We start from the raw sequence: 220,819 nt of genomic DNA, 5'->3' as shown, positions 1-220,819 counted from the left end.
TGCTGGTTAGAAAATATGTGAAATAAGTAGGGCTGCCTGTGCACAACTGAAGTTATGTATACTATATGGGAGAGAATGCTAAACCATTGACCGTTTTCGTAATATATTGCCTATTCTGCATCTCAACGCACGCATAAGCTTGCCACCAAAAAAACGGCAAAAGTAATGATTATGCATGACACATTTGAATTGTTTATTAGAAAAACAGTTTTTTCTGTAAGTGTCGACTGAAAAGATAAAGTTAACGATGCTGACTCGCCATCTTCGCAGTGAACGTGCCTATAGAGAAAAATGCACACTTCGAATTAACCTATACATAAGTAGAGAGCAGCCCATTTCTGCTGGTTTTTAATTATTTTGTTTAAAAGTACAAATTTCAAGCTTCCTAAAGATATACTTCTCATTTATGTGAGGCAAGTATCTTATACGCTGAGTTTCGTTGATTAATAAGACGCGCTCCAGTTCACGTGCCCACGCGTCCTGCATATCTACTATTTTTGCTTCTTATTTATTATTCCAGGCAAATTGTTGATAAAACATTGATTAAAATGAAGATACAATTTATACTAAACGAAATTCACTTTAAAGAAAGGCTTTCTACAAAACAAAACTTAATAATGGTCAAAATCATGAGCCATTCCAAATGTTTTCTGATATATTGGGCATCTTATGATCATATCTGACTCATCTCATGTGGTTCCCTTTTCAACATAGATGAAATAAATAAAAAACATTATATTATGAAACATAAATATAAAACGTATGTTTCGTTTTTTTTTAACTTATATTTAAGCGTCACACCGCTCCGCTTTGCGCACGTGCTCTGGTGTGTGGTCTATACATGCATGTGTGCGTGTGGTGGAGGGGGTCGATTTTCGAATAATAATTGAATAATACCCAGCGATCTTCGATTATTATTTTTGCTTGAAATACCCATCTCTACTGGTAACGTATTAAGCGTTTGTCAACAAAATGGTACGGAGAGATACACCTTTTTCGTTGGATGCTTCAGTTTTCAGCGCAGCTAACCAAAAACGTCTACTCTCTGGCATTGAATGTAGCTGATACGAACCGGACATAGCTATGCATTCTCTCCTTTTTATCTTATGCTCAAAGCATCCAGTTTCTAAAAAGTTTTTTATCTTCTTTGAATTGTTAAAACAACCAACAACAGCACATGTAGAGCCTGAACTCATTCTCTCACTGCTCATACAGTACGAACCGGAAGTAGGCAACCGGAGTCGTCGTCATGGCGGCGCGCATTGTTTAGAGCAGAATAAGGTGGATAAAGTGCCGAATTATGACGTCACTTTGTAGGACAACTCGGAAGTTAGTGGCGCATGGGTTCCCTCGATCGAAAAGCTATGCATTTTCCCCATAGACTTTTGGAAAATCGCAAAAAATAAGATCAAAGAGTTGTGACCCTTACACGTTTTGTCTATCAAGATAATCTTTACAAGTTAATCCAAAATGTATACATTTTGAAGCCTATATAAAGTTTTAAAAAACACAAGCAGACACAATAAAGTTTAAAAAACCACAAGCAGGTTATAACTGGTGTGTTTTATGTCATAGATCAAAACGTGAAAATATTTAGAGACTTTGTTAACCACAGACCTTATTTCAGGCGATTTAGCAAAAACCCATTCAAAAAACCCGTAGATTCTAGGGCGAGGGAACCGGAAGTGCTAAAATGCTAACTCACTTCCGCGTTTTGGCCTACAAAGGGACGTCATAACTTCGGCACTCTATCCACCTGTTTCCGGGGGGCGCTACTGTAAAAAAATAAAGTGGGTGCAACTTCCGGTCAGGCGGCGGAAGTAGCATACCAATGGTATTTTGTGTGCTATTTAGCGAAGAGGCTAGGTCTTTTTTCTTTTTTTTTCGGATAATTTTTTTACTATTTAAACTAAGTCACAAACCTTTATGAGAGATGTCGTTACGGAGCTCATGGTCATGGACAACACGTGCTAATTCAGGGGCCAATTTTATTATAGCCTACAATTATCCCATTATTTAAACATCTCCATGTTTTTGGTGCTGATGCAGACGTGTTCATGTAACATGTAAGGGTGGCGCTGCCAATAAAACACATAAAAGCTGTCACAAAGAACCGGCAAAAGTAATGATTATGAATATGTAAAATATAGCAATGATACATTTTAATTAGGCTATTTATTAATAAACAAGTGTTTTCTGTGTCGATGCTGACTCGCGATCTTCACAGTAGTGAACGTGCCGGAGAAAAATGCACATTTCATACGGATTACATAGTTTTCTTTCGTTTTGAATTGTTCCGTTTACGACATTTCAAGCGTTCTGTAGATAATATACATATATATTTCTCAGGTCTTTAAGGCTAGTAGACTATGCTGAGTTTCGGTTCATTTATGAGACGAGCTGCAGTTCAGGCGCTGGCGCCTCCGTGTGGTGATATTATTGTCTGCTATATTTACTTATTATTTACTAAATCCAGGTAATTTGTGAATGAACCATTGATTAAAATGAATATACAATTAATACAAAACAAAAATAACTTTAAAGAAAGGCTTAGTGCTTTCTGTTTGAGGTCTGTAAAAGTTTTAAAGCAGTCTTTTAGTAGGCTAACGCTTTCAGGGAACTGTCAGGTCCGTAACATTATTTTTTCCTCATAAATGCGAACACGAAAAATAAAATAAAATAAATATTTTATTTTCTGTGGAGAGCCAACCCTTCTTCATCCAGTGGGTAGTATTACTTTAGGTTGCGCAGTGTAATTCACACATTTCACAGAATTACTAAAAAAAAAAAATTGCCACCTAAAACTTTACGATTTTTTTGTGTCACGTCCGTAAAGCATTTGTATTTCCCTCATATTTAATATAAAATGCATGTGTTATATTTTTCTAATGTCTGGACTCATTTATTAATGTAGTATGATATATAAACAGAAGTTTTAATATATTAAATGCATTTTTTTGTGGTATTGTATTGTATAATGTTAACTTCAAATAATAGGCTACTAATAGTAATTTTAAGATATGCTATAGCCTATTGGATCTGGACGGGAAGGATAACTCTGAGAGTTGTTGCTTGGACACTTTCCCATTGAAAATGGGCAATATATTTCTATCTGGATAATTTACTGCTATTTCACCCTTTTTAATTTCGTTGAGGTTATGTTCCCACATCGTTAGGAAGTTTATCGCTAACGTTACATCTTGAATGACTGTCAACTGTTAAATGAATGAACGAGTGTCCCGTCAGGTCTCGCTTGTCTACTTCGAACCGGAAGACCCGCCCACTTTTGACGCAAGGCCTCATGGGACGTAGGAAACTGGTGGATAACCTCTTAACACGTCAAATCGTTTTTTTTCTCATTCTCGCCTGATTGAATTATATATTTATAAAAGATATTTTGTGCAGCTTGCTGCTGAAGAGTTCTTCAGGATATATACGTGAGCAGTTTCGTCATTGTCATAGCCTCACATTATGGATTTTCTTACCAGCTGGACGTGTTCGCTGTGCACGAGGATCGCGAGTGATATTTTATAAGCATAAAGCTTTGGAGAGGCTTCAATCTTCTGTTTGCCTGTAAGTTTGAATACCTCAGTGAAAATATACACTTGGAAGCCCTGGCGGCCTTGGCTTGAGAGCGTATGTGTGTGTGTTCATCGCTGTACGGATCACCAACGAGTGTGCTGTTCCGAAGTTCACCGCTTGGTGGCAGTGTGTGCCATGCAATCTGGCGCGAAACCGCCAAATGTGACAAGACAACATAGAGGAACAAAATGGATAAAGCAGTTGAATCTCTCTCAACATGACCAAAGCTAATTAATAAAAGAGAACAGTAGAACTTTGCAATTACTTTGGGTATATAAAACTGATGAAGAACCTTCAAACCTGGCCAAGTAACTTGCCCATCCTGACTTGGACAAGACAAGAGATGGACTGGTGAGTGCATCATTCAAACGATCTAATTTAGACATTTATTTTCCTTTAACACTGATCAACGCACATAGCCTACACACGATCATGTGGAAAAGCTCCAGCGTGCGTTTGACATGCTAGAACCAATGTTTAGATCTCATATTTACACTTAGGTAGGTCTAACAGTAAGATTCAGGTACAGAAGTACTACAGAAATTGAATAAAGTAATCAAATGTCAAATAACACTCTTCACTGGTAATACATTAAACAGGTAAATCCTTACAATTATAGTTACAAAAGTTATTTATTGACAGACAGCAGAATGTATAAAGCTGTTGTTCAAAACAATCACTTTATCAATGTTTGTACTATTTTTCTGTTAATTTCATAAAATTATTATTTTGTTTGTTCAATAAATATACAGTATTAACATTAAAATGTTAATATAAAAACACATTTTAAAAATACAGACAAAATTATTTTAAAAAGTAAAGATTCTGAAAACATTGAAAAATATATAATTATTTAATAAAGGTTTACAGTAGTAACAATAAATATTTTATTATGATTAATGTTATATTTTTAAATATGGTTTCATGATAAATATAGTGAACACCCAACTTAATATATGATTTTTACTATCTGATTCTGTATCAAATGTAACATATGTCAAAACATGAATCATGTCAACAAATATAAAAGTCAGCCAGCTATTTATTAGGGCTGGGTATTGACACAAATTTCACAATTCGATTCAATTTCGATTCACAAGCTTGCAATTCGCTTCGATTTCGATTCCGATTCGATTCGATTCAATATTGATTATTTTGGATATCAGGTACAATACATGGCAAATTTTCTCAAGGAAAACAAATCTCGACCAATGCTGTAAACTATGGGAGTCAGTTGTATCATTAAAATTGTTTCATTAGCCTACTATAGCCTAATACTGAAGGTAAAGATTTACTGATTTGTATACAAACACTTAAATTACACTTATTTATTTTTCTAATAATAAAGTTATATGAAATAAACATTTAAATGGTGGCTGTCATAAAAACTTGCCAGATTTATCCAAACATGCATTAAATATTGAAGAACATAAAAAAATATAATGAATATGTAATATGGTGCATATATTTAGCAAAATGCTCCTCTCTAGAGTTAATTTTTCTAGCTGACTAACGAGTTCATGGTCACTGGATATGGTTTTTCTGAGGTAAATGTGACGTTACTTGACATTGTATAGCTACAAGTTGTTTCACTGACGTCTTATTGTCACATGCGATTCCATGTGACAATAAGGATTTCGATAAGTTGTATTGTATCTTTAAACACACTTTCAGATGTTAATTCTTGTTTATTTCAAGCTGTAATTGGTAATATTAAGGCGGAAGAGAAGATCATGTGTGCACGGCGCTGCTCCTTGCTTCTCTTGAGCTGTGCGTCGCGCGCCAGAGCGATCTCGCGCCCTCACGCCAAAACGGTTATGTTTTTGAATTTCGTAAGAAAATGGACGTAATTTTGAGACTTTGTTTCATAGCCTATCAATAGTAACAAAGCACGAAGATTATTGCGTTTATTGTATGGGTTGCGCGCTACAATATTACATTAACTCATCAACTGAAAACGTACTCGGTTACTAACGTAACCTCGGTTCTCTCTAGAGAGGGAACGAGTACTGCGTAATATCCTACGCTATGGGGAAAACCTCTTTTCAACGAGATATTGAAGCCAAAAATTATCCTTTAATTTTGATTAATGTAAAACGCTGTGCGGCAGCATGCAGACATAGGCAAGACGGCTCGCGCGCCTATTGGCTGCCCTGCGGCAACAGCAGCAAGCCTATCGAGAGAGGCCCTGCGTGACATGACATCCAATGGGGGTGCTTCGCGCCATGACGCGAACAGGTCCACCTGCGCTCTGCCGAATGTCTCCCACAGCAGTTGGATCGCCTGCGGGTGCAGCGACCATTCCCCTGCTGGGACATTGTTTCTGGACAGTCTGTCTGGTCCCAGATTCAGGTGACCAGGCACATGCGCTGCTTTCAGTGAAAGCAGGTTGTGCTGAGCCCAGTCCAGGAGGCGTTTCGTCAGCCTGTAAAGGCTTCGGGACCTGACGCCGCCCTGGTGATTTATGTACGCCACCACTGACATGTTGTCCGACCGGACTAAGACGTGGCGGCCTTTTATCTGGGGACAAAAGCGCCTTAGCGCGTTGTCTACTGCCAGCATTTCTAGACAGTTTATGTGTAGGAGCTTCTCCCGTTCTGACCACTGGCCAAAGAACGGTCTGCCCTCGAGCAGCGCTCTCCATCCCGAGGTGGAGGCGTCCGTGGACACCACCATCACACTCGAGGGAGTCCCCAGACTCACGTCTGACTGGTACCAGTCGGCTTTTTTCCAAGGTTTCAGAGCCGAGACGCATTTCCTGTCGACCCTGAGGCGAAACAGACCAGCGGCCCAAGCCCCGGGCGGAACTCGTGCTTTCAGCCATAACTGCAGTGGGCGCATGCGAAGCAGGCCCAGCTGAAGTACTGAGGATGCTGAGGCCATGAGGCCCAGCATTTTCTGAAACCGTTTGAGCGGGACTATAGAGCCGCGGCGGAAGGATTTCACGGCGCGCTGAATGTTCAGTCCTCGCTCCGGCGACAGACGTGCTGTCATAGACAGCAAGTCCATCACTGTTCCCAGAAAAGAGATTTTCTGGCTGGGAGACAGTGAACTCTTCGCCCAATTGACTGTGAGACCCAAATTCTCGAGATGCTTGAGTAAAACGGTCTTGTGTTCTATGAGCTCTGATCGTGATCGAGCTAGAATCAACCAGTCGTCCAAGTAGTTCAAAATTCGCATGCCCTGAAGTCTCAGGGGTGCGAGAGCCGCGTCCATGCACTTCGTGAATATACGGGGTGCTGGGGACAGGCCGAACGGTAGGACTGTGTATTGATATGCCTGGCCCTCGAAGGCGAATCTCAAAAATCGCCTGTGACGTGACGCAATCTGCATTTGGAAATAGGCGTCTTTCAGATCTATTGACATGAACCAGTCTCCCTGGCGCACGTGCGCGAGGATTTTGCTGGTTGTCAGCATTTTGAACTTGCGTTTCAGAAGCGCTTTGTTAAATTGTCGCAGATCTAGAATGGGTCTGAGACCCCCGTCTTTTTTCGGTACCAGAAAATATCTGCTGTATACACCCCCTTGGCTCTGAGCCTGAGATAAAGGTTCTATGACCCCTTTGCTCAGTAGTTTCGCTATTTCGGTTCGAAGTAGATGAGATACTTCGTTGTCCACCGTGGTTTCGACACGTGCCGTGCAACGGCGGGGACGTCGAGCGAACTGTAGCGAATAGCCTCTCTTTATAGTGTTCAACACCCATTCTGATACCCCGGGAAGCATTGCCCATGCATTCGCGTGGATAGCTAGAGGCAGAATGATATCCGGGCTCTGGCCGCGGCACAGCGGCGGCTGCAGAGCTTCGGTGTGCTGAGACATGAACACTGTGTTTAAAGTGTGCGAGGCGGGGGGCGCGCCGATCACGGCGGGCAGCCTGTTCGCACTCGCTTTCTCTATGACAAATTGTGGAGAGAGAACGAGCGGGACAAACCCCGTAGGGTTCAGCGTGTCTGTGAGTGAATGTGGGCGCGGGACAGCGGGCACATTTACTGCACTGAAAACACCGTCGGCTTGCGCTGACTGAATATGTGTTGGTTTCGTTTTTACAGAAACCGTGGGACCCGCACTGTGTAGTGTTTGTGGGCACTGTGTCGTGGGCACATTCACTACGTTTGCACAATCGACATGAGTCGATTTTATTTGTGCTAGCCCTGAACTGTGGCGGGCTGTGTCTGCGTGTGGGAATGGGCACTGTGACGTGGGCATTCTGACAACACTCATAACACCATCGGCTATGGCCGGGACACCAGAAAATACACTCTTTATTGGATTTATCTGGGTCGCCGTAAAAATGGCGTTAATGTGCAGGCAAGCGGGCTGTGGTACCGGCTTGTTTACTGCGAAATACACTGGAACAGTCACATTGTTTGGAACTGAACGAGCGAGAGGTTTCGGTGGAGTCTGGCCGCGGCGAGACTTAAACACCGTGGGTCTTAGCTGACTGTATGTGTGTTGGTTTTGTTTTACAGAAAACGTGGCACATGCAGTGTGTAGTGTTTGTGGGCACTGGGTTGTGGGCACATTCACTACATTTAATGCACAATTGACATGAGTCGATTTCATATGTGCGAGCCCTGCACTGTGGCGGGCTGTGTTTGTGTGTAGAAATGAACACTGGGCTGTGGGCATTTTTATTACACTCATAACACCATCGGCTGTGGCCGGAATACCAGAAAATACATTGCTTATATGATTTTTCTGGGTCGCCGTGGAAACGGCATTTGTGTGCAGGCAAGCGGGCCATGCTACCGGCTTGTTTACTGCAAAATACACGGGAACAGTCATATTTTCTTGGAACTGAACGAGCGAAAAGTATCAGTGCAAGTCTGGCCGCGGCGAGACTAAATTTTATCTGCTGCGAGAGCTGGGATCGAACACGGGTCTCCCGTGCGATGGCTGTAGGTTTCGCCACTGAGCCACAGGGGGAAACGACAACAGCTTAAAATAGCTCGACCACATAATAGAGCGTCATCACAGTTTTGTGTGTGTTGGCGTTTGTTTGCAGGCGTGCGTGTTATACAACAGGCTCATTGCTGCAATATTGACATTTTCAGCCGCTCAAACTAAGAGGAGCTGAGAAATGTTTGAGAAATGGAGATTGGTCCGGCCTCGGCGGGACTAAAAATACACTCTTTCCTCATTTCGCCGGTGACGCATGCCCACGGGGGGCGGGGGTGGGGGTGGGGTAGCTTTCTTATAACGTAAAGAAAGCTAGCCGCGGTTTTGATGCTGGCCCGTTTCCCCTGACGACTCGCGGGCAGAAGGGGGAGATCCACAGAGCTCGCCCAATCCTCACTGTCCAACGCGGGGATATAGCAGCTGGCCTCCTCTACAGATGCAGCTATCTCGTCGTCATTAATGGCGGAAGCGGCGGCGCACGGCGGCCGTTGTCCGTCAGTGAGCGACTCGATTGAAGCTGGTGAAGCTGGCGGGCGAACCGGTGAGCTTTCACGGCTGGAGAAGGATCGGGGACCCGCTGAGTACGGCGCTTTGCGGCGCGGCACTACAGCGGGCGGGAGTCTCACTCACCATGGCAATAGCTGGCCTCCTCTACCGAAGCAGCTATCTTGTCGTCACTAATGGCGGAAGCGGCGGCGCGCGGCGGCCGCTGTCCGTCAGTGAGCGACTCGATTGAAGCTGGTGAAGCTGGCGGGCGAACCGGCGAGCTTTCACGGGCTGGAGAAGTCTCGAGGACCCGCTGAATACGGCGCTTTGCGGCGCGGCACTACAGCGGGCGGGAGTGCAGACTCGGAGAAAAAATGCCAGGCAAGTCCTCAGAGTCACCATGGCAATAGTTCCACAGGAACGAAGCGTCTTCAAAAAGACGCTGCTCTTTTAGATAAAGAGAGAGAGAGAGAGAGAGTGTGAGTCGCGACGGCGAACACACACTCTAGCAGTGAAAAAGGATATTAACGCCGGAAAGCGTAGCAGGTACGGCGGCTGAAGGCGGCGAGGTGAAGGCCAGCGGCTTCAGGCTCGAAGGCTCGTCCCGCAGAAGGCTTACTATCAGACGGCGCGGCTTCTCACTCCGGATCCAGCGATGCAGTAGTGCTTCGCTGAAGAGATGAAAATCAGTTTGTATCAGCCTGTCGAGCGTATTTATAGGCCAAGGCCATGCCTATTCTGGCGGGACGCGACGAAATGGGCGCGAAGCACCCCCATTGGATGTCACGTCACGCAGGGCCTCTCTCGATAGGCTTGCTGCTGTTGCCGCAGGGCAGCCAATAGGCGCGCGAGCCGTCTTGCCTATGTCTGTACGCTGCCGCACAGCGTTTTACATTAATCAAAATTAAAGGATAATTTTTGGCTTCAATATCTCGTGGAAAAGAGGTTTTCCCCATAGCGTAAGATATTACGCAGTACGAGAGATACTCTCGTAAGAGAACAGGATGACTAATCGATTCTTGGGATTTAAGAATCGATAACGGTTCGTAAAAATGAGAATCGAGAAATTCATATTTTTTACCCAGCCCTATTATTTATTATCATGTTAATTGTTGTAACTTTAGTCCCAACAGCATGTGCGCTTTTTACCCCAAATACCACACTTTTACACATTCTTCCGTTATTGAAAAACTCTTGCTTTAATTAGCTTGAACAAAACTGAAAATCATTTGTCTCAAAATATATTCAATAATATTAGTGATTCTCATTTGCTACTGAAATCTTCAACATTTAAAAAAAAAACACATCAAATATTAGATAAAATTAGCACAGAATCAACCTCGTGCTGCTGCCCACGATTGCGTCAAGGATCAGCCAAATTTCCACATGCATCTTGAAAAGCAGATGTTTTGGAAAGTGCAGTGGCAAGTGTTTGTGTGAATACACACCAAGACAGACATTTTGACATAATTTTGTGTGTATTTGACCGTTTAAGGTAAAACAACTAAATTTGGAATGTTTTCTTTGCGCTCATAACAATGCGCAAGCCGCTTGAAAAGAGCTCTCTCATAGAGCTCCTAAGTACTACTGAATGATACCAAATTCGCTTGGATGTTCAAATTGTCAATGTTTAAAAAGAGTCTGCAGCAGGCAGCTTCTATATAGTGCAGACGCAATGTCTTTCGAAGTCAAGCAATTTTCTGATTTCGAGAGATAGAGAGGGGAGACACTGTATTGCTGAAATTACTTCTTACAGTTACTGATTTGATGTGATAATGTTGATTCATTTACTAATGAACATCTGCAATTGTTTCACTTGCATTGTCCCTGAATCATTGAATAATTGAAAAATATAACTGTAAGAGTTTAGTACAACATAAAATCAGAACTTAACTTTAATTTTAATAAACAAACAAAAAAGTAAATATTTAAATGATTTCACCAGAGCACCTCCAGCAGCGGCATGTGCAATTGAAGCTTGTGTCTCTATTCGCTGAGGTTGTCCTTATTTCTTTGGCGAGCAACTTCTATGTCAGGCTTGTTCAGATGGTGATAAGTCAGTGGCCTGAAGAAAAACGATTTAGTGGAATTGGCTTTGGGTGACACTTTATAAAGGCAGAGCGCCAACCGCTATTCACGCACTTAAAGTCCCTGTAAAGGCAATTAAAAAAAAAAATTCTAAACACATTATAAATGTTATAAATGTATTGCTAAAACATATTACAAAGACGGTGAACTGTGAAGTACTGTGTTAGACTTGTGGAGTTAGACTGTTAAACAGTTTTTCACCATTGCTATTTTCCGTATTTTTTGGGCGGGTCTAAAACGGGGCTCGATGACGCACTGGAGCCCCTGAGCTCCTGGACACGCCCCCTACTTGATGACGCACTAGAGCAACTGAGGCTGGCCGCTCCACTAACTAAATAGAGCACATTCGCATCAGTTTGCCGCTCAATCGCGAGTTACTGTCAGTACTATTATAGTTACTACAGCGTACAGTTTGCTAGTTATGTCTTCATCACGGAAATGCGTACTACCTGGATGCGATCATGTACAAAACAGATCGGTGTCCTTATTTAAATTTCCTAAAAACGATCACATCAAGAAGAGGGGGATTAATTTTGTGAAGAGTCACCTTGATGGAGAGCTGAGGATCACCACCAAAAACCCGCCTCTGTAGTGATTATTTTACATGGGATGGTTTTATAAACTTTCGTCGGAGACAACTGGGATTCACTAATAATCCGCTCTTACTGGTGAATGGGGCCGAACCGTCTATCCCCCGCCTCGGCCTTCATCCTCCCGTCGCGCCAACAACTGGTGCCATCATCGGCAGTGTGTGCCCACCAAGAGTGTAAGTTTGTGTGCTTATGTTATAACGTTTATTAACTTAATAAGCTGCTAGGGGCATCCATTCCGGCTGTAGCGGGTGACAGTTGAGTGTGGCAACTGCAGCTTTACCGTGAGTGGGTGTGGTTTCAGCGCAGCCAGCGGACACGCCCCCAGCGTTTGTGAGCAGACCGGTGTGAGCAGCCAGCGTTTGTGAGCAGACTACTGCTCATTTTTTCAAGATTTTAATAGCTTATTTTATGTACTTTCCGGCTTTTTTTATCATTCAAATTTGGCTGGGTGGCTAATAACACATTTTTCTGTGATATGACAAACTCAGAACACATACTTAATTTTGACTTTACAGGGACATTAAACGCTTTTGCAGCGGCTGTTTTCTACTTTTTTGCTTGTTTTTTTTCTGCTGGTCTCCCCCATTAGTCTTGAAACTTGTCAGCGCTGCCCTGCGACTTTTGATTATAAATTAACTTCACGACTGAATCTACTTTATATTTCTCAGTAAGGAGGTTGTTATGCTGTTTTTGAAGTAATTAAACTCAGCTTGATTACTAGTAGAGAGATACTGCACTAACGCAGGTAATTTACACGCACATCTCTCTCTCTCTCTCTCTCTCTCTCTCTCTCTCTCTCTCTCTCTCTCTCTCTTTCGATAGGCTTATTTATTCAAATAAATGTTTTAATTCAATCAAATAAATGTTACCTTACCACACTACTTTATATCTGAGTCTAAGTTAAGGCAGACAGAATGCTAGATCTAACGAGAAGTACCTTACGAAAATATCCATCATTTTAACCCTTCCATTCAAATTTAGCGCTGCAAACATCAATGACTGCTTTAACTTCTCTCTGCTGGCAAATAACCATGGAATAAGCGGGATAATCCGCGGCTAGCTGCGCATTAAGGTCCGGTTTCACAGAAAGGGCTTAGAATGAGCCAGGACTAGGCCTTAGTTCAATTAGGACATCTACGTAGCTTTTATAAATGTAATGAACATTTAATATTTAAAATGAATTATCTACCATGACATGAAAATTATTATTGGCTTTTATATATGCAATCCTGAAATGCTCCATCCCAGATTTTGAATATGTTTGCAGACATTTGGACTCTGTATCAGAGCTTGTCTTGTTATATAGTCTTCATATGGTGATCTGTTTAGATCCTGTCTCATCTTGTCTTGTTTTGCCAGTCAACATAAAGTTCTGCTCAGTGGCTTGTCTCCTTAACTCAACAAAGCTTAGTGCAACTCGGTTCAAAGATTTAATTGTGTTTTGCAAAGGATGTGCTAGACAAAATGGCAAAGTTACAAGGTCTCTTCCGCTGTTAAGCACCATGAAGAAAACCGTTGTGATATTAAGACTAATATCTTTGACATTGTCTTGTGATGCTTGTGTTAAAAGGCCTGTTTATTTTCATCATTAAAAGAATGTGTTGTCTCCTGAACACGCGGGTCGAGCTTGCACTCCCAGTGAGGCTGTGCGTCTTGTTTTTGTTAGGTTTTTATTTTTTATTTTTTCCATTCCAGTCATCAAATGCCGCTTGCAACATAATGAGAGATGTGGCAATTAATTTTCTTTTAATCAAGGTCGAAATGAAGTAAATTGGTACAGCTCTGCAAGCCCTCATTTTCTATTTTTGCAGTGATGCAAAACAAATACGATAAAATTATGGCCCTCCTCACCTTCAGTAATTAGAAAGCGTGAATGATCAGAGAAGATGATATGTGATATACAGCGCCTGCAACTCTCTCCCCCAGAGATCACATTTCGTCTCTTTTGAAACAGATGACCATGTTTTCCTCCCCATGCTCCACGCTCCACGCTCCCTTCTCTCCTCTTCCTTTTTTTTTCCCGCATTTGAGTTACAGACAGAGAGAGCAGCTCAACGTGACATTGACTGCTGTGTTGTTGTAATGCCTCTCAAATCTTATTAAAGACCACGACTGCAAAAGACCTCGCTGACTCCACACATTTCCATTAACTATGTTGTTTCAGTATCCTACAAGCTGATTAAGAATTTATTAAAATTAGATTTTAACTCTGCGCCCAGATATCTTATCAGCACATATGGCTGGATGACGAGCATTGTTGGTAGACAGCGTTAATAAACACAGAGGACTGGCCTTCCTCCACTGTGTGCCCTTTTGAAATTGCGCCACTATTTATATCACTGGTTCTCTGCTGGTTTTGCTTTAGGACCCAGATTTTATGTTGCACTTTCAACACAGTTACATGGTTGTTTGTCATACAAAAGTGTCCTTAAAGGTGAAGTGTCATATTTTGAATGTAACAATTATTTCTGCTCTCCCAGCTTAATTTGTTCCATTTGTATGTAAAATATATCTTTTTTTTAGTTTATTGATATATATATATTGAGATTTTTGGCTGATGTTAATAATGTAATAGTGCATTCTTATTTCCCTTATTTTTACAATTAGATTGCCTTTGTTATCTTTATTGAACACCTTTGTTACAAAAATAATAAATGGATGACTGTGAATTAAGCATGCACATTGGTATATGCATATTGGTTGTTTGCATATACTAGACTTTAAAAAAAAATCAATATCAGAGAAATCGGCTACTGGATATTTAATAGTGCATGCTAATTTTTACATGTAGATTATGCTCTCGTCTAACACTCATTTAAAATTAATCTTTAAAAAAACGAATACTTCAATAACGCTCTTAGATATTATCTTTTAAAAATGAATATATATTTTTTTCAAACTGTACAATATAATGTTGTCATGCCTATGTTCACTTGTAGAATTTAAATGCATTTTAATTTCTGTTTGTTTGAGCATACGAATGATGTGATATTAGGGCGGGGTTACCTCTTTGTCTGACCAATGACAGGCTGAGACAGAGTTTGCTTCATTATTTTAGCATTTCTGTTTGACACTTGTGGCACACTTTACCTTAAAAAACAAGCATTGACGTTTTGTATTTAATGTGGTGTGGGTAATAATATTTTGGTTTATATTTTTTTATTATATTTTCTAATTTGGCTAGCTTCTACAAAATGACAGATGAATTTGAACCAAAATACTGTAGAGTTTGATTGGATGCTTGTTGTTAACAATAAAAGATATGGGATGCATTTTCTCCTCTTTTTTAAAGTTAATTAGCCTGTTTATTTTGCTATCCTATTCCTAACTATGCACTATTATATGCTTTGTTGCAGTTTATTATTTACATTTCCCCTGCTGCCCATGACCCTGTCAGAACAGACCTGCAACACACATTTGGGCTGCCACATACCAGTTGAACCTCTGCTGTATAGCTTGATTGGATGCACAGCCATTGACGTCAATTACAAAAGGTATGGGACGTGTTTTATCCTCCCTTTTATTAGGTCATGATGACCAACCATTTGAGAACCACTGATTTGTATTATACAGTAGGTAAATGACTGCAGATACTCTAAGTTCTGAATACGTGTGCTAAGATCTTGATTTAAGATTACCTTTAATATGCATGTTTAGAGAGTTTAAAATAATCGGATAAACAATCTCCTATGCACACATGCCAGTGTTTTTGTTTTGATTTGATATAATGTGCAGACAAGGCTCCACACTTTCATTTCCTGAGTAAGTGATTAAGGAAGTGACCACCTACCTGTTATTGTGTGTGAGTGGGACAAATAAATGAACATGGAGAACACATTGTTACTAGGGGGGTTCCCAAACATTAGTGGCAGTGATCTGTGTTCTTATAAGCTTGGTTACTTAAACACCTGTTAAAAGCCCTTAATGCTTATTTTTGCAGGTACATATGTAAGGTATACGGCAAACTATTGATCTATATGTTACAAAAAAAGGTTGAAGAGAGCATTAACTAAAGTCAGCAAAGAGGGGATAAAATTATAACAGCTTCCCAGTCGGTTAAACTTCTCCATCTCAACCTAATTCTCTCCCTCCCTCTATTCGCCCATCAACTCACAAAGCTGCTCCTTATTTACCGAGCACAGGCAGCTGCCAGCACTCTTAACTTCCGGCTGGAAGACAGGCGCCTTCTTCTTGAGGACATTGCTTGTACATATCTTTATCTAATTAAGGTAAATGCCAGTTGCCTGCCCCTCCACGATATGCCAGTGAGTTTCACAGTCGACCTTAATTACTCTCTAACAGGGATCTGTCTGAGGACAGGTATCGAAACAGAGAGAAATTATACTTTTTCCTCTGATTGTTTTGCATCATGTAAGGGTGTTTTTATGAAGTGGATGCTTTGTCCTTGATAAAGTAGTTTTAAATCACATTTCTGTAATTTAAACATTATATAATGTATTGTGATACATTGCAGTGTACTGTACCATCAAGCAGAAGTAATTAATTTCAATATATAATATATTAAAATTATGGGCATAATTATGTCTTCATAAAGCCAACAGGGTCCATATAAGAGCTTAACAGTGTTTAAGAACTAAGTTAATAGTAACCTAGTTATAATAACTGAAATAAACTTTAAATATAAATATTAGAAATAAAATGTTAATTAATTTATAAATGTTTTTCAACTATGCACATTTTGATCCGAATATAAAACTGTAATGCATCTTTATATATTTTTTTTAAATCTTACAGTATACATATATTTATATAATATATATACACGCATGCAGAATAATGTATGTTTTTTTTGCTCTATCATTTTTTTGCTCTACAGAGGAAAAGAACTCCATTGCTGGGTCTCAGGAGGATATATATATACATAGACATTGATGCTGTATATTCATTCATTTTATATAATATATATATATATATATATATATATACATACCTTCATATATATATATATTGCATAAAATTAATGAATATACAGCATCAATGTCTATGTATGTATGTATGTGTGTGTATATATATATATATATATATAATATTATATTATATTATTAATGAATTCATTTATTTTAACATTTTTACACACGACACCCATTTTGTAGAATGACCCATATGGTTTATAAACCCCTATCTTAATTTGTGGTCAAAATGAAAACCTTTTACCTCAGCTCTGTTTATTTTGCCTGTGTGGATGATGACCGAGGAACAAATGGCCCGAGCAAGCAACATTCATTTCTGTCACTCCCTTTTGTTGTGACAAACACCTAATATTTTAAGCTAAGTGTCTTCTTTTGGTGTATTATTCATGCAATGCGATTGAGAGGAGACAACGTGTTAAAGCCCATTATGTTAGAGGTGATTATACTCACTGAATCCGGTGTCAAGGCTTTCTGCTTGCGCAGGGCAAAGGTGTCCTCGCATTAAAAATGCTTACATGTCAGCAGGGCCATATGGACAGTGCTTTATCACTTTGTCAATGCAAACGTTAGGAGTGATATTCATCAGTTTGTCAATTTCTATTGTTCTCAACGGTTTGTGCAATTGTTTGTGTAGTTAAGTTTGCATGGAATGTACTAAAGTATTGTCTTTGTTCCAATTATTCGTACACCCCTCCCATTCCAGTTAGGCAGCAACAGACACCAAAGAGAAACACATTCTACCTGCCCTTTTTGATGACAAAATATTCTTGTTTATGTCACACTGAGAATAATGTTGCTGCTGGAAGTTCCCGTTTATACGAGCTGTTGTTTTCCTCCCTCTTTTAATAGCAATGACCAGTGAAAAAATTCAACCAAATATGTGGACAGAAGGAAACTAATTGCTTTAAGTGGTTCCACCTAGCAGTATGGTTCTTCTAACCTTGTCCTACATTGCGATTAGCTTTTAATGTTTCATAATTAGTGATGGCACTGGAGAAGAAGTCAGAAGGCTAAGGGTTTGTTGGGTCTGCCCTTGAGAGCCGCTCTAATGAATCAATGGATGGCAATAATTGTACTAGTCATTACTGAATCAAGTGATCTGCAGAATAATGTATTGATTTTTGCTCTTTCTTACTACATAATTATTCTGTATCACAGTATTGCACCATCAGGGGAATCAACTGAAGGGCAAGTAGAATCTGTTTGGGAGTTTTGGATCTGTCTTGTTCGTTTATGAAATAGAGAAATTAAAAAAAAAAAAATTGAGATTTTTTTTTTAAGCTTTACATTAGAAGTTGCAAAACAATGTATAAAATGAAGCTTTATCAATCAAGCGGCTATTCTATGTGTACACTGTTTTTCTCTCTTTCATAGTTCTTGCGTTACCTCAGATAAGTTCTTTTGTGTAACGTGATGTTCAAACAAACCATTTAAAAGTGATGAACCCAACAGTCTGAACCGCAGAACATGAGCTTTACCTCTGAACATTGTGGGCTTGTGGGACTACTTCATCATTAAATATGTACCGTTTGTAACCGTATCCCACAGGCAATAATAGGATGGGGATTTAAACTATGAACATGTCTTTCAATATTTATCAAACAGCAGATTTGAAATATAATTTCATCACACTTTAATAGATACATATGTGAAAGGTTATCCTTATGTTGTCTTTTAAAATGATTGTATGTAAAGACACCTCTAATAAGATGTGTTGGTAAAATCATTAGTATTATTTATCATTAAGCTGATATTTTTAGTTCTTAAAATTCTCTCCCCTCTCTCTCTCTCTCTCTCTCTCTCTCTCTCTCTCTCTCTCTCTCTCTCTCTCTCTCTCTCTCTCTCTCTCTCTCTCTCTCTCTCTCTATATATATATATATGTACACACACACACACACACACACACACACACACACACACACACACACACACACACACACACACATATATATATATATATATATATATATATATATATATATATATACATACATTTTTCAATTAATGTTGATTCGGTTGTAAAATATTTGCAAAAGTTGATTTCACAAGATTATAGACTTACCTTGTTATTTGACTATGCTATTGATTACCCCTTATTCTTTTTTATGTCGAGCAGGGCACATCACAAAACTGCTAATTAGCAATAATCTGTTTGTCAATAATTCACAAGAGTGCAGAATTTAGATAAGGAGAAGTTCAGGTTGGAAATGCACTATCACAGCTCTTTTTGTCCCTTAAAGGGTCATGAAACCCTAAACCAAATTTTCTGAGATTTTAACAGAGGTATGTGTGTTGAACACCATTGAAGACAATGTTAGCATCTGTTAGATTTAACAGTAGGGTGAAAATGGTTAAATTCTAGTTTCCCCCCGCTATTTTCGTCTTCCGGGTTTAAAATCTTCATCGCAGGCTGTGACTAGGCAGAGCACAGTGTAGTGCGTTGATGACTCATCGGTCTCTCATAATTATTAATGAGACTGAGTTTTTATATCCTATGAGAAGAGACTGTCTCTTAATTATTCATGACACCACGTGGATCTTTCCACAGAAATGTCAAACTGTGATATCGCGTAGTAAAGGAGAGAGACAATCATGGGACGCAAGTGTATATTTTCGTGGTGCAAAAAAGTCAAAGTGGGTTGAATATATTTCCCTGCGATGCTGCCAGGGCTGGACTCTGGCTCCGGGCGGTTGGTTGGCCATCAACCACGGACACATCTAATACGTGTGGCGCAAACATTTTACCCGAGAGAGCTTCGAGAACTGGAGAATGGTGGACTTCGGCCTTGTCGATGACCAATGCATTACGTCTTGCGAGTAATGCGGTACCAAGTCCTGAGGACTTTTCTATCCCTTCAGAGGTATGTATGTGTGTCTAAAATGTAACCCTGGTCATTTTACTTGCCTTTTGTTAAATAAGCGATCGTTATAAACATTTTAGATATTTCGATAATATATAAATTGTATGCTTAATGCGGGAGACTTGTGAATGTGTAGTGTTGACATGCGGGCCGGGCGACACCGTGTGGTGCCTGTGTGTGTGTGTGTGTGTGTGTACGTGCTTGCGTGCAGGCAGGTGAGCCTGCGAAATGATTCGGGGTCAGAGAGAGAAGCGGTAGGATATGTGTTTGGACGAACGACTGAAAACTCTGAAATTATTGTTCATTATTGATCGTACATTGTACAGAGGTCAAAATGATTGTACAAATACGATAATTATCGTACATCTGGCAACACTGCTGGCTGATGACAGTTCCCAATCTCCCCTGCCGTGCCACACCCACTCCCTCCCTTCTTCTCATAGCCATCCACGCCCATTTAAGTTGCATTTTTCAAAAAGATTTTGAGCTAGACTTGAGCTGAAAGAGGGGGGTTTCATGACCCTTTAAGGCCCTTATTTTGATGTATAACCTTCATGATTCTGTATTATGAAAAATAAATAGCTTCAATAAAAATGTGATTTAAGGTCATTTTAAGTTTTTTACAATGTCTGCATGTTTAAAAATCTAATCTTTAAAATGACAAAAAAATAAAAATCATGTTAACCATTTTACATGCTAAAACAGTTAAATTGCATTGAAACATTCAAAATGGTTTATAATGGTAATTAAACTGCAGAGGAGAGCATTTTTTCATAGATTTGATTAAAACAAGTGTCGTCAGGATTGTGAATTCAGGAGGTGACCTCAAGACACCCCAACAATGTCATGTGAAAGAACTGAATAAAAAGTCCTATATCATTCAGTGCAGTGCAGCTCAGATCAATACCACGGTGCAATTAACCTGACAGGGGCGGTGGAATCCATTCCGTGTTTTCCACCTCACCTACTGTGCTAACTGAGATATTCAATTAAAGATTCCTCTTCCCTCTCTGAAGCGGCTCTCCAGGGCAGATCTTCCGAGCGACCCGCCCTATGTTAGAAATAGGAAAATCCAATAATAACAACACAAGAAAAAAAAAAAAATGAAAAAAATGAGGCAACTTTGATCACGCATGCTCCCTTGTCATCCACCTTATGCACAACATTTGTTCTAAGTTGGAAAGTCGCGGAAAAGCCAGGAAGTAACGTTACAGGTAAGACTTTTGTTTTTGGATGAAATACAGCCTCACTTTTCAAATGTAACAATTTGTTTATGACTCCAGTGAGTTTGATATGATCTGGTATTTGTGATAGAATAGATCGATTGTGTGTAATTCAGTTATTGCGTTTATAAAGCTTCTGTTTTGAATAGAACGCGTCACTTAGTGCAGAACGTGAGAACTGAAACTCTGCGCACCTACAATCACCTACTGTACATGCGGGACAGTCGCGGACCGGTTCAGGGAATCCGCGCGCTGTTTTCTATACGTTAGTCTAAAAGTAGTTCACAACTTTTTGATCGCCTCCGATAACTCGTGACTTGCCTGTCCTTACCTGTCCGCTCGATCTACAGTTTTTTAAAACAATGAGATATTTAGCCTCTCGTACACATACTTTAATATACAGATCTGTAGCCTACAAGTCGTCCTTTTTTTCCTCTGATGCCATTCTAGGTAATGTAAATATCAGTGTAAGACGAAAGAGAGTTTGACATTGGAGGTTTTATGAAAGCTTTAAATGATACCCACAACGTGTTCGGGCACTAACAGGTGTAAGCCTCGCGAGTGCAAAGTGAAAGCATAGTGAACAAGTATGTAACTTACGTAGCCTAGTGTCTTTTTGTATATGATTTCTGTCAGTAATTTAGTATTTTTTCGTGACGCCTGACTTTTTTGTGATATTTTTGGGTTAAGTAAATCTACAATAAAGTGATAAATAATGCCAGTATTTTATGACAGGGTTTATAGTCCATTTGATAGTAGCCTACTGTACAAACTGTTGTTATGGATACCTCCATATGCAAACACAACTTTTTAATTTAGCGCACTCTAACTTGTAATTGGGTGGAACTTTTGATTAATCTGATAAACGAAACAGAAATTTACTTAAATAATTAAGTAAAACATTTTTTATACTGACCACCCAACTTTTTGTTTTGGTTTCCTTTGGAGGGATTCAAATCTTAATTAGTTGCATTTGGATCACGAAACCACACGTTTGGAAGCTTGTCATATCATCACTGTATATTTCAGGGAAATCTAGTCACCACTGCTGCCAATTGTTTTTTAAATTTAATATATAATATTATAATATATTATAATATATAATATAATAGCCATTTTTAATGCTCTCAGTGCCATGCTCTCAATCTTAAATGAATTGTTAGATATTATTTTTATTCTGAGCAATAGCCTATGTTCCATTGCATCTTATGAAGTCAATATAGGTCATTAGAGGACAGCAGTAAGGTAGAAGGTAACTTGCTTTCTGTTTCACCTGTTTAGTCAGTTTGTCTTTGACAAAATTAACTTATAACACTACACTGTTCATGTTACACGTATTGCTTTAATTACTAGCAATAACAATAGCTATATGTACACTGTAAAAACGATTGCTGTGTCACAACTTAAAATTCAACATTAGAATAAGAAATAATGTGTTGTTTCAACTTCAAAAGGTACGTAGTTAACTTTAGTTTAGTTAAGATGAATATTTAATCAATCTCAACAAATTTTAAGTTGTTATACCAACTAATTGCAGCAACATTTTTTACAGTGATCTCCATAAAATAATTGTGCATTAAGTACATAATTAGGATTACTCAGCGTTTTAAATACACCGTTTCATGAAGACTAATGTAATGTGTGATCCAGTTCTTTCAAGAAAACACTATCATTATTATACAATATTTCAAAACAATTTCATAACATTTCCTCCTTTCTTTTGGATTTACTGACTAATAAAAAGTATTTACTACAGCTTGTGTTTTCTAACTATTTTAGTGGTATTAGTTTGTGAGGTGTATTTCCTTTCATTATGTTTGTTTGTGTTGTGTCTGAAAGCAATAGCATGTAAAAAGATCACTGCCACTTTAAACCCCAGAGTTCGCATATTCTCGCTGGATCTTTCTGCTTTGCTAATTATTGTGTTGTTTTCTGAGCAAATATGTCATATCCATGGCGACCAGGCAGGTTTATTGTCTTTCTCATGCAATGGTTCACATAAGTAATTAATTACTCTCTTTTCTCTCTCCCTGTCTCCAGCAAGCCAATCAGTTGAGGGGAAACATCTCGTGTTTAAAATGCCTGTGATATCCAAGAGAAGGTAAACAGAAACCTTGATGTTTAGAATATAAGTGTTTGTGCGCCCTGAGCGTTTCGTGTGTGATGTGTGACCGCTGTCTGTGGTGTGCGTCTGCATATCATACATTATAGTTTTGATCGTTATGCAAAATTATACATATTTAATAAGTAATTATGTGTGAGGACAGCCTTTTTGTGTATCCTGGTCTCTTACAAATGACAAGCCTTTGTGTCTAATCAATAGAGTAATGAATGAATTCAGCATATTATAAAAAGCCTAAAAAGTCAAATTATTAAAGCTTTTTGAAATACATTAAATACATTCGAAACCTTCACAGGTTGCTTGTAATTGGTTATTAATGTGTGCATTATTAGGGACAAGCTTTGTTTGGGGCCCCGTCCCACAGTGTTGATCTGTAACATGTCTGTGGAATGTGGTGGCATGTGGCTCGTGCCTGGAGACGCACTTCCATCTGGACAGCCATCCAGCTCGAATTGTCAGAGCAGTTTTACAGGTGTTGATCAGTCTCGGCGTCCATCTGCCTTGAATATTCCCTTTTTTACCTCTCCATCTCCATCTCTGCTATTCGTACTTTAAGATGTCGCGTTTGATTTGCTTTAACGTGCTGAAAGTTGATAAATGATGGATTTAACAGTAATACTAAATGCTTTCTATAGTAAAGTAGTGGTGAAAACCTTTTCATGTCATTTTTGTGATGTTTCTTTAACTTGCTTCAGTCAAAATCAAGGAGGTTTCGCTGAATTACAGCAAGTGTCAAGGAGCCGGTGCTACCTAAGACCTGCTTTCTTTGTTTCTCTGACCTTGGCTTTGAACCCGTATAACCCTTGTGTTCAAATGTACATTCATGATTCTGCGCTATGCTTGACAGCTCACGAGATGTAATGCAATTGCTTTTTTTACACCACCACTTTGTAAATTGCTCGCTGTAATGATTTGGTATCTGTATTCACACTATTGTGAACCCTTGTAAAATCTTCCGTTCTCAACACGCAGGCATGCATAGGCCACATGTTTGTTTAATAGTCATTATTATTTTTGTTTTAGTGCACTGGAAATGTCCTCTTTGCATGCTTGATCAACCAGTGGGGAAATCTAATATAATTGAGGTTCAAGGTGAATTGCATCCTGAGCATTTCCCCTTGACAGAAAGAGCATGCATATACTTGAGCAAAAATAAACAAATCACGCTGACATCAGTAATATAGGCTTGATTTTGAAGGCATGGAATAAGTATCGATTTAAGCCTTCACTTCATAGATGAAAATGGCCTTTTTGGTAATTTGTCCTGGGTCCTTTCAATGCTGGAGGAGGCGAGCAAGAGAAACGGTTGGGGGGTGGGGGGTGAGTAAGTGAGAGAGAGAGAGAGCTAACAAGACAGAGAAAGGGACATACTGCCCCTTTCCGAGCTCATTATCATTCTTAATAAGTCTTAAGGAAAGAAGGAGCAGTGAGTGTAAATGCAAGGTAATCCTAACACTGGCCAAGGTTACTGGGGACAAAGGCACATGCACACCCCTCCCTGCTGGTTGCACTGGGACACAGAATGAGCCGAACCTCCAGCAGCAGTTACAGAACCCTGCTAGAAGTGCATGAACTGATGCTTTCTATGCTGTAAAAAATTTTTTGTATGTAAACTTGAGCTTTAGGTGTTAACCATTAAAGGATCTGGTTATAAAAATATTTATTATAATATAATAACATATATTTAACAAAATATAAATAATTTATATTATGTTATATTATACACCGTAAAAAATTAATGATCAATAAGATTAGATAGTATTACATCGTTTTAAGTCATCAAAATAAGTTAAGCAATTTTCAACTTTTTTATGTTATACAAATTCAACTCATGTTTTTAAGTCAGATTAATGTAATTTAAGTTGAAATTACTTAAACATCCAAGTTGATTGTACTTGGCAGCAGTTTTTTTTACAGTGTATTATATTATATTATATTATATTGATGTAATAGGGATGTTAACGTATGTGCAACAGAAATTTTTTGACAAATTTGTTTTTAATTTAAATTAAATTAAATTAACTTTAATAATATTGCAATCAGGGTCAGAACTAAATGGGGTCAAAAATACCAGAGAAAGTGACAAAAATGACACAGAAATTCCCTTTCATTTTAATATATATATATATATATATATATATATATATATATATATTCTAGTTAATTATTGTAATGTATTTAATTGATTAAATTAAGGCATTTTATCTTAAATGATGGCACTTACAGTGTTTTTTTTGGTTCAAAATGGGCTTCATAAATGTAAAAAAACAAAAAAATATTTATATTATTTATATAAATATTGCAACTTTATAAATAAGGTATTTTCTGACGCTGATATATGAGTGATTAATTATTGAAAAATCAATGAAATCATTCCAAATCTCAAATACGCACCTTTTGATTAAATATTATTCAGATCATGTTGAATTAATGTTTTATTTCGCATAAGAGCAGTTTGTTAATGCTGCACTCCGCGGTATTAAACCAGCACTTATGTTTGCAGTGTGTACTTGTTTGCTGTCAGGTATTTATTACAGTTCTGAGAGGATTAAATGATTGCATGGACAAAGCTGTGTTTAGCTTACTGGCGAGTTTAGTGCATCATCTGGCTGTCTTGTTTTGAATGCCCCTAGTTTGGAGGTCTCCCTGATCTATTTGTAGGCCTATTTCATGCCCTCAGAATATTATACACATCATGCAGTGCATAAATATCATAATGAATAGCAGTATAAAAGCAGGTCTTGATTGACTGCAACACTCAGTGTGAATATGCAGCAGCTAAATGAACAAACACAACACAGTCAGATCTGTTAAGCAGAGCTGCTGGCCTTTATCTGTTTCTTCAGCTTCCCTCTGTCACTTAAAGATGATTTACTCCCAAACAGATGTTTTGAGTCTCACCGTTTGTTCTATTTCCTGCCCTTTCAAAGGTTATGAGTGAAATGCAAAGCTTCAGCAGCGGTGCCCTCGGCCCGTAATTGCCCGTGTTTGTGCCACTGTTATTTTCTGGCTCAGAGATGGAAAATGTTGAGAGAGCAGAGCGCCGAACCTCTGGGAGCGCCTCGGCTTTGCACTGGTTGGCGATATACAGCATCGGTCCAGTCCTGTCGGAGCTTCATTCCTGTTACAGCGCTCCCTGTAGTCTCAACCCCTCCCCGGTCCTGGTTAGGGTTTGTATGGCAACCTGCTCTCATCGCCCCCTGGGGCATCCTGGGAGGCAGAGAGCCATCGCCATGGTGATCAGAGCACAGAACCTCCGCAAAGCAGTCCATTGTGACTGGCGCGCGTTGAGGTGAGAGGAACAAAATGTCACAGCAACAGGTTTTTTTTCTTTTTGTTGTTTTTGCCTTTAATGCCCGTAGGGGTTTGTTTAGCCTTTGATTCATCTGTGCTGCCGTCTGCTAAACGAGTTGTTTGTGATATCTGTTAATTGCCTCTTTTAAGTCATCCGTTTTGGTGCACGGTAGAAGGGAACGGGAGGAAGTGAAAACAAATGAAAACTGAGTTTGCATTCACCAATCCAGAGGGATGAGAGAAGGGTATTATCATGAGATGGTTATCACCCCGTGATTCATTTGTTATTTTGTACTAAACTTTTTTATTGTAGGTGAATTTTTTTTTCTTCTGTTTCAAGTATTTGAAAAATGCCCTAAAGTATTCAGGGATTTTAGTCAAGTATGAATCTTATAAGTGAATTCCCAGCTCTCACAAACCAAACCTGAGTGAGATTCTAGCAAAACTACAGGTTGATTAATTTTACTTGAACTCCCAATTTTAATCTTCTTCTGAATGGATGTTGAAAAAAGTCTATTTTTTGCTGTTGCACTGAGCATATGAGATCGGTTGTTCTCCACTAGAGGCAGCAAGAACAAATGAAATCCTGCTGTAGGCTGATGCTGAGAGCCCCTCACAGAACACTAAAGTCTTTCAATTACTGCAGAGAAAAAGCTCAAACTTATTTTATAAAACCTAAAGTACCACTGAGATTTACCTCAAGCTGAACCGATCTAAGACTTATGCAAAAGTGCAGTGTAAATCTGTTCTTATTTAAAGGGATAGTATGCTAAAAAATGAAACTTGACATCTTTTATTTGTATTATTTACATGTAATTAAGTTTGGAACCATGTGAGGGTGAGTAGATTAGCATACTAGAGTTCATGGCTCACTTTGTTTTACCAAGGAAACATATTTCTGTGTAGTATTTAAAAAAAACATGCATTTAAAAATGTATGTATTTTAGCACCAAAGAGATTGGAAAGTTTTTTTTTAATTATTTGGTAAGAAGACTGGGTTGAAATGGATTGAAACATTAGGGTGAGTAAATTATGACAGCTACTAATAGTGGTAAAAGTAGTAATAAAAAAATAATAATTAATGATTACACTTTATTTTGCAGTACGTGTACTTATAGTTAATTTACCCAAGAAAGTACTGGTAATATAAGGATTTAGTGATAGGTTGTGGGTTTATATATATATATATATATATATATATATTTAGGTTCTTGCACTGAAAATCAACTTGACTGGAAATATGAGGGGCACGTGCTTCTGCACTCTTGTTAAAGAAGATGTTTCTTCATCTTCCTCTGTGGTGTTGTTTATCATTTGCTGTTGGGGCTTTTAGTTTATGTTAATTGATGCACGTGCAGTAGCAGACATACGGTGCGCTGTGACAGGCGGGGCGGGAAGGCCGTGGCCGAGGGACAGGTCAGAAAAAGGGGCTGCAATCAGCGCGTCTGAGCGGGAGGAAGGCGCCTGTTTCTCCTCTTGTAACCTCGAGGAGGATGTGGGTTGCATTCGGTGACAGGTTCAGTGTTGAGTCTGGCCTCTGGGGTGGGAAGGGACTGCTGCTCTCCTGAGGTGCTCAAAAGTCTAACACACCTCTGACTTGTGCTGCACTGAGCCAAAGACTTAGCCTTACTCTGTTCTTCTCCTGTTGCATTTGTTGCCATTTATCTTGAACACAAATTTTTTATTTATTAAACTTTCTATTGTGGAAAGTGGTTTCATACACTAGAAGTGGGTTTTCTTAACATTAAACTAAACTGAAAACTCAGTTTGAATCGCTTGCAGTTAATTACTTATTGGCATTATAGCTCACATTAGCATGCTCAAGCATAAAAACTACTATCTGAAATGTACTGTATAGTGGTGTTTGTTTGAACATTAACATAGCATGAACATTAACTTCAAATAACATAAATGTACACTATGTAACTCTTGGCCTTCTAGCGGTTAAAAAAACAGGCATTTTGCGGAAGATTATTGTTTTGGTAGTGCTTCGGCTCTGCGTGACTGTGCAGATGAATATGACCTTTCACAGTAGAAAAAGCTTCACAATGAACTCTGTTAAAGAGCTTTTATATATATTATATATATATGGCATTGGCAATTTATCTGTTCGATAATATAATAAAAACAGTAGGGCTGCAGCTATCGATTCTTTTTGTAATCGATTAATCTAGCACTTAATCGATCGATTAATCGAGTAATCGGATATTTTTTTGTGTGTGTTTTATTAACATAATAGTTATATTAAACTTGTGTCTATTTCAGTTAAAGCTGTTATAAGTTATATACTATAAGTTATATAGTATGCAAGTTATAAAGCTATCTCATATGTGAATTTTCCTTTAAGATGTTATAATATAACCACTCTAAGCATCTAAGCATATTTGTGTATTCTGGTAGTTTAACGCTGAAGAAGAGCTGTAACGTGACTTGTTGTTGAACACGCAGTAAAAGCTGACGCACTTTTTGTTCCGTGCGTTTTAACTGAAAAATGAGTACTCTGAATCTTTATTAAAAACCAACAGGCTGGGGACTTTAATTTTTTGTTGTTGTCTATAACTATTTGGCAGACGTGAAATACAAACAAGGTCTTGCAAAGACTGCAATACAATATTTGTTCCTCCATCACGTCCCGGTGTGTACAGTGAATGCATGCTGGAATTATTGTTGCGTGGCTATAAAAGTTTAAGCATATGTGATGCATTGCTGCAATTGGTCTGACTGGCGTGTGTGTGTGTGAAGGGGTTCTTTTTTTAGGCTATACTCTCTTGCAATTGAACGAGATAGTTACGTTTACTACTTAAAAATGTAATCAAAGCTAAAAATCATATCTAGTCAAACCGCATCACGACATCGCTACAAATACAGTATGGGATTAAAATCAGCGAACATCAATAGGCTTAGACTACGTTACCTTGTTTCAGCGAGTTAAGTGTATAAGTGAATTAAGTGTGTAATGATCCCACACTTTAGACAATTTCTGCCGTTTATTTACATATTTATTCTCCGCCATCGCGCCAACTAAATTCAAAATATATGCTTCCTGAACAGGTCCGTGTGAATAAACGGTCCGTGTGAAACAATCAAATCCCTGCGTGTCATATAGTGCGCGTCATAGGAATTTAACGGGGCTTCGAGGCAGAGTTTTTGCCTCGAGGAATTTTTGTAATCGAGTAACTCGAGTAACTCGAGGAATCGTTTCAGCCCTAAAAAACAGTGACTTTTCTGATTTCCTGTCTGAAATTTTGCCGAAATATGACCGTATTTTAATTGTGTATGAATATTCATGTATGTTGTCCTACAAATCTGCTGGCAAAAGACTTTTTAAATCTTATTGACTCTTTAACCTTACACAGTTTGTTTCTGGTCTGACACAGGTCCATGGTCACACATTAGACCTTGTTCTGTCATGCGGTGTACCTATTTGTAATGTAGACGTCTTCTCTGTCACGCACCTGTTTTATTTGACGTTTCTCTCCCCTATCGAAACGTTAAGCAATACGCTAGACCTCGTATCTGCAAGATGATCAAACCCACCACTGCTGCGCAATTCTCTGGTGCTTTTAATATTGCTAGGGAGGCTATGGGATCCTCTGTTTGTCAAAAAACAGTGGAGTTAATCTCTTTTTTTATCCACTTGTTGCAACATTCTTGACACCATTGCCCCATTTAAATCAATGTGTTCAAAACCCAAATCTGGACCTTGGATAAATGACTTTACTCGGGCTGCTAGACAAGAATGTAGGAAGGCCGAGCGCAAATGGAAAAAATATCATCTACAGGTTTCTTGTGAGATTCTTAGAGAAAGCTTGCAAAATTATCAGCGAACTGTTAAAGATGAGAAGTCTAAGTATCTCTCAGATTTTATTTTAAATAATTGCCACAAACCTCATGCTCTTTTTAAAACAATTAACTTTGTTCTTAATACTCCCCAATCAGTCTATCATGTAGCATCCAATGAGGCCTGTGAAAAATGTCTCCATTTTTTTGTGGATAAGATTGTCTCAATTAGAGAAAGTATCTCACTTCCTGCTTTTGACCCCTCAGAGTGATTTCCACAGAGTGTGCAGCTGTTTTCACCCGATTTGAGTCTGTATCCATCGCTACTCTCACAAATATTGTTACACATTTGAAACCTTAAGTCTGTCCGACTGATATTGTCTCACCACGCCTTTTTAAAGAGGTGTGGGACACTATTTGACCTAACATTCAAGAAATTATAAATAGTAGCCTTACTTCAGGTTTTGTACCAGCCTATTTTAAACAAGCAGTGGTGCAGCCACTCATCAAAAAAACAAAATTGGACACTTCAGTACTTTCAAACTATCGCCCTATCTCTAAACTCGTTTTTGTCTCAAAGATTTTATTGAAGGCAGTTCTTTTACAGCTGCAGTCCTTTTTAGATACACATGGTGTTCTTGAGGTGTTCGAATCGGTTTTAAGACATTTCATAGCACTGAATCTGCACTTTTAAGAGTTTTTAATGATCTTTTAATCTCAATTTACTGGAGATTATGCAATTCTTATGCTTTTAGATTTTACAGCAGCATTTGACACAGTTTATTTGACACAGTTGACCACAACATCCTTATTTCTTGCCTCGAGCATGGCGTGGGGATTAAGGGCACTGCCTTAGAATGGTTTAGGTCATACTTGTCAGACAGAGATTTTTGAGTCAGTTTTGGTGGCTCCATTTCACCTTCTGTGTCCCTCACATGTGGAGTTCCCCAGGGTTCGATTCTCGGGCCAATCCTTTTTTCACTCTATTTGTGATCTCCTTGGATCAGTCTTAAAAAGACATAACATCAGCTTTCTATTTCTACACAGATGATTCGCAAATCTACCTGCCAATCAAAATAAATGATGGTAGTTCTTTAACAAGATTAGTTAACTGTTTTAATGATATTAATGCCTGGATGGCCTTAAATTTTTTAAACTTTATCGAGAGTAAAACTGAGGTCATGGTTTTTAGACCCAGTTGTCTACCCCTGATGTCTTACGAATAGACCTGGGCATTTTGCAACCTTATGTTAAGTCTGTTGTAACAAACCTGGGAGTTAAAATGGATTGTGATTTTAAAATGGAGAAGCAGATCAATTCTGTTGTGATAGCCAGTTTCTTTCAATTTAGGCTTCTTACTAAGCTTAAGTCCTTTTTATCCTTCACAGACTTTGAGAGGGTTATACTAGGGCTGTGTTGAAAAAATCGATTCACCAATTATGAATCGATTTTCATATTAATTTCTAAAGATCGATCCGTAACTCAGAGGATCGATTTAATAATAGGCCTACATTTTCCCCGTTAACTTTAACTTGCTGCGTCATTGAATTCACGCATGCGCGCGAGGTGGAAGGACATTAAAACAACGAACATGGCGGTCAGTAGCCTAACGTTAAGCAAGCGGTTGCTTTGAAAACTCCAGAAACGCTCAAAGCTGCGATCTGTCTTATACCTGGAGTACTTGAAGGTTTTCACAAAACTGTGACACACTTGTGTTTTCTAAAGGTTTTGTAAGTTAAAATTTTATTTACTACTAGGCTACTGTATCACATGCCGTTTGAACTGATGCGCTACAGAGATCTGTCACATTTAAAAGCGCTAAAACGTTGGAAATATTGACAGAATCTGACAGCTGAGAATTTGTTCAATATCAAAAGTAACCTTCTCTGTCTAGTCTGTCGGTGTCAGTGTCCTCTTTGTCCGCGATTTTTCTCTGCATGAGAAAATGCAGTGGTCCAATCAGTAGTTAAGAGCCTGAATTTGCTTATAGTAATTCGGAAATTAGTGCACATGAGTGGAAAAAAAATACAGCACAGAAGAATGTTTAATTTAGCGTGAGATTTATTTGTTGAGCGTGAGACCGTGAGATTGAGGCTGAATGCGTGAGTGTCACGCCAGATGCGTGAGAGTTGGCAACCCCGACTCCATTAATTTGCAGTTGAATGTCTATAATAATAGTATCAATATGTTGCATACCTGTAATTCAGATAACAGCTGGAAAAAAATGCTTTTTTCAAAAACACTTATCTAAATCTCGAAGATCGGATCAGATCGGATCGAATCGAATAATGATAATCGATTCAAGATCTTGAGAATCGTAATCGAATCGATTCTTGAAATTGCAATCGAAACCCAGCCCTAGGTTATACATGCATTTATCAAAACACGCCTTATTATTGTAATGCTCTGTATGTAGGTGTTAGCCAGGCCTCCCTCTCTCATCTACAATTGGTTCAAAATGCTGCCGCTCGTCTCCTTACTGGAACTCGTAAGCGAGATTATATCACCCCTGTCCTTGCCTCTCTTCACTGGCTCCCTGTTAATTTTAGGATTTGTTTTTAAGATTCTGTTGTTTGTTTTTAAAGCCCTTCATGGACTAGCTCCAGTCTATATCACTGATCTGTTGAAGCCACATGCTCCTTCAAGGTTATTAAGGTCCGCGAACCAGTCTCTTCTTGTTGTCCCTAAAACACGGCTCAAGAGCAGAGGGGATCGAGCTTTCTCAGTTGCAGCCCCGAGACTGTGGAATGAATTGCCTCTTCATGTCAGACTGGACCCCAGCCTTCCGGTTTTTAAATCGCGACTTAAAACACATTTTTATTCTTCGGCTTTTAATCCGGCATGAGAACTGTATGTTGTATCTGTCTGGTGTTGTATTTTGTCTATTTATTGGTTCATGTCAATGTACAGCACTTTGGTCAACCGGGTTGACCATAAAGTCTGTTTAATTGATTGATTGATTGATTGATTGATTGATTGATTGATTGATTGATAAAAACAGCATCTCCGCATTGCTTTTGCAACATTTCAAATCCCTCAGTTCTCGCCACCTCCGAAAAGCCAAGCCAATGTTGATTCTAGTTTTATTACAAGCTATGTCGCGTTCTCTTTGGCCCGCGTTCCTCTTTCTCACCCAATCAGACTCTCCTTTGTCCTTGTTTTTTTTTAAACGGGTGATTTCCCCAGAGGTTAAAGATTTCGCGTGCTTCTTATCAACTTTTCTTGCTCGTTGTGACAACTAACCTATGGAACTCCCACACACGCGTCAAAGTAGCCGGAGTAACTTTTCTCTATTTACGGGTATGATGAGACACGCATGGACCATCGGCTCACATAATGAGATGTACACATGTACGCAATTTCCCGTAAGAACTATCCCGCTACGTCTAAAATATAAATACTTATAATAGGCTTACTATAGTGAATGATGATGTATTGAATAATTAAAATATAATATATTTAAATAATATAAATAATAAATAATACATTCAATAAATAATACATTCATTTAAATATTATTATATTAAAATATATATTAAACTATCATTAATTAAATATATTAAGACAGCTATACATTTTAAGTGTATTTCTTCACTTCAGTTTTTTTGTCTTTCTCTTTCTTTTCATATTTTTGTTTTAAAGATGCAATGATTTCAAAGCTTCTTCTTTCTCAAAAGAGAAAGTGTAGTGTCAGCACTGACGCCTCTGTTTTTACTCTCACCTTCAGCAATTGGATACTTGGCCTTCTATGTTACGGAACAACCTTATTGACCGCTTATTTGTCCGCTCCTTTTTCTTCCTTGACGGAGACCTCAGCGGTTGCCGTCTCAATCAGCTTGTGTGGTAATTCCACTTCAGAATTCCACTTGGCTGTCTGAGTAAATACATTTTTTAGCATTTATTAGTACGCTGTGTTGCCAGAAGGAATTCCTCCCTTCTCCTGTAGCCACTCCAGTAATTAGCAAATTGATTAGGAGAACTTCAGCACACCTCCTTGGTTCTTATCTCCTCATTCTAGGACAGTATTGCAGTGCCATGGGACGGTGTAAATATTTTAAGGGGAAACCCTCAGCAAATCTCATTAATGGCTGTGGGGCTCTGCAGCTGTCTCCTGTTGAAGATCCTAGCCAATTTTCTAAACTGTGATTAAAGAAAAGTTTTGTATTATTTAAACATGCTGAATCCTGTGGGTTTTTGCGGTGCCACCGAGGTCCTCCCTAAGCATTTACGTGTGTTTGTGTTTTTTCTCTACTTTCTCTTCCCCGCTCCCTTTAGATCGATTAGTTTTGATTCAAAGGAGCTTTGAACGTTGTGGTCATTCTGGGATGCATTTTGCAAAATGTGACAAAGACCTCTCTTTTATGTACGAATCCTAATTAAATTTTTACCCCATCCCTACGCTGCAGACGCAAAGACTTGGTAGCAATTTGGCAGCTAATCACATTGAATTTTAAATGGGACTGTTTAAAGATGGCTTTAGATGCTCTCAGGATGGCATACTAGTGCAAATTAAGTCAGAATAGCATGCTGTTTGGAGAGAGAAACAATAAAGCGAAATCCACATCACAATTGTCTTATGCATTTACGTCAGCAGACGTCTTGCACTATCTGCTTTTCTCATTTAATTATTTGAAAGGAACAGGTAAACAATCAGCTGTTTTTTTAGTAAATGGAGACAGGAAAAACGCAATTCTTTTAATTATTCTGCCTGTTATGTTATTCCATCTTGTCCTTACAATTTATGTAATTGAGGGAAAATGCACAATCTAACAAACAGTAAGGCTGCTTGATTGGTAAAAGGATTTGGCACCGTAGAAACGATTCATCACTTCTAATTTGTGAGTAAAGCCTTGGTGAAATGGCAAACTCTTGTGGAAAAGCTTGTCAACAAATGTGTTTGTGCATAAAAAAAAAAATCAACGAAGAAGCTGTCCTCACACATTTAGTATACATCATTAAGTTCCTTGTAGCCAATCATATTGCCCATTCACCCAGCATTCCAGAACATATTAGTGACATCTCGTTAGCAGAAAAAAGATATCTGAGGGAAAAATTACCGAGCAGGTTTCAATTGTTTTTTGTTTTTTTCCTTTTCAAGTGGAATGACTGGAAAGAGCAATTCGCACGAAATGGGATATTTGTGCCGGTCTTTCGGTCTATTACATTTTGTTCAAGAGAAGCTTATTTCTTAAAAAATGTTTGTCATTTGTCTTTCCTTATTTAACTCAATGTTTTTTCACATCAACATTTTGTAAGTAGTTACAACTGAATGAAAGCAAAGAGCATACAACAAAGCCTTTTATTTAGTACAGTGAAGGTTTTTTTTTTCTAGTGTAATGCACTTTGTATGGAATAAAATGGATGGGTAGATTTTTTTGATTGATTTGTTTCCTAACAATCACATTAATCTTGCATTGTTGATGTGGTTTCTGTAAAAACTGTCCCGGAAACCCTTAACTGCATAGCGTTAAAGTAGTTTTTGTACTCCTTGTACCATAATGTTTGCATTAAACATGCTTAATAGTACATGATTATTCTCAGAAGAAATTTAAAGCTCAGGAGACTAAATGGCATTCTCAGCTATGATTTGTATACTGTAAGTATCAGTTTTTAGTCAGACGTTAATATTCCTTAGAATAAAAATAGACATAAATGAGATAATAATTAGAGCTATAAAATTATTGTGGACAGAATAATTCATATAATCTTGGAGGACTTTGATGAGAAATGAGTTCATACTGAAATCTCTGACTTTGGATTGCGGACTTTTTGTGTCTTGGCAAATACGAGGTCACAGTTTGAGACACTGTTGAAATCTCTTCTAAAACCCCTGAGGAGAAAAAATAAAGAAGCAAGAAATTTTTGCTTGGAGAAACAATTGACATATTAAAGAGATTTTATAATTTTTCTTTTCCATGGGTTCAAAAATGTGACCTGTATAATATGGGTTTGAAAATGAGAAGGGGCCGGTATTTAAAGTTTCCATTTGAGCAATTGAGATTTCATTTGTGATAAAGAGATCTAATTTATCATTATTCTTTGAAAAGTGAAAAGTTCAAAAAGTGAAAATGACCTAGGCTATGTAATATATATTTATTTGACGATGAGAAGGAGCTGGTAACTAAAGTTTATATTTACTCTCCATATCTATTGTGGACTAGGAGAAACAATTGAGATTTTAAAGAGATCTAGATATTGTGGAAACTGACCAATTTGAGCGTAATAAACTGCAATTCAGCTTCAAGCTAGAAACCTGTGATACACCTATGTGTAAAAGATACTATAAACAAGGCCTTGCAGTTAAAACATTCTCATAGTGTCGGTAAGACATCACCTTAACAATGCCAGGCAGCTACTGCTTGACTCTGCTGTGTGATCATTATGGGAAAATATATATATATATAAAAAAAACGAATGTACAAACACATTTTTTGCGGTTTATTTTTACAACCACACCTCAGCATTCTGTACTATTGATCTAGGGTGGAGAAAAATATGGGTGGGGAAGTGAATTTTGCCAACATAATAGGCTCATCAACTAATATAAATGAACAGATAAAGTAAAAAAAAAATAGTTTGTTGATTTTTAGAATGATCCATTAGCTTCACGCTATAGAAGATGTGTGCAAGTTTTATTGGGGTTTAAACATCAGAAGCAGCCTCTGCTGTCAGTCTCTTCTAAATCCACATTCCAAACACTCCATGGGTCATCTTGCTCTTTAGCTGATCTATTTTGGGCCTTGTGATAGTGCTATACTGTATGTAGGGACACAGACAGGAAAGACACGTGTTTGGCCGTGCTCGAAAATGTGTAGTTCAATTTCAACTGGCTGCACCTCCCCCTATCCCTGAGAATTCATTGGCTGCTTTTGGACTCGATATCAGTGGCATAGCTCGCCTTTATTTGTTGTCGTTTTTTCTAACCTCATAGTTGGAAAAATATGTTTTGAGAAGCAGTAGCAACAACTAAACCACATGACATCGATTTGCAAATATTGTTTCAAGGCTTTATAGTGCAATGTAAATTAGTGAATTGATCAAGATGATGACTGATCGTACCACAGTGATAACGTAAAGACACACCTCATGGTAAACATCCTGTCAACCAGAGCTCACTGATTCAAGTTCAGATCCACACGGCATGTTGTTTGTTCACATCACAGTAGTTTAACTGTGGTGATACTAACACACAATACTTGTTATTTGAGTATTAAGCAAATTTGCATCAACTTGAGTAGTTCTCACAAGAAAGTCAGTTTATTCACTCTTATGTAATTCCAAAGGCGTATGACTTTCTATTTTGTGCGGAACAAAAAAAAGATGTTTTGTGGGATGTTCAAGCTGCTCTATTCATACAGTGAAAGTGAATGGTGACCAAAGATTTTTTTTTAATCAATAATGGCTTAATTTACAGTATGTTTCTCACATAAATGATCATATATTGTCATAAGATTTAGAATTTAATGAAAGTTATGTGGACTACTTTTATGATGTTTTTATGATGCTTTCTGACAGCCCTGGTCACCATCCACTTTCATTTTATGGAGGATAGCAGCGTGAACATTTGTCAACATGTCTCCCTTTTGTGTTCCAAAGATGCATAAATGACATACATGTTTGGAATGACGTGAGAGTGAGTAAATTATGATAGAATGTCATTTTTGGTTAAACTTTTCCTATAAGTACAGTAACTCATCTTAAATGAGTTTTGCATTTCAAAAGAAAACTTCCTTCTGGTCGTGCAAATCGTTATTCACCCTTTAAAACAATACAAAAGAATTGTTTAAAAGGCGGTAGACTTCATCGTTTTTAATAAAAAAAAACTGACTTGGTGAAAGTTTAATTAATAAGGGGCTTAAATCTGTGGGAAGAGGAGGGAATAGGGTCTTTAAGGGGTACTTATTTTTCCATCTGGGCTATCCTCCAAAAAAACTAGTCAATTAGTCTCTTAAGCTGCAGAGACAAAAACGTTATTAGTTCTAGCAAAAAGAATAATGGGTTTAGAAGGTTTTGCTTGAGAGGCAGGCAAAACCCCAAGCTGAATCCTTAGTATTCAGATTTTTTCATTTTCACATAATCGTGAAATACCAAGCAGATTATTATGCATGCAAGTGTGTTTTTTTCCCTCTCTAATAAAAGGCAGTTGGGAAGAAGGCCTGTCATGGTTAACAGACACAAAATAAAAGTTCCATAATGGGTGCTCAAGTAATCATTCAGCCGGATACCTTTGCAATATGTTGGCTTTGAAGTTTATGGATTTTTACTTTGAGAAACAGAATAACTCCCAAGTAACTCCTTAACTGCCACGCAGGATTGAATATGGTTTGACCATTGTCTGTCAATGTTTGTGCAACCTTTTGTTTACTTAGTTGGTTAGCTGCCAGTCTATTTAATGTTTGGGAATCCTTCTGAAATGGGGTATTATTGAAGTGTAATTCCAAAATAATTGTCTTCCCTGCACGATAGCTACATACATCAACCACACCCTTGCATGCACTTTCAGGATATTTACCCTCTCTCCATCGGATGCCCCCAGTGTCAGGCACAAGGTAATCCTGTTGGCACGGTTCCTCACCTGCAAAGTCTGGAAAGGTGGGGGCAGGGGAGCGGGGGATGCTTTTTATATTCTAGACTCCTCCCTTGCTCCCATCTGGGCCCCCGTAGTTCCGACCGGGCTCAGCGCTTGCCATGATAGAGATACACAAACAACATGGCAAATGAGCAAGACCGCGGCAGCAGACACACACCCGCCGAAAACATTTACAAGCTGAATCTGCAGGGCTCCCAACTCTCACGAGTTCACTGTGAGAGACACAATTCTGTCACTTTTTAAACGCTCTCACACCACACATCCATTTTCTCGCGCAGAGAAAAATCGCGAAGCAAAGAGAACACTGACACCGACAGACAAGACAGAGCAGGTTACTATCGATATGAAACAGATTCTCAGCTCTCAGATTCTGTCAGTTTTATTACAAAATTCAAACAATAAACACCGTTTTGGCGCTTGTAAATGTGACGTGAAAGAACGCTGACAGATCTCAGTTCAAGCGGCACGTGAACCAAACATCTGTTACTCTTTACTACAAACTTACCGAGATGTAATAAAATCGATCGATCAGTGTTTTTCAACCGTGGAAAGATGTCCATAAAACAGCTGGAGAACAAGATATGCCACGTAACGTTATATTTACCTCAGGATGGCTTTTAATGACCCATAGCACGCATGTTAGTTAGACGCATTATAAAATAAAAAACGCATTATATTTAATTTGAGTTAGTTTTAACCTTTAATAATACCAGCTGACAGGGCTCTCTGTATGTTTACAGCATTAGGTGATTTTTTTTTTTGGGATAACAATTAACACATTAACGTATCTACTTTTAGATAGTAGTATATACGATAGTTCTTAGGTAGTAGTACGTAGCTACTACGTACCTATTTATCCAAAGGAATTTATATTGAATCAAGCTCAGAATCAAATCACAAGAATTGAATTGAAATTGTGAAATTTGTGTTAAGCAATAATAAAAACAGTAGCAAACCAGTAAACTTAATAAAATTATGTTTAGTTACCAAATCATTTGACTATCACAATACACTTATTGTGATGCAATTTTTTTGTTTTTTTTACACATCCCCCCCAATCCCAATCCACCCATTTTATTTTATGTTACATTTTCATTGTTTTCAAAGACAGGGCCTGTCCTCTTGTCTTTTTGGCTTGTTGTTTCTGATTGCACTTTAATGGAGATCAAATCCCAGAAGGGAATATTAAAACAAAATAAATTTAAAACTTGTTTTGAACAATTTCTTTGTCATCTGCAGATAAGATTTTAAATCGTAAATCGGATTTTTTTTTTAGGCCATATCGCCCAGCCCTAGCCTAGGGCCTCTCTGGGAATTAAATACGTTTAACCTTCAGCTTGGCTGTGGGAGCCTTAAATGATAAAAAGGTAACCGGAGATCAGTGCTCATAGATGCCAACCACCTTGCCTTTGAGACTCTTGAGTGATATTTCTCTTGCCTGGGGTGACGGTATAGATTAGAGAAGAATTGCGTAACAGAGTCAGCGTCTTTGGTGCCCAAAGTGTGTCCAGCTTCCGCACCATGGGCTTTGATTTTCTCTCAGGAGCACACAGAGAGGCGATTGGCTACATAGGATCATCAAAGAAATTAATTGTTTCCCCTCGTTGGCAAGAAGGTGCTACTCTCCCAAATCGAGTGCCTGCACTTGGTTATTACACTTTAATGGCTTGCTCGCCAAACTAACCATATATTACTGCGTGTGCAGACTCAGATCAGAGAAGATGAATAGGCTATTAATTAGAGTTGCGCAGAGAGGGCACAGGGGAGAGACTACTCATAGCCCTGCAATCAGTGTCAACGGGGCCCTTCTCTCTACACACTAGCCAGGCCATCGCCAGGTCAAACGACTTGATATCAGACTCTCGGCGCGCAAGCCAACAAGGCCAGACAGGCAGAGCGTCACGGATGGGACGGTACGCCAGGTAGCTTTAAATCGATAATGGAGCTCTAAAGCTGGCCAAGCTTAGTCAACAGCATTCCCTGACTTTAAGGCTGAAAATGATGCATTAAATATTTGACAAGATTTGCAGCAGAAACGATTGTTTGGCTCGCGCGTCTCAGAATTAGCTTTTTATAGCAATTAATTAAAAGACTCCGTAGGAGACGTTCCATCTTGCTCTCGTAGTCACTGGATAAATAACTCAGGGAGGAGGATATATGTCCCTTTATTAGCTGACATGATCTCGGCAGCATCTGTAGCGGGACGCTGTCTGCTCGCGAGCGACTTTGCGGAGAAGTTGCGCACCATCATTCACACTGAGTGTTGTCTTTATGGCTTGTTTTGTTAAAATCCTGTTTTTTATTTTTTTATTCAAGGTGTCAGAGTTATGGCCTGTCTATGCAAATGAGGCAGTTTTGACAGTTTGTTATTCATGTCATCGCCTTTTTAAACACTTAAGGGACGTAAATTTGCAGTTGACAGGCTGCTCTGAAATTGCCACTAAATATTATTAAATATTTTAACAAGTTCCTTGTAAATATGTCTTAAATGTTTGAACGATGGGCAGCAAGAAAAATGGCCTTGCATCAACTTATTAGAGGCAATAAACCAGATGTGATTTATGGCAATAGTGGAGCAACTTAGGACACTCATTTTTCCCCCCGTTGCGCTTATCCTCTTTTCCTAGTTTGTCCTGATGCGCTCAGTAAACAGCTAAGCATTGTTTAAAACCCAGTGATTTTTATAAGTCATGGGACATTGGGGTGGGAGATGAGAGGGGCAGCCCATCAGTACAGTAAGACAATCACACTGATGGCGTGCCGAACACACTTTTAACATCTTTTGAAGTGCCTTTTATCGTTTACTGTGAAATGCTTTAAATTTTGTGGTGCTGTCCAACATGAATGATGATAGTTGTTTAACACGCCATTGTATGTTTACATGTTTGTTATGACTGTGAGTGTTCTGTTATGATTACCAGTATGAAATCACTTTAATTTAATGGAGTGCTGCCTGAGATTAGAGGGATGTGGTTTAGTTATATGTCCTCTGTAACCAATTTTTAAGTCTTGCCATGGAATTTTCATGGCTTTCTCATCAATATGTCTAATGCTGAACTATGTGATTTTGGGACAAGATTAGTTGCTGTAGTAGTTAATGTTTACTGTGGTTCTCTTCAGATGTCTGTCACGATTCACAAATAGCAGTCATATAAATCAGAGGTAGTCCGTTCTGGCTGAGAAAAGTCAGTACGAGCTAATATTGTACAGATATTGTATTACAATTATTACAGATACAGATATGGAGGACAGGTATAAATGTATTTATCATAATCAATAATTGTGAATTTGTAGAAGATTTGTACAGCAAAAATAAGCATACTGTAAAAGATTATTATCTTAATATTTTTGTGTAAACCGCAACACATTTTTTTTCAGGATTCTTTGAGAAAAAAAAAAAAAAAGAACAGGATTTGTTTAAAATAGAAATCTTTTGTAACTTTATAAATGTCTTTACTGTCACTTTTGATCAATCTAATACTACAGTACATCCTTGCTGCATAATTATCATTTCTTAAAAAAACAAAATGTGTTGATCTCGAACTTTTGATTGGTGTTTATTATTGATATTTATATTTGTATGTGTTTTTATGCATAATGTAGTTCATACTATGGTGGGAGGAGCAAACGACATACACAGTAGGTTTGGCGTCAAGCCTTCAAGAGGCATTTATTAACATAAAAATATACCTAAATTGTCCAAAAAGGGGAATAAAGTGTCCTTGAGAATTAAAGTCCTTGTACTAGCAGGGAAGGTAGTGCTCCGATGGGTTGGTCCAGGTTTAAGAGGGGTGGCCCAGGGCAGGAGGGGCGACAGCTTCTCTCAGCCTGATCTCCCTCTCCTCTCCTGGACCTGCGAGGACACCGGTGTGCGTGGGGAAAAGAGACCGGTCTCTTGAGGAGAAGTGCGGCATTTAACAGCGACTGTGACGAGGCTCCATTCAATTCAGGTGCTGCCAGTCCTGGTTGTTACAGCGCCCCTCCTCTCTCTCACATCCACTCCAGTCGGCAACCTGACGAAGGGCGGCGATTTAAGTGACGGCGTGGCGATGATAATAAGGGGGAGGCAGTCTTTCTGTCACAATATACATTGTTTATAAGTGTATAAATTAAATAATTTATTGTTTAATAATAAAAGCCAGCAATATTTTACAGGGAAAATAATCAACACATCATTTTGTAACGGTATGCAGCTTTGAAGTGAAGCTGGATATTGTTAGTTAGTTATTCTTTGTAATTTAACTTGAAATATTCTTGTCCACATGTTCAGTCAGGGCCTCCTTACCGCCGCAGCTCTGGGGCCTTTACTTAATCGTCACATCATGCCACTAATTTGTCTTATTAAAAAGTCCAATAAGCTTCCAGATTCTTAAAATAGCTTAGATGATGACACAATAATGGAAGTGGGTGCATGGTTTGTGGTCATCGCTAAACATTACAAGCTGGAAACTGGGAGAGGATAAATTGACTGGGTCTTGTGTCTGCTATAGTGCTTAAGTCACAGTCAAATAGATTTGATCCAGTGTTTTGTAGGAGAATGGTTTGTTTCCTTCTCTTTGAATTGAATCGAACTTTAAAAATAACTTTGTGATTTACTGAAAATATACACTTGTTTTGATGGAACATAAACAATGATTTGATCATTCAGTGGGACTCAAAAGACGAAACTGAAACATTTGTTTATATTTGAAAATATGAAATTCTGCACTATTTCTGCACTCCATTGTACAAAAAGTCAGTGCTCAATTACAATGAACAAATGTCTATTAATACTAAAATATATGCAAAATAGAAACATTTTCACTAGTGGTCTCAGGCTTTTTGGCCCCACTGTATTTCATCAACATCTAAATAATGTGACCATCCCTTTCCAGCAGAGATCATTTGTTTTGCCAATATTTTCCCATGTGACATTGATGTAAAGCCGATTCCATGGCATTAACAGTTGTTGTTTGACTGGTTGGTCCCATAAGGGGGCAGCTGTATTTCCTGTACTGACCCCCTCTATGTGCGCAGCTCTCAAGCGCTGTCCGGGCGCATCAGTCTTTCCACTTGCAGTGAGGTGACGGCTGCCTTGTCAGCAGAGCACATCGTCTCACTCCAAGCCCTCTTCAAGTTTTTTGCCGGCTTGGCAGAATACGAGTGTCCCTCGTCTTCCTGACTGTAACCTTGCCACCAGCTTGTGTCCCTGCATGGTCTACACACTTGAACAGTGATGACTCAAGCCACACCAAGTGCACCTCGGGGGTAGACAATAAGAAATGAGGGGGGAGGGAGGATGGATTTAATGTTGGTTGAGGGTGGGCTTTGGGACGCTGGACTGAAAGCTTGGGAAGCTCTCGCCTCGACTCATTTGATTAGCCTGTCTCTTGCACAGGAAGTGCTGAAAGGCGCTGGCGATTGTATCGCTACGAGCGCTGCTGTCCGTAGATCTGGAGACAGCTGCCGGTCCTTCCGTCCAAATGCCAAAGTGGTCTTCAATTCAGTTAGAGTAGCGCTGCCGTATCTCTCCACAAACTTCCCCTTAGGTCGTGATTAGCAGGGTTAAGCATGAGGCGCTTTGTGTTGGTATTTCTGTGATCGCTCGTGTGCTCTGCACATGAATTTTTTAAACCATTTATTTTCCTGACACCACCATATGGTGCTGCAACTTGTGTGTCTTCAGTTTCAGTTGCACTAGAAATATGGAGCCTTGATAATGTTACAGATTCTCTGTTTTTACATCAAGCACTTTGTGGACTTTAACAATATTTTGACTGAAAACCTTGATTGCATTTGTTTTGAACAAAACAGTTTTATTTTAGTATTATTTATATATTTATTTAGTTTTAGTGTCATTTATATACTATTATAGCATTTCTTAAATGTTTTGAATGCTTTTTTTATATTTTTTATATTAGTTATAAATTATAGTAATTTTGCTATGGTCATTTGTAATTATTTACAAACTAATATTTCTAATATTTTGACTGAAAACCTTGATTGCATTTGTTCTGAACAAAACAGTTTTATTTTAGTATCATTTATATATTTATTTAGTTTTAGTGTCATTTATATACTAGTATAGCATTTATTAATTTTAAATTATAGTTTTGTTACGGTTATTTTTAATTATTTTATTTATTTATTTTTATATATTTATTTATTTCATATTATTCTAGTTTTCCATTTCTGTTATTTGCTAAGGCCAGATGTCTAATTTTCATTTAAGTAGTTTCATTCAAGGTTTTTCACCTAATTTTAATATATATATATATTAAAATTAGGTGAAAAACCTTGAAGCTTTAAGCCACTCGAGGCTACTATGCGTTACAGTGTTTTTACCACAGATACAGGCATCTAGAAAACCCCTTACCTGTGGTAAAATCACTAATGCACGGATTCAAGCGGCTTATTGCTTTAATATAGAACGCAAAAGAGCAACCACATATACATTTACAAAGAGCAACATAAATTTTGCACCTTTGGTTGAGTGAGTGCAGAAGATCTCTCTCGATGTGAATCCAATGGGAGGGGGACGAAGGCGAATGGCTCGAGAAGGCCCTGGAAAAATGGGGTCCTGATCTTCTCAGAAATGCCACAATAAATTTCAGCGCCTCCCTATGCACGGATGATTAAATGTGCTCCTAAACTGCCCTGATTTGTGGGGGCACCTTGCCGATTTTATTTGCCACTGTTAACATTTTCATTCCTGCATTATGCATGCCACTCCGGGACCAGGAAGTGCTACAAACAAATGGCCTGAGGGATGTGCATAAACAGGAGCTGCCTCCAGAGCAAAAACTGGCAGAGAGATGGAGAAACAGAGAAAACAAAACATCATTCTTTTTTTGTGCTCGGCAATCATACGTTACAGGACAGACCGCTGGCCGAGCTCCTCCAGGGCAGGGCTTTAGTGTTAAAGGGGGCACTGCTGTGATATTTTGGCTTGACAATCTATTTGAATATCAATGGTCACACTAAATGTCTGCATTCAGTAATCGGACCTTAAACAGTTATCTCATTTTACTGAATTACAAATCCCACATCCATTTTTTTCTCTCTGATACTTTTTTTATTTTAGAGCACTGAAACTCAAAAACTGTTTGACTGAACTATTTAAGGTCATACACCGTTCTGTTCTTGAGTCATTTCAGTGTTACTTTGCCCTTGCGTCTGATATCATTGTCCTGTTGAAATATGAACGTTCTCCCAAGTGTAAATTTTTTAGAAGACTGAAACGGCTTCTGTTTTGCAATATCCATTGTTCTCAGTCATCTCAGTCTCTGCTGTTACTCCAGTACATTGCAGGTTGGTGTTTGGTGAGGTTTTCTTACATTATATTTGTGCATAAAAAAACGTTAAAGTTGAGAAATCTCTCCGTTTAAAACTCTTGGTCTCATCTGACCAGACCATTTTTGACTTCTCACACTTTTTAAGGGCAAACCTTTTTTTTTTAGTTAGCTTCTGGTTTGATGTAACTTTCACATCCCAATAATTGAACTATCAGTGCTATCAACTATCAACTGGGACATTCAAGCACATGGATGTTGTTTTTGGACCCTTTTCTGGATGTGTGAGTATTTGACACTTTAATTTTCAGGTATCTGTCTTTAAATTCAGAATAATTGTTTGTTTAACGCAGTGTTTTTATCCGTAGAATGTTATAGTCTATCGGATTTATATATAGAAGCCAGTTGAAAGATCATTGTTGTTAATTTGTGTTAACTTCATTAAATTATGACCACTTCATAATTTTATTTTTGGTAACACTTTATTTTGATAGTCCACTTTAGACATTCTACTAACTATAAGTAACTTTGCAACTACATGTCAATGGTCACTAGTAGACTGTATGCTTAATATCTGCTAGCACTAGGCTTGAGCGGTATCCAAATTTTGATACCGTCAAACCTCCTCCCTATTTTACCGGGGTATGCGGTATTACCGTGACTAATTAAAAATTATGACATAAGGCTCAGTGTAACGTACGGACAGAGGCGGTCGGATCCATGTGCAGAACTTTATTAGAACTGTAACATAAGCAGAAATGAACCAGGCACACAAATAATCAAGGGCAATCCAATAACTCGTGGTGTTAACAGGCGTAGGTCGAGGTAGGCAGCACAGGTTCGCAAACAGTCCAGGATACAGGCAAAGGTCAGGAGTCCAGGGAAACACGGAGAAACAGAACAGGGAATAACGCTCAGAAATGCACGCTTACAGTGTAACAAGACTTCGCAAAGGACAGATGAGAAACACAGGTTTAAATCAGGAACTCAATAACCAATAATGAAACACAGCAGAACATAATAACATAATGAGTCCATGGGGAAAAACATAACACAATGAGAGAGTGCCCTCCAGTGGCTCTCGAGGGCACTACAGCTGCCGATCGTCACATAACCTCCCCTCTAATGAGCGGCTTCCAGACGCTCCTAAGAACTCCGGGGGGGGGTCAACGGGGTCTGGAATGGAGGGCCAGGCCCATGCAGGGGAACGGACCCTGGACATAGACAAGGCGGGCCTGGGCCGTGGAGCGTGGGCGGGCCTGACTGAACAGGCGGCCAGGGCGGAGCAAGACGAGGCGGAATACTTGGGGAAATCCACGGGTTTAGGAAAGGCCTCCCGGAGCTTAAAGGGCGCAGGCAGGGCGAGGGGCAGAGGCGGGGCCGGCAGGGGGAGGAGTCTGGTTACGCTCACCGGAGCCTGGCGAGCTGAACGAGTCCTCCTCTTCCTGCGACGGCGAGTCACTGGGCTAGATACCCTCACTTGGCTAGATTCACTCGCTTGGTTTGATTCAGCACTGGACGCACTTGTCTCACTTGATTCACTTGTCTCACTTGATTCACTTGACTCACTTGATTCACTTGACTCACTTGATTCGGCACTTGACTCGGCTCTTGACTCACTTGACTCGGCTCTTGACTCACTTGACTCGGCTCTTGACTCACTTGACTCACTCGATTCGACTCTTGACACACTTGACTCGGCACTTGACTCACTTGATTCGGGTCTTGACATACTTGACTCACTTGACTCTTTCGAGTCGGCTGACACGCGCTCAAACTCAAGTTCGGCCGGCGAAACCACATCTGTCTCTGGAATAGCACGTTTAACAGGGCCAGTGCGGAATACGGGCTCGAGGGGTCCGACAAGATGTGTGGGTTTGGCAGGAACGATATGCTTAAAAGCTCTTCTGACGGTCCTCAAGGGAGGATCAAACAGTTTGGCGAGCTGAGGCTTTAGCGGCGTGCAGAATGAGTGAGAGAAATCCGCCGCATACAAACCTCCCCGGCGCAGAGACAAGAGCAGTTCCTCGGGATCCTCCTCTTCTGCGGGGATTTCAAAAGCCCTTCTGAATAGGGCGATAAAAACATCATAAGAAGGGAATGACATCCGACCTGGTTCCCAGAATATGCCTGCCCACTCCAGAGCCTTTCCAGTGAGCAGTGAGCAGATAAAGGAAACGCGGTCGTCATCCGATGTGTAAAACTGGGGCTGAAGATTCATAAATAAGCTGCACTGCTGAAGGAATCCTTCACACGCCACAGGTGAGCCATCAAACTTTTCGGGAAATGACAGACTGGGATAGTTAGATGCGGTACTCACACTGGATTGCGGTGGAACAGGTGCAGCGGTAGTTTGGGCTTGATTAGCCATTGTGCTTGAGCTCTGCGTAGACCAGGATTGCACGGAGCTTGCTAGTTCCTCGAGGAGAGAAGTTAGTCTCGCCAGCTGAGAACGATGAGAGGCTAGCATGGAAGCTCGGGTCTTGACCACGGTGGATAGATGCTGTAAGTCTGCTGGATCCACGTTTGGCGAAGTCTTCTGTAACGTACGGACAGAGGCGGTCGGATCCATGTGCAGAACTTTATTAGAACTGGAAAATAAGCTGAAATGAACCAGGCACACAAATAATCAAGGGCAATCCAATAACTCGTGGTGTTAACAGGCGTAGGTCGAGGTAGGCAGCACAGGTTCGCAAACAGTCCAGGATACAGGCAAAGGTCGAGAGTCCAGGGAAACACGGAGAAACAGAACAGGGAATAACGCTCAGAAATGCACGCTTACAGTGTAACAAGACTTCGCAAAGGACAGAGGAGAAACACAGGTTTAAATCAGGAACTCAATAACCAATAATGAAACACAGCTGAACATAATAACATAATGAGTCCATGGGGAAAAACATAACACAATGAGAGAGTGCCCTCCAGTGGCTCTCGAGGGCACTACAGCTGCCGATCGTCACACTCAGACAGCGTCACCAAACTGTTGGCTTGTGCCTACACCGTTCAGAAACTGAATACCAGATCGGGCAAAAAAAAAAAAAAATTAAGGCCAACCCGTGCACGTTGTGTCTGATCCCGGCTGACGGCATTAAATGTAATTATGAGCCGGAGCCCTATTTAGACTCGACTATTTTTAATACGTGGGCCGTTATAATATGGTGGCGCCAAATAATTTTTTAACCCAGGTGCTGAGGGGGTGGTAGATATAAATACTGTTTATAAATGAGCAAAAATGGGACACTTAATAATATTTAATTATTTTAATTATGACAATTAAAGTATTCATTTTATTAATTAATTTAAATTAAATTAACAAGCAACAAGCAATAAGTGCATTTGTAAATCCCTTGACACGCGTCCATTGATTTTTATTAATACAACTTTTCTGTCAGTGCTGCAAAGATTAAGTTGACGATCGCCATCTAGTGAAGGCGCATATATAGAGAGAAATGCAAATCATGGATTACATAATCAGAAGGTATAGGCTAGCCTTTTTCTTTTCGTTTAGAATTGTTTCGTTTAAAGGAATTGATGATTGTTATCTCCGTAGTGAACCCGCCTATAGAGAGAAATCATGGATTAATCAGAGAGTATGCTGCCTATATTTCTTTTCCTTTTGAATTGTTTCGTTTAGAGAAATTGATGAATCGCCATCTCCATAGTGAACGATAGAGAGAAATGCACATCATGGATTAGATAATCAGAGAGTAGGCTAGCCTATTTCTTTTCATTTTGAATAGTTTCGTTTAATGAATTTGATGGTCGCCATTTCCGTATGAACGCGCATAGAGAGAAATGCACATCATGGATTAAATAATCAGCGAGTGGCCTATTTCTTTTCGTTTTGAATTGTTTCGTTTAATGAAATTTCAAGCTTTATTTAGATATAGGCTAAATAAAGGCTAAAAAGCACTATAGATCTGTCATGTCTGTGAGACATACACTGAGTTTCTGTTAATTTATGATGAGATTTCAATGCAAGTGACCGTGGCGCGCCAGCGCACGATCATGTCATGATTATGTTGTCTGCTATATTTGATTCTTATTTATTAAATCCAGTCAATTGGTTGATAAAAAAATTATTAAAATTAAGATACAATTTATACAAAACGAAATTCACTTTAAAGAAAGGCCTTTTACAAAATGAAACTTAATTAAGGGGTCAATGTCTGACTCCCGATTCATCCCATCCTACTCGTTCTGTTCAGTTTTCATTATCAACGTAAAAATAAAATAACATTATAATATTTTAACAAATATAAACTAATGCGCTTATTTAATGAATTCGGGGCAAAATGCATCCTCGCAGCAGTGAGTGGGTGGTTGTTTCGGAGATACGACAGTAGGTTAGAGGTGTTTCTATCTCTCGCGGTCACCTTTTTTATTGCAACATTTACAAATTGCCTCGTCAGTATTTACCGCCTCTCCCTTCTCTCTCTCTCTCTCCCTCTTTCTCCTCCACACTGTCACTTGATGACAACTACATAAGCATTTTTAGGCATTGAATAAATTATATTTATATATTATATATAAGTGCCGGTAATGACGGTATTGAAACTGATACCGTTGCTATTTTAAGACCCAGCGGTATACGATATTACCGTAATACCGCCCAGCCCTAGCTAGCACTTTATTTTGATGCTCCTCCAACAGACATTCTACTAACTATAAGTAACTTTGCAACTACATGTCAACTGTCACTAGTAGACTGTATGCTTAATATCTGCTAGCACTTTATTTTGATGCTCCCCCAACAGACATTCTACTGACTATAAGTAACTTTGCAAGTACATGTCGACTTATTCTACTAACCCTAACCGGTCTACTATTAATCTAACGAGAGTTAATTGACATGTAGTTGCAAAGTTACTTATGGTCAGTAGAATGTCTGTTGGGGAGCATACATTTTATCCACTATTTTTATGCACTCATGCTATCGTTAGTAGAATGTAAAAAGTGAACTATCAAAATAAAGTGTGACCTTATATTTTTGTTAAGAATATAAGCAAGACCATGAATAAATTTCAGTTTTTTTTTCATTTCAGTTTGTATACAAACAAGTTATTGAACATTAATGCTTGGTTCAGACTAGAGTATATTTTTGTCTGTTACAATAACCACTGTGTCAGATTATGTGATTTTGACTCCTAAATTCTTGTCCCATCTTGAACAAGAAACATGTCAGACTACACGCTTCTTCCCGACCAATAATTGCTTGCCATCTTTAACAATGTGCGTGATGTCATTGAGAAGGCGGAACTAGCGTCTGACTTCCAGAAACGAGCGTAAACGAACAATGCTACTGAAGCGGCATGTTTTGTACAGGCTTTATTGTCATCAGAAAAAAACAAAATAAGAAAGAATTCCACCTAGCAGCACCAATATCATCATCTCTCTTTCGTTTCGCCATGTTTGAAAGCTTTTTACGGAAGAGCTTCTGTGCTTTTATTGGTCAATGTCACAGATGTGTCGGAACACATCGTGGAGGATCGAAAAATATAAAACATGCTAGTCTTTCTGTCGGGACAACGTAAAGAGTCCACTATGAAACATTATATGAGATAAAACGATCAATTCTTGCGTCCCGATGCCCATTGGGGCTCATTTATAAAACTTTTGTAAATAATTGAGTAAATTCTGAGTAATTTGCGTGTAAAACGGACCTTCCCAAAAACCCTCCTTCAGATTCACAAACGCTTTGTAAACATCAGATTTGATGGTTAAATGTGTGAATGTTCATACATTCCAATAACTTGAAAATAGGGCGCACATTTACGCTCATTGACAATTAGCATAATCCTCGCCTATGAATTACAACTACGCAAATTACGTGTCCAGCAACTCTGTGTAATCTTCCTCCCTTCCCTTACATCGTGCATCAAAATGTCTTCAGTTTGCCTTAAAAAAAGTTGTAAGTTGCCATTTTGCCTATTGCCTTACGCAATATTTACAAGTTTTAGGGAGCAGGTGTAAATTTCTTTCATACCAACTAACATTTGTAAAATACAAACATTTTCATGAATCTGAAAATTTACGTCAGAGTGGCTTTGTGAACAATTTATGAACGAGGCCCATTGTCATTTACGAATCTCCACAACACCCTACGTCAAACTGATTGTCCCAAAATCGGCCTGATATTGTGTAATCTGTACTCGGCATAAATTATGTCATGTCTCATGTTTGATACATTGACCTTTTGTGACCTTTAGCGGAGGAGATTGTCACTGTAACAAGTTTTTTGTTGTGGGAAGAAGGAGGCGGGAACCAGCGAGTGTTCAACAACTTTAATACAATAAATTATACAAATACAAAACGAAAGTAAAGAAAGCTGCCCCTCACGTACGACTGCTGTCACATATAACAAAACAGAAACATAAATCCAGGCCATGCCTCTCTCGTTCTTCACTGTCGTCGCTCCCCCTTCTATGCTTCCGCTCCTCCGTGAGAGATACGAGACCGATGTGTTGCACAGGTAATCAGTAAAAGCATCAGTAATCACGCCACCGACCTCGCGTCGCTCTCTCGTGGCCCTCGGCCTCGTCCTGCTCGCCACAGTCACACTATATAGAGTAACTTGTCACAATAGAAACGGCCATTAAACAGCCTATTTTGCTTTTCAGTCAAAATTAACAACTAAAATGATTATGAAATGCAAAACAATTCTTGTTGATTAATTTCAATTTATTTATTTTGCAATTATTGAAATGCATTTAAAACATGGGCCAACTTGCCCTGACTACTCTATTTTCTGACATAAAAATTATATTAAATTACATGACGTTTTGAGTTTAATCCGTAACAAATATAAAAATAAATACTTCACAATGCACTAAATTTCTTTTTTTTTTATTCAGTATAAGATGTGTAGCATATAAGAAAATAGATAAGTGAAAGTAGCAATATGAGGTGTGAATATGAAAATATATGATTAGTTTGGATGAAATGGCCTAAACAGAGCCACAAGGACATTATGTCAGTTTTGCAATCATTTGTTTTTTATGATTTTACAGGCACAGTGCCCTTATAAATGTAGCGGATAATTAACCAGCATTTTCACAAGTACTGAAAATGTATTCTCTCTTTCACAATACGAACAGACATCTGTTTACTTATATTAAAAATTTTGTAATGCCACTTCTCTCGCTGGTTGATGAGTCCTCCACTCGCTCTGAGGCAACTCTGTGTGTGTGTATGTGTGTGTGTGTGTGTGTGTGTTTGGGATGGGATTGACGTTTAGGAGAGCATGTCAGCTCTTTTAGCATCACAGAGCAGTCACTGGCTTGTCAGCTCTCCCTCCCTCATTGCATCCTGACAATGCAAATCTATGCAAATGACGTCTCACTGTTGGACAGTTCTCTGCAGGCCCGCGCTGCATGAATGGGTTACTCATTTTGAAAGAAAACTACTTCTAAATGGTGCTGATGATTTAAATGAAAGAACAGAATAAAGTAGCCTACCATATTAACGGATTGCTTCGTAACCTAAGGTACCGTTCCGAGGATATAAATTTGATAAATTTGCTGTTCGAAATTCAGGTGGGAACTCGCGGTTACACAAAATGGACACAGTTACACAGAGGTACTCGTGCCGTCTACTGATACGATGTGAAGGGACTTTGGCACACCTTCCACAGTTCGTTTATCTCTTCGTGTTGAGAGAGCTCTCTTTTGGTTAACATAATGCGACTCTTGCACAGAGCGTTGAGACAGGCCTGATATTGTTTTTTATGACTTGACCTTTGAGGTATTATTTTCCCCTTTGATGAATTATTGTCGTCTCAGTCTCAACGAATGAGCTGATCCTCATTGTTCTACGTGGATGCGGTCAAATCTTTTTGAGGGATCAATATTATTATTTTTTTTCGCAAGTACGAGACCATGCACAATGAAGGAAATTATTTGCAATGCAGCTGAATTCATTTACTTGATTTTTGTAGTTTTTAGAAGTTTAATCAACTCCAATGCAATTTTTCCTGTATTTAAATGGTTTTGAGAAGGAAAATCTGTTAAAAATGACTACCTCAAAACTCTCCCAACTGAAACTGTCATTTTAGCCTATATATTCTTGGTTTGTTTTGTTTCTTTAATATTTGTATGTATGTGTGTTTTGTATAGTCTTTGTATGTACACCACCTGTTCTTGCTAATAATAATAAAAAATGGTGGTTTTAAATGGCTCAATATTATGAGATTAATTTCATGTTTTTTTTCAAGTCAAAACCAGCAAATGGTTAAACAATGCTGCCATATTAATAATTCATGTTTCAGTGCATGCAGGGAAGTGGTGAATGACAAAATGGCACAGGTTTGCTGTGTAAATCATCATGCAATACTTTTGTCCCTTTAGAGTTGTTAAAACTTCAGAGTAGTCAAACAAAAAACTAAAATAATTAGATAAATAATTGCCTATTTTTTAGCATATTTTCTTTGAATCATTTTTTACAGTGTAATGTGAAAATTTGTAATTTGATTACTTTAGACGAAAGGTCAACAACTTCTGAGAAGGTCAACAGTAGTATGGAAGGTGTTTTGTTTTGTGGAAAAAGATCTATAATTCTTAAAAGAATTTTTTTTTTGAATGTTGTCAAATGGGAACCTGGGGATATCCTATGTCAATCATTCATATTTATTGGCAAAGCAGAGCTTTGGTCTGCTGATTTGTTTGATTTGAGCAAATGCACAGTATGTCTTATAACTTGTGATAATCGCATGTGTAATTGTGTTTATTGCCATATGGAAAGAAAAGGGAAGCATATGGGATCTTGGCTGCATGTAGATGCTTTTTTTCCTGCTAAATGTGAGGTGAATGGCTTTGAGCCATGAATATATATTAGATATGAAAGATATTGGCATTTATGCTGATTTGGGATGAAACAAAAGGGTTTGTGGGATTCAATGTAGGTGGAATATTTTAAAGTGTAGAAGTCATAACCTTTCACTCTTCCTTCCTCTCACATATTAAATCACTGACTGTGGCAATGAAGGAGCTGAAATTATGAAATATAGACTCACTGTTGTGGCTGTTGTTTTTCTAATGGCGCTCTCTGCATAGAAATTCTCACTCCTTCTGCTTGGCATGTTGATAAAGCATTTCTAGGAGAAGGCAGCAAATATTTAAGGTATCTGCGAGTGTGACATCTGTCTAACAGCCCCGGGGCCAGACCCAGCACACAACAAGGCAACAAATGCTGATCCCTGCCTTCTCTGCAGCAAAATAAAATATGGCTCAAGTTTTCATTAAGGTGCTATTGATTAGCTTTTCCTTGCAATGAGTTATGGGCGACATTAAATAAAAAGGAAAATATTTTTATGACTTTTCACAGGCGATTCCAGAACTAGCACGCTGCTTACTCGCCAGCCCGATAGGCGTTTTGTTTTCTATCAAATTTTTGTGGTTAGGAAAGCTGTTTTTTTTTTGTTTGTTTGTTTTTTTCTTCATGAATGAGTAGTAAGAGTTTGCACCATTCATTTTCTCTCTTGTGCGCCCACCACAAATAAAAGGAAACGACACAATTATCATTGAGCTTACCCAGAGGTTATATTAGGTAATTTATTAAATAAAAAAAAAAATAATGGCAGTATATATACATTTTTTTATGAACCTATATTGATTTTTAATCCCAAGAATCGATTATTTCAATTTATGCTGGTTTCAGGTGTTGAATGAACAGAACATTGTAGCACATCTCCCATCGAATAAATCGCAATAAGCTTTTGTGCTTTGTCACTTTTGATAGGAAACAAATTCTGAGATTTCTGTTTATTTTATTATGAAATTCAAACAAAAAAAAAAATACCGTTTTGGCGCTTTTTAATGTGTTGTGACTTGTGACAGATCGTTGTTGCCACCTCAAGCGAAGTACCTTTGTGAAGCGCACGTGAAGCGATAATCTCTCCAGCTTTACTATTAGTTAGGCCCACATCACGAAATAAACATGAATGAGCATCAGAAGGTATGTTGAAATATTCAGTACAAGTTAACGAAATATCATTTTTGTAATCACACAATCAATGTCGCTGAAAGACGTCAATAAGCTTGTAAACAGTGTCACGTACTATTACTGTACATTTACCTCAGAAAAACCATTCAGTGAACACAAATTCATTAGTCAGCTAGAAATATGAACTCTAGAGAGGAGCATTTTGTTAAATATATGCAGCATATTACATATTCATTATATTTTTTACTGTTCTTCAAAATGTTATGTGTTTGAATAAATCTGTCAAGTTTTTTATGACAGCCACCATTTCAATGTTTATATTAATAAAAAAAAACTGAATTGGAGTAGAAACATAATTATGTAATTAAGTTTTATGTAATATGTAATTATAAAGTATTATAACTTTATTATTATAAAAACTTCAAATCAGTTCATTTTAACCTTCAATATAGTAATGTAATACCAACTGACTATGCAACCTAGATAATTATGCTATTTTGTTATTTCTTGCCTTGCCCACCAGAATCTCCACCAATTTTAGAGCTCCAACTTTAAAATGCCGTTTTAACCCCTGAATTTACCCATCTCTGCACTGTGGGCTTCACAGACTGATGGGAAATGTGTACATCCTTGGTTTACGCACTTGTTTGCAAAAAGACAGTAAGGAAAAGGAAAGCGTTAAAAGAGATTCGTTGAAGACTATCAAATGTTGGAGATGTCTCTGTGTGGATTTATGTTCAGCGTGCTTCAGGACATATCCTCTAGTCTAGTCTTTTGTTTTTACTTTGTCATCAAAGAGCATGATATTCCATTCCTTTTAAAATTTAGCCTGGAGTTCACTTTTCTCTATTTTTATTTCCCTCTGTAGGTGTATCAGATTCCATGCAGAGCAGTTTGGACCTATAAGGGGATGTTTAAAGAATAAACGCCAAGGTGCGGCAATGCAGTTATTTCTAGAAAGATGAAAGGCGTGCGGTTATCAAAGATCTTTATCCTTCCTGCTGCTTGAAATGAGCCTGACGAACAACTGTATTCTAAAATTACACAGTGATAAATGACTGTACATGGATATTTTGTAATATATTGATAATTAAAAATTCTTCCTCTTGTCCCGGCTAACTAACTATAAAATATTTGTAGTTTGATTTCCCTTACATATGTTCATATTAAAATATTACTACGTTTGAGCCAGACAATGAAATTTAAAGGGCCCCTATAATGGATTTTTGTAACATAGATCTAAGTGAATGAAAACATCCTGAAAATTTTTAAATATGAAAGTGCACCGTATATTAAGTTATTGTCTTTTAAAAGTAAGATTCGACTCTGAGTCAAAAGCCGTTTCGTTGTGACGTCAAGACGAAACATTAGCATATTGCCGCCCACTTATTGCGTGTGCAGACACCAGGGAAAACTTGATCCTCAAACCTGCAGCTGATTCCTGTGGAGACTGGATAGCATCATGTCGAGAAGATGCTGTGCTCTACAATGTGAAGGTAAAGCCAGTTTTTTTTCACTGCCCAAGGACGTGCATGTGAATAATCAATGGTTAAAATTCATCTTTACCACAGCAGTATAATCCTAAACTTTTGCTGTGTTCCCTTTATTTTACTGACGACTGCTTCTCATATCTCGGAGTTCAATGCAGGATTTGCAAACCGCTTGCTCCTGAAAGATGGTGTTCAAAATAGTTAGTTTTGAGTTTTGTATTGTGTAACGTTTGGTCTCCTGCTAACTGGTTAACTCGCATTATTAATACTTCCTGTTTGACAACAGTCACTATTGTTCAAAATCCATTTGGTGGCACTCAGTTCACCCAAATAAAATCAAAGTAAATAAATTGTATATATATATATATATATATATATCCTCTGTTGTGTTCCACAGAAGAACGAAAGTCATACAGGTTTGGAACAACATGAGGGTTAGTAAATGATGACAGAATTTACTTTTTTGGGTGAACTGGCAATTTAAAATCACAAATCACGCATTTTCTTAAGCAAATTGTATGTTGAGATATAATTTTTTTAAATTTGTGTCACAGCTGAGGTGACGTAGTTAGCCAGCGGTGACAACAGAGAAGAAAACCTGGCATGCATCCTAACTTTGCTGTGTACCTAGGGAATATAGCAGTGTTTGTCTCAGGCACAGTTTTATTAGAATAATTATATCTGTCATGTCAGAAAGTGTTGTGGAAGAAAAAAAAAAACCCTCAGTGGATTACATGAGCCTTTCCCGGCGTGACCTGAACTGAGTTCATTTATTTAATTCTCTCATCTAGATTGATTGGCCTCAGTGCGCACAAACAAGTGATGAGGATTCAACTGGACATTTGTGAAATTCTGGGACAGAAAGCGTTTCTTGCGTGTCCGTGTACTCGGCAAGGGGAGATGGGCCCTGCAGGCTTTGAAACATGAGGCTTCAGAGATAACATTTCACATCCAATAGCGCTGCCTAACTATGCAGCACACATGAAATAAACCCTCGATCTCCGTTTTGGCTTTCATTTTCAGCATTTAATGTCGACAGACTCTTGAAAATGGGCTGAGAATGGATTTAAAAGTGCACATTCCAGATCCTTTTTTTCCCTTTCATTGGACGCACCTTTAATTTGATGCACATTCCTACACGCACAGAGATGTTTTTATTTATAAACCATACTGAATTCTGAACATAACACTTGAAACTTACAGTTTCCTGCAGGACTTGTTTTTCTAGCTAAATCACAACAAAAAAGACAAAACACTGAATACATGTAGTCGGAGCCGTTGTCAAGTCAGATAAACAGTAACATAAAAAAGTTTCTGAATTAAAAACCTAAAATAAATAATTTTATAAAATAGTTAATAAATAAAACATTTATAAAGTCATTTTTCCCCTCAAATTGTTGTGCTAATTTATGTTAAATATTTTTTTTCTATAAAATTAGAAAACTGAAAAAGCATTTTTCTAGTGTTCTCAGACTTTTTGTAGTACCTCATGTGAGTTTGGTGTTAATTTGTATTGCGCCTCTTTTTGTTACCAATGAATTTGTAATTTTACAATGTTTTATAATCCTTTTGTAGTTTGTAAAATCACCATTGGATTATTTCTACTTTTATTTTATACGTTTTGTGGAAAATGTACTTACTTCTTCGACTCGCACATAGTTTTATTAGTATTATTTCATTATGATAAGCCTAAGGTAAGACCAGGTGTTTTGTTCCGATTTGTTTTTCCACAGATCAAATGGAAAAATGCCATACTCTTGTAAGAACCTATAAATATATATCTGTGATTTTTGCCAGATCAAGCCTTAAAACATGGTTTTATTGCAGAATCTTGTTGTTGAGAGACATAGCTTCTAGTTTACGTTTCAGTTAATAATAGTTCTGCGCTCACAGCTGTGACACAAATTAGCACTTTGGGCAAAAGATCAGTTGGCTCAGTTTTCGTAAGGACCAGTGTAACGCATGAGAGGCAGAAACACACAAACACGTGTACAATTTTAAGGCAGGGCGTGCATGTTTATGACCACGTATTGGGAGATGGATCTCTTGTTCTCGCTGTTGTTGGTCACACAGTGAATAATTGGCAAAGGGTGTTAGGGGTGTTACTCCACACTGTTCACTGTGAACTCGTTTCCTGCAAAGGCCAACAGGCGTTGAGAGAGAGAGAGAGAGAGAGAGAGAGAGAGAGAGAGAGAGAGAGAGAGAGAGAGAGAGAGAGAGAGAGAGAGAGAGAGAGAGAGAGAGAGAGAGAGAGAGAGAGAGAGAGAGAGAGAGAGAGAGAGAGAGAGAGAGAGAGAAGACAGATCCGTGCTCATCCAGGTCATCGCTGCCACTGTTCCCATGAGGGCCACACATAAGATATCAATTAGCCAATCAGGTCCATGCCAGGAGCATTTTGCTCAGAGATTTGTTGGGAGAGTGAAATGGATGTTGAGGCTCAGGGCTGTGATAACAGCACTAGCACAACTGGAGGACAACAGTTCAAACCAGTGGAATTCCCTCTTTACTGAGTGAAGTTTTAGCATATTGTTACCACGTTCTTTCAGACTGAACTGCTAGTTTAGTTTAAAGGATTAGTTCACATAAAAATGACAATTCTGTCATCATTTACTTTACCCTACGGTCGTTTTAAAACCCCATATGACTTTCTTTTGTTTCTGTGTAACAACATTTTTGTTTTAACTTAAACCGGGTTTCAAGCTTTCAAAAGCATCAAAATGTATCATATAACTGGTCCATTTGACTCGTGCCCTATATTCCGGTAACACTTTAGAATACGGTTCCTTCGTTAATGAATAACTACACAAGAACCAATGAGTAACACAATATTAACAATCTAGTAACTATTATTAACTAACAAGAAACTCTGATTAACGAACTAGTAAGTAATAGCGCACAGATGAAAGTGGTAGTTCACTATTAACTAATCAATAACTACTATTTTTTTAATGCTTCCCAGAGAACTACTGAAAAAGTTTATTAACAATCTAGTAACTACTATTAACTAAAAAGAAACTCTGATTATCAAATTAGGAAGTAATAGTGCACAGATGAAAGTCATACTTCATACTTTTATGGGAATTACTAATTATTTGGATCCGTATTCTAAAGTGAAGATCATGGGAACTAACTAGTAATGACTCAAGTGTTACTACATGATCTAGTCATGATTTGTGCAACCAAACACAAAAGTAATTTCAAGCGTTTGAGATTTTTGGTGAACTTTAGTATACTTTTAGAAAATTTCTTTAGAAGTATAGTAACACTTGAGTCATTACTAGTTAGTTACCATGATCTTCACTTTAGAATACGGATCCAAATAATTAGTAATTCCCATAGAACTATGTAGTAACACTTGAGTCATTACTAGTTTGTTCCCATGATTCTTACAGGAGTTACTAATGAAAAGCCAATAAAGTGTAGAATCTTCTCACTCACAAGACACACACACACACACACACACACACACACACACACACACACACACACACACACACACACACACACACACACACACACACACACACACACACACACACATATGTATGTATATATATATATATACTGTATATATATATATATATATATATATGCTAGGAGACATACATAAAAACTAATTTTTTTGTGAGGTAAGTTAAATAATAAATTCAATCTATATGGTACTTGGATGGCTGATGACTCAATATGTTCCAGTCGTCACCGTGACTCTAGTGATTCAATGCCAGTCCAAAGGAATGCCAGAAAATTGGCCACAGGAGAAGTAAGGTCCCGAGTCCTGACAACTGCATTTAAAAATCCATTTCTTTAAAATTATTCAGTTGATAAATGGACAGCATAGGCCAATTATTAACAGCTTACATATTGATAATTTAAACAACCTTGTGTATTCGTTTACGGTAGCAGTTCAAATGTTCATGTAGTGCTAGTCATTTATCCTGCGTTGGTTATTGATTAGTTTTGTATGAATTATGAAAATTTTCAGTAGTTCTCTGGGAAGCATAAAAGAATATAGTAGTTATTGAAGTACCACTTTCATTTGTGCGCTATTACTTCCTAATTCGTTAATCAGAGTTTCTTTTTAGTTAATAATAGTTACTAGATTGTTAATATTGTGTTACTCATTGGTTCTTGTGTAGTTATTCATTAACGAAGGAACCGTATTCTAAAGTGTTACCTATATTCCAAGTGTTCCGAAGTTATTTGATAGATTTTTGGAGGAAAAATGCATAATTTAAGTTGTTTTTCTCTAATAATGTTGACAAGAATTATGAGCTTTGCTTATAGCACGTTCATGAAAGTAGCTAATTTGTGAACAAATTGTTTTGTTGAATCAAAATGTTTCAATGAATCATTTAATGAATCAAGTTGTCTAGTTCAACTCAGCTCTGGATTAAAGTCACCATGAAATCAAAATTGACAATTCTTTTTTTTAATGGAATTTTGCAATATTCATTATAAATTATTTATCCATGCACATTATTATTTTATTCATGTGCCCTTGTAATCTTTAATCGAAATTTCCCCTCCCACTTGCAGTTGGTTCTCTTCTCTTCTCCGATGATGTGTTTTTGTGTGCGAGGGCGGGACGACCTGTCACTCAAATGAGATCACAGCAGTAGCAAACCACAATGATCCAATCCTCACAATAGGGAAGAAAAGACTATCGCAACTTACGTTTAATGGCAATTTTAAGATTATCAGTGAATAATAACTTAAATTTCATTATTTTCATCACACAAAGCTGTCATACAACTTCTAAAGACTTATTATATTGAATATTATATTGAAAAGAGTTGTAAGGATATTTTTTAGAAATTCACCTTTTGTGTTCCATTTAAAAAAGAAAATCATACCGGTTTGGATCGGTGCGAGTAAATAATGAGAATTTTATTTTCATTTTTGGTTAAACTGTCCCTTTAAAAGTGTGTATGAGAGTAACTGTACTACATTAGATGAGTTATGACCAGAACTTCAAAGCCACTTGATTTACTGGATCGTTTCTGTCATGATTTAACCCCAGGATTGTTTCAGATGTAACTTCCAGAAATGTAATGATTTATATGGTGACCTCAATTACAATCAGTTGTATGAGTTGCCAGAAAAGTTTTTATGTTTTTTTTTTTAAAGTCAGATCCTAACATCATGAATTCATTAAAAAAATGTGATATTGATATTCTATTTTTAATCAAAAAGCAAAGAAAGGAATGCAGCTATAATCAAAGTGACGCCATTTAGCTCCTCTCTGCTAAGTTAATGGAATCTTCCTAATGTTTACTGGGACGCATCAATCATGCAAAAATCTATTGTAGCATTAGCCTTGAAAGAACAGTAATAATAAAAACGTTATAATGGCCTCAGCTTCCTTACTATAAATCATGCTGTGTGTGTTTGTGCGTGCTTGTTTTTATATGTGTGTGAATTGGGTATTGAGGGGTATTAACTTCGTAAAATATGCCATTTCAGTCTTTTCACTCCATTGAGGGCTCAAAGGATATTGATATGATATTGACCAATGCTCGTTGTTTGCGGCTCATGTTTCTTTTTAACCTTTTGTGTCAGTTGAGCGGAGTGTATGACAGCGTGTATTTCTGTTTGACTGCATCGGTTCCGGCACCTTTTGGCCGTGACTCACGGCGTGTTTCTGCTCGATAGCCACTCAACATTGTGTTGTAAATCAACTGCAAATGCATAAAAACCGCGTCAAGAGGGAGATTTACTGTAACACTGAAAATCCTTTTAAACAAATATTAAAATAAGGCAAAAAGCTGTCTGAAAGTCGTTTAAGAGGTCATTGCACCTCAGTTTAGAGGCGTTCGGTGAGAGCTGACAATGCATGTGAATTTACATTGGTATTAGCATTTGATTGATGACACGATGCATGCATGCGGCTTTCATTAAGTGAATGGGGGGATGGGTGTCTGCAACATATAGAGCCAACAGAAGTCATTCTTAGCAGTTTGACAAGGGGCAAATTCACTTTTCAACGCAAAAACCTGCGTCCTATTTGCCATCCAGCCATAATACGGTTTACGCTGCTATAACGTTCCGCATTGCATATTTAAGTCATCTTCCTTAAGCTAACATCCCGAACTGGCCTGCAAAATGACGAATTGCGGTGTGCAAATTGTGTTCAGCACTCATTTTTGGTTGTGTTTGTGCCGTTACCTCATTTGCATAATTCTTTGAATGAATTAAAGGTTAAAACAATGCATACAGCGCATGCAAATAAACAATGTCATCAGGAGGCAGAGTAGTGATAGACAGCACAATTGGGATCCGTGGCCTAGTGGTTAGCGCAAGCGTAACGCGTTTAGCCGTGGCGCTCATGCAGGTGATGCAGGTTTGATTCCCTAACTGTGATGCATTACATGGAATATCTTAGTATATGACAGATTCTTTTAATGAATAATAATGTGTACTTATATGAGCTCACACACAATGCTGTATAGGTTAAGGATAAGCGTGCTGACCCATGAGAGGGCCGTCTGTTGTCTGCAGGGACACTCGGCGAGCCTTGTATCCACTTCACAGCGGCGAGAGCCTGAGAAAACCTCTCCATTACACAGCTAAAAGCTAAGCGCTAAGCGCTGCTCCCACACAGTGGGAGGAGAAGATAATACTCTGAAAGTCAGGGGAGAAAAAAACTGAAATTAACCCGCTGAAATTAATAAAGCTTTTTAGTCAGCATAATAAGTCATTTTGAACTCAACTGAAGAGAGCAACAAAACAAATAATATTTTGGGGAAAGAATACATGTATTTTAATGCCTTCAAGCAAAACTAATTAAAGACGACACCTCATTTACATAAATAAGCATTATAATTTGCATGGAGGCACCGGGGAATATGTGCAGAAAAGAAAGCAATATTTTGCACTCTGCTAATTTCATTTTATTTAGGATTTAAGCTTAATAAAGATTCATTTTGGAGGGGAAGGGAATAATCAAAGGGGGGGGGGGGGGGGGGGGGGGGGTGTGTGTGAACTATCTCCAAAGATGCAGCAGCCCTTTATTCAAAGGGGCCTTTCAGAGTCAGCAGAAGACTCCTAATCAGGAGTGGCACTTCCTGGCTCCACTCCAGCACCAACTCCTTGAAAGGTACAAAATTTTAGAGCCCAATTTATTAGTATGCAGTTCCGGCATCGGTGGCTGAATTAATGGCGCTGACTGATAATGACTGTAATCGTGGCACAAATGGGGTGTTGAAATAGCAAACAACGGCCACAAGGCATGTAATGGAGCTTTTATTAATTACTCAAGCCCAGGCTCCTGCTATAGCTCCAGGATTTACAGTGGCACTGCCAGCCGGTGGGCAAAGGTGGGCCAGGTGGAATCCTGCGGTGACCGGATCAGAGCCTGTTTGGGAGTGTGGGGTAGGGAAGGGCGTTTTCACTCGCTCATGCTCACTTTTAAAATGTTTTTTAATGCAGGACAGATTCTGCTGGATGAAGGAGATCACAGCTACATTGATATGGTGCTTTTGAGCAGCAATCATGCTTATATCCCTGGGCTTGGTAATATGAGCAAGTAAGAGATGAGTGTGTGCATATGTATGAAAGTAAAGTTTAACGTCTGATTCATTGATTCTTTTCCCAATTTTATTTACTATTTTGAATTTTGTATATTATTAAAGACTATATATATATATATATATATATATATATATATATACTTTTGACTTATACATTTTGAAACCATTTTTTTTATTTGAGGTCGAAAACGTATTTGCAATAATTATAAAACTATTTAAGAATTGATTTTGTCGTTCGACTGAATTATTCTTTCATGTTTTCTGACATTCATTTGAACTGGTGCACCATTTCTGGCCCATGTATATATTTAATGTGTTTCCTAGACTGAATTCTATATTTGCTGGTACTTTGGGTGTAACTTCTTCCCATGGAATTTTGGCTTTAGTTTCCTTGAATAAATAGGTAGAGATGGATTTGAAGTACACAGTGAGTCACAAGTTTCCCAATGATACCAGGATTAGCTGACGATCATCTTTATTTTACACAATACAGTATGACCCAAATAAAATGGTACATATTATATAGATGAGCTGGAGAGTAGATGCAAACGTTTAGAAACCCGTCGCTGAAGAGTGGAGAAAAAGAGCTAAGTGTTGCAGAACCCCAGTCACTTATGAGATGTCCTAATATTTTAGCCTCATTGTTCTCAGCAGTAAAAGCTTGCATTGTAAGCCGGTAGGCGAGACTGTTCAAACGTCAACCCATCAGCAAGAGAGGGTTGATTAAAAAAGCTCTTTATTACCCACCGATTCCTTAATGGAGGATAGACTTTAAAAATGGAGGAAACAATTAGAGTTTTACTGCTTTGTGGGCACTACTGATTTCTATAAATCAAACCAAGGGTGTAAATTTCCCAATAAAATACAGCGGCACTCCTCGCATGCGTAATCAACAAGTCCACAAACACATTCACACCCATTCTGGGCACATTTGTCTTTCTGGGTAAAATGTTTGAAACATCTACAAAACTTTAAAATGCACTTTCTACAAATAGGGTACAAAATACATGCTCACACACAAAAAAAAAACTATAAGGTTGATTGTCATCACCAGTGGGTCATATTGTTGCTTATATTGCCTGTTTTATTATCTATTCATTTTTAGATGAGTTTTGCCTTTTTTTGCAACACTTTTACCAAAGTTTGGGACATAATTTAATGCAATTTAAAAACTTTGTGTCGATTACCTGTGTCGATAACATTAACATCCAAATAAATTTGTTTTAATGTTTTAAAATAAAAACAATTAAGAATATTCAATGAATACAAAAAAATTCATTAAAAGACAATAATTAAATATAAATAAAAATCACAGAGTTGCATGTTTGAGATTGTCAAATGCAGTCAACACTATAATTTGAGTACAAATAACTAATTTTGCCTTTCATGCTATAGGGAAGGTCCAAGTGATGTTACTTGTTATTTTCATTTTAAGGAGAGTTACAAAGAAAAAACATCCTGTAATGATTGCGTGCAAACAACATAGCGTTATATGGCATTTTTGGTCATTAAAATGAGTTAATAATTACATAAAACAGCTGTTCAGTGGTTTATGCCAATGTTGTATTATCTTAATTTTCAGGCTAGGCAAATTTTATGTTGGATAATAGTTTATCAAACTTGGGATTTGTGCTTCTAATGCTTTAAAATGCTTTAAAAACCAAAGACCAAATTGTAAGCCTTCTGTGGAAACTGTCGTAACTTGTTTATGTAGTTTGTTTGTTAGGCTCTTGGTCAGGATTACACGCTAATTAGTTTTACCACTTGGGTAGCTTGTAAAACACTCGTTGGTAATTTGTTGTAGAGTGAAAAATGTGAATATTTTTGTTGAAAAAAACAGAGATATTCATCTTTTTTGTGTTCCCTCTTTCTCTTCTTCTCCCTCCCAACCCCCTCCATGTAGCACCAAAAGCACATACACCCACACAGACTCACTACAAAGAGAGCAGCTGGGTTTTATTCCAGAGAATAAAAGCAATAATGGTTGGAAGCCTTTGAAATCATTAATAGATAAAAAGAATGAATGATCACGTTACATCTGGAGCAAGAATAAAAGCTTGATCCCTTCTCCCCTCAGATCCACTGTTCAGAGACGATTTAGTTGAAACCAACTTGTTTGTTGTGTTGTGATGTTCGATGGGTATGAATAACTCAATCAACATTGGAAAATTTCATAAAATGTTTGACGTCAAAAAAGATTTGAAGTCAGGGAGGTACCAGGTCTTAAAAGTGTGGTTTGGGGAAAAATCCAGCTCTTCTAGTTCATACTACGACTTGAATGCTTGTGACCTAACCCTGAGTTTTGGAAATGTTGTTGCGGTGTTTTATAGAAAGACAAGGAAATGGAGGGAAATTTTATGTAACAGTTCTTTTTATGTCAGCACTTCTGTACCAGTGTGTTTAAACCTGCATTTCTCTCTTTCCGCAATGTGCCGAAAATTGCACAGGTGGAGACAGGTGGTGTATTGTTAGGAAAATTATTAATTTGGATTTGATAATGAAAAGTTGGCATGTTACATATTCCCTCCCTGTATTGCTGTGATTAAGCCATGCAGCTGTAGTCACAGGTTGTTATTTGCGTGCATAGATCAGCAGATATCCCAAAAAATTCATTCTTTCATTTTGAGAGATGAACAGACTCTGTCATTAACTTTCGTTATTCCTGACGCAGTATCTTATCGCTCTTATCAGAGGGTGTGCTATGTTTTCTAACCCTTTCCTTATTGAAATAAAAATGCCAGTATTTGGTTGTTTTTTTGCCACTCCTTTTCAGTAACCTCTGTTAAGAATAAACATTGTTTCATTGAACAGTGAAAAACCTAGATAAGGTTTTCCTGTCTAACAGGTGACCACGGATCTAAACATGACAGTTACCTGGCAATGCAAACATACACACTTTATTCCTTTCATATGCCAGGGCCTTCATATACCTCAAAGTTTATATCACAATATGTACTTTACCCCCCCCCCCCCCATCTGTAGATAAATATCCAGATCACTGAAATGACAGAATTTATTCAGCGTAAATCTCTGTGAATCATACTTACAGTAACAAGCATATGCGTGAATAAATCATCGTTCATTATTTAATATCGAGGCATCAGTAAGAACGATAGGTTTCTCTTGTGCCTTTTTGGGTGTGTGCTTTCTTCTTTTCTTTTCTTTTTTTGTTTTGTTTGTGAGATCATGCTTCAAAAATGTAGTGAAAAACATTTCGTGTCACGACAGGTCATCCCGTCTTCAAGCATTATGAACTGAATATTTTATGTCAAACATTGCACTCTTAAAACATGCAATATTCCTTCCTGTTGTGTCACTGTTAGTTTTTTTTTCTTGTTTCTGCTTTCAAGGATTTACAGGAATAAGAATTAAACGTTTTCTTTTGACAAAACATGCTAATTGTGTTATTAAATGCGGACATTAGTAAGCTCTTCCTTTTTTAAAGGAAGTTAAAAATCAATATTCAACACTTTTAAGTGTGGGTCGGTAAGATTGTTTTATACGTTTTTGAAAAAGTTTCTCATGCTCACCAAGGCTGCAGTGTACAGTACTAAAAAAAAAATTATGATATATTTTAAAATGTAATTTATTCCTTTGATGGCAAAGGTGAATTTTCAGCATCATTACTGCAGTCTTCAGTGTCACATGATCCTTCAGAAATCATTCTAAGATTTAATGCTCAAGAAACATTTTTTATTATTATACATATTGAAAACAGTTGTGATACTTAAAACTGTGATATATACAGTTCAAAAGAACAGCATTTTTGGTAATATTATAAATGTCTTTACTGTTGCTTTTGATCAAGTTAATGCATCTTTGCTAAAAAAAAAAAAAAAAAAAAATTTTTACCGACCCCAAACTTTTTAACTGTAATGTACGTCATTGCATTATGCTCAATCATTTTTTTTTTCCAGGCAGAAATTTGAGAGGGAGAAATACATCAATAATGTTATATCATGTAATATTTATATGTGTCAGTAGGACGTTTGACGTAATACTATTGATTTGACAGTATGTGAGTACAGTAGGTTTAGTATGCATAATATTTGTCTGTGCTTGAGGTCCTCCTGTTAAATTTGTACAAGCATGTATTTGTGGGTTAAATGTTTCGGAGTCTACATTTACCTCAGACGCCAGGATCAGGAGATTATATAGAGACTATAATCTATCCACCCTTTCCTGGCACTCTAAATCAAGTTCATTCTCTATTCGGGCTCTCTTCCAAGATGGTTTTAGAAAGGAATGATTTGAGGACCCAACTAATCAACCTCTTCAGTCTGTAAGACCAAAAGTCTTTATAATGATGTCATTCTTCAACGGTCACATGGACCTTGTAAATAGTTGCCGATAGGACATTTGAATGTTAATATGCAATCAGTTGATAATATAAAAAAAAACATAATGTCATCAGTAGTGCTCTTATCATTCAGGCTGAAGTCCGTTTTGACTTTGTTCCTGTGTGATCCGAGGCGTAGTGAAGGCCCCATCCACTGTATACATCACAATAAGCTAATTAGCAATATAATTAGCATTGTAATTACCAGCTGCAATAATTACTTTTATTTATTATGTTTTTAGGGTATTTATCTGGTATAAAAAAGAAATCGTCTAGTTATTAGTCTGTTCTTTAATTTGGAATTTAAAGCCTTTGATTCTGTTGTTTTCAACCCTTATCTAGGCTTATTAAAGTGCATCAGTATTATAAAAATAACTCATTGTATATGGTATGTGATATCAGGGTTATATTGATAAGTGTATGAAGACAGAAAGAACCTGGGAAAAAAAGGTATTTAATATGTGAGATGCCAAAATAAATCTATTTATTATAAAATATTTACAGTATTTCCATTTTATCCCTCACACTCAAGAAAACAGTTTTTCAGAGACTGCACACACTCCCCTTGTGTTTTACCCACAAACCCTTGTTTCTCTTGAAAGGATAGCATGCGTAAAATACACAATCTAATAAGAGCCCAAGATGGATGATAATGCCTTTTTATTAACTTACGGAGTGGTTTGTTTGGGCAAATTGAACGTCGTATTTTTCTCTCTAAATATCTAATTGGAGCTTTGACAGGTTTTACAATGAAATGAAAGTAGTTATTGTGCTGGGGAAACAGTGGTGTTTATAAAATTCTGTGAGCGATACAAGTCACTGACAGTACTGGTATAAAAAGCTGTATTAAAAACCGTCACACAAACTGAATGTTGATTTGTGTAAGTGGCAAAGGGGAGGCGTTTTTTAAAAGTTCATCAAAATCTTTGTTTGCATTTGGTTTATGGTTTGGTAGTAAAATATGTACCCATTACTTTTTTTCTGTGTCCTTACAGGCTTCAGCAGACAGCTATGTAAGAGTCTGGTGTGAACGTGCAAGCTGAGTTTTGGCAAGTAGACAGTGACCTACAGGACCGAGTCGAACTGGAGCACTCAATAAATGTCTAAGGTCAGTGTCACGATGTACCATAATGCATAGTTTTCCGCTCCATTTCTCCTTTTTTGACATATTTTTGAGTGTAGACTTGTATCTGTAGTTTGTTTTGTATTAAGAAAGAATTGTGCCGGCTGGTGTTGCCATTTGTTTTTCATGCAACTTATGCTGTTAAATAATGTCTTGATTTTTAAATGTATGGCTTGACACTGTACCAGCACAAATAGCGGCTAGCTAAGCTGGATTGCAGGTGATTAGTCAATAGGAAGCGGGTTTTGGAACTGAAGTACATCATGTTAAGTAGCGTACCTTCATTCGCCTTACTGTATTTTGTCAGTGAAGCAGATGAAGACAAGACTATGTTTGCAATGGGATCGGTTGGCCCAAAGCGTTAATGCTAACCACAGCTTATGTGATAGCAGTGACTCTAAGCAATATTGAAGTCACACCTCTGGTTCACGAAACAACTTAATTGAGTCACACACACGGAGAAGACCAGCCATGTCATAATACCCAGAGGCCTTGATTAATTAAGCCCTAAAAGCCCAGGAGCGTTCAATGTTCACCAGGTGCTTGTTCATCTGCCACTAGTTCTGCTTCTCACACCATAAATACAATTCTGAGACATAAATGCAACTTTATATGGTAAGAACACATGTAGGAACTGGCGTGAATCATCCGAGCTTGAATATATGTCGACTCTTTGCAGTTTTTAAATTCATTTGTATTCAATTAAGTTGCTTTAGTGATAGTTTTTGTCTTTTGGTTAAAATTTTCTTTCGATTTAGTCAATTTAGTTAACGAAAATTTTTCTTGTTGTGAAAAGCTGCGTTCCTGAAATAATATTATACTGAGTATACTAATGTAATATCCATTTTGGTCCCACTTTATATTAAGTGGCTTAAAGTACTATGTACTTACATTGAAATTAATAATTTGATACAATGGACTTATTGTGTAAAAACATGTTTTTACATTGTACTTATATTTTGAAAATACCTGCATGTAATTACAGCTGTAATTAATTTATGTAATTACATTTGTAATTACACAGTTGACCTTTCCCTTACACCTTAACCCACCCTTAAACCGACCCATACCACCACACCTGACCCTAACCTTACCAGTATCACATCTCAATAGCAGCAAAAGTGTTTTACAATACAACCTGAACACAATAAGTTCACTGTACTTATTTTTCGATGCAAGTACATAGTACTTAAAGCCACTTAATATAAAGTGGGACCTTTATTTTAGTTTATTTATTCATTGTTTGTGTTTTATTTTGTTGTGGAAAGATATTTATAGCGTGAAGATTTGCACATTCTTACTAGCATTTAGCTTGGTTCAAGTTCACTTTTGTGATTTTGTTGTAATAATACTGTGTGTTTATGTTATATATATTTGATTAATCTCATTTGTATAGGCTGCGACTGGTTGACTTAATTTGCCCACTTGCAAAGCATTTCATTAAACCATTATTGAAAGTGACTGGATTATTTGAAGCCATCATATTCTAGCAACTGTCAACATTGTTAATATCTTTTTTTATATATATACATTTTCATTATTGGTGTTTTAATTAAAATAATTAAATTTTTATCATGATGTGCACTTCTTGGTCTCGCCATTGTTGATGAATTAAAACAATAATAATTTGAGAAATTGTTGATTTTGTTAACAACAACGAGGCCAAAAAATATACATCATGACAATAATGAAAGGATTCGAATTAGAATACACTGTTGATGAAAATATGCTGAGAAAAAAAAAGCGCAAGACACTAAAGTTTTTTAAAGAGGACAAATCTAGAAAGAACCTGATTGTTTCAATTAATTCAATAATAGTCAATATCTGGGATTCAGATACATGAGCTGAAGCGGAACAATGGATGAATCTGAAACGATTCATTAACGAACATTTTAGTCAGTCATTTTGTTAATGAGATTAGCATGCAGGAGAAAAAAAAGCATACAATGACTTTATTTGACAGTTTTTATCTCCTTCTGGGCATCTCACTGGTCCGGCAGGTGTTGTTCTCCTTAACTAGCCATTGAGGAGTCATCACCTAAACCAGTGCTTACAGCCTCCCAATTCCCTCTAATCCAAAACAAGCAGATTTAGCCAGCTCTCTAGACCGCTCTCCACAAAACAAACACACCGGCCCCCTGCAGACTGCACCGATGCCCTCCTCCCTCCCTTCGCACCCCTACTGCTCGATGCTCGGTTAGCCAGGCTAAGTGAATAGTGAGAGGCAGGTCTCCATGGGTAACGGCTACCATGGAGGCACCTGGCAGGAGAGTGAGAAGGATGCTGCGAGAGCCAGCAGGCACGCACAGATGAGCGGGGAGATTTAGGGGCCGCGTTCTGCCGTCTTTATCCCGCTCCCCTGCCGTGAAAGGGGTGGTCACCCCCGCCAGAGGGTACGTCTGCCAAGAACTGAAGAATGTTAGCCCTGCGGCCCTGTGAGTGAGAATGAGCAGAAAATTGAAGTTAACAAGGATGCCGTATGCTAAGTGGTGACGAGAGTCCCCCAAGCTTTCCGTTAGGGCCCCGGTCCAGCTTCCATTCTCCTCTTAGAGCTGCTGCCAGCATCCATTGGCTCTGACTGCAGGCTGGAGGTGACCAGTATTATGCGTCTGTAGGCAAATTAAGACATCATGATCTCCAAGCTACAAGACTCCTGTGATGCATACTAATACATTTGTGTATTAGTTTTAGCATTTGAGAAATTTATATTTTGGTATATTTTATGTCTTTGTCTCTGCTGCCTTTGATTCTTTAGCGCCACAGCAAAAGACTTTACAGCAAAAAAAGTTGCTACATGTACTTACTAGAGTAATAACAGTAATTATGCAGAATTACAAGTAACTTACCCTAAACCAAACCCCTAACCGTAACTCTGTTGTAAGTACATGTAGTTAATTAATATTACTCAGTACTTATGAGTAATGCAACTACGTCACCTTTAGGTAAAGTATAACCAAAATTATATTTTGTCTGATTTGTGAATGTGAGTTTGCAGTCTGTTTTGGATGTGAGGCAAAAAAAATAACCATGTACTGATAAGTAATGGCAAGGCACAATACGACCGATGTAGTCCGATTCATGAATGAATCAACCCTTTTTAGGGAATGAAAAACCTTCAGTATGACCAATGTTAGCTGATTCACAAACAAATAATTCTTTTTAGTTCTTTTTAGTGATTTAAAAACATATGGTACAGCCAATGTAGTCCGATTTGATTTAGCAAATGTCTCTTATGAACCAGTTCTTTTTAATGAATCAAAACAATAAGCGTGACCAGTGTAGACTGATTCAGGACCAAATGAACTCTTATGAACCAGTTCTTTTTAGTGAATCAAAACATACAGCGTGGCCAGTGTAGTCTGATTGATGACCAAATGACTCTTATGAATCAGTTCTTTTTAGTGAATCAAAACATACAGCGTGGCCAGTGTAGACTGATTCAGGACCAAATGAACTCTTATGAACCAGTTCTTTTTAGTGAATCAAAACATACAGCGTGGCCAGTGTAGTCTGATTGATGACCAAATGACTCTTATGAATCAGTTGTTTTTAGTGAATCAAAACAATCAGCATGGCCAGTGTAGACTGATTCAGGAAAAAAAGACTCTCATGAACTATTAGGTGTGTTCGGCTTGAAGCGGCACTGCGTAGACTGACCGGCATAACATCAAAGTACTGTGAGAGCAATTAGAGAGCAGACGTATGCTTTTGCTTTTGAATCGTTCTCGCTGTACTTTGGCATCATACACCGATCGGTCTGCTAATTGTTTTTAGTGAATCAAAAACATACGGCACAACCAGTGTGGTCCAATTCCTTAAGCGAATGATTCTTGTAAGCCAGATTTTTTTTTGATGAATAGTTAAAAAACGGTAGCAGAGTAAAGTAGCATTTCTTCCAAATGTAAGCAAAATGGATATTATAGCTAAAATATACCCAAATAAATTGAAATCAATTTTTTTTATAATTTAAATCACAATTGAATCCAATTGAAAACCCAACCCAGTTAATAAAAAAAAAAAATGAAATGCTAAAAAGAAGCATGCTGGTTTCCACACACTTTTTGGTGTAGTTTGACTGTGACAGTGAATAATAGGTAGTGTAAAAGATATCTTTTAATATGGACCAATTGAAGTGCTTTAAAAAAGTATTTTTTTCTACACTTCTTCCAAGCATTGTTCTTTTGTGAACAATTACCTTACTTCTGCACAATGGGCCGATATCCTGTTTTTCGGCCAAGGTTATTGTGCAGGACCACCGTGGTCGCAGTCAGTCACATGCCACGCACGCATCCTTCTGTAGCGGGTCGCCCCACCTCCTCTCCTTTATACTGCAGTGTGCAGCCCAGGGGAGCACTGTGCTCTATGTGTATAATAAGGGTAGCTGATATAATGAAGGTCATTGTAATCAGAGCTAATGTGCCAGGGAGTCGAGACACTTCGGCTTTATTTGAGAGTTAGGCCCAGCACCGCTGGCCTGGGGGGAGGAGGCTGATAGTGTTATCAGAACTAACCTGCCGCTAATAACGACACGCTCCTCTGTTCTTGTCAGCATCGGTCTGAACTTTCACTGATATCTACAGTGTGGAAGTAGGGAAGCGGATTGAGCTACTGAACGCTTCACATCTTACTTAAATCCCCTCCCTAGGTGTTTGAAGGTTCGCTGTTTTCCTCCCTCTGTTTATTTTTAAACAGCAGAAGGAACGTGCCTAGTCTGCTTGATGTGCACTTAAAGGAATAGTTCATCTTGAAATGAAAAATCTCTTATTATTTACTCATTTACTTTAAGTTACAGGGTTCGAAATGGCATGAGGGTGAGTAAATAATTGGAGAATTTTCTTTTTTTAAGAACATTTTAGTTCAGAATGTGAGGAAGCTGAATCTGAACCATGTAGAATAAGCCGTTAAATGAGAGGCTTCTCTCGAAAGTGAGGGTACCTTTGCCCTTTTCACCCTCCTCAATGTTCTAACTGAAGTTAAATGATGGTGTCCCACAGTGTGGTATCATGGTCTGAATGGACCCCTAGGTGAATGATATATGGGATTTCTTTTGTCATTGAAATCTAGGCTGTATAGATATCAGAATGCTCTTTGTGCACTTAACTCATATGCTCTTGAAGTACAAGCCTTTGATCTTATGCAGATATATTTTTATTGAACAATGTACATTTGCATATGTTCTCTTCAGTGCACAGTCATTTTATTGAATTGATCTACACTGTAGAAATGTTTCAGTAACAATTCTTTTACGTAACATAGAAACATGCTTCATGCAGTACTATATAAATTAATAAAAACAGTCTAATATCTTATATAATATTATTCAATCAACCTGACTACATCAGGGTCAGATCAAGTTGAATTGGAACTTTTATACAGAGTACGATTAAACGATTACAAAGGCACAACGCAACTGTGAGTTTTAATGTAGTGTACAGAACTTAAAATAATATATAAAAATATATCAGTTTGATCAAGTTAGTGTTTTTGCGCATTTTTATATTTAATCCAAAATAATAACTAAAGGCAGTAACAATTTTAACAATATACTGTATATTATTTGTAAACTAGTTCAGCTTTTCTTTTTAATAGTTTATATATATATATATATATATATATATATATATATATACTGTAGGCTATATATATATACATATATATACTGTGTATATATATATATATACTGTATATGTATATATATATATACTGTATATGTATATATATATATATACTGTATATATATATATAAATTATATTTAGGCTATTGTTTTTTGTTAATTAATTATTATTATTTTTTTTAAATAAACTGCTTTGTGATGGGACCTGTGCTGGAAGGACAAGCAGAAAAAATCCTTATTGTTGAGCCAGAGCCTTGATTGTATTGAGTTTATTTGATAGCTTTTTGAAATATTAAATGAGCGCTTTACTGTCTACCATTCTTTTACTCCTCAGTGCTCCTACATGAACATCAAACTGTACATTCGCCATGAACTCATGCGTCTTCAAAAAACAGGGGATTTCCTGCTGACAAGCCCCATAAAGAAGGATGAAAAAGAGATTGGCAGAGGCCCTAGTCTTCCACTTTTCATATTTCCCTTTTAAAAAGTGGAGCACTGGTTCTGTGAGAGACATCAAAGGGGGCGAAGGAGGGCCGGGGAGCCTCTATTCACTTTTCCACCTCCATAAAAGCTTCCCATATCTAACCCCTAGTGACTTGCTGGCCCTATCATTCAAATGTCCCAGCGCTCTTTGTGGCTTCCCCAGGACCACAGTGAAATGATCTCTTTTGTTGCGCATCATTAGTTCCATCTGTTGTGAGAGCCTGGCTGTCTGTTCCAGGGGCAGGCCGGCGTGATGGTGGCCGGGGGCGACGCGAAAGGCCCGCGTCCCAGAGACTCGTGTCCCGACCTCGTCGTCCTCCTCCTGGAACATTGATGCTCCCTTTCTCTCCCTCCCTCTCTCCTTCCTCATAGATGACACTCTGTCTGTCACTGCTTACTTATTTATGCGTCTGGAGGAAGGCAAAACATCTTGCATGCATTTTATTAAAACTGGGCATTTTACTACATATATGTGTAATATATTTTAAATTAAGCACCTAAAAGAAAATAAGGATTACAGTGTGTTTTGATGTGTTGATGTGTCGTTTCACTAAGAGATGGGGACAGTTTTACCTTGTATATGATGATGTCATTGGAACAAAAAAATTGTTTTAATAAAACTAACGCAAAATAGAGATTCCATTTAATATTATATATGGCCTCTGGCCACTAAGTTTTTATATGCATGGGGGTATATGAGACGAAAGAGATGAAAAAACAACAACAACTGTTATTCCTCTGAAGCTTGTGGGCGGATGCGAAGTGAAAAGAGATACAAATATTGTTCGTGTTTTCACAACACTGTATTAAAGTGGCTTTGGCTTGTGAATATTCATGAGGATAATGAAGTATCAACATAAAGCTGGACAGCAAAATTGTACTCCAAAGTCAAGAGGCAAACGTCTCAATTATTTGGTACATAACTAAAGGCTTATGCAAATGTGCCGTAAAAACAAAATTAAAACAGCTTTATTCATATTAATGAATTCAACATCTGTTTAATCTAATTTCATGCTGTGTGGAAAAAAAAAGAACTATTTTAGTTCCATAAACTCTGTCCGTTTTGTGTTCGTATAGGTGGTCACCAAAGTCTTCCAGCTTCGGAGTTTTCTTGCATCATGGTGACTGTGATGCACCAAACAGATGTAACATTTTCTCTTGGCAAGGAAATATTTTATTCATGATTTACATGAATGATAAATCTTGTGAAAGTCTTCGTGCTGATGGGCATACGCAATTTAACATCTGTCTTCCTCAGAATAATTAATAGAGCAGCAGAACACTGGGGACTGAGGACTCTTCTTCTTGTTCACTTTCTGTAATTATTGTCAAAAACAAAGCAAGCCTAGATTTGCATCTTGCAGTCAACACTGTTTTCTTGGCTAACAAAACAACTTTTAAAGAAGCAATTTCTAGTCGTACTCAATGTGGAACTTTTGTTTTAACCAACTGTTTTATTCTTCTATTTTTAACCCTCAATTTGTGTTTGAGGTTAATTTAATAACTTGAAAATTACAATTGAAGAATCAGATTTTTACTGATTACTTATTGGTGATTTAAATCAATATTTTAAGGAGGATCTATCCATCCATCTATCCATCCATCCATCCATCCATCCATCCATCCATCCATCCATCCATCCATCCATCCATCCATCCATCCATCCATCCATCCATCCATCCATCCATCCATCCATCCATCCATCCATCCATCCATTCATCCGTCTGTCAATCTATCTATCTGCTGTATATATGAATTATCCCACTTATTCCATGTCAGCGCATTATTACAAGGTATACGGTAAAATTCACTGCTAGGTGTGCATTAGAAGTACAATAAGAAATTCATTTTTTCCATTTATTATTATATGAATTTATTCCGTGAATTATTCCGCTTATACCACGACCATCTACAGTGCTGGTCAGAATTATTTACCCCCTTGGTAAATATGATCAAAGATGGCTGTAGAAAATAAATCTGCATTGTTAATCCTTTTGATATTTTATAAAAAAAAAAAAAGCAAAAATCTAACCTTTCATTGAAGTAAAAGAATTGAAAGTGGATGGAAAATCACATCAACAACTTTTGGATACGCTGCAGACCCCGTTTTAGTTTTAAAACTCCAGGGTTGCGTTTTAGTGTAAACGGACCAAAACGGAGACTTTTGAAAACGAAGGCGTGGCTGCCCACATTACGCTAACAGAACACGACAATAGAGACCAGCCTCGACGACCGTGTAAACAATAACATGGAGACCGAACTCCAAGCTTTGCTGACTTTGTTGTCCTTTTTAGCCGCCATTGTGCAGTTAAACTCAGCATTTTATAATACTGCAGCTGCCTACATGCGCAAAAAGGCCAGCTATTTTTAGAGCAATCCGCAACTGTTAAGACTACGCGTATGCCCAGTCTGCATGAATGGTCATGTGATAAGCGATTCCGGTCGTGTAGTGTGGACAGAGTTTTTTTCTGAAACGCAATGGAAACACCAGTATGGACGAGGATCGTTTTCATTTTAAAACGCTGTGTTAAAACAAAAACTGGGCCTCAGTCTCTGTAGAACAGAAGGATTCAAATAAACCAATGATGGCTTTAACTGTTTTAAGTAATGCGGTTTGTTGAGGCTGATACCACACCCGTTCTCTCTTAACACGGTCCCTGGTGTTTGAACAGGATTGGCTGAGGTCCATCTGGCTGTGAGTTCAGCTCTCTCAGAGCTGTTTGCAGTGACGGGCCTGAGGCTGGTCTCTTTTGAAGTGAGTCGGATCGGGCCGGTCATGTTTTAGCTCACCAGTTTCAGTCCAAGCAGCAAGCCACAGAGGTCATCTGATATGACCTGACCTCATATGTAACACTTTGGTCTAAAAGTGAGCTAATCCTTTCCTGTGGGACCAATGTAGCGTCTGAGCTGAAATAGAGGGAGAGAGAGTGAATCGAAATAAATGATCTGTTCACTGGCTTCAGGACTCGACTCTATTGGATAAGTGACTCTGTTGCTATCGCCCTGAGTGACACCCCATTGCCCGAAAGCCAAAGTGCTGTATTTGTTGGAGCCATTATGAAATAAAAACCTAGAGAAAAAGGGCCACTATTTGGTTTGAATTGATTCCCTGAAAACTCCAGCAGTGAATATGCTTTCATTTTGATGGCATTACCACAGACAAAATGTGTTGTGTCAGTTCCACCTCTCCATTACTTTGTCCATTAGGGTGAAACTGGCTGATTTTATTTCTCACACTCTATTTTCTGTGATAAAATGGAAATTCAAAAGCTTATTAAGTTCTGAGTGACATCTATATCGGGCGTGAACGGGAAAGTAAGTCGACTATATCTAGTTTCAGTTCATTTTTGCTCAATTTCCCTCTCGTGATCAAATATTTCACTTTTCGGAGGGTCCTAATGGGAGTGTCAAGTTCTAGTGGGCTCTCCTTCCTCTTTCCCTCCCATTACCAGCTATATGGTTGTTTCAAATTTCTACCTGTCAAAAGCCAAAGAGCAGGTCTCAATTTTAACTGATTTCTTTCCCGCCGCAAGAACTTTAGCACTGAGTGAAAGCACTTCCAGCACAAAATGGGATGTTTAAACGCCCATATCAATTCATTCTGGAAAGGGAGATTCTTTGCTAAGACAGACTGTCTGCTGGATTCGGTTCTTGTCTTGTGTGTGTGTTTTATACGTGTACAGTTTACTGTGCTGATGACTAGAAATGATTTCCTTCAGAAACTCAGAATTGATTAAATATGTCTACGCTTTGTACACAAAATAGGGAAAAATATCAGCTTTTAACCACACAGTTAAAGTTTTTTTTGTAATGAGTTTTATTTATATTTTTTATTTTTTACGTTTGTTTGCCAATATATTAAAAATCTGTCATTATTAACTCTGTAATGTCATGTTTTTCAACCTGTATCACATTTATTTTTCTGTGGAACACAAATTGGATGGAAGGGTCTACCAGAACAAAAATGTAAAAATGTCTGCTTTTGTGTTCCAAGAACCCATCATATAATATACGTTTGGAATACGTTTGACAGTATTCTCAATTTTAGTTGAAATAATCATTTGAAGATCTAATGAAATTGCTTGGGCTTCATCAATACGTTTGGTAATTTTTTTGTTATTGAAATCTTTTTTTAAACGCATATATTGATTAAATTATAATTTTACCAACTTTTAAGACTACATATAATAATATTAATAATAATAATAATATTAATAATAATAATAAAAACTTAAATGGATGGTTTGCCTAAAAATTAACATAATTCTCATCATCACGTCATCATTTACTAACAAAAAATCCATTGACTTTCATGGGACTAAAACACTTTTAAAATATTTCCTATTGTGTTTCACATTTAAATCACGCGCCGTCTCTAATGCCGCGACATAATCGTTAACGCGACACAAACAAACATGCGACACAAACAAATGCACAACACAGGAGCGATGGAGCATATCGATGGAATGGTGTTCTTTATTCTCGGCATGTGGATGTTTTTCACTGCAAGACGAAAAAGTTTGTTTGTTTAAGTTTGGCGTCTCGTGTGGCAAATCCAATGACGGTGGTAGTGGCGAGTCTCTCTGACCAATCAGTGATCTGCAGTGTTTACACGTCACATCTTAGTATATGTTCGGCTAGCTTGGAACCTAACCGAGGTGGTACTATTTAAAGGAGCCATACCATGTAGTAAAAAAGAGTGCCAAAAAGTGAGCCGTACCGAGCCGTACCATGCAGTGGAAAAGCACCATAAGTAGAACAAACATGAGTGTAGATGCTCAGAAATGTTCTTTCAATAAAACAAGCTCAGGAGATGCAGGCCGTCCTCCAAAACTACTCCTGCTAATAAAGCCTATTCCTCTTTGGTTGCCCTGTGGGAGTATGTATTATTTTGGTTTTATTTAATCTTGTTGGAAGGGTCTGGATTTTTTTATGGAGTGAGGCATATTGCAGGAAAATGAAAGGGTTTATTTATTTAAACTTCAAACGTCTGCTTAATATAATCTGTATGGCAGGTCATGGAGTTTTAGCCTCTGTACACAGAGGCGTGTTGAGACTTTGACTCTTTTAACAGGTTTTGCACTAACTCAACTGACTTATTACATATTGCATTGCAGTACTCAGTCGACCGCACGGAGGTTTGTAGATAAAATATGCACTAGAAAGAGTGTCATAGGATGGGCTTCTCTACCTTCTGACCATTACTTGCCTTTCTTGTCAAGTCCATTATTATATAATCGATCCAAAAGAAACCAAGTAATGCTGTATCAGTACGAAGAGCTGCATTTGGAGTCTCTCTGTATGATTTACTGTGCTTGCTTTTTGTTTTGCACTTAAGATGTTGAATGTTTTCTTTATGCCTTAAACAAACTGCAGTTTGTTTGTGCAAAGAGTAATAACTGTTGTTTTAATGGGTTTTTTTTCATTTGTATGATTTATTTACTCATAAAAGGCCAAATGTTTGTGTGCACACTGACATTTCACTGAACCCACTTTTCTCCCTTTTTTTTGCACCATCATATGAAGATAATTGTACTTGGGCCAAGAAGCGTATTGGACCATTAAACCACTGCCTCTCCCAGTAAAGCAATTCTCTTTTGTGTAAATGCATTGGAATTACTTTCAGGGGGCGTTGCAGAAGGAACATGTGAAAGGCTACTTATTCTCCTAATGATTCTTTGTCCTTTTAAAAGTCATCAGGCACATTTATAAGTGGATATGTACAAGGGAAGAGTTGCCCCTGGAGGCTGAGGTCATCTCTACCTCCTTGTCCAAGGCCAGGAAGTAAGTTTGCGTGAATGGACCTGTGCCAGCGGAGGTTGGTCATATTGGTAATGTAGGCTGTCCATCTGTATCCTGGCACATGAGCTGTAATGACTGAGGTGAGATAAAGAAGAGAGCATCAGGCTAACACAATAGAGATGGAGAGCCGTGTGCAGTGTTGTGTAAGCGTATTTTGATGGAAATGTTTCATAATGCAGTCTGGCAAAATAATTTTCATGGGAGTGTCCCACAGAATCATAATCCTGCTTTGGTCATTTTCTAAAGCACTTTATTATGTCTTCTGTGGCATTTGCAAATGTTTCCTCAGAAAGTGACTAAGATAGAGGGACTAAAATGCATGTAAATACTGTTAAAACCAGATAAAATCAACATTTTTCAATTTTCTTTAATAATTGTTAAATATATTTTTCTTAAAAAAAATCAAAATAAGATGCAATCCTTTTCTAAATAGATTAATTTAACTATCCTAATCTACTGTAAATGACTGGAGTCTCACAGATGGTTTGAAATTTCAATTTTGACATTTTTTATCTACATGGCTGGTTCCAATTATGTATTTAGTTTGGTTTTCTTCTTTTGAGTTCATGACATCTTTCAAACATCATTTCTTGTGCTGTACCCTAAAAAATCTTCAAACTATCTTAAAACTTTATTTTAATAATTTGATTACTAAAACAGAGTGATCTGTACCGAGAGCAAGAGCAATTTTTTATTATTATTTATATTTATATTACAATTATTATTGTTATTAATCTTAATTCAAATTTTTTCAAAGGGATTTTCATATGCAATCCATTATGTTTCTTAGTGTAAATCCTGTATACTCTTTTAATTTGATGGTGTTTGGGATGCTTCGGAAGACATAAAATACTTCAAGGACTGATAGAGAGACACGTGGAGTTCATTAAATTTTGCTGACATTTTAGCAGCTAAATGGCAGATAGTTACTGTCTCTGGGGGCTGCAGGCTTTTTTATATCCTTCCCCCAATGTCACTCCCTGTGAAAGAAAGAAAGTAAATAAGAAAGAAATAAAGAAGAGTGTGTGTTCACTGTTGTTGTTGTTTTTTTCTCCCAGCTGTGTTTTGTTGTTTGAGGGACATCGGACACAACAGGCGGCGATGAAAATTGTTGGTGAATAGGTCTATTTGAGTTGAAAATTCAAGGAGAAAGGAATCCATCTGGATGATGAATAATTTAGATGGCTCAAGTTGGTTCCTGTTGCTGTTGTGTTTGTGCTCTCTCTCTCTCTCTGTCTCTCTCTCTCTCTCCTCCTCCTCCTCCTCCTCCTCTACAGACACCCCCCCCCCCCCCCCAGCCGACATGACTCTGGAGGCTTGTTCTTGCTTCTCTGAGGTTACACATGCCACTGTACGTGTTGGGATTGAGCGACTAAACAACACAAGCCTTCATACGCAAAATCGGCCACATGGAATTTTTCACTCAGGAGTGTCAGGCCCAATTCTTAACATTTAGATTTGCCTTGAACCCTGCTGTCTTACTCAATATGTATGAGATCACATGCACTTTTTTTTCTTCTTCCTGAAAAACTGTGGTGGAAATGACCACATTAAAAATTTCAGAAAAAAATAAATAAAAAAAATGAAAACAAAGAAACATTACAATGTAAAGTATAGGGAATATACAAATTTAGGGAGTTTATTTTAAATGTAATAATTTTTTTTTAACTGTATTAAAACTACTGTTATAAATATATAATTGTTAAAATATATAATCATTATTATACTATATACTTTATCATACTAAATACTTTTTATTATAGTTATGTATTATTTATAATATACATAATTATGATTTTTTAAATTAAATTAGACAAATGCAAAAAATAAGTTTACTAGTGGTGTCAGATGTTTTAGGCCCCGCTGTATATGACTGATATGTTTTCATACCGTATGTTAACATCCATTAGCGATCATTTAGAAGAGAGAAAAAAAGACATCTTTATGCTTTTCCAGGAGTGACAGAAGTAGAGGTTCATCAACCTGAAAAAGATCAAAATGCTAATTAGAAGACCCGCACACGGGCACACAAACACAGGCGCAGCGCTGGCATGTAAAGGAGCTTACGGCATTTCTCTTTTAAGAGGAGCTGAATGAGATGGGGGTGTTGGGAGGGTTGATGTGACAGGCCCGTGGAATCCCAACCTCTCTCTCCTGGCACCTCGCACTAATCAACCCCTGTAATTTATGCAAAAAATATGATTTATATTTAATTTCACTACACTTGCATTGTTAATTTGAGATGTAATTAACGCGTCGCCACGGCAACTAATTTCTCAATGCCGTAAATTATCACCGCCTTTTCATCAAAATTCAGTTACTTTGGCTCCTGTGTGCAATGTACTGATGCAATTAGGTTACCAGGGCAACCCAAAAGTCTTCATTTTCTTTTGTATAATTGCAATGAGGCAGAAGTTTTTTATAACCAAGAGTCATGTTGAGGTTTTTAGTGAACAAAGGGCACATACACATTCTAGCACCTCTACAAAAGGGATGTGGTACAACAAATATGCCCTCTGCCATTTTTCTCCCTGCTCTTTCTCTCTGTCGCTCACACACACACACACTCACTCACACAGCGTATAATCCAATGCGTTGACTTTACATCTATATCTGATTAAGTTTTCCCCCTTGGGCTGTGTCTCTTTTTCTCCAAGTGAGGCAATCTGTTTGTCAGATGTGCATGGATCTCGCTGGCCTGCATGTATATCAGGCACATATCTCTAGCACATCTCCTCCACCCCTCATCCCTTTGTTCCTGGCTGGAATATTTTAATGAAGTGGATCTAATTTGCTCTCAAGACTGAGGCCACCAGCACGCCTCGCACGAAGCATGCCCAGTGGTGAGGAGTAAATGGGCACGAGTTTCGTGCCAGTCTGGCCCGTCTCCTATGCCCACTCATGCCTGCAGCCTCTAACCCCCCCTCCCTCGGCGCTCGGTAGAGAGGAAATACCAGGTCATTGGCTCCTTAACTCTGGTTAACCGAAAAGGTAATTCAATTTGTAAGCTGCCATTTTGAGACTTTTTAGCATCAATTGTTATAAAAGCAGATATCGCACTGCAAAAAAATAAAATGATCTTTTCTCTACCAAAACCATCTTTAAATCAAGAAGAATTTACTTGACAAATGTGGTCAATATGTTTTCATAGACCACTGGCTAATTTTCTTGCATTATAGTAAATCTCTTGTATAAACAAAAATAAATAAAAGCAAATTTGCCTTTGCAAATTAATTAATTACTAAATAATTACTAAAAAAGGTACTGTCACTGAGGCGGTACCCTTTCAAAGATTTCTAATATGAAGCGTTTAGAAACTAATATGTATATTTTAGGTACAAAGGTGTACCTTTTGAAAGGGTTCCATCCCCCTGACAGCTTTTTTTACTGAGAGTGTATTATTATTGTTTTTATTATTATTATTTCTTTTAAACTTTGATTTTTGTCAGTGTATTCTCATCCTCATACAGAGTAGTTTGACTCTGAAGCCGTGCTGGCCAAAAACCAACAGCCAGACCAACTCCACTTTTCTTAACCTCATAATTAGCTTTGGTTTTCCTCTCTTTTCTCCACATTCTCAGCGAGCTCCGTCAGCGTTGTTTATCCAGCTAAACCAAAGTTAACATTGTTTTAATAAAGGATAAATACTGTATTGGTGTTAACATATTTTCCCATTAAACCTGTGTGTACACATCCTCTAGCTGGGTTTTAACCTGATCACAAGAACATATTTTCTTTACAAGATCTTTATTTTCCTTTGACTGAATCTCCCGAAGCTTCGGACGCAGCTGTCAAGAGTAAACCCCGGCATGTGCTTAACACCCTTGATATTTCTGTTCTGTTTGATTCCGTGTGATTTTACCAAGGGATTGACTTGCCGTATCCATGTCTCAAAGTGAGTGGGGATAGGGAAGGGGGGTTAAAGAAATCTTCCCCTGCTCCATTGTTCCTGCTGACAGCAAACAAGCGATTAGCATCATTCACAGAGACAGCGTATTGCGAAAGGAAAGAGGCTATGGCCTCCCAGGACCTCCCTTGAAAAACGCGGCCCCTTTAAAAGCATGTTCCTCTCCACACCGGTGACACGTTAGATTTCAACCGTGACCGATCTCATGCCGTATCTTTACCATTGAAGTCAAGTACAGAGAGACAAACGAACGGAGGAGATCTATTCTTGTCTGAATGAAGTGGCTACAGCATAATTACTACTGCTACGTTTTGCTCTTTGATCAAATGCTGTTGTTCTTTATGCCTGACGTTCTCTTTATTTGTGTCAAGGCATGCAAAAGCCTCTTTCTGCACATGTATTAATTGTTTCAAAGGACTCTCGATGCAGTTTAGAAATGTTAGAAACCGGTCAATACTATTAAGTAAAGGCAATGTCACCTGAATATTTGAGAGAAACACTTTTTCTATGCATATGCTCAAATCATTTTTTTCATTAATAACCATTTTGAAAAGGCTGAAAAGTATTCTGCGTGATGTCTGGAGGTTTGCAACAGAAATAGTTAAAAGCACAATAATTGTTTCAGTCATAATGCAAGATCTTCATTGAAGACTTTCTGAGACTGATTTTAGCTGATTGACTGATCTGTGTCATATTAAAGAAATAGTTTATCAAATTAAAGTTCTTTTATTATTCTTATTTACTCACTCTATAGTTCCCAACTTGTTTGACTTTATTTAATCTGTGAAACACCAGAGAAGAAGTTTAGCAGATTGTCCAAGCTGCTCTTTTCCATACAATGAAAGTGAATGTGGATTGGAGCGTTCAAGCTCCAGAAAGGCCAAATATTACCATAAAAGTATTCCATGTGACTTGTTGCTATATTCCAAGTATTCTGAAGTCATTCAGACTGAACAGACTCAAATAATAAAGTTGTTATTATTTACTTAAAAATCTTATAGAAAAGAGCTGTTTTGACATTCTACCTAATATCTTTTTAAGTTCAACAGAAGAAAGAAAGTCGATGGAAATGAGTAGGGTGATTAAGGTGAATTTTCATTTTTGTCTGAACTATTCCTTTGAGAAATAATGTGCGTCTGAAGAACGTTAGTTTTTGTGAAATATGTAATGGAAACACACCTATGAAAACTGGATTATACTTGTTTACTTACTGGAGTCTGAAGCAGTATTTGCTTTTGTCACATTTATTCCCATTTTACCAGCGCAAGGGGCCCAGGAAGACGAGTTACCAAGGAACACAAAATTTTAATTAGTGTATTTTAATCATTCAGGCTTTTCAAGCTAATCCACAGACCCCAGAGAATTCCCAAGATGCAGCTCTGTGCTGCTTTACCATTTATTGTTGAGTCTATTATAATTACTGTTAGCAGGTGGGGGCTGGGAGGCCTTTATTATGTTTTTCCATCTTTATTATAATTACTTAAAAAAAATTAAAGGATGCTGTTTCATTAAGTTTAGAGAGGATGCCATTTCAACCCTTCCTTTTCTCCCTTCATCTCATTGCTCTTCCTGCCTCTGCATTCGAGTTAATTCTCTGATATTTATACATCGCACAGCTTAATATAAACACATAAAAAAAGAAAAGAAAAAAAGCAGAAGGAAGAAAGATGGACTTATTGAATTGCTTTTCAGGGATGCTTTGTAAAATCCATCTAATGCTCTGAAAACTCTGCGTGCATGCATCCTCGAAAATCCAATTGTTTCGGGTCGTAATTGGAGCTCGATCAGAATTTGCAGGCAGTCGCTCGAATATATTTTCTTCATTTTCCCACTCAGCAGTGAATAAAGATAAGAAGTCACGAGTGAGTTTTTAAGCTCTGAGATTTGGGTGTACTACAGGGATTTTTGGATCTTCTTGAATTGTATTCTATGTGACTGTCTTCGCAGTTATCTGCAGTGTTCTTTGATGAAAGTCTCCTCACAGCCAAGAAGTAAAATTCAGAGGGAGTTTTTTCTTGGACCGCTCTGTTGAAGTTCTGTCCTCATTGGATGTGTTTCATGGCACATGATGCGAACACACAGCTTTCATGTGTGAAGTGTCCCTCTCTGCTCCGCCCCCTTCACTCGTTCACTTTGTGTGTATGCAAAAATATATACTTTACTCAACATGCCAAACTTATTATTGTATTTATTCTTTGTATTTTCCAACTAGATTTGTATTTCCAGTGTTCGCGAGGCAGGGATAGAATGATGTGGTAAATGTGACTAAATGGAAATTGACACGTACAACAAAAGACCATTTACAGTTTAGTGTACACAAACATGTAAGAAAAAAGATTAACTAGATTTCATATGCAAAAAGTACTATGATTGTTGTCTGTTAGATTATAGATGGCGAAAGTTAATTGGAGGTTTTCAAATTTGAAATCTTAAAGGGACAGGTCATCATCAAAATCTCCAAGCTTTGTTTTCCCCCCCATAAAATATACAATGATAGTCAGATAAATCACATTTTCAAAAAAACATCAAAAGTTTTCTAAGTTTGAATGTTTGTTTAATGTTTTTGAAAGAAGTCTCTAATGTTCACCAAGGCTGCATTTATTTGATCAAGCATACAGTAAAAACACTAATATTGTGAAATATTATTACATTTTAAATAACTATGTTCTATTTGAATGTATTTTAAAATCTATCTATTATTTCTGTCATGGCTAAGTAGAAAAACTAAATTACCCCAGTCTTCAGTGTCACATGATCCTTCGTAAAATCATTCTAATATGCTGAATTGCTCAAGAAACAAGTTGTTTGTGCTGCAACTTCATTTGTAAAACGTGATAAAAAAAAATCTGGATTCTTTGATAAATAGAAAATTCAAAAGAGCAGCATATATTTGAATATATATATATATATATATATATATATATATATATATATATATATATATATATATAGTTTTTAACAATCAAAAAGTCTTTAGTCACTCTTGATCAATCTGAGCAGTGAAATTTGATCGTTTGGAAGTTTCTGTTTTAGATGACTAAGTTAGATCTACTGCCTCATGTTTTGAATTCTTGCGTGTCCAATGTGTATTTAGCACCAAATCATGGGGCTATTCTTGGGCCCCTCTGAAAGCCAGCAGAAAGCACTAGCAGCGCTCCACTGCTAAGACTGGCCGGTTTTTTTGTATTTTCATGGAAAATTCCACATCTCCCTACGAGCTGCGTTTCATAAGCAGAAATACGATTCAGGACAGATCCCGAGAAAAATTAATTAATGGACCTTTGCGGTGAGCGAAAGGCCAGCACAAGGCAATTATAGTGTCTTTGTGATGTGTCAGGATTTTGAAATTATAGAATCACACTGGATTGGCAGCAGTAATTATGCTGGAAAGAAGAGCTCACCTTTACTGATATTTAACAATTTACAGCTTCATTTGTAGACCTCAGCTTTCCTTCCTACCCTAAAGCCGGTAATGATTTTGTAAGGGTTTAGCATGCCTCAATCGATTCCGTCTTTGGATCATTTGTGTTTAAACTATGAATCTAATGGCATTCTTGCTGTTGCAGCCATTTACACACTAGCATCCAATCTGTCTCTCAAGTGACTTATTCATTACAAGACTTGCCTCTTTTTTTAAATTAATATGACTACTTTAATAGTCCGCTAGAGAGTCCACAGAGAATCCAATCCGCCAAAAACCACAATAAAGTTTTTTTTTTTTAAAGAGAAAAACCATGAAAATGAGGGTCTTCCGTGTTGAAAAAGCAACCTGTCTTATGTGGTCTGTCTGAGCCCAGTGATGCACAGATGATTTTAGCAGAGCCTGTTTTGGGTGGGGATGTTCAGACAACAGTCTGTTTGTGTTTGATGTGAGCTTCATTATATGAACTTCGCGGGGGGCTTATCTCCTGTTTTCATAGATTAGGACCAAAGAAGATTTTACATGCTCTAGACTTCACAGAGAAACTTGTTAACTTACTGCAGTTGCTACTCCAAAGTTGAGCCGGTGAAAGAGGAGTTAAGCACAGACTAAACTGCAGTGTTATTGTAGTGTTCTGTAGTACTTTACATAAAGTATCATTTATATATATATATATATATATATATATATATATATATATATATATATATATTTTTTTTTTTTTTAAATGTATTACAATTTTATTAATATACATATTTTAAATGTATTACAATTTTATTAATATATATATATTTTTTAAATCTTGTAATTTTAAGCTTTCATTCACTCACTCACTCACTCACTCACTCACTCACTCACTCACTCACTCACTCACTCACTCACTCACTCACTCAAAATATGCCATTGTTAAATTTGGTAATTATTTACAATCCCATAGAGCCATGCAGTTATTTATTCTTTTTGATTATTGTGAAAGTCATCTGTTTTTTTTTTAAATTCTGCCTCAGAATCTATAATATATTTCTTTGTTTGTTTGCAAGGTAGATCAAAAATATCTAAAAGACATTTTTATATAAGGTCAGCTACAGAGGCACAATTTCTTCTGACCTCCAAGTGTGTTCTATTGATTCATTGATTCCCTCACTTCCAAAAAAAAAAAAGCCCTGATGTACCTGAATAAATCTTAAATTAGATTTAGATCACATGCTGGTTTTCAGGAGTAAAAAAAGCTGATTCACAAAAATATTGTGGTCCCACTCAAAAAAAAAGAAAAAAAAAAAGAAACCTTTTGTAATGAATAAGTCTTTTTTTCCTGTCTTGGTGATTTTGTTGAACATTTAGTGCTTTCCATAATGTACTGTTCCATAAGAAAGGAATACGGTATAACAATTAGTACATTAGTGCCAAGTCTCATACACTACAGTGTGATTTGTGATGTTGATGTTTTTCTGTGGCACCTCAGGGAAGTGCAGAAAAACATGCAATTAGCATCGGTCTCAGCACAGGAGGGGCTGTGCAACATGGAAATGCAGAGAGTGGCATATCTTAAACAAGGACTGAAATCTGTCATAGGAAGATGTTTGTCAGCATAGGAGTTTCTCCGGGGACCTCAGACCCAGGTGTGACACCTAACAGGGGCATTTCAGAACAATTCCATCACCAAGCTATTGAAATGATCGCTTATTAAGCCTGCAGATCATGCCAAAAATAAGCATCTAAAGTCAATTTACCCTATTTATTTTTTAACATGTTTCTGCTCTTATTGTGCATTTCTCATTGAAAAATGCAATTTCGTTTCCACTTTGATCAAACTCTTTTCCAGTGCATGGCTAAATATATACGTGAGCACTTTCTAGAGTTTTCCTGCCGACTGTAAAACAACGAGATCTGAAATTCCCCCATGAATGACCTGTTTTTACATCAACACTGACCCCTTCTCAGTTACTCACTGAACTCTGCTGGAAAGGTTAATGTCGAAATCTGGAGCGAATTAACTTAAAATTGCTTACAATGATCTTAAAATCCTGTGCTGGTTTTGTTGTGGCTGTAAATTAATTTCAACAGGGAGCTTTGGAGTCCTTAAAGAGACAGGTCCAAAAAAGAAGAGAAAAACTGAGAAGAGAATGAATGAGTGGAAGAGTGGGCAGCGTAATGCTTCTGGCTAAGCCAGTCCATGTCTTAAATGAAGAGAAAAAGAAATTAGGCTTAACTGAAAACATATGGTATATTGCACTGGGGAAGAGGTCTGCTTAAGAGGATCGTGGCAGGGTAATAAATAGAGACAGGAAAAGGGCACGTGTGGCGGTTTGGGTGCAGGATGGGGATTTTTTTCTCTCTCTCCTTTCAGGACAGTGATACAGGCTGAGCTCCTTTAAAGGGCCAGTAGTGCAAAGTGAATGGCCTTAATCACGGTGCTCATCATTGAACATTCAACCACACACACATATATGTGACTAGGCCTTAAAGTAGCTTAAGCCACAAAACCCACACAATGCCATATTTCCTATTAAAAATTGATGTCTCTAATTATTACCATTAAACTAGGCACCCTTGTTGCACCCTATGTAATTTTGTAATTATAATTAGGATTTCTTGATCTTGTCTTGTTCCTTGTTCTCCCTGATATGACTGCTGAATTGAAATGCGTGTCTAAGTTTAATAATGACGCCCCTCTGGATAAAGATTCATACGGCACCAATTATTCTCATTTCTCAGCAGATACATTTTATGTGGATTCTCCGTGATGTTGTCAACCTTTCTTTTTTGAGTGTAGAATTGATTCATCTTAATTTTTCATGATGCTGAAACTAATTAAATACAGCAACCCTCTTTTTGCATTTATATTTATAAATATAGTAAAATGCATTCAAGACCAATATTGTTTACCAATATTTAGTATTTAAATGTAATATAATACATTTAATATGTTCATTTTAAAATAATGTATTTGTTTATTAGCGAATAAAATGAATATTACTAATAATATTAAATCAAATTAAATATATTTTATTTGGTAATACAGGCATTTTATTTGTTGGTCATTGTTGATGTGAGCTGTATCACATTTATTTAAATTTACTGATGCAAAGCCTGAATTATATGGTGACTTTTGAAGCACATTTTGTGTTTGATTTGTAAGGAACATTTTGCTACAACGTGATCCAGAAGCTGTTACAGGGCCACGAATGTTACATCTTATTGAATGTTTCTTCTGTTAGACATTGTACGCTTTTAGGTGGAGTGTGACTTTTCTGCAACACAAGAAGCAGAACTGCAATAAAAACGGACTGTTTTCTGACAGGTTTCCTGAACACTCTCCAATCTACCATTGGTTGAGCCTAGCCTCCCCTTCCCCTGATTTTTTACACATTTGAGGTCAGTACAGCTCTTTGGCTGTTGGTTAATCATTCTTATCTGAATTAGTTTATGGTCCTGCATTATCAGACAGACTCATCCTGGAAAACTGAACATTTAGTGGAAGCTGCTCTCCTTTCAGTCTTTAATGTATTCACTGATGCAGTCATGGAGACTGTAGTGTCACCTCCTTTTTAGTGTGAATCTCTTCTACATTAAATGTGAGCCCTTATAAGACCCAGAGGGGTTCAGCAGTCTATTTTTCAATGATGTTGTCAGACATGTTGCTGGTTCCCCAGGAGAGAGGCAGAGTAATCAGCCTTTTCATCTCTAGAGGAGAAGAGCCAGGTTCAGTGTGACGCTGTCACTTCCACTGGCCCAGCCAAGACTCACTCGTCTGCGCATACGCTACTCTGTCCTCCTTAGAAAAACTGCTGGCTCCAGAAACTAACATTTAAAACAACACCCACGTCTTGTGTGATGTTTGCTTTATGGGCTGATCCATTTTGACATGTGGAACGGTTTAAAAGCAGCATATTGCAGATCTGCAGCACATTAAGGGATTTGTTTGTTTTTAGGTTCTGAATCATGAGGGTTTTAGACTGAATATACCACATTTTTTGTTAATGACAGAGTATAGCTTCATAGAATTTTAAGGAGAAAACAGGTTTGGATTTAGATTTTTTTTTCAGTTTCGCAAATGGATTAGAAAATGTTTTGCTTGCTTTTATGGGAAAACACCTGCAACTGATCACATTTGTTTATTTGTATTGTTATTAGAAGCAGTTTGGAAGTAAATTGCATAATGGGAACATGTCATCTGATGGGTTTATAAATGCAAGTGGCTTCAGGCTTAATACCTTTGCCAAATGCCAGTTTAACTGAAGATCAAAACCAAGACTTGTTTTATTAAAGAGCAAATTGCCTTTATGGCTTTAATTCACTTTTTCTTTTCAAAAGGTAGATTCACAATCCCTTTTCTGTGTGTAGGTGTTGGAACAATTGTTCTGTTCGGCGCACCTCCCTAAAATAGCAGACGTACCAGGCTTGTAAGAAAATTAGCGAATTTAATTTCCTTGAGTAATGGAAATGTCATGCACCATTTAATAAAAGTCCATGAAAAAAGGCAACATTCTATGCAGTGCAGATAGCTGAGCCCTGTGGATTTGAAAGTTACACTGTTGCTTTGTTTGATGTTTTCTCACAGTTTTGTTTCTTTTTTCTCATTTTGATTGCAAATTAATCTGAACAGCTTCGATGTAAATACGAAAATGAGGGTTGTTTGGTGCCCCCCCGAAACTCACAGCGCAGCAACTTGAGCGCGCAGATAACTGCTTCCTTTTAAAGCGTGAATTATTTTACCTTTATGAGTTTGTCTCATCTTCAAGGTCAGAAATGTAATTTTTGCTCTTTCAAAGGGTTATAACCTTAAAAGGGAGCCTACATCCCAGGTGATTAATGAGAGACTCCTGTATTTGATGTTTCAACGCTGACATTTTAAACTTTAAATATTTTATATGCACACCTAGAAAAAAAAAAAATGAAGATACGCATTCATGTGGAATAAACGGTATTGCGGAGAAGAAAGGCCTGGCCGGGTATCATTTTAATAGAACGGTTAGAGTGCAATGGTTTTTCTTGGTGATTTTTATTTGAGGTTTTTATGTGTGCGCAAGCTGATTTAAAGGCACACTAAATCATCTGGGATGGGGAGTAGTGGATTATGCATTTAATCAAGTAGCAGACCTTGGAAAAGTGGCTGGCCGAGCCACTAGGGCATCAGCTTTAGGCCCCAGAATCTTTTGCTTGTCCTTTGAGTCTGCTTTATATAAAAAATTGAGCCAAAAGCCATTTTCACCTCCATCTGATCTACTTGTTATTAAAATACCTCGCCCTACCGTATTTGTTTTGAAAAAGCTTTTAGGGGCCTGGAAGAATGCTCAGACCTGTGCCCATCATCACATCTAATACCTTTTTTATATGTGGCATAATAAAAGCCTGGAGAGTGAAAACCTGCTACCTGGTATAGGAATACTGCAGTTAGTCATAAAATCCATCGCAATCTGCCTTTCTCACAACCGCTGCCTCAATTGTAGATAGGCCATCCCAAATATCATTCAAATATCCCAATGAAGACTATTTCACAAGGTTAGAGCCAGATTTGCTGCTCTGTGACATGTACAAAAGTTGCATCGTGCTCGCTTTCGACAACATCTCTCTACAGACAAGAAGAACGAGTGCAGGGCTCGTGGGGTGACGGTACGCAATAGCACCTTGTTTGATGCGGGTCGGTTGACGGGTAAGACCACAGTGATTTCCTGTTCATAAAACATTCCCATTATTGCTGGTCCATTGAAAATTAATATGTGCTTAATGCTTGATGACTTGCATTTTCCTGCAGGACAACAAAGCTTTTAGCTCACTGGTTAATTTATACATGACAGTGCTTAGCCTGACACTGCTGTAAAAATGCATGAGGCCTTCATTACAGCCAGTGGCCACGAATTAGCGGGGAGTGAGAGAGACGCTGCAGAAAGTTCTGGAATGTTCCAGTGATGTATTATGCTTCCAAGAATTTCTGTTTGCTTAAATTGATTATCTAGGGAAACATGTTTCTGCCTCAGAATAAGACATTTAATTAACATTTAATTAATAAAGTTTAATATAAGAAGTGAGATATGAAGTCATAAATGTTTTATAAAGTCAGAAGAGTTATTTGGTACAGTATAGGCAAATTATAAGATATAAAGTCACATTCTGAAACACAAAGTTGCTATTGCTAGATATACTGTACACTAGAGTTCAAACTTTTGAGGTCAGTAAGGTTTTTGAAATGTTTTTGAAAAAAGTCTCTTATGCTCTTAGTCTGCATTTATTTGATCAAAAATATAGTAAAACAGTAATATTATGAAATAATTATTACAATTTAAATTCACTGTTTACTATTTTAATGTATTTGAAAATGTAATTTATTCCTGTAATGGCAAAGCTGAATTTTCAGCTATTACTTTAGTGTCACTCTTGATCTTTCATTGTAATATGCTGATTTAGTGCTCATGAAGCATTCCCTATTTATTATTAATGTTAAAAACAGTTATTTATTTGTGAGTAATATTTTTGTGGAAACTTTGATCATTTTTCTTTTAAAATAATTTTTATCTAAAGCGAAGATGTTTTTTTTAATCTTTTTTTTATATATATATATATAACTATTGAGACATTGCCAAATAAGTTATCACTGGATATTTGGTTATATCGCCTGTTTGTGAGCTTTAAAAGATAAGTAATTTGCACTTTTCTGTATTCGTACCTTGTTCTATATAGAGCACTTAGAAAGGCAAAGGTGCATTTAATAGGATTTACAAACAAACATTGTATATCAGGGCCGGGTTTGTCTTCTCCTTCTATTTGCTCCTGGGGGGGATTAAATCCGTCAATCACGTTGACTGACGGCTCTCAAATCACATGTTTGGAGCAAAGTGACTGATTTTTGTCAGCCCTTGTCGGAAAGAGAATGGCGTTATCGGAAGCACCTTGTTTGGAGATGCGCAAAACTGCTAAACCTGCAATTCATGAGAGATCTGTTTACAATCTGCTCTGGCCGCTAACTGCTAAGCAGTGTGCACTGTGCAGCGGAGCATTATGGGCCGCTTCAAGGAGAAGAGCGAGTGATTACATCCTCAAATAGCTGCCTTGTCTGTTCTAACCTCTTTAGAGGAGAAAGAACATAGTGAGCTGAAAGATGTTATCTTTATAGCAAACCCCTTCATGCACATGAAGTGGTTTTAGTCCTGTTTTAGGGTTTATCTTGCTGTATTTAGTTAATATCATTGAGGTTTTCATTCATAAGAAAATCTTATGTCATTCTTATCTGATTCATTTTTTGTGTTATATACTCAGTCTTGTGCCGTTAAGTCATTTGTCAGTGGCAATTCGATGTCTGAAGCTTGACAGCTCTGCCGCTGCTGCTCCATTGATAAAGTGTCTTTTTCAAGACCATTATTTCCAATCTTCCAATTACATGCTAGTTAGTTTTATAGACTGAGGCTAGCTTAAAAAACAAGGCTAAAACAGCTGCAAATTGATCATTCTGAACTAATTTGTTACTTTTTCCTCTCAACGTACTGTAAAAACCTTGAGGGTGTTTGCATTGAATGCACACACATATTATCAGTTGGATTACCATATTAACCCTTTCCTTGACTGTGGTGCTCTTGCATTTTTTTGTTTTCGGTCAAATGCAAGTGGAATAATAGGGCTCTGTTGCTTTAAAAGTGGACTAGCTGTTTTATTTAGCTGGCTTTGTAGGGAGGCCACATCTTATGTCTTAAGTCAATCACTGTATATTGTGCATTGCTTCATACATTAAAGCTATAGGGTGATGCAAACAGCAGATTCGATTGCACGGTCCATTAAATGTTTTTAATAGTGAAGCTGCATTAGAGATGGTTTTTTTTTTTTACAGCAATAAATACATCACTTATTGAAGCTTTTTCCCAGTAGAGGCCAAACTGCATTAGTACATTGACCATTACGATACAGGAAACACACATGCATACAATGTATATTGTGTTGGCTATAAGAAACAAGCAATTTTGAATTAGTTTTCTTGTAGTAAACAGCATTAATTTGCAGCAAGGTGTTCTATTCAGGTCGAAACAGAGAGCGTTGCAGAACAGGGAGAGGACTGTTTATCCCGAAGCTCTTTTCCGCTCAGTGCCGGCCGCTCTGATCTATACGACCCCTTTGTAAATAAATCTTCACAAAGTGCAAGCGCGAATTTTATCTGAAATGTGGTATTTAGGAGATTCAGAGTGAATGATGATATGTGACAATCAGTCACAGCAATTAGTGTAACTGTTAAGAGCCCTTTTTGTTTTCTCTCACCCATACAGAATGTCACAAATAAATCCTCGCTTGCATTTGCATATTAATTGGATCGGAGACGTCAAGCATCTTTCATTAAGCAAAATGATCTGCATATTTGGAGACATAAAATAGTTTATTTCGACGTGGGAAAAGAAGTCATTGAAAATTGACCGCACATATGATGTAAACTTTGTTGATGGAGCCTGACAGCTTAACCCCTTAGGTGCCAGACGTAACCGTGGTGATGGCCTATTGTTATTGAGACAAAGATGTAATTGCAACGTGCAGAATTAGGCATTGTAGAAGCCTAAATGAGACATCGCTCGGACTAGTTTCATATTGCGTGCAGTTTTAAATATGCCTTTTCAGTGCTGTTGTTTAAACAGGGTTAAGTCCTTGTTTTTAGCGTCAGGAGAGGTGAATGAAAATAGATCAAGCACATGGCATTTCAGGTTATCGCAATGTAAGTTGATTAGATGAGTTAATGCGCAGATTCAGTGCAGAAAGAAAAAAAATAACACTTATGATCTTTGGCTCACAATGGAATGGCAAATTATCTGTTTCTTTGTATTGGCCAGAATAGTTTGTTTAACCCTAGTGCTCGGCGAGCCGATATTCTCTCCCTTTAAATGTGTCAGATGAAAGCAAATATAATGGAGGACTAATTTGAGATGGCAAGCGAAATGGACCTGGAGGGAAAAGAGTGTTGTGTGTGTGTCAGACATTGCAAAGCTTTTGTTTTCTGCCACTGCCTTCCATTCTAAAGGGAAAATCGACACTGGTTTTGGTTCGATATGATTAAGGAAAAGAGAGAGGACGGTAATGGAAGGGCTGTGTATCGCGGGGTCTACATGGTTAGGGGCTAGACTTGTGAATAATTTGATTAGGTTGCAGGGGAATATATCTGAAGGATTATGTAAATAGCCTTGCCCCCATGCAGAATTCTTTTGAACTCCTCAGAAGTCGCATCTGCCGGGGTCGGCTGCCAGACAGGACGGCCGCCATCGCGTTGGCTGATTCCTCTGTGTTTCAGCGAAGTGTTTAAAGGTCATATTGAGAACAAACAATGCTGGCCCTGATACAGCTTAAAGGGCCTCCGTCTTAAACGACTCAAATTTATCTTTTGTCGATTAAAAATGAATGATGATTACGAATTGCATAAACATTCCCCCGCAAAGAAGCCGCTTTAATGCGTTTATTGTCCTAGAATAATTAGTCTTCATCAACATCTTAGTGCATTTCCAGCTTTAATATGCTCTTTAATGCAATGCGTGTATATTCAGAAGCATTTTCCTCCTCTTTGATTATGAGATTTTTCCCTTGGCCTTATTTGGTGCATTTCTGGGTGGGGATGTGTTTGTATAGAGCACTATGGCAACCAAAGTCAAGGTGACCAAGACCATGTTGAACACATTAGATTAGCAGAACACAGAAGCAGAGACAATGCAGCTTGCACAAAATGCAATTTATCTGGTGCCTGATTGTGGGCCTTTCAGAAAGCAGCCCTGCTCTCTTGCCTGCCGGTGGATTTATTGCAGAGTAAGTCTTACCCCGTCTCCTGTTGTGCCTGTGGCTGTGTGCTGCTTGGTTTGCTGAATGACTAGCTGGAAGAACATTTTGGCCAGTTAAGGATTAAAGAGAATATGTGTTGATGATTCTGGGAGAGGAATGTCTGTGAACCAGAGAAATTTAGTTCAGACACGTTGTGAGCGCCTGGGATGCATCTTCATCCACTTTTTTTCCTTATTAAGAAACTTTCTTGAACTGAAATGCACATTTTTTGCTCTTGTGTTAGACTGTTTATATTGTTGCTAGAGGAGTTACTATGCACAGCAACCGGCCATGTTTATCTTCAGAGGTGAAAAAAAAAAATGCAGTGTCAAGACTGGTTTGTGACTTAATTTATACATACAGTGATGCTCTTTTGAATGAGGAATGAAGTAGTTTAGCCAGATAAAAAATGTTGAATACATGTTATAAATTTCACAGGTGTTTTAAAGCCACGCATGCAGAAAGCATTTTTTATCTATATCCTTCTTAGGATTTGATGTATTTGATTCCTGAGAGGCAGAGGCATTAGATTTGTCTGGTTTATGATGATCAGAAAACATTTTTCATATAAGGTTTAATCTTACAGGAACGTGTACAGGTTACATTTCAGTACAAAATCAAAAGGGGAAAAATAAAAACATATATGCATAAAGAAAATGAAGTTGACTTTTAGGACCCTTATTATGTTAAAATAAAATATTTTCAAGTTAATTAGCACATTTGTCCCGAAGTTGCCATAATAATTCTGGATGTCTTACTTTTTTGTATATATCAACATTTGAAATGGATCAAAACCTTTCATCAGAGTTACACATGAATTTTGAACAATACCCATTCTTGTCTTATGACAACTTTTTTGATCCACTTCAAATGTTGACGTGTGTGTGTTTCATTTTCTTCAAGAAAATCTAATTTCTTATTTTTTGAGGTAAGATGTGGCCTGGTCTTGTTCCTGACAGGTTCTAGCGAGATTCACCCATATATTTTATTGTCACAGGCAGCATCAAGGCCCCACGTGAACAATTTCCAAAGCAGCTAAATGCCACTAATTTTGGCAGCGGGTTTCAAGAGCAGCTCCTCCCAGGCAGCACGTTAAATATCAGTGATAATTTATGCTCCCCTCTGTGCTGTGGCCGGGGCTGCACTTTGCGTTAAAGCACATGGCTGTTAAGAAGGGAAGTGTTAAAGAATGCTTCGTAGGAACTGCGGTGGCTTGCCAATGTTAAAAGTAATCGCTTTGGCAGACGCTATTTTTGAAACCTTCAAACGCGTCTAACTTTACATAAAGTAGAAAACCCGAGAACTCTTAAGCTCAGTGTTCTCTGTGTTGCCAAGCGCACCGTCTGTCCCTGTCTTTCAGGGGTGTAATGCACGTGTGTCTTTCCTGTACGTGAGTATGCCCCACTCACCGCCGCATGAATTCTGGGACAGTTTTACACTCTCTCTCTGTTTCAGTCTGGGGTTAGGGTCTCTCTGTACTGTCCATGGCCTTGCACCGGCTGTGGAATTTACGGCACAAGTCATTGCTCCGGCAGGAAGGAGCATACTGAAAAGAGTTTAAAAAACACATTCTGCTTATGGATATCTCAGTTGTTGTGCTTGAGAAAAGCGAGTTCTCTGCTGAAGCGGTCGCAGTGGCTGTGAGTTATTTAAAGGGGACAGCTGGATAACAGCATTTTTATTCTATTTTTATTCTACTTTTTCTGCTAAGAGAGCTCATTTTGCAGTTGCTATATGCCGTTTGGGTTATTGGTGTGCGCTGGGTGTGAGATTTAAATAGGAGGGGGAAAATCTGAGGGGACTTGCTTTGTTTGGGACTTGCAAAGCAGGAAATTGCAACCAGGAGACAGGGCTACATTTATCGGTTTCCTTTTCAAAATCTCAAGGAAAAATGGAAAGGAAAACAAAATTTCTCAATAAGGGTCAGGGAACATTTCTTCTGATTGGAAAAGAATGGAACTAACCTTTGGAGGAAGAAAATAACTGATAGAGAGGTTGGTAATGGGTGCTGTATGTTTTATTTAGGCCTCAGTACTTACTGTTCTCAATGCACTGTAAATATGTCCAACTTTTCAATTTTAAAGGCGCAATTTAATAGCTGTGTTGAAATATTTTAACCAGAAATTACTAAACTTAATGCGAGATGGCTACAGGTTTGATTGAGCATCCCAAACTTCCCACATAGAAACCAATGGTGGGGATTTGGAGGTGGGGCTATCTGTTCTGTTGACCAATGACAGCCATAGAAAGGGAAATACGCAATTAATTTAATTTTGAATAATTTTTGTTTTTCCATTTGATCACACTAAAGACACAAATTACACCACCTTTAAAATGTAAATTCATATACTTTAGACATTAAATTGATCAAAATTGACATCATTTTTTTATTTCAAATAAATGCTACATTTCTGTTCGTCAAAGCGCACTAATAAATGTATTACAGTTTCCGCAAAAATATTTAAGCTGCATACCTGTTTTCAACATTAATAATAATAAGAAATGTTTCTTGAGCACCAAATCAGCCTATTAGAATGATCATGTGACATTGAAGACTGAAGAAATGGCTGCTGAAAATTCAGCTTCGCCACCTTAGGAATAAATTCAAATATGTTAAAATAGAAAACACTTATTTTAAATTGTAATACTATTTCACAATATTACTGTTTAACGCATATTTTGATCAAATAAATGCAACTAGGTGAGCATAAGATACATAGTGTATACTGTTGGCCTAGCTGAGATCTCTCTCCATAGTCAGTCACCACATGCAAGTCTGTGTGTATATAATAACAAGTAATCCTTGTTAGAAGTCACCTGGATAGTTGTTCATGCTTTGCAGCCATACAGTATGTGTGTGTGTGTGAGGGAAGATATAGAGGTATTATTACCCCTGAGAGGTGAAAGGTCAAGCATTAAGCAAACTGCCTGCTTAGAGCTGTGCACTGGAGATCTCACTCTTCTGGCCCTGAAAATACTCTAGTGACTTGTCTAAATAATCAGGCAGTCCTCTAGCATAGATAACAGTGCTGATAAATAAACACCAGAGGCTGAAGCTAAACACAGACAGCGCTAGAAGAACGCACGGCCATGCAGTTCTTCAAAGTGAGGGGATTTGTAGCGTGTCAAGTGCTCGGACCTGTCTAAGGGGTTAATTTGTTTCTCTGGTTAGTGCTGCATGGGACTACCTTTGGTCCAGAGTGCTTTTCGGCTATTATGTTTTTTGACCTTCTAAAAAGGAACAGTCAGTTTTGACCTCATTCATGAAAAAGGGGGAAAAAACAATGGACTGGGTGGGTGAAGGAAATCACATCATATCAAAATGAGATTAGAAACTAAAGAAAGAGCATTCAAAATCCACCCTTGATAAATAAAACCCTAGTACACCTTTTGACAATGAAATAAATTGATTTAAAAATTAATTAAGGAATGTGTCCTATGCGAGATACATTTTACACCGGCAAAAAAATTATTTCCTTTAGATATTTCTAAACATCCTTAATACAATAAAGTTGCTTAAGAAGCAAAATTATTTGTATATTCTTTGTAAAACAAATTTGCTAGCCAAACCCATTTGTTTGTGATGTAAAATATTTAGACTCTGTCCATTACTGGGTACAATAGCAGCATTTTAACACTATGTGCTGATTTGTTGCAGAAAAACGTACTGGGAAAGTATTCTGTGGGGGGTAGAAAGAAAGAGGGGAAAAAAGAAAGAGTCAAAGAGAGCACATTATCACACACAGTCAAAAGATCTCAAAATGCTTTGGGTCCCATATTAGGTAATGCATCTCCAGCAGAAAGCAAGTTAATGAGAAATATATTGACATGCTGGTGTTACTGTGGACCTGTAGCAAGAACAGAGTAACAGAGTCTGCTTACGGCTGTTACACTGTGTGCTAAAGCCTGGACATGAGATGAACTGAAGACAGAAGCTGTTTTATAAGACTTAAGTGTGAGAGAGAAATGTTCAGCTTTAGCTTTAAAGTCCTTTAAACCCATATGAAATAAAGATCAAAAATTAATATCTCAATGGTTTCCATTAGGCAGATTTCACCGATTTGTATCCTGCTGTAATCCCCTGTTGTAACTCCTCTAGACTTTCGGATAACATCTAAACAATGTCAGCAATGTTGCTTAAGAAAGATTAACATTTTTCTAACTCAATAAAGAGTCACTTTTCCTTTGGTAAAGAACTGGCAAGTTGTAATTGAATATATTTTATTTTTGGTGGCTGAAAAAGAAAAGCAAACTTAGAGCCCAAAGTCATTCCGCACTTGTGAAGAGATAGCTGTCTGTTTCGTAATGCAACTTGAATTTTGTTCTATTTTTGTCAAGATTTGCTCTTCTAAATGGTGGAAAGGGAGGCAGGAGCGCTGGGTGCGTCACAGCTTCTGTTTTAGGAAAAGTGACACTCTGCCTTTACAGACTCTTCAGAGCGCTGAGATAAGGAATTTAGGGGCTTTATCTGAAATGCCACAGTTTAATTTAAAGGGGTGAGGCACTTAGGATCTGGCACCGGCCTTTCAGTCTAGTGATAAATTTGCAAGAAAGTGGAAAAGATTGGAGCCCGGAGAGCAGATTAGTGGGATACAAATATAGAAGTGACATTGTAGCGGGTATTAGTCAGGTGCTCATCTGAGCGAGTGGCCGGCCTCTGATAGGCTGGAATGTATGGCTGCTGAACGATTGATTGGTGTGCCAGATTGATTGGGCCAGTGAAGCATTGGTCTTTTGTGTTTCCCTTAACTACTACCTGCCACCTCTCCGTTTCCTCCTTCTCCCGTCATTTTTTTCCTCCCTGATTCTCTCTCGCTCCACAACAGTTGGTGTGTGTTCATCTTGGCTGTTCTCCATGGCCTGTTTGATGTGGTTTCCAGAAGTCCTGATCTGAAGTCCCTGAACACACTTTTTGTCATCGCTAGACCTGCTGTCTTTTTAGCCTCCATTGACTCCTTTTAACCTCCTCCTGTCTCCCTCACATGTAAACAGCTGTTTGTCTCCCCATCCGCTCGCTGGAGATGATAACGCTCCCATTTTTCTCATAAGTCGCCTCAATGTTTCATTCTGGCGGACTGTGTTGATTTCAGTCGCTGTGTATTTGAGGAACACCACCTTTACTGACTTTCTGATGCATATTGCACACAAAACTGACAAGCATTCTGAAAATCGCTAGTTCCAATCTGAAGTCTTTATCCGACTTCAAGGTGTACCGGACTGACACAGTGAGCACTTTTGAGGAATAGCCAATCACTTGCTTAGCTGATGTTGGCCAGATTATTGACATCAAAACTTAAAAAAAATAAAGTTTTATTTTGAGGCACTAAAAAGTTAACTATGAATGAGATACACTAATGTTTAAATGTATGGGGTCAGTAAAGTTTTACTAAATATTTTTTAAAAATAAATGTCTTATACATTTTGTTTTTACCCATGCATTCCTACTATTGTGGGATAGTCCATTTCAGATTACTACACCCCAATGTAAAAAAACCAAAACCCTTATAACCCTTAAAGGTCCTCTAAGCGATTTTGGGTGACGTCATTTCTTGTTGGCGTTCGAAGTATTGCCAAACAAAACGGAGGCTAGCTCCACCCTCCCTCCTCCTCATCCCGTCCCCTCCCCCACCCTTCCGTGCTTCCTGAAACAGGCTTTTCCGATGTAAATTCAGGACTTCACGCGTTCATGCTCCTTTTCCCTCTTCTTTGCTATTTGTTCATCGGAACGTCATCTCTTTGGTCGTGTGTCGGCCAAATCAAAATTCAAGAGAATATAATTGTAACGTTAGTCGTTGTCGTTGTCTAGGACATCTCTCCTCTAGCTAACTTCCCTCTTCATGCTTCTCTCTCCTCCACTCCCCACACCCCCCTTCATGTGCACGCGCACTAAAAATGATTTGAAGATTTTATTTAGGACCACTAAATATCTGGCTATGAGAAACAAAAGTCCCTTTAATGTAGGGTATGCGGTGGACATTTTGGATATCCCCTTTGCAGTTTTTTTCTATGTAGGCAATAAATTGATGAATTTCTCTCCCTTAATGTCTCTGTGTTAAAGTGTTTGAAGCTTTTTTGTTGATGTTTTGGTACTCAACCTTTCCACGGTCAACTAAACTGATGGCTTTCTGCTACCGGATTGATTTTTGTTGTCAGTAGATATGGCTGTGCTCTGAAAATATGCGTAAGCTCAGCCAAATCTCTCACCAACGTCAACCGCTGCTGATTCTCAAAGTGCCACCGAGGGTTGTGTTACTTGTGGGCATTTTATCAAGCCTCCTCAGACATGCAACTCAGCACTACATTCCTCTCTGAAGAGCATGCCATATTTTCCATCCAGAGAGAGAGAAAGAGAGGGTACAGAGGGAAACAAATGGCCATAGACAGGCAGTGTTGATTCAGAGGGATGTTCGGAGAAGAGCCACTGACCCTACATGGGCACCTTTCCTGCGTATACCAGCACGTATAAGGTAAACCGATAGCCGGTTGAAATATCTCCCACTTACAATTAAGAGACAAAAGTGCGGACGGGACAGACATGGATTTTCTCACAAAGCTGACGAGGTTGTGCTTTGGAAATAAATAGTCTATGCCAGGCACATTCAGTAGGTGTTGAGTAGAACGTGGGTCACCCTTCCTAAGGCCTGTGTGTTTGTGAAGCAGGGATCATTGTAAACAGAAGGGGGTCCTGGTTCTTTATGGCTGTTCACTCATACACTTTTTGGAGTTCTAATATATGCTTCTGTTCACACTCAGTTCAGTTATGAACAAGAGTGACAACTGGATTCAACTCAAAAACTTCCTGAAATTAGAACTTGGGATTGGAATTATAAAATATTTTACAATTCCGGTTTCTTAACAGTTCCATTGACAATTATATTAGAAAAAATAAAAAAATAAAAAATTTGACAAATGATGAGATGATTTCAACAATTAATAATTGTATTTATGCAGACTTTTTAATGACTTTTCTCAATAATTTTAGTGGTGGCATAAATGCAATCCATCAAATGGCCATAACTATATTGAAAATATAGTATAGTTGCAAAAAAAGGTCTGCACTCTAAGAATACTTTATTTGTTACAAACTGGAGTGAAGAATATACAAACATTTCGGCTTTTTGCCTTCGTCAGTGTCAGTAACTATATTGAAACTATTCTAAAAATTAAAAAAATAAATAGTAACATGTCAATAGTCACTGTTTTTCCAACAGCTTTTCATCAGTTTTGATGGATGAACTTGTCTCATTTTGGGTAGTTCATTAAATAAGGTTGTGTCACTTTATAGTGTTATTGAAATATCTTTGATATTTACTTTGGTTATAGTTTAGTTTACTTAGAAAAGGAGTTTGACTTTGTTATTCTTTCTGTTGTATGAACAGGACCATTTTTGGGTCACACCTGTTAGTAAATACAGTTGTCAATCCCAAACGCTGACTGTGTGAACATAATCAAACATACACTGGGAGATGAACATCTATGGTGGTTTGCTGGTCTGAGCTGGTCTAGCTGATGTTCCAAATAGCATACCCTCAAAACATTTCTAAAACCAGCAAACTAGATCCACCTGACAAAGCTAGGATATCAGCAAACCAGATTTGTCTGGTTTAAGCTGTTTGTGGCAAGAAGAGCAGGGCCGAGAGCCGTGGGAACGGAGCCGCACCAGTCTCGAGTTCCTCCGAGGAGCCCTGGGAGGATAAAAGGACAACAGAGCACCAGGCCTGGACTTTATGTTGTTGTTAATGCGGCAGTCGTCCGTGAGGAGCTGCTGCTTTACTTTTGCCTTGTTCTTTATGTTTATGTTGTGATGGTTTTACATTGAACGTAAAGTTTTATGTTTTTCCGGTTCCCGCCTCATTCTTTCCTGAGCCTTTTAACTTCGCTACACTGTTTTTTTCTTTTTTTTTTTCTTTCAAGGATGATCTGAACTGGTTTAAGCAGTGATGGGGAATATGAAGTGATATGTAGGGTCCCTTTCCTGCCTGGAGGGGAAGACCCAAGAGTAGGATCTCACTTTCAGGGCCAAGCTAACATGAAACAGGGAGCAGACACTGCTGTCAGATCTCCCTCACCTCTTCCTGTCAGCCAGCGGCTACACGCGGTCAGGCTGCTGTGTGTGTTGGATGCTGTTTGCTTTTGTTCTCGGACACAAACAGACATGGGCACACAAATTTGTTTCCATGCGCTGAAGTGCACAATTCATATGTATCTTTTCTTTCTCTTACGTTCACTCACAGACAAACGCTCTTGGATAAGGGCATTGGGGACTCTATTTATTGAATATGGTATTTAGAATATTTAAGAATATGATATTACTCTTACTGTTTATGCAGTATGTAGCGAAGGGTCGAAGTTTAGCTGGTTTGCATGAGCCAGTAAGTCACTATATTATATATAGTATAAGAAGTATACTATCCGGATTAATCCGGGACATATTACTCACTGCCAGCTCACATTAACTAATGCAGGCTCTGAAAATATTTGCTACGTTTATCACAATATTTGGCAAGATGAGATTATATGCACCCTTAAAGGCTCAATTTAGATAAATCAAACTGGCATTTCCTCTCTTTCGAGTCTTTTCTGCATCTTGCTGTATTTGCTGACATGCAAACAACTAAACAGCCTGAAAAAGTATCTTAGAATTATACTTTATTTTTAACTCCGGGGCCAGCAGGGAGGCATTTAACCCTGATTACTTTATAGGGCAACTCTGCTTATTGGATGCTTGGATTTTGCAAATTTATTTAAACGCATAAGGCCTTATAAAACAAATAACAGTCAGCTGCATTGATGCATTATCTAATTGATTAACAAGATGCACATCTGATATGATTATGGAGCCAGATAGAGAGAATAAACATCCTTAAAGCACATTAAGTAGCATCATTTCTTTATTTTTTATTATTTACCAATTACAAATGTGGTGAGCTGATACAGTATTTTTGATTTACATGCTTTGTTTAAAAATAGATGTGTAAAAAAGATGCAAGGACTTGAGGTGTTATTGGCTCTTGTCACAGTGATCTGAGCGCCGTCACAGTTTAGCTCCCCTTGAACTGGGCTAATACTTGTCTATTCCGATTAGGATTAGTATGTGTCGCACTGACTCAGGCAGAGTCAGGAAGGGCTTATAATCTAATAAATCTAGATAAAAAACACAGAGATTGGTTTACTGAGGAGAAGGATTTAGCGCTGACCATCTCGGAGTGACACAGGGATTAGCCAGGCTTTCTGTGCTGCTCTCTACAGGCAGGGGGCGTGGAAAGAGACACAGCGAGATGACCAGGGCTTTATATTGCAGAATAGACAGTGAGTTTAACTGCTAGTGACAAGGTCAGGGTAAGGCTTGTACAAAAAGGCTTTGTTCTATAGGCAGATTAAAAGGCTCTTCCCCAGTTTTTATACTTTTGGATCTTGTAGGACATGTTATGTGTTAATCCAGACAGGAAAGCGCTGCTGGTGGGAGGGTAGAGGGGCCTGTGGGGAATAGAGGATTTTTGACTGTATAAATTAATTATGAATCAACTTTTTTGAATATGTGGAATATGTGGAATATGCACTTTTTGGATTGAACTGTGTTTGATATTCTTGTTGAGTGCTCCATGTATTTCCTTTCCTTCCTCTGACTGTTTTTATGTGAACGCTTCCATATTTGTGTCTGTTGGCTGTGTGTAGCCGTGGCAACAGGCCAGGCCCGGGCACGTTACAGGACTCCTTTTTAACTTGAGTTTGACTATACTGTTTGTTTTGATCATTTATTATTTGAAATGGTAGTTCAAATAATATTGAATGGTGTCCTGTCTCATATAATCATAGAGGTGAAGAGTACTACACACACACACACACACACACACACACACACACACACACACACACACACACACACACACACACACACACACACACACACACACACACACACACACACACACACACACACACACACACACACACACAGCTTTTAGCTTCATATATTGTAATTGTAACTATTTTTTGTAACTGTGACTTTATATGTCATAATTAAGCCTCTTTAATTGCAACTTTGTATCTCACAGTTTGGATTTTTTCTTGCATTTGTGGCTTTTTATCACGTAATGTTTGTTTGCTTTAAACTTTATCTTACAGTTGCATGTTTTTTTAATTCATATGAGAGACATTACAATGACTTGAACAGTAGTTAAAAGAAAAGGCTGTGCAATACTTTTAAAAAAATGCACTTTTTAATATGATTTAAGCTAAAGAAGAGTCATTGTTGATTTGATATGTTATTGTGAATAGGTTCTGTACTGTCATGACTAGAAAACAGCTTCCTAGTGACGTTGCCAAGATGTTCGCAGAGTGAGACTTTGATACTTGTCACTTTATCTCGATAACCTTTCTATTATCTGATATATTTGTTGGATACATTATTTTATGGGTGACAAATACATTGTATGAATAGGGTGTTTCTAAAATGGATCCGATTGTTGTCATTATCAAGTCCAAGAGTCCTGTTGAATCAGCCATCAAAACATAGATCAAAAAATACAAAATACTCAGTCCACCTTTAAACCACTGAAAAACGCTGTGCTGGTGTTTTAAACTGTGACCTGACATTCTGATGTTTGTATTTATTAACAATTCAAAGAGTTGCTCACTATCTTAAGCAGAAGACTTTCAAAGGCAAAAGAGCACAGCCCCACCAAAACGCTTATCCTCTTTCCTTGGGAGACAGTTAGCAATATCATCTGGCAATTAAGAAGAAAACGAGAGAGAAATGGAAAAGCCAATTACCTCTCAGAGTTCGCTAAAGGCCATTTAAACAGTGTGCCCATGACATAATAATGTTTATTGTAAATATTATAGTCAGAGCCGGAGTGAGCCTGGCGTGAGAGGGAGTGAAAAAAATGGCATCAGTCTGAGACAGAGAATAATTTATTAAGATCTGAGATGCGCCAATTATGTGGAAAGGACCAAAAAGAAAAAAAAAAAATCTAACTCTCCAGGAACCGCATACATGATTGCAATCTTGATTAAATCCCCCTGGATCTAATGAGTTGATTTTCTGCTGTTAATATTGCATTGGCTGATGATGGATTCGTTAAGATAATGGAACGGAGCTAAAATATAAATGACTCCCTGTCAAGGAGCAGATTTTTGTCATTTTGCGCCTGACACCTCCACCGTGGGGATTTGCTAAGGCTCTTTTTTGAGCCCAGATTGGCCAGATCTGGAATACTAATTTTCTCCTGCCAAGACTCATGATGCCAAAGCATACCCCCTCCCACACGCTTGGTAAATATCCCCTTTTTCATCCGAATAAAGGCAGCTAGGATGAAACATTGCACGTGCATATCTGTTTCACACCAGCTAATAAAGACCATTTACAATCCAAGATGTTTTCAAGGTAAACAACATTTTCATCCCCCCCACCACCACCTTTTGTTGTTTTTCATATCGTAATGATCCACAAAATAAATGTGTGAGTGGATGAAAGCCATTGGGTGCTGATGAACTGGTTGTATTGACTTGTTTCTGGAGATGAATAAATGTTGCAGCCCGACTCAGACCTGGGCTGCTGGATCCGCCTCACTTCATATTAAATGGCCTGTCACTTAGGCCAACAAGATACATGAAATGTTCTCCATGTAGCATATTGATCTCTCGCTTTTCTCGCCTCAAACAAGCAGGTTATACAGATGTGTAGATGAAAGTTAATGCAAAAAGCATTTCTCTGACCAAGACTGGGAATTAGTGGGGATTATGCACTGGCATTGATAGCGGTAACGCTGAGAATATGAACTGGAGTGAAGGTGGGTAGTTATGGTAACATGGCTAATCAAATGTACCAGCGAGGTTCTCGATGGAAATGAAAAAAGTTCAGTAACGGGATGATGTATGAACTCTCAGGGCGTAAGTATAACAAATTACTCTCGTTGAGATTAAGAAGCGTATTGAAGTCAACATGAAAAGCAGTTCGTAAGTAACCCCTTTTCCCACTTACTGTACGTATTTCCTTGTGAAACAGGATATTTTAGCAATCTATTTTATCTATTTGTTGCGTGTGGTTGGAGGGCGAGGGATTTGAGATCGTCAGCCCCTGCTGGTGTATTCATGAACTGCACCATCTGCTTCGAAAATCATCTTTCTTTCTTTCTTTCTTTCTTTCTTTATTTTACCAGTCTCCTAGATTCTTTATTCTGAAAATAATGTAATGTAATAAATGATGACCAATAAAGGCCAGGAGCATGTTTTTAGAAAATAAATGGGGTCAGTTATGATTTCATGTCAGCTACGAGATGAGTTCACTTCCCAAACGTCTTTGGGATCTCCTGATCGTCTTAATCGTAATTGTGGTCGGTTTTCATGCTCTCGCTGACCTCGACTCCCTCTCCCGACCCCCTTCTCTTTTTTTCATATTACCGGGGAAACAGTGTGATAGAAGCTCACCCCCGGCCCTTTCTTCCATGTGTCACTTTTTTTGTCTCGTTACATGGTTTTGCTAAAAAGTTCTTTAATCAATCAAGTACGAGGCAGAAAATAGGCTTTGTCACGGCCGGGCCCGGGGTCGTGTGATGCTCGCTTTGCTCAGTGACAGCTCCTCAAAAGGCCCAGAAAGGAATATTTTGCGGGGAAAATAGTGGTTTCCATGGTGCCGGCACTTGTTGCACATCGCTCACCATTCTTTGCTCCCACGTGAGCAGCGGATTTCAAAGAGATGGACGACAAAAATTAGGGCAGGAGGGCAGGGTGGGGTGCAGAGGTAGCTGCCCCTCGGCCCAGTGTCCTCCTCTCCAGCAGGCAGCGGAGAATAGCACCGAGGAGTGACAGCAAAAAGGGGGGCCTTCTCGCCTCTGTCAGCTCCGCATAAGCAGCGCTATTAAGTAAATGTTCGATTTTTCATTGTGCCACAGCCGTTGAATAGAGACTCAGAGGGGAGTACGTAAAGAATGAAAAGGTCTGAGCCAGGGAGGAAAGGCTGCTCGCTTTAATGGCTCCCAAAGTATGTCATCTGAATCATGTAATTAGCGATTAGCTTTTATTTGGGCCGAGCCTGTGTCCACCAGAAAGGGTTACCGAGTTTCTAATTTTATAAGTTACAAACACAGCCAGGAAATGGAAACAATGGATCGGCCGTAAATCCTAACTAAGAGGACATAGGATTGTTATCTCAAGCTGTTTTGTATGCTACTTTGAATGTGTCTGTTCCTGTTTTTAATTATTAAACCTACAGGTCCTCTGTGGATTTGCTGGGAGCAGCTAACTTCGCTTTCAGGATAGGAAGCTGTCATGTAAGAGTTTTGTCATGCACACAGGCTCTGGGGGTTTGAAGAAAATCAAGTTCTATGGAAGAAAAAAAAAATCTTTAATGAATGTTTTCTTTAAGGTGTGAGAAGCACATTAATAGAACTTGCTCTCCTGGTTTGTGCTTAGAAGTATATTTCATGCCTGATTTGACCTGAGCTCGATCTTATTGCGAGACTGCTTTCACCTTTCAGAGCTTTTCTGTTTGTGAAATTACTTAATAAGGTCAAGTTTTTTTGTGTGTTCGTGTCTGGGCTACTTTAAAAAATTTGCAATAATTTCCATAGAATCATCACCAGGCAAATAACAAACAAGGTTACTGCTACCCTTCAGCTCTACATGTCATCTACATGACCGTTTTTGTGTTTCTAGCGCTGAGAGAAGTGCGGCGCTCATCTCTTTCTGTTGGTTTAACAGGTGGCGCGCCTCTTGTGCGGGTTTGTTAAAAAGTACACTCCTCTCTTGATTGAGTTACTTAACTAATAAGACTAACCCACAGCGGATAACTGTGACGCCGACCGAAAGGTAGCATCTAAATGTCATGTTTTCATGTCAACTGTCCGCTGCATAATTTCCCCGCCAAACGATGCCTAGTCGAATGTGTCGAGCTAGTTTGTCTTTGAGATCCTCGGCAATCTGCTGTCAGTCTTCAGTAAAGGTTAAGGGGGTGCTGGGATATCTTCCTTGATGGCGTTTTATCATGCGAAGCATGCCCTGTTTCCTGATGAATATATTAAAATTATTACTGTGCAAACAGACTTTCTAATTACTGACCTGCTTGCCATTGTACTCTGCGTTCTTTCTTCATGTTTTTTCGCCTCTCTCTCTCCCTTCCTCGCTCTCTCTCTTTCTTCATGCCTTGTTTATTTATCTGCACCAGTGAATACAGAATAGTCAGAGCAATGTCATTTCCATCCACATGAAAATGATTTTGAAAATGCCAATCTTGCCTATTATACAGTGTAATTACAAGTCTGTTTTTTTATCGTATCTTTAACCAATGGGGAGACCCTTGAGAGGGTAAATATCTCATCTATGCTCTGTTTCAAACCCTAGCGAGCTGCCTACGGAGGCGGCATTGTGAGAGGTTGCAAAGGGTAGGTAACTTAATTATGGTGTCTTGTTTTAGCCAAATATTAAGGCAGCATCAAGTATCATTTGTAGAAAAGGCAATCTCAGAATGCGCTTCGATGAGCTCTGTGGAAAAATACATTTAAAATTGTGGACAAAGTGAGAAAAATGTTGATATAAATGAACTTATTTAGTTAAATAGTGAAAAGTGTCCAATGTTTGTGTTCGGAATTGGACAGAATGATAGGACCAAACATGTATTATATCAAATATTACATAACTGCACCCGAATGGGGTATAGGTGTGTCTCTTATATTTCCAAGAATGAGGAATACCACACTTTTCGTGTGTGAGAAAGAAAAAAAAAACTTGGCAAACGTATCAACGGATCATTATAAATCCGAAACATGCACTTGATTAGCCTTTCTATTATGTTTGTGTTCTCATCGCATTGGTGAAAAATGTGAAATATGGGGAGGTTGAAAAACAGTCACATTCCTTGCCTTTTCAGGCCGGCTTTTGTTCTGTTTCCTTCTCAGCAGGTTTCTTGAGATCCAAAGGCATAAAATGCAAAGTTTTCTTTTCTGTCTATTATAACGTACACCCTGTCATTGGCTGTCATATGACGTGAGCTGCCGTGTGTGCCGCTCTAAACGTGTTATTAAAGTCACCTATTTACCGGCACATTCCGCCCGCGCCACTTCATGCAAAAGGGCAAGCCTGTTGTTTACTCTGCGGCGGAGATGTTGCACAGGGGTTTGATCTGGGGAGTTGGTAGGAGCGGCAATTTAAAGAGAGGACACTGCAGCTCCCAACAAAAACAATTAAAGGAAAATGAAAGGCAGCCCCTACGGGTTAAAAATAGAAAATTAGCAACATGGATGCTGGAATGCACGGCTCCCCCTCATCCCAAACTTACGGGCCTGCATTGTTATGTACGATCAGATCTGCCAGTTCCTCCTCTAAGCTCCTTGTCACATTTTGACTTAATGAAGTGCAACTTAGAAGGGAATTGGGTTCATCATGCTAGTCGCACGATGCTCCCTTGTTGTAGCAAACAGGGGCGGCGTGGGACCAGAGCGCTACAGCGCGAGTCGTTATCATTCCGGTCAGTCTGTTTAACACAAAATTAAACAAAGAACTAATTAGTGCTTCATGAATTAATAACTGCACTGTTGCCGAGTAGAAGTTAGGTTGCTGAGGGGAGATATAAAATAAGTAGGAAGATCAGGTTAGAATTATTATTACTTTTTCGGTTGCTCATGCTCTCAAGGTTAGAAAACTTTACCAGTTGCCACAGTCTCTAATTTGGGTGTTTGTTTTTCTATGTGTGTGTGTATATTAACTTTTTCATCCCATGATAGCTGAACTGTTGGCTGGGCTTAAAGACCGCATGACATTGCTAGATTGCACGTTAACATATCCATATTGAAACATGAAGTTTGGGCGGGCCTTATCAATGTCATTCCAATAGTTACGTCACTCTGACTCAACAATAAACCACGATATGCTACTTGTTAGTTGGTTGCAGATGGTATTCAGGGGCGGAGTTTTCTTATTAAAAAGCATTCGATTGGACATAAATCTGTGTAGTGCAGGATGGGTCCGTTTGGGTTCTATTTTGGGGGTTTTCCCAGAAGAGAAAGACTGTAAATTTTAAATAGACTAAATGCCACAAAACTGTTTTATCTCTGTGACGAAAAAGCTCAATATACTGTATTAAATTGATGTTTCACATGAAAAAATGCCAGATTAACAGATTAGGCTTGTTAAAGGTGAAGTGAGTCATTTTCTTCAGTATTAAAATACTTTATCGTACCCTTTTGCATAATGCAGAGACAACTATAAATAGGTTGATTTCTGCAACAACAACAACAAAAAATCTACACTAGCTATAAAAACATTGCTTTGTTTGTTTGAGCATCCCAACCAGTCAACATGGCATCACTGGTTCAACCAATCACATGAGTTTGAGGCAGATCTATCGGTATGTTTGACCATGGCAGACAGGGAAAGTGTTTCCCTGTTTGAAACAATAATTATTTAATTAAAGCTAATTTAAAAGTTCCAAATGGTGTTGCTAGTGGCACAAGAATGACACATCACTTCTAAATAAACAATAAAGTGATACAGTTATGTTACACAGTTCAAATTCATTACACTTCAGTGTCTGAAGTTGGAATAACTAAGAATTACTCTGCTGTGTGCTCATCTTATGGCGTTAAACAATACTTATCTCTTTCTCATCCATGCTCAGTTAGGCTCTGCTGTTCAAACCACATATATCACCAGACATCTCATCATGGATGTTTGCTTACAGAGGAATCAGAAGAAAGTGGTCACAGTTGGCTTGGCTTTACTGCCCACTGTAATATGAGTGTTGTGCTGGCCTTGGTTAATGCACGCCGGCCAAGGTCATAGTGGCTAATAAAATCCTCCCTCAATCAGATTTTAGGATTACTGTTTCTAAGTAAATTATCATCGGCAAGCCGCGTTAGAATATTTGTGAAAAACTGGCTAACTGATGGCACACCTGCTCTCCTGGGCTGAGATGAGTAATGTAATGGGGGTTTCTAGTGGGGTCTGTCACCTGTCAGTCCCCACCAACTGCGACACCATACAGTAGCATTCTGTGTGTACGCAATGGGTCACGACGGGGGCCGTTTGAGAGCCTTTTGTTCAGTCAGCACTGAGTTTCTGCACCCAGAATGCTAAGGGGAACAACATATCTTCACATTTAGACAACTCAGCCAATAAACGCTCAGTGTGGATATGGGGGTATTAATGGAGTGTTTTATGTAATGCCTGATAAATAGATGTTTGGATTCTATTTACTCTAAAGTGTTTTTTCTCTCTGTCTTGCAGATGAAGTAAGCCTGTGAGCGGAGTGACTTTTTCCATCAGAGAGAGAGAGAGAGAGAGAGGTAAGGGAAGCATGCATGAAGGTTCATGTTTAATCGTGTGGACCCCCCCCCCCCCCCCCCAAAACATAAAATATACACAGATGATTCATGTTTTTATTTATTCTAAGATTTATAGGAGCAGTTTTTTTCCCTACAGGTTAAAAGGGATATTTTACCCAAAAATGTTAACAATTTGTGCATTCTGTCACATAAACATTGCTGCTTGCTTTACTTTGACAACACTGATATGTATATACATTTTGGAATATAGTGTACAGAGTTCTATGGACTTACTTTTTTTGTCCTCATTCATTTTTGGGAAAAAAATTGACTCTTTTTTCAAACTGATGTTTCAGTTTTCTGACTGATGTTTCAGTGATCCAGTTTCAGAGGTTATAAGATCACTGGAAAGAAAGATTATCACTAATAATAATAATAATACATGTAGCCTAGTATATGAATAATATTGACTAATATACTAATTCAACTATATTTATATTGTGATTTGCATACTTTGGAAACTTGAAAGCTCCCCATTTACACAGCTCTTGTATCTCACAGAAGAAAGAAAGTCATACAGCTAGTGATTAAATGATGGCAAAATGTTTATTTTTCTTCTATGGGTTTCAAGGCGATGCTGTAATTTATCTAACTAACTTGCTTCAAATTTGCAGTGTTTGTTAAATGTGAATGCAGCTTAGCATGCGGTTTTCCATTATCATCATATTTACTGCTTGACAGCTGCCATCTCAGTAAGCATAAGATGCCACGCATGATTAATACAGCTCATGGAAGTTTACGGACAAAGTTAAGAGCATAAGAATTTGCTCCCCTGGATGAATGACAATGTTTTCCATGGCTTTGCCCGTGGCTCCTGAGTCAGCAGCAATCTCAGCAGAGAGGAGTGATGTTGTGTGTTGTCTTGTGTCAGTCTCGGGGTCATCGTCATGTCCAGGGGGTTCTGGCCTGACCATGATACGCGGCTCAGAGAAACCAACACCCCTTTGTCCTGCCAGTGTCTTTCAGTGCAGGGCGAAATACACACTTGCAGCATAAATCACGGACAAACTATGTCTAAACAATGTCTCTGCAGCCACCGGCAGTCATGCATGGCTGGGCAGGGAATGGAGAGAGAACAACACAGATCATGCTCTTTGTGTCAGGCGATATGTGGATGAGATGTTCTCCAATTCAGGCATCTTTGTTCTTCAGAGCCTTTTTAAATCTCATTTTTTTCCTTAGATAACAGTGTTTTGGCTTTGCTGTCAGGTAGGGGTGGGCGGTAAGAAACACAGTAAAGGTGTATATCGCAATTTTTATTATTTAACAATTTCTATTATTTAACTATTTATACATTTTGAATGAAATATTTTAGTAAATGAAATTTAATAAATGAAAATTAGTTAATTATTTTAATAAAATAAATTGCAATTAAACCACAGTGTTTTTTGTATTACATAACCATGTCTTCATCTAATTAGATTTTTTTACTTGTTGATGGATGCAAACCAAGTTATACAATTATTTTTAGTTATATTTGTCATACAAATATATATTTTTTATATCTTCAGTTAAAAATATTTATATATGTAACACTTACAATGAAATACGTTAAACAGTAATACGTTACAAAAATGACTGGAAGTGCCATGTTTGAAGCGATATACTAGTTATACTAGTAAGTCAACATTAAATCACTCTCGTTATAATCAACAAGCTGCCTACACTGGAAACTCCCGCAGCATTTTGAGCCGTAAATTTAAACAGTCAATGAAAATCTCTATCGATTGACGCATTACTTCCTTTGCATGGTATAAACTGTCATACCCAGGCCTGCTATCAAGTTAAAGCAATGTTTTTCTGTGTCTCGGCCTAATAAGCCAGATGCTTTAGGAGTCCCTCTTCGCATTCAGACCTAGGACAGTGTGCCAAGCCATGACCCAATTCTCTCCTCATTGCAAACTGAATGGCTGGAGTATAGTTAGCTTAATTGGGTTTTGATATATTTAATTCAGCTAATCAGCCAAACTGGCTCCAACATGGGGCCTTGCATGCCTTTTCCCTTCCCGAAAAGCTCCCAGAGACCAGGCGGTTGCAGCGCAGAAGCCTCCCAGAATGGATTCCCTCTCAAACAGTGGGAAGAAAATTAAACTGCCAAATTTGTTTTTGTTGGTTCAGGCCTTCTGCAGGGAGTTGGAAGGCTTTTAATTGCACTTGCTGTGAAGAATTGGATGAGCTGTTTTTAAGACAACAAAAAGCAGGCTCCCTCTCGCTAGACGCCGAACTGGGCGGTTTTCAGAGATCACTTGGGTCAAATGTAGTGCAAAGACAGATTGCGGAGACCATTCTCTCTTATTTAAGAAATTACAGACATTGATATATTAAACCCTCTTTTATATGTCTAAAGAGAGCTTGTATCTGCTGAGTTAGCAACTTAAATTGTCACACTTACTTTTGTTCCTTTGGTATATCAGTCCAAACTGGTATAACAAAAAAGCCATCACCTCTTTTGTATGCCCTCCCCTATTTACTTTTTCTCATTTTCCTCTCAATTTTTTTGGCCTTTGAATTTTTTTCCAGTGTGTCAAAACAAGAAGAGGCTACATGGAAACGGCAGCCCTGTGTAAATATTTATGATGTAACATCTCCATGTGAATAGACTTTCCCTCTAGCCCATCCATCAAATCCGCCACCTCCTCAAATCGCCCCCTCACCCCCCCCCCCACCCCCCCCAACACCCGGCCGCCACTTAGGCCGCAGGAAGCCAAGACAGGAGCATTGCGTTCCCCTCGCGCTCAAAGTAATTGTTTTTCTTTTAAACAGGGGCCTCCAGGCCACCACATCTTTTGAGACTGTGGTCTCTTGCCTTTCATAAGTCCTGAAACTTCAAAGCCTATTGAGCTTTTTGTCTCATTGGAACGTCCACTGGCCCCCAAAATGGTGCGACAGGGAAATGTGATGTAGGTCAAATTACAGCAGTTGCGCTTATAAAAAGCGAAATTTCTTAGCATGTCAACGGAAGGCCTTGGTTACCTCTCATGCTACGTAGTTCAGTTCAAAGTTAACACACGCAAAATGCAAAATAGGATTTGGTGATTAAATACCACAAGTAACTTATCATTAATCTGGTAACTTGCTTTAACACATGGCTTGAATCGAAATAGACGACTGAATTTCTTTTTTAACTTTTTTTTTCTGTCCTGAATTGAGCCAACAAAAAACATACTAGGATTAAATAAATATAAATGTTGTACATAATTCTATAGATGCATTTATGCATTTAATTTATTTATTAATTGTAATTAATTGTCAAATAATCAAATTATCAAATAATTATTCACCAGTACATTTTCTTGATTCACCTGCAATTGCCAGTTGAAGCTAACAAAATTCTTTATTAAACAAATCTAAAGATAAAAAAACAAGATATTTTTGTATTATTTTCTACTATTGTAAATTTTTACATGTTAATGTTTTAATCAGCATTTATCTCACATTATCTGCCTTTTTTATTTTATTATTTTATTCTCACAGTGCATTCTGGGTCTCTTCAAAATGTACATTCAGTGCTGCTTTAGATTTTGGTGAATATGTATATTATGAGCCAGCATAATTAAAGGTATACTCCACCCAAAAATGAAAATTCTGTAATCATTAACTCACCTTCATTTTCTTCCAAACCTATGACTTTCTATCTTCTATGGAACAAAACAGAAGATATTTTGAAGTAGTAGATGAGGCAGAATGACAGAATTTTTATTTTTGGGTATTTATATTTTTTTGAAACAGCCTTCACGCCGAGAGAACGCTTGCGATGTCGTATAATGTTGCTCTATGCAGCTTGCTAAATTTTGAAACAGACTCAGAGGGATCTCCTTGGGAAAAATTCCTGGAAATTTGCCTCTTCACAAATCCTTATGTCAATCAGGGTATTGCAGAAAAGCATAACGAATGCAAACAGATAGTGACAGGGAGCATCGTTGTGCATAAAAATTCATCTGTTGCATTTGGGCCTGGCACAAACAGGTGTGGTTTAAGTCTGCTTCTTCCCGGATGTGGTGGATTACAGCCGTCTCTCTTTATGTAATTTCTCTGGTCTGGGTGGGAAATTAGGCAGTGCAGTGTCTCAATAGACGACATTACAGTGCCACTGTGTGCCTTTTTTATCAGAACAGACGGTTGCTAAGATGTAATTATCACCGTCTCTCCCTGATAGACTGTGCTGAAGACTGAAAAGGTAATATGGATTATCACAATAGTTGTACAGCTCAATACTGCTATCTAACTTTATCCATTTATCTGCAATGATGGGAATCCTTTGTGTTGTGCAGCGGTGTAGCATCTATCTAAATAATAAAGGCCATTGTCTCCCTCTTGAAGAGAAGGGATTGTCTTTTTAATTTCAGCGCAGTTTTATTATTGTTAATATTCAAGCTGCGACTGCTCTGTGCAGATGAAATTGAAATATTAAACTCAAAACATGAAAGTTGAAAGCCAGAGAAAGCTTAAGGAAGTGGAATATATAGTAATTTTTTTAATTACTTTTATCCAACAGGTCTCAAGGTGATTTCTAGTGGATCTGTGAAGTCGAGTGCATACATGAAAATGTGTTGATTTAACCCTCTGGTGCTCGTCTTTCATTTTTTTTTACCCAAAAAAACATTTTTCCCCTAATTTTTTTCTTCATCGGAATGGTACGGAACTTGGTAAAGGTTTTGGCACTTGCTATGTGAACACAAAAATAGTCACACTTGTGCTCCTCGGGGTCAAAAATGACCGCCTTGGAAATGAATGGGAGACGAATTTCATCTAGTGGAAACTTTTGGTCCTGCGGCCAAACCAAATCTTACTGAATTAGTAATCTTACTAATTTTTTGAGATATCAGGCTAAAATTTGAACACAACTTGTTTAGGTTTATGGCTTTAATTTTTCATAACCATAAGCGTAAAATTCTGTTACTTTTTTTAAGTTCACTTTTTAAAACTTTTTTTCACTTCACAGCAATAATCTGCCAAGTGTCGTCTTTGAAAAGAGATCAAACTTAAGTCTGTGATCTAAAGCATTCAAGATTTACGACAGATTAAGTTGGAAATTGAATTTCAGGTCTATTCTCAAAAAGTGAATAAATGGATTATAAATACAGAATAAATATAATTTAGCACCCTAAAAATACATTTGCGAACTAAAATGAAATGTAAATGAATTTCATTGACATAAAAAAAATACATTAAGATAATTTTTGACTGACACCAGATACATTAGGGTTGTGTTCTTGCTCTGCTTTTAAAATAATGTGAATATTGTGATATGTGTTAGGAAAAGGATGTAGCTATTGAGTATTTGTGAGACCTCCTCTTTAATCTTTATCTGTCTTGTGTGTGTCTGCATTTGTGTGACACAAGGACAGCGGGCGCTTTGAAGAACTCGTATAGAATAGACAACACTCGTTTTCACCTCTTTCTCACATATTTGGAGTGCCTCTTCTCTCCTGGCAGATCTATTCAAGCTTTCAATACCTTTTTCTCCTTCTCCGTCCCTGCTCCTTTCTCAGCGAGCAGGAGGGTTTTACTTTACCCCTTTGTCATCCTAATTGATTGCATTAACCTTTTGAGTATTGAATTTCCCCTGCATCACACAGAGCACAATGTGGAATATTATCATAATCTCTCCTAGTAATGGACACAGGGCAATCAACGATGCTTTAGGAAAAGTACATCTTTGAAAGATGGAATGGCATATTATTTTCAATCAAACGGAAACCCTGGCTTTGAGAAACTTTGACGCTCTTCTGAAGGGTTATGTCTTTTTACGTGCCCGACAGTTGACACTTTGAACCGTGCAGTCTTTAAAACTCGAACCTGCTCGGCTTAACAAATCCATTTTTCCTTAAGATCCCTCTTATCTTGATGATAATGATATATATCAGCACATATGAGGAGGAAATTTTATGTAACATTATAGTAGAGCATAGTTGGGCGTTATATTGCAATTACATCACAGAGATGGCTTTTTATTAATAAAGGGTTTTATATAAATGCATATACACATAGCCTATTGGCTAACTCATTTGAATGTTGATCAATGTCCATTGTGCCTTTGAAATATAATTTATATATATATATTGTGGTGAGTATGTCAATCATTGGTGCGTTATTATAATGAGGAGCTTCCTGTGTTGAAAAAGAGACAGAGGATGTCTATTGATATGATAATTTGTGTTTGTGTTTGTGTGGGTGTACGGCCCGGCCACCCGCTTACCTGAAAAGACCCCTGTAGTGTTTTTCTCTTAGTGCTAGTTTGAAGTCTTAGGGGTCAGGAGATGCTGGCTTAAAAGGCAAGATTAGCTCTCTGTTTACTTTGCAATTGCTGGGCCACATCGTTTAATCCCTTTACCGTCTTTACATTTGCCTGTCAGTATTTAGAGGGATGTTTAAGTTCATTTTCTTGTAGATTGTCTCAACAAGGCATTCAAACACGTACATCGTCACGTTAGTGCCACACCCCAAGAGATATTTGAAAGATTTTGTCATCACTTACACATGTATCTTTTGTTTTTTTCAAACCAGCACTATTTTATTTCTTCCCGTTCACACTGTTTACAATGCTGCTTTCCATACAATGAAAGAGGATGGTGACCAAGTCATGTCAAGCTCCAAAAATTACTAAAAAGTACAAATAACTCATTTGTTAGTTTTAAAGTATAAGTATATATATATATATATATATATATATACAGTGTATATCATATACACATAGGCTATATATACAAGTCATACATATCTGCACGTCCTGCTTTTGCAGATTTAGACGTGTTCCTAGGTCAACACATTTTTTTGTATCAAGGAAAAACATTCCTGTCCAAAAATCCAGTCCTAACCATATCCCACCCCTAAGTTACCCCTAAAATCAGAGGAAAATAATAAGTGAATAACACTGATCTAGAAGCACCTAAGCCTGATTGTAATCATAAATTAGACATAAACTGTAAATGTGTCCCTCAAATCTGATTGGTTGATTTGTTGATCCAGGAACATGTTGTTCTTGGTGAAATCAGGTTCTGCTTATACTTTATGTGCAGTGTCATTTTATGTGATATCATACTGATGTCATATAGCAAATTCTCATTTGTGCAATTTGGATAAACTGTACACATATTCATTTTTGGCACATTGTGATCGGTTGTGAAATATTTACATTAGAACCAATGATGTTTAGCATCATTGACTTTAAACCTAATGTTCCATGACATGATAAATTTGGATAAATAAGCAAAATATTGGAGGATTATCATCAAGAGATGACTTAAGTGTTTGTATTTTCCTCATACTATGGTGCTTTTATGTCTTTTTTTTTTTTACCTTGACAACCCATGGCAACCAATGACTTTGAACACATATGAAATCATATTATAAAATATATAATATTTATGGTAAAAACAGCATGAATATTCTGCTAAACTTCTCTTTGTGTTATAAAACATCATACAGGTTTTGAATGACATGAGGGTGAGTAAATGATGACAGATTTCTTTAATCAGATCTCTTTAATCAAACCACTTATATATATTTTATATGATATGAAGTTTTATATTTACAGTATGATAAAGCTATAAAGACTATAAACATTTCTGAACAAAGCATGTAACGCTATCTGTTCACTATAATGCCAGGCTAATGCTTTTGATTAAAATGGTTTAAAGTCAATGCTTTGTCATGTCCCCTCATTAGAAAAATAGTGACATAAAAACATCCTTTCAACAAAAACACAGCTTCTGTTTGTGATGGGGCATGGTTTGTTGAATTTCAGGATCCCAACAAAAGGCCACGTCTGTGTGTGGAGCAGCTCTACTCACAGCCACCTGGCTTCTCTCTCACTCTCTTTTGTATTTTAGGATTTATTCAACAAAACCCTGAAAACTGGAGCGCTGCAAAAAGCTAAACTGACTTTTCAGGTTTTAATGGGAGAGTAAACAGTGGTACAAAGCATAAAACTAATTGATTGTTTAGCAACAAGGAGTCTGTGTTATCGCGTTTCCCTGGTAACATGAAATTATTGTCTAGTTGCTTAGATGAATTGAAGCAAAACAGCCTTTAATTCATACCAACTCTATTATATATTTTTTTCAGGCAGGAGAGAAAAAAAATCAATTGAAAGGGACCCATATGAGCAGAGCAGACTTATGATCAATAATTATTGCAAACAGGGATACATTGTCTTGATTTGATTGCTTCGCATTTGACGTTCGAACTCACAGAATGCTCATATTTATAGAAAAAATGCTCAGATAATGAACAGCGTTGCCGATATCTCAATTTTAGGTTGCGGGGGCCATTTCACGTTAGTTACATGCAACATAAACTCCAAAACAAAATGGAGGTTTTGGGTGAATGATTGGTCAAGGTCAATTAATAAGACAAAAACATCTCGCTGTGACTCATCTCACTCCTGGGTCCACCGTCGCTGATGTCCGTTTAATGAACGTCATACAGTAGTTTCTCACAAATGTTCAATATATTGCCATTTCACCAAGCAAGGTCAACCAGTCGATGAGTGTTATTTTTATACTCTGACAGTGAAAAATTCAGTCTGGGTGTCAATCGTTCATTCATTAGATCTGCTTCCTTTTCTGTAAGCAAGCAAACCAAAACATACCGATCATTCTATTCATTGTGTTCCCTGTGGGTTGGTCTGTCAAATTGCACACAAAACCTCACTTTTGTGCTGGTTTTTAAAGAAGAACAAGCTGCGGGACAAAAAAAATGAAACATTGAGAAGTTTTGAAGGGTCTGGGAAGTGAGTACATTAGAGGAACCTATTCATTACTCCAGCCTGTGCTGGCTGACTGGCCCCTTCTACATTAATATCAATTATCATCTGATAAATTGCGCAAAGCGGTCGGCACTGCTCCGGTTTTCGTATATTTTAACCGCCTTGTCAAACGTACTAGTGTTGTGTATTCCTAGCCCATCCTCAGATTTGCAGTTTGAGCCAAGAGCTGCCATTTTCAACATTTTTTTCAGCAACTGACACACAGTGTCATATTTCCTGGCTTTGCCCAAACCAGCTGTCAGCTATTGCGGGCTTAAACTCTTCACTTGTGTCTCAGGTTCTCTCGGGTCAAGACTAACAGCATACTAGGCGAGTATACGTATATGCACATTTCTCACACTTGGTAAATTCAGCCATATTCCACATGCAGACGGTTGTTTGATTAGCTCCACCCAAACATTTTATGACCTTATAACTTTGTTTAAACAAAACGGTCTGTTCATCTCTCTTCCTCTCTTTTTTTTCTTCCCCCCCACTCTTTTTCTCTGTTATCCTCTCTCTGGGTAGTGTTCAAAGACCGATATAGCAACAAACCTTATTGATCTAATCTGTTTACTGCATGCTATTTTCAACAGTTCCATCTAAAACTCCCTCCCTCTGCAAGCCCCACCGACACCCACCGCTCTACCCTCGTTTGCCTGACCTACATGGCGGTCACATGGCCTGGTTCCCTGGCCTGGCATTTTATGGAAAATCAGCGGGTGAGATAAAGCCGCAAGGTTTTAAGTGTTATCCTCTCTATCCTCTCAAGAAGGCTGGTGTTGAAAGAGGCACCACTGTCACAAGTCAGGCCAATTTTGGGCCGCCCATGACAGCTTTACTTCCACCTTTGACCTCCAGTACAGTTTGACTGGATTTTCTTGGTTTCTGTTAAGGATTTTTGCTTTCACATTACTGTTTGTCATGTCAGGGATAGTTCACACCAAGATGAAAATTTTGTCATTATTTACCCATGCACCATCATGTTGTTCCAAACCAGTTTGAGTTTATTTACAAAAGGATACATTTTTGTGCTGATCGCTTTTTTCCTATGCAATGAAATATATATAGGGATACTTTGATGAATAAGTGGTGACTAACAGCATGCTAGGCGAGTATACTTATACGTGACCCTGAAATTTTGAATGGTACTGTATATTGTATGGTTTCTGAAGAGTATATATAATATATTCATACACTTTAATAGTGTTTTTTGTTTTGCTATTTATGCATTCACTTTAATTTTACTGAAAGAGCGGCCAGAATTTCCTTCAAAATTTAGCTTTTTGTCTTATCCATGGATAAGGAAGTACTGTAGGTTTAGAATGATGGTAACTTTTTTACTTTTAGTGGGTGATTTACACCTTCAAAACTAGTGGTCGTCCGATACATTGGCCGATATTCCGTATTTTTTAAATATCGCCATCGGCCAATATGTTTTTCTGTTTGGTCGATGTGTAAGAAGCAGGACTTTTATTTTGACGGGCGACACTGAGAACGCTTGAGATCGGCACTGCCTGATCACACAGCGCTCACGTTATCCGTCTTTATTAGTTTAACATTTACGGTTTCTGTTTAGCAGTCATATCTAATATGTTATTTGATAGAACTGTTAAACAAAGAAAGTAAACGGTATGAAAAAAAAGTTAGCGTTTGCTTTTATATTATTAGTATTATAGTAGGGAATAATACTTTCTCATTTACCTTCAATACGCATATGCGCTCCTATATCATTTAAACAAATCTCTGTATATCTAATAAACATTTAATTTCACAAACCTTGCAGATTTAACCGAATCCAGCTGTGAGATCTTCTGAAGTGTGCATTTGTAACCCGCATGAACATGTTAATGTTCGGTCCGTGCGAAGTGAATGCGGACAGGAATTACGGTTCACGTGGCTTTGCGGAAGCGATACAAATTTCTTTATTATAAATTTTTTCAAGGGTTGTACCTTAGAACCTATTTCATGGTTTGCGTTCTCAAGCCACCAGCCACTGTTTTGTGCAAATGAACGGCCGGATCGCATTAAGGGTTTTCTGTTAGAACGGTGTTGTGTTAGCGGCCCCTAAGTTAATAACTAATGATCGTTGCGACGGAAGTGAATCAATAAAAACTAACTTTAGCTGGACAATAACTTTATTCTAGAGCTGCTGTAAAGCCAAAACAATCTCTGTTACTTTAATTTCCTATTATCACTGTAATACTGCTATGAAACAATATATATTGGTAAAAGCGCTATATAAATGAAGGTGACTTGACTTGACAAGGAGTAGAGTTCAGCTTCACTGGATACGCGATCGACAAACTTAAAACCCTTGATTTTAAAATATGCTGCGCTATATCCAGTTTCCCACTATGTCATGTACATGCCATTTTCACTGTTCTGTATGTAAAAATAGTGTTACTTTGTCTTTACTAGAAAAAATATAATTACCAGTGCGCACAAACTTACCAGATTACTTAGTGCCAAGTGTTTACTTCCTTTTTATTCATATATTCATATATTTATAAACAATTACTTTATTTATGAAAAATACTGTAATGGGATTGCAGAATCAATTGCCATCTAGAGTATAATGTTTATTTTAAAGATTTATTTTATTTATTTATTTAATAATTACTTATAAATGATTAAATATTAATTTAAATAAATATATATTATATATAGGCTTTATATCTGCCATTGGCCACCCTGCTCTCTAAGATATCAGCATAGGCCATCAAAAAAACAATATCGTTCGACCACTATTCGAAACCCATTCAATACTTCAGGTGTCTGTAGTGAATTCTGTGTAGTGTGTTAGGGCCACCATTGGATGATGTCAGTGCCGAGCCAGTGGCTAAAGTCCAGGCTAGAGTAAAGCAGCCAGTGCCGAGGGCTTGCTTTCATGCAGTGACCGAGTCCCCTTCACACTGTCGTCTGCCTGTAAATTTTCTGCTGCCCTTGCTGTTCAGCCAATTACACCAAAAGTGCTTTAGTGATTTTCCCCTCCCTCTTGTCGGCATTTATATATTTATTTATTTTACCGACAAATGCAAAGCATCTCTGAAGGTTAAAAAAATGCTGAATTTCACTGTGTCTATAATATAAACTTTTTTCAGCTGCTTAGCTCACAGTAGGACTGATCAATAGATGTCAGCTGTGCTTGCTACTTTCAACAAGCATTTGTGCTGCATAAATCAACTCTACCACGCTTTTATTTTCAAATTTTGATTTATCCAACTTGTTGGGTTTCTTTTAAGCAGCAAATAAGTAATTCTATTACAAGCTAACCTATGCCGTACAATGAAATAAAACTGTTGAATAAAACACTAACATGCTGACAAAGTATACGAAAGAAGATGAATAAGTTTAGCAGAACATTTGTGCCTGTCCATAAAGCTTCTTTCCAATATTGGAGGTTAGAGATTGTTAATGCATGTTTTCGGTCGAAGTGAAAGGGTTGGATTGATTGTTTTTGGTTGACTGAAAAGATGTTAAGATTGTATAAAGTGGGGGAAAGTGTCAGTGTAGTATAGTGCGTCTGGTGGAGTGACAGACTTCCTGGCTTATACCTGTGCTGACCTCAGATCTGTCTGTACGGCTGATGATGATCAGTTTTGTTCTTCTTTTTCTTTCTCAGTCACACAGTTGCTCATAAGGGGCCTCTCATCTGAGGGAGGGTAGTGTTGAACTTCTTAAAAAGCCTGTTCTTCATGTGAACTGCCATGTTGGCACTGTTCCTTAAAGTTTTAAAGGCTCATTTCCTCCTGAACACTTCTATTTAGGGCCCGGGCATCAATTGTGTGAGGACCCTATTGGAATTGCTCCGTTTATTATAGTTTCTTTCTATCTATCTATCTATCTATCTATCTATCTATCTATCTATCTATCTATCTATCTATCTATCTATCTATCTATCTATCTATCTATCTATCTATCTATCTATCTATCTATCTATCTATCGAGGACCCTATTGGAATTGCTCCGTTTATTATAGTTTCTTTCTATCTATCTATCTATCTATCTATCTATCTATCTATCTATCTATCTATCTATCTATCTATCTATCTATCTATCTACCTACCTACCTACCTATCATCTATCTATCTATCTATCTATCTATCTATCTATCCATCTATCTATCTATCTATGTATTTATCTATCTATCTATCTATCTATCTATCTATCTATCTATCTATCTATCTATCTATCTATCTATCTATCTATCTATCTATCTATCTATCTATCTATCTATCTATCTATCTATCTATCTATCTATCTATCTATCTATCTATCTATCTATCTATCTATCTATCTATCTATCTATCTATCTATCTGTTTGTCTGTCTGTCCAGATATATTTATGCATACTGTAAGTGCATAAATGTATATATTGGAGTAACTACAAATTATAAAATATATAGATTTTAAAATATAGTTGCATAAATATATATTTATATACATTTTATTTTTTAAATTGTTTTTATTATTTTTATAGATTGAACATTTATTTTCCTGCCTCTTTTACATTTTGCAATATGTTTTGAATGATCTATTTGGGAAAAAAATCCTTTAGTTGTCCTCTTTACATACATCATATACTTGAAATATTATATTGAATTTTTTTTTTCCCATATGGGTTCTTAATATGTTCCTCTTCTTCTTGACAACAATTTTTTTGTCTTTATTCAAAATTTTGGTCTGGCTCTGAAACGACTTTCTTTTTTCTCACTAAAGTATGTGGAGGAAAGGAAGGAGCTTCATTTGGAAAGGTAAACAAGAAAATTACCCAGTGGGTTTGTTGTTGGTGTTCTTAAAGATTTATGCTACATATTAAATTAAAATTTTTCCTTGTCTCCATATTAGAAAAAGAAAGAGTTGTAAAGTTAGGTCAGTGTTGAATTTTTTATAATACAGAGGAAGTAGCCAGGCAAACAACGGGGGAAGAATAGAGAATAAACAGCAAGAAAAGTGCAGCGTAGAAAAACGCTAGCTGCTTTGCTAACTAGCTGAGGGCGGCGCTCAGGGTATTAGCACAGGTTGCAGTTAGTCGTTTCGGGACTTACTCAGGTCTGGACTGGGTGCTGAGAGCTTCACACCATCTGCATTTCTCTGTTAACGCGCCTTCACATCCGTGGGAGGATTAGTGGAAAATCCCCAGGTTTTTTCAACCAGTTGACAAATATCAGATTTGTCTCTAAAAATTAGCTCCATCCATATCTCCCACCATATGACACACAAAAAAGATTAGCTTTAATACCCAGCCAGCTTGAGTGTGGGAAAAAAAAGCAGATTAAAGTTTCAGTTTAGTAATATTTACCGAGCCTCTTCTATATCGCATCCCAGCCCGGCATCGAGCAGAGTCTTCCAGAAGCCGCACTCGCACCCCCCCCCCCCCCCCCCCCCCCTCTCTCACTCAGATGGCAAGATGTTTGTCTAGCAACAATTAATGCCAATATTTATCTAATTCATCATCGCCCAATCCAGTGCCTGAAGGTTGTCTTTTTAGGATATGGCTTTTAAACAAACACAGGGAGCAGTTAAAGAGCGTTAAGTGAATAAAGGCAGCAGGTGCCCTTTCAGACAGAGCTTTGTAGTCTTCCCAGGCTGCTGTGCTGTTGTTTTAGCCGCCCATTGGTCTGGAGTAGGGGGTGGCTGGGAAACGGGCCTAGTAGGCGACCCGGGACCCCTCTACTGTCCCATTGTGAGCACTTTTGTGGAAAGGTAGCAGCAGCATTTGATGTCACTTTAAAAGAGTAAGCCCTTCGCATTACGGCACGGCGTGCTGAAACCCATTCATCCATAAGTTCAACACAAATTTACTGTTTATAAATTTGTGTTATGATATACCGAGCTTTTGGTGGGTAAACATAATTTAAACAGCGCATTTCACATCACCTAGATAAACAGCCTTTATCACGTATTCCAGCAAAAAGAATTATCGCAGGGAAACAAATTGATGCCCAATGAGGCAAGTTGCAAGGATATTGGTTGCGCACGCACGACTGAACCCCCACAGCTGTCATCGTTAGCAGGTACGGAGGATTTGAACGTATTCCGCAAGCATTTGCTCAGTCAATATGTTTCTCTTTGCCATTTAATTATCATACTCGTGATCATGGCGTCTAGGGGGGAGAATAGGGCTCGGATCCACCTGCACACAGGATACTGGCTCGCTGCTCTCTTCCTGGACCACCTCCATACCCAGAGGTTGACTCCTCAATACAGGAGCCCATAAATGAAATTAAGGTGTCAATTAGTCAATTATGGCGTAATAACTCGGAGGGCAGACGTTTAGAAGCAGAGCGTACCTCAGCTAAGTTCATTTCCTCTGGTCCAGGAGTCCTTCGTCCTGGCCACACGTCACTCTTCCACCCAGAGCCGCTGAATAAGGCCTCTGCTCGGTTAATTCTATTTTCCGTCCGGGTATCTTTTTTGGATCGACAATTTCCTCTGATTGGTTTTATTTTGAGCCGCATTTATTTATTTATATTTACGTTCCTGCCCCCCCTCCAATGCAGGGATGTACTTTTTTCTTCCCCAATTTGGCTTTAGAGACTTTTATAATTTAGTAATTAAAATCTTTGATAGGCTTTTGAAATTGCATCTAATTGAATTTAATGGGGAGATGAATTTCAATTTTATTTGATTACCGGGACCCCTGGCATAGGTATTTATGGAAAAAAACTCTTCAAAAATATGCTGTGTGGGCTAAGATGGCATAATAAAATTAGAGGTAATCAAATTTCTCTGTCGTGAATTTCGCTCTAATTTCACTATAATTTTCCATTAGATAGCTAGTTTACAAATATTTGCTCATCTGCGATGGGAGAAGCTATCTGTCTAAAATGATTATGGTCAGGGCCTTCAGAAATGTGGCCCTTTCTCTCATTCCCTTTTAAAACCAGATTGCGAGAGACCGAAATTAGGAAGATTACATTATGACTGTCTGCATCCGGGAGAGATACTGAAATGTAATGATGGCAGGCAGGGGATGAAAGCTGCGTCAAGACAAATGTTTGTACTTTTAAGTAATGTTTTTTAAGTGAACTGAACATTTCAGCCTACCAGCAGATAGATACATGCACCTTTTTTCACTCCTTAGATCACAGAGACATGTTTAACCCTCTTTTTTGTCATTTGTTTGCAAAATGACGATGAGCTAATTTAATAAAGATATTTTCATTATAAAGATCACCGCCACAAGTCGGCCAATTAGTTTATGATAAATAACTTCTGACCGCTCCTTTTGGAGATACGTTCGCATTTTGGTATGCAATACATTCACCCCCAGAAAAATAAATATATAATGCTATCCAAATAGACGTGATGGGGAATAATATCCAACATCACAGACTTCGCTAGAACAATACAAGGGCAAATGCTTTCTCAGGCCTTCTTTTCAAGCCACTGCACTAGACTCCAGATTTGTCATATTCAATTTCCTGTCAATTTCACAATTGAGATTTAAGGGAGGGAAAAAAAGTTCTATTTTAAAACCTCTGTGGGAAAGCTTCTTTTTCAGGCCAGAGAGATGATGGTGATGATGGCAGTGGTGCTGATGCTCCCTTTTCTGTCCTTTATTTATTTTGTTTTCTTTTTTTGTGACGCCCTCCACCTCACAGTCGTCCACTCGGTCTGCGCCGTCCCACTGGCTGAGACAGCGAGAGGGTTCAAACACAATCTAACTCCCAGCAAAGGTCAGTTTTCTCACTCCGCATGCCCCCGAGCCCTAGGCACAAAAGCCCCTCAATTCACATCTTTCAACTGGGCGCTGGCTTTTGTCCCGGCAGAGCGAGGTGCTTGGAGCGGGCGGCCATCAGACCAGCCCCTCCTGGAGTGCGCGGTCAGGGGCAGCTAAACGTCTGGCCCCTGCATCCCTTTGACGGATGCAGCCCTGCCATGTCACAGTTCCCCCTCCTCGCTCACCCCCATGCCCTGAGCATACCATCATAATGGGCCACATCAAACGCCATTCAGCTCCTCTCCGAGAAACAGAAATGGCAGCGAAAAGAAAAATGATCTGCGACCACTGGCCGTTCCCTACCGTACAAAGCGTTGCGCTCGATCGCTGCGCGTCTTGTTACGGTGTCAGTCAGTGCTTTGAGTGCGCTCGACACGTGTATAAAAGTGGTATTCTGTTGTTTTGTTGCAAAACTTTTGTGAAAGTTGGCAGAGGCCGATAGGTGTGGCACGTCTGCTGATATTTTGCATGTTTAGGGTTTTTCTCTGAAATGTCTTGAAGATGTTTGATGACTGACTGGCTCATCCCTTCTGGATTAATGAGTTTAAGGTTGGAACATTTTGACATTGTTGCTTTATGACTCATTCGTGTAATCACTAAATCAACCAAAACCTGTTTTATGCTCACAAATGAGATGTAGCAGTTAGCAAACAGGAACTTGTGATTGACTAATTTCACACAGTTATGAGATGGTACTCAGAATATGCATTTCCCCTTTTCATTGGCCTTATTTTTCAGTGCTTTCAAGAAATTAAGCTCATTTTGTTTTGGCCTAAACTTGGCGCTTCCTGACTGGTGTTTACTCATATCATTTGTGGTTCAAGTTGCAAATGGAAATATTTCCAAAGTCGACTGTGTTTAGATAGAAAATATGCTGAAAAAATGCTGTCCGGGTGCGCTTTTGCATGCCACAGCGGAAGAAACTGCCAGGCAAATAAGGGCTTTGTCTTATAAAGTATTCATTGTCACCTGGTAACGGCTGCCGTTTATCATTTCACCTGAAATTACAATGAAAACTGATACCTTATCTGGGGGACAAGCACATAGAGAACAGGCAAAGATGAATGAAGAAGAGAAGGAGGGGAAAAGGGAGGGAGAACGGGGGATGGGACATTTAGTTTTTTTCCCCTTCCTCATAATATACAACCAACTGTTCCGAGGATAAGGTTACTTCAACATGTGAGCACTTTTCAATACTGATGTCTGTTTTTTTTATGAGACAACTTTAAAATATGCTATAAAATATAACGTATACTGTACTTTCTTTTATGTAACCACCCTTGTTTTACACATGAATTTCACTGGTATGCTTTTTTTTTTTTAAATATTCCTCAAACTTCCTGTTTTCAGTACATAACACTCATAAAATGAACTACGATAGTCAAATGTACGGTAGATCAGCGTGGGTCTTTCCCACAATGTTCGAGTAACAACAACTACAAAAAAAAAAAACGAACACTTTGTTCATTTTAAAACGGGCGTGCTGTTATCATCATAATCATGCAAAAAGTGTCCGACTGATATATCTAATGAGCTTGATATTTTCTCTGAGCCTTTGAGTTTTCCCTCCCTCCTCATTTTCATGGAATCGTGGAAGGCTCCTCCCCGAGAGACTTGAAAGGCTAGAAGAGCCCAAAGATGGGAAGGCCAGCCCACTAAGGGGAGGAAAAAAGTGCGCTCAGGTTCCTCCACTGCTGTAATTTCCTATCTGCCTATTCAGACATCGGCAACTGCTTGGTGTGTGCGCGTGTGTACAGGAGCAGAACCGTAGACTGAAAGAGAGAGAGAGAAAGAGAGAGAGAGAGGCAGGAGGAGCAGGCGAGGAAGGGGCCGGCTCTGTATTCTCTCACCTACCCCCCGTCAAACCACAGGAGGGAGGGGCCAAGCCAAGCTGCCAATCAACCTCACTCGTGGCAGCCGGCATTATCTCTGCTACAAACTATTGACAGATTACATGTCAAGGAGTTTAGTACATGATTGAGAGCAAAAAAAGGCATTTATTGTCAACTTCTTTTAGTTTTGCTTTTCTCACAGACCAGCTTACATCTGATGATTTTCAAACAGAGTTCAGTAATATTATGAAAGTTACATGCTTGACAGGATTTAACTTCGACTACCCTGAATATGGTAAGTGACCCTCTTTTCTATAACCTCTGTGTGTGTGGGTGTGTGTGTGTGTGTGTGTGTGTTTCCATAGGTGAGTGTTTTAATGTGAAATATGTTTTGAACAGGGAAGTTGATCTTGTTTTACATGCCGTGGATCGTCGCTGTGAGTTTACTGTACATTTATTTATAACTGTGTGACAAGCCCCGAGAAGATGGCAGTGTTTAATACGAAGTCCTGTGTTTTCTTTTCTCACTTTACTCATGCCTCTCAGGAGGGGATGTATTTAAGAACACTATACTTTCATTTTAAACCTGGAAGTGGTCAAGTTTATTTGCTCTGTTATTTAGACACAGCATATCACTCTTACCTACAGACGTTCAGTTATGTTTGAAACTCATATATCTGTGTTTATTAAAACAGTCCTGTTTGTCTGAGTACAGGGGATTTTTTGGCGATGCCGATATTACGTTATGGACGCACCGATGTGGCATAAATGTACATAGGCATGTAAAAATATCAGTGAAGTGACTGGCATGGCCTAGGGGTTTGTTGCCAAGGGGACCGAATAAACAAAATGCTGTAGTAACGTTGTTTTGACACATGTAAGGGCTCACAGAACAAATGATATCCCTCTCCTTTTTCTTCGTTCCTCTGTTTATGGATATTATGGAATTGATATCAGTCATGCTGTCCCATCCTGTTTCCTAATTTCCCTCACCAAATAATCTGGCTTTAGGAGCTTTAGATATTATTATAAATTGCATGTTCCTAAAATAAAAAAATATTGTTGTTATGGCATAGTTAGTTTGTGTTGTGTGGTTTGAGTTTGTTGAATTTCTATTTCAGTTGAGTTTTAAATAGAGTTCCTGGAAATTCATTTTATTCCGTTTTTTTTAAATAGGCCTATATATATATATATATATAGTTTTAATTTAGGCCAGAATTATAGTTTATTCACACACTTGTTTGTTTGGCTTTTGATGTGTTTTACTTCATGCTGTTTAGGTCAAGTTTTAGACTTCACGTTGATATTGTGATATTATATATTGTGGTGTGTATCTGCCATGTTTATTTTCAAAATCGATATTTTATCATTTAATAAGAAATAAAAATTTTACTCAAAAATCTAAAATGTCATTTTTTTTTAAAGTTTTGAAATAGGACTGGATATTTAACTAATCAATAACCACGCTCTATTTGTTTTTGTTTTTTTAGCTTGGGAAAGAAATACACACACACACACACACACATGCACACACATCAGTGAATTTAAAAAAGTAGGTTTTGTCATAGCTGAAAAATTCAGTCGATAATTTTAGCAAGTTTTTTGATGTGATATCTTCATGTCTTGTTGCCCTCAGGGAAGTTTTTTTTTGACACTAATGAACACTGTTTGTTCTAAAAGATAAATGGTGAAAGATCAAATCAAATTAATTGAAAATAAATGTAATTGTGGCTTCTTTTAAAGAGCATCTCTTGAGCTTTCAGAAGTGACTTAAGATTTATTATGTCATATTTATCAGAAACTTTTCCCTTTTTCAGAAACAGAATCACATTTTGCTTTCTGTTTTATTCTTTTTCTAAATGAGACACACCCGAGATTTTAAAATCGCTGTCATTTTGCTGTGTGCCCTCTCTTCAGATGACTGGAGTTATTTTATTACTCCAGTAGCTTTTTGTTTCTCCTGCGCGAGCGAAAGCAGTTTTAGCCTCTGTCCACTTTGAGCACCTTTACCACTCATCTGCAAAATAGGATCAAATGAGGAGGAAAAATCAACCCAAGGTTTGCAGCCCTCAATAACCTTTATCACAATTTAGCAACAACCGAATCAATTTGATGTCTTAAGCAATAAAAAAGGCTGTTGCTGTCCTAATTCTGCTGCTCTTCGGATGACAGTAAATTTACATTTTTTAATTAAACTAGCTGGAATTTTTATGAGGGGGCTGGGCTATGCTAATGGGAATGTTGTGTGCCGCAGATTAACAGAGTTTTGAAGTACATTTGGAAGGGGGGACATTAAAGGGGGAGAGGATGCTAGGCATCACATTTAACCCCTTTTATGCTTATTTTTCCTGAGGGACCCCGGGCACACCCGAACGCTGAGAGAGAGGCAAGAGCGCTCTTTAGTGAAGGGGTGATCAGTGTTGCCATGTCAACTCATGCATAATCTTTAAATTCTAATCTATAATTGATGAAACGCACAGATCACATAGAAGAAAGGTGAGTTCTTTTCAGAAGGACATCGGAAACGCGTTTTGTATAACATAAGTCGTTTGAAACATAACAATTTGTAGGCTTTTTTATCACTTGTTTTTTTTTTCATGTTAAAATGTTATACATTTTAACATGTAATTATTTATAGCTGTATTTATTTACATTTTGTATTCATATATCTCTTGCAGTATTTTTTTTTCACTTCACAAAATGCAGTTTATATCAAGTTAATTACCGAAATTAAAATAAATACTATAGTTTGTTATATAAATATAATTTGTAATAATCAGTACAATTAGGATTTATCTGCTATAGTAGATGTACTTGCATTTATTTGTTTCATTTCATATTTGTTTGCCTTGTAAATCAAATTAGAAAGGCTAGTAAAGACATAAAGAGTCCAGCTTGAGTTTCCCGATCAGTCATCGGCCCCCCACCATCAAAAGGAACTTTGTCATCCTAATACCCCAACAGTCCCCCAGCTCACAGTCGGGCAAACGATAACGGAGTCTAATACAGGAACGGATCAATCTCCAGGCATGTGAACGTAATGCGTATGAGCTCTCTCTTCTCCTCTCCTCCTGTGCATTCATGCAGACACCAGACCCTAATTAAAACTTCAAAACCTTTCTGTCACTTATACACAGTAATGCTCTAATTGATACTGTGCTAGAAACGTTGTTGACTAATAAATTGATCACAAATATCCATTTTATTCTAAAAGATGCTGTTTTTATTTGTATATTTATATAAATTCATAAAAATTATAATTATTTATTAAATTGTATATTAAATAGAAATTATTAGTGAATTATAGTTATTTAAATCATAAAAACACTAGACACAGTTTTCCATATTCATATTAATATAAAAATATAAACTTTGTGAATGAGCTGGAATATTATTTGAGTAATGATTTAATGAGTTATTTTGTATAATTTCCCAGACTGTAAGCAAATCCATGTATAAACATAGAATTCAGGTGAGTTGTGGTGTAATTTTCAGTAAAACAAAACAAAAAAGGGGGGGGGGGGGTATTGCTTTAAAGGTATTGATGCCTCACAGGTCTTGTGGTTTAAGTTTTGCATCTCGCAAAAAAGCCTCTCATAGTGTTGCTGCAGTATCTCGTGCCATCTACCTCACCTTTTGCAACAAATGTGCCACACGATTGAGTATTTCATGATCCGTTTTCTCCCCGTCTTTGCAGACAAACATTGAGTTTTCGTGGTTACAAAAAGTAAAAGTTGTGGAAAGATCTTCCTTCTCCATGTGCAGGGCCTCGCAGAAATGGCTTAATTTCACGTTTATGATCTTCCACATGAAATTCTAATTTCATGCAGAGTGGGGGAGACAAATAATCTGCGGCAGCTGATACGGCATATAAGAGGGGAAAAGAAGAATATGAAGAAGCAATTAGCACAGTGTGGAAGACTTTAGTCTGTTTGTCTGAAAGCTTGAGCTCCAATGGCCTCGAATGAAATTTGCATGCTTCGCTTATCGGCGCTCCCTTATTATGCCGTCTGAAAGGAAGATTAAGCCGGTACAAAATGTGGCAACTAATCCTTTTAAATGTGGCAGGGGTCTTTAAGGTGTGAACAACCCTGTAGGCAGGTTTAAGGCAGGGTTGTTAGAGAGCCTTTACCGCGAGCCACTCTGTGACGGCTGAGTGAACGCTACAGGCTTCAGCCACTCCGCCGAGTTCCTTTAGTCTGGCAGGAGTGGAGAACATCGGCTGGATCGCAGTTAAGGGAGCAATTGGCCTGAGCTGATGGATGGTTTGTCTGTGCGCTAGCAGTCTTTAGCTCCTTATCTCAGACTCAAACAGAGAGGTCACATGGGGTGGGGCAGACGATAAGATTAGAGCGTTTTCCGGTGGTCCTATGTGAAATCTCTATTCTGTGTGCATGTAACATTCATCTCTTGAAGTTTATGGTGTGAAATTAGTAAGTTCCCCCTCGTCATTCGCTTATTTGCTGTTGGGTTTTTTCCCCCCCTGAAAGACAATCCTCGTATTTTTTTTGTATTCTCTCAATGATAACCGAGGGAAATGAACGTCTTCGCTGTTGCCTTTTTTCCTCAGAGATTGTTTGCATTGGAGAGCCACAGAGCTGATATCCTGTCCTCTCTGGTAATTGACTGCAAACAGGGGTGCTTGCGTTCGAAACCTCCCCTGCCGTGAATCCTCTGGTTGTGTGTGCTTTTGCCTGTGACATTCTATTCACTTGGGTCAGTAGCAGGCAGCAGCAGCAATAATTACAGTCTGTACATGATAAATCTGAAGCCCAGCTGTTGCGCTCTGTCACAGCCTACACACTAAACCGAGCGGAGAGAGAGAACAAGAGAGAGCAAAAGGGGGCTCAGGAGTTTGCTGTTTGACTGACTTATTTTTTTCAACTCCGTAACTTGATAGGATTACATGGTTCTTGGACCAACACCTGTTAAGAGGCTGTTAACAGAGCAGTTGGCTGTCTCATGGCTAGAGCTTAGAGCTTTTTCAGACTCTTCTGTGTGTCCTCTTTTGGGGTTTCTGTCTTTACAAGAGTGGTTTTGGGACTCAAGGCTGTTCGGAATCAGACTTTTGTTAAGACCAAAGGGAGGGTGCTGAGGTGTCTTTAGTTCATACCCTTATTCTGTATCAGAAACCGGCTCACTGCTTTTCCACACTGGATAACAGGTGTGGATTTGGCATCCTTAAATGACTTCAATTTGAATTCTAGTTAGACGTAGAGCTAATGAAAATCTTTGCTTTCATTTTTACTTTATTATTTATTTTATTTTTATATATATAGAATATATAAAACATGTAAAAATAAATAAATACATATATATTTTTTTTATGTATTTATATACAGTGGCCCTAAGAAGTTACAAATAGTTTGTAGAAGTTAATAGTGGCCCTAAGAAGTTAATTTAAATAGTTACATTTTACACTTCTTGTTTGAATGTCTTTACCTTAGACAACAAAACATGAAACCAAGTCTTGTGCATTTAAAAAAGTCATAAAATAATTGATATATATATATATATATATATATATATATTTTTTTTTTTTTTTTTATGGATAGCATAAGCACTTTTTTCAAGCAAAATGTTAATAATGTTTCAAATGATTAAACAATAATGTTTATATATTGTTCAAAATTAAAAAAGTTTTTGGACAATGTTTATGTCCGTAATTAAAGGGAAGATCTACACTACTCTGCTAGGAAACCTGTGTGAACTTGAGGGGAATTGACTTCATACATTGACTAAAAAACACATTGACACTAGTTTGTTAATAGTAATTGCAAAAACTATAAAAGTTAGTTGTGAGAAATGCTCTAGTATTATTTGTTTGCAGATTCCACTTGGTTTGATATCTGTTATTCAATGTATTTCACATTCACAAATTTTAATTGTCAAAAGGTGTCCAAACAATTTTTGCAGCCACAGTATATTTTTGGGCCAACCAACTTACGAAATGAGTCAAGCTCTGTACAAGCTATGTGGCAAACAAGTCACCTGATACCATGCTTGTGTGGTATTATTTATGCAATTTTATGTCCTATGAATCTATTCATACACTCAAAGAATGAAAGGACATATTGGGTTGTTGAAGGCAGCCTTCATTAAATAGTGTTACAGCATGATTTAGATATTTTCCAGCACTGCCCAGACCATGACAAATGCCATGTTACAGCTTGCACAACCAGCAGAAATAGAATGAAAATACCTGTTCAAGTCTGCCCAGAGTTTTTAGCAACTTTTTTTCTCCTTTATACCTTACATTATGCAATCTGTGGTGTAGATCCCTGGTATGTGTGGATTGTCTGAAAGCATAAGGCAAGGTAGGGGAGAGATAGAAAATGCTAATGGCTTGTTTATTTTGCCTGTACTCTGCTATCCTTGAATACCATATTTGGATTTTGTTAGTCTCACTTACTGAGCTCAGACCCTTTCAGAGGGGTTCCAACACCTGTCCTGCCTATTGTGCCGGAATTTTCTATATTTGGCTTATAGTTAGACTCATTGGTTGGTACAAAGGGGCAACATTTGTCAAAGTCGATAGAGAGAGAGAGAGAGAGAGAGAGAGAGAGAGAGAGAGAGAGAGATTATTCTGCAGTGATTTGGAAGGCTTTAAAAAAAGGGCCAAGAATAATATTCCCAAAAATGTTTTTTAGTGTAGACTTTGTAGCAATCTGCAAATGATATATATATATATATATATATATATATATATATATATATATATATATATATATATATATATAATTTATCTATACTTTTACAACATGACTCAATAACTGTATTTCTGCAGCTAACAGTAATCTTATCTTAGAAAGGAGGGAATACATTTTAATAATCGTAATTCAGATCGAATTGATTGTCTTGATAAGTAATCAGAGTATCCCGATAAATAAGGGAACATTATGACTTTAAAACAGCAGAGCACTGATCTGTTCTGAAGGTGTCGTGTCCATTGGACGCCCATCTGAGCTTCTCTACAGAGTGAAATAACCCGCCCGGCCCTTAATTGTTTGGAAATATTGGAGGCCCCTTTTCACCTGCGTGTGCGCTCCCCTCTCCCCTGATTCATTTCAGAGACCGTCCTCGGCTGCTGGAAAATGGCGTTAATTTTTTTATTACCTGTTTGACTCTCCAGCCTTATTACTGTAGCCCCTTAATGTTCTCCGTAACCGTGGAAACCGGATGAATAAACGTCTGCAAAAGAAAATGAGATGATTAAACAGGTCATCCTTGCAAAACAAATTCGCTTGGTCAAGCGCAATTTGTGTACCAAGCGCCTGTCTTAACAGTTTGCTAACAAGGGGATTGTTTGCAAGGGTAACGGGAAGAGAAAAAAAAAATGGAATAATGATAAACTAGCTCTGAACATGAAATAATCTGTTTAGGAAAAAAAAGATAAAATATGATAGTTGGGAAAAATAAAGCAACTTAATTGTAATACCTCAGCTTAAAAGCCTGTGTGTGTGAATCTCAATGAGTTGGTCTGTCTTTGACATCTTTTTGCCCGTAAAAGGAATTTGCCAATGTGTTTAATGTTCACAAACATGTACATTTGGCTTAAGCGCACACATTACAAATCCTGCAGTATTTGAATGGTTATCTCCTATTTGAGGTATAGACTATACATGCCGGGAGGTATGTGGATAGTATGTGAAGACAGCGAACAAGATTCATGTCCTAACGGACTGTCTCGTACGGGACACCTCCTGACTCCGTCTTCGGACCCTTTAAGTTTGAATGTTTTCTCCTCCACCCTCCCTCTCTTCCTTTTCTCCCACAGTGGACTTGTTTTGACCCCTTTTATGCATATTTAAGATGTAATATTTCATCTCACTATGATGGTTTGGTTACTCTCATCCCTGTAAATAAGAGACTTGCCTTTGCCGATTTAGATATAAAGATAGGGCAGAATACCAGGCCTGAATTAAAGCTGTGTCTGTGTTCGCATTGGGACCGCTAATGACAAATGGTGACCATGCCGTGGTGATGTTGTTTATGGAAGTACGCCACTCAAGGGTGTTGGCTGTTTACACTGAAGTGCCACTTTCCCTCTTTCTTAAAAAAAAGCCCCCCTCCCAGGTCAAGGGAGTGTGGGTTGGTCCTGGATTGGAGGTCTTCGGGGCGAAGTTATGGCACATTTTGAGAGAGTGTTGCTGCCCCAGCACTGGGGTATGTGTGGCAGAAACTGAAAAGCACTCGTGCATTATTGATGTTTTAATTTGTGCAAATGCCCAAGTCTTTGTTAAGTGATTATAGAGCTGTAGAGATAAGAGACAGGTACTTTGGGCAGAAACAAGAGCTGGTGCCCACTTTGTTGGCCTAGTTTAGGTGCATTGATTGGCAAGGTTCAGTGAAAAAAAAGTCAACGTGTCAAAGATAAAAAAAATAAAAAATAAAAAAACTGTTGATCTTTTGTACCTTTTTTTCTCAACTACACCTCTCCCATTTATGGTACAGTTTTATAGGTCTTTTACATCCCTTATCAAAAATTATTTGATGTAAATATAATAGAACTGACCTGAAAAGCCCCATAAGCAAATATTGTGTGTGTCACGCCAGCAGCTGACCTTGGGAAAGAATGCAAAGTTATAATACCTCTCGCTAGAACAACAAACCCATAAAATAATGCTACACAAAGTGAGCTGGTTTAGGTAAATACGAGTGAAGGACTTCGCTTTTTTCAAACCGTGATTAACAGGAACATGAGATCATAAAGTTTTCCATGACGTGTCTCATTGCTGTTGGAACTGGCAGACGGTTTGTGCTAGCTATATCATTGCTGTGCACAAATAGAGTGAATCAACAGGAAAAGTGGAATAGTTTAATTATGCTGTCATGCAAAGCACACGCACAAGTGCGAAGTCGCTTTTTCAAATGAGAGTTATCACGTCGTCAATAATGCTGGAGGGTGTTCATGTTTCGTTTTTTGTTTTTTTTTGTCCTGCTGTTTTGTTTTCAGAAAAGGTGTGTGTGCCTGTTAAAGAACAGAGCGGTACACAGTTATTGAATGTATTTAAATATTTAAATTATCCTTATAATGTCTTAGATATATTCAAGCATTGCAAATATTGTAAGAGTATATTTTCAGTGCTGTTCTGCACACACACATATATTTTTTTGTGAAATTGACAATTATATAATACAATAGATTGTTTTTTATATATGTACATATATACATGTGTCATCAGTTCAGATCATTTAATTAATTCATTATTTTGAATTTGATATTATTTATATGTAAATATGTATGCTTGTGTGTGTCGGTGTGTTTTTAATTTTTTTTATTCATCATTTTTCCAATTGAGGATGTCCCCCGGTATTTCCGAATAAAGGTTTTGTCACTTTTATCTAACTTCTGCATTCACTGACATCATATACAGCATTAAAGCCTGTTCCCCACATACAGCCTGTCATCCTGTTGAAATTAATCAATGTGCAGTTTGCTCTCGTCGGCCGCTGTATGAATGAGGTCGAGAGAAACAAGCTTATGGCTGAAAGCTCCTGCAGCTTTAACAGGGAGCCTGTCTTTCATCCTGACCCACACACTCTGACAATCTTATAGACACAGCGCTGGTGGCTACTTTCACTTACCATGCTTGAAAGGCATTGGCCACGTCCCATTTATGCATTAAATCTGAATTAAATCTGTCTCATGAGGCCACTGGCTTAGTATGGGAATTGAAAAGATATGATGTCTCAGGTGGGGTGAGAGAAGGGAACATGTCAGTTCTGAAATTTAGGGTTTCAGTTCGGTCTGCAATCAGACTCTATTTGAAAACAGAACGAAATGTCCTTCAAACTAAATAGGTACTTGAACTGATAGGGCTGAAATGAGTGTGCAGTAATAGACTTTATGATATTTGAAAGCAGTATTTTGCAGAAGTAAAAGAAATATCCCCTCCCTAGGGTGAAAGCCGAGCCCGCATAGGAAAGTGAGCCTCTATTTTAACGTGTTTCGCTGTGACAGATGACATTTAGCCCATCTATTGGATCGCATGTCTCACATTATCTCTTATTTCACTAAACCCAGGGTTAATTAATAATTGATGCAAATGCTAGAATACCACTAATAGAGAAGAGATACATTAAGAATTATCCTCTAAATTTAATTTATTTCCTGGTTGATTGATTTTTTAAAAAATATACTAAATTTGCACAAAAGATTAAAAAAAAATACATGTAGAATATTTAGCATTTTCATGTAAGTTTGGCCACATGTTTGTGCTTGGTGGAAACTCGATTCACTTCTGGTAAGCAGGCACTGTATATTTTCAGCCTGAAATGTATACTGTATGTGGTGTGCATGTTGAGGCAGTAAAGGTTTTATTTGGTTCCTGTGCACTTAGAATATTCTGCGCTTTCTCACCAGCTCACAAAGAGCAACTATGTGCTGTAATTAACATTTCAGCAGACTTATATCACTTTGCCTGTATTTTGTAATCAGCAAAGGTTTTCTGAGGTGAAAATACTGACATATCCCAATAATTAGAGACTAAAGTGCACTTTTTATGATGTGCATATTTCCCAACCAGGAACTGCATGGACGAGAAAGGGCTGAAGCGAGAAGAAGAGAAAACAACTTGCATGTTTTGGCAAGTTGTTTTACATATCAAAAAAAATTCTCCCTCATTGCGCTTCGAAATTTGTTCTCTGTCAGTGGTGAGCTGCCATACAGAAGATGCATTAAAAGTGCCATAACCCGGCCAGGCCAAAATCAATTGGAATGGATAGTTAAGCTGGCGCTAAAAATCAATGAGCAATTCATGTCCTTGATCATACTGTGTCATTTCTCTCAATGTTAGTGCTCAAAGCTTAGCGATGCATGACCAGTCCTCCCCTTGCACATCACAATACATATATATCCATATTTCTTTATTTGTGTTCTAAATTTGTGCATATTTCTGTTGCAATAGATTTTGCAAGCCAAGTGCACGGTTGTGCTGGCCCCTGCCATGCGTAGGAAGAATATCCCGAGTAAGAGAAATCTTATCTGGACAATCTGGGCTGAACTGGATGAGTTGCTATCTCAATCAAACACTTAAAAATAGCTGAGGGTCAAATTTCAGTGATCATAGTCTTCTTGGCCTCTCAAAATGTTGCAATCAATTTGCATGGAATACCAAGCAATGGGAAGGCTACCCATCCGCAGGTCCCGTAATGGAGGGCAGGGGGCAGGGACATGGCCAGACAGATTAGGAAGATGAAAAGTCAGTGTTTCAAAATAGTAATTTTGTCCTTATTAATGCCATTAGTGTAACAGTCAGCATGCATCAAATCAAAGGAGGAGAGGAGTAGCTCAGTCCCTTGTCTCAGAACTGTGACGGGACTGTGTCGAGAGCGATTTGAGCATTTTGTGTTGACGGGTGATGGTCTATTCTCTGTAGTCTTTGCTAAACAATGCCGTACTATATTGTTTTTTGTCTTGTAAAGCTTGCAACACCAAAGTCAAGAGTTTGATTTGCAGGGAAGGCAAGAACTGATACCATGATATACCATGAAGTCACTTTGTATAAAAATGTCACATTTTTTAGATATCACTAAATAAATTATTTTTTACCAGAACCCGTAAGGGGGAAAGTCCGGCAATCTCTTAAAAATCTAGATTTGGTGTAGAAACAATTTTCACAAATAATTACAAAGAAACTGCATGTAGTAAATTTACTCAAACGTGACATTTTTAAGTAGCAAGACTCAAGTAGTATTTTCTTGTAAAATGCACTCCTGTTTTAGTTAAAACTTAATCATAACTATATACACCATAATGATATTCTAAAACCAAGAAATTCATCGTTTTTTTAGATTTTGGGTTGACTGAATGTGAAATAATCTGAGATTACGGCACAAAATGATATCATTCACATCATCAGTCGTGTAATTATCATGCAAGAACGAGTGCAAAATGAAGGGATGCGAATGGACACAGTCATCCACGACTGTTATGTGCTGCTGTTAATAACGCAGACCTGTTATTGAACACAGTTGTGATAAAAAATGACTACAAATGACATTTCTGAGTCCAAGACCCGATGGAATCGATGTCTGTTAACAGGCTTGTGTCCACACACTCATTTCAGAGAGAAATCTTAAAGCCACCTCCTCCCGTTCGGCATTTGGCATGTGACTACAGATATTTTTCGCCCCCCCCCCTCTGTTGGTATAATTTGTTACGTGTTTGTGTAGCCTTTCAGCAAGCAGTTGTTTGGCACAACAGGTGTGGCTCTTGTGCCTTTTTTCTGACTAATGTTGCAAAGGGCACTCAGTCATAGGGTGAATGCCTCGGATTTAAAGCAAGGGCCTTCAAACCAGTTGTCTTCTGGGATAGAAAAAGCTGGTGAGCTGAGTGCACATGGGCAGTTGGCTCCCAGAGGTGAGATGTACTGGAGCAGCTGGGTCTTTTTTTGAAGGGGAGGATATTTTTTCCCCTTGTTTCCAATAAAGCATAAATGAATGTTTGTGGCAGCCAACTGAGGCCGTGGAGTGCGCATGCCAGAGCGGAGTGGTGTAGTTGTGTCCTCTAAAAGGGGCCACAGATTTTACCAGGCTCTCAGAAAACAAATGACAGATTAGTGATGTTTCTTATTCTAAATGGTACTGTATAAACAGGATCTTTTCAGACATTCCTTCTGTGGAACTCAAAAGAATATATTTTTTCGAAAAGGTTTTTGCTCATACTATAAAGGTCAATGGGGTCCAAAACATCACTGGTCCCCATTGACTTTCATTGTGTTCACAGAAAAATACTGAGACATTTTGCAGAAATATTCTGTCTTCAAAGAAGAATGAAATTCATACAGGTTTAGAAATTACATTAATGAAATTGTTGGGTGAACTATCCCTTTAAATATGTAAACAGCCATTTTACTCCTGTAATGTGATGCTGTTTTCGAATGTAACAAGACATTCTTTAAGGAATTTTTTTTAGATTTTGACCATTAAGAAGTGATTAGGTGATATAATATATAATTTGTGATGTCATCAGTCAAGGAAGTCGTTTGCAATTTAAATTATTACATTATTGTAAACATTGCAAGTTTACAATAACCGGATTAATAAAGTACATTGTATGTTCATGTTGCATTTATATTTTTGACGCTTTCAGTGTAACTCCAACAGGTTAAGTACGAATTCCTGTATTTCTTTTCGGAAAACACCTCTTAGTAGCTTCATATTTGCTTCACCACTCCCCCCCCCCCCCCTCCTCTCTCTCTCTCTCTCAATCCATCTGCATCATGTCGATCTGTCAGGCTGCCAGTGTCTGTTCCAATTAGATTCCACTTAATACACGTAACCTCGATTAACACGCAATCAAGCTCAGATAAATCACATCCTTTAAGTCTCCCCCTCCGCCTCAGTACCGTTGCTGTGCATCACCCTATTTTCTCTGTGAGCACATACACTGTTTCAGATTCTATAAAGCCAATTTGATACTAGCATCTTGGAATCCTTTTTTCGAGATTTCTCTGTGAAGATATATGTCTTAGTTGGCATCGGATATTCATCTTTCAGGGTAATGCATTTTCTGTTTCGTTATAGATTCAAAAGCTGATGATGTGGGATGCATACCAAAAGAAAATGTTTGGAGAATTACGTATATGCGAGTAGATAATTCAAACCATTTATGAGCCAAAAAGAAAAATCAAACAAAAGAAATAAAAAACAAAACAACCCAAGGCAAAAGAAAGGCCTGTGCAGCACTCTGGAGTCTGGCTTTATGTCTCGCTTTATTAATCACGCTAAAAGTGCTAACATTGACATGTTTAACAGATTAGAGTTTTAATAACAGGCCGGGTTAAAGTGCTGGCGCATCGGAGAAGATATCCTGTCTGACTTGAGCCCTGCGCTTCCCCTCCCTCGGCCGATGATAAACAGGGGCCGGGTGGAGGCCTTACCCCGTGGGGGACAGCCGGAGGATTAGGACCTCACCTCCACATCACGTACTGCTGGAGAGCTGCTCATTATTAACTTACGCTACAGGGAGCCGCTGCCCTCGACCCAGCAGACTCACAACTCAGGCCGTGGCCCCTGAATGTAGTGAGATTATCGACGTATACATATAAATACCTGACTGGTTTCGTAGAGGTGCCACACTAAAGCGGCGATGAGTTTCTTTAGGTGTAGGTGGACAATTCCTGCTGGCCTGCACTGTGTAAATAGAGCCGGGATTTAAAATAAATTAAGCTATGAGAAAGGCTCAGGTTGATCCTTTTCTTATCTCTACTGCTGAGTTGTCAGCTCCAAGCCTTTTATGGGACTTTGGTAAAGCCCATGTGCACAAGAACAGGGACAAGTGCCTTAGATTTACCATTCCTGCATTAGCATTCGGAAAAACAAGTTGTTTATAAAAGGCAAATACATCAAAGCTGTGTGAATGTTTAATAAAGCAGCCCTTTTCGACATGGAAAAAGAGTCCTGTCCCTTTAAAAAAAAAGTTTTCTCTCAAAGTTAAGATCGTCTTTTTCCCCCCTCTCATCGCTCCCAGAGAGAAATAGGGAATAACGCTGATGAGTTTTAGCAGCTTCAGCCAGGCGATGGCCGAATATAATAAGTGTTTTCGCAGACGTCACCCGTGATTATCTCATCGAGGCATTTTGGGTGAATGTGGTGGATTTAGAGGCTCCTCTATTGTGCTGACATCATCACTCTTTAACAAGCTCCATTAAATCACGGCTAAAATCATCCGAAACTCTCACGAACAATGAGTGTCTGGGAAATTAAAAGGGAAAGCCTGGGGTTTAAACTTGTTTTTTTTCTTTCTTGTGTGTTTGTTTGTTTTGTGCGACATAGCATGTCTTACATTGTAGAATGAGGGAATTGGGGCAAATTCCCTTTCTCATTAAATAATTGGATAGAGGGAAAACACTGTTTTTCTATGTATGTGCAGTCAGATGAACAATGTGAGGACAGTTCTTCAGTCCATTGTTTATGTTTCTGTCTTTATGCAGTTTTGTGCGCGTAATGAATGTGCCTTTGTGCTTTTATTTTGCAGCATGTGGTGTCACTGCATGATTTGAATGTAATCATATTTTATAATCTTTCTTTGGAATAACAATTATCTCTCAACACGCCATGTTCCACAATCTTACAATAATATAATGCATATTAGTAGCTGTGGTATCTGTGTAGTTTTTCAGCTCACATTTTTTTAAGGAAGTTTTGATGATTACAAAAAAAAATTCATTTCACTTATTAAATGTTATATTTTATTTATATTTATATATAAATAGATTATATTTAATATATAAATTCTATTTTTTATTTATATTTTAAAAATGTTTATATTTTATTTACATATAGATGCATTTACATGTTAATATCTCTCTCTCTCTCTATATATATATATATATATATATATATATATACAAGATTGTTATAGATAAATATAATTCATATATAATATTTATTAAAAAAACATTTAGTTGCTTCATATGAATATTGCGTGTAAATTCTGTATGGATATATAGTACTCTTTTAAAGGGAAGCCAGTGACAGGTGGACTGGTGGTCCATGATCAGGGCACTGCTCCCACTTGCTGTTCTGCTGGTACGAGCGACCCCGGTTAGAAGAGGAGCACAGTAGAGGTGCAGCGGAGCCGTTTAAATAGGCTCAGCGTGGGCAGCGTGGAGCGATGTGACAGAATTAGCTAAGCACAAGTGAGCATGGCTGGTAGAGAAGCACTGCTGGCGCTCTGAAGGATACAGAACTGCTGCTCAACACCAGCCAGCCAATAGAGACCCAGTGCCCCCCCTCCTTTAGGGTTGTCCCTCATCACCGTATCCTTTATATTATAGGTGAAAAGTTAAAAAAGTTCCCATATTGTGGCATATTTAAGAGCAAAACAGAATCTAAATGCTGATTTTATCCATCTGGAACTGACTGGACTATGCAAAGAGTTTTTTTCAGGTCATTAGAAGGGTGGTGTTGGGAAAATAAATGTTTCCAAGATTGCAAACTTTAAAAAAACAAAAATAAAAAAATGCACAGATGAATCTGTACAGAAACATTTATTATTATGCAAATTATTATTAAAAAAATAGGGCAATATTGATTTCAGTAAATTGTGAATTTTGAAATTGATCTTATTCTATTCACCCCAAAATTGAGAGATGTGGAATAATTAACAGTTATATAGGGACCAAATACGTAAAACAGGATGGAGGGGTACAGGTCTGGGTTTTATGTCCCAGTCATGATGGCCAAACAAGAGACAGTTTGCCGCTCCTTGGCCCAACTCGTGTCACGAACATTCTGAAATTAAAAACCCTGCAAATAAGTATTTTCCAAAGTCACTTTCTCTCTGCAGCATCATCAGTGAGGACCGCGCGAGAGGCGAGCAGCGGAAAGATAATATGTTTAGCGTGCAGACAACAGATCAAAGCTCATCCCCAGTTAGTGAGTGTTTGCGGCTTTGTATGCGTGTGGTCAAGGAAAGTGAGGGCAAACAAAACATTGTGCCGTGTGAGAGTCAGCACTTTGTGTGTCTCTGCGTGTGTTTGGATATCAGGGTTGAGTGGTGATGCTTGGGGACGTCCAAAGCACCAGCGAGGGCCTGCTTTGATTTTGTCATTATTACAGGGCCCTAGTTATTTGAGCAGGGCTGGGGGTAGATTCCATGGCCAGCCCACTAACTGTGTCTGCATGTCCTTAATTCCTGTTGATGTTCAGGCCTTGGGCACTGAGCGTGATGGAGAGGACGCGTCACCAGTGGAAATTATTGTTTGGCCTCTGAATATCACGTCGAAACCACCGTAGTTGATGGTCGCCTGTGTGGCCCCGTCCTAAAAGGCCAAGAGACCCAGGGTTGGTGTATCACTGCACAATGTACCGCACTGTCTTAATCTGTCACCTATCTATTCAAAAAATGATGTCATAACTTGTCAGTTTCCTTACATTTAACCTTTATGCAATCACTTTGGCTAATTTCTGCTTTTCTTCAGCAGTAACTAAATTCAATGGGGTTGAAAAGATTTTATGCTTTGATATTAAATGAATTTTAGTTCATTTATTATTATTATTTGCAATGGGACTTGCAGCAGCGATTTTATTATACAAGGATTGTTTGTTTCGATATGAGGAAGATTTTTTGTTCCTGTTTGAAGAGTATGTTTTGGTCAAAGATTTTTGCACATATTCAGTGTTTGTCAGTAGGGAAGTTAGGGAACAAGAAGTGAAAACTTGAAAAATGACTGATTTACTGAACTTTTCTGTACTGGTTTGTTAAAGCATTTATATCATATGATAGACACTACTGTTCGGTACGATTTTTTGTTTTTGAAAGAAGTCTCTTATGGTCTCCAAAGCTGCATTTATTTTCAACAAAATACAGTAAGAACACTAATATTGTTTAATATTATTAAAATTCAAAATAACAGTTTTTCAAATGAAATGTATTCGTGTGATGGCAAAGCTGAATTTTCAACATCATTACTCCAGTCTTCAGTGTCACATGATCCTTCAGAATCATTCTAATAGGCTGATTAGGTGCTTAAGAAACATTTCTTATCATTATCAATTTTCAAAAAAGTTCTGCTGCTTAATATTTTCGTAAAACGGATACATTTTTTCAGGATTCTTCGATAAATATAGTATTTAAACATTCATTTGAAATGTAAGTTTGATTTTAAACAATTTAACCGTACTGTAAATAACGTAATGCATCTTACCAGATAGAGTAAAAGTGTGATAATCACCTTTAAAATGTTAAATGATTTAAATTTTGCAAATTGTTTTTTGAGTGTTTTTTGAATTTATAAAAATATGTCTCAATACCCCTCTTTTCTGTCTTAATCCGTTGCACTCCGTCAAGCTGTAGGCATCTTATTTAAATACCCTCTAAGAAAGGTCAGGTGAACCTGCAATCAATATAATTATATAGGACTTCCCATTAGTCGACTAGTCGTACAGGCAACCCACTGTCTAGTCAATTTTGAAAGTTAGTTTTGGACATCCCTACCACTTTTCTGCTGTAACACTAAACATGTTTATGATTAGAGAGAGACGGCGAGAGTGTGAGAGAGAGAAAGAAAGGGCAGGGGAGAGAGAGATAGAGTGAAGGGAAAGAAAAAAAAACAATCTCATCAGGCGAGAGGCCGTTTGCTTAGCAAGAGCTGACAGTCTTTGTGTATGTAAATGAAGAATTTAGACTAATGGAGTTGAACCATTTCTAATTTTGTGATGGCAAGAGGATTTTGATTGAAAGTAATTAAGCAAGCTAGCTGTAAAATTAATTAAAGCAAAAGGAGGGGGGATTTTTATTGGATTGGATAGCGATATAGCTGCTGTCAGGCAGGGGGACAAATGGGGGTGACCTGGATTCTCTGCCCTCCCTCCTCCCACTTGAGACTTTTATGTCACTTTAATCTCCTTAGAGCGGCTGGTGTGCATTTGTTCGAAATAATCAAGGAAATATGGTCAGAAATTGTCAGCTTTCAGATCTAATTTACCTGACAGCCTTGCGAGCGCGTATGCGCGAATGTGTCCGTGTTGGTGCGTATGCCTGCGCGTGAGGTTTTTTTCTTCTTCCAGTCTCCCCCTCGTCCCTCTCTTCAGCTTTGTGGAAAATCCTTTTGACAGTTTTGAGACATCTTGACTCCTTGTTGAAAAAAAGTGACAAGGAACTTGGTCAGGTTGAGATGAACCCTTCAATGAGCCAACGCATCAGGGCTGAGACTAACTTAATGTGTAAGACTAACTCACATGAAGTGTGCACTTTTACAATATTGACATTGTTTCTGTTCCTTTTAGCCCATCTTCTATGATTGTTCAGAATGTCTGATGCACCAACGTATTAAGTAACATTTTTACCAAATATGTAACCATGAAATATTGGAAAGGTAAAATGTGGTGAATTACTTAAATATACATTTAAAAAACAACAACGTTAGACCAAGTTATAGAACCCATGTTAGACATAGGTCATTTCACATATTAAGTGTCCTAAACTTTATAAAAAAATTATATAAATTTATTGTATTAAGGTAAGATCAATTCTCTCAAGCAGGGTGGCATCTGCAGTTATCATCTGAACCCGAAAAAGACCCATCATGTGGAGTAACAGTCCTGAGTAGATCCAGGAAAAGGGGGGTGGAGGTGAAAAGCAAGCGTAGGGTCCCAGTGAGGCTGGGGTACGGGCCGGTGCCTCTAACGGGATTAAACCCCTCTGAAAACACCCCCTCATCCTTGTCCCCCAAGAGCCCCCTTCCGGCCCCGTTTATCAATTAATATGATAAAAGGTGGAACAAAGAGCTTCCCTCCTTTCCGTAATTAAACTTGTCCATCTCTGGAGGACCGTCACTGCGAGGACCCTCCATAAAAAGTGGCCAGGATCGTCAAATCCCAGCGTGAGTTGCAGAGATGGGAGCTGACGTGTGGTCTACACTTGTAATGAAAGAGCGCTCCCTATGTATGCCATTACCGTTGAGTGGAGGGTGATATTAACCCCAGCGGTTGCCCACCAAACCCCTCCATTATGACATCATGTTTTCACCGGTACCTTCCGTCACGAGCTCTCAGCTCCTTATCTCTCCTGTCACCATATGTGTGAGGCTGTTAACAAACCTGTACTCAGAATGGAGAATATCAGGCGCTTTGGATAAGAGAGAGAGACAGAGAGAGAGAGCCCGGGTAGACACGCGCTTTCACAGCCAGCAGAGCTTTTGATAGAAATTAGTTTCACACAATATGCAAATTCCTGCAATTGAAAAAGGGGCTCTTTAAGTGACAGGTTGATATGTGATTAAACGACAATTAGAGCGCTGGAAATAAGCGACATCGGCAGGTCAAGTGCTGAGCTGAAAGGTAGCAGACTATTGAGGTAACAGTCATGGGGGAGGCCAGGAACAGGACCTAAAACAAATTAGCTGCTAAAAGAAAAATGTTGGCACAGCTTGTCAATAAATGTGTAAGAGAGGGAAAATGAGATTCAGAGCACAGAAATGTGAGCAAGGATGTAAAGACCCAGCATGATAGGGTGTTCTGGCTGGTTGATAGATTTTGCTTGGTCATTACTTGGGCTTTCTGTGTGGTTGCTAGGGATGGCTAGATGGTTGCTAGGGGTTGGTTATGTGTTTTCTGGGTAGTTGCAAGGGTGTTTCTTGTGGTTGCTTAGTGTGGCAAGTCAAAAGAGCCCTTTCCCAAATCTCTAGAATAAATCTCTTTAAAACCTAGATGGTTTTAAGTCATTCATGTTTGAAGCACTAAGGGTATGTGGCAAGTTATGCGTTGATAATTAATACTCAAGCTTTGAGGTTTGTTCAAATATAAATGATAGAAAAGCGATGTTTGTCTTAGTAGGCACCTCTAACTAAAAGTAACGTGAGTATGTAAAAGTGCCTGTAATACCGTTGTGAAGTTATAGCTTAGGTGTTATCTTGTGTGCTCATATATGCACATTTGTTTGTCCTTTTGACTGTATCCATGTAAGTAGACACCAACACACACAATCCTTCTGCTATTAATAGTGTACTTTTTTCTCTCTCCTTGATTTGGGCCTAATTGGCTATGTCCCCCCGTACTAGCCGTTCCTCCCCTACGGTGGGACTTAAAACTATGTGACGGAAGGATTGCCTTTCTCTCCAAGAAGGACATGAAAGGCCCATGGCTTGTCCTGGCAGCAGATGGCTGTGGCCTCTAATCCCCTTTGATGCTGCGGTGGGCAGTTGCTCCTGAACATCTCCTGCAAAGCCATGAAAACTTGAGCTACTTTTCCTCTAACTGACCCCAATTGTCAAGGAGCCGGCAGCTGTCAGACTTGGTTAGCTGTGCCTTAACTGAGACTGAAGGGCACAGGTTGCTCTCTCTCTCTTTCTCCCTCTCTCTGGCTTCCTGTTTTCTGTCTGTCATTTTCAGTGAATTCCAAGGGTGCAGTATGACTACGGATCCACATGGGCCGCACATTCACAGATCTTTTGCAGGTAGAAAGATCCCAGATGGTTCGTGTTCCACTAAGAGGCTTAAATTTCATCACGGCTCACCTTAATTATCAGAATTACAAGCAGCGCAGTTTGTATTTCCCCCCGAAATATTAAACATTTATTTTATTTATTGAGGAATTTTGATGTCATGTTGATTTTAAAAGAAAAATAAATAGCATTGTCCTAATAAGACATAGAAAAAAGTGTTATTTGGGTAGTATGCGTTTTATAACAAGCTTTATTATCTAAGGGAGTATTTAAGTTTGCAGAACTGTCCATTTGACAGAGATACAGTATGTCTTTTCTCTCAACTATTTCCTCATTCGTAGGGAACAGACATAAATGAGCACATACACTTCAAGGCTTTACCATCAACACCACATTAGTTTATAGTGGTATATGAAGAAATTATGGTTTTCCATCCACTCGGATAGATTGAAAGTGAGGCAAAAGGAGAGTGCCCCCCCACCCACCCGCTCAACAGTTATAGCACTAAAGAATAGACTTGTACTAAACAGCTTTGATTAAATTAAAATCACTCACCCAAATGTTTGAGTGTGTTGGCACCATTATCACCTCGGGTTCTTATTAATTCGGCACTTTAAATAGATTCAGAACTGAACTTTAGCAAAACCCTCGTCTTTTCGTCTCCCTTCCAGTCAGCTCTCTGATATTAATTAGAGGAGGGAAAAGATACACTAAAAGCTCAGTTGTTATATTTGGTTGAATCCTGGCAGCTTTTTCAAATTGTGCATGTTAACATGCCACCGGCAGCTCGCCATCTGGGTGCATTTACGAAAAATGTTTCCATGATGGGATTGTTTCAGGAACACTTGCCATAATCATTGCTCGTATTAGCTTTCGCTGATGTTTACAGCAGATCTTGCGCATGGTGCGAATTTGCTAGCACCTGATCTTGAATAGATAGGCTTGATGCTGAGTCGTGTGCAGGACTATTTCAAGACTGAAATGCGATTGTTTTAATACCTTAATCCACCTGTCCTTGGCATTCAGGATTTTAAAGAACTCTCCTGGTAATTTCAGTGGCCTCCATTTAATCTGGGCCATTTCATTCTGACCTCTTCGGCTGATCCCTTCTTTCTCCTCCAGCCTCTTTACGTCACAGTTTTAATGTGTCAAAATGACAATTTATCACCCGACTGACCTATTTAAACAGTGTCGCTGCAAGTTGACCAATCAGAATCAGCCGGATTCATAACCCCAAAACAAATATTTCCTCTTAATTAAGAGTGTCCCTCTTGTGTCTTCCCACACACAAAATCATTATACAGCAGTGATTTGACTACTTGGCAGGAAATATATCACTCTTGACTGCATGTTAATCTGTTAGGGCCTGGTTGTCAAACGAGAATGGGGGGCACCAGCAGTGACGCTTTCTCTGTGCATTGATAGCCCCCTAAGGGACAGTTAACCCTCAAATTTCCCCTGTCTGGCCTGGCTCTCCGGGTGGGCATTGGCACTGAGTGTGGTTGGGGGGAGGGGTGATTGTAATGCTTGTTGATAGTCTCAGGGATTTTTTTTTATTTGTGACGGATCCTCATTAAGTGCAAATCTCAATAGCGAGCTGGCACTTTAGGATTCTAAAGGAAGTTCAAGCAGGAAAGAGTGCATTAGATACACATCCCTCCTGTCCTGTATCTGTTTTCCTGACCTAATGTACTTTGCGAGGAATTGAAAATAGGAGTCAATAATTATGCATTTTAATTATTAAACTGGGTCCTTCTTTAATTGTGCTTTTTAAAGCCTCTGTGCATGGACATGATGCTTTATCACTCTGTTAGTCTGGGCAAGCTTTAACCAGACCTCTATGCTTCCATAAGTCTGTCTCTACTTCACTGGGCTGTAATGCCATCTTTCTTTCTTTCTTTCTTTCTTTCTTTCTTTCTTTCTTTCTTTCTTTCTTTCTTTCTTTCTTTCTTTCTTTCTTTCTTTCTTTCTTTCTTTTTTTCTTTCTTTCTTTTTATTTATTGACTTACTTCTCACTCTGTATATTTGTGAACCAAATCAGGGAATATTGTGATTTCCATGCCTGTAACTCTGATTAAATTTAAAAAAAAATATATATATATATATATATATATATATATATATATATATATATATATAATTTAAATATTAAATGTTCCATTGTCCAGAAAATTCTTTTATAAATAAAATCTCTATAAAATATTTTTATCCTTTTACATTTTAAAATAAAATAATTAATTAATTTATATTTATTATTTTATTTATTCTATTAATAATATATTTTTAACATAATAATATATATTTTAAATTTTTTATATAATAATATATATTTTACATTTAATATGTTTATTATTTAATTATTTACATATCATTTACATTATATATATATATATATATATATATAATATTATTGCATTATATTATTATTAATATTATTTTGTGTGTGTGTGTGTTTTACATTTATTTTATTTTTATGTTTTTATAATTTTATAAATAATATGGATTTTCTTTTTTTTTTGCTTTATTATTTCATTCAGTACTCACAAACTGGGCAAGTTATGTAAATTCATTGGACTGAATGTGTGGAATGTACATTACTGTGACTGGTTTGTGTGCTTATTTGTGTAAGTGCGTCACATTTAGGCAACAGATCATTTTAATTAGAAGATGCATTGATTGACATGATGGCTCTGGGCGCAGAGACAGGGATATCCAACAAATACTGTGGTCACGCTGACCTTGTTAAAGACAGACGTAAAGCTTTATTTTAAACAAAAAAAGGGAACATTTCAAGCAGCTAAACAACCATTATCATTGTCCTACATTTTCCCAAAATACAGCATTTTCAAATCAATCTTAATATTATTATACAATTAAAAATGAATAAAACATAATGTATTGGTTAATATTGAAATATAATAAAACATTGTGTTACCAACAATGATCAATCCACACATTCAAATGAAAAACTGAATGTGAATGCATGGCCAGATATCTCTCGTATTGATATATGCTGTTGTGAGCATCAAGTCAAGCAGAAATGGCTTTTCAGTAGGAAGTTGTAGTTTATGATCAGCCCAGTGTAAACAAATTGCTGCTGGTGGCTGGACTCAGACATCGCCTATTATTCAGTGTGGGAATGTTTGGTTTGAAACACAAGCATGTTATTGTTGCCACAGTGATAAGAGAGAAGAGCCGCTGGGGTGGCAGATATTGAAATCGCTTTCAAAACTGCTGTGCTTACCTCTAACCCACAGCTGATAGGGAAGAGCAATCCTATCAGTACCTGTCATTTCCTTAACATCAAGTGGTTTTAACACAGTGTTTACAGCTTATTAATGTAACATTTGAAAACTAGATCAATGAAGCCTCTGTGCCGTGGTGTTCATTTGTCAAGAACTAGAGCTGTCAAGTGACTTATACACCTACGATTGTACAGTACACTGAACTACACTTTTGTGCTCAGATCCACCGCTGTTGTGTGGGAGCTGAAGAGAATGGTGTAATTACTGTCTCTGAATTCATATAGTGATACATAAAATAGTATTTATCCAGTCTTCTAGGCTTGAGAAATGTGTTTGGCCAATAGACAGTGGGAGTTGTGACTTTAGCACCTTCTTTGTCTCAGATTTCACTAATTGTAATGTTTTGGTTTTTTTTGGACACTTACTATAACATGCACCATGAAACACCAGGATTTTGGAGTACTTTGTGAATACCACATTATATAAATCTGCAAATTATTCAGTACCTTGATATATAAGAACAATGTTATTTCCATCACTTTCACATGGTAGAGTAACAATACTTTTTTGTCAGGCTAGTAAGCTGATTTGGTTAGAAAGCATTCAGCGTAACAGAAGCGTTAACGTAAATGTCCTGTGCTTTTCCCCCCAGCCTCCCCCTCCGCCCATCCTCTCCTCAAACACACCCACGCGCAAATAAACATAAAAAGCTAATTTGTTAGCTACCTCATTTCAGAGGCCCGGGCGCGGGATATTGTGTACGAAAAGTAATGCTTTGTCAAATGTTGACACGTGTCGCAAACATGGAGCCCTTAGCAGAGCATTTATAAAGAGCGCAGGCGGCCAGGACTGTCAGCACATGAGGAGGAGAAGAGAAGCTTTGAAATGAGATTAGCCTGCTGTTTAGCTCCTGCACTCATGAACCTAATGGTAGATGTATGTCTCCACAACATAGACTCGAAACCGGCTGAAGTACAGACAGCTCATACTACAGCAAAATGTGCTTTGGTTTCTATTTCTTCAAACCCCCTGTGAAATTGTTTAACTAGTACAGTTTTTGTGTTTTTATGTATTTCTTGTTGAAATATGAGGTTTAGGAAGGACATTTACAAGGGCCTTTATTATTTTCGCATTATTTGCTTCTTGCTATTGTCAGTCAGAAGCACAAGGTTTTAGAGGGCTGAGCATTCTCATTCTAGAGAGATTTGATTGGACAAAAATTTGTTGGTTAACTTTAAGAGAGTGACTATAAATAATACATTAATTTACACTACCATTTAAAAGTCAACGGAAATGAAACAAAGGAAATGAAGTCGCCACAGAATTCTTGTTAAAAATAATAGCACGCAGTATGTAACAATGTTGTGTTTGTGACAAAACCAGCATTATGATACAGATTAGAATATCAGTATTAGACCCGGGACTGTTTGTAGAGTGGCTGATGGATAGTGTTGGTCCGGTGCCACACACCTGCCTTCGCCTCCTCACACACACACACACACACACACACACACACGTGCAAACACACCGGCGTTTGCCTCCCCGGTGACACCCGTCTGCCACGTGTATGTGTGTGTACCGCTGAGGTGTGGACTCCTGTCAGGACCTCTTATTATTTCCCAACAATCTCTCTCACCTTGGACATGCCCCCATCTATCCATCCATCCATCCATCCCTCCCTCGCTCTTTCCCTCTAGGGTGGGGTGTCAATGGCAGACCGTCCTGGGCAAAAATAAATAACGAACATAAAATTGGGAAACAAAGCGTCGGCGCCCCTTAATACGCAAACACCTCCAATATGCTGATGTTTTTCTTTTGCACATTGTGTTTTCTAAATTGCCTTTGACTGCGTGCATTTGTAATGAAACTTTATGTCCTTGCAGAAAGGACAGCTAGTCCGATTCGGTTAGGCCTGGGACCATCTTCTCATGCTGGCTTTTGCACGACGTTTTTTTAATACCCCGGCTTATGAATAAATGAAGCCGGGGTGCAGTTTTTTTTCTTCCATATTTGTGTAAATTGCTTTAAAAGCATTTTATCATGTCATAAAAAAGTGCAATTGATCTGGAGTGCTCGGCCCACTGGACAGCTGTGTATTTTGTTAATGGCCACTTTGCTCCAAGCGGCTTATTAAAAAATTTATATATAAATGCTAAAATTGCATAAATTATTTAAACACAAAGTAAGCATTTTTTGTTTTGGTCTGGGGGGCATTGAAGAGTAGATTGAGTTTACTATAGCATCCCTTGATATTGAGTCATATCATATGCCAGCATGGATGCATATATATCACAGACGCACACGCGCAAGCACACGCTCACATGCAGAGGCGCAAAAAAAAGTATATATTTTTTGATGACTTAGTTTCAGCAACCATGGAATGTCACCCATATCCTGGTTGATTGTACTTTCGAATTTTATGATGTTTTTCATTGATTTGTTTCCCCGGCGCAGCTGCCGACCTCTATTGAGGGACGAACGTAATCAGCACTGACGCAAATTAGATGGTTATTCGTTTCGAAAATTGACAGAAAAACAATAAAAAAGATGAAATGCTCCCAAATCAATAGATATAATGAAATTCAAATAATCCGAGAGATGAGGTCTCCATGGCAACTGATAATGTGGAAAAGAAAACAATTTAATAAAGGACAGGCACGCTTTGAAAACAGATTGGGGGGGGGGGGGGGGGGGGTAGCTATATAGCGACGAGAGGGGAGCAGATGAGAGGAGGGCAGGAGGGAGGGGGGCAGGAGAGAGAGAGAGAGAGAGGAAAAAAAGACTGAGAGCGGATGTTTGTGGCGGCTGAACAGGCAGGTCTGTCGCTTGTTTCTCCCCGTGTGAAGGATCTGTGTCCATCCCAAGGACGGCAGAATAATTAGAAAAGCTTTCATGCCAGAAAGTGCAGATTCAGGTTTTAATACACAAAATTATTTCAGGGGCAGTGAATCGGAAAGCCATTTGTTGGTGACCTTCCTGAGGGGCCCCCTGGTACAGGGCAAGATGGAGGCAGTGTGGCAGGGCAAGCTGAGTTATGGCATATTTGTGTTTTTATAGTGGCTGAGGGAATGGAGATGGGGAGGGGGGAGGGGGGAGGGGGTGTGCCGTGGGGCTGCGATGGGGGCAGTGTGTGTGTGTGTGTGTGTGTGTGTGTGTTGCTTTAGGGTTGGGGTTGCTGATGCTAGACAGAGAGAGAAGGAGAGACTTGCAGATCTGGCTGTATTTACAGATCAGTTGTCAGAAAAGCCATTTAGAGGGAACACGTACGTCCCAGCGCAATGACAGCAGAAGTGCCTGTTAAAAAGAAAAAGACAAGAAAAACAGACACTGTCGGAGAGAGCAAGTGTCATGATCTGAGGTCGTCGATAAGTAACTTGCTTTTGTACAAAATGCTGTCGGAAGCTCTGGTTTTGGAAATAATAAAGCTTTGAGCTTTTCAAGGCTGTGCATTACAGTAATTTTACCACAAAAGTGCCTAAGATTTTAGCAATTCTCTTGGGCTGTCACGATTCCTCGATTAAATTTGAGTACTCGATTCTTTTTGCAATTTACCTGTGTCGAGTATCCGGCAAAATACTGGAAGTGGCCCATTTCACGGACGAGAATTCATGAACCGAATTATTAGACCGTTTTCTAAGTCTTCATGATATGTTTAACCCATTTAAAAACCATACTATAGCACATTGCTATTGGGAATTCACAAAGACTGCGATTCAATTAAAAAAGTATATGCCTGCGGGTTTAATATTTATGTACATGCGTCTAGGTTACGTGCATCTCTGAGCCCTCTGCAGGCATTTGTTATAATACATAATGAACATAAGATGATTTTCAAAATGATGTATATTACATTATGTATTTTTACATTGTTGTTGAATAAAACCAAATGATTACTTGTTTTTGATACTTAATTTGAAACAAATATTATTGCCTCATTGTTATTGTATATGTATTTCAAGTCAAGTTAAAAAAATCTGATTAATCGCCAAAATAATCGACTGATTATTCGATTACAAAAATAATCGTTAGTGAGAGCCCTACAATCTCCCATCAAGTAAGCTAATATAGTGCATTATCCTAGCAGTAGCAACTTCTAACGTTATTCTTCTGCACATCTAACATTATAAGTTAACATGTTTTCTATCATAGAAAATTATCATATTTAATTAGGCTACTAACCTACAGTCTTTATCTATATCATGCTAGTGTTGCGAAAAGTGACAGAAACTGGTTAAACCTGTCTTTAACAGGTATGTGTTTTGTTTGAAGTATTTAATTCACTGTTTGTTTAATTTCGCTCAAACACTGTCAATTTGCTTTCGTGCTAACGCTATTAGTGGTTGGTCCAGGATAACATGTCCGGCTACATGAGCGTTTCTTATCCTGCTCACAGCTGTAAGCAAATTCAGCCAAATTAAGACTTTTATATCCTGACTGTTATGCTAGATAGAGAAGCACAGTTTGTACAGAAACTGGAGCATTATTTAGTACCGTGCGAAACATTGGCAAAATAGCCATTTGGCTATTGGTTAACATAATCCAATGTCAGTGGAAAAAGAAAGGCATTTCATAGAAAGTAATTACGTTTTGATTAAATATTACAAAGATGCATTTTTTTTATAATAAAATATGCAAAATAATATGCATAAGTAAATAGGATCAATTTTGATTTCGTGTCAACTTTATAACCCTGGACAAGTTTCCATATTCAGCAGGTCAATGCTTCTGTGTTGATCAATCAATCTATGCATGAATGAATTGAGAGGCAACACACGGCACCTCTCATTTGCATGGAGGAGGGTTCGAGTATCCTTAACACACACACACACACACACTGCTCATCCTCCCATTTCAGTCCAGTAGCAGGTCCCTGCTCTCATTCCACATTATTTCCCCTGTTCCATCGCCACACCTCGTATTTAAAGAATGATTGTTTTTTAGCTCACCCTTGAAACCTTCCACTTACCATAATGTGCAGTTTGAGGCTGTCCGGCCCATGATATTAATTTGATGCTTAGTCTCAAATTCTTCAGTCTGAGTGACTCTTCTTCAGGAGAGAGAGAGAGGGCTGTTATTATACGTGACAGAGGGTCCGGGCGGGCAACAGCCCCAGCATTAATACTGCAATGTGAAAAGTGCCCCACAAGTAGGAGCAAAACTTGAAATTCCACGCTGAAGAATAGCCAAAAGCCGACAAATCTAGCAGATGTGTGTCAATTACTCTGCGAGAGTTTTAAAAGGTTTTTTCCCTTCCTCTTGTCTTTCTATATATATATATATATATTATATTTATTATTTTTATCAAATCAATTTTAAAGTGACAGCAAATAAAATTGCAATTCAATGTAAAGAACTGCAAAAAATGATTGTTTTCTAACAGGTTTCCACTCCTAGCCTGCCATTTATTAGCTTAACGCATAGCCTCGCTATAAACTCATGCTTTTGGTTGAGCTGATCAGGCTGGTTTGGAGTCTCAAAAAGTAGCGATTTGATTAAAAAGGGACAGACTACAGCTTTAAAGGTACGAGAGTGGTATCTGGTTTCGGGGAACTGAGAGGAGTATGTGGGACATTATTACTGTCAGCTGCAGGCACTCACTCTATTGCTCTATCTATGGTCCTCACTTTAACGGTCTGAGCTCGCTGTGACGTCCAGTGACTGACCAGTCTAACTTCCTCCGCTCCGTCTCACTCAACCTCGTAGCGCGGGAGATCAGCTTAAGTGGCCCTTTTTCTCTTGCTCTCTATCTTTCTTTCTCACTCTCCTGGGCCTGTTTTTCCACAGTGGCTGTGGGGAGCAGAGGGTGTTGAAGGACCCCTACTGGTAAAGTGGGTAAACACGCACAGCCCTGACATCTGTGCTGTGAGAGAGAGAGCAAGTGAGAGAGAGGGAGAGGAGAAGGGTAGAGTGAGAGAGGGCGAGTGCAGCCCAGCCGTAAAGGCGCACAGGGAGAGAAGAGAAAAATGCCTTGCTTTGTGGAGAGAATTTCTCCAAAGCAGCAGAGAGAGGTGAGACAGAGAGAGGAGGGCTGTCTCCTGCCAGGTAAGACCCGCGCCAGGCGCCACACTCACACACACACACACACACACACACACACATACACAGAGAGAGAGAGAGAGAGAGATAGAGAGAGAGAGTGAGAGATGCTGGTGGCTTGAGCATGCTGTGGATGGGGTGGGTGTGAGGGTGTAGAATGACAAAGGCACTCATTACTTTCACTGTGTGTTTTGGTAAAGTAATACCTAACTATGATGTGATGACTGAATGGAAATATGAAGTTGAGGAGTGATTTTATTTTTAGGTGCACAAGTGACATTGTATGTGCTTAATTAGTTTAGCAAAAAAGTATGTATGTGTATGTATATATATATATATTACATTTTTAATTTTATTTAGATTGTTTACTTAAAATTAAACAATTTAAAATAAAAAAATAAACTTCATAAACTTTTAAACTTTTTTTTTGCTTTTTATTTAAAGTTCATGTATAATTGAAAAAAAATCCAGCTTTTAAAACTTCACAGAGCTATATTTGCTTTTTAATTTTTGCTTTATTGATTAATTTATCAAAATGTTGTGCAATTAAAACAAGAATAATGGGTTTTTCTGTAGTTTTTCAAGTTTTATAATTTTACAAAACATTGTTTTAAAATTTACTTAATTATAATGTATTAATGAACTAATTCAGTTTATGTAGAATTAAATCTTAAAGAATAATGCAATTCTATTAAACACAATGTATTGGATTGTTTAAAAAATAATGCAGGTTTTAGACTCCACACGTGCTCTCCACAGGTGTGAAATATAAGTTCTTAAAATAGAATAATTTATTATTCTTTAATGAGTCAAACGTTTATTCTCCTGTAATTTTTGTTTATATTGGATGTGGATTAGTCACTGTGTACTTTTTCTCTCAAATTGCTGTTCTTAATCACTAGCAAGGCCTCAGCTTGTGATTGCTCAGAATTTCTCAGTTAGTTGACAAGTGGTATTATTTGCCCAGCTAAGCGAGTGACTGCCGGTATCGAGCGTGCTCTCATGTGTTGTTTAGATACAGCTGTTCTTTCAACTGGAGGATTTTCCACAGAGCTTCTGTTTGGAAGATGCGCTCTTTTCCATCGCTTAATTAGATCTTCCGCTTTTTGTTAAATAAATACAGTGTCTTTAAATCTAAACACACATTTGCATGAAGCTCAGTGTGCTGCCAAGGATGCAATATGCAGTTTCAGGCCCATAGTGCAGGCCTGAAAAGTGAGGCAGAATGAAGCGAGAGAGAAAAAGAGAGAGAGGGGAAGGAAGTTTGTCTCTTTTCCAACCTCTTGTTGATTTGTTTCTATTGCTGATGGAATTGAGCCCTCAGTGAAAGGTGAGGTCACAATTGAATTTGGCTTGCGTTTCCGTGGTGATCTGGCAATGGTTCCGATGTCCCAGTGGATTGGTTTGTTTGTTTGTGCGATAGCGCGTGTGTGTGTGTGTGTGTGTGTGTTTCCGTGCATAAACACGGGCACGGGAGATTTTACAGAGTAGATATTTCCCCTCTTTTTTCACTCTTGAGCTGGGGGAGATTGATGACTGAATTGTTGAGTACATGTTAACAGTAACTGCTGATTTATTGAGATACTTAGAGTAAGTGAGGGTGCACCAACTAAGAGGGGAAGAAAAAGATATAGGCCTTTTAAGTTAATGTAGAAATAGAGCCTTTTTAAGTAATAATTGTGATTACTGGGCGGGGGGTAGGGAGGGATGTGCGGGCTTTCAGCCAGAGGTGTATTTGAGCGCGCTGTGAAGGAAACAGAGAGTCTGAGGAAAGGAATAGCTTGGAATTTTATCAAATTTATAAAGACTTTAATTGGAAGTTCTTGGCTCTTTTTCAAGGCTTGACATGGTACAAGTCTTTAGCGTTATCATAACGCTGAAAGAAATGTTACTTCATGCAGGTATTCAAATGAAATTCCCACTCAAACAGCATGTTATTTTAAAGGAATCAGCAACTTTATTCATTTACATTTCTGTGTCTTGGGAAATATTCAACAACATTCAGCCAGAACGTATTCATTCTCCCCTGAATATGATATTCTGCCATCCCTCCATCTCAGCACATGGGCAAAACTTTTGCCTTTAGGAAAAAAGGGGTCTTGTGTTTTAAAAAAACAACAACTATGTTTTAGGCTGAGTGAAATGTTTCCCCAGTTTGCACAGGGATGACTTTATTTCCTAGGAGGGATTTAAACCTACTCAATCCCCCTATAAATACAACCTTCCCCAGCAGCATGCCGGCCGTAACTCATTCTCTTACTCTCTCGCTAACTAAACTCATATTGCAGAGAGAACTTTGTTTGTCTTTGTTTCAGCTCGATCAGATCCGTCACGTCGACAGCTGCCTCTTTCAGATCTCTCTCTCACCATCTTGAAAAAGAGTAACTCTCATCAGAGCCATTTTTATCAGCCATAGACTTCTAACAATCGGAAAATAAATGGAATTATGAGTTTTTTTGCTGGTGGCACTTGCTGATGGCCAAACGGGGTTTTTTTTTTTTCCAGCACAAGGAGGGTTCTTTTTTGGCAGGGCCATCATCAGTGGGAACACCAAGCACATTGTCCCAGGCCCTGCTAAATTGCGACTTTTTCAGCATCAAGATGCTGGAGACGGTGGCTAATTTGAAACCATTCTTCTCAACTATTTTATATATTAAAATTATATAAATATGTATTTATTATTAGACATTTAGAAATGTTTAGCTCTCAACCAGGTGGCTGGGACCCACTAGAGGGCCTCAGCTAACTTCCAGGGGGGCCCCAATTAGTCTTAAAAGTATTTATATTTATTTTAATTTTCATTATCTTAATTAAACTGCTAAAAGTACCAGAGGTACATGTCAGCTTAGATAATAGGGGCTTTGAATATTGTCTTGGACAAAGGGGGCCTTTGGAGTCAAAAAGGTTGAGAACCACTGGCCTACTCAAATTTAAAAATGTACTCTTAGACCTCAACAATATTAGTGATAACCCAATCAACCTAGCAATATCTGTTGCCAGAAACGTTCTAACCTCATCAAAGCTCCATAAAGATATTAGACAGGGTCCGAAGGTTCAAACATCACAGTGACTTTTGAGTAGCATCAAGCAAAACATCTGAAAGCGTGTGAAATTAGTATTAATTGTATTGCAGAGGGTGTTGTGTAAAGTCGGGCGAGATGAATATGTGACTGCGGAGAGCGACTCGAGCGCAGTTCTGGGGTGGAGGAGACAGAATCTCTCTCAGGGCCTCTGATCGGCTGTGATCCGCCTGCCGCTACCTTCTGTTCTCCACTGTTAGTCCCAGCGGCTGCTCAGAACTGACACGCACAACTCCTCCACGGGCTTGAAGCCCTCTGATGTCCCACCCTCCCCTCCGTTCCACCTTCTTCTGGCGCTTTGCATTTACTTGTATTTGTGTAAAAGCCCAACGCCGAGCGAGATTACAATCGTGCGGCGGTACTTCCCCCCCTCTCCTTCTCTGTTCTCGTCGTCCTTCTAGTCCTCCGTTTGATCTCACTATCATCTCCCCTCTTGTCTCCGTTCTGTTCGACACCTGAGAGCCAATGCTTTAAGAGGACGACGTCTGGAAAAATGTACAGCGGCAGGCCATCGACTCTGATAAAGACGGTAAACAAGATGAAAAACAAAAGCCCACAGCAATGGTTTGTATAAAAGTCCTACCTGTTACAGCATCCATTAAGCGTTATTCCTCGAAGTGGTAAGACAGCTGAAGCCCTCCACATGCCCAGTGTTAATATTAGTTTGGTTGAAGAGAGTCCATAAGCTGATCAGTGGGGAGAGGCGCTCTGTACGCCTCAGGCAGTGCCAGGCCTTGCGTTTGGCTCCCGCTCAGAGGATTGATGTCTGAGAGTCAGTGGGGGCTCCACTGTACCTTTATTACTCATCAGCTGGGTACCAAACTAATTTGATAAAGCGCCACTTAATACACCAAACACACACACATACTGTGACCGCGCCTGGCACGGCATCAAGTGTGTCAGGCCGCCCAGCAAAAGGCTGGGCCGTCATTTAAACATGCCGTGATATTTTTTGTATTATTTTATTATTAGGAAATGACATGAGCTGGACGCAAACATCGTCCACATGAACACTTTAAGCATTATATACAACCATTAGACCACTATTTTACTGTACATTACCATATATGTATAGATTTAACATTTTAATTTTTACTGTAAAATTCTATAAAATTTATAATTATTAAATAATTATTATTCATTATTAAAAATAGATTAGATTGAATTATTTTTAAAATTAAATGTATGAATTACCTTTTAATTTGTATTATAATTTCCTTATTTTATGTTTAAATGAAAATATATTTTATTTTTATTAAGACATTTACTGTTTTTTCATTTTTATTTTTTCTTGCATTGTCCACGTGAGCACCACAACTCAGTATCTCAGATCATGCACTAATTGAGAGACCACTTTTTACTGTACATTACCATCTATGTATAGATTTAATATATCAATGCATTTAATTTTACTGTAGAATGCTGTAAAATATATTAAATAATTAATTAAATAAATTAAATGTTTTTGTAATTAAAAACTATTAATTATACTTTATATCAATGCATGTAATTTTACTGAAGAATTCTGTAAAAATTATAAATTGTATTATTATTAAATTAATTAAATGTTTGTTTTATTTTTTTTGTAATTAAAAAACAATGAATTACTTTATAATTTATATCATAATTACCCTAACTTATGTTTTAGTGAAAATCTATTTTATATTAAACAAGACATACTATTTATTTACAAAAAATATATACCTTGAAATATATAATGTTTTATTAATTATTTAAATTATTTATAGTTACCTTAAGGATGTTCCCAGTGTAAGACTAATACATAACACTTAATTATGTTTTATATTGTTAAATATATTGTGTCATATAATTATATTTTATTGTACAAAATTAAGATTTTCATAATCTAAAAGCCTGAATCCATTATGTTTTTGTGTAAATTTCTGCCAACCACATATATATATAGTATATATATGCATATATATAGTACATGGCTCTGACAGTGAACATTTGTATTTATGTGACAAAATGATTGACATACATATATGGTAGAAAGATAAACATGGAAACTGTAGCAGAATGAGACAGAGGAAGAGAAAGGGAGAGAGATGAAGAGGTTGGTTTGGTAATTACTAACTCTGTGCCCAGGCAGTGGAGGACAGTGTGTGAGTGACTGAGTGTGTGTAGGCCCTGGTGCTCTGATAATGAAGGGTTACTGTTGCAGATCTGACAGCGTTAATCTCCACATCGTCCTCTCCTGGTATTTACCCTGCTGGGGAGAGAACGGCAAGCCCACCTGACAACACAGTTTACCCACAGCCAGACACCTCAGGCTCACACACACACACACACACACACACACACACACACACACACACACACACACACACACACACACACACACACACACACACACGCTGAACCGGGATCAGTTTTCAGCATCCATCCATTTCACAAAGACAAACCACAGCAGAAACCAAAAAAATTACAGGAAACGTGGGGTAAAAACGTTTTCTTTACCTTTCTGTCAGTCTTTCCCTTTCATCTTTTCTTCCTCCCATTTGAAGTTTATGAAGTACTGTTTAAGCATTACAGAGGTGCAGACAGAGGAATATGAATATGCAACGCACCATATGGTTACACTTGCTCTGGGACTAGGTGTGTCCAGAAGGTAGAACCACGTTAATGCATTATTCTCCTCTAAAATGATCAGTCTCGTAGTGCAGCAGCGCACGGCAGCCATGTGTGCACGGGCTGTTCCGGGCTTTCAATGAAGTGGCCATGCAACTGGTCATCCCGGATGAGCGGAAGAGGAGAAATATGGCGAGAGAGTGAACTGTGCTGTTTTTTTTTTTTTTTTTTTTTTTTTTTTTTTGTGGTTCAAATGCAAAAACCCTGACAGAGTCGTGATTAAAAGTGATATTTCTGACACGTTAGGATGCGCACAGGAAGTAACCTTCTCCAGAGCCTTCATTATTAGATGCATGACAGACCTGAATATTTATAAAATATGCTTTAATAATTGATAACAGCAATCTGCTACAGTAATTCATCAGATTTGCACTTCAACAGAGAATCCGTTTTCATTTTAAAATAATAATAAGTCGAATGCTAATGCAGGTGAAATGCAAAATTGCGACCCGTGTGTGGCTGAAGCTCTAAATGCATTTGTGCCATTTTTAGTGCACTGGAAAAACAATGGCGTGTTAATGATATTGCCCTCGCTGCTCGTTTAAAAACTGTTATCAATGTCTATGATCATTTGTGCACCGCTCGTTTTGTTGTGCACTGAGCTGTTGTGCTGTTTACTTGTGTAGCTTCCGTTTGAGGGCACATCACATCTAAAAAACCAGGAAACCAGCCTGTTTTAGTGTAGAATAGACAAGAAGCTGATGTGGTTTTATCAAAAGCATATTCTTTGTTTGAGTCAGTATGCAATACTTCCTCTTGTGTTCTTTGACCAAAATAGCACACACACACACACACACACACACACATGCTCACCTTTTGTATAGCTTCTTTCTACTCATGATGATTCCAAAAAGAGCAACCACAGCCTTTTTTTCTCTCTCACAAAACTATCTCTTTGTTTTTGTACACAGTTATGAAATGTTCTCATTTTAAACTTAAAGTTTGCATGTTCTTGCAAAAACATTTGCCATCGAATGACTCTTATATTTGCAGGTGTATAAAATCATGAAATAAATATATCTTAAAGAAGAAACCAGTGACAATAGAAAAGTTTGGAGTTTAAGCATTTAAAGTGTACCCGGACATATGGAGTTCCTATAAATGCTGTTGGCAGGCTAATGCATCCAATAAATTAATAAATATATATATATATATATAAGATTATTAATTTAAAAAAAAATGTTTTTTCTACAAAATGAAAGATCAAGGCAAACATAGTGTTTTTTGACTGGTAGTGTGCATAAATGACACTGTGCATATTGATGAAATGTTATACAGTAGAATTATGAGTGAGTTATGGCACTCACAAGATGATTCAGATGTTTCAGTCTCGTCAAATGACCGCATTTCACTGTAACAAAGCCTAGATTAAAAGAGTTCAGGTTGGTTTTAAAGGGGTATTGTTGCAGAAGGGAACTTAAAGAACTAAAAGAGTCTGAACCTGAGAAGTTCAGGGGACACCTGCAAATTGTTCCTCTGTACATAAAATGTAAAAAAAAAGTCAGAGTCTGTGAAGCAGAGCAAATGCTTTAATGGTGGCCAGGGATCGAAGCTGTCAGCGAGGCTTCCTGTCTGGTAATGTAGTATTTTTTTACTTAACATCACCCTTCTTTTCTCGTTTCTGAAAGAGAAATGCACTGGGATCTATTGTGTGCATTACAACGCAAGCAGAATTTCATGAAGTTGCTTTGAAAACATACAAAAAACCTAAAAAATATGGCAGCTTGGAAATCATTTAGACAACCTACAAGCAGATATTTATACTATATATAAAAATAAAGTGTTTTATTTAATCTTTTTAAACAACTGGTATCAGTCTCAGACCTGTTTGTCAAGTAGTTTGCCAGGCCTTCTTAGGTAAAGGGAAAACTTACTAGATGTTGTTCCACATTTTTAAGAAAGTCACAGTTCTCATGCAATATGATGAGGAAGAAAGATCTTTCTGAAGATGAAAAGTATGAAATGGTGCAATGTCTTTCAAAAGGCATAAAAACAACTAATATTTAGCAAAAACTAAATAGAAATTGTCGAACTGTCAAAAGATTTGTGAGTGATTTAGAGCACAGAAGTACCTGGTCATATAAAGGTTTATTAAGAGAAGTTTCTGTCAAAAAAATAAATTGTATTAAAAGGGCAGCTATATAAAAAAAAAGCCAATGTTGAGCAGCAAACCGGTATTTGAAGCTGCTGGAGTCCCAAGAACCTCTCCATGCAGGCTGCAGTTGTGCATAAAGCTGCATTTCAGCCACCCCAACCAAAGCTCACAAAGAGAAACATTTACAGTGGGTGTAGAAATACATGAAGACTACATTTTAAATAGTTTTATTCACTGACGAATGCTGTACTACATTGGATGGTCTACTCTAGATGGATGGATTTCTGGATGAATGGCCACCCATTTTCCAACAAGATTGGCAACAGCAAAGAGGTGATGGGTGATGATTTGGGCTGGAATTTTGGGAAGTGAGATGCAAGGTTTCTGAGGGTGTCTAAAGGATTTCTGCTCTTGAGTTTATGATCATTTTCTTCTGTGGTATAAAAAGAAGGATAGTGCTTTTTGAAATGAACAGATTTTCATGCAGGACAATTCAGTATACTGTTAAAAAAATGTTAATATTTTAAGGCAGCACGAACTAACTTTTTTAAGTTGAAATTTTTTTTTTTTTTGTTACAGTATCTCGTGCTGCAAAAAATACCATGGCAATAAAACTGTTTGAAAATAGATTTCTACACACCCACTGTGAACGTTTATATACAGTATAGTTTATATTTATTCATTCAAAATGCAGTCTTTCTCAAATTTTTGACAACAGATGTTTGTCCGTCCATGAGAATTCCCCTTTTTCTATGGCGTTATTTTTTAGTCAAAAGTTATGAGCGTGTAAGACATGCTCACGAGCATATTATGTTATTTCACACGCGCAAAAATGAACCTTCAGTTGGCATGATAAAAGTACTCGCGCACAAATTCAACAACCGAGAGGTGTACAGGTAGCTGCGAGCGAGCGCCTGGCATACTCTCATAGGTTAACTCTGCTTGTACAGTGGAATCCTGCTCGCGCGCAGCGGGCTTCTGCTCGCGGAGTGCTGTTTTGCTCGCGCAGTGGATTCCTGCTCGCTCAGCTGATTTCTGCTCCCTCGAGTCTACATGACTTTTGACAATTTGGGGGCGGAACCAAGGAGGCCACTGACCCTCTTATGATTGGTCACTTTCATCGTAATCACAACCACAGGGACATCTTTGTACTTTGATTGACAGCTCTCATTACAGGAAGCACGGAGTCAAAGTATCTGACGGAGTTTTTTTTTTTTTATTGAAATATCAAGATTTACAGACAAACATGGCTGCATAACTTCCTTTTCTTTAGAATAGGATACAAGGACAATATAGTCAGAGGGAGCAGCTCTTAATACAACAAGAATATAAATGTAGTCTTAGTACAAAAATAAGGATATTTGTAAGCAAAATAAACATTTTAATAAATAAACGGTAAGGAATTATAATATAACATGACATAAGGGGAGAATTCAGTCTTTGTTCATCCATTTATCTTAGTTGGGAAGTGTTTTAGGGTATCATATATTTTTTGTGCTTTAGGACCTTTCAAAGTTTTTAAGGATTTTATATACAGTTTAAATTCATTTTAAAAAAAAAAAACTAAAAAAAAAAACTCCGTCAGATCCTTTGACTCTGACTTCCTGTAATGAGAGCTGTCCATCAAGGTACAAAGATGTCCCTGTGGTTGCGATTACGATGAAAGTGACCAATCATAAGAGGGTCAGTGCCCTCCTTGGTTCCGCCCCCAAATTGTCAAAAGTCATGTAGACTCGAGGGAGCAGAAATCAGCTGAGCGAGCAGGAATCCACTGCGCGAGCAAAACAGCACTCCGCGAGCAGAAGCCCGCTGCGCGCGAGCAGGATTCCACTGTACAAGTAGAGTTAACCTATGAGAGTATGCCAGGCGCTCGCTCGCAGCTACCTGTACACCTCTCGGTTGTTGAATTTGTGCGCGAGTACTTTTATCATGCCAGCTGAAGGTTCATTTTTGCGCGTGTGAAATAACATAATGTGCTCGTGAGCATGTCTTACACGCTCATAACTTTTGACTAAAAAATAACGCCATATTTTTCTGCAACTCATTTACATGTAGCGAATCATGGTTCATGGCTTTGAAAATTAAACCAATTGGCGAATTAAACATTTTTAACTTTAAAGTCAAACTTTCTTTTTCAACACAGGAATAAAAACTGCATTCAATGGTGTTTTTAAATTTCCCAACTTCTTTTACTACCTTAACTTGAGGATTTACTGAATGGCTTATTAATTCATCTTTTTTTTTTAACAGCAAAGTGTCTTAAATGCTGTCAAAATGTCTTGAGAGTCTTGTTAAAGAAGTGCCACAACTCATTTCTCTTTCAGACTGATCTCATGAAATGGCGTATGTATGACACGCCAATTCGTATTTCCATTTTTGGCGTGGTATCAACACGCATAATCGCTTTTCAGCGTGTTTATCAACGCCTTTGACTTAACGTTATATTACTGTATTATGTATATATAGATATATGACCTACCCCAACCCCGTCCCTAAACCTACCCGTCACTGGGGTTAATACCATTTATGAGTGTTCTCCTACCATCCTAGGAAAAAAAAGATCGCTCCACAGATGTAGATATAGATTTTGCTTCGTTTCGCTCGGACATTTAACGGCGTACACATACACGCGGAATCACTCGGACATTTAATGGCGTAGACATACACGCAAAAGATTTCGGCGTGGACATACACGCGGATAGCTCAAAATGCGTATAGATAACACGCCACTTGACTTGAAAGTGGCGTGTATGTTTACGCAAAGTCATGATGTCATGTTGTCTCTTTAATGAAATTCATATGCTGGTGAGAGGGGGCATGTCTAAACATCTAAACAGGTTGCTTTTTAGGTTTCACACTGAGGTTATCTGAAAGGGCCCCCCTTGATTGACGTTATCTGGCCTGACAGCGCTTCATATCAAGGTTAACCTGGCGTTCGAAGGCCCGAGAGGGAACGAGGCAGAGGAAAACAGAAGAAGAAGTCCAACATCATTTGGGTCCCGCTCCTCTCTGCCACTCTTTCCGTCTCTCACACGGCAGGTGGAGGTTTCTGCACTCTTAATTGATAACTAATCGAGCGGCGTGTGCTGTGTTTCCCCCAGAGGACGGCCCTAATGGTGGCTTGGCTTACTCAGCAGCGCAGCTCCGGAACCACTAAATTAAATATATCCCCACAGATAATGACTCTGAGTGACAGACTCCGGTCTGGGCGGCTCCAGTGGCCACCAACCTCTCGTTGTGCCCTTGCACTGGAGGAACAAGAGTAGCCCACCCCCTTCAGCGTCTGCTCCCCAATGCCCCACGCTAACCACGGCTCCTCGTGACAAAAATACATCTCAAGCAGTTAATCTGTGCAGATATCAGCTCAAGTGCCCTTCAGTGACATGGGGAGCCTGTCCTCGTAACCTTGCTTCCTGTCAATTCTTGCTTTGCACTCGGGCTGCCCGTCAAACATGGCAGCTCGGTCAATTAACTCTGTGTGTCAGGGCATGCTTCAATCAAACTACCAGCAAGCAGGTGATGAGACCATCATGGATTATTTTTAGATGTAAAAAAAGTATTATATTAAAGTAGGGCATCTACAACCATTGCTGTTTTTAAAAGGATAGTGCACCCAAAGTTTACTCACCCTCATTGTTTGTTATTCCAAACCTGTGTGACTTTATTTTTGAAAATTACAATAAATACACTTAAATACACTACCATTCAAAGGTTTGGGGGCAGTAAGATAAAAACCAACACAACAACTTTTAGTCAGCAAGGTCACAGTACTTTTACAGTACATTATTACAAAAAATATAAATTTCAAATAATTGTACACTTTTTATTCATCAAAGAATCCTAATATAAAATGTATCACGATTTCCACAAAAATATTAAGCAGCACAACTGCTGTAAAAATCGATAAGAAGAAGAAATCTTTATTCAACGAGTCGCGTGAGACTGATAATTCAACTTTGCCATCACAGAATTAAATAATTACATTTAAATATATTTAATTAGAGAAATCCTTTTAAATTCACAATACAATACAGTAGAAACATATTAACATTATTATTATTGTTTTTACTGTATTTTTAAATCAAATAAATTCTACCTTGGTGAGCAATTGAGAGTTCTTTCAAAAACATTTTTAAAAAACTTGCCGACCCCATACCTTTGAACGGTATTGTATTTTGAAAAATGCCTCAGCGATTTTTTTTTAAAAATGGGGTCTTATGATTAAAAAGAAAGAAATGGAGTGGCATGTTAATGATGACAGAATTTTCATATTTTGGTCAACTAAGCTTCTTGAGTTAGAATCAGGCCTATTCATTGTGACAGCTGTGAGACCAACTTCCTTAACGATTTTAACAAGTGTGATCAGGGCACGTGCAGAGACGTTCACATCACCTCACATTTTACTTTTCCCCAGTCCTTCTATCCTCAGGGGACATCTTTAATGCTTTGTCTCATAATTAGGCTTCAGAGATGTATTTGTTCTCAGAATTGAAGGGTTGCTGCCTAACTGCACTGCTTAAACAAAATATTTCCTTTTCCGTCTGTGTGTCAAAATATGCATCTGCCATTTTCTGTCCATTGTCCTCGGCGGCAAGTATGTGCGTGCCTTTTTTTCCCCTCGGCTTGTTTGTTTTTGTTACCTGCAACGGGATGTAACTGAATTATTGTATGTGGCAGAAGGTTCCATTTTGGCAGATAGAGAAAAAAAGAGAGAGGGAGAAGTCAAAGTAGGTCCTTCAAGGTCAGTCCAAAGACAGCATGCAACATGCAAGGTCACATTCCAGACTAAAAGCAATAAGTGCTTTATTGATGGGAAAAAACACACTCTGCAAGCAAGCAGATGTGCAACGGACTGATTAATAATACAACAGATTGTGTGTGTGTGTGTGTGTGTGTGTGTGTGTGTGTGTGTGTGTGTGTGTGTGTGTGTGTGTGTGTGTGTGTGTGTGTGTGTGTGTGTGTGTGTGTGTGTGTGTGTGTGTCTACTTGAGTGTGTGCATGCCCTCTGCATTCATATTTTGCTTCTCAAAAAACAACAACAAAACTTTAAAGTCAGAAAAAAAAGAAAAACTCATGAGCATAATTGTTTTGTCCGGATGTGTATCTCGCACTAAAAAATTGATCCCTGCATGGGAATCTGAAAAATCCATTAGAGCCCATCAGACAAAAAAAGGGCAGAATGATAGAGTGTATATGAGGAGTTTATAAAACCCCATCATAGTTTTGCCATTAATGCACATGTCAGCTGACGATTTATTTTCGGCACAACTTCTTAATGCAACAACTTGCTTTTGGGCATCAGATACCGCAGCAGTGTCATATTACAGCACTAAGACCAAAAACAAAACATTTCAAATAAGTATCATATAGATGTTTCTTATAACCTAGTGCAGTTCTGAGAAATTTTTTCTTTGTTTAATCATATTTGCCCTCATTTACACTACAAACCTGATAAACCTGCCCTGTTAGCGCCATTCCTCCCCTCTCATACTGCGATACTCAACAAACCTGTTTCAAACCTCAAATAACCCTCTTTTACCTTCTTATTCTTTCTTTCACCTCTTTTTTCCTCTATGCTTCACCTCAGCCTTTCCTTCCATCTTTTCCGGCTTTAAGCGGCAGTTGGGAATGGCATTGTTTTTAATCATCAGAACCCAGAAATTATTATTATCGCCTCTGACGCGGCAATTAAAACTTCAGGTCAGAGGCACAACGAGCGGTGATCAGCAGCGAAGCTGAGAAGTTTTAATTAGACGATCAGAACCATTAATGCACAAAAAAAGGTGTGCGCTGGGAAATTAACGTGAACGTCTTAATCAGGGTTACCGACTCCGAAGAGGAGTCAAGTGAACAGAGAGCAAAAAACAAATCATTTCCGCACCACTGGGACAAAACTCAATTAAATATGCATGCAGAAAATGGAAATTCGGAGCATCAGCACAGACCGTTGGAAAAAATACGGCAAATTCTGTAGACGGGGTCGCAGACCTGCTTATTGTTATTCTTGTGTAATAAAATCGAAAGAGAGGCCAGATGCTGGGGAACGAGGGTTTGTGGAGAACAGGTCCGACGCTGACTTTTCCGCTCCCCTTCCCTCGAAGCGTTGGGGGAAACTAACTCCTTCCTGCAAGCTGTAAATTAGCTAAATAAAAACAGAAGGGATTATTTCAGCATGTGTGTGTGTCCGAGCTTTTGTAGGTGAGGAAAAACCTGGCAACCTGCCTCTTTTAGGGCCCCATCTTATTGCATTAATGAGAAACTTAATTGCAAATATGCAAAATAAAGTGCTAAGGAAATGCCAGGAACATGTAGCAATTCTCATTCCTTTGTTTATTTCACTTTTATTTCGTGGTCATTCATTAATATTACATTTGCAGAGGCCCCTGACAGTCAGAGGACCCAGGTCCCCCACCTAGAACAAAAAAGAGTTCATTCAGACACATGCCAGGTCAGTTAATCCTGTCAAAAGGATTTTAAATATCAGAATAAAGCTTTAAAAAATGTCAAAACAGAATCAGGATCTTTGACTAATGAGGAATAATCCAACACTGTCCAGACCTGTTGCATTAATGAATGCTCTGTATTATCAGGGTTTTGTCCTTGAATTAGTCAACCTATTTTGAAAGTCTGCATGAAATCAGACAGGGCAGATCAGAGTGTTAGATCACTGTTAAGTCAAGGGTTTAGCCAAGTAAACAGAGTTTGTTTCTAGAACAATCACTGCAGTGGATACCAGGTGAGAAGGAGTATGTCATATCCCAGCTTTAGCATGCATACTCTTCCTGTCAGAACGGGAGAGAGAGGGAAGAACAGGACACGCCAATCTAAGCAGTCATTAACAGCCACTTCCTCACTCTGGTGGGCTGATTGCAGTCAGCACACGTTCGTACAAATAATGCACTTCCAACGGCATTATTAGGATTTGAAACACCACTTGATTGGGCATGATATCATTCCGGCACATAAACAGAAGCTCGACATTAAACGAGACATGCGGGGCCCGGAGAGCCACGTTCAAGGCAGCTTCTCTGTCATTCCCGGTGTCCTCCGCCTCATGGTTCTGAAAAGAAACAGGGCTTGTGGGGCCTTTGATGTGCGAGCAGATAAAAAGGAGAAGCTCTCTCACTCTTATTGTTGAATCTGTTTGAAATAGTTTCTTGACTTTTTCGCAAAGGTTTTCTCCTTATACAGTAAAAGCATTATGGCAATTCCAGCTCTGCACTATTTCCAGTAAAAATATTGTCAGCATTAAAATAAACAGGACCTTTTAAAGAAAACAAGCTTTAGCTGTGATCATCCCCACCGTTCGTTTATTATTCAGCACTGACAGGCGTCTTTCGAGGGCCTGAAATAATAGCAATTCACCGAAACACGTTTGGACGCATCAAATTATTGAGGTTTGCTGTTTGTTACACCTATTTTTCTTAACATGAGTGCCAGTCCCCAGAGTGGTGGGAGGGATCCCAGAGGAGAGGCTGTTCTTTTATCTGCGTCCCTACTGATTTTATCGCACTGCATGCTATCATGAACACAAACGACTTGGAGTAAACAACGGTGTTACCATAGCGATTCCCCATTGTTGGCCAGAGCCGAGGCATATCTTTTGCAGGGTATTTAATGCAGCAGCTACTAACTGGTTTTCCGTGATCTTTTTTGAGCTGAGAAGCGTCTCATTAGTGCCCTGATTCTCTTTCACTTAAAACCTTAGATGTCAGCTCTAAAAAAAAAAGAGAAAAAAGATGTAGTTCTTTTTTTTTTTTTTTTTACAAAAAAATACTTTTTTATGATACTATTACAGTATATACATGTATACACACACACTGGTATACACACACATATTAGTGTTGCAGTTCCTTATAAAATTCCTGGCAACTGACAAGCAGTTGCATTTACTGACCAAAGAAAAATTTTACTTGCATTTACCACTTGGCGAGTGTTAATTTTAGGTGCTGGGGAAAACGCACATAAATTATGGGTAATGGAACGAGATCGCTTCTCAGGGGTCATTTCCTACAAGGAAAAGCGAGATTGCAATACAAAGGAAATCACTAGTTAAAGCTTGAAATACTGAGCAGGGTAAACAGTAAATGACCTGTACTGTTACACCCAAATGACCTCAATCTTCCTTCGGAGGGGTTCTGAAAAAAATACTTCAGAATTTATGTTTCCACTTCCTAATAGTTTTTGCAGCTGATTTTTTCTTTTTTTCTTTTTTCGGGTTCAAACTTACCGCCCTCAACTGGGTGACCTCTTCAACCCGGGCCTTGCAATTGTCTAAGGTAAAAATGTGCACTTCTGAGGCGTTCAGATGCATCTGGTGCAGCACAAAGCGAGCATAATTCCTCAGCTCATTGTTTCAGAGAGGAAGTGTTGAGTGTAAATACAGTAACTGAGAAAGCATGTGCTTTCAGGGTGCCACAGGGTGCACGACACATCTAGAATGTAACAGGCTAACCTTGAGTCCCTTGAAAAGATCATTATGCAGAAAAAAAAAAGTTACTTTCCCTTCAAAAACAATGTGAGATTTTCTTGTTAAAGCATCTGTTCGAATCGAAACAGCTTTATTGACAGCTTCATGGGACGGTTCTAAATAGCTCATTTCAACACAGCGTCTAACTACCAGCTAAAGCGTTCCACAGACTATTATACGTCCCGCAGGTTTCCCATTTTTTATTTACTGCATGATAAACATCTACTGTTACGAGTGGGCTCGATTTTAAGCCTGGAAAACCTATTAAAAGTGAACTTTGCTAAATCTTTGCATCAGATTTGCGGGCGAAAGGGTGACTTTAGCAGTGAGCGAATTCTGCCCTTAAATAGTCATCTCTGGTTATGGACGGACCCAGAACAGCTGCAGGGGGCAGTTGACTCTGGGAGAGATATTATAGATAGCACATTGGGGTGAAATAGCAAATGACCAGGCCAATGCGGAATCTTGAATGCAGATTTCCACAGAATTATTGGAATGCCGAAGCGTGGAAATTCATGCTGCCCTAAGCTGTAAGGTAATATGGGCTGCAGCAGGTAATATGTGATGAGTCTATCACGCCACGTTATGACCGAATCTCTTTATTGTGTGTGACTGATCAGCTCCAGTACACTCTCAACTGTCTATATTCACAGGAAGTGTGTGTCTGACTTAGCTGAAATGAGAAAAGCTGTGTTTGTGGTGCATCACTGTTGGTGTGGTGGTCTTCTGCACTGTAAGTGCAGGTTTAGGGGGCTGACAGTGAATTTGAGTGAAAGCCGTGAAGACTAAAGCATGCAGGGTGAGCGAGGCGATGTGAGGTGAGGGGATGGCAGCTACTTTTTTCTCTGTGTTTATCTCTTTTATGCTCTCTTGTCTCTTTTTCTCTACTTCCAGATGCACTTTTTGTTCTTTCTTATAGTCTTCTGCGCTCTCATCCTCTTGTTGTCAGAGCTAAGGCTCACATTGGCAGGACGCTGGGCCTCTTAAGGTGAAGAGAGTCTTCAGTGTCAGGCTGTGTCTATTCTGCTGTCATGTTCAGGATTATATCACACTGTAGTGGCGGCTTGACTCACTGTTGGGGGTTTGATTGCGATCTAGTTTTTCTTATGAGTTTGTAGGAGAGATATTTCTCTCGTTCCCTTTCTCACCTTCTCTCATAGGTGTGAATGACATTTTACAGACACACTTGACTTTTTCTTTTTAGCTTTGTATTTTTGTGTCCATGTCTGCATGTAAGAGTAGCAGCAAACGAAAACTTAGTTAAAATGCATTTAGTTAAACGGGTTTGTGGTTTTTAGCGAGAGGCATTGTGGTTTTCTTGCAGTATTCATGGATGGTGCAGCTGTGTCCATTGAGCAAGCTAATTAACTGTGAACGATGACCATAAATCTTTTGTTTTAACCACTAAAATATCCTTTTTCTTTTATAAAATGTATATATAAATGAAATCCATACATATAAATCCATACAAATGTGTAAAATATGAATAAAATTAAATATTTTAAAAAGTGAAAAAATAATACAATGGTGTTAAATTATTACATGCTTTTTTTAAAGTAAAACAAAAACGAGAGAAAAATTCAATATGAATTTTCTTTTTTGTTAACAGCTGAGAGGAGTTTATGCACTGAAAAGACCTCAGGAAAATCCACGATGGCCGCCAAAAGGAAAGGTGGCCTAAAACTGAATGCGATCTGTGCCAAGCTTAGCCGGCAAGTGGTGTATGACGGCAGTTCCCAGAATGCCGAGGGAGACTCGGACCTAGTGGACAACAGCGAGCGGGGCAGCTTGCTCTATGATGAGGGCGACAGGCCTGAAAGTGACTTCCCAGAGGTCCTGACCCTGGGCCAGAGCCTCGAGGAGGACCAGAAACGGCGCGAGGCCATTGAGAAGTGGGTGAATGGCGAGTATGCCGACGATCCTCAGTCCTTTGAACGGGGTGAGCACAGGGGACTCAAACCCAACAATATAAATGACGATCCCCCTGAAGGTGTGTACATGGTACAGCCCAAAGGTTGCAGCGATGAAGAAGACAACGCAGAAGATGCTGACACCATGCCCAACTCTCACGAGGGCAGTTATCAAGAAGACAAGGACTCGGTGGGCAGCCCACACAAGGACGACAGCTGCCAGCCCACCAGCGAAGCCCCCCCTCGCCAAGCCTCCTTCTCCACACCAGGTATCACCTCTTTCTTTTAGGATGATGCCATTACTTTCCATAGGTATTTGAACGTAACATTTACAGACACAATTTTGTATGTTTAGATAGAAACGTACAATTTCATAATTTTGACAACATCTAAAACGTGAACTTTTTTTATATATATATTATATATATTTTATATATATATATATATATATATATATATATATATATGTGTGTATGTATATATATATGTGTGTGTGTGTGTGTGTGTGTGTGTGTGTGTGTGTGTGTGTGTGTGTGTGTGTGTGTGTGTGTGTGTGTGTGTGTGTGTGTGTGTGTGTGTGTGTGTGTGTATATGTATGCATGTATGTACAACTTTTGAGACCTAAATATGTTTACAAATCCGACAGGTCAGAACAAATATTTTCAAAACTCTCTGAGGGCCTCCTGGTGGATAAGATAAAGGGATGAAGAGCCTTTATCTGAGAAAATTATTTTGTAACATTTATTTATGAAACATTAAAACATATTATTAATGAATTCAGATGGATAAATAAATACATAAATAAATAGAAATGTGTAGTAATAAACTATAAATAAAGCAATAAAATGCTGTAAATTGATAAATAAATGTGACAACATTAAAAATATTTAATTTGAAACATATTTAACTGATGTTGGTTAACCAACTTTTCAATTTCATGATTTCATTATTATATGAATCTCAGTTCATTTCCAAAGTTGTTGATACATAAAATATCTAAAATACGTTTTAGATGCTGTCATCAAGTTGATTTTGTGCATTTCGATGTCTAAAATAATATACAGAGTACAGTACAAATACTTATGAATACTAAAAAGATCACATTGTTCAGTATTTGTCTGTGTGTAGCCAAAACAAAGTGCACATAATCAAGATAAAATCTCTCCTCAAAGGCTTGTCAGCTCAGTTTCCACAGGTCTTACTTTACCTGGGCTTTTTGCAAGCATAATTACAGTAACAATATGACCGTGTCACAACTATGCAAGTGCAGTTCTTGGAAAGAAAAATCTATAATTAACATGAAAGAGTGACTCTGTTGCCACCCGCAAACATATACAAACAATCTGCATTGGGGAAAAACGGAAACTAAAAGAAGAAATTAATTTTTAGAAGAGACTAAAAATTGCAACGTATTGTATGTGCGCAGCAGCCGAGGGGCCAAGAGTGTTGGCAGACTGGCTAAGCTTCATATTACGCCCAGGATTACACTCTGACTCTTTGATTTTCTATAAGCTCACAAAACGTACCTACCACCCGGACCCAATTACATAGTAGACCCGCTCTGCCAAGACTCTAGGTCTCTAGTAGTTCATGAAGATAAAATCCTAGAGGTTCAGAGTCAAAAGCCCAACAAATGGACCTTAAATCAGTATACTGACAACTGCATTTTCCCATGTATTTGCAACACGATCCTCTAGATAACGTGACTTGTGTTGCCATCTTTCACGAAGTGATAACAAACCAGCAGAATTTGCAGAAACTGACACAATCTCCATTTTAAAACCTCTGTGAACTTTCACCTCTGACTATCTCAGGAAGACTCGACAAAGGTACTTCACACAAAATAAGACAGAAACTATGTTAGATATAACAGGAGATGAGAGATATCACTTTGGTTAAAAACTTTTCATTTCTCTACCAAAATCAGGTTAAGTGGATGCTTTTTTTTGTTAAATGCTTTCTTCTTTCAGTTTTTTTTCTGCTTTCTTTTCTGCTTCATGTATTCTCTCTCTCTCTCTCTCTCTGTCTCTCTCTCTCTCTCTCTCTCTCTCTCTCTCTATCTCTCTCATTCTGACGGTAGAAGCACATATATGCTTGTGGCCTCTATCACAGAAGTGGGGCCAAGAGCTTCTCAGAAAATCAAGTATTTTCCGGCAAACATGAGTGCATTGTGGTTTTAATCAGTCATTTTGTGTTTATTTCATGGTCATAAAGTAAGCTGTCTGTAAATATGTGTTTGTGTTGTACACCTTTGCTTCCGCATCTTAAAATGAAGAAAAAGAAGCATTTGAAGACTGCAGTGAGCAGACATTAGTCACCACTCTTGTCTTGAGTTGTTTTTCCCTCCTCTCTCTCTTTGTTGATTGTAACTAGGGCATCTATACTGCCATGTAACTGAGCGGCTCACAATTAAAATATTTTTTCTTCTCTCGTGCTGCTGTCTTTCAAAGGCTGATGCGGAGCGCACATAATTATGCATATAAACATAGTGGCTTAATTATCTCTCACAACATCAGTGACAATGTAATTAACAAACATCGCAAGATCAATGAGAGAAACTGCGACCTTCAAAACATTTAACTCCTCACATCAGGGGACTGAGCAGAATCCCTATCAGCATAAAATCACAGAATGCCTTTCCCATTGCAGTCAAATGCATGCTTCTCAACCAGGCTAAGCAAAAGATCATGTAAAAGTATCAGTATCTTTTTAAAGTATATAATTTTTTTTTTTTTTTTTATTATATTTTAATTTATTATATATTACATATTTTAACTATATGTGAGATTCATTTACTAATAGCGTTTTTGACTGTTTGTTTATTCTGTCAGATTTGTGATTATATATGTAATTTTTCCAGAAATAATTTTCAATAAATAAATGAATTTATAATTAAAAATCTGTGAGGAAAAGCTAATACTTTTCTTACATTCTTTGATTTTTGATTTGTGTGATTTATTGTAGCTTAGAAGAATTCTAACAGAACAAAATAGAATTTATTGCGGCTCGAGATTTTCTTCAAATGTAGCTTTTATGAACAATACACATGACACACTTAGCTTCACCAGAAGCTAATATCATCCACTGTTAAATTCGATGTGCTGTTTTCTGGAGAAAAATAATGGGGTTGCATTTTTGACAGAAGTTTACATCTTTCAAAATATAAACCGCTGAATTCAGTCTAAAACTGAATGAGTTTATTTAAAAATGACCATCAGAAAGTTCAGTTTAAGATTACAGCTTTTAAAGTGTTGTAAGTGGACCCTTGTTAAGTCCATGTATGTGTGTGTGTATATATATATATATGTGTATATATATATATATATGTGTGTGTGTGTGTGTGTGTGTGTGTGTGTGTGTGTGTGTGTGTGTGTGTATATATATATATATATATATATATATATATAGAGAGAGAGAGAGAGAGAGAGAGAGAGAGAGAGAGATCCTTACATGTCCTTATCATCACCCCCTCTGGAGTGCATGAAGACCCAATCAGCATGCTTCTGATGGCCATGTTTGGTCAACAGAAAGGAGATATAATGTCCATTTGTTATCACACCACGAAGGGAAAAACGTACTTTAATTGCCTCAAACGTAGACAAGGGCTTTGTGACAGGCTGGAATTTGCCAGTATGAAGTGGTGAGATTAGGAGCACTTCTTATTGTACTCTCCAGTGGCATGAGGAAGAGAGAGAGAGAGAGTGCTGGGAGTTCAGCCAGGCAAATCGTACCTTTCCCCCAAAGCCATGGCTTTCCAACCTCATGCACATGACATCATTTGAAGCATGTGAGATAAGGATGAGGGGGGGGAACTCATTTACATGCTGTTTTAAAAGGTTATCTCCTCTTAGGTCCTGGCATAATGTGTGCAGTTTAAGTCCAATCATTCTCCTGACACTGATAGTCAATTAAACGCATACAGAGCCGCCCACTGGCATGCTAGACTTCTCGTCCTGTCTACTGTTACCACATACTACTACTGTTGCTACAGCTATTACTTTTCTTCTGTGTAGTACAACCAACATCTCTTTTGATACCAACAGTTTGATCTTAAAGAACCTGTTCACTCAAAAAATAAAGGGAAAGTTCACCCAAAAAGGCAACATTTCATTGACATCTAGTCACCTCCCTGTTGTTCAAAACAATTTTTTTTTTCTTTCTTCCTTGGAACATAAAATAAATCTGCTAAAAAACGTTTGCATTCCACGGAAGAATAAAAAACATACAGGTTTGCAACAACATGAATTTGAGTGGATAATTTTGGGTGAACTATTCCTTTAATAGTATAGTGTAAAGAGAATAGTGGATGCATATCCTACCTACAGATGACTTTTGAAACCAATAATAATTCTAATGATAGACTGATAACACTCAGAGACGGCGACGGGGATTTCTGTCAGAAAATGAAGGGATTTTCCCAACTGTTTGAAAAAAAGGTACAGATGGAATATGTTCAATTACCTAAAGCAGAAGTGTCTTTGATTGCTGTCCTTGGAAAATGTTCAGGGACAGAGATTAAAGAGCCTGTCCTGACTTTAAAGCTGTGTAAAATCGCATGACCTGACAAAACCCCTCTAAGCAGCCATGACCTATACAAAAATATAGTCACTGGATGCCAAATTTATGGCTGAAGCCATGCTCTGCCTAACTGAAGTTCTGGGGATACATACAGTAGCACTAAATATCCTTCAGTATGTAATAATAGCTCATTATTTTTTATAGTTTTTATTGTGGCCGATTCAGCAGTGATTAAATTGAGGCTAATTAACAATAAATGAGTGTACTTTGTCAAAATGCTGTCAAAATAGCAGGCACTTTAACAAATGCAGTACGCTTTGGTGTCTAATGACTTTTTTTTTAAGCATTAAAGGCACAAATCTCACGTGGCTACTACACCCATAGCTTTTAGCACATTTTCTGGTAATTTTGTCAGCTATATCTATATCCCTAAAATGTAATATAATCTATATAATTTATTTTAAATATATATTTATATATAATTATAACATGAGTTATACACACCTTTCACACCTACTGTAGAATACAAATATTTATTTTCGGTTCCTTCTTTTTGCACATCGGTAAGTGTGACAGTACTACTCCAAGGCAGCATTGAGTTGAGAAAATGAGAGCTGTAAGGACTGTCATGACACCCTAACCTTTGAGCATATGATGAAATTACTGTATGTGCTCAAACACATTATAGCCGCTAAAATGATGCATAGCAAAGTGTAGGGATTTTCCTATCAAATACCTGATACATTTCTCTTACATTTTTCATGCTCTTTCGATCTCCCAGATCACCTTTCATACTGATGTAGCACGGCTAGGACTAGCCCCAATGCAGCAATGGAAATTTGGGGATTATTTTACATGCTGAGAAGGAGATGTGAAAACCACGGGCGAGAGACCGATTTAGCAATAACATAGAAATATGAGACCAAAGCTGAAATATTTTAGTATTAATTCACATGGCCGTGGCTAACTTTACCTCTAACCATCTCATTTGCTCAGCAATGAAAAAGGTAATCAAATAAATAGAGAAAAGGACTGGTGGAGGGCTGGGGTCATGGCAGGGTGGAGAGGAAGTTTATCTGACACCTCTATGAAGTTGTCATATGGAGCAGTGTTCTTGTACCAGGGTAGCTCTCCTGACAGACAAAATGAGACATGATGAGATTTTTTTGCATTCATCTGCTGTGATAAAAACTATATCAGAGCCCAGCACTAAGTGCACCAGTGCCAGAGGGGTTTGTGTCCCTCGCTTACACACATACACAAATATACTTTAAAAGAGCATTAATTTGACCTTTATATGAGCTGGTTAAGAAGCAGGGGAAGCTTTCAACCCAAATTGTCTCCTTTTGCTGGTCTATCTGACCTCAAGTTAAAACTATATGAAAGTTAATGGTCCAGAATTAATTTCAATATACTTCAATTAAACTACACCTTTACCCCATTCCATTTTTCTATTTGGGCCTTGCTGTTATTTAATTTAATTTTATTTTTATTAGCTAAATCATTCTCTAATACTTTTAGATCCAGTTTTGTCATCAGTGCAATTCTGGGGTGTTATCTAAATCAACTTTTTATCTTTGTTTTTCGTATAGGAGAGGCCTCCGCACTACGCGATTATGCCGCCAACACCATGAATGAGTTTTTACACATGTTTGGCTATGATGACCAGCAGGTTCGTGATGAGCTGGCCAAGAAGATCAGCTTTGAGAAGCTGAAAGCAGCTACCTCAGATCTTTCTTCCCTGAGCAGCGAGGAGGCCACCCGTCGAGCTCGCTTCTCCAAGTACGAGGAGTACATCCGCAAGCTGAAGGCTGGGGAGACCTTGCCCTGGCCTATAAACACCAAGCCTGAAGAGCTCAACTCCAAAATGACACCGGAGAAGAGCACTGCCCTCATCCAGCCGGCCCTTGCGGGGTCAGAGGGACAGATATTTCCACCTGTAATGGACCACAAACAAAGCTCGCTCAATCCAACCCCAACCAACCAGGCACACATCCAGAACCTAGCATCCCGTGCGTCCAAGTATGATTACTTCATCCAGAAGCTGAAGATGGGCGAGAGTCTCAGACAGCAAAATGGCAATTCCTACAAACGGCCCTCCAAGTACGACTTGGAAAACGTCAAGTTCCTGCACCTCTTTAAACCTGGAGAGGGCAACCCTGACATGGGCGGCGCCATAGCTTTTAAGACCGGCAAGGTTGGCAGGCCGTCAAAGTACGATGTACGAAACATCCAGAAGTTCCTTCCTGGGAAAGTTGATCCGCCGATGATGCCGAGCATTCTCCCAGCTACGGCAGGGACTCCAGGAACACCGGTCATCAATACGGCTGCTCCTGCCGGGGTCGTGGGACCTCCCGGGTTGCCCGTAGACCAGGCTGGCCACCTTGGCTTTAACACTGACTTCATGAAGTCCAGCTTCTCCAAAACTGACTCTATTACTACCGGAACCGTCTCTTCTGTCAAGTAAGGCAACTTTTGAAAATGAAATGAACTGTTTGGACAATAAATTGACAGGAAATTACAGTAATTATAAAGATAACTTTCTGGGGTCAGAAGACCTCTGCTGGCTTTAAAGTCAGATTGCAAGTTTGTAGGGGCTTGGTTGGCACTCTTTCTATGAGTTGTCTTGACCTTGTCAATAGTTCAGGTTAGCAAGATCCTTAAGGCTGTTCTCCAGCAGTCCCTGGAACAGCCAGCTGTGTGGCCATGTGCAAACACACACATACTGTGATTTGTTGTCAGAACCAGCCCTAAAGAGGCAGATTAACCCCAGGTCATCCCCTGCTGGAGCTGCTCATGTTTTTAGTCCTGAGTTAGTGCTGCTGAACTGCTGCCACCTTGAATACAAAATGCTTTGCACATACTATAATGTGTTACATTAGGAATTCCTCCTTTTAAGTGCTTATTCAATGAAGGTGGGATGCTAAGTCAAATGCAGCCACCAAATCCAGACTTTTAAATCGATGAGGATTGTTTCTGAAATAGGATGTCCTAAAAGCCGTAGTCATCCCTCATACAAGGGCCAATCAAACAAAATAAAACGCATGTAGCCATTTTCTGCCTTTCTGACACTCGCCGCACACCCTCATCTTTGCATTTGTGCTCTCTCCAAAAACACATAAATAATTTATGCATTCAAAAACATTTTTTCCTCTCTGTGCTTTCATTGTTGGGAGGCCATGCATCAAAGTGTGCCTATATACCTCCCTAATTCATTCCCAAACCAAATCGCTACTCCATTGAAGAAAATGTATATTGATAGCCCAAACTTTGAAATGGCTCATAAGTAAATACTGCGTCAGTTTGTTTTTATTACTGATGGAATGCATACCATTAATCCTTTTCTCTTTTTTTCCATGCTATGATAGGAATGGCCTTCCTCCCGAGAAACCTGTCACAGAGGACGTCAACGTATACCAGAAATATATCGCCAGGTATGCAAATCCTCACCCTCACAAAACTTCACGACAACATTCTTTAATCGATGACATATTTCACAGTTTAATAAAGCAGAATGTAGATTTGCAAAAATACACTTTCTGTGTGGACGATAAATTACGCGTAAGCACGCCAGGTTTATGGACTAAGGAAAATTAATTGAATTAAAGGCTGGAAAGTGAGTAATTTTTTCCCAGTGTCAGTTTCCCTGCCAGCGCCGAAGCTGAACTCTCTAAAATCTTAAGCAAACAGCTTGAAATGTTTGCAAAAACATCGGGCACATTAGACTGCCCTGCATGTGCCTGTGTGTCACTGGGCCTGACTGCACAGATAGTTAAGACTTTCATTTCTAATATCTGCACTTCAAATGAAGATACTGAATCAACTAAATGACAGGCACTCGCAAATGCAGACAAAGCGCAGAGATAGATGCAGCACACTCTAATGCAGCTTCTGTTTCCTTTTGTCATGCCAGTAGAAAGGTGATTATCATTTGTTTATTTATTCTTGCCTTAAAGAGAGAAAAAGGCGCATTTCAAAAGGCAAAGTGGCTTTGGCGTTAATGATTACTCTCCCAAGCCGTAACATGAAGGCCACAAATCAAAGCCCTGGCACTAACAGACACACACACATCCTTGTGCACACACAAAAACCCTCCTTGGACTGATTACATTTTGCAAGAAGATTTAATTAAGGAATTTTTAATGAGGCTTCTGCTGGCACTGCCAAGAACTGTTTTGATATTTGCACTGCATAATGCATAAAATTTGTCTAAACATCTCGGCAGTTGATGCGCGGGGAGGCAGTAGATAAGCCCAGATACAGTTTCAATTTCCGTGTTGGGAAAAAAAGAAAGGAAAGAGAGGAGGGGAAAAAAGAAAAATGAGGACTCATAAAAAGGGCAAATGCAGCCTGGTGTATTGGGGGGTTGTTGAAGGATCGGGGTGGAGGGGAGGAATCATCCACGCTAATGAGAGAACAGTCGTGCTAAAAAGCAGCTTTGTAAACTTGTCTATACCCACCTTCCCCCCACAAAAGGGGAAAAAGTTCTTTATCTCCTCGCACTGCCTCGGTTTGATGTTTAAAGCGCTTCCCTGGTAGTGTTTAGTCACTGTTTTCCCTCCTAAATGCTTTTATGTACCCAGCATTGCACCAAACTTTGATCGGCATGTCTCTATTGTAACGGGAGATGTGCAGCAATCTCTGTATCGTGGCGATATTAATATTTAATCCGCCACTGAATAGCAGCGTGGCCCATTAGCCCCCTGACGCGGCAAGTGGGAATTGTCCAGAGGCAAAGTGATACAGCTGGGGTGGGCTGCCATCCCAGGGGGGTTCTGTGTACATGGGGCCGGGAATGTTTGAGTGCGACACAGAGGGGATGCTAATGGTGGGTGAGTTTAATGTGTACATTTATGCATAATGAGTGCGAGATATAAAGTCTGTACTGTAGCCTGTGTTGTAATCTCTTTTGTAAAGCAATAGTTCACTCAAAAATGAAAATACCATCACCAGGTATTCATCCTCATGTCATTCCAAAATCATGTTACTTTTTTTCTTCTGTGGAATGTAAAAAGACACATTTTAAATATTGTACTGCTAGTTTTTACCATGCAATTACTATGAATGTGGACTGAGGATTTAAAGTTTCAAAAAATAAAAAAGGAAAATATAAAGTTCTTCATATGACTATATTTTTTTAAACTTTGGAATCCAAACAATCGCTGTGCGTGAGAAGCGGACCAAAAATTTCATTGATCACTTCTCTCTTCAGCAAGCTTCTAACTACTGTTATCGAAACAGTAAGTCCAACTAAATGAATGATTCATCCACAAACCTGATAATACTACTTCTCTCATGAACTTTCATGAGTTCAACTTTAAGTATGGCTCCAGGAGAATTGGAATATAGTCACATAGATATGTTTTCTGATACGGTTATGGTGCTTGATATCTACAGTTTCTTGGGTGAACTGTTCCTTTAAGATGCAAACAAAACCAACTTAAGCGCCTGCCACTTCCCCAGCCCTTCAGAACACCACCCACGTTTAGCAGGTAGTGGATTCACCGTTCAATTAGCTTAATGAACTTAGCAAAGTGATTTGTAAAAGCAGTCTAGGGATAATCCAGGCAGTAGGGGGAAAAAAATTACTTAGCTTTTTCTCTACTTCAGCAGATGGTGCTCTTGGCAGCGGCGGTGCGAATGTTTATTTGTGTGTTTTGAGCTGTAATTGGAGGTTTTTAACAGTCATCATCGTCAGGGTTATAATCAGCCTGTAAACACTCAGGAAATGTGCCTCTTTAAAGCGCCGCCAATCCACGGAAGACCGGGCAAGTCAGTCGGCGAGAGTGAAGAGGAGGAAGCCACATGGAGACACACTCAAACCTTTCTATTAGGCCTAACCTTTCCCTGATTAAAGCATGGGCTGTTAACCTGGAGAGCTGAACGCTGATTTGCCAGGGCTTAAAGCACGAGCAAATGAGCGAATTATGTCGGGGGTTACAGTTTAATAAGAGTCTACCTACTGCCTTTGAAGGCAATGGAACTAATTTGGTGGAGATTGCTGTGGCTGGAGAGTGAATTGCAATCGTATGGTCGAGAAAGCGTAGGCCTGTTTTTCTATGTGTTTATAGTTCTTGGTAATGACTCTGAGCTCCGTGAAGATGACACTGTCAGTGTTAGGGCATCTATCAAGCGGAGATAAAAGGCTAAATTGTCCTTTCAAGATCAGCCCCCACATTGTTAGAGGTTTTGTATATGGAATAGAGGTAGCAAAAGGCAACTCCTTTTCAGTAAGTGCTGATTTTTTTTCTCTTATAAAATAATCTCTTTATCTCACTTGCTGTTTCTGAAATCGTGTTTATCTTTAGCTCAATATGATGATAATGTTTGGTTTAAGAATACTTGGCCAAAACAGTAACAATTACAGTGTTTTACATGTATTTCTGTCTGATTGTAGGTTCTCTGGGAGCCAGCACTGTGGCCATGTGCACTGTGCCTACCAGTACAGAGAGCATTATCACTGCATGGACCCCGAATGTAACTATCAGGTGAGTACAACAGCCACAAGCAGGATTCAAAATGAACACTCAACAAGTGCAAAGTAAAATCGCCTGCAACTTTCTTAATTCACCCACGAGTGGCCAGTTTAGCAAAACGCTATTTTTGGAGTTTTATTTTTATTTAATCTTTATTTATTTATCTATCTATCGGAATTTTATCTTGAATACAAATGCAAAAAGTGGATGTCCTTTCACTCCTTTTTGACAATAAATGAGATTATGTGAGCGGGGCAATTTTTGCAATCTGACGGGCACGGTTCAACACACTTTAATATCCATCCATTACTGCTGGAAATCTAAGCGCCTTGCTTCTGTAAGCCAACAGTATAATGCACAGAGTGTCACAACACCATTTTAAAGCTCACCTTCACACTTTCCCATCACTACCTAACAGGAGTGGAAGATAACTATTAGAGGAAAAAATTGAAGTGTGCCAGGTTACACACAAGAAAACAGCCAAACAAAACCTTACGGACTAGTCTTTTATCTTGGCACCACACTGGCTTAACAGGTTTAGATAGATGAGGGCTATTTCTCAAAACTCAATCAGACTGACAATGGCTTTCCTTTTTTTTCATAGTTAATGGTAAATACTTCCAAAAGATGCCTCCTTTTTTTCCTAAGGACATCTGCTAATACTCTTGGGCCACTCATAATCCCCTTTCACATTATTAATCTGATCCATGTCCCCAGAGTTGTCATGTTCAGCACAGCAAAATCAGCATTAAGCAAATCAGAACACAGACAGCAGCGGCTCATGCGCATATGGTGGAAAAGAGCAGGCAAAGACGGGCACATTTGTCGAAGACATCAAAAATCCTCCTGCAACGAGAGCCGCACAGTCTTTTCTTTATCAAGTCCTCTCTAGTCATAATCTCCCACTTCATTTTTAATCATCTGATTACATTTTTCATTATAAACATCTAGGAATCCTGCTGAAGACAACAGGGCAGCTGTTGTATCTAAAAGAGACTTATTCAGCCCAGCAGGCTGCCTCTTGTTATTCAAGTACAATTCTTCAAACTGTAAGCAGAGCTGGTTCAAAAGTCCCTTTGAAGCTGTCCGTTTTTGGAACTTGCGTTGCTTAAGAATTCATTAGCCACGTTTCCATCCAAAGCTGCAAATTCAACTTCTGCGTTAAATTGGAATATCGCATAAAACGAGCTCATACGTTTTTTTATGCGCAATAATTCATTGCCGTTTCCATCCAGCATTTTTTATGCAATATCCCAAAATACACATAAAAATCGGTGGATGGAAACATAGCTATAGACACTGTTGTACATGCACATCATTTTCTGATTAAGGTCAATATTCTGGTTAAGCCTTTACTCTTAGAATTTTTTTTAATCCACTTATTACCAGTGTATGCCATGAAGTTTCTTTTAATGTTTGTGAAATGTTAGTTTGCAAATCTTAATATTCTAAATATAATTTAAGTGACTTACAATTCTGATCAATTCAAGCATAAACATTGTTGCAGCTTAAACACTAGAGCATGGGACTGGCAATCTTTTTCAGATTTCTATAAACCCAGAACTTTGCCTTAATCTGGTTTTGGCAGTCAGGTTATGGAATTTACATGATGCTTACAAAATTAGAATATGACCATATTCGGATTAATATTGGAATTTTCCTGTACATGTAAAGGCACTCGGCAGTTTAGTAATGACAGACAGGAGGCTGTGCGTACCTCAGCTGAAAGGTGAGGCTCAGATGAACTTGTTTTTGGAATTGATAAGTCATTAAAATGTTACATGACACAGTGGTGGAATATTATCCTGCGGTTGCCAGCCTTTGCTCCACTCCATACCGGCCCTGCCTCTCCTTTCATGGCCATCTTGCAATGCGATGGGAATCCTAAAATAAATGTCCACACGACCGTGTGGCCACTCTTCTAAGTACAGAAGCCCAACTGATACAATTTCCTGCTGTTTTCCACAGTTCCGCTCAGTGTGGTCGGATCTAGATCAGTATCTCTTTTTATTTGTTTGTCGACATCCCAAATTCCTGTCATCACCGTTTGTTGGAAATTGGCTCATATATCATCTATTACACTTCTTTTGAAACAGGAATAGAAATGTAACACTATATGTAGCCAAGATTTAAGTATTTATCTTTTTGTATTTATATATCTTTATTTTGTATTTGCCTGTAAGATTATCTTCATATTTAGGCATTGAGGTTTTATGGATGTTTCGGTCAAGTTTTTTTCTCCTGTTGCTCATTTATGTAGAAAATATGGATTTAAGTTGGAAAAGGCTCATTGATTTCAGCTACTCTTGTTTCAGTTCCTGTAATATTAGCTCAAGCCCAATTACTGCAGATTTGGTTGCCCTGATCTCTCAAGAGTGAGGTTTTTTCCCCTACATCGCTTTGTCTATCCCCCAACCCCCCCCCCCCCCCCCCCCAACCCCAACTTCTCCATGGTGTAGGAGATTTAAATTTTGAGGAGGAGGGGTATTTTAGCATATTTCCTCATTATTATTGTCTAACCCTGCACAAAACTGTGCTTTAATACTTTAATTAAAAATGGAATCATATCTCAGACGGGAATTAAAAAAGAAACATTTTTTGGTTGCCTTGTTTGTTTGTTGGTTGTCTTTTCCCCGTGCACGTTCCAAAACCATCTGCATGGAACATGATTTTTCAGAAGCGGAGAATATCACAACTGTGATCTCGTATGTCATGTGATCCATCTTAATTAGAAATGGTGAAATAAAATGTAATTAACCGTCTAGTTCAGGAACCTTTTTTGAAGCAGCACATCATGCACAGATTCAAACATCAGATGAGCTTAGAAAATAATACAAAGTCATATTTTTGTAATAATGCTATGCTTTGGGTGCGTATAGTTAGTGTATAGGGAGTCTATAAGGCAAACTCTGAATGAAATACACCCTTCAAAGTTCTCACGTTTAATTGTTCTACTCTGCAATGCGAGTATTGAAAAGTAAATTCACCATATACCTGCTGCTACGATATGCACCATTAACCCACCTATCTGCAATTTTCTGCAATGCTTTGCAGTTGTTGCATGAGTAATAAAAGAACGCATTGCTGGTTTCCTTCAGAACCTACACAACACCTCCCCCACCTCACTAACTCTGTATATCTGTTGTTTACAGAGATTCACCAGTAAGCAGGATGTGATAAGGCATTATAACATGCATAAGAAGAGGGACAACTCCCTGCAGCACGGATTCATGCGTTTCAGCCCTTTGGATGACTGCAGTGTGTACTACCACGGCTGTCATCTCAACGGCAAGAGTACCCACTACCACTGCATGCAGGTAAACCACAGCAGAAACCCCTAGTTTGCAAAAAATAAAAATAAATAAATAAATAAATGCAAATTCACCCTTATACAGACACATGCAAATATCAGTTCCTCTGCTTGTACAGGATTTGAGAAAAAAAATATGGTTTCACTTTATTTCGATGGTCCCTTTAACACATTCTGTGGACTTTAAGTAATGTTGTACCTTCATGTCTTCTAACTCTCATTAGAGTTTTAGTTGAGTATTAGCAGACTGGTAAGGTTTGGTTTAGAATAAGTTGACATGTTGTTGCAAAGTTACTTCGAGTATAGTAAATAGAATCTTCACAAGGGACCATCAAAATAAAGTGTTACCAAAAATATATATTTCAGGGTTTCATAACAAATCTTAATTCGTCCTTACACAAATTAAGGCCTTAAAAATCTCTTAAATCGGACCGGAAGGTCTTAAATTCATAAAGTCATGACATTAAATGTTTCATGCTTTGCAAAAAAGGAATATCTTCCAATACAGAATAACTAAACATCTTTAAATTAAAATACATTTACTCTTGATGCGGTCTTGAAAATTTGAACAAAATCTACTTTCCTTACACAATAATAAAGTTAATAGCAGCAGGCAAATATCACAGACTTTTGTACAATTCAGTCTATATTGACATTAAAGTACTTCAAATTTTTCCTCAAGGCCTAAATGAACATTTAAGATTTTTTTCAGTTTTTGTTCATAAGACAGAAGGTGTCAGAATAAATCAAATTAAAATAAAGGCATGAACAGGATGTGGCCCTCCTTTCCCCTCACACCTTTCTCCCTCACTCCTTAGTTGGCATGGATAAAATTCTGTGAGTTGTTTATATGAACTCAACATTTTTCATCTTTTAGTACCAAGTGGCGATTATTTCCCACCAGATCTGTTTAATTCTTTACATCTGCTTATTTTCATGGTGTCACTTTCGAGCCGAGCTCTTTTTCACCTCAGACAACAGTGGCCCAGGACTTAAGATATATTCTCTTTTTTTAAGTCTTCCTAACGGTGTAATTGTTATTAGACATTTCAGATCTTGTTTTAACAGCAGTGAGAACAGGCAGATGTTGGCACCCGTTCGCCTGATTTACAGAGAAAAAACAGAGTGGCATTTTTTTCATTGTTTGACTGAATATGGCCAAGTTACCCTGTTTGCACGGGTGAAAAGTGCCAGAGATGATATACAATTGCTGGTTTTAATTCAAACATTAGTTCACATTCGTCTGCTGCCCAGAGGGCTCCTGAGTGCTGCTGTTGAGTAACAGAGCCGAAGTAAGTGACAGCATTCCCGAACAACCCCCCTGACTCTTCTACTAAAGCATAGACCTCTAATATAGACTTAAAACCTTAAATGGAAAAAGGTTTCAACCACACGCCGCCTCACCATGCTGCTTTCGCTTGCCACATATTGCAAATCACAAAATATAGTCCTGTCTTTTATCTCTTTGAAGCTGTTTTCATGAAACGCACACCTGTTTTTTTTGGGTAAAGGGTTTGCTTTTCATATTTTATGAGATGTCTCAAGAGTATATTTTTAACAAAGCTCAGATCTTGAGAAAATGTTTCCTGTTCATTTTTTTTAGGTCACCTGTTTCTTTGCTCCCCACATTGAGTTAATCGCCAAACTGAGCTATTTTTGTGTCACATCTCGAGTTGTTTTCATGTCCCTGCAGACTACAAGAGCTCAAGCGCCAAGCCACTTTTTTTCATACTGAGCATTTTTTATCCAGTGCAACAAAGTGAAACTCACACATGGTGTTTATTTCTAAACCATGCTCACGCTTTGTCTCATGAAAGCATTTTTTTTTTTCATTTCCTGTCTGTCAGGTGGGCTGCAACAAGGTGTACACAAGCACATCTGATGTCATGACTCATGAGAACTTCCATAAGAAAAATGCACAGCTGATCAACGATGGCTTCCAGAGGTTTCGCGCCACCGAGGATTGTGGGACGGTCGTGTGCCAGTTCTACGGGCAAAAGACCACCCACTTCCACTGCAGGTACAATGGTCGCTCCAACTCAACTTAATGTGTCAACTTAATGCTAACTTCAATACCATTTTAGAGTTTAATCCTTCGCCTCTTCCGCCTCTCAGGCGCCCAGGCTGTACCTTCACCTTCAAGAACAAGTGTGACATTGAGAAGCACAAGAGCTATCACATCAAAGATGACGCTTACGCCAAGGACGGCTTCAAGAAATTTTACAAATACGAGGAGTGCAAGTATGAAGGCTGCGTCTACAGCAAGGCCACCAACCATTTCCACTGCATACGCCAAGGCTGCGGCTTCACCTTTACCTCCACCAGCCAGATGACCTCACACAAGCGCAAACACGAGCGCCGCCACATTCGCTCCTCGGGTGTGCTTGGCCTCTCTTCCTCCTTCCTGTTGCCCAAAGATGATCAGGACGAGTCCAGCAATGATGACCTCATGGACTACTCCGCAATTAGCAGCAAGAACTCCAGCTTAAGTGCTTCTCCAACCACCCAGCAGTCCTCCACTGTACCGCATCTGCTGTCCACTCCCATCACCACCATGTCCTCCAGCCACAGCGTCAAGCCCACTGCCGCTCTGCCTCCGGCCAGCCGCATTTCCACCCTGCTGTCCCAGGCTCTACCGAGCAATGTACCCATGGCCCTGGCACTCTCCAACAGTGCACTGGCAGGTGCTTCCAACCCCTTCTTCTCGCTCATTCCCAGAATGCCCATGACGCTCACCCCCTCTGCTGCTGGCCTGATATCCGTGGCCACCTCTGTAGCTCACTCCATGCCCAGCGATTCTCTACCCCAGACCTCCACCCCAACTGGGGACCCAGCTGCTGCTACCGTAGCTTCCACTCCGACTTCATTCGCTGCATCATCCATCATGGAGAAGATGTCGGCCAGCAAGGGTCTGATATCGCCCATGATGGCCCGACTGGCAGCCGCTGCTCTGAAGCCCTCCAGTAACCTGGATTCAGGTTTGTTTCATCTTTCCACAGTATCTTATGATCATCCAGATCAGTGATTCTCAACTGGCGGGTTGCACACAGCAATTTTAATATTTATTAGTATATTTATTTATGTAAATATTAGTCATTAATATTAGATATTAAAATAGTTACATTTAATAATAATTAAAATATTTATGTACATTTTTATTTTAGAATCCATATAAAAGGATAAAGATTTCTTCTTTTTTTTTTTTACAATTTAACATTTATTTTAGAATGTAAAATTCTGGTCAATACTGATACACCGATAATTATTTTCTTATTATAGCTGATAACCAATAAATGGCCGATATTAAAATTCTACATTGTCTTTTCAAAATAAATTAAAAATAAAACCATTTGAGAATCACTGGACTAGATATTCCCAATGTTTATATCTAGAACAAGTGTGCATACTCTATCAAAGGATCAGTTTTTCTCACTGCGTTTAATCGTGAAAACATCAGTTCTTTGGGTCACTCTGCCCATATGTTTCTCTTTCTCTGTACCCATACCCATCAGTGAAAGTGCACTTTCAGGTCATCTTGCGTATGCTATCCACAGAGAAAACTCTGATTTCAGGATTAAGGCAAAATATGAAAGGGCTGGTTTGCTGCTCTAGTCTTGTTATTGCAGCGATCATTGTCATGATACCCACAATCCATTAGCAGATAAGTGCTGAAATAGTGAGTGGGCTCTGTAAAGCTGCCTCTAATAGCATTCTCAGGAGGATCCCAGGGCCTGTGTTCTACATGCTTCCTCATCACCGGCCTCTTATCTGAGCGTGCACTCGTTCCAACCAAATGGAGCCTGAATAATATTAAGTTGAGAAATTGGAGGTACAAAGCAGCTTTTTATATGCACTCTGATATAGAGGAAGAAATATCAGAAACTGGTGAAGCAGAAATGACTCAGCGTTTCAGAGAGGGCTGTGTGTGTGTATATAAAGGCACTACTTGTTTCAGTTTGAAAACACTGATGCGGAGTCTGTGAAGTCTTTACTCTCTAAGCGTTTTAGGCTGGTAAGCTAGTGGGTTTCCTTACAAAAATAAAATACTGTATTGTGAGGGTGTCATGGGACTGATTGATTACCATATTCATGTAACATGCCAGTGCTTCTTTTTTGTGAGGTATGGGGACAGGATCCTGGTTGTAAGATTAGGGTTAGCTAAAATATTTGCAGAAGATCCTTAAAGGGTTTCGGCTGCTATAAGGCTGTCATAACCTTTACTCCTTGTCTCTTTCCAGGTGTAGATTTTGGAAGATCAGATCTTCTTATAAAAGTCCTACTGCCCTACAAGAAGGCAAATAACATTAGCATATTCTCTCTTGTGTGAGCACCTTGTATTTAGTTTTGGTAACTTCAAGAAAAGTAGAAAAAGAAAATCCCCTACTAAACAGAATTGAGAGTGCAGATCATAATGTGGCATTGCTAATTTTACACGTTTGCTCAGAAAAGACGTGTGAACAGGACATTTGGGTAAAATATGAAGAGGATGTGGTCAGAGCTCAGCGTTAGAAATGAGAGAATGATGTTTACTGCAACTATTTTCAACAGCTTTGTTGTTTTCTTTCCGACTATTTTTGTTGTTAAGGGCCAGTTTGCAGAGAAACACGTCTCAGTCCTGCTGCATAAAAAGAGCCGATTGCTAATTTGTTCAGGTGGCGTTATTTCCTAGTTGAATACTCACTTTTTTTTTAATCTACGTTCACCCCCAGAGTGTTTTAGAGGATCTTGAAATCTGAGGGGTTCGCTAATTAGACACACAGTACAAATGATCTTTCATGAGTTCAGTAACTTTGTTGAGGTAATTACACCGTAACATTATTCTTGGATAATTTCCAGAAAAACACAGCGTTGTGAGCATGTGCTCTCTCCCACGACCCCCCCCCCCCCCCCCCCCCCGCTCTCTTAGATCATCGCCGATTTTTATCATAGAAACTGCAAAGCTGAAGGTTTAATGACTCTCCCCTCACGTGGTCGTTATTTAAATGTCCCTTGTTAACGTCAGACAGGTTGTACCCAGAAAAAAAATGAGAGAGAAAAAAAAAGTGAGAGCTTTGTAGAGGGCTGATGTAGGGCACAGTCATTTACGGACAGGCGGGGAGGTTAATATCAGTACGACGTTCTTCACACATATAAAGACCACAGATTTGGATGGATTGGAGGTAGAGGAACTAGGCTAGTTTTAGGTGCAAAGACAGGCAGTAATTAGTCAACTGAGCATTACACACAGTAAAAGAATGAAAATTAGGCTGGTATGTCGAGCTACCGAATTTATTAGGATGTGATGCGCCTAAAGCAGACACATCACAATGAGTCACTAGTTCACCTCCATAACCAACACAACGAGTCAAAGCAAATGCGTCAGGAAAGTTAGAGTGACACATCTGATAAACTTGTGTTTGTGTGTGGGCGTTTGTGTTTGTGACCCAGAGGAGTGTCTCTCTTCTCTTTTCACATGGTTAAATGCCCTCTGAACTGAAGGCCAAGGGCAGGGTGGGCACTAGCTGTCACTTTTCCTCAGCGGGCCTGGTGTCTTAAACAACATTCACCCGACCTCGCAATCACTGCTGATGCACTCATCGCTCCATCTTTGTGCCTTGAACTCCTAGCTGTTTTTTAATAAAATACCACTTACTGGCTACCAAAAGCCCGGCTTTCTCTGTATAGCCTTAGGACAAATTAATATTTCAATCATTTGGGGATTGGAGGAAAAGCCAGGTCGCATTCCCATCAGCGTCCCTCCCACCTTCTTCCTACATTCCACATCGTCTGCATACCTATTTTGAAAATCCGATCGAGAGGTCACGCTATTTGAACCAATCTGATTGGCTGTCACCTCTAATCTGACGGACAAGCAGATGTTCCTTTTGGGCATGCTCCTTCGTCCGTCGCCGAGCCAACAAGGACACACTGCGACGGCAGGGAGGGGCGGGCAGTCTGAATCTGCCACTTTCCCTCAGCATTAGCATGCCTCTTAATGACCAGTTAAGAGGCAGGCCCGCAAATGAGTTGTGACAAGCGCTGCTGAAAACGGAGTCTTTTTCCCTCATTCCTGCTGCCTCTCAATCAGCATTTAAACGCCTTGACGGCCTGACATAATTCCGCAATAATTATCACTCCTGGTCTTCTCCTTGGCCGGGACAGAAGTCAGATTGGATCTCATCACGGCGGAATAATGCTGACCAACAATAACTTTGTTTTTCTCCTTCTCTCTCCTCAGGGATGGGGCAGCAGACTCAAGCAGGCCGGTTTAATCCGGTCGAGGTGAAGCAGGAGCCGGCGGATAGCGCTTTGACGGCCCCCCAAGACTCTGTCCAGGAGCACAGCCTGGACCTGAGCAAGAAAGACCACAGGTATCCCATCATCTCCCCCCTCTCGGCTCACGCACAGGCCCGCCCCGCCCCGCTTTGATTTATCTCTCAAATAATGCCGTATTGTGTTAATTAGTGTGAGTGCTCTTGTTAAAACCCCCTTCACAAGGTGGGTCTGAGGAGTGATCAAGGAGGATGAGATTTACACGCTCCCTCCTTCTCCCACCACGAGGCCTCCTTTGAGGAAATCCATCATATGAATGCAAAAATTCTCCCATAATACCCTCTTTTCATAATGCACGTCAAGTATGAGGCATGACATGTTTGCACATTCATTTAGATGAAAGCGTGTTCACATAAACCCTAATTCCCAGCCTCGTTCCCTTTTTTTTTTCATTGTATATTCGCAATCTCGGATAAATTATAATATTTACTGTTCTCATGCAAATCCTGCCTAAACACTGTTCATTTTGCATGTTCTAGCGCTGAATCAAACGGACACCCTGCACCGGGAAATACATCTCTTTTATCCTCACTTATGAATAAGGTAAGATTCATCCATCAAACGCTTTTCATCCCAAGACAAATTAGCAGGATGCAGAGGGGGCTGTTTGTTTTTTAATGTTTCACCGCTAATAGGATGAGTTTGTATCATTTAAATTTTCCAGCCATTTTTCATACAGTGTAATTTCAGTCCGCCGCTCGCAAATTAATATAATGAAGCAGGAGCCGGTTGCCACGGCAGATATATAGAGATGTTTGTTTTTTGATGAGCTGTTTTGAACTCTCCGTGCATTTTTTTTCCCTGGCTTTCTTCTTTTTCTCCTCCATCTGCTCTATCTTTATTTATGGACTTTGTAAATTATTTGATTAAAAAGTCAGCACCGAGAAAAAAGAGCAAATGTCACGCTCATTTTTTAAAAAGACGAAATGGTGGCGAACAGATATTTAAATGTTGTATGTTTTTGTGGGGATTAAAATGGACATCGTTTTAATCATAGATCTTCTATGACTAGTATAAATAGTCTGCATGTACCATTACCTTGATGATTTAAATAGAAAACTCGCTCTAGTTCTCCTGATGGCTTAGCTCAGCTCTCTCTCTCTCTCTCTCTCTCTCTCTTCCTGTCTCTCGCTCTAGTTCATATACAAGACCGAATTGAAACACATCTGAAGCCTCAAACATAGAGTGCACAGAAACCGTTGTGTGTTTATCCTCGAATAGAACTAGTGTTACTGTGATGAAGCATGCCTAAGCATGTGTTTATCTCTGTAGATGAATCCTGGTTTCTTCAGTGCTTTGGATCTGAAGTCAGAGATGGAGGGAGCTCAGGCGGCAGACGGCTCAGACGCAGCTCAGTATCTCAGTAGGGTAATGAAGAGGTCGTGCCCAGAGAAACACACTGAGCTGTGGAGGACCTACCTGCGCAGGTGCCTGAAATCATCTTGTGTCCCTATAGAGTCCCTTTACAGCTTCAGCTTTACTTTTCAATGTTTCATCCTCACTACTTTTCTTTTAGACTTGTTTAACTCTTTCACATTAGCTGTGAGTTAAATTTATGTGGCTTTCTTTCTTTTTCTTTCTTTTTTTCTTAAGTGAACTAAAGCTAAACCGTGAAAAGAAAGGGTGAACAGTAATACACCTGAAGTATACACTTTCCTTTATACATGTCTATAAATTGAAACCTTAAATCATGGACATGTTATTATTGTCAGTGACTATCAACACGTGTGCCCAAATAGATCTTCCATTACAGAGAACACAGTCGTGTTTTGGCTCCACATCCTCTGTGTTTTGTTGAAGCTGGTGTCTGGTTTTTGTCACCATCTGTCTTTATGATATACCCTTTTGCTTGTCAGTGCCATCCACAGTGTTTGTTCCCAGGTTGTTATGTGGAAAGAGAAGATTTATCCAGAGCATGTGATGTTATGTACAGTATTTAGTTACAAAGCCCTAGCAAAAGGTCCCAGCAAGAGACACTCTGCTTTTGGCTCAGACGTAGTTCACCTAAAGAACCACCTTACTCAAAGTCAGATCCTCGTGAGCTAAACCGAGAATACAAGAGTGTGTTTGAGTAACTGACCTGAATTTACGAGCAATTTGACTCTTTTCCTCATTTTAAAGTTTCCCCATTTTCTCACATGTTTGTACAGGTATGACACTGATGATTTCTGTGAAGGCCAGTGTGATTTCCTGCACAAGATCCATTTTCATTGCCTGGTGGAGGATTGTGGGGCGCTTTTCAGCACATTGGACGGAGCCATCAAACACGCCAAGTGAGGAGCGCTCTGGTTCTGGAGCATTACAATCAAACATAATGAAGTTAAATCAAAGTTTTCAAATGTTAGAGTTCAGGCCAACACACAAGTGCACATAACACACAAAATTTACATGATTATGATCTAGAAATGTTAATTTGCTGCTATGTTTGGCGGCTCTATTAGAGCTCATTTAATGGGTGTTGCACCTCTCTGTCATTAGCTTCCACTTCAGAGCCAACCTGAAGGTTAAATCGGAGCCCCCTTTCAACGAGAGCAAGGAATCCAACGATAGCATCCCTAATCAGATGACTGCCCCCATTTCCATGGCCAAGACGCCTCCCATGGAGGTGCCCAGCCTGGCTCTGTCAGGGGGTTACAGCTCATCCCCCTCTCTCCATGCCTGGAAGCAGCTGGCTGGATCGATCCCCCAGCTTCCCGCTTCCATGCCCAGTATGCCAGCCACTTCCCCTCTGGCCACCACATCGCTGGAAAACGCCAAGCCTCAGGTCAAGCCTGGCTTCCTGCAGTTTCAGGACAAGTGAGTAGACACTGCCATTTTTGTAAATTCATAATACCGTGGTGGTGTGATTTGAATGGGCTTTGCTGCCTGTATTTCCATGTCTTCTGTGCAGTTTTAAATATCTGACAGACGTTTCGTCACGCTTATCTCCTACAGTGATCCTTGCCTGGCCACCGACTGCAAATACTCGAATAAGTTCCACTTCCACTGTCTATTTGGAAATTGCAAATATGTGTGCAAGACATCCGGGAAGGCTGAATCACATTGCCTGGACCACATTAACCCCAACAACAACCTGGTGAATGTGCGAGACCAGTTTTCCTACTATTCTCTGCAGTGTCTTTGTCCTAATCAGGTGAGCGTGACTTCCAGAGCCAATATTCTATCAAACATTATTTATTGAGTCTTTTTTTAGTGGCATATACACTTTCAAAGGTTTGAGGTTTCTCTTATGCTCTTATGTCTCATTTATTTGATCAAAAATACAGAAAAACAGTAATATTGTGAAATATTATTACAATTTAAAAGGATTTATTCTTGTGATAGCAAAGCTGGTTGTTCATCGTCATTACTGCAGTCTTCAGTGTCACATGATCCTTCAGAAATCATTCTAATATGCTGATTTGGTGTTTAAGGAACATTTCTTATTATTATCAATTTTCAAACCGTAATGTTTTTCAGGATTCTTTGATGAATGGAAAGTTCAAAGGAACAGCATTCATGTGAAATAGAATTATTTTGTAACTGCAAAAATGTCTTTACTTTCACTTTTGATCAATTGAATGCATTACTTAAAATACTAATCACTTATCCTACGTATCCAATTTTGACCGATAATATACGACTTTCTCAAATAATAAAAATTATTTTAATGATCAAAAATAATAAAACTATAAATCCCTTGCATTTATGCCATTGCAATGCATAGCAACATGCTAAATCCAATTATTTGCATACACAAGCACCATGCTTTTTCCTTTTTTGTTTTCTCAGAAAATGTACAAATTGCATTTAAAACTCAGAAGACAAAGACTTGAGTACATATTTATTTCTCCACAACAAATAAACAAACAAACAAACAAAAATAACTAAAACCACCGTGGAGCCTCCAAAGCTGTATAAAATAAACAAGTTTTGCTTTTCATCAAAAATTCCATCATTAATAGAAAAAAGCCCTCCCCTTACTGCAACTTGCATTTGGAGCAAAACCTGTTTAAATGAATTCATTTATGCGTCCCATCCCCACTTCTCGAAGCTCCCCCTCCTCTCCAGAGTAGAGTGGGTTCTGTTTATGTGCTCCTGGGGGAACTGCCTCTCTGGAAACAGATGGTCGTGCAGAAACAGGTTACATTGCAGAGGACACACACATGCACGCACACGCAGACTAATGAATTGATAAAAGAGCTGTTTTAGAAATAGATGAATCGCCAAATGAACTAATTGGTGTGTTGTTATTGGGGTCAGCGGCTACAACATGAACCTAAACTTCAGATTTTCGCTGGTCAGTGAGGCTGGTCCTGTCACATACTCTTAGAAAGAAAGAGAAAAAGGATTTAATGAGCAGACGTAACCTACTTCTTCTTTTGGTACCCTGAGTAATGACTAACTAACTGACAAATGATCGGACCTCATTTTGGTTCAAAAGATGGTTTAGTAATGCTTGTAAATGAATGTAATATCTAATAATTGGGTTGTGAATTAAATGTAGAAAACCAAACCATTGAGACAGACAGCTGCACAAGATGTTCTCGCTCTGAGTTTTGTTTATTTGCTGTTCTCTGCAGCACTGTGAGTTTCGTATGAGGGGCCATTATCATTGTCTGAGACCTGGCTGTTACTTCGTCACTAACATCACCACCAAACTGCCCTGGCACGTCAAGAAGCACGAGAAAGCCGAAAGACGTGCCGCTAATGGGTTCAAATACTTCACCAAAAGAGAAGAATGTGGCAGACTTGGTAAGAACCAACTTTTCATGTTTAAAAAGAAGCCACAGATCACAGAGCTCATTCTGTCATTATTTACTCAACCTCATGTAGTTCATAAGCTGTATGCTGGTTTGGAAAGACATGCATGTGAAAAGATAATGACCATATTTTCATTTAATCCCCCTCAGTCCTTTTGGAAATCTGATTTTCTTGATTCAGTGTGGTTTGCCAAGTAAATTAGTGAATTCAGCATTATCAAATCTTACATGTTCCAGCCTCCCACACTCTTTATTGTTTCGAGCACTGCTCACATTAGTTACTCATGTTTCCAAACACTCTCTGTTCATTCGTTCACTCTCCCACGTTATTTTCTAGCAGTGACCGCAAGCTCACTGTTTGTAATACAATTGGAAGGATCAGAGATGGTGTGAAATCAGAGATGATGTAACTAATTTCACATCCATGCCATCACCTGCTATAAAAACACTTTTTCCATTGGCTCTGGCTACAGGAAAAGTGTCGTTCTCCTTGTTGAGTTGGTAATTGCCATGCTGTTTGCAGCACAACAAACTGTACAGGGCGTGAAACGGCTGTGCTTCACACTTATTCACTGAATTTTGAGTATGTTTCTCAGAAGCTGTTATCTCATTAGTATCTGTGCATTGATATTTTGTCAAGTGAATGGTTTACATTGACAACAGAGTCGGTGCTAGCAGGCGTTTGGATTTTGCAGAACAAACACGTTTGGTGGAAATAAAGATGGTCTCATCTCATTGTAAAACTGGGGACGTTTTATTTATATTACAGAAAACGGGCCGAGAAAAATGGTGTCTGCCTTTTTGTCATACATTAATACTTCAGTATTTATAGTAGGCAATCAAACAGAGGTTGTTTTCTTGGGTATATTTAACCTGTCAGGAATGAGCAATTACATATGTTTGTTAATTACTGTGCCTGTCGAGCTCAGTCTGTTTGTGTTGCTCTTTTTCAAGCCTCGATCATCATCACAAGCAGGCAGATTAAAAGTTTGTATTTTATTTTCTCTACTCCCCTTCCCTTAAAGGGAGAGTCGACCAAAAAATGGAGAACCCTCATTTCGAATAAAACCGATCAAATTTTCTTCTTCGGAGGGAGACGTTAGGTAGAATGTCCAAGCTGCTCTTTTCAGTGCAGTGAAAGTGAATGGGGTCTGTGCTGTTGAGAAATCAAAGGACAACAAAAGCATCTGTATAAAATAGTCTGTAATGTATGTCTTTTGAAGCCACATAAGAGCTCATTTTAATTGCATGAGAGCAACTTATTTTTGTTCTATTGAATAAAAAAGGTTGAGTTAATGATGACAGAAGGTTCATTTGTGGGTCAACTATCCCTTTAAGTCGAGAAAAGAACATTTATTGAAGAGTGGAAAGTATCACAAGTGTCCACAGAGTATAAGGTCTCTCCTGTTGCATTGTTAGTGGTATAAACCAGGGACATATGACAAAAGCAAGCCATAGAGTCATAAAGAATTGATGGTTCAGCTGGACTGGGAAAATGGTATCCATGGCAGCCACATTAAACAGAACACCGGCGATGAGGTTACCAGGATCTGGTGGCACAAGAGCCCTGATATTTCAACATGTGCTCATATTTACTCAACTCTGCCGTTTTAAAGTATATCACCCTTGTGTACAAAAGCAGTCTGACAACAGGCGGCTTGTTGCATGACGCCACGGGTGCCATGGTAACGGACAAGCCAGCACCTGCCCTGAATGCTATTCTTTCAATTATTTCAGCACGCATTATTCACAATAAAATTATTATGAGCACCCTACAATATTTGATTAGTGCGCAGAGGTAGTCTTTAAATTTGAAAACATATAGCAATTAAAATCTGTAGGGCCCTTTGTTTAGAAAAAAATAAATAATAAAAAGCAAAGGGACAGGCGTGAGGGGGAGGAAACACACCAGCAACAGATAGGTCATGAAAAATGAATTTAATATGGAAATAATTGTGTGTTTACTTTGGTTTGCAGGGTTGTGCATTATTGCTTCTCCAAATGCAGAATGTATTTATGTAAATTCCAAATTGAATAAAAGATGTCATTGTAATAAAAGAGCACCACAGGTCTAATCTTCAAAAGGTTCGACTTTCCCAGTGTGACACTGGACTCATCTGCTCTGTCTCTCTGCATTATGCAGGCGCGGGACGGAAGCACAATGTCCTCATTACCTCGTTGAGAATCCATGATAAATGTTGTCCCTGAAACCCGGGCGCGATGAAGATGGTCTTTGCTCAAGTTAATTTTGTCGCTCGTCTCTTGCAGGGTGCAAATACAACCAAGTTAACAGCCACTTCCATTGTATCCGTGAGGGCTGTCAGTTCTCCTTCCTGCTCAAGCACCAGATGACCTCCCATGCCCGCAAACACATGAGGAGGATGCTGGGTAAAAATTTCGACAGAGTTCCTTCCCAGGTACGAAGAAATTTACAACACTTTTTGAAGCACAATTATAATATAAAGCTAATTTTACTCTCAAAATTGTATATAATTTTAAGTCAGCCCCTTTTGGGAATCTTTTTTTTAACATGAATTCAACGATTTTTGCAAGTGATAAAATTATTTTATTTTTGGACATTTGTAGGTCTCTCGTGCCCACCAACATGAAGAGATGCAGCACATGGGCGGTCTAACTTCGTCTGCCATGGTAGGCAGCCACCCTAATATGACCAACTTCTCCAGCATGATGGAGGACAATGATGACTACATGGACTACACCGGTGGAGGAAGCCCACTGGGCCTCTCCTCAGAGTCCTCCAATCAAGACCGCAGTTGCACCAGCACCCCCGTGGGCAACGATAGTTCGCCAGCAGGTGAGTCGACCTCTGCAACAAAACTATTTAATCGCAATAAACATTTTCAGCCTCGCATGTTTGACAATATGTGAGGGAGATTAAATGAAACCACATGCTCAGTGTAGCCAGTGGAGCAAATTTTTAGAGATTTCTTTGGTCAATCAGTCAATCAAATTTCATTGTGTTCCTTGTGATGGCCTTTTGTCCTTCTTTGAAAAGAGAAACATAAAAACCTGCACCACGTCTCACTGATTTCTCTGTAGCTGACTCATAAAGCTACGTACGTTGCATCAGAGCCACCAAATGTTTCCAATTGTAATGATATTTATTAAATTATAAAGTCTAAATAAACACTAAATTTGTCATTTAGTATTCCACACATAACTTACATTAATGCCATCCCTGGGGTGAGTACATAACAGAGGCATACCAGACTTTTCTCATCTCTACTGTCATTGAAATATGCCACACACAGAGGCAGCACAAGTTGTTCATTTTCTCTAGGCTTAAAGTGTTTTTTTGGGGGGGGGGATATGACAGAAAACACAGAGAATGGACAGATATTAATATAATGGGTATCCTGGGAACAACAATAAACAGCAAAAAATCATCTGGATTTAAATATTTTTTAGCCAATCAGAAAACTTATGGATGGTGGGGTTTCGGAGAGAACTTGTGGGGTTGAAGGGGGGCAATGGGTCTAATTCACGGTCGAAAGTTAGCAAACTGGCTAACAATGCTATCAGCACCTTTAAATCTGGGCCTTTGCTCTTTGAATCTGAGCTTTCCTTCGTTGAATTTTTTTTATGGGTTTACTGTTTGATTTCAAATGTTATCTTCCATTCTCATCACTGTTGCTTTCGTCTGTTGTCTGACTTTGGTTACCATTTGGCTTTCATTATTTCATTACTTGATCTCTTTCCCTTTTTACCTCCCCACCCTTGTGTCTTGTACCTTCCTGTCTCTCTGTTACCATCCTTCCTTGGCACCATGTCTCTGTAGGACCAGGCTGTCAGGTCCCTGCCTCTGCCACCACTACCTCTGCTGACTCTCCTCCTTCTCAATCTGCACCTCCTCCTCCTCCACCACCTCCTCTTCCACCTCCTCATCAGCCTGCACTCCAGAGTCAGCCTCCATCTCTCTCCTCAGCTCTTCTCCGGCCACCACTCCCCTCACTCCCATATCTCCTCTCCCCATCCTGTCTATCATACTCTCTGCTCAGCGCCTCTTTTGGAGCCACTAGGAGTGTTGTCATGCCAACCAACACACCAGCTTTCAGCCCCATCATTCCTACTTCGTCTTCGGTTAAAAATGACGTCCCTATAGTGCAGGACGCTGCAGGTACCTATCTCTTCTCCACCCGAACACTGCAGCTCTAGAGTTACAGTAGTTTGTACTATGGGTAGCAGTTACAAAGCCATTAAAAAGCATTAGCTGGTTACAACTCTTTAGCTTTTTACACTTGCAGTGCAGTTCATACAAGTCACTGTGGTAGTGGCTTTAGACTTGTGTAGTACATTGCACACCTGCCATTAGGTCCACTGTCTAAAATGCTGTCCATTAGTAGCCTGCTGTAAAGGGCTGTTTTAATCATGCCAGGCTTTAATAGAGTCATGTGATTCCTGCTGGCCAGGACAGGGAACACATCATTAGCACTGACCTCAGGCTTATGGGAGGGTATCCTGCTCTCCCATAAAGCCAGATGTACGGAAGCACCTCTGAACTCTCCCAATGCCTAGACGTGACAATCACGTTAAAATGTAACCAGTACATTATACAAATGGGACTGTCTCTGTTTGATTATGGCATGGAATCACATTATGTAGTATATTGCTGTAGGAAGCTTTGATAGGGCATGTGGGTACTCCGGTTTGCATAATTGCTTTGCTGCCTGTCTTTCTGATTGAAGTCTAACTTGTATATGCCTTTTTTGCAATCAGGTAACACCATCTCTATCCCCACGGCAACTGGTGCCAAGAAACGCTTTTGGATCATCGAGGACATGTCACCCTTCGGCAAGCGGCGCAAGACCGCTTCGTCTCGCAAGATGCTGGATGAAGGCATGATGCTGGAAGGGTTCCGCCGCTACGACCTCTATGAGGACTGCAAGGACACGGCCTGTCAGTTCTCCCTGAAGGTCACCCACTATCACTGCACACGGGAGAACTGCGGCTACAAGTTCTGCGGCCGCACCCACATGTACAAGCACGCCCAGCACCATGACCGCGTGGACAACCTGGTCCTGGATGACTTCAAGCGCTTCAAGTCTTCGTTATGCTGTAACTTCCCAGATTGCCAGTTCTCTGGCAACAGCACCCACTTCCACTGTCTGCGGTGCGGCTTCCGCTGTACAGACAGCACCAAGGTGACGGCGCACCGCAAGCACCACGGCAAGCAGGATGTGATCAGCGCTGCCGGTTTCTGTCAGTTCAGCTCAAGCGTAGACTGCGAGGTGGCCGACTGCAAGTACAAGCTCAAGTGTTCGCACTTCCACTGCACTTACCCAGAGTGCAAGCACACGGTGGTGGGCATGTCCCAGATGGATTCCCACAAGCGCAAGCATGAGAAGCAAGAAAGGGGGGAGCTGCCTTCGGTCTCCCCCAACCAGGATGGCAACCATCACCATCACCACCACCACCACCACTCTGGCCTAGCTGTGCCCCCAATGCCCATGAATCTGCACCCAACCTCACCCGGCACACCGGGGCTGACCCACAACAATATGGCCATGTACCTCACTTCGGCAGGGGCCACTGGTGAATATGAGCTTTCGGGCTCAACGCTCAACCTTGACAGCTCTCTGAACCTGGGGACGGACACCAACAACTCCTTGTTCTTCCTGAAAAACGCTGCTGGGTTGGGCCTCAGCGACTCCATGGACTTGAGCAAAAAGATGCACCGGGAGCCACTCTCCCTGGCCACCAGTTCTGGCCCTGCTGCCTCAATGGGCCTTAGCAACCCTCAGGACGACACATCCGGCGATCCCGAAGATGACCTATCACCCGAGGAAGAGCCGTTAGCTGAGGAGGATGATGACGACGATGATGAGGAAGAGGAGGAAGTAGAGGAGGACATGAATACAGACTCGTATGAAGATTCCATGCCAGAGCCAGAAGTAGACAAAGACAATGGAGAGTGTTTCGATGCTTCCATGAACCACATAGAGACTTCCCAACTGGATAAAGAGGAGCCGGAGGCTGAGCCCTAATCTATGCTGTAGGAGAACTATGAATTCCCTGAACAAACGCAAGTTTGAGTGGCCTCATTTATCATGCTTCGAGACGCTGCAGATGACAAGAAAACAACCAACTACAAGAAAAGCGAAGGCCCAAAATGATTTATTATGATGTTTACAAGATGACCAACATTATTAATTTAATTATGCATTAAAAAATGAACAGAGAAATAGACAGACGAGGCCCTCTTTAACACATGGGTGGCTATGTAAACCTTTTCCTACACATCAGTCTTTTGTGTGTGTGTGTGTGTGTGTGTGTGTGTGTGTGCATGTTTGACTTTAATTTATTCGATTTCATTTGTTACTTTTTGTGTGTGGAAAAAATAAGGAAAAAACAATCTCTCTATATATGACTATCTATATAAAGTAGATGTGTGTGGATGTTAATGTACATTTTAATTGCAGTCACTGGATTGCAGGACCCTCGTACCAACCTGAAAGCAAAGAAAAGCGTACATTGCAGGAAATCTTTTATAAAGAATGTTGCTCAAATAATTGATTCAGAAATACCCTGTGTCATTATTATTATGAATATTATTATTGTGCAGGGGCCTGCATCAGTGCTTTGAGTTCTATGCTTCTCCGTTGATCAGATGATTTTTTTATTATTATTTACAATTATCACAGTTCTCACTTAAACCTGCTGTCATGGTCAGTGGTGTCATAGGCTCCATTCCATGTGGACATTCGCCTGCAACTTCAGGACAAAAAACAAAACAAAATCAATGACCAGTGACTGCAAAGCTTCAGACCATAAAAGCATTGATCTCAGTGAATGCTAGCTCTCACCTGATTTCTGTTCCTTCTCCTTTTCTCAATGAGGACCCATTTGGCATTGCATATTCATAGTGCACTTTTGTATAGATAAGGAGCAGATACTCAAGCCTCTATTTAAGACGTTTTGTTATCTTTTATATGATTGCATTAATATGGCTTTTTGTTTGTTTGTTTGTTTTTGCATTATTCTCTAATTGCACAGGCATGACCAGGTGATGTGGGGGTGTCTCACTGTAAATGGGTCTGTTTGGACGGCGAGAGTTATCGCCCCCTGTGTTTCGGAGAGTTTGTAATGTGATGATGGTGCTACTGCCCAGTAAGAATGGGAGGAGATTACAGCTATGTCTTTGTTTTGCTCCACAAATAGATGTCCTAAAGTGTCCATCAAACACAGATCAGGAGACAAGTGTCTCTGAATGTAGGGAAACGTTTGTAGGTGTTATTTTTCCTTCCTTTTCCCTCCACAGTTTCTGTAGCATGAAGAAAAAACAAAACAAAAAAACAATAGTTGCAACAAAGTGAGGATGGAGACTGGCTTTTTGAAGCTTCTTTTTTCAGAAGCGTCATGTATCTATTTCTAAAAGAAGAGGAAACATGGAGAGAGACTTTCTTTTCTAGAGGGCTGAATGGAGGACAGGCATCACAAAGGCACCATGATGAATGCTAGCGCTGATAGCGCTGCTCGGAAAGTGTGTGATTTTATGAATTGTACAGACGGAAAACAATGTTTCAAGCTTTTGTTTTCTATTTACAACAGCTGTGGTTTCACTCCAATAATAAGAAGTTATTTAATATTTATGTGACCTTGCAATGAGAAAATTCTAGGGTGTTTTATGCACTTTTTAGGTTCATTTTTACCTTTTGAAATGATGGCATATATCTTTTGACAGGGAATTTGCTTTACAACGTTGTTTAGTTCACTTTGCTTTGATGCACAAATAGTCTTCAGTGTGACGAAGAACTGTTGTTCTGTGTTTTATTTAAGAAAAAAGAGAAAAAAAGTGTTTTTCTTCGCTTCCAAGATTGGATTGTTTCAATATGAAACAGGCATGCTAGAACCTGGCTTGCTTAACAAGTAACACTAATGATGACTGTAATTTAAATGAATTCTATACAGAGGAAATTATTGCAGTTGCTTCGCTCCAAATTACAAAAAAAAAAAAAGATTTTTGTTTACTTGGCCCCCATTGAAGATAACAAAGAAAAGAAAGGCGAGGAAATTAATTATTTCCTAAACATGGCTTTGAACGAAGTACCAGAATATAGGCAACTAAATGTGTAGATGGTTATCTTTGAAATATTGTTTCAGGAGGGGGAAAAAAAGGTTGTATAGTATTTTCTTCTGTAAAAAACTATATATGAACAAAAATGCTCTTTGATTAAAAGCTTCCTTTAAAAAGAAAATAAGAAGAAATAAAGAATAAAAAGTTAAAAACTGAACTAACACCAGAATAGTTTGCTTGAATGTGTGTGTGTGTGTGAGAGAGAGACCGTATGGAAGCGTGTGTGTGAGGTTTTATTGTTATTACCATGGTTTCCCCATAGTGCTAGAGGAATTAGTGGTAATTAAATCTATACGAGTCACATTATTGTAGCACTGAACTGTGGAGTGTATTTCTACCTTATACGCAAGGAAGTCATCATTTTCAAAGCTGTATTATCATGTGCGATCACAATAACGATGATACCTGCATACTTTAATACCATCCACAACTCTTTGTTTGCTATTGTTTTGGTGTTTGTTTTATTTAATTGAACTTCTGTATTTTGCATATGGCATGCCCCTTTCACAGGCCGTTTGTTCTCTGGTCTCGAGTGCAAAGGCGCAGGACTCACACTGAAGCAGCTGTTTGCCTGGGAGATACTGTGCACTTGAATACATTTTATGTGTGTAAAATAGCAGGATTTGTAAAGAGTCGAAATAAAGAAATTCTAATTATTATAACAATGCAAATGTTCCACACAGTGTTTCTCGAAATCATAGCTTTCTTTCCCAAAATGCAGTGTGGTAGTCTTAGGTAGCTGTACTGTAGGGAAATGGTTTAACGAGACTGCGGTTAATAAGCAGCTCCCGCTGAGACTCTCACTGTTAAAGGGCACCGGGCCCCGGGTCTGTGCTACGCCCAGCAGCGCTCCACACAGCATACACTGAGGATGACAGTATTTTAACATCTTTTTTATTTTTCTCTGAACTGAGCATTTCATACAACAGATTCAATATGGGTTTACAAACAACAATAGAGCATCAAATTCCGACATAGTCACAGAGCGAGGGGACAAATGTTCTCTGGTGCATTTCGGGAAAGTTTCTAACACTCTAAAACGGTTTTGGGTGGTTGCTTTTTCATTGTTTTCTTTCATTGTGTAGGTTGCTCGTCGCTCTGCCCAGTATCACCATCCAGTCCCACTCGCTACAGCTGTTCTCTTGCCTCACCCTCCTCTTCCTTCTGATGTGTCTTTAAATAAAAACGTGTAAAGCCACCACCATCTGTCTGCCAGCTGGCATCCTGCATATAATCTTGAAGAAAGAAAAAAAAAAAAACTATGGAAATTATATTACACGAAAACCAGACGGAAACAACCTCCAAACTAGCGCAGGCTGCTGTTGAAACAACAGATCACCTTATTGTCTAAATAATAAGGGAGAAATACAATCAGAATAATTTCTAATTTTGTTGTATAAGTTATACATTGCATCCAATTATGTAAATTATGTATTGTAGCAAACGTAATTCCAAAAAGTATTTGCCATACACTTAAGCCACAATTTAAAAAATAAATACACACACATAATAGCATGTTTCACACAATTTTTTTTCACAAAAGATTCAAAATGATAAAAAAAATAAAAAAAAGTTGAACAAAAAATGTTTGGTTACACTATTTTGAGGTGTGTATAATTACACAGTGTAATTATAGTAATATTAATGAACAACATGTACTTAGAAGGTTAAGGTTAGAAATTGGGTTTGGTTTAGGGTTAGCTGCATGTAATTATGCATAATTTACCGCTATTACATGTAACAAGGACACTAAAATAAGGTGTGCCATGCAGTACATTTATATGTATTGTCAATAATAAAAAAATAATAATAGCTATTTTGTGAAAAAAGTTTTAAATTACAAAACAGTAAATATGTTTAGATGGTTAATTCTTAGAGAATGCATTATTTATTTGTTCTTGATTTTCTATTTGTTCTGTAATGCAATGAAATTCATACATTTTAGGCTTCATAAAATTGTATAGGTCTTATTTACCCGAAATATTTCCACATGAAACATCTCATCTATATTTTGTCATTTCCATCATAATGAACCATGTGTGTGCAGTCATACGGGGCCTGGATCTGACTCGTACTGAGGGTTGATGTTCCAGGAACAGGTTGTGTGAGACCCAGCAGCATCAGCACACCAGGAGCATTGGGGCCCAGAAACATGCCACAGGTGTTTTTGACATATGTCACAGCAGCGCTGGTCACACAACTTATTAGGATGCACAAGAATGACGCATAACGCTCCAAGCAATCGAGCTTACGGGAAAAGCCGTGCGTATATTTAGTTTCTTTTCGAGTCATTTAATTGCATTACACCCACAAACAAATGATAACAACTATGTATTTATGACCATTCAGAAGTGTACAGTTGTTTGCTTACAAATCACATTTTATATGCTTGTCATAAACATTGAAAGAATCATTTCATTTGAGCATATAATTGCAGCATTGTTCTGTTTTTAGTTTGCGTCTGTAAATCTCATCCATTTCCTCATAACCTTTGGCATTCACATTCATTTAGCCATTTCCATTCATGCATGGCTTTATTTAAAGAGACCTTTGGTCAGAGTAAAGGGAAAAAAAAGATTCATAAGGAAGCTGCTGTGCCTCTGGTAGCAGCTGTTGCTTGTGTGAAAAAATTAAGTTCAGGGACCCCAAAGGAAAAAGAGAATTAGACACACATTCAGCCAATTTAACTTTAACAAGACCTTATTGGCGGTAATGTCACAGGCCCGCTATGTACAAATGCTATTCTCTGTATTCATGTCTACTGAAATGAGGAGAAATGCTCAATTATGTTCTGGATCAGGGGAGATTTCAGCATAAATATGACTCTAAATGTGTGTAGTCAGAGACAAAAATCATTTTTTGGCAAATCAGAGTTACACAAAAGCAAAACCAAGGCTCAGAATGATTTAATATCCTCTTAACTGAACATTACACTAAAGGCACACCTGTCGAAATCAAGCAAGTTTTTGCTTGAAGCTGAACAGCTGCAGGTAAACAAGTGAAGAATTTCAATCTCAGATACACACTTACATAAACTCACTGTGCCAAATTCCAAAAGTCACAATCTTTTAATAACAATTTGGTGCATGTTATAACAAGTCCTCTCTCTCTCTGCATGGGTTAGTAATAAAGACTTTTCCTATGGGTTATTGTAACTTTATCAAGCGTGGTTGAAAATAATCTTTTTAAACTCAAACGTCATCACAAACATTAAACATTAGCAAATTGTAATACAAAGGTATAAATGCCCTTGTTATGGGTATATACACAAATATTTTTTAAATATTAATAAAAAATTATATCTATAATGTATAAAGGTCCAGTATAAGAATATGAAGAAATTACATTTTGTCACACTTTAGATTAGTGTACAATTCTCACTATTAACTAGGCGTATGACTTTTGCCTCAATAAACTCCTAATTAATGCTTATTAACAAGTATTTGTTAAGTTTAAATATATTGGTATATAGGACTAAGGGATGTAGAATATGGTCATGCAGAATAAAGCATTAATATATGATTTGTAAGTAGGCCTACAAATAATAGCCAATATTCTAGTTGTTATTCATGCTAAGCAACTAGTTAATAATAAGAACTGGACCCTAATTTAAAGTTGTACCTTGCATTTATATAAATATTTCTTAATATAGGCCTATTCTATACTTAGTTTGCTTGTTTGTTTGTGTGTGTGTGTGGGGGGGGGGGGGGGGGGGGGGGGTATGGGAGGGTTGGAGGTTGGGGTTCTGTTATTGTTGGGCATGGGCACTATCTCATGCGGTACTTTCTGCTGCTTACAGAGAAGTCTCTTCTCGGGCCTCATTACGGTGCGTTTTCAAGTCAGCGATCAAGGATTAATCATCATAGGACTGAAAATAAGTAGAAATAATGGAATAAAAGCGGTTTAGCAGACTTTGCCACTCGGGCTGGGAGCTGTAACATTACGCACAGTTTTCTTCAAGGCTCAGCAGCCGTCTCTGGAGCACTGGGGAGATGTTTCAGCTCTTTACGACTCCTTCCAGAAAGAGAGTACTGGGAGCAACAAGGCATTACTCTCTCGCACACATGCGCGCGCGCACACACCAGCAAGGGCCATTTACTTACCAACTAAGGAGATCCTTAAGTGCTAAGCTGTAAATTTGGTTAATTTAGCACGATTCCACAGAGAATTGGTTGGTTTTCTTGCGGGGAAAACCCAGCAGGCTTGCTGAGAAT

General features: G+C 38.6%; 1 protein-coding gene across 10 annotated transcripts; it reads left to right on the top strand.

Annotated features, from left to right (window-relative positions):
- Nucleotides 1–20,384: 20,384 nt before the first annotated feature.
- casz1 (castor zinc finger 1) lies at nucleotides 20,385–217,270 on the top strand. 10 transcript variants are annotated; one of them, XM_077218154.1, is made up of 22 exons: nucleotides 20,386–20,654; nucleotides 22,704–22,764; nucleotides 70,013–70,125; nucleotides 116,363–116,421; nucleotides 182,852–183,421; nucleotides 189,263–190,133; nucleotides 191,039–191,104; nucleotides 194,068–194,158; nucleotides 197,299–197,463; nucleotides 199,304–199,476; nucleotides 199,572–200,434; nucleotides 203,674–203,806; nucleotides 204,248–204,311; nucleotides 205,041–205,195; nucleotides 205,919–206,041; nucleotides 206,247–206,564; nucleotides 206,703–206,901; nucleotides 208,331–208,502; nucleotides 210,779–210,927; nucleotides 211,097–211,325; nucleotides 212,310–212,648; nucleotides 213,248–217,270. In XM_077218154.1, exons 5-22 carry the CDS (start codon nucleotides 182,896–182,898, stop codon nucleotides 214,513–214,515), a joined length of 5,904 nt encoding a protein of 1,967 aa, XP_077074269.1. In that variant the 5' UTR covers nucleotides 20,386–20,654; nucleotides 22,704–22,764; nucleotides 70,013–70,125; nucleotides 116,363–116,421; nucleotides 182,852–182,895; the 3' UTR covers nucleotides 214,516–217,270. The 10 variants fall into 10 exon arrangements, with proteins under 10 accessions (XP_077074274.1, XP_077074273.1, XP_077074269.1 ...); XM_077218159.1 differs by lacking the exon at nucleotides 212,310–212,648 and having other exon boundaries at nucleotides 20,385–20,654; XM_077218158.1 differs by lacking the exon at nucleotides 212,310–212,648 and having other exon boundaries at nucleotides 20,385–20,654; nucleotides 116,363–116,442.
- Nucleotides 217,271–220,819: the final 3,549 nt, after the last annotated feature.

This window comes from Siphateles boraxobius, unplaced genomic scaffold, assembly GCF_051911475.1.
Source record: "Siphateles boraxobius isolate OS27281-9 unplaced genomic scaffold, OSU_SipBor_1 77, whole genome shotgun sequence".
NCBI classification, from domain to species: domain Eukaryota; kingdom Metazoa; phylum Chordata; class Actinopteri; order Cypriniformes; family Leuciscidae; genus Siphateles; species Siphateles boraxobius.
Note: the sequence above shows the minus strand (reverse complement) of the source record. Positions and strands in the feature narration are given on the sequence as shown.

What these genes read in the sequence shown, in the direction of transcription:
- casz1 (XM_077218151.1), top strand. Translation starts at nt 134,912, where the DNA reads ATGATTGAGAGCAAAAAAAGGCATTTATTGTCAACTTCTTTTAGTTTT. An exon ending in TACCAGAAATATATCGCCAG is followed by an intron (nt 191,105 to 194,067) that starts GTATGCAAATCC and finishes GTCTGATTGTAG; the next exon opens with GTTCTCTGGGAGCCAGCACT. An exon ending in TTCCTGCAGTTTCAGGACAA is followed by an intron (nt 206,565 to 206,702) that starts GTGAGTAGACAC and finishes TATCTCCTACAG; the next exon opens with TGATCCTTGCCTGGCCACCG.